The sequence below is a fragment of the Musca autumnalis genome, unplaced genomic scaffold (genome assembly GCF_047663935.1).
Source record: "Musca autumnalis isolate F117 unplaced genomic scaffold, ASM4766393v1 scaffold_2, whole genome shotgun sequence".
NCBI lineage: Eukaryota > Metazoa > Arthropoda > Insecta > Diptera > Muscidae > Musca > Musca autumnalis.
The window spans coordinates 197,268,346-197,509,652 of NW_027411755.1; the positions used below are offsets into that span (position 1 = coordinate 197,268,346).

Consider the following 241,307-nt stretch of genomic DNA (forward strand, 5'->3'; position numbering starts at 1 on the left):
CTTGGTCTGAAGGTGGATGAAAGAAAATATTTTTTAAATAATACACGTTTTTTGGTCTGAAGGTGGATAAAAAAATATTCCTTATATGATCCGCGTTTCTTGATCTCAGATAGCGCATTAATGTCCTTCCTATTGGGTGTTTGGTTTGCTGTTTTTTCAGCAAGCCGATATTATTTCCTTGGATTTTGTTGTATATAACTCTTTCTGTTCAATTGTTATTTTAAGATTTCTTCATTCTTCTATTAACTTAGTAGAAACAAGTAAAAAAAGTATCAGTCAGCTTTGCCGACAGAGATATACCCTCAGCCTGTGTATATTGAACAAATTTTTCCAAAAAAAGGTTAAATACTTCCTTTTTTGGGGTTTTAAAAATTTTGGTCGTATGAACCAACAAAAATGTTGATTAGTACTAAAGATCAAAAGTTTTGCGGAGGAGATACTTAAAGGAATGGATCGACATTGGCCATTATGGAAGTGGATCTCCAGCCACTAAATATGGTGCCATAGGGGGTTTTTACAACCTTCGAGCTGTGACGAGCTTCGAGCATGGACTTGCCCTTGAACAAATTTTACCATCGTAATTGAGGCAGCGAATGCAAGTTGCTATAACAACAAGTAAAAAAGTATCAGTCGGCTTTGCCGACAGAGATATACCCTCAGTCTGTGCAAATTGAAACACTTTTTTCACAAAAAAGTTATGTATTTAGGAGGTTTCAAAATTTTGGTCGTATGAACCGACAAAAATTTTGATAACGATTAAAGTTCAAAAATTTTGCGGAAAATGTACTTAAAGGAATGGACCGGCATAGACCATGGGGATGCCATAGGGGGTTTTTACACCCTTCGGGCTGTTTTCTCAAGAGGTATGGACTTTCCCCTGAAACAACTTTTACCATCGTAATTGAGGCAGCGAATATAAGTTGCTTCAACAAAAATCAAAGTGATTCAATAGCAGGTCTTAAAGTGAACTTATCCAAAATTTTGTGTGGGAGGTACCGGATGGAGTGGAAAAATATAGTCCACATTCGAACCTGATCTGTATCTGGTAGATATTTTTTGGGACAATTTTTGAACATTTGTGGGGGAGGTACCGGAAGGAGTAGACCGATATAACCCATCTTCGAACTTAAATCAAATCTGGACAAAATATTTCGATACCCAAAATTTGAAACGAATCGATTGATCCGTTCGAGAGTTATCGTGCGCACCAGCCAGACAGACAGACGGACAGACAGACAGACGGACGGACATTGCTAGATCTACTCAAAATTGTCTGAAACGGATATCGTACAAACATACTTGGGGTCTAAAACCATTATTTCGATGAGGCACATTTTTGGTCGTATCAAAGTGTAAATACCCTCTTTAGCCTAAAGGCTGAGGGTATAAAAATCAAAGTGATTCGATAGCAGGTCTTAAAGTGAACTTATCCGAAATTTTGTGGGGGAGGTCCGGATGGAGTGGACAAATATAGTCCATATTTGAACCTGATCTATATCTGGTAGATATATTAGGATAAAGTATGGACCAATTCGGCCACTCCCTTCAAGAGTTACCGTACGAACAAATTTTGCGAAAATTTTTGAACTTTTGTGGGGGAGGTACCTGAAGGAGTGGACCGATATGACTTATCTTCGAACTTAAACTATATTTGGGCAAATTATTACTAAGGCCAAATGTTGGACCGAATCGGCAGATCCGTTCGAGAGTTATCTTGCGCTCCAACCATCGCACACGGTGTCATAGGGGTTTTTTTGCCACTTTCAGGCTATTTTCTCGGGAAGTATGGACTTGCCCCTAAGGAAATTTGTACCGTCGTATGGGGGGCAGTGAATACAAGTTGCTAAAACAAAAACCAAAACGATTTGAGAGATGGCCCTAAACTGAACTTTTCCAAAATTTTGTGTGGGAGGTACCCGAAGGAGTGGACCCATTGAGTCCATATTGAAACCTCATCTAAGTCTGGTAGACATTTCACCATTTGAAGTATGGACCAAATCGGTTAATCGCTTCAAGAGTTATCGCACGCACAAATTTTCCGAACATTTTCGAACTTTTGTGGGAGAGGTACCGGAAGGAGTGGACCGATATAATCCATCTTTGAACTTGAACTAAGTTTGGACAAAATATTACGAAAGCCAAATTTTGGACCAAATTGGTTCATCTGTTCGAGAGTTATCGTGCGCACCAGCCAGCCAGACAGACAGACGGACGGACATGGCTCAATCGACTCCAAATTGTCTGAAACACATTTTGTCCAAACATACTTGGGGTCTAAAACCATTATTTCGATGAGGCACATTTTGCCCGTATGAAAGTGTATATCACCAATATTTTTGAAAATTTAACATAGCTGAAGCCAAGGTTTACCCTTTTAGAACACGTGACTTGTGATTGTATATTATACAAATTAAATACTTTTGGATAAAATGAAATGTTTTTGGACGTGGCAAAAAATATTTACCTTAAAAGATAATTTGCGTGGAAGCTGTGGCTATATTTATGTTAAAAAATTGGTGAAAATGGGTTGAAGCCACCATGTATTTTTTTGTTATCTCTCTATTTGTGAATAAACTACACTTATCTCGAGTTTCCTGTCAAAGTAAAAACAGAAGCAAGCTAAATAAGGATCATCTCAATAATGTATTACTTTTCAAAATTTCGTCTGCTTCTACCATTAAATGGTGCTGACATTTTGAAGCCAGATTTACAGTGTTTTTTGAAATTTTCTTCTAATTTCATTCCGCAAACAGGTTTTTATAAAAACCATATATAGGATTGTAGTACTTGCGATACGAATATTGTGAATGTAGTCTGCACAGCTTCATAGAAATCTGCATTCAAATGCGAAAATTTTGTGCGAACATTTTTCTAAAAATCATATTTTTCGGGCCTAATTTTAACAATTGTCATTCGATTTCTTCGTACTTGACAATAAATCAATCCTCGTGAAAATCCATCTACTAAAACGCGAGTTACAAGAAATTCCAAAGTAGAAAAATCACCTAAAACTGTTTTTGGAAATATCGCGTATTTCATCGCGTTTTTTGCGGTTCGTTTCCTACTTACTTACTTACTTACTTAGCTGGCCCATTACAGAACATTTGTTCTATAGGCCGAACTAAGAAGAGATCTCCATTCCTCTCTATTTGTTGCTTTGCACTCTGGAATACCGCGCCATTTCATCTCATCATCCACTTGTTTGCGCCATCTATTCCTTGGCCTGCCAATTCTGCGTGCACCGCCATGTGGCATGTATTCATACGCCTTTTTAGCGGGTTCATCATCGCTCATTCTTATGATATGGCCTAGCCAACGCAATCGCTGCATCTCGATACGTTTAACAATATTGATGTCGTTGTATAGCAGATACAGCTCGTGGTTCATGCGACGTCGATATTCACCGTCAACGCAGATTGGTCCGTAGATCTTTCGAAGAATTTTTCTCTCAAACACACCAAGCACTGCCATGTCTGCTTGCGCAAGTACCCAGGCTTCGGAGCCATACATCAGCACGGGTAGTATCAGTGTTTTGTAGAGCGTTATTTTTGTTTGACGAGATGTGGCTTTGTTTTTGAACTGCTTACTTAATCCAAAGTAGCATCTGTTGGCCAATACAATTCTTCTTTTTATTTCACAACTGATGTCGTTTGTTGTGTTGACGGAGGTGCCGAGGTAGACGAAGTCTTTTACTACCTCAATATTATAGGAACCAACTTCCACAGTCGGTCCGAGCTCAATGGACGCATTGCGCGTCGACACCATCAACTTGGTCTTCTCACCGTTTACCGCCAGACCCACTTTAGCAGATTCTCCTTCGACCTTTATAAAGGTATCAGTTACTTCTTTTACTGATCGACCCATGTCTATATCATCAGCATAAGCAAGTAACATGTGACTATTGGTGTAGATTGTGCCACTTCTTTTGACGTTTGCCTCTCGTATAACCTTTTCTAGCAGGATGTTGAAGAGGTCACACGAAAGGCTGTCTCCTTGTCTGAAACCTCTTTTGGTACCAAACTCTTCGGAGAGGTTCTTTCCTATTTTAACTGAGAACCTCGTGTCAGTTAAAGTCATTTTACAAAGCCGGATGAGCTTTGCGGGAATACCAAATTCAGACATGGCTTGGAATACCTTTGAGCGCAGCGGACTGTCGAAGGCTGCTTTATAATCGACAAAAAGGTGGTAGGTGTCGATCTGCATTTCTTGGGTCTTCTCCAGGATTTGCCGCAGGGTGAATATCTGGTCAATGGTGGACTTGCCAGGTCTAAAGCCGCATTGGTATGGTCCAATAATCTCGTTGACCATTGGCTTTAGTCGTTCGCACAATATCCCTGACACGATCTTGTAGGCAATAGGGAGTAGACTTATGCCCCTATAGTTAGAGCATACAGTCTTATCTCCCTTCTTGTGGACGGGGCACAGGATACTCAGGTTCCAATCGTCGGGTACTCGTTCTTCCTGCCAGATGGTGCTAACTAGCTGATGAATACACCTTATCAGCGTGTCGCCTCCGGTTTTGAACAGCTCGGCTGGTAAGCCATCGGCCCCTGCTGCCTTATTATTCTTCAGCCGATTTATTGCTGTCTTTACCTCATCTTGGCTGGGCGGTATACATTCAATACCATCTTCTGGGATTGGGACTGTGTGGTGGTTCGTTTCCACTGCAATGAAAAAACTAGTGCAGCATCTTCGTTTTAGCGGAAACAGAGATTTGAAAACTTCTCTGATAAGGGAGCTACATTCATTTTTTCCCAAAAATTAGTGTGTGATGCTACATCCACGGTTCTTGATTGATCGCCTTGAAATAGATATATATCGATATCGATTTTCATGGTGAACACTGAAATCGGATGCGGACAAAAATTGTATGCACTTTGCGCAAATTAGCGATATTTTATAGGTTTTTTAATGCTAGGATGCAGCCGATGCTACATCTTAGCCTCCAATGTAAATTTCGAAAAACATATACAAATTAAAAGATATAGTCTTGCTGTGCATGAAAATCACATGCGGACAAAATGATTTTGATAATTACGCGATTTACACGTATTTTATAATGCATATAAATTAAAATGGGTTATTTGACCTCTGTTTCCATTTCAGAAGCTTTGGGATATATCCTCATCAACCCAATTACCTTCCCTAATAGGAAAGCTTTAATATGAATGTCAATAAAGCAAAATCCGTCTATTTTATTGGGAGTTTTAAGCAAAATGAAGGAAGTATTCCTATAGATTTTTACAATATTTTTTACTACATAATGCATGTGAAAAAATATTTTTTCAAACAAAAAATTCTTTTTTGACCAAAATATGTGCTTATTTTGGCTGTAACATTAAAGCTATAACACCAATCTGTACGATTGTAGTCTCATTTGATTCGCCGTGAAGTTTTGATCCACAGCAAATTTTTATTTAATTTTATGACCACTAATTGGGCCTTAATTTTGAAAAAAGTTGACTTGTATTCAATAATTTATCAATTTTATGTACATTCCGCGAATTCTGTGTAACATTTTGCAGGTATTATGCAATCTACTCGCTGAAGTCACTTCGAGAGAACTTTTTTGTAACAATGGTGCTCATTAAAATAATTAGCGTTTTTAAAATATTTTCTTTCTTAAAAAGCGAAATAAAAGCGCCATAACTATTGTCCGCAATAACCAAAAATTGGCTCGCGACCAGATTCGTACTGGGAATTTTTTTCTTAACCCACATATCAAAAATCGTTGATGTAGCGCGGAAAAAAATTTATCCATTTTTTCTGAAATGGAATATGAAATAATTGACAATATTCGTGATATACCCTCGTTAGCATTAATGCTGAGGGTATAAAAACTTAACTTAGTCTAGAGTCTCTATAAATAGATACACATACTATTGCCACATTACACAATTAATTTACATTTGTGTGGTAAGATTTGTTTGCTGCTTTAAATACCAACAGCTGAAGAGTCTTTGTTTACAATAAAATTAATCACATACTGCCGGATCAAATTAGATTATGACTTCTGCGGTTTGCAATTGTTTTTGAATATATAAATATATAAGTACATACATCTATATATTGATATTTGGTGAAGCTGAAGTTCACAACTATTTTATACAATTATTCTCAGTCTTAAGAAAGATCTTTACCGGACATATACACTTTAGGGAAAACAATACAATAGAATGGCACTTGCTCGATTGTCATTTCGTAAAAGCAAAAGAGAGAAAAACGAACAACTAGAGCTAAAAAGACAAAAATCTCAACAAGATGTGAAATATATAATTGGGGAGCTTCTTGAAACCGAGGAAAATTATATAAAAAAATTAAACGTTATTATCGATGGGTAAGTCTATTAACATCAGTTCGGATTCCATAAATTTCCAGTCTCACACCAATAAGTACATCAAAACTGCGTCGCATTAAAATGTTTTCATGTCTATTACAGATATATGCAACAGTTTCGTGAGCCTAATCCTTCAGTACCCATACCTGATGATTTGAAAATCCGTGCTCGTCTGATCTTTAATAATATTGAAGATATATACAGTTTTCATAAAGAGTGAGTTGAATATTTTATACAATCAGAAGGCTATTTTATACAATATATTTCTGAGGTATTGTTAGATAATACGAGTCTAAATTTTGTTTAAATAATATAGACTATCAGAAAGAATTTTTTAATTTAAAGAATAAATTTTCTTGGGCCTTCAAGCCAGGAAGCGTGGATTATTTAAAGAATAATTTTTTCATACACTTTTCGTCCCAGAAATGTGGACTATTTAAAAAATATTTTTCATCCACAATCAGACCAAGAAACGTGGATTTTTTAAAGAATATTTTCCATCCACCTTCAGACTAAGAAACGTGGATTTTTTAAAGAATATTTTTTCATCCACCTTCAGACTAAGAAACGTGGATTATTTAAAGAATATTTTTTCATCCACCTTCAGACCAAGAAACGTGGATTATTTAAAGAATATTTTTTCATCCACCTTCAGACCAAGAAACGTGGATTATTTAAAGAATATTTTTTCATCCATCTTCAGACCGAGACACGTTTATTCATGGGTCTTCAGACCAAGAAACGTGGATTATTTAAAGAATATTTTTTCATCCACCTTCAGACCAAGAAACGTGGATTATTTAAAGAATATTTTTTCATCAACCTTCGGACCAAGGAACGTGGATTATTTAAAGAATATTTTTTCATCCACCTTCAGACCAAGAAACGTGGATTATTTAAAGAATATTTTTTCATCCACCTTCAGACCAAGAAACGTGGATTATTTAAAGAATATTTTTTCATCCACCTTCAGACCAAGAAACGTGGATTATTTAAAGAATATTTTTTCATCCACCTTCAGACCAAGAAACGTGGATTATTTAAAGAATATTTTTTCATCCACCTTCAGACCAAGAAACGTGGATTATTTAAAGAATATTTTTTCATCCACCTTCAGACCAAGAAACGTGGATTATTTAAAGAATATTTTTTCATCCACCTTCAGACCAAGAAACGTGGATTATTTAAAGAATATTTTTTCATCCATCTTCAGACCAAGAAACGTGGATTATTTAAAGAATATTTTTTCATCCACCTTCAGACCAAGAAACGTGGATTATTTAAAGAATATTTTTTCATCAATCTTCAGACCAAGAAACGTGGATTATTTAAAGAATATTTTTTCATCCACCTTCAGACCAAGAAACGTGGATTATTTAAAGAATATTTTTTCATCCATCTTCAGACCGAGACACGTTTATTCATGGGTCTTCAGACCAAGAAACGTGGATTATTTAAAGAATATTTTTTCATCCACCTTCAGACTAAGAAACGTGGATTATTTAAAGAATATTTTTTCATCAACCTTCGGACCAAGGAACGTGGATTATTTAAAGAATATTTTTTCATCCACCTTCAGACCAAGAAACGTGGATTATTTAAAGAATATTTTTTCATCCACCTTCAGACCAAGGAACGTGGATTATTTAAAGAATATTTTTTCATCCACCTTCAGACCAAGAAACGTGGATTATTAAAGAATATTTTTTCATCCACCTTCAGACCAAGAAACGTGGATTATTAAAGAATATTTTTTCATCCACCTTCAGACCGAGATACGTTTATTCATGGGTCTTCAGACCAAGAAACGTGGATTATTTAAAGAATATTTTTTCATCCACCTTCAGACTAAGAAACGTGGATTATTTGAGGAATATTTTTTCATCCACCTTCAGACTAAGAAACGTGGATTATTTGAGGAATATTTTTTGCATCCACCTTCAGACCTAGACACGTGAATTATTTAAAGAATATTTTTTCATCGACCTTCAGACTAAGAAACATGGATTATTTGAGGAATATTTTTCATCCACCTTCAGACTAAGAAACGTTTATTATTTCAGGAATATTTTTTCATCCACTTCAAACTAAGAAACGTTTATTATGGTAGGAATATTTTTTCATCCACCTTCAGACTAAGAAACGTGGATTATTTGAGGAATATTTTTTAATCCACCTTCAGACCTAGACACGTGATTATTTAGAGAATATTTTTTCATCCACCTTCAGACCAAGAAACGTGGATTATTTAAAGAATATTTTTTCATCCACCTTCAGACCAAGAAACGTGGATTATTTAAAGAATATTTTTTCATCCACCTTCAGACCAAGAAACGTGGATTATTTAAAGAATATTTTTTGCATCCACCTTCAGACCTAGACACGTGGATTATTTAAAGAATATTTTTTCATCCACCTTCAGACCTAGACACGTGGATTATTTAAAGAATTTTTTTTCATCCACCTCCAGACAAAGAAACGTGGATTATTTTAAGAATATTTTTTCATCCACCTTCAGACCAAGAAACGTGGATTATTTTAAGAATATTTGTTCATCCACCTTCAGACCTAGACACGTGGATTATTTAAAGAATATTTTTTCATCCACCTCCAGACCAAGAAACGTGGATTATTTTAAGAATATTTTTTCATCCACCTTCAGACCAAGAAACGTGGATTATTTAAAGAATATTTTTTCATCCACCTTCAGACCAAGAAACGTGGATTATTTAAAGAATATTTTTTCATCCACCTTCAAACCAAGAAACGTGGATTATTTAAAGAATATTTTTTCATCCACCTTCAGACCAAAAAAAGTGGATTATTTAAAGAATATTTTTTCATCCACCTTCAGACCAAGAAACGTGGATTATTTAAAAAATATTTTTTCATCCACCTTCAGACCAAGAAACGTGGATTATTTAAAAAATATTTTTTCATCCACCTTCAGACCAAGAAACGTGGATTATTTAAAGAATATTTTTTCATCCACCTTCAGACCAAGAAACGTGGATTATTTAAAGAATATTTTTTCATCCACCTTCAGACCAAGAAACGTGGATTATTTAAAGAATATTTTTTCATCCACCTTCAGACTAAGAAACGTGGATTATTTATAGAATATTTTTTCATCCACCTTCAGACCAAGAAACGTGGATTATTTAAAGAATATTTTTTCATCCACCTTCAGACCAAGAAACGTGGATTATTTAAAGAATATTTTTTCATCCACCTTCAGACCAAGAAACGTGGATTATTTAAAGAATATTTTTTCATCCACCTTCAGACCAAGAAACGTGGATTATTTAAAGAATATTTTTTCATCCACCTTCAGACCAAGAAACGTGGATTATTTAAAGAATATTTTTTCATCCACCTTCAGACCAAGAAACGTGGATTATTTAAAGAATATTTTTTCATCCACCTTCAGACCAAGAAACGTGGATTATTTAAAGAATATTTTTTGCATCCACCTTCAGACCTAGACACGTGGATTATTTAAAGAATATTTTTTGCATCCACCTTCAGACCTAGACACGTGGATTATTTAAAGAATATTTTTTCATCCACCTCCAGACAAAGAAACGTGGATTATTTTAAGAATATTTTTTGCATCCACCTTCAGACCTAGACACGTGGATTATTTAAAGAATATTTTTTCATCCACCTCCAGACAAAGAAACGTGGATTATTTAAAGAATATTTTTTGCATCCACCTTCAGACCTAGACACGTGGATTATTTAAAGAATATTTTTTCATCCACCTCCAGACAAAGAAACGTGGATTATTTTAAGAATATTTTTTGCATCCACCTTCAGACCTAGACACGTGGATTATTTAAAGAATATTTTTTCATCCACCTTCAGACCAAGAAACGTGGATTATTTAAAGAATATTTTTTCATCCACCTTCAGACCAAGAAACGTGGATTATTTAAAGAATATTTTTTCATCCACCTTCAGACCAAGAAACGTGGATTATTTAAAGAATATTTTTTCATCCACCTTCAGACCAAGAAACGTGGATTATTTAAAGAATATTTTTTCATCCACCTTCAGACCAAGAAACGTGGATTATTTAAAGAATATTTTTTGCATCCACCTTCAGACCTAGACACGTGGATTATTTAAAGAATATTTTTTCATCCACCTCCAGACAAAGAAACGTGGATTATTTTAAGAATATTTTTTCATCCACCTTCAGACCAAGAAACGTGGATTATTTTAAGAATATTTTTTCATCCACCTTCAGACCTAGACACGTGGATTATTTAAAGAATATTTTTTCATCCACCTCCAGACCAAGAAACGTGGATTATTTTAAGAATATTTTTTCATCCACCTTCAGACCAAGAAACGTGGATTATTTAAAGAATATTGTTTCATCCACCTTCAGACCAAGAAACGTGGATTATTTAAAGAATATTTTTTCATCCACCTTCAGACCAAGAAACGTGGATTATTTAAAAAATATTTTTTCATCCACCTTCAGACCAAGAAACGTGGATTATTTAAAGAATATTTTTTGCATCCACCTTCAGACCTAGACACGTGGATTATTTAAAGAATATTTTTTCATCCACCTCCAGACCAAGAAACGTGGATTATTTTAAGAATATTTTTTCATCCACCTTCAGACCTAGATACGTGGATTATTTAAAGAATATTTTTTCATCCACCTTCAGACCAAGAAACGTGGATTATTTAAAAAATATTTTTTCATCCACCTTCAGACCAAGAAACGTGGATTATTTAAAGAATATTTTTTGCATCCACCTTCAGACCTAGACACGTGGATTATTTAAAGAATATTTTTTCATCCACCTTCAGACCAAGAAACGTGGATTATTTTAAGAATATTTTTTCATCCACCTTCAGACCTAGACACGTGGATTATTTAAAGAATATTTTTTCATCCACCTCCAGACCAAGAAACGTGGATTATTTTAAGAATATTTTTTCATCCACCTTCAGACAAAGAAACGTGGATTATTTAAAGAATATTTTTTCATCCACCTTCAGACCAAGAAACGTGGATTATTTAAAAAATATTTTTTCATCCACCTTCAGACCAAGAAACGTGGATTATTTAAAGAATATTTTTTCATCCACCTTCAGACCAAGAAACGTGGATTATTTAAAGAATATTTTTTCATCCACCTTCAGACCAAGAAACGTGGATTATTTAAAGAATATTTTTTCATCCACCTTCAGACCAAGAAACGTGGATTATTTAAAGAATATTTTTTCATCCACCTTCAGACCAAGAAACGTGGATTATTTAAAGAATATTTTTTCATCCACCTTCAGACCAAGAAACGTGGATTATTTAAAGAATATTTTTTCATCCACCTTCAGACCAAGAAACGTGGATTATTTAAAGAATATTTTTTCATCCACCTTCAGACCAAGAAACGTGGATTATTTAAAGAATATTTTTTTCATCCACCTTCAGACCAAGAAACGTGGATTATTTAAAGAATATTTTTTCATCCACCTTCAGACCAAGAAACGTGGATTATTTAAAGAATATTTTTTCATCCACCTTCAGACCAAGAAACGTGGATTATTTAAAGAATATTTTTTCATCCACCTTCAGACCAAGAAACGTGGATTATTTAAAGAATATTTTTTCATCCACCTTCAGACCAAGAAACGTGGATTATTTAAAGAATATTTTTTCATCCACCTTCAGACCAAGAAACGTGGATTATTTAAAGAATATTTTTTCATCCACCTTCAGACCAAGAAACGTGGATTATTTAAAGAATATTTTTTCATCCACCTTCAGACCAAGAAACGTGGATTATTTAAAGAATATTTTTTCATCCACCTTCAGACCAAGAAACGTGGATTATTTAAAGAATATTTTTTGCATCCACCTTCAGACCTAGACACGTGGATTATTTAAAGAATATTTTTTCATCCACCTTCAGACCTAGACACGTGGATTATTTAAAGAATTTTTTTTTCATCCACCTCCAGACAAAGAAACGTGGATTATTTTAAGAATATTTTTTCATCCACCTTCAGACCAAGAAACGTGGATTATTTAAAGAATATTTTTTCATCCACCTTCAGACCTAGACACGTGGATTATTTAAAGAATATTTTTTCATCCACCTCCAGACCAAGAAACGTGGATTATTTTAAGAATATTTTTTCATCCACCTTCAGACCAAGAAACGTGGATTATTTAAAGAATATTTTTTCATCCACCTTCAGACCAAGAAACGTGGATTATTTAAAGAATATTTTTTTATCCACCTTCAGAAAAAGAAACGTGGATTACTTAGGGGTAGTTTACGCTATATGTAAATGTCATATGACACGAAATAAAAACATTCCATATCTACCCACGCAGGCAATGTGGAGACGTAATTTTATTACATTTTTGCTGGTGTGGACGCACAAAGTAAATGGCGTAAGGAAAATCCCCAATATTGCACATATTAGGGACTGTATAATGATGGAAAATTTCATGTCATATGACATTTACATATAGTGTAAACTACCCCTTAAAGAATATTTTTCTATCTACCTTCAGACCAAAAAACCTGGATTATTTAAAGAATATGATCTTTTGATCTTTTTGTGTTTTTCTTAGGTATTTTCTCAAACTTCTTCAGGACAACCAGCACAGTCCAATCGAAGTTGCCAAACAATTTCTGCGCTGTGAATCCCAATTTCACATGTATTCCAAGTATTGCAGTAAGAAAGACTATTCCGCACCAATAATTCGCCAGTATAGCGATTATTTTAACAAGATATCCAGGGAGTTGGGTGAAAAACAACCAGTAAGTTAGGCGGACTGTGGTCTTCAGTTCACACAATGTATAGATTTCTAAATATTATTGAATTTTCAGATTGATTCATTACTAATGCAGCCAACTCAACGAATTATTCATTATAAAAATATGTTAGAACGACTTGTCGATAAAGTCCATTCCATAGATAAGGAAAACACCTTGATTGATGAAGCTTTGGAAGTGATTGGGGTACGGTTGGCAGATTGCTAAAAGTAATTATATAACTATCCTTCATTAATTTGTTCTTACGATTTTGCAGCGAATTGTAGCTGAAGCCGACAACTATAAATGCGTTGATGGTATTTTCAACTATCCAGGTGATATCACGGAACAGGGAAAACTTATCCATCATGATTTCTTGAATTGTAAATATAAAAAGAAGTCTGTGCGTCTTTATGTCTTCTTGTTTAAGCGTATTTTGCTATTTACCGAAAAAACCAAATCGGCAAATGTATATTCCTATAAAATGCAAATACCGGTAAAGTTCAAGACACAACGTCTTTATTTCTCTGTTATATTTATTTATATTTTTTGTTTTTACAGACAAACAAATTTAAAATTGAAAAAGGAAACCCGTTTACGATCACATCCACAGAACCCAACTCAAATATGACCATTGTTTGCCGAGGTGATACACCAGAGTCGAATCATAATTGGCTTGAAAAAATACAAAATGAGCTGAAATTGCATGCGGAACTTGCTGCAGAACTAGAAAATCCTTCAGAAGACTTTTTAGTATAAATTTAAAGTGAATAAAAATGTATTTTTAGTAAGTTATTTGTATATTTTTATGAATATTCATGAATGAATATGAATATCTGTTCGTGAAGGATTTTTGAAAGGATATTTTTTTTCAATGATCTACAGACCAAAAATCGTGGATTATTTAAAGAATATTTTCTCAGTGTCCAACAGACCAAAAATAGTGGATTATTTAAAGAATATTTTTTCATCCAACTTCAGACCAAGAAACGTAGATTTTTAAACTAATAATTATTCATCCACTATCAGACCAAGAAACGTGGATTATTTAAAGAATATTTTTCACCAAACTTGAGACCAAGAAACGTGGATTATTTAAAGAATATTTTTCACCAAACTTGAGACCAAGAAACGTGGATTATTTAAAGAATGTTTTTTCATCCAACTTCAGGCCAAGAAACGTGGATTATTTAAAGAATGTTTTTTTCATCCAACTGCAGGCCAAGAAACGTGGATCATTTTAAGAATATTTTTTTCATCCACCTTCAGACCAAGAAACGTGGATTATTTAAAAAATATTTTTCATCCATCTTCAGACCAAGAAACGTGGATTATTCAAAGAATATTTTTTTATCCACCGATTCCGAGCTCAACTCGAGTATGACAATTGGTTGTCGTGGTGATACACCAGACGTGAATCATAAATGGCTTGAAGAAATTCAAAATTAGTTAAATTTGCAAGCCGAAATTGTTATTATAAATAACAAGTGAATAAAAATTTATATTTAAAAACTTATTTGTATATTGTTTAATGAATATTTGTTCGTGAATTTGTTAAAGAAGATTTTTTCAACGACCTGATCGATTATTGGATTTATAAAGAATATGTTTTCAGCAGATTACAGGATTTTTTTAAGAATTTATAAAATAATTAGCGTTTTTGTATGTGACTAAAGACGTTTTGCTTCCTGAGTATAAGTTTGGGTATTTCTGGAGTAGACATCATAATCCGTGGACCCAATTACTCCACTGAGAAAATATTGAACAAATATTTTTAAAAAATCCACGCTTATTGAAGACATATTTTAAAAAAATTTATGATCATGAATATCTTTTCTAAATTCGACAATCATTAAAAAATATTTAAAAAATCCATATTTTTATTTTTGAAAAAAATATTTTTTTTTTGTAAAAATCCACGATTATTGAGAAAATATTTTTTAAAAAATCCACTATAAATGACAAAAAAAAAATTAAAATGTATACGGTTTTTAAAAAGTTCACGATTATTAAAAAATATTTTTCGAAATGTCCATGATTATTGAAAAATAGTTTTTAAAAAATCTACGATTATTAAAAAATATTTTCCAAAATGTCCATGATTATTAAAAAAAATATTTTTCAAAAAGTCCATGAGTACTGAAAAAATAGTTTTTAAAAAATCCTCAATTATTAAAGAAAATATTTTTTTAAATGTCCACAAATTTTGAAAAAAATATTTTTAAAAAAATCAGAATTATTGAAATAAAAATATTTTTTTTTTTTTAAAACCACGATTATTTAAAAAATATTTGTTAAAAAACTCACGATAATTGAAAGAATTCTTTAAATATTCTACGGTAATTAAAACAAGTAAAAAAGCGTTAAGTTCGGCCTGGCCGAACTTTTCATACCCTCCACCATAGAATATTCTGAACTAAAATAAAAAATAGTTTTCATTCCTGTCCCCAACTTTAAGTAGGTACGTTAAAATGTCAGATAATGTACATAAAATGTTTCATTCGGTAGGCCCTTTTTTATGGTGCCTATATGTAACTATGTATGTTGACAAATTTTGGTGGACTAGAAATTGGGAGGTACCGTTATATAGGGGTTATAATAAAAAATGGACCTTTAATGTCAAATAACTCCTAATTCGGTTAAAAATTGTAGCTAGAATCCTCAAAATACCGAAAATCGGTACATAACGTGGGAACTTCAAATGCCATTAACAGCTAGTTCGGAGGTATGTGGGCTATACGAAAATATGAACTTAAATGAACAATTTTTGTTGGCTTTTAAATTTCAAATTACAGAAAGTTCGCCCAAAAAATAAAGCTAAGGTACGGAAAATCGGGAGGTTTGTTTTGGGGCTATACCAAAAGATGGACATACGTTCGGTTAAACATTTTAACTAAAATCCTCAAAGTTCCGAAAATCGGGAAGTATCGTTATATTGGGGCTATGTTGAAAATTGTTGATGCAGATGTGTGGTGAACACTACAACCTTCAAATGTCAAATTACAGTTAGTTCGGTTAAAAATTGTAGCTAAAATTGCCAATTACTGAAAATTGGGAGGTACCGTTATATGAGAGCTATATCCGAACATGGACCTATGTTGACAACTTTTTAGGGAGAGGTGTTGTGACCACTAAGAACTTCAAATGTCGGTTTAATGTTGTAGTTAAAATCATCAAATTACTGGAAATCGGGAGGTACTTTTATATGGGAGCTTTATCAATACATCGACGTTTCTTGACAATTTTTGGTGCAGAGGTGTGGTGACCACTAAGAATTTCAAATGTCAAATGTTCAAATTACATTCTCAAAATACCGAAAATCCGTTATATGGGGATACCGAAATCCGTTATACCGAGGTACCGTTATATGGGGCTATACCAAAACATGGACCTACGTTCATAATTATTTAGAATATAAGTTTTTTGGTCACTAAGAACCCTAAATATCAAGTTATAGCTAATTCGGTCTAGAAATGTGAATTTAAATGTCAAAATACCTGAAATCGGGCGCTAACGTTATATGGGGGCTATATATAAGTTTATTGACATTTAAGAACCCTAAATGTCAAATTATAGCTACATCGGTCTGAAAACGTAGCTAAAAAAGGACAAAATACCGTAAATCGGGGGTACCGTTATATGGGGGGTATACCAAAACGTGGACCGATATAGCCCATCATCGAACTTGACCTGCCTGTAAACAAAAGACGCATTTTCCCAAAATGTCAGACAATTTTGGTGGAGAGGTGTGGTGACCACTAAGAACTTCAAATGTCAAATGTTCAAATTACAGCTAATTCGGTTAAATTTGTAGGTAAAAATCTCAAAATACCGGAAATCAGGTGGTACCGTTACACGATGGGGCCAATCGCAGGTTTTCGAGGCAAAAAGTCAATTTTTGAAGTGAACAATTAGAAAAAAATAATAACGGATTTCGATTGCCAACACTCTGAATCACTAAAAATAAAAAAATAAATCAATCTAGTAACATCACATAGCGACATACTGATCTGGCAATGGTGACATATTTTCTTATGCATAATTTTCCGACATTCATTATAAATAAGTAGTGAAAGCATTTTAGGCGCCAAAAAGAACATTTTAAAATTTTTATATTTTTTAAACATGGAAAGCTCTTCAATGGGTATGTAAAATAAGATAATGTTAACAAATAATAAAAATGTTATGTGTGGTAAATGTATTTTTGAGTTAAGATGTTATGTCTTTTTTGGAGTAATTTGCTTTGTTATCCATGTGTTCTCTGGAGTATAACTTTTGAGATCTAGGTAGATCTAGTATATTATATATATGTGGTGAAAGGTATTAATGTGTACTATCATTTTGTGAAAAAATTAGCTGCGCCTATCTGCGCTTTTTCATAAAAATCTGATTTCAGTTGTCGTAATACTTAAAAATATGGACATTTTTATGTTTTGGTTGGCGAATAATCGGAAACTTATTAATGTTACCAATTGGATTTCGGAAAAATTTAATAGACGTATATAATAATAATAATATATAATTTCAAAGATATCGCAAACTGTGGCTTTTGTTGCGGAATCTTAGCCGATTTTTACTAAATTTGGAACCTTTTTTTTATTAACTTATAACAAACCACAGACAAAACCATGAAATTTGAACATATGTATATAGGGGAGCTATTTCTATATCTGAACCGATTTCAATATAACTTGACAAACTTATTTGTAGTCCGAATTCCGTAACATTTTCCAAATTTTATTGTAATTTGATGGAATTTGCATGCTTGGTCAATCATTTTCCTGAAATCGGGCGAACATATATATGGGAGCTATATCCAATTCTGAACCGATTTCAATATGATTTGCCAAAAATGTTTCTAGACCAAAATCCGTCACACATTTCAAATTTCATCAAGATTGGACATACATAGCGGGATTGGTGCACCAAATACATAAAATCGGGCGAAAATATACATATATGGGAGCAATATCAATATCTGAACCGATTTCAATATAACTTGGCAAACTTATTTGTAGTCCTAATTCCGTGGTATTTTCCAAATCGCATAAAAATTGGGCAGAATTTGCGTGTTTGGTCCATCAATTGCTTGAAATCGGGCGAACATATATACGGCAGCTATATGTATATATGAACCGATATGAACCAAATTTGGCATATTAGTTTCTAAGCCCATTATAAACATCTGTACAAAATTTGGAAGGTCTAGCTTGCCCCAGTGATTTGTTGCCTCGAAAACCTGTCATTGGCCCCATCGTGCGTTATATGGGGCTATACCAAAACATGTACCTATGTTCATAATTTTATCGAATATAAGTTTTTTGGTCACTAAGAACCCTAAATATCCAATTATAGCTAATTCGGTCTAGAAATGCGACTTAAATCGTCAAAATACCTGAAATCGGGCGGTAACGTTATATGGGGGCTATTCCAAAACATTGATCTATGTCCACTAGTTTTGTTATATAAGTTTATTGACACTTAAGAACCCTAAATGCCAATTTATAGCTAAATCAGTCTGAAAATGTAGCTAAAAACGTCAAAATACCGTAAATCGGGGGTAGCGTTATATGGGGGCTATTCCAAATCGTGGACCTATGTCCACTAGTTTTGTTATATAAGTTTATTGACACTTAATAACCCTAAATGTCAAATTATAGCTAAATCGGTCTAAAAATGTAGCTAAAAACGTCAAAATACCGTAAATCGGGGGGTACCGTTATATGGGGCCTATACCAAAACGTGGACCTATGTCCACAACTTTAGTTATATAAGTTTATTGACACTTAAGAACCCTAAATGTCAAATTATAGCTAAATCGGTTTTGAAAATTTAGCTAAAAACGGCAAAATACCGTAAATCGGGGGTACCGTTATATGGGGGCTATACCAAAACGTGGACCGATATAGCCCATCATCGAACTTGACCTGCCTGCAAACAAAAGACGCATTTTCCCAAAATTTCAGCGTCCTATCTCCATTTTTGTGGATGCTAGAGTGATTACCACAGACGGACGGACGGACGTGCACAGATCGACTCAGAATTTTACCTTGATCAAGAATATATATACTTTATAGGGTCGCAAATGAGTATTTCAATGCGTTACAAACGGAAAAACAAACTTAATATACCCTCCATACTATGGTGGAGGGTATAAAAAATATTTTTTAAAAAATCCCCGAAAATTTAAAAAAAATTCATGATTTTTGAAAAATATTTTTTAAAAATAATAATAAATCGAGTAAAGAAAAGTCGGGCGGGGCCGACTATATGATACCCTACACCTGTCTTAATATGTTAAAATGGAATAACCACTTCACTTCCTAATACGAAAGTATTTAGCTTAGTGATGAAAGTACTTACTTTCAGCGCCACATCAAATACCTCAAATCGACAGAAAAAATATATGGGAGCTATATCCAAATCTGAACCGATTTCAATAAAATTTGGCGTAGTTATTATCGCACATTCTAAATTTCATCTAAGTTGAACAGACATAGCGTTTTTGGTGCATCAAATACCTCAAATCGGGCGAAAATATATGTGGGAGCTATATCCAAATCTGAACCGATTTCGATATAATTTGGCATATTTATCTATAGACCTCATTCCGTCACACATTTCAAAGTTTATCAAAAGTGGACAGATACAGCGTGTTTGGTGCATCAAATAACTCAAGTCGGCCGAAAATTTATGGGAGCTATATCCAAATCTGAACCGATTTTCACCCAAAACAATAGCGTTCTTCCGACGGCTAAAAAATGATCTTCCCCAATTTTCAATAAATGCGACCTGAAATGTCCAAGATTATTTAAATAATAATTTTTTAAAATCTACGATTATTAAAAAATATATATTACAAATCAACGATTATTGAAAAAATATTTTTTAAATATTCAACGGTTATTGAAAAAATATTTTTTAAAAAATTATATGGTTATTGAAATAATATTTAAAAAAAAAACAACGTTAACTGAAACAATATTTTTTAAAAATCAACGATTACTAAAGAAAAGTTTTTAAAAAATCCGCGATTATTAAAAAATATGTTTTAAGAAATCCACGATAATTGAAAAAAATATTGTTACGGAATTAGGTTTAACTAATCTCCGTGTAGACGTTGTTTTACTCCCCGATACGATTTGTACCAAATAAAACAGGGTTCGTTTCAGATTACGTTTCTACAATGCTTTATTTACTTTATTACACTTATTCGGAACAGAATTTAATTACTAAGCACGCAGCTTGTCTCTAGTTAGCACGCAGCTATTCTTTAACCGATCTGTTCAGTTCAACGCTTAAAACACAACTAACTCGCCTTTGCTGATTCCACCTGTATTTATCCCAAAATCTCCCTATTCTGGAATTATCCAGAACATCTGGTAACACCTCGAATCTGTGCAACGAACACACAGACACACATTCGCACCAGAGGTCCGCAAAATGCCACTCGCTTTATATGCATATTCGCGTTTTCGTGCCTTTTTTATTGCTTGCTATTGGCATCACACTTTATTGCTATTGCTTCTTGTGTCTTTTCTTTCGTGAGAGTGTGCAATTGGCACATTCACTCGAAATGATAGCAGTGACAGTCACCACACTAAAAGAGCTCATTGCCTTTTTGTTTTGATAATGCCTTCACACAATCACGTTGCAGTAAAATAGGCAGTAAATATTATTATGCTAAATTCGGAAAATGTATTCATTTATTCAAACAGAAAATGCATGGTAGAATAAGAAAAGGTAGCAGCAATACACAGCTGACTGAACTGGGTTGTAACGTTAGTGTCAAATTTCATATGACATTTTATACATTTATTTCTATTTCGATGTACATTAGGGACATATATTTTTTGAGAAAAAAATATATCATTCGGAAAAAAAAACATTTCCCAGAAAGACTTCTTCATATCAATGATATGTAACCTCCTCCAAGTTCGAACGATAAGCCGCGCACACATCAAACCTAGTTCGCCACAAATGCTACGTTCGACAACAACGAAATGCTCCTTTAAATGTCGGTAGCAACGAAGATAAAGAAAAAATTCTTGGTGGCATGTTCGCAATGGGTTATTGAGGATTGTCGTCCGTTTTCAGTTGTTGACTTATAAAATGTTTATATTTAAAGTACAGTATAGTCTCGATAATCCGGACACTCGCTAATCCGGACAACGCGGTAATCCGGACACTAGATTTTTTTACATTGTAGACTCTGTAATCCGGACATCGCACGATGGGGCCAATGACAGGTTTTCGAGGCAACAAATCACTGGGGCAAGCTAGACCTTCCAAATTTTGTACAGATGTTTATAATGGGCTTAGAAACTAATATGCCAAATTTGGTTCATATCGGTTCATATATACATATAGCTGCCGTATATATGTTCGCCCGATTTCAAGCAATTGATGGACCAAACACGCAAATTCTGCCCAATTTTTATGCGATTTGGAAAATACCACGGAATTAGGACTACAAATAAGTTTGCCAAGTTATATTGAAATCGGTTCAGATTTTGATATTGCTCCCATATATATGTTCGCCCGATTTTAGGTATTTGGTGCACCAATCCCGCTATGTATGTCCAATCTTGATGAAATTTGAAATGTGTGACGGTTTTTGGTCTAGAAACATTTTTGGCAAATCATATTGAAATCGGTTCAGAATTGGATATAGATCCCATATATATGTTCGCCCGATTTCAGGGAAATGATTGACCAAGCATGCAAATTCCATCAAATTACAATAAAATTTGGAAAATGTTACGGAATTCGGACTACAAATAAGTTTGTCAAGTTATATTGAAATCGGTTCAGATATAGAAATAGGTCCCCTATATACATATGTTCAAATGTCATGGTTTTGTCTGTGGTTTGTTATAAGTTAATAAAAAAAAGGTTCCAAATTTGGTAAAAATCGGCTAAGATTCCGCCACAAAAGCCAAAGTTTGCGATATCTTTGAAATTATATATTATTAATATTATATACGTCTATTAAATTTTTCCGAAATCCAATTGGTAACATTAATGGGTTTCCGATTATTCGCCAACCAAAACATAAAAATGTCCATATTTTTAAGTATTACGACATCTGAAATCAGATTTTTATGAAAAGGCGCAGATAGGCGCAGCTAATTTTTTCACAAAATGATAGTATACATTAATACCTTTCACCACATATATACAATATCCTAGATCTACCTAGATCTCAAAAGTTATACTCCAGAGAACACATGGATAACAAAGCAAAATACTCCAAAAAAGACGTAACATCTTAACTCAAAAATACATTTACCACACATAACATTTGTATTATTTGTTAACACTATCTTTTTTTACATACCCATTGAAGAGCTTTCCATGTTTAAAAAATATAAAAATGTTGAAATGTTCTTTTTGGCGCCTAAAATGCTTTCACTACTTATTTATAATGAATGTCGGAAAATGATGCATAAGAAAATATGTCACCATTGCCAGATCAGTATGTCGCTATGTGATGTTACCAGATTGATTTATTTTTTTATTTTTAGTGACTCAGAGTGTTGGCAATCGAAATCCGTTATTATTTTTTTCAAATTGTTCACTTCAAAAATTGACTTTTTGTCTCGAAAACCTGCTATTGGCCCCATCGTGCATCGCATATTTTTCTTACCTCGATAATACGGACATCAATATTTTTTCCTATCTTCAGCATTTGCTTCTTACTCATTTCATTGACGCTTCAATAGCAGTTGGTGTACAAATGAGAACAAATCAGTTTTTCTAAGTTTTCGGCCCACATCTAGCCTTTTTGGCTAGCCACTGTTGACTCAACTATACAGTCAATATAGAATTAACTATCTGCATCTGTCGAATGATTTTTCTACCGTTCAACCGTTTATGGATGTCTATGATAAGCAACAGTATTTTAAACCTAGTGTTGGGTGGCCTAAAAATATATGTTGGATGTTCGTTTCCTCTAAAGGAATTAATTCATTAGCCTTCTGATTAGTGAGAAAGTCCCTTAGGAGCTTGTAATGTATTCCAAGGATATTTTACCTAGAAATGTTTAAAATATTTAAAGCGTTGGGATTAATAACTTATTTTTTAGATTTTATAGATTCTCTAACTCATTTTTGAGTTACTGACTAAAATCGGTAACATTAAAAATTACGAATAAAAACTTTAAATAAAAGTTGACAGCGCTCTTGCAATAGGCAGAACTTAACGGTTACTTATTTGATCGCCACCGTACTGTAAACCAGGGCTTCGGAGTCGGAGTTGGTGTCGGAGTCTGGAGTCGGAGTCTAGCAAATTTTGCTGGAGTCAGAGCCGGAGTCGTGAAAAAAAGCCCGACTCCGACTCCAGGCAACAATCTGTTCTACATTTATCAAAATTTGTCAAATCATTTTAAATTATTTAAATGATCATAATTTAAAAAAAAAAAAACTCTTAATCTCTATTTTGACTACAAAATGCATATCGGAAACATTTTTGGGTAAATTGATTGGAATAATGTTTGCATGTTCCAAATATGCTTAGGGAAGATCTTTTAGAAGATCTACAGGCCATTTTATAGAAGACTCACCGGTCTTCTCTTGTTGTTTTTTATTAGAAGTCATTTATGTCTGCTGTGAAAGGACCTGTTGGACTTGTATGAAAGACCATGTAGTACTTATAGGGATATCATACGAAAGACCTACTAGACTTCTTGCTGAATTTGTATGAGGAAAGTTAGAATCTTCTTAAAGACGATGTTCCACCTATTTTTTAAACGACATATTTGGTCTTTCAAAGAACCATGCGTCTTTTATAAAGAAGTCTGCTTTTTATAATAGAATAGCGTGTGGTTATCTATAAGTAAACCTACTTAACCATTTCTTTCTCTATTTAAGGGGATATTCCTATGGTATCCTCTTGTTCTTCGATAAGAAGAGATTTCTAGAACTATTAAATCATTTCTGATTGTCAGTTCGGCTTAGCCGCCGTACCAACCAACGTTTAGTTGGTTTTACTTGTATTCTTTTTCAGGTGGTAGACAAAAGACACTTTCCACCATAAGATACTAACTTGTCATTCCGTTTGAAACACATTGAAATATTCGTCGGGAACTTTATAAAGTATAAATATGTAAAATTGCCGGTATAGATTTACGATTTAGTATAAAGGCACGGCCCGATTTTATGTATTTCGAAGGTTTTCTTTTGTCACATTACGTGGTGCAATATGTAAAAAATAACTATGGACGGACAACGGTTTTGCTACATGTTCTGAAGTGTGAAGTATGCTGAAGTGCTTGTTACTTTGTATTCCGTATTGTCAACGAGAACAAAACGAACAATATAGGTCTATGCTTTGGTATCCTCCCAATGTAATGTATCTTGAAAGTTCAAACTGAGATGACTGTAATTTAAATTGTGAATTTTATTTTATCTATTTTCGGAGTCGACTCCGGAGTTGGAGTCGGAGTCGAGAAAAAAATTGGACTGGAGTCGGAGTCTGACCAAAAATGGCTCGACTCCGAAGCCCTGCTGTAAACTATCGTTAATTACCGAAATTATAAGCATTTTAATTTTACCGATTTTTGCCGGAAACGCAAACAATTAGTTAGAGAATCGCACTACTTTTATTTTATTTTTATTCTTTGATATACAAAATTACCGGCAACTACGGATTGTTGATGAATTCTCGTAATTATGGATACAATAGATTTAAATTCCATATTGTCTTATTCGAAGGCAATATTAATATAAAACAATACATTTTTCATTTTAATTATAAAACAATACTTTTTTTAATTTCGACGACGAGATAAAGTCAGTTGTTGATTTTCATACAAATTGCAAAAATATATTCATCATAATGATGTGAACGTTTCGAATTCTGAAGTTATATCTCAAGTCGTAAGAGGCTCGTGTTCCATGTATTCTGAAAATCAATATCCGTACATGGGCTACAAAGCGTGTATCCATAAAAAAACACACGGAAAATGATACCTACATTACGTTGGAGGAGTACAATTAGGAAGTAAATTTGGTTGCCAGGATAGCTGCTTTCTGTCTAAAAATGGTCGCAACCCGTGAAATTTGTTTAACATGAACTTGTTTTGTTTAGATGTCAGGTTATTATCTAGTAAACGTCCGTTATTAATTATTTTAACTTACAAAATTATTCGTTTTTATAACTACTCGGTAATCCGGACAATTCCATAATCCGGACATCGCCGAAACATGTGGTATCCGGATTATCGAGACTATACTGTATTCAGTTTTCAATAATTTTGAATAAAATTGTTTTCCTTGGTACAATATATTTGATTTGATGTATTAACTAATTAAAAAATGAAACAAAGCATGTATGAACTCATTTAATTTGTTTAATTTATCATTTTATGATGGCCAGCAGAGCGGCATATGAGCTGCTCGCGCGTATGTGGTGGTGGTTTTGTGGGTGACGATAATTTGGAAAGCAGTACTGTGCATACTGGATTTGCGAATCATATGTAAAAGCAAGCACTGCACGCACTAAAGCAGTGAATCTTTTTTAGGGGAGAATCTGCTTTTTGGCACAATCATATTTTTATAGGCAAGGCACTGCACTATTCGCTATTTGGAAAAAGCATGAGAGTGTGCCTTTTATATGCATTTTGCGGATCTCTGATTCGCACTAAGCGAACAACCATACTCACATACATGGGCGAAGATCAAAACAAGTGGACAAGCACACTAATGACGTAATTACAACAACAAACAAATGCAAGAAATACAAGAAGCAGCAAACTAAACGATAATTACATGATTATGGCAAAATAAACAAAAGCACATTAATGAAAGGTAAAGTAAGGACTAGAATGATGAAGAGAATTCTACATGGTAGTTTTTGTTGCTTGTATAAAGTAACTGCGTAATAAAACTTTAAGTTACAATTCAAATTTTTAAATTAACGGAAATTAATCTAAATTAACTTAAACCATTCGTAACAATATCTTTTTAAAAATTCAATGTTTATTGCAATTTTTTTTAAAACACGTTTATTAAAAAAATATTTTTATAAAATACACTATTATTAAAAATATTTTTCAAAATGTCCTTGATAATTAAAAAAATAATTTTTTAAAATCCACGATTATTGAAACAATATCGAAAAGTCCATGATTATTGAAAAAATAATTTTTAAAAATCCACGATTATTGAAAAAATCGAAAAGTTCATGATTATTTAAAAAATAATTTTTAAAAATTCACGATTATTGAAAAAAAAAAATCGAAAAGTCCATGATTATTGAAAAAATAATTTATAAAAATCCACGATTATTGAAAAAAATCGAAAAGTCCATGATTATTGAATAAATAATAATTTTTAAAAATCCACGATTATTGTAAAAAATCGAAAAGTCCATGATTATTGAAAAAATAATTTTTAAAAAATCCACGATTATTAAAAAAATTTTCGAAATGTCCATGATTATTGAATTTTTTTTTAAATCCACGATTATTGAAAAAAATATTTTTTTTAAAAAAATCCACGATTATTGAAAAAAATATTTTTTTTTTAAATCCACGATTATTGAAAAAAATATTTTTTTTTTAAATCTACGATTACTAAAGAACATGCTTTAAAAAATCCACGCTTTTTGAAAAAAAAAAAATATTTTAAAGAGCCACGATAATTGAAAGAATATTTTTTAAATATTCAACGATTATTGAAAAAATATTTCTTAAAAAAATCCACGATAATTAAAAAAAAAAAAACATATTTTTTAAAAAGGCAAGGGTTATTGAAAGAATATTTTTAAACAAATATTTTTAAAAATCCATGGTATTGAAAAAAATATTTTTAAAAAATGCACGATTATTAAAAAGTTCTTCGACAACGATGATTATTAAAAAAAATAATTTTTAAAAATTCGCGATTATTGAAAAAATCGAAACGTCCATGATTATTGAAAAAATATTTTTTAAAACATCCACGATTATGAAAAATACATTAAAAATACACGGTTATTGAAAAAAAAATATTTTTCGAAAAGTCCATGATTAGTGAAAAAATAATTTTTAAAAATCCACGATCATTGAAAAATCCCCGATAATTTGAAAAAAATATTTTTCGAAATATTGAGAAAATAATTTTTTAAAAAAAAGTTCGAAACGTCCGTGATTATTGAAAAAATAATTTTTAAAAAAAATTCACGATTTTTGAAAAAAATGTATATTTTTCGAGACGTCCATGATTATTGAAAAAAATTTCGAAACGTCCACGATTATTGAAAAAAAAGTATTTTTTGAAATGTCCATGATTATTGAAAAAATAATTTTTAAAAAATCCACGATAATTGAAAGAATAATTTTTAAAGAGTCAATGGTTATTGAAAAAATATTTTTTAAAAAATTCACGATAATTGAAAAAATATTTTTTAAAAATTCGACGTTTATTGAAAAAAAAAAAAATACTTTTTAAGAAATCCACGATTATTGAAAAAATATTTTAATAAAAAACCGGGGTTGTTGAATAACATGAATTAAAAAAATCCACGATTATTAAAATTTTTTCGAAATATCCATGATTATTGAAAAAATAATTTTTGAAAATCCACGATTATTGAAAAAAAGGTTTCGAAACGGCCATGATTATTGAAAAAATTATTTTTAAAAAATTCACGATTATTAAAATAATATTTTTTGAAATGTCCATGATTATTGAAAAAATTATTTTGAAAAAAAAAAATCCACGAATATTGAAAAAGAAAAACATTTTTTAAAAAATCCACGAATATTGAAAAAAAATATTTTTCAAAATGTCCATGTTTATTAAAAACGATTTTTAAAAAAATATTTTTTTAAATCCACGATTTTTAAAAAAATATTTTTTTTAATCCACGATTATTAAAAAAATATTTTTTTAATCCACGATTATTAAAAAATATATTTTTTTTTTAAATCCACGATTATTGAAAAAATATTTTTTTGTAAATCCACGATTATTAAAAAATATTTTTTTTTGTAAATCCACGATTATTAAAAAAATATTTATTAAAAAAATCCACGATTATTAAAAGAATATATTTAAAAAATCAACGATTATTAAAATTATATTTTTAAAAAAATCCACGATTATTAAAAGAATATTTTTAAAAAATCCACGATTATTGAGAAAAATATTTTTTTAAAAATCCCCTATTATTGGAGAAACATTTTCAAAAAAATTCATGATTATTGAAAAATTAATTTTTTAAAAAATCCACCATTACTAAAAAATATTTTAAAATAATGAAATACCCTAATAAATAGATTACCAAATATAAATTCTATTTTATTTAACTATATATTTTGTATATAAAAATATAAATTTACAAAAATATGTGGGTTTTATTAAATTAAAATTCCATCTACCACATGCGGGCAAAAATCAATGCGATAAGAAAAGCTGCAATGGTGTACCAGGTCGGCTTGCTTTGCTGACCAACATCGGTATTGCAAAGATCTTCACTGCAAACCTCACAATCCAACAAATCGGCATAGGGTAAATATGGATCTTCGGTTTCACATGCTTCTCGGGTATTCTCCAAGTCTCCAAAATAGCATGAACGACGAATAAAGAAACGATTGCCTTCAACTGAAAAAAAAACAAACGAAACGAACAAACTTAGTTATTTGGAAGCTATGTTAAATCATCAAGAGTATAGGGATGCTTGGAAAATTTGAACTTTTGAGAGGGAGGCACCGAAAGGAGTTGTCCGATATAAAATTTCTTGAAAGTTGATGTATGATTGGAAGACATTTTACCATTGTTCAAGTTTCGGCAAAATCGTATACTATACATACCAAATATCGTATACAATACCAAATTATATATTATAGACATAATGGTTATGGACCACAAGCTTGTGAGGACTAAATTCGTTGCAGACAATTTAGAGCCGATTTAGTCATATACCTCCGCCTGTCTATCTGAGCACCATAACTAATTTTTATTTATTTATTTTTCTTACGTCACATTAAGTCCCACTTCAAAATTCAACTGATGATGAATGACTGAGTGAGTGATCGATCCATCCATCCATCCGATGATGAACTTGTGGTTTTTTTGTTACAAATTTAGAAGTGAATGAAATTCCCTTTTTATATTTCAGTTTGAAAGTAGCGTTCATTGTGGCAAAACATCATTTTAAAATATATTTCTAAAACAATAAATAGCACGAAAATAATATTTAAAACAAAATGACAACAAGAAGTCAACGAAGATCAACTAGTTTACGAAAACTAGAAACAACATTATCGGAACTAGTACAGGAGGAGAAGGTCTATGTAGAACATTTGTCGTACATTGTTGAAGGGTAATTAAAAACAAAAACTTATAATTGTGGTTTAATAATTAATTTAGTAATATTTATAACCAACTTTAGTTATATTAAAAAAAAAATATTTTTGTGTAAAATCTCTAAATAAGAGTATGAAACTACTACTTAGAGGCGCCAAGATATTTTATTTACAAATTTACCTTAGCAGGTAACGAATGTTAGCCAGAAATAGGTTCAAAGTCACATAACGGTACCGCTGATTTTTGGCATTTGTAGCTAAATTTTCTCATTAAAATTAGCTTTAGTGTGACTTTAGCGTACCGAGTAGACATAACACTTGTTAATATTGCAATAGAAGTTTTGGAAGTTTCCAGTGTAAAATTGGTAGGCAGATGTGGGATAAATATAATAAGTGGGCCAAATTAATTTTCTGATTGATCCAATCAACAAAGTCTTTACCACCAAAAAGACATAAGATAGAGAGAGTGTGAGAGGGGTTGGAGAATTTTTTTTGAACACTGGGAACCTCAAATGATTATTTAAATCTATTACAAACGGCAAAATAAATTTAATATGTCCTCCATATTATAATGGAGGGTACAAAAATATTCTTTAAAAAATTCCTCTTTCTTGGTCCGAAGGTTCATGAAAAAATATATAAAATACATGATTATTGAAAAAATACTTTTTAAAAAACACAATTTTCGCAACAATTATTTGTAAAAAATCCAAAATTATTGAAAAAAATACTTTTTAAAAATCTACAATTATCGAAAAAAATACTTTTTAAAAAATCCACAATTATTGAAAAATACTTTTTAAAAAACCACAACTTTTGCAAAAGTTATTTGTAAAAAATCCAAAATTATTGAAAAAATACTTTTAAAAAATCCACAATTATCGAAATAAATACTTTTTAAAAAATCCACAATTATTGAAAAAATGCTTTTTAAAAAATTCACAATTATTGAAAAAATATTTCTTTAAAAATCCACGAATATGAAAAATTATTTTTTAAAAAATCCACGAATATGAAAAGGTTTTTTTTTAAATCCACGAATATGAAAAGGTATTTTTTTTTAAATCCACGATTATTAAAAAAATATTGTTTAAAAATCCACGATTATTGAAAAAATATTTCGTAAAAATATGAAATATATATATGAAATATTTTTTTTTAAATTTTTTTTTAAAAATCCACGATTATTGAAAAAATATTTTTTTAAAAAATTCAAAATTATTGAAAAAATATTGTTTTAAAAAATCCACGATATTAAAAAAAAAAAAAATTTTAAGTTCGCGATTATTATAAAATATTTTTTAAAAAATCCACGATATTGAAAAAAAATTTTTAAAGTTCATTTAAAAAAGTTCATTTTAAAAAATAAAATATTTTTTAAAAAATCCAAGATTATTGAAAAACTATTTTTTAGAAATTATTGAAAAAATATTTTTTTTTAAAAAATCCAAGATTATAGAAAAACTATTTTTTAAAAATTATTGAAAAAATATTTTTTTTTAAAAATCCACGATTATTGAAAAAATATTTTTTTTAAAAATCCACGATTATTGAAAAAATATTTTTTTTTAAAAATCCACGATTATTGAAAAAATATTTTTTTTTAAAATCCACGATTATTGAAAAAATATTTTTTTTAAAAATCCACGATTATTGAAAAAATATTTTTTTTAAAAATCCACGATTATTGAAAAAATATTTTTTTTAAAAATCCACGATTATTGAAAAAATATTTTTTTTAAAAATCAACGATTATTGAAAAAATATTTTTTTTAAAAATCCACGATTATTGAAAAAATATTTTTTTTAAAAATCCACGATTTTTGAAAAAATATTTTTTTTTAAAAATCCACGATTATTGAAAAAATATTTTTTTTAAAAATTCACGATTATTGAAAAAATATTTTTTTTTAAAAAATCCACGATTATTGAAAAAATATTTTTTTTTAAAAAAATCCACGATTATTGAAAAAATATTTTTTTTAAACATCCACGATTATTGAGCAAATATTTTTTAAAAAAATCCTCGATTATTGAAAAAATATTTTTTTTTAAAAAATCCACGATTATTGAAAAAATATTTTTTTTAAAAAAATCCACGATTATTGAAAAAATATTTTTTTTAAACATGCACGATTATTGAAAAAATATTTTTTAAAAAATCCACGATTATTAAAAAAATATTTTTTTAAAAAATTCACTATTATTGAAAAATATTTTTTAAAAAACCCACGATTATTAAAAAAATATTTTTTTAAAAATTCACTATTATTGAAAAATATTTTTTTAAAAAATTCACTATTATTGAAAAATATTTTTTTAAAAAATTCACTATTATTGAAAAAATGTTTTTTAAAAAATCCACGATTATTGAAAAAATGTTTTTTAAAAAATCCACGTTTATTGAAAAAATAATTTTTACAAAATCCACGATTATTGAAAAAATATTTTTTAAAAAATCCACGATTATCGAAAAAATATTTTTTAAAAAATCCACGATTATTGAAATTTTTTTAAATACACGATTATTGAAATTTTTTTAAATACACGATTATTGAATTTTTTTAAATACACGATTATTAAAAAAAAAAAACATTAAAAAATCCACTATTTTTGAAAAAATATTTTTTTAAAAAATTCACGATTATTGAAAAAATAATTTTTAATAAATCCACGATTATTGAAAAAATAATTTTTAAAAATATTCACAATTATTGAAACAATATTTTTTTCAAAAATTAACAATTATTAAAGCAATATATTTTTTTAAAAAATTAACAATTATTGGTGCCACCGTGGTGCAATGGTATGCACACCCGCCTTGCACACATAAGGTCGTGGCTTCGATTCCCCGGCCAGGCGACATCAAAACACACACAAAATACCCCTCAGTAATGTTGGCGACATTTCCTGAGTATATCAGCCATGTAAAACTTCTCTACAAAAGTGGTGTCTTAGACACGCCGTTGGGACTCGGCGATAAACAGTAGGTCCCATATCATTGAGCTAATATGAATCGGGGTGCACTCATTGATATGAGAGAAGTCTCCCTTGTCCCTTATGGGATGTTTGTGGAAGAATATTATTATTATTAACAATTATTGAAAAAATATTTTTTAAAAATACACATTTATTGATAAAATATTTTTTTTTAAAAAAATTCACAATTATTGAAACAAATGTTTTTTTTTTTTAAATAATATACGATTATTGAATTTTTTTTTAAATAAAAAATATTTTTTTAAAAAATTCACAACTACTGAAACAAATGTTTTTTAAAAAATCCACGATCATTGAAAGTTCATTATTTAAAAAATAAAAAATATTTTTTAAAAAATTCACTACTTTTGAAACAAATGTTTTTATTAAAAAATCCACGATTATTGAAACAAATGTTTTTTTTTTAAATCCACGATTATTGAAACAAATGTTTTTTTTTAAATCCACGATTATTGAAACAAATGTTTTTTTTTTTAAATCCACGATTATTGAAACAAATGTTTTTTTTTTAAATCCACGATTATTGATACAAATGTTTTTTTTAAATCCACGATTATTGAAACAAATGTTTTTTTTTTAAATCCACGATTATTGAAACAAATGTTTTTTTTTAAATCCACGATTATTGAAACAAATGTTTTTTTTTTAATCCACGATTATTGAAAAATTATTTTTTTAAAAAATCCACGATTAATGAAAAATTGTTTTTTTAAATCCAACATTATTAAAAAATTATTTTTTAAAAAATTCACGATTATTGAAAAATTAGTTTTTAAAAAATCCACGATTGTTGAAAAATTATTTTTTAAAAAATCCACGATTATTGAAAAATTATTTTTTAAAAAATCCGCGATTATTGAGATAATATTTTTTAAAAAATCCACTATTATTGATATAATATTTTTCTAAAAAAATCCACGGTATTGAAAAAAAAAAATTAAAAAGTTCACTTTTGTAGTCAGGCTTAATACCATAGTCGTTGTTTTAATATTTTATTAAAACAACTTTAATTTATTAGTGGGAAAAATTTGCGATGTTTACCAAGGGGTAAGGCAGGGAAGACTATAGTTTCAGATCTCGCCACAGATCTTCATCAGTTCCTTTGTTTCTTGTTTTCAAGAACAAACTTTGTATACCCAAGTTTGCAAAGAAACACTCAAATATTAAAACAACGACTATGGGATTAAGCCTGACTATTTTGAAAAACAAAATAGAAGTCGTCATCCCAAATAAAACGCCAACCCTCTTAAAAAGTTCACGATTATAGAAAAACAATTTTTTTTTTAAATGAACGATTATAAAAAACCGATTATTGAAAAAATATTTTTTTTAAAAAAATCCACGATTATTGAAAAAATATTTTTTTTAAACATGCACGATTATTGAAAAAATATTTTTTAAAAAATCCACGATTATTAAAAAAATATTTTTTTAAAAAATTCACTATTATTGAAAAATATTTTTTAAAAAACCCACGATTATTAAAAAAATATTTTTTTAAAAATTCACTATTATTGAAAAATATTTTTTTAAAAAATTCACTATTATTGAAAAATATTTTTTTAAAAAATTCACTATTATTGAAAAAATGTTTTTTAAAAAATCCACGATTATTGAAAAAATGTTTTTTAAAAAATCCACGTTTATTGAAAAAATAATTTTTACAAAATCCACGATTATTGAAAAAATATTTTTTAAAAAATCCACGATTATCGAAAAAATATTTTTTAAAAAATCCACGATTATTGAAATTTTTTTAAATACACGATTATTGAAATTTTTTTAAATACACGATTATTGAATTTTTTTAAATACACGATTATTAAAAAAAAAACATTAAAAAATCCACTATTTTTGAAAAAATATTTTTTTAAAAAATTCACGATTATTGAAAAAATAATTTTTAAAAATATTCACAATTATTGAAACAATATTTTTTTCAAAAATTAACAATTATTAAAGCAATATATTTTTTTAAAAAATTAACAATTATTGGTGCCACCGTGGTGCAATGGTATGCACACCCGCCTTGCACACATAAGGTCGTGGCTTCGATTCCCCGGCCAGGCGACATCAAAACACACACAAAATACCCCTCAGTAATGTTGGCGACATTTCCTGAGTATATCAGCCATGTAAAACTTCTCTACAAAAGTGGTGTCTTAGACACGCCGTTGGGACTCGGCGATAAACAGTAGGTCCCATATCATTGAGCTAATATGAATCGGGGTGCACTCATTGATATGAGAGAAGTCTCCCTTGTCCCTTATGGGATGTTTGTGGAAGAATATTATTATTATTAACAATTATTGAAAAAATATTTTTTAAAAATACACATTTATTGATAAAATATTTTTTTTAAAAAAATTCACAATTATTGAAACAAATGTTTTTTTTTTTTTAAATAATATACGATTATTGAATTTTTTTTTAAATAAAAAATATTTTTTTAAAAAATTCACAACTACTGAAACAAATGTTTTTTAAAAAATCCACGATCATTGAAAGTTCATTATTTAAAAAATAAAAAATATTTTTTAAAAAATTCACTACTTTTGAAACAAATGTTTTTATTAAAAAATCCACGATTATTGAAACAAATGTTTTTTTTTTAAATCCACGATTATTGAAACAAATGTTTTTTTTTAAATCCACGATTATTGAAACAAATGTTTTTTTTTTAAATCCACGATTATTGAAACAAATGTTTTTTTTTTTAAATCCACGATTATTGAAACAAATGTTTTTTTTAAATCCACGATTATTGAAACAAATGTTTTTTTTTTAAATCCACGATTATTGAAACAAATGTTTTTTTTTAAATCCACGATTATTGAAACAAATGTTTTTTTTTTTAATCCACGATTATTGAAAAATTATTTTTTTAAAAAATCCACGATTAATGAAAAATTGTTTTTTTAAATCCAACATTATTAAAAAATTATTTTTTAAAAAATTCACGATTATTGAAAAATTAGTTTTTAAAAAATCCACGATTGTTGAAAAATTATTTTTTAAAAAATCCACGATTATTGAAAAATTATTTTTTAAAAAATCCGCGATTATTGAGATAATATTTTTTAAAAAATCCACTATTATTGATATAATATTTTTCTAAAAAAATCCACGGTATTGAAAAAAAAAAATTAAAAAGTTCACTTTTGTAGTCAGGCTTAATACCATAGTCGTTGTTTTAATATTTTATTAAAACAACTTTAATTTATTAGTGGGAAAAATTTGCGATGTTTACCAAGGGGTAAGGCAGGGAAGACTATAGTTTCAGATCTCGCCACAGATCTTCATCAGTTCCTTTGTTTCTTGTTTTCAAGAACAAACTTTGTATACCCAAGTTTGCAAAGAAACACTCAAATATTAAAACAACGACTATGGGATTAAGCCTGACTATTTTGAAAAACAAAATAGAAGTCGTCATCCCAAATAAAACGCCAACCCTCTTAAAAAGTTCACGATTATAGAAAAACAATTTTTTTTTTAAATGAACGATTATAAAAAACCATTTTTAAAAAATCCACGATTATTGAAAAACTATTTTTTAAAAATTCCACGATTATTGAAAAAATATTTTTTTAAAAATTCCACGATTATTGAATTTTTTTTAATATACGATTATTAAAAAAAATAGAAAATCCACTATTTTCGAAAAAATATTTTTTAAAAAATCCACGAATATTGAATAAATATTTTTATAAAAATCCTCGATTATTGAAAAAATATTTTTTTAATAAATTCACAATTATTGAAACAAAATTTTTTAAAAAATCCACGATTATTGAAATTTTTTTTTTTTAAAAACTCACAATTATTGAAACAAATATTTTTTTTTTTAAAAGTCCACGACTATTGAAAATATATTTTTTAAAAAAACCCACGATTATTGCAAAAATATTTTTTGAAAATTCGGGGATTATTGAATTTTGTTTTTAAATCAATGATTATTCAAAAAATATTTTTTAAAAAATCCACTATTACTGCAAAAATATTTTTTTAAAAATCCACGATAATTGAAAAAATATTTCTTTTAACAATTCACGATTATTGAAGAGATATTTTTTAAAAAAATCCAAGATTATTGAAAATTTATTTTTTAAAAAAATCTGCGATTATTAAAAAATATTTTTTTTTTTAAATCCACAATTATTTAAAAATATTTTTTTTAAATCCACTATTATTAAAAGAATATTTTTGTTAAATCCACGATTATTTAAAGAATATTTTTTAAAAAATCCACGATTATTGAAAAAATATATTTTTTAAAAAATCCACGATTATTGAAAAAATATATTTTTTAAAAAATCCACCATTATTGAAAAATATTTTTTTTAAATCCACGATTATGAAAAAATATATTTTTTAAAAAATCTACGATTATTGAAAAAATATTTTTATAAAAAATCCAAGATAATTGGAAAATATATTTTTAAAAAATTAACAATTTTCGAAAAAATATTTTTAAAAAAATCCACGTTTATTGAAAACATTTATGGTCGGTAGGTGCAATTGTTAGAAAAATAAATAAATTGAGATGTTGACCGACTTATAAGGAATCTGTTCTTCATGGTTTTTGATGTACTCCCGAATGGCTTTATTTTATTTCAATTGGTAATATGTTCATATTTTTTTCTTTTCCCAGGTATTTACAGGAATTTCGCAAGACGACACCCGTAATAAAGATACCTGACGATTTAAGGGATTCTAGGTTCCGTATTATATTTTGCAATATTGAAAGCATTTTCCATTGGCACAGAGAGTAAGTGAGCCCTTCACAATATGTCATTTTAATTATTTATCACATTAATTAATCTATTTTACATTTTAGTTTCTTTTTGAAAACCTTAAGTCATTATCGACACGCTACATCCGAATTGGGTAGAGTCATATTAAAGTTTGATGCTGATTTTCAAATGTATGCCAAATATTGTAATAATTTACCAATTGCCCAATGCATTCTAAAACAACACACGGAATATTTTAGAGCGGTTCAGGAAAAATTGAAATTGAAATGGGAGGTAAGTTTTGTGGTTAAATTACAGCAAATTTTACATGATATTTATTTTTAGCTAAGCTTTCTATTGAAATTGCCGGTTCACCGTTTGGTTCAATATGAATCTTTGATTTGGAAATTAACAGACAATCTTAGGGAAGCTGATACTGATTGGGAATCAATGGAAATAGCACATCAAATGATTGTGGTTTGTGAATAGAACATACATATGTATATAAAATCGTAAAAACAGATTTCAATTTCAATCCCTTGCAGAAAGTCCAAAAACACATCTATGAATTTGGTGCCCTAGGTGGTATGAAGAATTTTAAGGGTGACATTTATGATCATGGAAAATTATTATTCCATGAATATCTTCACTGTAAATATGATGGCAAAAAGAGACGGCATTATGTGTTTCTGTTTACACGTCTATTGGTATTCACTGATCGAAAAAAGCCCAAGGATAAAAATGGTACGCCATGCTACGAATATTGCCTGCAAATTCCGGTAAATGTCCTTATATTATCCACATAAATTAGATTTGAATTTATTTTCTTCTTCTTCGTACATTTACAGATGAATAAGGTGCAAATGCAGGTTTTGTCTAAAAGAGAATTTTCTTTAAAAACCACAGATTCAAAATATATTTTCACACCAATTATTTGCCAGGGACCAAGTGAAGAGGTCCATCATCTGTGGTTTATGCAATTGCAAGACCAACTACAAATGCAGTCAGAATTTATAGCATTTTTGGAAAATCCCACAGAAGAGACGAAAGAAAAGATGCAATATATGAAAAAATGTGGAAATATGTAAATTATTTTATGACAAAATAATTAGAATTTAATAATAATTAGAATATTTAAAATTTCCAAAAATTGTGGATTTTTTATTCAACAACAGATTCATAAATGTTGTTTTAGACAATATTTTTTTGCCCTAAACATGGATTTTTTAAAAAATATTTTTTGATGAAGGACATAATCGTGGATTTTTAAAGAATATTTTTTGATGAAGGACATAAACGTGGATTTTTTAAAGAATATTTTTTGATGAAGGACATAAACGTGGATTTTTAAAGAATATTTTTTGATGAAGGACATAAACGTGGATTTTTTAAAGAATAATTTTTGATGAAGTACATAAACGTGGATTTTTTAAAGAATAATTTTTGATGAAGGACATAAACGTGGATTTTTTAAAGAATAATTTTTGATGAAGGACATAAACGTGGATTTTTTAAAAAATATTTTTTGTTGAAGAACATAAACGTGGATTTTTTAAAAAATATTTTTTGATGAAGAACATAAACGTGGATTTTTTAAAAAAATATTTTTTGATGAAGAACATAAACGTGGATTTTTTAAAAAATATTTTTTGATGAAGAACATAAACGTGGATTTTTTAAAAAAATATTTTTTGATGAAGAACATAAACGTGGATTTTTTAAAAAAATATTTTTTAATGAAGAACATAAATGTGTATTTTTAAAAAAAAATATTTTTTGATGAAGAACATAAACTTGGATTTTTTAAAAAATATTTTTTGATGAAGAACTTAAATGTGGATTTATTAAAAAATATTTTTTGATGAAGAACATGAACGTGGATTTATTAAAAAATATTTTTTGATGAAGAACATAAACGTAGATTTTTTAAAGAATATTTTTTGATGAGGGACATAAACGTGGATTTTTAAAAAATATTTTTTGATGAAGGACATAGACGAGGATTTTTTAAAAAAAAAAATATTTTTTGATGAAGGACATAAACTTGGATTTTTTAAAGAATATTTTTTGATGAAGAACATGAACGTGGATTTATTAAAAAATATTTTTTGATGAAGAACATAAACGTAGATTTTTTAAAGAATATTTTTTGATGAAGGACATAAACGTGGATTTTTTAAAGATTATTTTTTGATGAAGAACATAAACGTGGATTTTTTTAAAGAATATTTTTTGATGAAGAACATAAACGTGGATTTTTTAAAGAATATTTTGTGATGAAGGACATAAACGTGGATTTTTTAAAGAATATTTTGTGATGAAGGACATAAACGTGGATTTTTTAAAGAATATTTTGTGATGAAGGACATAAACGTGGATTTTTTAAAGAATATTTTGTGATGAAGGACATAAACGTGGATTTTTTAAAGAATATTTTGTGATGAAGGACATAAACGTGGATTTTTTAAAGAATATTTTGTGATGAAGGACATAAACGTGGATTTTTTAAAGAATATTTTGTGATGAAGGACATAAACGTGGATTTTTTAAAGAATATTTTGTGATGAAGGACATAAACGTGGATTTTTTAAAGAATATTTTGTGATGAAGGACATAAACGTGGATTTTTTAAAGAATATTTTGTGATGAAGGACATAAACGTGGATTTTTTAAAGAATATTTTGTGATGAAGGACATAAACGTGGATTTTTTAAAGAATATTTTGTGATGAAGGACATAAACGTGGATTTTTTAAAGAATATTTTGTGATGAAGGACATAAACGTGGATTTTTTAAAGAATATTTTGTGATGAAGGACATAAACGTGGATTTTTTAAAGAATATTTTGTGATGAAGGACATAAACGTGGATTTTTTAAAGAATATTTTGTGATGAAGGACATAAACGTGGATTTTTTAAAGAATATTTTGTGATGAAGGACATAAACGTGGATTTTTTAAAGAATATTTTGTGATGAAGGACATAAACGTGGATTTTTAAGGGATATTTTTTTAATGAAGGATTTTTAAAGAATATTTTTTAATGAAGGACATAAACGTGGATTTTTAAGGGATATTTTTTAATGAAGGATAAAGCAGCTCTATTCAATAAAGCAGCTTGTGAGCGTAGCTGATATGGCTTCATACGAAAGAACAACACAAGATTTCTTTTGAATGAATACTTTTACTCTTTGTTTAGTGTTTATTTCCAGCTTATGAATCTATATCCATCAACTTGGGCAAGCGTGGTAGATTATAAACTTTCAATGTTGGCTAAACAAGTTAGAGTGACTTTATTGAAATTTGGATTCGTTTAAGTACTCGGTGTGAGAAGCGAGTAAGTCAACTAGTATTGGTTGTGTACAAAAGGTATTAGGATCAAAGATGTAAATTAATAGTAATGTTTACAAAATATGTACATGGTTGTATTTTTAGCTGTTAAATTCTAATATTTAAATCAGGGTTGTATTCTTAATATCTAAATGCTAAATGAAAACGTAAGTGTTTAGACTATGATAAATAAAATATGTACATAAGTGGAATTCAGTGAAAAGTAAACATATGAAATAAAGTAAAAATAAAATAGTTCATGGTATTTTAAAGTTGATCCGCTTCAGTCTCCCCCTTCTGATGCCCTAATCGTCCCGATTAAGCATCAGAACCTTTACTTTTTCGCCTTCCTCTGCGTCTTGGGGTTCTTCTCTGACGGAACCTTGTGAGCTTTTTTGTGGGCATCTCCCCCTGGAGTAAAGCTGCATCAAGAGCATCAATGTTTGGTATGGTGACATTTGTTCGTTCGTGAGAAACTACAACATTTTCTTTCGACATGCGAATTCCAATACTGTACAACGGCAGGAATATGCTGTCTATGTACTCATCGTCTTCTTTACGTCTTGCCTTTACCGGTGGTCCAAACAGCCTTGACGTATCTCCTGGAGTTATTTGATCAGCTGGGATGGCACCACGAAATATGTTTTGGATGGAATGAGGCGAGTATTCATTGTTTTGCTGCATAATGGCCATTGATGATACTGCAGGAGCATTGCCTGCGAGAGGAGAAGGGTGAAGATTCTGAATTTCCCGCAATACTCTTGGTGTTGGCGGTATTGGAGAAATCTTTCTCTGCCCTTCCACGAACTCGATGAATTTCGAAATGTCAGCAACGGCTTTAGTTGTTGGTGAGTCTTCATGGCCCTGGACATCCAATGAAAAGACTTGCATCTCCAATGGATTGGTAAACGAATATCTTGTCTTCGGCTCATCTTCGAAATACCAATATCGTTGCGCCATATTTAATGTGATGCCGGATTGCTCCATAAAATCTGCACCAAGGAGTGTTCTGTTTTTTGTGGCATTGGGTAAACAGACAAATCTAATTCTTCGTGTCCTCTTTCCAATACGTATGTCGCATATTGTAGATTCGACGTTTTCAGTTGTTGATGAGCCATCTGCCAAACTGACATCGGCTCGTACCTTTTGGAAATTGCAACCATTTTCTCTCAGTATGTTTCTTAAATTCATGCTGGCAACACTAATTTTTGCGCCGGTGTCGAAAACAGCTTCTCCCAATAAACCAAACACCTCGACATGAGTTGTAGGAAGAGCGCGACCAATAGTACCAGCGGCAATGGTGTTGAATGAAAGTGGCTGAGGGCTGTCCTTGTTGTTGTTGTTACATGTAGTGCAATTCGCTCTGTATACACCAGGCGCACCACATCCATAACAAGCAACTGTTGGTTTTCTCTGCTGCACACTTTGAGCTGACGTCTGCGGACGTTGTTGTTGATCTTGCTGCGAGTACTGTTGTTGTTGTTGTTTCTGCTCTTGTCGCTTCTTTAGTTTCGCACACGCATTCACTTCATGGCCTTTTTCTCGACAGAAATTACAACGAACAGAATTTGCTTCACTTTTCTGCTTCTCTTCTTTCGTGTGCGCTTCTAATAACATTAATTCTGCTTCTCTGCAGGCAGACAATAATTCTTCAAATGTTTTCACATTTTCTCGACGCACACGCTCTCGCATATTCGTGTTGAGCAAACCAAACACGATATTCAATTGGACTTCTTCGGCGATAGGCACTTTCAACTGCGAAAACAACAACCTTTTCTTGCAAATGAATGTGTCTGTGTGCTCTTTTGCTTGTTGCCTGGTCTCATAAATCGACGAAAATATGCGCCAGTCAGGTAGTGGCGGAGAAAATGTGTTTTTTATGAGTTTTATTGCTTCGCTAAATGTGGTCACTGTGTTTTTCACCCCTATCCACCAGTTAGCAGCATAATCCTCAAAAAGCAACTGCAACCCTTTTACTGCGTCGGCGTCAGAGATCGATTCAATTTCTTTGTAAACCGATATGGCTGTTACAAACTCCTCAACTGCGGCGGCATCTCTCTGCCCCCGAAAACGCGAAGTACAATGCGAAAACGAATCCGTCCGGTTATTGTTTTGCATTGCCTGGATCAGTTGTTTGAATTGGCTGTCTGTAAACTGCGCCATCTCTGCTTCTTCGCCTGACACGTACTCGTCGCTATCTGCTATGGTTTTTTCTTCGTCTTCAATCTTGGTATCGTTGTTCGTGGCCACTTCGTTGGGCGTCAATAAAGAAGCTTGTTGTTGTGCCCCACGTTGGGCGCCAATAAAGCAGCTCTATTCAATAAAGCAGCTTGTGAGCGTAGCTGATATGGCTTCATACGAAAGAACAACACAAGATTTCTTTTGAATGAATACTTTTACTCTTTGTTTAGTGTTTATTTCCAGCTTATGAATCTATATCCATCAACTTGGGCAAGCGTGGTAGATTATAAACTTTCAATGTTGGCTAAACAAGTTAGAGTGACTTTATTGAAATTTGGATTCGTTTAAGTACTCGGTGTGAGAAGCGAGTAAGTCAACTAGTATTGGTTGTGTACAAAAGGTATTAGGATCAAAGATGTAAATTAATAGTAATGTTTACAAAATATGTACATGGTTGTATTTTTAGCTGTTAAATTCTAATATTTAAATCAGGGTTGTATTCTTAATATCTAAATGCTAAATGAAAACGTAAGTGTTTAGACTATGATAAATAAAATATGTACATAAGTGGAATTCAGTGAAAAGTAAACATATGAAATAAAGTAAAAATAAAATAGTTCATGGTATTTTAAAGTTGATCCGCTTCAAGGATTTTTAAAGAATATTTTTTAATGAAGGACATAAACGTGGATTTTTAAGGGATATTTTTTTAATGAAGGATTTTTAAAGAATATTTTTTAATGAAGGACATAAACGTGGATTTTTAAGGGATATTTTTTTAATGAAGGATTTTTAAAGAATATTTTTTAATGAAGGACATAAACGTGGATTTTTAAGGGATATTTTTTTAATGAAGGATTTTTAAAGAATATTTTTTAATGAAGGACATAAACGTGGATTTTTAAGGGATATTTTTTTAATGAAGGATTTTTAAAGAATATTTTTTAATGAAGGACATAAACGTGGATTTTTAAGGGATATTTTTTTAATGAAGGATTTTTAAAGAATATTTTTTAATGAAGGACATAAACGTGGATTTTTTAAAGAATATTTTGTGATGAAGGACATAAACGTGGATTTTTTAAAGAATATTTTGTGATGAAGGACATAAACGTGGATTTTTTAAAGAATATTTTGTGATGAAGGACATAAACGTGGATTTTTTAAAGAATATTTTGTGATGAAGGACATAAACGTGGATTTTTTAAAGAATATTTTGTGATGAAGGACATAAACGTGGATTTTTTAAAGAATATTTTGTGATGAAGGACATAAACGTGGATTTTTTAAAGAATATTTTGTGATGAAGGACATAAACGTGGATTTTTAAAGAATATTTTGTGATGAAGGACATAAACGTGGATTTTTAAGGGATATTTTTTAATGAAAGATTTTTAAAGAATATTTTTTAATGAAGGACATAAACGTGGATTTTTAAGGGATATTTTTTTAATGAAGGATTTTTAAAGAATATTTTTTAATGAAGGACATAAACGTGGATTTTTAAGGGATATTTTTTTAATGAAGGATTTTTAAAGAATATTTTTTAATGAAGGACATAAACGTGGATTTTTTAAAGAATATTTTGTGATGAAGGACATAAACGTGGATTTTTTAAAGAATATTTTGTGATGAAGGACATAAACGTGGATTTTTTAAAGAATATTTTGTGATGAAGGACATAAACGTGGATTTTTTAAAGAATATTTTGTGATGAAGGACATAAACGTGGATTTTTTAAAGAATATTTTGTGATGAAGGACATAAACGTGGATTTTTTAAAGAATATTTTGTGATGAAGGACATAAACGTGGATTTTTTAAAGAATAATTTTTGATAAAGGACATAAACGTGGATTTTTTAAAGAATATTTTTTGATGAAGGACATAAACGTGGATTTTTAAAGAATATTTTTTAATGAAGGACATCAACGTGGATTTTTAAGGGATATTTTTTTAATGAAGGATTTTTAAAGAATATTTTTTAATGAAGGACATAAACGTGGATTTTTAAGGGATATTTTTTTAATGAAGGATTTTTAAAGAATATTTTTTAATGAAGGACATCAACGTGGATTTTTAAGGGATATTTTTTTAATGAAGGATTTTTAAAGAATATTTTTTAATGAAGGACATAAACGTGGATTTTTTAAAGAATATTTTGTGATGAAGGACATAAACGTGGATTTTTTAAAGAATATTTTGTGATGAAGGACATAAACGTGGATTTTTTAAAGAATATTTTGTGATGAAGGACATAAACGTGGATTTTTTAAAGAATATTTTGTGATGAAGGACATAAACGTGGATTTTTTAAAGAATATTTTGTGATGAAGGACATAAACGTGGATTTTTTAAAGAATATTTTGTGATGAAGGACATAAACGTGGATTTTTTAAAGAATAATTTTTGATAAAGGACATAAACGTGGATTTTTTAAAGAATATTTTTTGGTGAAAGACATAAACGTGGATTTTTTAAAGAATATTTTTTGATGAAGGACATACACGTGGATTTTTTAAAGAATATTTTTAGATGACGGACATAAACGTGGATTTTTTAAAGAATATTTTTTGATGAAGGACATAAACGTGGATTTTTTAAAGAATAATTTTTGATAAAGGACATAAACGTGGATTTTTTAAAGAATATTTTTTGGTGAAAGACATAAACGTGGATTTTTTGAAGAATATTTTTTGATGAAGGACATACACGTGGATTTTTTAAAGAATATTTTTAGATGACGGACATACACGTGGATTTTTTAAAGAATAATTTTTGATAAAGGACATAAACGTGGATTTTTTAAAGAATATATTTTGATGAAGGACATACACGTGGATTTTTTAAAGAATATTTTTTGATGAAGGACATACACGTGGATTTTTTAAAGAATATTTTTTGATGAAGGACATAAACGTGGATTTTTTAAAGAATATTTTTTGATGAAGGACATAAGCGTGGATTTTTTAAAGAATATTTTTAGATGACGGACATAAGCGTGGATTTTTTAAAGAATATTTTTTGATGAAGGACATAAACGTGGATTTTTTAAAGAATAATTTTTGATAAAGGACATAAACGTGGATTTTTTAAAGAATATATTTTGATGAAGGACATACACGTGGATTTTTTAAAGAATATTTTTTGATGAAGGACATAAACGTGGATTTTTTAAAGAATATTTTTTGATGAAGGACATACACGTGGATTTTTTAAAGAATATTTTTAGATGACGGACATAAACGTGGATTTTTTAAAGAATATTTTGTGATGAAGGACATAAACGTGGATTTTTTAAAGAATATTTTGTGATGAAGGACATAAACGTGGATTTTTTAAAGAATATTTTGTGATGAAGGACATAAACGTGGATTTTTTAAAGAATATTTTGTGATGAAGGACATAAACGTGGATTTTTTAAAGAATATTTTGTGATGAAGGACATAAACGTGGATTTTTTAAAGAATAATTTTTGATAAAGGACATAAACGTGGATTTTTTAAAGAATATTTTTTGGTGAAAGACATAAACGTGGATTTTTTAAAGAATATTTTTTGATGAAGGACATACACGTGGATTTTTTAAAGAATATTTTTTGATGACGGACATAAACGTGGATTTTTTAAAGAATATTTTTTGATGAAGGACATAAACGTGGATTTTTTAAAGAATAATTTTTGATAAAGGACATAAACGTGGATTTTTTAAAGAATATTTTTTGGTGAAAGACATAAACGTGGATTTTTTGAAGAATATTTTTTGATGAAGGACATACACGTGGATTTTTTAAAGAATATTTTTAGATGACGGACATAAACGTGGATTTTTTAAAGAATATTTTTTGATGAAGGACATAAACGTGGATTTTTTAAAGAATAATTTTTGATAAAGGACATAAACGTGGATTTTTTAAAGAATATATTTTGATGAAGGACATACACGTGGATTTTTTAAAGAATATTTTTTGATGAAGGACATAAACGTGGATTTTTTAAAGAATATTTTTTGATGAAGGACATACACGTGGATTTTTTAAAGAATATTTTTTGATGAAGGACATAAACGTGGATTTTTTAAAGAATATTTTTTGATGAAGGACATAAACGTGGATTTTTTAAAGAATATTTTTAGATGACGGACATAAGCGTGGATTTTTTAAAGAATATTTTTTGATGAAGGACATAAACGTGGATTTTTTAAAGAATAATTTTTGATAAAGGACATAAACGTGGATTTTTTAAAGAATATTTTTTGGTGAAAGACATAAACGTGGATTTTTTAAAGAATATTTTTTGATGAAGGACATACACGTGGATTTTTTAAAGAATATTTTTTGATGAAGGACATACACGTGGATTTTTTAAAGAATATTTTTAGATGACGGACATAAACGTGGATTTTTTAAAGAATATTTTGTGATGAAGGACATAAACGTGGATTTTTTAAAGAATATTTTGTGATGAAGGACATAAACGTGGATTTTTTAAAGAATATTTTGTGATGAAGGACATAAACGTGGATTTTTTAAAGAATATTTTGTGATGAAGGACATAAACGTGGATTTTTTAAAGAATATTTTGTGATGAAGGACATAAACGTGGATTTTTTAAAGAATATTTTGTGATGAAGGACATAAACGTGGATTTTTTAAAGAATAATTTTTGATAAAGGACATAAACGTGGATTTTTTAAAGAATATTTTTTGGTGAAAGACATAAACGTGGATTTTTTAAAGAATATTTTTTGATGAAGGACATACACGTGGATTTTTTAAAGAATATTTTTAGATGACGGACATAAACGTGGATTTTTTAAAGAATATTTTTTGATGAAGGACATAAACGTGGATTTTTTAAAGAATAATTTTTGATAAAGGACATAAACGTGGATTTTTTAAAGAATATTTTTTGGTGAAAGACATAAACGTGGATTTTTTGAAGAATATTTTTTGATGAAGGACATACACGTGGATTTTTTAAAGAATATTTTTAGATGACGGACATAAACGTGGATTTTTTAAAGAATATTTTTTGATGAAGGACATAAACGTGGATTTTTTAAAGAATAATTTTTGATAAAGGACATAAACGTGGATTTTTTAAAGAATATTTTTTGGTGAAAGACATAAACGTGGATTTTTTGAAGAATATTTTTTGATGAAGGACATACACGTGGATTTTTTAAAGAATATTTTTAGATGACGGACATAAACGTGGATTTTTTAAAGAATATTTTTTGATGAAGGACATAAACGTGGATTTTTTAAAGAATAATTTTTGATAAAGGACATAAACGTGGATTTTTTAAAGAATATATTTTGATGAAGGACATACACGTGGATTTTTTAAAGAATATTTTTTGATGAAGGACATAAACGTGGATTTTTTAAAGAATATTTTTTGATGAAGGACATACACGTGGATTTTTTAAAGAATATTTTTTGATGAAGGACATAAACGTGGATTTTTTAAAGAATATTTTTTGATGAAGGACATAAGCGTGGATTTTTTAAAGAATATTTTTAGATGACGGACATAAGCGTGGATTTTTTAAAGAATATTTTTTGATGAAGGACATAAACGTGGATTTTTTAAAGAATAATTTTTGATAAAGGACATAAACGTGGATTTTTTAAAGAATATTTTTTGGTGAAAGACATAAACGTGGATTTTTTAAAGAATATTTTTTGATGAAGGACATACACGTGGATTTTTTAAAGAATATTTTTAGATGACGGACATAAACGTGGATTTTTTAAAGAATATTTTTTGATGAAGGACATAAACGTGGATTTTTTAAAGAATAATTTTTGATAAAGGACATAAACGTGGATTTTTTAAAGAATATTTTTTGGTGAAAGACATAAACGTGGATTTTTTGAAGAATATTTTTTGATGAAGGACATACACGTGGATTTTTTAAAGAATATTTTTAGATGACGGACATAAACGTGGATTTTTTAAAGAATATTTTTTGATGAAGGACATAAACGTGGATTTTTTAAAGAATAATTTTTGATAAAGGACATAAACGTGGATTTTTTAAAGAATATTTTTTGGTGAAAGACATAAACGTGGATTTTTTGAAGAATATTTTTTGATGAAGGACATACACGTGGATTTTTTAAAGAATATTTTTAGATGACGGACATAAACGTGGATTTTTTAAAGAATATTTTTTGATGAAGGACATAAACGTGGATTTTTTAAAGAATAATTTTTGATAAAGGACATAAACGTGGATTTTTTAAAGAATATATTTTGATGAAGGACATACACGTGGATTTTTTAAAGAATATTTTTTGATGAAGGACATAAACGTGGATTTTTTAAAGAATATTTTTTGATGAAGGACATACACGTGGATTTTTTAAAGAATATTTTTTGATGAAGGACATAAACGTGGATTTTTTAAAGAATATTTTTTGATGAAGGACATAAGCGTGGATTTTTTAAAGAATATTTTTAGATGACGGACATAAGCGTGGATTTTTTAAAGAATATTTTTTGATGAAGGACATAAACGTGGATTTTTTAAAGAATAATTTTTGATAAAGGACATAAACGTGGATTTTTTAAAGAATATTTTTTGGTGAAAGACATAAACGTGGATTTTTTAAAGAATATTTTTTGATGAAGGACATACACGTGGATTTTTTAAAGAATATTTTTTGATGAAGGACATACACGTGGATTTTTTAAAGAATATTTTTAGATGACGGACATAAACGTGGATTTTTTAAAGAATATTTTGTGATGAAGGACATAAACGTGGATTTTTTAAAGAATATTTTGTGATGAAGGACATAAACGTGGATTTGTTAAAGAATATTTTGTGATGAAGGACATAAACGTGGATTTTTTAAAGAATATTTTGTGATGAAGGACATAAACGTGGATTTTTTAAAGAATATTTTGTGATGAAGGACATAAACGTGGATTTTTTAAAGAATATTTTGTGATGAAGGACATAAACGTGGATTTTTTAAAGAATAATTTTTGATAAAGGACATAAACGTGGATTTTTTAAAGAATATTTTTTGGTGAAAGACATAAACGTGGATTTTTTAAAGAATATTTTTTGATGAAGGACATACACGTGGATTTTTTAAAGAATATTTTTAGATGACGGACATAAACGTGGATTTTTTAAAGAATATTTTTTGATGAAGGACATAAACGTGGATTTTTTAAAGAATAATTTTTGATAAAGGACATAAACGTGGATTTTTTAAAGAATAATTTTTGATAAAGGACATAAACGTGGATTTTTTGAAGAATAATTTTTGATGAAGGACATACACGTGGATTTTTTAAAGAATATTTTTAGATGACGGACATAAACGTGGATTTTTTAAAGAATATTTTTTGATGAAGGACATAAACGTGGTTTTTTTAAAGAATAATTTTTGATAAAGGACATAAACGTGGATTTTTTAAAGAATATATTTTGATGAAGGACATACACGTGGATTTTTTAAAGAATATTTTTTGATGAAGGACATAAACGTGGATTTTTTAAAGAATATTTTTTGATGAAGGACATACACGTGGATTTTTTAAAGAATATTTTTTGATGAAGGACATAAACGTGGATTTTTTAAAGAATATTTTTTGATGAAGGACATAAGCGTGGATTTTTTAAAGAATATTTTTAGATGACGGACATAAGCGTGGATTTTTTAAAGAATATTTTTAGATGACGGACATAAACGTGGATTTTTTAAAGAATATTTTTTGATGAAGGACATAAACGTGGATTTTTTAAAAAATATTTTTTAATGAAGGGCATAAACGTGGATTTTTTAAAAAAATATTTTTGATGAAGAACATAAACGTGGATTTTTAAAAAATATTTTTGATGAAGAACATAAACGTGGATTTTTTAAAAAATATTTTTGATGAAGAACATAAACGTGGATTTTTTAAAAGATATTTTTTGATGAAGAACATAAACGTGGATTTTTTAAAAAATATTTTTGATGAAGAACATAAACGTGGATTTTTTAAAAGATATTTTTTGATGAAGAACATAAACGTGGATTTTTTAAAAAATATTTTTGATGAAGAACATAAACGTGGATTTTTTAAAAAATATTTTTTGATGAAGGACATAACATAAACGTGGATTTTTTAAAGAATATTTTTTGATGAAGGACATAACATAAACGTGGATTTTTTAAAGAATTTTTTTTGATGAAGGACATAACATAAACGTGGATTTTTTTAAAGAATATTTTTTGATGAAGGACATAAACGTGGATTTTTTAAAAAATATTTTTCGATGAAGGACATGAACGTGGATTTTTTAAAAAATATTTTTCGATGAAGGACATGAACGTGGATTTTTTAAAAAATATTTTTTGATGAAGGACATAAACGTGGATTTTTTAAAGAATTTATTTTGTATATATATATATATATATATATATATATAACTTTTGTTGACATCTGTATTGTAGAATGTACTTTCACTTTTAAATACAAACAGCTGACAAATCTTTGTTTTGAAAACAATGAATCACATACGTAGTCTGATTTTAGACGATGTGTTTTTATTTTCTGTGGTTTGTTATTATTATTTTTATCATCTTTTATTGACATTTAGAGAAGTTGAAATCCACAACTAATTTATACAATTGTTGTCAGTCTTAAGAAAGTCCGTTTCTGAACATCATTCCTTAGAAGAAAAAAAAAATCACAACAATGGCATTTGCAAGATTGGCATCATTTCGTAAAAGCATAAAAGAGAAACGCGAACAACAAGAACAAGAAAAGAAAAGACTAAAGTGCCAACAAGAAGTGAAACATATAATTTTGGAAATTCTTGATACTGAGGAAAGTTATATAAAAAATTTGGAAATCGTTATCGATGGGTAAGACTCTTAAAACCTACGATGATTTTAATTTCAAGTTTTACAACAACAATTAATATAATTTTACATTTCTAATACAGATATATGCAGCATTTTCGGGAGCCGAATCCTATAGTGTCCATACCAGATGATTTAAAGATTCGTGCCCGTTTAATTTTCAACAATATTGAAGAAATCTATAGTTTTCATAAAGAGTGAGTTGAATATCAGATTACCAGAAATTTGTAATAGAAGATTTTTTTTTAAAGAATATGTTTTCAACAATCTAGAATTATTAAAGAATATTTTTTCATTCACATTCAAACCATGAAACGTGGATTATTAAAATAATATTTTTTTCATCCAGCAACAGACCAAGAAACGTGAATTATTTAAAGAATATTTTTTCATCCCACTTCAGACCAAGACGCGTGAATTTTTTAAAGTATATTTTTCATCTACTTTCAGGCCAAGAATTGGGTATTATTCAAAGAATATTTTTTCATCCCCCTATCGACCAAGCAACGTGGATTTTTTAAAGAATATTTTTTCATCCATCGAAAGAAAAGAAAAACAAACCCCTCTAAAGTTGACGACCCCCGCAAACGTTTTAAGGGCAATGATCTGCGAATCTGCACCTGGAATGTTCGCACTCTTTATAGAGAAGGTGCAGTCTTCGCATTGGCAGACGTACATACTTGAAAAGTACAAGGCCGATACAGGAAATACGATGGATTGGGAAAGGCGTCACAACAACACCTAAAAGCATGAGTTTGGTTGTGGTTTTGTAGTTGGTCAGAGGTTAAAACATCTGGTCTCCAGCTTCACCCCAGTGAATGAAAGACTTGCTACAATTCGATTAAAAGCAAAATTCTTTAACATCAGCTTTATCTGCGCTCATGCTCCAACCGAAGACAAGGACGAACAGACCAAAGATATATTCTACGAGCGCCTAGAAGAAGCATATGACCGTTGTCCGGCCCATGACATTAAAATCATTCTAGGCGATTTTAATGCCAAAATTGGAAAGGAGAATATCTTTGGACAAACAGGCGGGAAATTCAGTCTACATAGTGAAATATCAGACAATGGAATGAGGCTGATAGACTTCGCAGCGGCAAAAAACATGGTAGTTAGCAGTACCAGATTTAAGCATCTCGATATTCATAAGGGCACTTGGCTGTCTCCAGACCAAAGAACAATAAATCAAATTGATCACGTTGTGATAGATGGAAGACATTCATCGAGCGTGTTGGATGTACGATCGTTCCGAGGAGCAAACATAGATTCGGACCATTACCTCGTTGCAGCAAAGGTACGTACCCGTCTAAACGTTGCAAATAAAGCACGGACAGACACAACACGAAAGTTAGACATCGGTAAGCTGCAATCACAACAGATAGCCACAGCATATTCCACTCAACTGACCCAATTGCTTAATGATAGCGCTTCTCGTCCCGATAACATATCAGCACAATGGCAAAATATTGCCCACTCCATGCAAACAGCCGCAAAATCAGTACTTGGATACCAGAGACCTCCACCAAAGAATCCGTGGTATGACCAGGAGTGCCGTGCTGCTACCGAAGAAAAAAATGCGGCATATAGGGCTACTTTACAATCAGTAGCAACGCGTAGCGCACGAGAGAGGTATCGTGAGAAAAGAAGAGAGGAGAAACGTCTTTTCCGCAGGAAAAAGAGAGAGATGGAAAAGAGGGAGTGTAAACAAATAGAGATGTACAGGAGACAGAACGAAGTCCGAAAATTCTACCAAAGAGTCAAGCATCAAACTGATGGCTTTGGTACAGGTATATCCTCCTGTAGAGACCAACAAGGTAATTTGGTAACTGATACAGATAGTGTGCTCAGGATATGGAAAGAACATTTTTCCAAACTGTTGGTATCCGATAGCAGTGAAGATGTCGAAGATACCACAGATCCAATCCCAGAAGATGGTATTGAATGTATACCGCCCAGCCAAGATGAGGTAATGACAGCAATAAACCGGCTGAAGAATAATAAGGCGGCAGGAGCAGATGGCTTACCAGCCGAGCTGTTCAAAACCGGAGGCGACACGCTGATAAGGTGTATGCATCAGCTAGTTAGCACCATCTGGCAGGAAGAACGCGTACCCGACTATTGGAACGTGAGCATCCTATGTCCAGTCCACAAGAAGGGTGATAAGACTGTGTGCTCCAATTACAGGGGCATAAGTCTGCTCCCTATTGCATATAAGATAGTATCTGGCATATTGTGTGAGAGACTAAAGCCTATGGTCAATGAAATTATTGGACCCTATCAGTGCGGCTTTAGACCTGGCAAATCCACCATTGACCAGATATTTACCTTGAGACAAATCGTGGAAAAGACCCAAGAAATGCAGATCGACACCTTCCATATTTTCGTCGATTATAAAGCAGCATTCTACAGCCCTATACGTTCAAAGGTGTTCCAAGCCATGTCTGATTTTGGTATTCCTGCAAAGCTCATTCGGCTTTGTAGAATGACATTAACTGAGACGAGATCCTAAGTTAGAATAGGAAAGAACCTCTCCGAAGAGTTTATTACCAAAAGAGGTTTCAGACAAGGAGACGGCCTGTCGTGTGATCTATTCAACATCCTGCTGGAAAAGGTCATACGAGACGCGAAGGTCAAAAGAAATACACGAACAGTCATATGTTACTGGTTTATGCCGATGACATTGACATCATGGGTCGATCGGTAAAGGAAGTAACTGACACCTTTGCAAAAGTCGAAAGAGAATCTGCTAAAGTTGGTCTGGCAGTAAACGGCGAAAAAAACCAAGTTGATGGTATCGACGCGTAATCTGTCCACAAATCCCACACTATCTGTGAATGTTGGTACCTACAATTTTGAGGTAGTAAAGGACTTCGTCTACCTCGGCACCGCCATAAACACAACAAATAACATCAGTTGTGAAATACGAAGAAAAATAGTGTTGGCTAACAGATGCTACTTTGGGCTGAGTAGGCAGTTTAGGAATAAAGCCACCTCTCGTCAAACAAAAGTAACACTTTACAAAACACTGATATTACCCGTGCTAATGAACCATAGTTCAAGCAAGCAGATAAGGCAGTGCTGGGTGTGTTCGAGAGAAAAAATTCTTCGAAAGATCTACGGGCCAATCTGTGTTGACGGCGAATATCGGCGTCTTATGAACAACGAGCTGTATCAACTATACAATGACATCAACGTAGTTGAACGAATCGAGATACAACGATTGCGATAGCTAGGCCATGTTATAAGAATGAGTGATGATGAACCCGCTAAAAAGGGGTATAAATACGAGCCGCATGGAGGTTCTCGCAGATCTGGAAGGCCAAAGCTTCGTTGGAGCGAACAAGTGAAACGAGATATCATAAAGCTACATATCCCAGATTTGGAAAATACAGCAGCAAACACAGAGGATTGGAGTTTTTTCTTAGTTCGGCTTATGGAACAAATGTTCTGTAAAAGGCCTTCAAACCAAGCAACGTGGATTTTTTAAAGAATGTATTATTTAAGGAATATATTTTTGTCCACCAACAGACCAAGAAACGTGGTTTTTTCATTCACTTTCAGACCAAGGATTGGGGATTATTTAAAGAATATTTTTTCATCCACCTTTTGACCAAGAAACATTGCTTATTTAAAAAATATTTTTTCATACACCTTCAGATCAAGAAGTGGGGATTATTTAAAGATATTTTTCATCCACCATTAGACCAAGAAACGTGGATTTTTTAAGGAATATTTTTTTCATACACCTTAAGAACAAAAATTGTGGATTTTTAAAGAATATTTTTTCATCCACCAACACATCAAGAAACGTTGATTATTTAAAGAATATTTTTTCATCCACCATTAGACCAAGAAACGTGGATGATTTAAAGAAGGTTTTTTCATCCACTTTCAGACCAAGGAACGTGGATTTTTTAAAGAATATTTTTTCATCCACCTTCAGACCAAGAAACGTGGATTATTTAAAGAATATTTTTTCATCCACCTTCAGACCAAGAAACGTGGATTATTTAAAGAATATTTTTTCATCCACCATTAGACCAAGAAACGTGGATTATGGACCATGTAACGTGGATTATTTAAAGAGGGTTTTTTCATCCACCTTCAGACCATGAAACGTGGATTATTTAAAAAATATTTTTTCATCCACCTTCAGACCAAGAAACGTGGATTATTTAAAGAATATTTTTTCATCCACCTTCAGACCAAGAAACGTGGATTATTTAAAGAATATTTTTTCATCCACCTTCAGACCAAGAAACGTGGATTATTTAAAGAATATTTTTTCATCCACCATTAGACCAAGAAACGTGGATTATGGACCATGTAACGTGGAGTATTTAAAGAAGGGGTTTTCATCCACCTTCAGACCAAGAAACGTGGATTATTTAAAAAATATTTTTTCATCCACCTTCAGACCAAGAAACGTGGATTATTTAAAGAATATTTTTTCATCCACCTTCAGACCAAGAAACTTGGATTATTTAGAGAATATTTTTTCATACACCTTCAGACCAAGAAACGTTGATTATTTAAAAAATATTTTTTCATCCACCTTCAGACCAAGAAACGTGGATTATTTAAAGAATATTTTTTCATCCACCTTCAGACCAAGAAACTTGGATTATTTAGAGAATATTTTTTCATACACCTTCAGACCAAGAAACGTGGATTATTCAAAGATTTTTTTATTTATTTTTCCTTCTTTTTGTGCATCTTCAGCTATTTTTTCATGCTTCTTAAAGACAATTCTGATTGCCCAAATAAACTTGCCAAACAGTTTGTGCGCTGTGAGTCTGAATTTCACATGTATTCCAAGTATTGCAGTAAAAGAGAATTTTCTGTAATAATCGTACGCAGATATAGCGATTATTTTGAGAACCTATCCAGGGAGTTGGGTCAAAAACATACGGTAAGTGAAGTGGGTAGTGATCTTCTATATATGTATGTTTCTAAACTTCATTGCATTTTCAGATCGAATTTTTCCTAATGCAACCCCCTCAACAAATGTTTCGTTATAAACTTTTGTTGGATCGACTTGTCGAAAATGTCCATGCTATAGAAAGGGAAAGCCCAATGCTTGATGAAGCTTCCAAAGTGATTAAGGTGTGGTTAGCAAGTTGCAAATGGTAATCACATAATAATCAGTTATTCATTTATTCTTACGATTATCCAGCGAATTGTAGCTGAAGCCAATTTCTTTAAATGCGTTGATGGTATTTTCAAATATCCAGGTGATATCACGGAACAGGGAAAACTGATCCATCACGATTTCTTAAACTGTAAAAATAAGAAGAAGTGGGTGCGTTATTATGTCTTCATGTTTAAGTATATCCTGTTATTTACCATCAAAAGCAGATCGGAAAATCGATATTTATATCAAAGGCAAATACCGGTAAAGTTCAACCAAAAAGACCTTTATTTCTCTCTTATATGTATGTATATAAACATAAGTATAATATTTTTCTTATTTTACAGATGAACAAATTTAAAATTGAAAAAGGAGATCCTTTTAAGATTATATCTACCGAAACTCACTCGGATTTGATCATTGTTTGTAGAGGTGATAATCAAGAGTCGAATCATAATTGGCTTGAAAAAATACAAAATGAGTTAAAATTGCAAGAGGAATTTGCTGCAGAACTACAGAATCCTACAGACGATATTTCAATATAAATTTGAAGTGAATAAAAATGTATATTAAAAAATGTAAATGTTTTTTTATTTTTTTCGTGCATTTTTTAAAGGATGTTTTTAAGGACTAGCAGACCAAGAAACGTGGATTATTTAAAGAATATTTTTTCATCCACCTTCAGACCAAGAAACGTGGATTATTTAAAGAATATTTTTTCATCCACCTTCAGACCAAGAAACGTGGATTATTTAAAGAATATTTTTTCATCCACCTTCAGACCAAGAAACGTGGATTTTTTAAAGAATATTTTTTCATCCACCAACAGACCAACAAACGTGGATTTTTTAAAGAATATTTTTTCATCCACCAACAGACCAACAAACGTGGATTTTTTAAAGAATATTTTTTCATCCACCAACAGACCAACAAACTTGGATTTTTTAAAGAATATTTTTTCATCCACCAACAGACCAACAAACATGGATTTTTTAAAGAATATTTTTTCATCCACCAACAGACCAACAAACTTGTATTTTTTAAAGAATATTTTTTCATCCACCAACAGACCAACAAACATGGATTTTTTAAAGAATATTTTTTCATCCACCAACAGACCAACAAACGTGGATTTTTTAAAGAATATTTTTTCATCCACCAACAGACCAACAAACTTGGATTTTTTAAAGAATATTTTTTCATCCACCAACAGACCAACAAACGTGGATTTTTTAAAGAATATTTTTTCATCCACCAACAGACCAACAAACGTGGATTTTTTAAAGAATATTTTTTCATCCACCAACAGACTAACAAACGTGGATTTTTTAAAGAATATTTTTTCATCCACCAACAGACCAACAAACATGGATTTTTTAAAGAATATTTTTTCATCCACCAACAGACCAACAAACTTGGATTTTTTAAAGAATATTTTTTCATCCACCAACAGACCAACAAACGTGGATTTTTTAAAGAATATTTTTTCATCCACCAACAGACCAACAAACGTGGATTTTTTAAAGAATATTTTTTCATCCACCAACAGACCAACAAACTTGGATTTTTTAAAGAATATTTTTTCATCCACCAACAGACCAACAAACGTGGATTTTTTTAAGAATATTTTTTCATCCACCAACAGACCAACAAACATGGATTTTTTAAAGAATATTTTTTCATCCACCAACAGACCAACAAACGTGGATTTTTTAAAGAATATTTTTTCATCCACCAACAGACTAACAAACGTGGATTTTTTAAAGAATATTTTTTCATCCACCAACAGACCAACAAACTTGGATTTTTTAAAGAATATTTTTTCATCCACCAACAGACCAACAAACGTGGATTTTTTAAAGAATATTTTTTCATCCACCAACAGACCAACAAACGTGGATTTTTTAAAGAATATTTTTTCATCCACCAACAGACCAACAAACGGGGATTTTTTAAAGAATATTTTTTCATCCACCAACAGACCAACAAACGTGGATTTTTTAAAGAATATTTTTTCATCCACCAACAGACCAACAAACGTGGATTTTTTTAAGAATATTTTTTCATCCACCAACAGACCAACAAACATGGATTTTTTAAAGAATATTTTTTTATTCCCCAACAGGGCAATAATCGTGGATTTTTTAAAGAATATTTTTTCATCCACCAACAGACCAACAAACATGGATTTTTTAAAGAATATTTTTTTATTCCCCAACAGGGCAATAATCGTGGATTTTTTAAAGAATATTTTTTCATCCACCAATAGGGCAATAATCGTTGATTTTTTAAAGAATATTTTTTCAACCACCAACAGACCAATAGTCGTGGATTTTTTAAAGAATATTTTTTCATCCACCAACAGGGCAATAATCGTGGATTTTTTAAAGAATATTTTTCCTTTTACCAACAGACCAATAGTCGTGGATTTTTTAAAGAATATTTTTCCTTTTACCAACAGACCAATAGTCGTGGATTTTTTAAAGAATATTTTTCCTTTTACCAACAGACCAATAGTCGTGGATTTTTTAAAGAATATTTTTCCTTTTACCAACAGACCAATAGTCGTGGATTTTTTAAAGAATATTTTTCCTTTTACCAACAGACCAATAGTCGTGGATTTTTTAAAGAATATTTTTTCATCCCGGGTGCCACCGTGGTGCAATGGTATGCACGCCCGCCTTGCACGCAGAAGGTCGGGGATTCGATTCCCCGGCCAGGCAACATCAAACATTTTTAAACGGTGGCAAAATACCCCTCAGTAATGTTGGCGACATTTCCTGAGTATTTCAGCCTTGAAAAACTTCTCCACAAGTGGTTCTTAAGACACGCCGTTCGGACTCGGCGATAAACAGTAGGTCACATATCATTGAGCTAAATATGAATCGAGGTGCACTCATTGATATGAGAGAAGTCTCCCTTGTCCCGTATGGGATGTTGTGGAACAATGTTTTTTTTTTTTCATCCCCCAACAGGGCAATAATCGTGGATTTTTTAAAGAATATTTTTTCATCCACCAGCGGGGCAATTGTCGTGGAATTTTAAAGAATATTTTTTCATTCACCAACAGGGCAATAATCGTGGATTTTTTAAAGAATATTTTTCTATCCACCAGCGGGGCAATAATCGTGGATTTTTTAAAGAATATTTTTCATCCACAAACAGGGAAATAATCGTGGATTTTTTAAAGAATATTTTTTCATCCCCCAACAGGGCAATAATCGTGGATTTTTTAAAGAATATTTTTTCATCCACCAACAGGGAAATAATCGTGGATTTTTTAAAGAATATTTTTTCATCCCCCAACAGGGCAATAATCGTGGATTTTTTAAAGAATATGTTTTCATCCACCAGCGGGGCAATAATCGTGGATTTTTAAAGAATATTTTTTCATCCCCCAACAGGGCAATAATCGTGGATTTTTAAAGAATATTTTTTCATCCCCCAACAGGGCAATAATAGTGGATTTTTAAAGAATGTTTTTCCTTTTACCAACAGACCAATAGTCGTGGATTTTTTAGAGAATATTTTTTCATCCACCAACAGGGCAATAATCGTGGACTTCTTAAAGAATATTTTTCTATCCAACAGCGGGGCAATTGTCGTAGATTTTTAAAGAATATTTTTTCATTCACCAACCGGGCAAAAATCGTGGATTTATTAAAGATCATATTTTCACCCACCAACAGGGTAATAATCGTGGATTTTTTAAAGAATATTTTTTCATCCCCCAACAGGGCAATAATCGTGGATTTTTAAAGAATATTTTTTCATCCCCCAACAAGGCAATAATCGTGGATTTTTTAAAGAATATTTTTTCATCCACCAACAGGGCAATAATCGTGGATTTTTTAAAGAATATTTTTCCTTTTACCAACATACCAATAGTCGTGGATTTTTTAAAGAATATTTTTTCATCCACCAACAGACCAATAGTCGTGGATTTTTTAAAGAATATTTTTTCATCCACCAACAGACCAATAGTCGTGGATTTTTTAAAGAATATTTTTTCATCCACCAACAGACCAAAAAACGTGGATTTTTTAAAGAATATTTTTCATCCACCAACAGACCAAAAAACGTGGATTTTTTAAAGAATATTTTTTAATCCACCAACAGACCAAAAAACGTGGATTATTTAAAGAAAATTTTTTTATCCACCAACTGACAAAAAAACGTGGATTTTTTAAAGAATATCCACCAACAGACCAAAAAACGTGGATTTTTTAAAGAATATTTTTTCATCCACTTTCAGAACAAGATACTCGGATTATTTAAAGAATATTTTTTCATCCACCTTCAGACCAAGAAACGTGGATTTTTTAAAGAATATTTTTTCATCCACCTTCAGACCAAGAAACGAGGATTTTTTAAAGAATATTTTTTCATCCACCAACAGACCAAAAAACGTGGATTTTTTAAAGAATATTTTTTCATCCACCAACAGACCAAAAAAACGTGGATTTTTAAAGAATATTTTTTCATCCACCAACAGACCAAAAAACGTGGATTTTTTAAAGAATATTTTTTCATCCACCAACAGACCAAAAATCGTGGATTTTTTAAAGAATATTTTTTCATCCACCAACAGACCAAAAAACGTGGATTTTTTAAAGAATATTTTTTCATCCACCAACAGACCAAAAAATGTGGATTTTTTAAAGACTATTTTTTCATCCACCTTCAGACCAAGAAACGTGGATTATTTAAAGAATATTTTTTCATCCACCTTCAGACCAAGAAACGTGGATTATTTAAAGAATATTTTTTCATCCACCAACAGACCAAAAAATGTGGATTTTTTAAAGACTATTTTTTCATCCACCTTCAGACCAAGAAACGTGGATTATTTAAAGAATATTTTTTCATCCACCTTCAGACCAAGAAACGTGGATTATTTAAAGAATATTTTTTCATCCACCTTCAGACCAAGAAGCGTGGATTATTTAAAGAATATTTTTTCATCCACCTTCAGACCAAGAAACGTGGATTATTTAAAGAATATTTTTTCATCCACCTTCAGACCAAGAAACGTGGATTATTTAAAGAATATTTTTTCATCCACCTTCAGACCAAGAAACGTGGATTATTTAAAGAATATTTTTTCATCCACCTTCAGACCAAGAAACGTGGATTATTTAAAGATTATTTTTCATCCACCTTCAGACCAAGAAACGTGGATTATTTAAAGAATATTTTTTCATCCACCTTCAGACCAAGAAACGTGGATTATTTAAAGAATATTTTTTCATCCACCTTCAGACCAAGAAACGTGGATTATTTAAAGAATATTTTTTCATCCACCTTCAGACCAAGAAACGTGGATTATTTAAAGAATATTTTTTCATCCACCAACAGACCAAAAAATGTGGATTTTTTAAAGACTATTTTTTCATCCACCTTCAGACCAAGAAACGTGGATTATTTAAAGAATATTTTTTCATCCACCTTCAGACCAAGAAACGTGGATTATTTAAAGAATATTTTTTCATCCACCTTCAGACCAAGAAGCGTGGATTATTTAAAGAATATTTTTTCATCCACCTTCAGACCAAGAAACGTGGATTATTTAAAGAATATTTTTTCATCCACCTTCAGACCAAGAAACGTGGATTATTTAAAGAATATTTTTTCATCCACCTTCAGACCAAGAAACGTGGATTATTTAAAGAATATTTTTTCATCCACCTTCAGACCAAGAAACGTGGATTATTTAAAGATTATTTTTCATCCACCTTCAGACCAAGAAACGTGGATTATTTAAAGAATATTTTTTCATCCACCTTCAGACCAAGAAACGTGGATTATTTAAAGAATATTTTTTCATCCACCTTCAGACCAAGAAACGTGGATTATTTAAAGAATATTTGTTCATCCACCTTCAGACCAAGAAACGTGGATTATTTAAAGAATATTTTTTCATCCACCTTCAGACCAAGAAACGTGGATTATTTAAAGAATATTTTTTCATCCACCTTCAGACCAAGAAACGTGGATTATTTAAAGAATATTTTTTCATCCACCTTCAGACCAAGAAACGTGGATTATTTAAAGAATATTTTTTCATCCACCTTCAGACCAAGAAACGTGGATTATTTAAAGAATATTTTTTCATCCACCTTCAGACCAAGAAACGTGGATTATTTAAAGAATATTTTTTCATCCACCTTCAGACCAAGAAACGTGGATTATTTAAAGAATATTTTTTCATCCACCTTCAGACCAAGAAACGTGGATTATTTAAAGAATATTTTTTCATCCACCTTCAGACCAAGAAACGTGGATTATTTAAAGAATATTTTTTCATCCACCTTCAGACCAAGAAACGTGGATTATTTAAAGAATATTTTTTCATCCACCTTCAGACCAAGAAACGTGGATTATTTAAAGAATATTTTTTCATCCACCTTCAGACCAAGAAACGTGGATTATTTAAAGAATATTTTTTCATCCACCTTCAGACCAAGAAACGTGGATTATTTAAAGAATATTTTTTCATCCACCTTCAGACCAAGAAACGTGGATTATTTAAAGAATATTTTTTCATCCACCTTCAGACCAAGAAACGTGGATTATTTAAAGAATATTTTTTCATCCACCTTCAGACCAAGAAACGTGGATTATTTAAAGAATATTTTTTCATCCACCTTCAGACCAAGAAACGTGGATTATTTAAAGAATATTTTTTCATCCACCTTCAGACCAAGAAACGTGGATTATTTAAAGAATATTTTTTCATCCACCTTCAGAGCAAGAAACGTGGATTATTTAAAGAATATTTTTTCATCCACCTTCAGACCAAGAAACGTGGATTATTTAAAGAATATTTTTTCATCCACCTTCAGACCAAGAAACGTGGATTATTTAAAGAATATTTTTTCATCCACCTTCAGACCAAGAAACGTGGATTATTTAAAGAATATTTTTTCATCCACCTTCAGACCAAGAAACGTGGATTATTTAAAGAATATTTTTTCATCCACCTTCAGACCAAGAAACGTGGATTATTTAAAGAATATTTTTTCATCCACCTTCAGACCAAGAAACGTGGATTATTTAAAGAATATTTTTTCATCCACCTTCAGACCAAGAAACGTGGATTATTTAAAGAATATTTTTTCATCCACCTTCAGACCAAGAAACGTGGATTATTTAAAGAATATTTTTTCATCCACCTTCAGACCAAGAAACGTGGATTATTTAAAGAATATTTTTTCATCCACCTTCAGACCAAGAAACGTGGATTATTTAAAGAATATTTTTTCATCCACCTTCAGACCAAGAAACGTGGATTATTTAAAGAATATTTTTCATCCACCTTCAGACCAAGAAACGTGGATTATTTAAAGACTATTTTTTCATCCACCTTCAGACCAAAAAACGTGGATTTTTTAAAAAATATTTTTCATCCACCTTCAGGCCAAGAAACGTGGATTTTTTAAGAAATAGTTTTCATCCACTTTCAGACCAAAAAACGTGTTTTTTTAAGAATATTTTTTCATCCATCAACAGACCAAAAAACGTGGATTTTTTAAAGAATATTTTTTCATCCGCCAATAGGGCAATAATTGTGGATTTTTTAAAGAATATTTTTTCATCGTAGATTTTTTAAAGAATATGTTTTTATCCACCAACACGGCAATACTCGTGGATTTTTTAAAAGAATATTTTTTCATACACCTACAGGACAATAATCGTGGATTTTTTAAAAGAATATTTTTACATCCACCAATGGACGAAGATGGATTTTTTTAAAGAATATTTTTACATCCACCAATGGACGAAGATGGTATTTTTAATAAATGTTTTTCGGATGTCAGGTCAAACACAAATTAAAAAATGTCCAGTCAATGCCTTCTTTTGACCTACTGCCTCATACAATTATTATGCTTAACGTTCACTTCTGTTTTCTTTCTTTTCTTAAAACTACACAACTTGCACATTGTTCACACACACACTCACACCCACACATCTGTACTTACTTCCTTCATGTATTTTTGTCAAACAACCTGTAGCCTCAAAACGTTGACCATATTTTGTCAAATATGCTGGCATATCTTCGTCATCACATTCACTTGCATCAATCTCCTTGGGAGAGAAATATTCATTGCACTGCGGTTGGGTCATGGAGTCGCATTGGTAACATTTTATTGACAATCCTATAAAAAATAATAAAATTTACACTATTTTTATATAACAAAAAAAGAAGAAAAAGTAAAATTAACCCGTGGCAAAAACTGTTATGAGCACCGCAATCAATAGAAGGAAACGCATTTTTACGTTAGCTAAGAAATGTCTTTTTTTCAGTGACTTTTTCGATTAACTGCCAGACGTCAACTATTCGTGTCGGGCAAGATTTTTTATTCAGAACAAAATGTTTTAAGAGACTCTTTTTTGAAAACCATTTTCTTATTCTCGTCGTTCTTCAATTCAATTTTTGGCATCTACAAGCATTTGCTTTTCTGTAAATTCCACTTTGTTTTGACCATTTCGTTTCGTCGTATTCAAATAAATATAGAATAAATCAGAAATATTTGACCGATACATTGTTTTCCCCCCTACAGAAACAGAAAATGACGTGTGGGATGTTGTCTGTCCACTCTGAGGCAATCAATGAGAGAGTGTGTTGTGAAAACGTCACCGTTGTGTCGACAATATTTTTTTAATATTTTTATTTCTATTGGAAATGTACCAATGCAAATATTTACATACCTGAATATGTTGTAAGGCGTATACGTATAAGTACCTGTACACATTGTAGAATAATCGTCAGTTGTGAATAAACCACCAGTGTGAAAGTGTAAAAGTGTTCTTGTGTCCTCATCTCCAATTGTGCATCCCAACAGGTTATGGGCCCAGGCAGAAATAAAAGTGTCCTTGTGTTTTTCCTCGTGTGCATCCCAACAGGTTATGGGCCCAGGCAGAAATAAAAGTGTGTGTGCATAAAGTGACAAATGGAGACAACAAGGAAATAGCAGCAGTGAAAGTGAAAAAGAAAAAATCAACAAGCAGTGAGCAGTAATACATTGTGAAAAATTAAAGTGCACAGCTGTGAAAGTGAATAGCAAGGAAAATGAATTCCCTGTACAACATTGCGAAATTGGATGATACCAACTACGACTCATGGAGTCTACAAGTGAGAAGTGTCCTGGTACATCAAGACTTGTGGTCGGTGGTTAATGGTGAGATGGAGAAGCCTGTTCCAGATGAAAAGAATGCCAACGAGGTTGCAGCATGGAAGCGTAAAGACGAAAAGGCTACAGCAACCATCATCTTGAGTGCAACACCGGTGCAGATTGCTCACATCAAGAACTGCACAACAGCGAAGGAGACTTGGGAAGCGTTGAAAGAGGTACATCGGCCAAAGGGACCGGTAAGAAAAGTGACCCTCTTCAAGCAACTGATCCAGATGCGCATGGCAGATGATGAAGATGTACAGGAGTACATTTGCAAATTTGTGAACATTGTGGAAAAATTGGCGGAAACAGGAATAGCTCTACAGGAGGAGCTGTATGTCATCATGCTGTTAGCGAGCCTGCCAACATCATATGAAAATCTAGTTGTTGCGCTAGAAGCGAGAGATGAGCTGCCAAAATTGAGTACCCTCAAGATCAAATTGGGTGAAGAATGCGATCGTCGAAAAGTCAACAACAACAGCGCACAAGGAGATGACGATGTTCAGATTTTTATGGCACAAACCAGAAGAAGCAACAAGGGCAAAAATAATATAATAATAGCAGGTACCAGTACGCAGAAAGATCATCGCAATTTCAACTGCTTCAATTGTGGGCGTTCTGGACATTACGCCGCACAATGTAGAGACCGAGGTGCAAAAGGTAAAAGCAAAGGCGGTGAGCGCACAAGAAAGCGTGTGTACAGCAACAACAACAATGGCAACAGGCGCACAGGTAACAACAAGTGCAATGTGAAGTGTTACAATTGCGGTCGCCGAGGACATGTTGCCGCACAGTGCAGAGACAAGGAAAAGTCCAGCGAGAAAGAACACACATCTGCAGTGCTAAGATCGTCGAACAAGAAGAGCGTTTTGAACTCCAGCGTGTGGTGTGTCGACAGCGGAGCATCAGGTCATATTTGTTGTGACAGAAGCTTGTTCAAGGAATTTGCAGAGCACACGGAAAAGATCGATTTGGTTGGCGAAAAGAAAATCGTTGCTAGAGGCAAAGGCAGTGTGTGGCTGGCAGATTGTGACATCATGCTGAACGACGTGCTGTATGTACCTGAGATGCAGTGCAACTTGATGTCTGTGGGCAAGATCGCAGAAAAGGCAACAGTGAAGTTTGATAGCAGAGGTGCTAAAATAATAGCCAGAGGAAAAACAGTTATGTTCGCCAGAAAATGTGGAAACTTGTTTTTGCATCAAGAAGAAAAGGTCGAGAGCGAATACGAGTCAGCCAACGAGAACGATCAATAGGATGCAAATGGGTTTTTGGTTCGAAGAAAAAGATATGAAGTATAGAAATACATTACTAGAGTTAAGAATGTAAATAGTTGATAATATGAAATTAATGAATTATGTGAATATGTATCTGTATATACTAGAATGTAAGATAATTTATTGTGTGTCTATATTTAAGAAAACATTGTATGTCAATGTAAGTTGTATGTCAACTGTTAAGGTAAAAAGGAAATGTAAATATTTTCATTGAGGAGGAGTATTGGAAATGTACCAATGCAAATATTTACATACCTGAATATGTTGTAAGGCGTATACGTATAAGTACCTGTACACATTGTAGAATAATCGTCAGTTGTGAATAAACCACCAGTGTGAAAGTGTAAAAGTGTTCTTGTGTCCTCATCTCCAATTGTGCATCCCAACAATTTCCGTCATCAAAGAAGACATTAAAAGAAAACAAAACAAACATTTAGACAAATGGTGGGCCTTAAATTTGGAATGTACTATTTTTTATTAAAAAAAATATTGTTTAAAAACTAACAATGTTTAAATTGATATATATTTTTAAAAATCCACGATTTTTTATTGAAAAATATTTTTTTAAATCCACGATTTTTTATTTGAAACGTATTGTTTTAAAAATCCACTATATTTTATTTTAATTTTTTTTAAATGCACGATTTTTTTTGAAAATTATTTTTTTAAAATCACCTTTTTTATTTAAAAAAATATTTTCTAAAATATCCACTCTCATTTAAAAATTACACTGTGCAACATTTTTAAGGTGATCTTGTGCAAACAATTCGAACTGAGGATTTTTTTAAAGTACAGACCCAAACGACAAGAAACCCTAGTTGGGTTTTGTTGTGTCAGATCCAGCTCGGATTTTATGACCCCATCTAAACATGGTTAAATATTGAGTTTTTAAAGAAATTCGGGGCTATATCTCTGAAACCAATGCGAATCTTCTTCTGACCTCTGAAGCAAATTTGTAGATAAGGACAAGAATAAAATATTTGGAGAAACAATGATCTCGAAAAACTACATTTATTGCCTCAAATTTCAAAATATATACAAAAATTCCAAAATTTTTGTACATTTCTCACCGTATTTCCAAAACCGTTAATTTTTTCCGAACATTTTCTTTTGGAAAACTATTCCGTGCAATGTAATACACAACTCTTCTGAACATGTCATTATTGTATTGTATTTGTTTTCAGTACATTTGTCAACGACGATTTAATAAATATGTCAATAATGTGGTGAAATCCGAAATGCGAGAATAAACTGTTGGTGTGAACTGTGTTTGAAATACGTGCTGTAAAATATATGATTCAAAATACCGCTGAAACAACATGAAGTAAGTATTTTAGAGTTTCAGTTGGTTCAACTCCCAATAGTTCAGCCGATACTGACCAGAATTTTAGCAATTATGTAAAATTTTCTATATTTAATAGATTTTGATGCCCTAGATGGAGTTTTTCTTATGTGGTTTTTTCAAAAGACAAGTTCTACTAGTTTAGGGCTACAATATTGCTAAACACAGCAAGGCTAAATTCCTATTCGTTTCTGAGATAAAGGCCTGATAAATGCGCAAAAGTGTAGATTTAGATGAGGCCATAAAATCCGAACTGGATCTGACAGGACAAAACCCTACTAGGGTTTTTGCAGTCTAAATATGTACTTTAAAAAAATGCATACTAGAAGTTTTTTGCATTTTCAGTGTTGCATAGTGTTATTTAGAAAAAATCCCTTTTTTATTTTAAAAATATTCATTTGAAAAATATTTTTTAAAAAATTGAGATTTTTTATTTGACAAACATTTTTAAAAAATCAGCGATTTTTTTTAAATATTTTTTTTTTAAAATTCACAATTTCTTAATTTTAAAAATATTGTTAAAGAAATGGACGATATTTTTTTAACTGCATGATTTTTTATTTGAAAAATATTTAAAAAAACCAAAATTTTTTATTTAAGAATAATATTATTTAAAAAAATCTAGGATTTTTTATTGAAGAAAAATATTATTTTCTTTGGATTTTATTTGGGTCATATTAAAAAAAAAACCAAAGAAAATAGTATCCAAAGGTCAACGAAAAATATTATTTTAAAAATGCACAATTTTTTATTTGAAAACTACTTTAAAATATCCAATATCATTATTTGAAAATGTTTTGAAAAAATCCGAGATTTTTTTAAAAATCGACTAATTTTTATTTGAAACATAATTAAAAAATCCAATATTTTTTTATAAGAATAAAGAATTTTTCCTTTATGTTTTTTATTTGAAAAATATTTTTATAGAATCCATGGTTTTTTATGTGAACCATATTTGTAAAAAATTCAGTATATTTTATTGAAGAATATTTTTAAAAAATCCACTATTTTTTATTCATACATATGGCTGGCTTCATAAATGCAACATGATTGGACTTGTGACGTCGTCGCCACTTTATAAATGCATCAAGACGCATCACGTTGCGCAATAATTGCCAAAATTGTGCAGTGTCACCACTTGTACTGCACTACAATTAACATTTCTTTGCCAACTGACATTTGCGAAGGAAAGCTGAAAAATACACATAAAACAATTAGAAATGGCGAATTTGTAGTGTGCAAAAAAACATAAAAAAATAAAATAAAATTATTTTCATAAAAACCAAATTTTGCACAAACAAAGCAATGTGTAAGTTCATAAAAGCAGAAAAATGACATGTCTGTTTTTTGACAATGATAGTATTGCCACACATGTTTACTTTGTCTTTTTATGATGTTGTCAATATTTGCAATATAAATATTGCATTATGAAATCAGCCTATGTTTTAAAAAATACACAATTTTTTATTTGAAAAATACCTTTAAAAAGGGACAATTTTTTTTAATATAAAAAAAATTAAAATGTCACGATTTGTATTTGAAAAATATTTGATAAATATCAAAATATTTTGTCAAAATCCACTTTTTATAAACTGCTTAGAGAAATATGAATTTTTTTATTATTTAAATCTAAAATTTTTACTAAATTTTTTATTTATTTTGTTTTAATTGTTTAAATTTTTAATAGAAAACTTTAAATATTTTTTTTTAAATTTTTTATTTTAAAAATATTTTTAAATTTTTTATTTGAGATTTTTTAACTCCACGATTATTGAAAAAATCCAGGATTATTGAAAAAATGTTTGTTAATAACTCCAGGATTATTGAAAAATATTTGATAAAAATCCACGATTATTGAAAAATATTTGTTAAAAACTCCAGGATTATTAAAAATATTTGATAAAAAATCCAGGATTATGGAAAAAATATTTGTTAAAAACTCCAGGATTATGGAAAAAATATTTATTAAAAACTCCAGGATTATTGTAAAATATTTGATAAAAAATCCACGACTATTGAAAAATATTTGTTAAAACATCCAAGGTTATTTAATTTTTTTTTAAATCCGCGATTATTGAACAAATTGTTTTTTTTTTAAATCCACGGTTGAACAAATTGTTTTTTTTTAATCCACTATTATTGAACAAATTGGTTTTTTTTTTAAATCCACGATTGAACAAATTGTTTTTTTTTTAATCCACTATTATTGAACAAATTCTTTTTTTTTAATCCACTATTATTGAACAAATTCTTTTTTTTTAATCCACGATTATTGAGAAAATATTTTTTTAAAAAAAAACACGATTATTGAGAAAATATTTTTTTAAAAAATCCACGATTATTGAGAAAATATTTTTTTAAAAAATCCACGATTATTGAGAAAATATTTTTTTTTAAAAATCCACGATTATTGAGAAAATATTTTTTTAAAAAATCCACGATTATTGAGAAAATATTTTTTTTTAAAAATCCACGATTATTGAGAAAATATTTTTTTAAAAAATCCACGATTATTGAGAAAATATTTTTTTAAAAAATCCACGATTATTGAGAAAATATTTTTTTAAAAAATCCACGATTATTGAGAAAATATTTTTTTAAAAAATCCACGATTATTGAGAAAATATTTTTTTAAAAAATCCACGATTATTGAGAAAATATTTTTTTAAAAAATCCACGATTATTGAGAAAATATTTTTTTTTAAAAATCCACGATTATTGAGAAAATATTTTTTTAAAAAATCCACGATTATTGAGAAAATATTTTTTTTTAAAAATCCACGATTATTGAGAAAATATTTTTTTAAAAAATCCACGATTATTGAGAAAATATTTTTTTAAAAAATCCACGATTATTGAGAAAATATTTTTTTAAAAAATCCACGATTATTGAGAAAATATTTTTTTAAAAAATCCACGATTATTGAGAAAATATTTTTTTAAAAAATCCACGATTATTGAGAAAATATTTTTTTTTAAAAATCCACGATTATTGAGAAAATATTTTTTTAAAAAATCCACGATTATTGAGAAAATATTTTTTTAAAAAATCCACGATTATTGAGAAAATATTTTTTTAAAAAATCCACGATTATTGAGAAAATATTTTTTTTTAAAAATCCACGATTATTGAGAAAATATTTTTTTAAAAAATCCACGATTATTGAGAAAATATTTTTTTTTTAAAAATCCACGATTATTGAGAAAATATTTTTTTAAAAAATCCACGATTATTGAGAAAATATTTTTTTAAAAAATCCACGATTATTGAGAAAATATTTTTTTAAAAAATCCACGATTATTGAGAAAATATTTTTTTAAAAAATCCACGATTATTGAGAAAATATTTTTTTAAAAAATCCACGATTATTGAGAAAATATTTTTTTAAAAAATCCACGATTATTGAGAAAATATTTTTTTAAAAAATCCACGATTATTGAGAAAATATTTTTTTTTAAAAATCCACGATTATTGAGAAAATATTTTTTTAAAAAATCCACGATTATTGAGAAAATATTTTTTTAAAAAATCCACGATTATTGAGAAAATATTTTTTTAAAAAATCCACGATTATTGAGAAAATATTTTTTTTTAAAAATCCACGATTATTGAGAAAATATTTTTTTAAAAAATCCACGATTATTGAGAAAATATTTTTTTAAAAAATCCACGATTATTGAGAAAATATTTTTTTAAAAAATCCACGATTATTGAGAAAATATTTTTTTTTTAAAAATCCACGATTATTGAGAAAATATTTTTTTAAAAAATCCACGATTATTGAGAAAATATTTTTTTAAAAAATCCACGATTATTGAGAAAATATTTTTTTAAAAAATCCACGATTATTGAGAAAATATTTTTTTTTAAAAATCCACGATTATTGAGAAAATATTTTTTTAAAAAATCCACGATTATTGAGAAAATATTTTTTTAAAAAATCCACGATTATTGAGAAAATATTTTTTTAAAAAATCCACGATTATTGAGAAAATATTTTTTTAAGTATCCACGATTATTGAGTTTTTAGTAGTTTTAAAAAATCCACTATTATGGAGAAAAACATTTTTAAAAAATCCACGGGTTTTGAAAAAAATATTTTTAAAAATCCACGATTATTGAGAAAACATTAATAAAAAAATCACATTTTAAAAAAAAATCGACGATTATTGATAAATATTTTTAAAAAAAACCACGATTATTGAAAAAATCCAGGATCTTTGAAAAAATATTTAAAAACAAAATCCACAATTATTGGGAAAACATTTTTTTAATCCTTGACAAAAATATTTTTTAAAAGATCAATTATTATTGAGAACTATTTATACCCTCAGCCTTTAGGCAAAATATGCCTCATCGAAAGTATGTTTGGACGAAATGTGTTTCAGACAATTTAGAGTCGATTGAGCAATGTCCGTCCGTCTGTCTGGTTGGCTGGTGTGCACGATAACTCTCGAACGGATGAACCGATTCGGTTCAAATTTTGGCTTTCGTAATATTTTGTCCAAACTTAGTTTAAGTTCGAAGATGAGCTATATCGGTCCACTCCTTCCGGTACCTCCCCCACAAAAGTTCCAAAATGTTCGGAAAATTTGTGGGCACGATAACTCTTGAAGGGAGTAACCGATTTGGTCCATACTTTGCACATCGTGAAATTTCTACCAGACTTAGATGAGGTTCCAATATGGACTCAATCGGCCCACTCCTTCGGGTACCTCCTGCACAAAATTTCGGATAAGTTCAATTTAGGACCTGCTCTCAAATCGCTTTGATTTTTGTTGCAACAACTTGTATTCACTTCCCCCCATACGACGGTACAAGTTTCATCTGGGACAAGTCCATACTACCTGAGAAAATGGCCGGAAAGATGTAAAAGCCCCTATGACACCTTGTCTAGTGGTTGGAGCGCAAAATAACTCTCGAACGGATCTGTCGGTTCGGTCCAAAATTTGGCCTTCGTAATATTTTATCAAAACATAGTTTAAATTCGACGGGTCCACTCCTTCAGGTACCTCCCCCACAAAACTTCAAAAATGTTCGGAAAAATTTTGCGCGCGATAACTCTTGAAGGGAGTGACCGATGTAATCCATACTTTGCACATCCTAATATATCTACCAGATATAGATCAGGTTCGAATATGGACTATATTTGTCCACTCCTTCTGGTACCTCTCAGACAAAATTTCGGATAAGTTCACTTTAAGACCTGCTCTCGAATCACTTTGATTTTTGTTGAAGCGATTTGCTTTCGCTACTTCCATTACGACGGTAAAAGTTTTTTCAGGAGCAAGTCCATATTTCTTGGGAAAACAGCCCGAAAGGTGTAAAAAAAGCCTATGTCACCGTATGTGGCGGTCGGAGAGCACGATAACTCTTGAACTGTTCAACCGATTTGTCTTCGTCATATTATATCCAAACTTAGTTTCATGGGCAATACCGGTTCACAACTTTCGGTACTTCTCCCCAATATTTAAAAAATGTCACTAAAATGCTTGGACGATATCACTTGAATGGTACAACCAATTTGGTCCAAACTTTGGATCTCCTAATATTTTATCAAAATTTAGTTTAACTTCTAAATTGGCCCATATCGGTCCTCCCTAAGGGTACCTGCCCTAATCCACCTTTTTGTCGGCATGTTCAAATGTCCAAAAAGGGCCAAGAAATTCTGAAGAGACCTTAAATACATACGATCTGTCCGGAGGTAAAAGTTTCGCTTCACATTGGCTGAGGGTATATATCTGTCGGCAAAGCCGACTAACACTTTTTTACTTGTTTTTTTAAAAATCCACTATTATTGAGAAAAATATTTTTAAAAAATCAACGATTATTGAGAGAAATATTTTTAAAAAATACTCGATTATTGAGAGAAATATTTTTAAAAATCCACGATAATTGAGAAGAAATTTAAAAAAAAAATCCACGATTATTGAAAAATATTATTTAAAAAATCCGAGATTGTTGAATAAATATTTTTTAGAAAATCCACGATTATTAAAAAATATTTTTTAAAAAATATATGATTAGTTTTATTGGAATGACGACTTCTATTTTGCTTTTCAAAATAGTCAGGCTTAATCCCATAGTCGTTGTTTTAATATTTTATTAAGGCAAGGGGTAAGGCAGGGAAGACTATAGTTTCGGAACTCAAAAACGACTATGGGATTAAGCCTGACTATTTTTAAATAAGCAATACCAACAAAATAAGTTCTGTGTTTTTCGTTGAGGCTCAACGAATGCATGGTAGTGGGAAAGATTTTTTATTAAAAAATCCACGATTATTTATTAAAAAATCCACGATTATTTATTAAAAAATCCACGATTATTTATTAAAAAATCCACGATTATTTATTAAAAAATCCACGATTATTTATTAAAAAATCCACGATTATTTATTAAAAAATCCACGATTATTTATTAAAAAATCCACGATTATTTATTAAAAAATCCACGATTATTTATTAAAAAATCCACGATTATTTATTAAAAAATCCACGATTATTTATTAAAAAATCCACGATTATTTATTAAAAAATCCACGATTATTTATTAAAAAATCCACGATTATTTATTAAAAAATCCACGATTATTTATTAAAAAATCCACGATTATTTATTAAAAAATCCACGATTATTTATTAAAAAATCCACGATTATTTATTAAAAAATCCACGATTATGTATTAAAAAATCCACGATTATTTATTAAAAAATCCACGATTATTTATTAAAAAATCCACGATTGTTTATTACAAAATCCACGATTATTTATTAAAAAATCTACGATTATTTATTAAACAATCTACGATTATTTATTAAAAAATCTACGATTATTTATTAAAAAATCTACGATTATTTATTAAAAAATCTACGATTATTTATTAAAAAATCTACGATTATTTATTAAACAATCTACGATTATTTATTAAAAAATCTACGATTATTTATTAAAAAATCTACGATTATTTATTAAAAAATCCACGATTATTTATTAAAAAATCCACGATTGTTTATTAAAAAATCCACGATTATTTATTAAAAAAATCCACGATTATTTATTAAAAAATCCACGATTATTTATTAAAAAATCCACGATTATTTATTAAAAAAATCCACGATTATTTATTAAAAAATCCACGATTATTTATTAAAAAATCCACGATTATTTATTAAAAAAACCACGATTATTTATTAAAAAATCCACGATTATTTATTAAAAAATCCACGATTATTTATTAAAAAATCCATGATTATTTATAAAAAAATCCACGATTATTTATTAAAAAATCCACGATTATTTATTAAAAAATCCACGATTATTTATTAAAAAATCCACTATTATTAATTTAAAAAAAATCGACAACAAACGACAAACAAATCGACTACAATTTTTTATTTAAAAAATCCACGAGTTTTTATTAAAAATACACGATTATTTTTTAAAAAATCCACCATTATCGATTAAAAAATTCACGATTTTTTATTAAAAATTCACGATTTTTAATAAAAAATCCACGATTATTCATTATCGAAAATTATTTTTTAAATATCCACAAATATTGAGAAAATATATTTTAAACATACACGGTTATTGGAAAAAACATTTTTTTAAAAATCAAAGATTAATTAAAAATTCATTTTTTTTAATTTATTATTATATTATTATTCTGAAAAAAATCACGATTAATCCAAAAATAACGATATTTTCTGAATATCTTTTTTATTTCCATAAATTTTACTTTTCTTAATCCGTGCTATGCTTCTATTGGTCATTGAAAAATATGCTTCAAAAATTCCAAATTCCTTTGAAATAAAATAGAAAATTAATTTCGGTTACACTACTAACACTAAGAGAGGAATATTTATGATTTATTTGCAGTATTTTTTTTTTTTTGTTTTCATTCAATTCTAAACCTATTTAAGACTACATTTTTTTCGTCAAGTTATAAATTAAAATTCCATTCATTTCACACCAACACAACGCATTGAATATTTAGAATTTTTGCAGTTAAAACAAACATTAGAAATGAACCGAAGATGGACCACCAGTTCGTGTGACTGTTGAATGGCGCCGCCTTATTGCAATAGTCTTCATCATCGCACACATAACAGCGGACATCGTGTACTTCCGCCATGGTGGGATCCATGCGGCAACCAACTTCGGTATTATTGGTATCGCCGTAATAACAGCTTCGTATGTATTTAGTTACAGAATGTTCTGAAATGAAAAGAGAACATTTATTATGAATTAAATAAATAAATGAAATATATTAATCTATAATAGATAAAACAAATTGTTGTTTTTCTTTCACTTGTGTGAGATCTGATTTTGACAGATAACTTACCCTTGTAGACACGTTTCATGCATGCCGTGGCATTAGCATTTTCCACTGATTTTTGAACATAACGCGGCGGTGCCTTATAATCACAATTCACTTTGAAATGCTCTTCGGAATCGAAAGTATAACCACATCCCTCCTCATAGACAGATTCACATTGATAGCATTCTATGGCAGATGCTGTTTGCAGAAAAAAGTACATAAATTGTAAGGGAGGAGCGACAAGTTAGTTATATGACACATTGGATGGACAATCTAAACTTACCTGTAAACAATATCGATGATAATAAAATTAAAACAAATATCAATTGGAATTCAGACATTTTTCTTTGTTTAGTTTATCGTGATGGTCTCATTGGCGTCCATAAAAAAATTTGTTTACCTGATGTTGAAAAAAAATTATAAAAAATATGTTCACATAAATAATGAGGAAATAATCTAAGCTGTCAACGACTGTATGATACCCTCCTAAAAAATAGAATTTAGGGCCAAACATAGTGACTCAAGTACAAGACCCACAGCAGCAATACAATATTATACAATAGAATATACATACCCTTCCCGGAAGGGACACGGGAGATTTCTCTCATCTACGGACAGATCGATTTTATTTAGGGTCTTTTCAAAATTTTGTGGCCCTTTTTGGACATTTGAACTAACCGACAAAAAAGTGGATTAGGATTAAAGTTCAAAAATGTTGCGGAGGAGGTACTTAAAGGAATGGTCCGAAGTGGATCTTATTTTGGAAGTCATATATTTTCGATAGATATCGTGTCCACTAGTCATTTCAGTGGGTCATCGTATAACTTGTGGACCAGTATGCCAGGAAGCATGGACTTGTCAACGGAAAACATAATATCGCTGTAAACAGAACCACGAGGATCTTCGAACAGACCCTTAACTTAGACACAAATGTTGAAATCTTGTGGGGGAGGTAGAGGATCAATATAGGCCATTTTAGATGTTAAACTAAATTTTGGACAAATTGGTTGCCCAGTTCAAGAGATATCATGAATACAATTTTAGGGACATTTTTTTTAAATATTAGGAGGAAGTACAGGAAGTTGTGGACCGGTATTGCCCATCTTCAAACTGAAACTAAGTTTGCTCCTCAGCCACTACAAATGGTGCCATAGGAGGTTTTTACATCTTTCGGGCTGTTTTCTCAAGAAGTATGGACTTGCCCCTGAAAAAACTTTTACCCTCGTAATTGAAGCAGCGAACATCTTAGCTTTACCAAAAATCAAAGTGATTCGAGAGCAGGTCTTAAAGTGAACTTTTCCAAAATGGGGGCAGTGAATACAAGTTGTTACAACAAAAATCAAAGCGATTCGAGAGCAGGTCCTAAGCTGAACTTTTCCGAAATTTTGTGTGGGAGGCTCCCGAGGGAGAGGACCGACTGAGTCCATATTAGAACCTCATCTAAGTCTGATAGAAATTTCGCGCTGTGCAAAGTGTGGACCCAATCGGTTTCTTTCTTCAGTTGTTATCGTGCACACAAATTTTCCGCACATTTTCGAACTTTTCTGGAAGAGGAACCGCAAGGAGTGGACCGATATAACCCATCTTCGAACTTAAACTAAGTTTGTACAAAATATTAAGAAAGCCAAATTTTGGACCGAATCGGTTGATCCGTTCGAGAGTTATCGTGCGCTCTAGCCAGCCAGACAGACGGACAGACAGAACGGACATGGCTAAATCAACTTCAAATATTCTGAAACGGATTTCGTCCAAACAAACGGATTTTGACACGATTTTTTGAAACGTGGCCACTTTCAGAATTTTTGGAGGTTATATCTCAGATTTAGTTCGGATATTTAAAGGAATTGGTGGAGGTCGGTGCCCAGATTTCTAATGCTAGGGTAATAAACGTGGTTAGCATTCTACCTTAATATTTGTTACCATGGTTAACTGCCCCGGGACTCGAATGATATTGAACTCTTAGTTGTTCCTAATGGTCCCAAACACATTCGTAAGACAGCCAATTGCTATTCATCAGGATATGTAAGGTATAAGGATATACAGACACTTAAACAACAGTGGCCGCTTTACTCGAAGGCCCATGATCCATTGTGTTCATCCGCGAAAGATTTCGAGATGATAAAGAAAAGGTTTTAATGGTTATTGTTTTTTAATTGAGGGTGAAGAAATGTCAGGGATATTGAGTTGTTGTTGCTCGAAGGGTTATATTGGACCTGAAGGAATTTAAATGTTCTTGCCAAGGCATGATGACTTTTTCTTAAATTTAAACCGTTTAGTGGAACCTACATATATCTGAAAAGAAGGAGTGGGTATTTATGTCATATCTACCTTGTAGTCGGTATCTTATTTGAGCAGCAAAGAACCCCTACAAAGTAGAACAATCCCACGGCAGCGGGTTCTTTCGTACCGGATTGACCCGAAACCATAGTGTTTCGGCCAGCGGCTGCAAACCCAGCATCAAACCTACGGTTCTATGTAGGTTTTTATGCTGCTACAACAACAACAAAGTATATGCTCGACTGTTTCTTTCTCTCTTCTGTATCTCTACATAATCTACAGCAGTCGACTCAACCGTACCCGTAATAAGTACCATAATAATCTTAAATAATGCACTGCAATTTACAGTAACTTGCTCTCAGTTAGCGCACACTGCCGGTCGCTGAAACAAAAGAAGATTTTTTGATATATTTTGCAGCAGGTTGTCCGCGTGGCAGTAAACTTTTTTCCGGGGGTACTTCCAGACAAAAAGTCGGCAAGTTGGCTTAAAAATGCCACTAAGATACCTGATAAACATGATTACCTGTGAATTGAATATTCGATTGGCCGCAACATCGTAAAATTTCTTCCAAATGTAAATGAAGTTCCGAGCAAGTCCATATTCAATAACACATGTTAAAATCTTCCCGTAAGTTCAGTCTGGATTATTTTCTCATCGCAGATAGTCCTAGTGTTCTTGTTTACAGGCATATAATGCTCATCCTGGACAAGTCCTGACATAATGGTCTAAGAGCTCAAAACAAGCAGCTTGGAAGAAAATTATCGATGGAGTGATCATAAAATTTGTTTCAAACTTCTTTGAAGTTCCAAAGAGTTCAGACAACTCTTTCGTAACAAAAGTTTTACATTTTCGCGTTGATGCAGGTTTTCGAGGACACCCTGTTTACGTCCCTGCCTCTTGCACTTAAGTTTTCAGTAGTCTTTGTGGCCTTTGTTACAACGCCGAAATTTTATTCTCCATACTTCTATCCGAATTTTCCAAAAACTCCGCCCAAGTGTCAGTCTTGCGATAAAAGAATGATTATGTATGTATAAGAAGGATTGATTAGGTCCGTCAGTGAAATAAATAGGACAACTGTTTATGATACCTACTATACGAACGCCTAAAAATTACCTCGGAAATTTCCAAACTTCTTTTGTCACCTACGCTATTCATTTTTAGAACAAGGGATCTTTCACAGATTCGATTGAAATGGGGGTGGATGCCTTGCCTTGACACGCTCAGTCTTCAACGCCGCAATTTTATTCTCCATACTTCGATCCGAATTTTCCAAAAACTCCGCACAAATGGTATTCTTGCGATAAAAGTAGGATTATGTATGTATAAAAAGAATTGATAAGGTCCGTCAGTGGAATAAATAGGGCAACTGTTTATGATGCCTACCCTACGAACGCCTGAAAATTACCCCGGAAATTTCCAAACTTCTTTTGTCACCTACGCTATTCATTTTTAGAACAAGGGATCTGTCGATAGTGAAAATATGGATGCCTTGCATTGGCACCCTCAGTCTTCAACGCCGCAATTTTATTATCCATACTTCTATCCGAATTATCCAAAAAACTCCGCCCAAGTGGTATTCTTGCGATAAAAGAAGGATTATCTATGTATTAGAAGGATTGATAAGGTCTGTCAATGGAATAAATAGGACAACTGTTTATGCCTAAAAAATGACCCCGGAAACTTCCAAACTTCTTTTGTCACCTACGCTATTCATATGTATTTAAAACAAGGAATCTGTCAATAGTGAAAGTAAAGATTTGACTGATATGGGGGTGGATGTCTTGGCACCCTCAGTCTTCTCTTCCACAAATGCATCAACCTCACTCACGCGGACTATTACAAATATGGATTATGATATCGAATCCCTCATTTCGAAGATTTTAAGCTTAGTTGATAGTCCGCTTGAATCCAGCGACAGTAATGGCACCCGCGATTATTTGCCCACCCCCAATCATAGATATTTGGGCTCTGGACGGTAGCGACTTCCAAGCCGAGATTCGTACTATCAGGAAAGCAACAGAGTTGGTTAGAGGACTTGAAATCACACTCACAAGACCAGAGTCTGTAGTCATAGACCAGAGTCTGTAGTCCTAGACCGCAAGCTATCATCGATTGCAGAAAGGTTCTGTGTTATATATGAGATGTCGTTAAACATTTCTGGGTTCCAGGACTAGCTCGGGGTATCTCCAATTCGATTGATTTGTCAACTGATGAATATGTTAGGCCGCCGATGTGTTTTTACATAGCCAAACGTTGTGACATCTACTTTGAGAAGGCTCACCATAGATGCTTATGAAACCTGAATGTAGGATATCCGAACCCATCTCCCAACTTAGAACTAATTCTCTTCTCTCACTCGGTAAGTTAGGGATGAAGATTACTTTGGTACTTATTACGCAATGTAGGATTGCGCCGACTCCTGTAGATTATGAAGAGATGCAGAAGAGAAAGAGAGATAGTCGAACATCTACTTTGTAGGTGTTCTTTGCTTATCAGACATATGTTTACTCCAATACAGGGTTTAAATTTGTTAAAAACCTATCATGGCTAGGCAAGAACATTTAAATTAGTTCTTGTCCAGTAAATACCATCGAGCAGTAACACCTCATTATACCCGAATTTTTTTCATATTCCCCCGCAATTTATAAAAGAAAAACATTAACCTGTTTATTAAATGGCTTTTTATACTTAAACCTTACCTATCCTGTTGTGGAATTCATTTTTTGAGTTACCTACAAAAATCGGTAACATTAAAACTCAAAATTATGAATTAAAAGTTCAAATAAAAGATGACATCACTGTTGCTATCGGTAGAACTTTACGACTACCTTTTTACTGGTCGCCAACTTACCGAATAATATCGTCAATTACCGAAATTATACGCATTTTGATTTTACCGACATTTGTCGTTAACTCAAACAAGTAAGAACAGCGTCCGGGCCGAACTTGTTATACCCTCCACCACGAGTTATAATACAACATTTCAGCAATTTCGGTAAAACAATGTGAATCACCGTTCTATAGGGGGTATTTCAAAACGTCGATCTATACCGACAAATATCCGACGGAAAGTTTTTAGACTCAAAGAAAATTCAATACCAAATTTCAGCCTTTTGGTGGAATATTGAAGCCACAATCTCCAAACTACCGAAAATCGGGAGGTACCTTTCCATGGGGGCTATATGAAGGCGTGGACCTATACGACAAATTTAAAGAGGAACGTTTAAAACCCCCAAACGATGTCTAAATACCAAATTTCAGCCATTTCGGAGGAAAGTTGAGGCTACAACCTTCAAAATACCGCAAATTGGGAGGTACCGTTCTATGGGGGCTACATGAAGGCGTGGACCTATACCGACAAGTTTATAGGGGGAAGTTGTATACCCCCAACAAAGGCTATATACCAAACTTCAGCCATTTTGGTGGAATATTGAGGCCACCACGTTCAAAATACCGAAAATCGGCAGGTACCGTTCTATGGGGGCTATATGAAGGCATTTACCGATTCCTACAAAATTCTGGAGGAATGTTTTATACCCCTAACCTAGACTAAGTACCAAATTTCAGCCATGTCGGTGTGATAATGAAGCTAAAACCTTCAAAATACCAAAAATCGGGAGGTACCGTTCTATGGGGGCTATATGAAGGCATGGCCCGATAACGACAAAATTTTGGCAGAAAGTTAAATGCCCCAAACGAAGACTAAGTATCAAATTTCAGCCATTTCGGTGTGATAATGAATCTAAAACCTTCAAAATACCGAAAATCGGGAGGTACCGTTCTATGGGGGCTATATGAAGGCATGGACCGATATCGACAAAATTCTGGGGGAAAGTTTTATACCCCTAAAGAAGACTACGTAGCAAATTTCAGCCATTTTGGTAGGATAATGAAGCTAAACCCTTAAAAATACCGAAAATCGGGAGGTACCGTTCTATGGGGGCTATATCAAAACGTGGACCGATATATCCCATTTTCAATACCAACCATCCTCACTACCAAATAGGACTTAACATTTTTGTAATTGATCGTAGTTTAATATAAAAAAAATCAAGGCAATCGGAGAGTACAATAATTGTTAAAAATTGTTTTTATATATTAAATCGCAAAAATTTCATCCAAGCCCACTGTGCAAATTTTGTTTATAATATAGCTTATAAGAACTTTGCGTATAATTTTTACAGAATTCGACTTTTTCAAGGCGCGATATCTCTGGAACCTTTAGTCAAACAAGTAAAAAAGTAGCAGTCGGCTTTGCCGACAGAGATATACCCTCAGCCTATGTCTGGGGTCTTTTCAGAATTTTGTGCCCAAAAGGGCCACAATTAAAGTTAAAAAGTGTTGCGGAGGAAGTACTTGAAGGAATGGACCGACATAGACCATTATGGAAATGGATCTTATTTAGGGGGTCATACCATTTCGATAGGTATCGCGCCCACCAGTCATTTCAAGGGGTCATCGTATAAATTTTGGACCAGTATGGCAGGAAGCGTGGACTTGTCCATGGAAAACATAATATCGTTCTAAACAGGACCATAATGAACACCATTGGTATACATTTACAAACGATCTTCGAACAGAGCCTTAACTGCACTTAGGCACAAACGGGCTGTTTTCAAAAGAAGTATGGACTTGCCTCTGAAAAAAACTTTTACCGTCGTAATTGAGGCAGTGAATGCAAGTTGCTTCAACAAAAATCAAAGTGATTCCAGCGCAGTGAACTTATCCGAAATTTTGTGTGGCAGCTACCCGAAGGAGTGGTAAATATAGTCCATATTCGAACCTGATCTATATCTGGTAGATATATTAGGATGTGTAAAGTATGGACCAAGTCGGTCACTCCCTTCAAGAGTTATCGTGCGCACAATTTTTTCGAACATTTTAGAACTTTTGTGAGGGAAGTACCTGAAGGAGTGGACCGATATGGCTTATCTTCGAACTTAAACTAAGTTTAGGCAAAATATTACGATACCCAAAATTTGGTTCGAATTGGTTGATCCGTTCGAGAGTTATCGTGCGCACCAGCCAGACAGACAGATGGAAAGACGGACGGACATTGCTAAATCGACTCCAAATTGTCTGAAACGGATTTCGTCCAAACATACTTGGGGTCTAAAACCATAATTTCGATGAGGCACAGTTTGCCCGCATGAAAGTGTAGTTAGCATAAATGCTGAGGGTATAAAAATCTTAAAATATACTAAAATGTTTTGCTGATGAGCGGCATCACCACAGAAATAATGGAAATCAAAACCTCATTTTGAAAAAGTGTGCAATTTCACTCAGAAATCCCCATATATTTTAAGGGTCTTTGAAGAATATTTAGATGTGCCACTACCGGAATGACGAAGTTGATTATACCCTTAATATTATTGGAATAAAAAATTCTTGTTTTAGCCCGGAAGTCCACCAAGAGTTAGTTGCCATTAACTGTGTATATTCCATACGTGCTCCCTTCAGCCAGACATGTTCACAAACCGAAAGTCCTTATCCCTTGTATGGCAACGTTTTGCAATTGTTACCACTTTCACCGTGAACACTGAACACCTGATTTCGAGTCCCCGGCCAATCAACATCACTTTTTCCGAGGTGGTTACAACAGCCTCAGCATAATGCTTGCCATATTTTTGAGTAATTCGGTTGTTTAACAACTCTAGAAAGTCGGGTAGTATTATATTCGACAAGCCATTCCGATATATGAACATGTTTTCTCATATCCACTTTTCTAAATGTTGCAGCTAAGTAAAATTATGAAGATTTTGTGTGATTCTATGCTTGGCTAAAAGAACTTCCCGCTATTGTTATAGGGTATCACACAGCCGTTCACATTAACAATAATCTTGTTTATTTTTTCACTGTTTATATCCATTGCTTTATCCATGTATTTATGTATTTTGTTTTGTTCTATTTCAATGAGTATGTGCGTGTGTGTGTTTTTTTTTCTTTTAATTTTAAATAAAGAATTTTCACTTTTCCTAATTGTTGAGAGAGATTTCAGCACCTTGTATAAATAAAATCCGTAGTTTCATGTAGTGAATATTTCCATTTGCTGTTCGTTATGGCTGACTAATAGTTTTCTGTTTTCAAATCGAATTGAATAATTTTTGATTTATTTACACATTTATTTATTAGTGTTTTGTTTTGTTAAATTTTTTTATTCGATTATTGTGTGACGCGATCATCTGCAAACACGATGAAAATTGTGTAAAACGTTTCTGTTGCCGTTTCTTTCCGTTGTTGTTTTTCCTTAACACTCAATATTCAACTGAATTTCATTTAATGTGAAATGGAAAATTTTTTCCAAATTTTCCTCGAATTGAAAACGGAATGTGTTGTTCCTCAGAGAGGGCAACAATTGTTCTCTTCTTCTTTTGGATGGCAAATTTGAAATGAATTTTCTTGTCTGTGGCTGGCGTTTTTCCTTCTCTTTGTCTCTTTGGCTATTGAAATTTCATTTTCACGTTTTGTTGTTTTTTTGTTTTGTTTTATTTTTGTGTGTGCGATGCAAAGAAATGTGAAGAATTTATTTTCCATTTGGGAGTGTCGGTCGGCACCATCATTGACCATTATTTTAGCTATTTTACAGTGTGCGCTACAATTTTAAAACAATTTTCTTTAGACAAGACCAAAGGAAACAAGTAAGAAAAGCGTTATGATCGGCCGGACCAAACTTTGTATACCCTCCACCATAAAATATTCTTCACCAAAATGGAATAAGTAGTTGGCTGTCCATAATTTAAGGTGAAAAATGTTGGACCACGGATAATCCGAATGCCAAAATTATCTAGTCTATTTTAAAAAATGTGTTCAATCAGGTGGTAATTTTATATGGGGCCTATGTAGTCAATTTTTTATGGAAAAATATGTCAACATAATATGCCAAATTACGGGTAGTTCCGTCAAAACAATGTAACTAAAACCTTCAAAATACCGATAATTGGGAGGTTCTGTTATAGGGGGCTGCACCAAAACATGGACCTTTGTTTACAAATTTTGCAGAAAACTTTAAATGTCAAATTTCGGGTAGTTCCGTCAAAACATTTTGCCAAAAACCCTGAAAATACCCAAAACCGGGACGTACCGTTATGTTGGGCCGATACCAAAACATAGACCTATATTGACAACTTTTGTTGGAGAAGTGTAGTGCGCAGTAGATAAGACTGTATGCTCTAACTATAGGGGTATAAGTCTGCTCCCTATTGCCTACAAGATCGTGTCAGGGATAATGTGCGAACGACTAAAGCCTATGGTCAATGAAATAATTGGGCCATACCAATGCGGCTTTAGACCTGGCAAATCCACCATTGGCTAGATATTTACCCTGCGGCAAATCCTGGAGAAGACCCAGGAGATGCAGATCGGCACTTACCAACTTTTTGTTGATTACAGCCTCCTACGTTCAAAGGTATTCCAAGCCATGTCTGAATTTGGTATCCCTGCAAAGCTCATCCGGCTGTGTAGAATGACATTAACTGATACTCGATCGTCAGTTAAAATAGTAAAGAACCTATCCGAAGAGTTTGGTACCAAAAGAGGTTTCAGACAAGGTGATGGCCTCTCGTGCGATCTTTTCAAGATTCTGCTGGAAAAGGTTATACGAGATGCGAAGGTGAAAAGAAGTGGCACACTATATACAAACAGCCATATGTTACTTGCTTATGACATCATAGGTCGATCGGTAATGGAAGTAACTGATACCTTTGAAAAAGTCGAAAGGGAATCTGGAAAAGGAAGATCTATGGACCAATTTGCGTTGACGGTGAATATCGACGTCGTATGAACCACGATCTGTATCTGCTATACAACGACATCAGTATAGATAAACGTATCGAGATGCAACGATTGCGTTGGCTAGGCCATATCATAAGAATGAGCAATGATGAACCTGCCGCATGTCGGTGCACGCAGAATTGGCAGGCCAAAATTGAAGATCTTTTATTAGTGTAGTGCGCAATAGAGCCTTCATATGTCTAATTACTGCAAATTCGATCATTAAATAAAACTAATGCCGAAAATCGGAAGGGTATGTTAAATGGGGCCTATACCAAAGAGTAGAACTTTTTGACAATTTTCAGTAAAAACGTTTTGTGACTACTGTGAATCTCAAATGTCGGATTATATGTAGTTCCGTCAAACATTGTTGCTAAAATCCTCAAAATATCGAAATTCGGGAGGAACCGTTATATGAACTTATGTTGACCATTTTTATACCCTCCACCATAGTATGGAGGGTATATTAAGTTTGTTTTTCCCTTTGTAACGCATTGAAATAATCATTTGCGACCCTATAAAGTATATATATTCTTGATCAGCGTAAAATTCTGAGTCGATCTGTGCACGTCCGTCCGTCCGTCCGTCCGTCTGTCCGTCCGTCCGTCTGTGGTAATCACTCTAGCATCCACAAAAATGGAGATAGGACGCTGAAATTTTGGGAAGATGCGTCTTTTGTTTGCAGGCAGCTCAAGTTCGATGATGGGCTATATCGGTCCACGTTTTGGTATAGCCCCCATATAACGGTACCGCCCGATTTGAGGTATTTTGAAGTTTTTAGTCACATTTTCAAACCGAATTAGTTATAATTTGACATTTAGGGTTCCTAGTAATCAATAAACTTATATCCCAAAGGATATAGGCATAGGTCCATGGTTTGGTATAGCCCCCATATAACGGTACCTCCCGATTTTCGGTATTTTGAGAATTTTAGCGACAATTTTCACCCAAACTAGCTGTAAATTGACATTTGAGGTTCTCAGTGGTCATCAAATTTCTCCACCGAACATCGAAAACATAGGTCCATGGTTTGGAATTGCCCTCATATAACGGTACCTCCGGTTTTCGGTATTTTGAGAATTTTAGCTACAATTTTCACCCGAACTAGCTGTAAATTGACATTTGAGGTTCTCAGTGGTCATCAAACTTCTCCACCGAACATCGTCAACATAGGTCCATGGTTTGGTATAGCCCCCATATAACGGTACCTCCGATTTTCGGTATTTTTAGTATTTTAGCTAAAATTTTTACCCGAACTAGCTGTAAATTGACATTTGAGGTTCTCATTGGTCATCAAACTTCTCCACCGAACATCGCCAACATAGATCCATGGTTTGGTATAGCCCCCATATAACGGTACCTCCCGATTTTCGGTATTTTGAGAATTTTAGCTACAATTTTCACCCAAACTAGCTGTAAATTGACATTTGAGGTTCTCAGGGGTCATCAAACTTCTCCACCAAACATTGAAAACATAGGTCCATGGTTTGGTATAGCCCCCATATAACGGTACCTCCCGATTTTCGGTATTTTGAGAATTTTAGCTACAATTTTCACCCAAACTAGCTGTAAATTGACATTTGAGGTTCTCAGTGGTCATCAAACTTCTCCACTAAACATCGAAAACATAGGTCCATGGTTTGGTATAGCCCCCATATAACGGTACCTCCCGATTTTCGGTATTTTGAGAATTTTAGCTACAATTTTCACCCGGACTAGCTGCAAATTGACATTTGAGGTTCTCAGTGGTCATCAAACTTCTCCACTTAACATCGAAAACATAGGTCCATGGTTTGGTATAGCCCCCATATAACGGTACCTCCCGATTTTCGGTATTTTGAGAATTTTAGCTACAATTTTCACCCAAACTAGCTGTAAATTGACATTTGAGGTTCTCAGGGGTCATCAAACTTCTCCACCAAACATTGTCAACATACATAGATCCATGTTTTGGTATAGCCCCCATTTAACGGTACCTCCCGATTTTAGGTATTTTGAGAATTTTAGCTACAATTTTTAATCGAACTAGCTATAATTTGACATTTGAATTTTCGGTGATCACGAAACTTCTTCACTAAAATTCGTCAACATTGGTCCATCTTTTTGTATAGCTCCTATATAACGGTACCTCCCGATTTTCGGCATTTTGAGGATCTACATTGTTTGATGGAACTACCCTCAATTTAATATGACTTTTGAGGTTCTCTGCAGTTACAAAACTTTTCCACCAAAAATTATAAAGATAGGTTGACACTTTGATATAGTCCCGTAGGTGATACCTTTCACCTGGCTGAACACATTTTTTAGATTAGATTTGATAATTAAGACAATTGGTGTATCTATTCATGGTCGAAATTTGTTTCCACCTAAAATTGTGAAAGGACACTAATTATTTCATTTTAATTAAGACTATTTTATGGTGGAGGGTATAAAAAGTTCGGCCCGGCCGAACGTAACGACTTTTTACTTGTTGGTAGAGAAGTTTCGTTACCACTTTGTGGACAATTTTTGGTAGAGAAGTTTCGTAACCACTGGGAACCTCAAATGTCAAATTGCAACTACTTTGTTTAAAATTGTTACTAAAAGCCTCAGAATACCGAAAATCGGGAGGTGCCTTCATATTGGGGATACACCGACCTATGATGACGATTTTTCACGGACCTCTAAGAACCTTAAATGTAAACCTACAACTCGTTCGGATAAAAATTTTAGCTAAAACCCTCAAAATGTCGAAAATTGGGAGGTACCGTTATATGGGGGATCTATGTTGGCAGATTTTAATGGAGTAGTGTTGTGACCCCTAAGAACCTTAATTGTAAAACTACAACTCGATCGGATAAAAATTTTAGCTAAAACCCTCATAATACCGAAAATCGGAAGGTACCGTGATACGGGGGCTATACCTAAACGTGGACCTATATTGACAGTTTTTGTTGGAGTAGTATTGTGAAGAAACTTAAATGTCAAATTACAGCAAGTTCGGTTAACAATTGTAGCTAAAACAATCAAAATATCGAAAATCGGGAGGTACCGTTATACGGGAGCTATACGTAAACATGGACCTATGTTGACAGTTTTTGGTGGAGTAGTATTGTGACCCCTAAAAATTTTAAATGCCAAATCAGATGAAAATTGTAGCTAAAACCCTCAAAATACCGAAAATTAGGAGGTACCGTTATACCTAAACATGAAACCATATTGACAGTTTCCTGTGGATTAGTGTTGTGTAGTGTTGTTGTAACTAAAATCTTCAAAATACCGAAAATCTGGAAGTACCGCTATACGGAGGCTATACCACATATGTTGACAATTTTTGGTGGAGTAGTGTTGTGACCCCTAAGAACCTTAAATGTCAAATCACAGCTAGTTCGGTTAAAAATTGTAGCTAAAACCATCAAAATACCGAAAAGCGGGAGGTACCGTTATATGGGGACTATATCTAAACATGGACCTATGTTGACAGTTTCCTGTGGAGTAGTGTTGTGTAGTGTTGTTGTAACTAAAATCTTCAAAATACCGAAAATCTGGAGGTACCGCTATACGGAGGCTATACCACATATGTTGACAGTTTTTGGTGGTGTAGCGTTGTGATCCCCTTCGGTTAAAATTGTAGCTAAAATTCTAAAAATATCGAAAAATCGCAGGTACCGTTATACGGGGCTGTACCTAAATATGAACCTATGTAGATAGTTTTTAATGGAGTTGGTTTACGTGGTGGCTATAACCTTCATAGCCTCAATTAGTATGTTGAATATACCATTTTGAAAACCACACCACTCGGGTAGAGATTGTCATTTTGTTTAGTATGTTGGTAAATTATATCCAGGCTGATGAAGTGAGAAGGTCTCCCAGACCTAGTTCGGTTATCTCAGTAAGATCGTGAAGGAATGGTCGTCCTAGTGTTTTCAATCTTCTTTGCAATTGTGCAGGGCAGGAGCAGAGGAGGTGCTCAACCGTTTCTTCCTCTTCTTCGTTTCCGCAGCCAAGACTAATTGCGGTGCTAACCGGTCACTGGGCCATTGGTAACCATGCAAAGCGCTTACATATTCCACACAATGACAACTGTCGCAGCTGCGGAAACGAAGAAGAGGAAGAAACGGTTGAACACCTCCTCTGCTCCGCCGATTTTGGCTGATCAGGAACTTTGTACGTTTGATGTTGTAGTGTGGCCATGTAGATTTTGATATTTTACAAATTTCAGTCTTGTCCCATCTGATCTCTGCTTGTAAAAGATTGTATTTGAAGATATCCCCTTTAACTACACCCATTGGTGTTGCGACTGACGCCCTTGGAAGTTCGTTAGAGCCAGATCCCGCTCTAGCTAGTTCGTCTGCTTTTTCGTTACCATCGAGACCCTTATGACCTGGGATCCAAGTAACAACTACTCTGGTCAGACATCCTTGCTCGCTCAGCAAGTTCTTCTCTACATTCCTTCACCAGCTTTGATGTGACAATGTTTGAATTCAATGCTAGGAGAGCCGCTTGACTGTCGACAAAAATTCCTATTGAGTTTGGTGAGTGGTGCTGTAGAAGTATATTATATGCTTCCTTTATAGCCAGTATCTCCGCCTGAAAAACACTACAATCTTCAGGTAGCTTGAAAGATGTAGATATGTTTGCTTCTTCCGCGTATACACCAGAGCCGACTCCACAATTCATCTTAGAGCCGTCCGTGTATACATTAATGTCGTACCCCTTCAGTGGTGTTCTATTGTTCCATTCCTTCCTGCATGGAAATTTAACTTTAAAAGGCTGATCAAAAGTTATTGCAGGTGTAGAGTAATCAGCATTAGTTGCTATTTTTTCCAGGTAGTTTGAGAAGCACGCAGGCATGTCCGTAAGCTCTATCTCTCCACATTCCTAGAGCTCGTATCCTTGCAGCATTGCACGCTGCAGTTGCTTTGATGTGTAGATCTATTGGCAGTATATGCATCATTGTATTGAGGGCTTCAGCCGGACAAGTTCTCATTGGCCCTGTCAACCCGATGCATGCCGATCTTTGTATGCTGTACAGTTTTCTCTGGATTGTTTTCTTTCCCACTGTTGGCCACCAAACTAGTGCTCCATATGTGAGTATTGGTCTTATTATGCTGGTGTACATCCGTAACACCATTTTGGGTTTGAGGCCCCAGCGGCTCCCAAACATTTTGCGACATGTGTAGTATGCAACGGTAGCTTTATGAGCACAATGTTCCATGTTACGTTTCCATGACAGTTTTGAATCTAGGATTACGCCTAGGTATTTGGCGTGATCTGATAGGGGTATTTCTTGACTTTGTAGTCGTGGAAGATTGGCGATTGCATATTTGGTTTTCGTAGTAAATAGCACCATCTCAGTTTTCCCTGGATTCACCACCAGACCACTTCTTGTGGCCCAAGTATCCAGTGATTTCAGGACTCCGCTCATGATGTCTTTCAGCACGGACGGAAATAGACCAAAGACGAGCATTACTACATCGTCCGCATAAGCAACCACCTTAATCCCCATTTGGTCAAGTTTGCTTAGGATTTCATTAATCACAAGGAGCCATAGCAGTGGCGAGATCACCCCTGTGGGGTTCCTCGATTTACGTGCTTGGACAGCATGCTATTTCCCAGTGTGCCATTAATGACTCTATTCTGCAGCATGGTGGTTATCCAACCACTGATGAATGGTTCCACCCCGAAGTTATATAGAGCTTGTTCTATTGCTAGGGTGCTAACGTTGTTGAAAGCGCCTTCTATATCCAAAAAATCGGCTAAGGTGCAAGGACATCTCAATAGTCCTAACAACGTCATGTATGGCATTGTCTGTAGAGCGTCCTTTAAGGTAAGCGTGTTGACTTGAAGATATGTTATTTGAGTTCTCCATCTTTTCTCGAATATACACGTCGATGAGCCTTTCGAGTGTTTTAAGCAGAAATGATGATAGACTTATGGGTCTAAAGTCTTTAGCATTTTCGTGACTACGTTTTCCAGTTTTCGGTATGAAAACAACCTTTACCTGTCTCCAACTCGTTTCGACGTAGTTTAGGGATAGACATCTACTATAGATGTGTACTAACCAAGGGTTAAGCTCTCTGCGCTTTGAAGCATTTTTGGTATAATACCATCTGGCCCCGGAGATGTGTAGGGAGAGAAGCTATTGATAGCCCATGTGACTTTACTGGGACTTATTATCTTTCCGATTTCAATGTTGTCTTTATTTATAACTGTATTGGTGTGCTCTTCGATGGTTCTATCCGTGCAACCGGGGAAGTGCGTTGTAAGAAGGATTTCAAGAGATTCGGCCGAGTTTTCTGACCAGGTACCGTTATTTCTTTTTATGTAGGTGGGATTTGAGTGACCCTTTGCCATAACTTTGCTTAGTCTGGCTATATCTTTGGTGCTATCTAGAGATCCACAGAATTCAATCCAGGATTGCTTTTTTGCCTTTGCTATTGCTTTTTTATATTCCCTAAGCTTATCCTTATATGGCTGCCAGGATCCGCTTCGGTAGCTGACGTTGAATGTTTTCCATGATTGTTTGTTTTCTTAGCTTTGAGAGCTCGCACGTCCACCATGGTGGATAATGTTTCTTTCAGCACGTCAATGGGCATGAGACTTTAAAGGCTGTATCTAAGGATTTCTCTAGAATGGATACAGCCTTCTCTATATCTGCTGTGGTTTCATCTGTATGTCGAATATTTGGAAGTTTGTCCTTCAGAACCCTTCCGAACTTTTCCCAGTTCGTTCTTTTAGGATTGCGAAAACATTTAGTGGGCGTTGCCTTTTCAGATATGTTGAATAGTATCCAATTGTGATCTGAGAAGGACCTCTTATCGGATACTATCCAGTTGTCTATTTAAATTTGTCGTCTGTCTGATACTAGCGTAAGGTCGATGACCTCCTGCCACCCCCTAACGTTCTCCGAGCTTGGAAATACAAAAGTTGGGTTAGTACCTTTGTTGCATATTGTGAGGTTGTTAGTATTTATGAAATCTAAAACTGACTCATCTCTGTCGTTTGTTTCAGTGCTGCCCCACTGGGTATGTCTTGCGTTAGCATCGCAGCCAATGATTATTGAGTCGTGTGGTAGAATGGCCCCCGTAAAGCTCGAGACCTCGCTTGGTCGAGCTTCTCTTGAGTGGGCCATCTAGAAAGAGGCAATAAGTAACTGCTTACCCTTTTCCAGTTCCACTTTTGCAAAGGTAAAGTTCGCTGTGCTAAACTGGGGACATAACAAAGCGTTTATGGTGTTGTTACCAATTAGACATGATCTAGGCTTACCATTATCTTTCATGTATATGGTCTTGTAACCTCTGTTATCCAAGCCTTTTACTTCGTTTTCGTAAACGTAGGGCTGTATGATGCCTATGTCTAAATCCTCCTCAACCAGAAGGATACGCAGGTTATCTGAAGCGATTCTCGATAAACATCATTTTTATTGGGTGAAGATGTGGATGGCCTCTCTAGCTGCATATTGTCAAGCAGCTTACCGGCATCGTCGATGTCAGTCTCATCGTCTTCTCGATTCGGGCCATGTGGGCGTAGTATTTTGACTTTGGCTTCCCTTATGCCAAAGCACAACTTGTTCCCCAATCTTTCGAGAGCCTCTACTTCGGCCTCAGTAATTGAGAGAACTAAGCGCATGTTGTTATTGTTAGGTGGCTCAGTGGCGATTACGGACTACTCGTCCATCGGAACATCCTTGTTCATTTTCGCCAGACATTACAGCAGCTTTGGTCCGTCGCACTCTATCTTGGGCAACCAAACTCTGGCACGAGGTCTCATCGGGATTTCTTGGGCCGGGATCAGCTTCAGGCTGATGTCGTCCCAAGCATCGCTAAGCTTAGCTATGCTTTTTTCTAGAAATTCCTTTGAGTACTCATCCATACATTTGATCACCCTGTAACCGCGATGAACCTTGCTAGAGTCGAAATGGGGTACAGGAGAATCCTCGTTTGCTAGAACATGTTCCATAACCAGTTCCGACAATGTGGTTTGTACAATACCCCATTCCGCAGTGGTGATAAGGGACAGCTTTCCCTCCTTTCCGTTAGCTATGGCAACCAACATGTTGTCCTTGGCAACTCCATTGAAGGGTCGTTTTGTTTTAGATGATGTTGTGTTTTAACTTATTTCGCTATGCGGGCCTTGTGTCCTCCGTCCGGGAACGCTCTCGCTTGGAAGAAGATGGGCGATCGTTGATTTGTAAGATTTTGGCTTTCTCATAATCCTAAGCAATTTTTGTGTATTTGAGCTTGTCCGCCTCATCCCGTTTATCCACTGTACCGTTAGCAGCATTCTTGGCTATCTTGCCGAGAATAAACTTTGAATTGTTGGTACAGGGACTTCCGAACGTCGTGTGTTTTAATAGTATTTTTCTCCATGTATTGTTCCCACGAGTGTACCGTAAGGGGATGGGCCATCGTACGCAGTGACGGCGTGCGCAGACTAGGCTATTAATAAGTACAGCTTGATCCGTGCCCTGGCGTCGAGGGGGAATTGCTAGCGACCAGACTTCTTTAGACACTTGTCGGCCATTCAGATCCTCAGCACAACTCCCACTACCTTGATCTTAAAAGTGTTTATATATGTCGCTCGTCCCAAGGTGAACTGTGGAAAAATCAGTCCACCCCCTGTGCCCCTGACAATACCCTCCTCCTTTTGCAACCGGGCTTGGGACCGTCTTTGGCGGAGTTTTTTAATGGAGTAGTGTTGTGACCTTTAAGAGCCTTAAATGTCAAATTACAGCTTGTTTGGTTTAAAAAATGCAGCAAAAACCCTCAAAATACCGAAAGTCGGGAGGTACCGTTATATGGAAGCTATACCGAAACATGTACCGATATAGCCCATCTTCGAGCTTGATCTGTCTATGGAGAAAATATACTTGGGTGCAAAAATCTAGCGTTCCAACTAAATTTTTGCGGACGCTAAAATGATTACAATAGACGGACAGATGGACATGGCTAAATCGACTCAGAATTTTATCCTGATTTAGAATAAATATACTTTATAGGTTCGCAAATGAGTATTTCAATGCGTTACAAACGGCAAAACATACTTAATATACCCTCTATATTATGGTGTAGGGTATAAAAATAATGTTTCTCATACTGAGAAACCTAAACTATATGTATGTATGTATGTTCACGGTGTAGGATGTCTCCCAACTGTCCCTACGAATGTTTGCGCATTGTTTTATTATCTTTGTGCGTATACTAACTTGTGTTTTACATTGATATCCACAGACAATAATAATTCCAAGTAGAATTAATTGTCAGGAAAGCAAGAATGACACACCGACAAAAAATGATGTAATTTAAGTTTTAACACCCTCCAGTGGCCACTTGTCAAGCGGCAACTGTTATTTATTTTACCAATTAATTAGCAGGTTTTTCCTGTTTTCCTCTGTCGACAAACCTTTATTTTTTACATACATTAATCGATATATACAAATATATTTATGAAAATATGCGTGTCATCACCAGCAATGTTAAAATTGTTACAATTATTGGTGCTGCGGCTGTGGAACTATTGCAAAAATCATCAGAACAGGCGCTGCAGGATATTTGTTTGGTAAAACCAGTTTGTGTATCCATTTCACAACCACCTTTGGGATTGGAGAAATCACCATAGAAACAGGATCGTGCAATATATGGTTCACCCGTTACTGTAAAGACAGAAGCTGTAATAATTACGATTAACAAGGTGAACAATTAGTAAGGAAATTTAATGTATATTACCGAGAGATTGGTGGCGAATGATTGATATTGTGAAAAGCAAAAGAAATAACTTATACGCTTAATAATATAATGTTTAAGAAGTAACAAATCCGTTAAGTTCGACCGGGCCGAACTTTGTATACCCTCCATCACGAGTTATATTAAAGCAAAATGGTATAGTTAGTTTCCTTAGTTTATGATACACTCCACGTCAGTAGAATAGAACACCTAAATTTTTGTTAATGTTAGCTTATTTATCCCAAAACCAATGAATCTGCGTTTTTAATCTTCTGGGGATTTAAAGCCTATGATGTTCCGTATCAAACACAGAAAAAACTATGTTTCTAGCTCTTCGCGAAATCATTTTCTGATAAATTTTCCGATAGTAGTATGAAAAATAGGCATTTATTTTTGGTCATCAGGATAGAACAGTCACTTTATTTTCGCGAATTTTTGAGATATTAACGCCGAATTTTCTTTCAGTCGATAAAGCAAGGCTTTCTAATCATTTTTCACCAAAGAAAACCTATAAATTATTCCGCGGACACCGAAATAATAGCGTTAAAGGGTTTAAATTGACAGATATTTGAAACATCTCGGAATATCAATAAGAGTCGCGCAGCTATGTCATATTTCTTCACAATAAGATAGAATATGACACTGATGACCTCGACGGATACAATCAAGTGCTTCCGATGCTGAAAAGATGGAACATTTTCAAAATAATTATGAAAAATGTCAAAATTTCTTATAAAAACCTTGATGTTTTGTTCAATATAATGGTTTGTCCGCGAACATGTCTGCCGTTTATAGGTTTGGAAATATGCTCCAGATTTTGATGAAGATAATCTGATACGAAAACAACCGTTTTTTTAATACACTGAGGGAAATTTTAGTACTTTTTAAAACAACATACGAAACCTAAAACCTCAATTTCCATGACTGTGTTTTCCCGCGAAAACGGGGCTTTTACATTTGTGAGTTCAGTTAAAAAAACTACAATTTCGTAAAATACGGTATAGAGAGCATAACCTGGTCCATTTATATTGGAGCATAACACTGTTGAAAACAGTCGCGGACACCGAAAAAGAACACATATAAAACTCGAAGTCCAAAGGGTGTGTTCAATTTGAAAAATTTGCTAAAATGTCCCTCAGTTAATTAAAATAGCGGTTGTTTTCATATCAGATTATTTTTCTCTAAATCTGGAGCATATTTCCAAACCTTTAAACGGCAGACTTGTTCGCGGAAAAACCATTTTAAAAATTTTGACGTTTTTCAAAATTATTTTGATAATGTTCCATTTTATCAGCATCCGAAGCACTCGATTGTATCCGTCGAGGTCATCAGTGTCATATTCTATCTTATTGTGACGAAATATGACATAACTGCGCGACTCCTATTGATATTTCGAGATATTTCAAATATCTGTCAATTTAAACCCTTTAACGCTGTTATTTCGGTGCACGCTGAATAATTTATATGTTTTCTTTGGTAAAAATGATTAGAAAGCCTTGCTTTATCGACTGAAAGAAAATTCGGCGTTAATATCTCAAAAATTCGCGAAAATATAGTGACTGTTCTATCCTGATGACCAAAAATAAATGCCTATTTTTCATAGTACTATCGGAAAATTGATCAGAAAATCATTTCGCGAAGAGCTAGAAACATAATTTTTTGTGTGTATGATACGGAACATCATAGACTTTAAATCACCACAAGATTAAAAACGCAGATTCATTAGTTTTGGGATAAATAAGATAACATTAACAAAAATGTAGGTGTTCTATTCTACTGACGTGGAGTGTAGTTCTATTCTCTTGCCTACCAAAACATTTCCCTGTATTAACAATTTTCCGAAAAAAATTTGTGTCCACATTTCGGTCGGAAAACGTGATAAAGAAGCCACAAATAAAAAAGTAAAAAATAGTTAAGTTCGACCGGGCCGAACTTTTTATAAAAATGTATTCAATCGGGCGGTACCATTATAGGGCTACATCAAAGGGTGGACATTTGTTGACACATTTTGGGTGAAAACGTTTTGTGACCAAATGTCGAATTACAGATAGATCGGCCAACAAATGTAGCTAAACTCTTCAACAAACCTAAAACCGGGGAGTAACTTTAGCAAAAACATGGACCTACATATATTGACAATTCTCAGTGGAGAGGTGTTGTGACCTCTATGAACCTTAAATGGTAAAAAAACGAAAATTTGGTTTAACACTTTAGCTAATATCCTAAAAATATCGAAAACCGGGAGGTACCGTTATAGGGGGTGGGGGTGGACTATACCAAAACATGGACCCATATTGACAATTTTGGGAGGATATGTTTTGTGACCACAGGCAACCTCAAATTTTAAATTACAGGTAGTTCAGTTAAAAAATGTAGTTAAATCCTCAAAATACCGAAAATCGGGAGTTACCGTTATATGGGGGCTATACCAAAACGTAAACTAATATTCACAATTTTAGGTGGATATGTTTTGTGACAACCGGCAACCTCAAATGTTAAATTGCAGGTAGTTCTGTTAAAAATGTAGTTAAATCCTCAAAATACCCAAAATCGGGTGGTACCGTTATATGGGGGCTACACCAAAAGTTGAACCTATGTTAACAATTTTTGGTGGAGATATTTTGTGGCCACAGCGAACCCCAAATGTTAAATTACAGGTACTTTGATCAAAAAATGTAACTAAAATCCTCAAAATACCGAAAATCCGGAGGTATCGTTATATGGGGGCTATATCAAAACATAGACCTATGGCCATAATTTTTATACCCTACACCACTATGTGGTAAGGGGTATTATGTGTTAGTGCATTTGTACGTAACATACAAAAGGAAGCGAGATAGACCCATAGTTCCTTCTAGGGATATACATAGAATCACTTTCTGAGTCGATTTATGGATGTCCGTCCGTCCGTTCGCAACATACAGGTCGCATTTGTTGACCGATTTCGCTGAAAATTGGGGAATACCATTTTTTTAGCCGTCGGAAGATCAAGTTCGAAGATGGGCTATATCGGTCCAAGTTTTGGTATAGCCCCCATATAACGGTACCTCCCGATTTAAGGTATTTTAAGGATCTTAGCCGCATTTGTTGCCCAAACCAGCTGAAATTTTACATTTGAGGTTCCCAATGGCCGCGAAATTGCTCCACTAAAAATTGTCAAGATAGGTCCACGGTTCGGTATAGTCCCCATATAACGATACCTCCCGATTTAAGGTATTTTAGGGATCTTAGCCACATTTTTTGCTTGAACTAGCTAAAATTTTACATATGTGGTTCCCAGTGGCCACGAAATTTCGCCACTTAAAATTGTTAAGATAGGTCCATGTTTTTTTGTAGCCCCCATATAACGGTACCTCCCGATTTTAGGTATTTTAACGATTTTCCCCAAATATGGCTCCAATTTGCCATTTGGAGTTTAATGAGTTCAAAAAATTTACTTTAATGTTTGTTTTGGGTTATTAAAAAACTTCTCCACCAAGAATTGCGTATTGGGATGAATACTAATTATTCCATTTTTACATATTTCGACTGGTGTAGGGTATTACATAGTCGGCCCCGCCCGACTTTGGTCTTTTCCTACTGGTTGGAATATAAGTTTGTTGATCACTAGGAACCTTAATGTCAAATGATAGCTAATTCGGTTCGAAAATGTGGCTAAAAACGTCAAAATACCTGAAAGCGGGCGTTACGGTTATGTGGGGGCTATATCAAAACGTAGACCGATATAGCCTATCATCAAACAAAGAAGCATCTTCCCAAAATTTCAGCGTCTTATCTCCATTGTTGTGAATGCTAGATTGATTATCACAGACGGACGGACGGACATTCATAGATCGACTTTGAATTTTGCCCTGATCAATAATATATATGGGGATTTCTAAGTGAAATTCAACACTTTTTCAATATGTGACTTTTGATTTCCTTTTTGATTTCTTGACTAGCGGTTCCAGAGATATCGCGTCTTGAAAAAGTTGAATTCTGCAAAAACTATATGCAAAGAAATACTCACAACTTCTTAAATATTGGTCCAATTTGGTTTGTTGTTTTATCAGCTATTTAATAGAAAATATAAAAAAATTTGCACAGTGGGCTTGGATGCAATTTTCGTGATTTAAAATTCAAATCAATTTTTAACAATGTGAATAAAAACCAGTAAGGAAAGGATCATAGTCGGGCGGGGCCGACTATATGATACCCTACACCACTGTGAATATGTAAAATATAGGAGATATGTGTCAATTTGAACTGATTTATATACATATATATACACATCCCAAATTTCATCCAAATTAGACAGAGCGGGCGAAAATATACATAGGAGCTATATCCAAATCTGAACCGATTTCGATATAAGTTGTTACACTTATTTCTAGACTAAATTCAGTCACACATTCCAAATTTCATCAAAATTGCACGTAAATAGCGTGTTTTCAGCAAATACGTCAAATCGGCCGAAAATATATTTGGGAGCTATATCCAAATATGAACCGATTTCGATGTAGTTTGGGACATTTATTTTGAGACCGAATTCAGTTACACAATCAAAATTTCATCAAAATCGGACGTATATAGCGTGTTTGGTGCAACAAATACGCCAAATCGGCGGAAAAATATATGGGAGCTATATCCAAATCTGAACCGATTTCGATATAATTTGGTACATTTATTTATAGACCTAATAAATTTAAATGTCAAATTATAGCTACATCGGTCTGAAAATGTAGCTACAAACGTCAAAACACCGCAAATCGGGGGTACCGTTATATGGGGGCTATACCAAAACGTGGACCTATGTCCACAAGTTTGGTTATATAAGTTTATTGACACTTAAGAACCCTAAGTGTCAAAATATAGCTAAATCGGTCTGAAAATGTAGCTAAAACTGTCAAAATACCGTAAATCAGGGGGTACCGTTATAAGGGGGCTATACCGAAACGTGGACCTATGTCCACAACTTTTGTTATATAAGTTTATTGACATTTAAGAACCCTAAATGTCAAATTATAGCTACATCGGTCTGAAAATGTAGCTAAAAACGTCAAAATACCGCAAATCGGAGGGTACCGTTATATGGGGGCTATACCAAAACGTGGACCTATGTCCACAACTTTTGTTATATAAGTTTATTGGCACTTAAGAACCCTAAATGTCAAATTATAGCTATATCGCTCTGAAAATGTAGCTAAAAACATCAAAACACCGTAAATCGGGGGGCACCATTATATGGGGGCTATACCAAAACGGGGACCCATGTCCACAACTTTTGTTATATAAGTTTATTGAAACTTAAGAACCCTAAATGTTAAATTATAGCTACATCGGTCTGAAAATGTAGCTAAAAACGTCAAAATACCGTAAATTGGGGGGTACCGTTATATGGGGGCTATACCAAAACGTGGACCTATGTCCACAACTTTTGTTATATAAGTTTATTGATACTTAAGAACCCTAAATGTCAAGTTATAGCTAAATCGGTCTGAAAATGTAGCTAAAAACGTCAAAATACCGCAAATCGGGGGGTACCGTTATATGGGGGCTATACCAAAACGTGGACCTATGTCCACAAGTTTTGTTATATATGTTTATTGACACTTAAGAACCCTAAATGTCAAATTATAGCCAAATCGGTCTGAAAATGTAGCTGAAAACGTCAAAATACCGTAAATCGGGGGGTACCGTTATATGGGGGCTATACCAAAACGTGGACCGATATATCCCATCTTCGAACTTGATCTTCCGACGGCTAAAAAAATGGTATTCCCCAATTTTCAGCGAAATCGGTCAACAAATGCGACCTGTATGTTGCGAACGGACGGACGGACGGACGGACGGACGGACGGACATGCATAAATCGACTCAGAAAGTGATTCTATGTATATCCCTAGAAGGAACTATGGGTCTATCTCGCTTCCTTTTGTATGTTACATACAAATGCACTAACACATAATACCCCTTACCACATAGTGGTGTAGGGTATAATGAGTGGAGAGGGGGATTCCAAACCAAAGTAGGGAAACGCAACCAAGAGGAATCCAAAACCTTTGAGTGGACTGTATATAATTGGATTAGTTTTATTAAATATTATTTCTCACCCAATGAGAAATAATATTATGTTGACGCATGAAAATAAAAAAGATAAAGTTCGGAAAACGTTATAAAACGTAGGTTTCTGTTTTATTTTATAAAAAAGAGAGAAGGGTTACAAAAAGAGAAGAGAAGAGGATGCTCACCGTTTTAATGCTGGATAACAAGTGAAGTTCTATGGTGGCTTTTTGTGTTATGAACTTTAGGTTTGGGGGTTTCGTTCAATTTTTAGTACAATGATAAAATTGACGAAGGTACTCACTACTTATTACAATTCTCAATAAGCTTAAGTACTAAATATAATAATTCACAAACTTAAAGCTACAGTGGTAATTCAATATACTTAATCTAGCAATATATAAATTACAATTCATTTATTTATATGTACATACAAAATTTCAATTCATTATATGTGACAAATAATTCAAATTTGTCCACAATGCTTAACCCTTTCGATTTTCTTGATTTTTTTTGTATTAAACTAAGATCAATAACAAAAATTTTAAGTCCTATTAGGCAGCGGGATTCGAATGATTACTATTTTTTAAAAATTTGTCAATCAAGTTTTTCCAATACACCACTGTGCAAAATATGATATTTTTTAACATTTGTTTTGTTGTTTTATTTAGGAATTTAAAATAAACATCTTAAAACCTTTTTTATTTTGCGCTTTTAAGAATGGTTTAGTAATTGGTGTACAGCATTAGTGGGTATTACTAAATGGATTTTTTTTGTTCCCGCGATATGTTTAAAGATTACATGTTTCATATTCAAATCTTCTTTCGTATTTAAATAATCATCTTCTGAAGAAAATATCCCTTTAATATTTGGTAGTTTATTTGGCTCGGATGCTCAGCCACATAATTCCCAAACTATAGTTATTTGATAATCAGTTTAGTTACTATATTGTCCGACGGGTACAATAATTGCTAATCCATTTTCAAAATCAAAAAAATGACGCAGTTCTTGAGATGAATTCCTAAATAAACAACAAAACAAATGTTAAAACAATAATTTTTATTTTTTTTGGTAAAAAACAAATGTTTCACATTGGTATAAAGGAAAAATTGTTTTGACAAATTTTAAAAAATTAAAAAAAAAATAGTAATCATTCGAATCCCACTACCAAATAGGACTTAACATTTTTGTAATTGATCGTAGTTTAATACAAAAAAAAAATCAAGAAAATCGAAGGTGTCAGTCATTATTAAAAATTAATTTTAAATATTAAATCGCGAAAATTGCATCCAAGCCCACTGTGCAATTATTTTTCTATTTTTTATTAAATAGCTGATAAAACAACAAACCATACGAAAAAAAAGATTTTTTTTTAAATTGGACCAATATTTCAGAAGTTGTGAGTATGTCTTTGCATATAGTTTTTGCAGAATTCGACTTTATTAAGGCGCCAATCTTGTAGAGAATTTTCACAGCTGCAACATTTTCTTCAGGCCCATTTACATAGGACTCGCGGTTTCCAAGCAAAATCGTGAAAACCTAACCTAAAGAACCCATAAAAATGTGAACTTAAATCGCGATTTATTTGAAAATTCTTCCGGCGGTTTTTTTTTTGTTTCTTGATATATCTCGTCTATGAGCATTGTAGTTTCAGAATCTGCAAAAACTTCCCAGGTATAAGCACCTTCCATTTAAATTTGTTTAAGGCACACCGTGCAATGCGTTAAAACGGAAAAACAAACCGTATAAATAAAATATAATTTAAAAAAAAATTAAGTTTCAGTGTTTTATTTAGAAATACACTTAAAACAAGGAAATAATTTGTCGCTTAGCCTCAATAAATATATTCTTTCTCATGATGGAATCTCTCAAATAAAACGCTTACCGTTTAATTTTGCCACCATTTATAATTTAAATGCAAGCGTTTTATTTAAGAGATTCCGTCATGAGTAAGAATAGATTTATTGAGGCTAAGCGACAAATTATTTCCTAGTTTTAAGTGCATTTCTAAATAAAACACTGAAACTTAATTTTTCTAAATTATATTTTACTAGGGGACCCGGCGAACTTCGTCTCGCTGTTTGTGAGGTACATAACACAACTTTAAATAGGGACTAAGATATATATTTTTAAGCAAATAACACGTTTTGCGACGCAAATAAAAATATTTGGTAGCACAGTTGAAGCAAAATAATATCATAACGCCCCTATTCGTTTCATAATCGGTGGTTTTCTGAAATCCTTGTTTTCACCACTGAACACGATATTTCACTCAAGCAATTGAATACGAAGGAAGGAATGCGATCGTAGGAATTTGAATTTAATGCTGAATAAAGTGCTTATTTAAATTTGCGTTTGAATCAATTAATCTATTTTAAGCAGAGGAATACGATCGTTATCAGGTAACCACCTTCGTTTACTTTTTTTCTGACTTCTCTGTTTAACGTGATCCTTCGAATTCTACTTACATTGCAAATTCGGAATTAGACGCAATGGCTGTGGTAACACGGACAAATGCGGTAATTTAATTTTGACTGGGACTGTACAACCCAGTACTTGGTACATTGATCTTTGTTAGCAGAGCTATTCTATTAGTTGCCGATCTTTGTGTGTTGCGTTCTTTGTGCGTTGTCGATTACTTGGTCACCCTATATCTAATCTCGACGTAAATAACATAGTCAAATTAATGTCACAAACTAATTAACGTTTAATAAGTATTTATCTACTTATGTCGCCCGATAAAGAATATATGTCAGTACCTCCAGTACCTCCGATGTCTTGTTTTTTTTTTCTTTCCAATTTTGAATACATGTCATCTTTTTCGATGTACATACGTACAGTGTATCAACAGTACCAGTGTACATATGTATGTATTTGACCATTTGTAATTACCTTCCAGCTCTGCGGGAATTAAACTGATTGAATTCATACTCCTTTTCAGTAAGGACATCATTTTTTAGTATCATGACAGGATCTAAACAGTATCAATATATATCTGGTACAGCTTAAATTTTATACCACATAAATCGGAAGTTGATCTTTCGAAGATGTTTCTACTTACGGTTTAAAAGTATACATATATGTATGCCACAACTTCACTTCCAATGAAAGTACCTTCGAGCCCTTGATTTTTCAAATAAACCACCAATTTTATGGATTTGTACCTTTTTCCTCAAAAGGTTAACCCTGCAAAAGACTATAATATAAACATGGTCTAGGCCCTGCTTTTAAAATTTTTTCGCTGTTAATTTCCTAAAAAGACGCTTGAAAATAAATGAAAATCCATTTGATTGTGAATAAAAAATTCTATACAACTTTCAAAAATTTACAAAACAGAGGCATTTTTCGATAAAAACTGTCCAAATAAGTGTCAAGGTATACTCCAAACGCGAAGCTCGATAGAAATTTGTAGAAAAATTAACTTTCTTAAAAAAATATTTTTGCAATTTTTTTCGCAAAGTTTCGCAATTTTTTTAAGTTTTATCCTTTTCTGCCATGAGACCATTCCGAATTGGCGCGAATTGTCAAAATCTGTTCAGCCGTTCTTGAGTTATAAGCGTAGTAACTAACATCATCCTTTTTTATATATATCGATTTTTAAATTTTTAGTAAATACATTTTTTTGACCACTGAGAACAAAATTATAGTCAATTTAGGCCGGAATTTAGATAAAAACTTTAAAATGCCTGAAATCGTGTAGTACCGCTATATAAAGGCTATACACTAAACCATGTCCATAATTTTTAGTGGAGAAGGTTCTGTACCATTGGGGACTCCAAATGCTAAACTAAGCCAATTCTGGCTAAAAATTAACATAAAACACTTGAAATCGGGTGGTACCAATATATGGGGGCTATACCAAAACCTGGACCTATGTCAACAATTTTTGGTGGAGAAGTTTCTGTACCATTGGGGACTCCAAATGCCAAGTTACAGCCAATTCGGCCTCAAAATGAAGATGACATCCTCATAATACTTGAAATCGGGTGGTACCAATATATGGGGGCTATACCAAAAACTGGACCTGTGTTCACCATTCTTGGTGGGGAAATGTCTGTATCATTGGAAATGTCAAATGACAGCTAATTCTGGCAAAAATGAAGATAAAATCCTCAAAATACCTGAAATCGGGCGGTACCGCTATATGGCGGCTGTAGGAAAAATTGGGCCCATATTTATGTATTGTCATCCAAATCTGAAAAGTGTGCAAAGTTTTAGTCCGATTGGTCAACTGCAACTGTGTCAAAATTGAGTTACCAGATTTGAAATGCAATTTTAATAAATCACCGTAATAACACTGTAAAAATGGTAAAAATGGACCAATATTGGTTTTGATTTCATATTCATGTATTATCATTCAAATCTGAAAAGTGTGCAAAGTTTTAATTCGATTGGTCAACTGCAACCGTGTTAAAAATGAGTTACCAGATTTGAACTAAACACACACCAAAGCAAGTTAAATAAAACACTGTAATAAAAAACACATTTTAGTTGATAGTTGAAACTACAATATTAGTTTGTCATAGGGGGTTTTCACCTTTCAGGCGACTGCAATATCCCGAGCGTAGTTGAGCCAAAACTACTCTGATTTGTCGTTGCAGCTGACGCTCCTCGGCTGTTATAGGTATGGGATGTACTCAGAGGACTTTTTTCTCACTGTATTTGCTTATGGCCTTAGCAACTGCGTCCGTGTGAATGGGTTCTCTCCTATATTGTTGCACCTCACTCTCTAGAGCATCAATATCATTCCTGATATGGCTGGGTGTGTCGGGCCTGGTCAGCAGATGGTGATTGGGATGGCTCACACCGTAACATCCGAGCAAGTACTGCAATGAAAGCATCTCATTGTGTTGCTGTACTGGAAGTATCTTCGCCTCCTCATTAAGTCCATTGACAACTTGAGGAGGCACCCTGTTGCTGTTCTCAGGGCGGCATTCTGACACGTTTGAATCCGTTTTCAATGCGTATCAACTAAATTTGGGGACCAAACTGGCGCCACATAGCTTACCACAGACAGACCTATCGCGTTATATGTGGTCAACAAGGTTTCTCTATCACCAGTTGACTTGAGGCCTTGTTTCTATACTTCAGTTTGTCGCTAATAGGTGAGGCATGCGCGGACGATGTGAACGTAGTATCGAATGTGACTCGTAGAATTTTTGGACGGTTTGTGGTTCAAATTCTGCTAACACGACCACGACATTTAACTTTCTTCTGTACTGCGCCGTCCATGTGTTGAACAGAGTGGCCGTAGATTTAGTGGCGGATATCTGCATATTTCTCGCCTGGAAAAAGGTGGTACGATCGGTTAAAGAGGAGTTCAGTCTCTCACAGATGTCATCATGGTAGGTACCTGACGCCAGGATCGTACAGTCATCCGCATACGTTACGATCTCGATGCCGTCTGGTGGGGGCGGAATACAGGTGAGGTAGAGGTTAAACAGTTCCCACCTTTGGCAACTCCCTCTTTCACTTTACTGGGCTTAGTCTCCTTGTTCCTGAATTCCACGTACGACTGGCGTCCAGACATATGATTGATTATCCAGACGTTTCAGACTTGGCCGGAGGGTTGTCTGCTCAATGTCCTCAAACAGCGTGGAGCGCCTTACAGGATCAAAGGCTTTTGATAAGTCTAGCGCCACCATTACTGTTCTATCACACGGCCTGTCCTGGTTGAGTTCTCGACAAATTATGTAAAGATGGCGTGGTGTGCTGCTTATCGAATCCATGCTGATAGTCGGCAATTAGATAGCTATTTCTGACGCTGGGGAGGACGAAGGACCAAAAGGTCTTTGCTACTGGCACTTTTGCTGGCATCCTTGCCTGGCTTCAGTAGCAGGGGCACCCTTCCCATTTTCCAGACTTCGGGAACAATGAGAGCGGCTAGTGACAGGTTGAGAATTTTTAGCGTTCCTGATGGCATTCGCAACATTATCCATTGTAAACGATTGTTGGTTCATCTTCGGCAGGAAGAGATTTGATGCGACGTAGTACTCTTCTCTTTGCCCTGTCGCTCCCGGAGACAAACTGTCGATTGAAATAACTTGCGCAACTCTTCGGGTCAGTCAAAATAACGTCGTCAAACGTGACTGAGGACTATCTTCCCTCCTTCCGGGGTTGGTTGAGGTCTCTGGTATCCACGTATATATTTTGCGGCTGTTTGCTTGGAGTGTTTAATACTTTGCCATTGTGCTGATATGTTATCGGGACGAGGAGTGCTTTGATTAAGCAATTAGGCCAGTTGAGTGGAAAATGATGTGGCTATTACACATACCCCGCAAAAGCCCTTAAATTATTCGGAAAGCTTCCCAAACTTATGTTGTCACCTCTAGGCTACCTCCTGATTTTAGCTATTTCGAAGGTCTTGGTCACATTACGAAGGTCTAAATTGATATTTTGTCTTTGGGTAGGTTTCGTAGAACATTTTCAATATGTGACCAAATGAAATAATACAAGCCACTATCATTGTAACATTGAACTACAGGTTCACGACTAATTTGAACTGGGGTAAAAAATTCCAATTGGATGTAATGGTGTTGAGTTACCATGTTTTTATACCCTCAGCATTTATGCTAACGAGGGTATATACACTTTCATACGGGCAAAATGTGCCTCATCGAAATAATGGTTTTAGACCCCAAGTATGTTTGGACAAAATCCGTTTTAGACAATTTGAAGTCGATTTAGCCATGTCCGTCCGTCTGTCTCTCCGGCTGGCTGCTTCGCACGATAACTCTCGAACAGATCAACCGGTTTGGTCCAATGTTTGGCTTTCGTAATATTTTGTCCAAACTTAGTTTAAGTTCGAAGATGGGTTATATCGGTCCATACTTCCGGTACGTCCTCCAAAAAAGTTCGTGAAATTTCCAACAGACTTATTTTCGGGTACTTCCTACACAACATTTCGGAAAAGTTCAGTTTGGCACCAGCTCTCGAATCGCTTTGATTTTTGTTGTAACAACTCTCCCCCCCATAATTGTTCCACAAACATCCCAGGCTGGACAAGGGAGACTTCTCTCATATCAATGAGAGCACCCCGATTTATAGTAGCTCAATGGTATGGGACCTATTGTTTATCGCCGAGTCCGAACGGCGTGTCCAAAGACACAACTTGAAGAGAAGTTTTACATGGCTGAAATACTCAGGAAATAGCGCCAACATTACTGAGGGGTATTTTGCCACAGTAGAAAATTTGATGTTGCCTAGCCGGGGAATCGAATCCACGACCTTCTGCGTGGAAGGTGGATGTGCATGCCACTGCACCACCTTGGCGCCTCCCCGCCCCCATTTGACGGTAAAATTTTCATCAGGGGGCAAGTCCATACTTCCTGAGAAAATAGCCTGGAAACTGTTAAAAGCCCCTATGACACCGTGTGTAGTGGTTGGAGCGCAAGATAACTTTCGAAGATCTGCCGATTCGACCCAAAATTTGGCATTCGTAATATTTTGTTCAAACTTAGGTTAAGTTCGAAAATAAGCCATATCGGTCCACTCCTTCCGGTACCTCTCCCTCAAAAGTTCAAAAATGTTCGGAAAAATTGAACGCACGATAACTCTTGAAGGGAGTGACTGATTTGGTCCAAACTTTACACATCCTAATATATCTATATATAGATTTGGGATAAGTTCACTTTAGGACCAGCTCTTGAATCACTTTAACTTCTTGCTTCATTCGCTGCCTCAATTACGACGGTAAGAGTTTTTGGGGGCAAGTCCATACTTCTTGAGAAAACAGCTCAAATGGCCAACCCCAATGACCCCAGAGTCAGGGAGCTGACACTGGAAGTTAACAGGCTGGTCGGCGAGCATAATCGGAACAAGTGGTTAAATCATCTGAAGAGTTGCAACATTGGAGCCGGTATAGGTGAATTGTGGGCAACGGTTAAGTCACTCTCGAACCCTGGAAGAAAGGAAGATAGGACCTAAGACACGTTTGGCGACGTTACGTTGACTGACCCGAAGAGGTGCGCAAGTAATTTCAATCGACAGTTTGTCGAGAAGTGTGTTACGTCGCATCAGATCTCTTCCTGCCGATGCTGAAACAGCTGGATGAGCCGGGATTGGAGTATCTCACTAAAGTTCTCAACTTGTCGCTAGCCACCCTCGTTGATCCCGAAGTCTGGAAAATGGGCAGGGTGGTCCCACTACGGAAGCCAGGCAAGGATGTCAGCAAAGCACAGGCCGATTTCGCTTTTGTTGCCCGTAGCAAAGACACTTGAGGCCTTACTCCTCCCCAGTATCAGAAATAGCTATCAAGTTGCCGATAATCAGCATGGATTCCGTAAGCAGCGCAGCACGACAACAGCGCTGTATGCCATTACCACATATTTCTGTCAAGGACTCAACCAGAGACGACCGTGCGATAGAACAGTGATGGTGGCGTTTGACTTATCAAAAGCCTTTGATACAGTCAGGCACTCCACTCTATTTGAGGACATTGAGCAGACAATGTGTGGACGCCAGTCGTACGTGGAAGAAGTCCAAACCCCGTAGAGTGAAACAGGGACTCCCCCAAGGTGGGGTGATATCTCCGGAACTGTTTAACCTCTACGTCTCCTGTATTCCGCCCCCTCCAGACGGCATCAAGATCGTAACGTATGCGGATGATTGCAGCATCCCGGCGTCGGGTACCTATCCTGATGACATCTGTGAGAGACTGAACAACTATTTAACCGATCTTACCACCTTTTTCCATTCGAGGAATATGCAGATTTCCGCCACAAAATCTACAGCCACCCTGTTCAACACATGGACAGCGCAGTTTGGACGTGAGTTGAATGTCGTGGTCGACGGTAGCAGAATTCCGACCACAAACTGCCCTAAAATTTTAGGGGTCACATTCGACACTACATTCACATCGTGCGCACACGCCACAGCTATCTGCTACAAGCTGAAAAGTAGGAACAAGGCCCTCAAGTCCCTAGCCCGCAGCACTTTGGGTGGAGGTAAAGAAACCTTGTTGACCACATATAACGCGATAGGTCAGTCTGTGGTAAGCTATACGGCTCCAGTCTGGTCCCCGAGCTTACGTGATACGAATTGGAAAAAGATTCAAACTTGCCAGAATGGCGCCCTGAGAACAGCAACAGGGTGCCTCCTCAAATCTTCAGTGGACCATCTACATGAGGAGGCAAAGATTCTTCCAGTAAAGCAACACAATGAGATGCTTTCGTTGCAGTACCTGCTTGGATGTTACCGTGTGAGCCATCCCAATCACCATCTTCTGGGTAGGCCCGACACATTCAGGCAGATCAGGAAGGATATCCATGCTCTAGAGGGAGAGGTCCAACGATACAGGAGAGAACCCCTAGATCAACAAGCATATCAAGCAGGTTTGAAAAGCATTCACACGGACGCAGATGCCAAGGCCTTAAGCCATTATAGTGTGAATAAAGTACTCGGAGTACACCCCCCATCTATCGCAGCTGAGGAGTGTCAGCTGCCACGACAAACCAGAGTAGTTTTGTCCCAACTACGCTCGGGATACTGCAGTCGCCTAAATTCTTATTGGGCGGAAATCGATCGCGCCGTGCATGACATCTGCCCAGTATGCGGCATGGGCCCGCATGACACAGAACACCACTTCAACTGCCCCGCCAAACCTACCCCTCTAACTCCAGTGGATCTGTAGCTACATCCCATCGAAGCAGCCATTTTTCTGGAACTGGAGATAGACCAAAGCCAGGAACGAACATACAAACATAATAAAAAAAAACACTGTTACAACAACAACAATCAAGTCTGTCCATTCCTTTAAGTACCCCCTCGGCAATACTTTTGAACTTTAATCGTAATCCACATTTTAATCGGTTCAACGTTCAAATGTACAAAAAGGGCCAACAAATTCTGAAAATATCCTAAATACATTCAATCTATCCTTAGATGAAAGTTTCCATTCACATAGGCTGAGGGTATATCTCTAACGGTAAAGCCAACTTATACTTTTTTACTTGTTGTTTAAGACAATGTATAAATTGTTTAGTGGAACCCCTTTTCCTTATAGTGAACATTTAGCTTTGACAAAACATTCCCCTAACCTACATACAAATGTTTATTAATAGTTGTTGAATAAAACTTGCTATAAATCTCCTCAAAAAAAACATGGCAAATCAAATTTCAAGCTATTGTAATTAATTGCAATTTACCGCATTTGTAGCGATAATTAACGTGTCTTAACAACGTTTGTTTTATAAACAATTAAACTGCAAAATCGATCTCAATGAAATGCTAAAATATTTGCTGCAATGACTAGAGGAAAACTTAAAACTTGTTTTTGTTTTTTTTCTAATGTTTTAGTCGTTAACCTTAATCTTAACAATGAAAACTACAACTAAAAACATGACATGATGAAGATCATGATGATATGACAAATAGTAGGTTTCATTATTTCATAGTTTGGAAGATTAGAATAAAACAATGATAAACAGTTTGTATGTTACACATAGATATTATGTAATAGATAAATAATTTAAAAAAATGCACTTACATTTCTGTAACATCCTTTTTACGCATCCCGTGGCACTGGCATTGCGACCCAAAATATATGTGGCATAGAACGGTGCAGGTATTCGGCTACAATCAATTTTCATACTATCATCTGGTTCGAATATTTCACCACATTTTGGATTTTGCGAAGCATCACATTGATAGCAGTGAACGGCAACAGCTGTAAGAAAGAAGGATAAAGGAGAGATATTAAAAACAAGTAAAAGTGGTGTTGAGTTCGGCCGGGCCGATCTTTTTATGCCCTCCACGACGAACAGTATTGACATAAATAATAACAATTAGTTTTATTTTGTTTATGAAAGTACTAAACCCGTCGGCTTATTCCTTGCAGGAGCAGAATATCTTAATCGATATAATATATCGTCTGCTCCGTCGGAAAAGGTCGTAAGTCCCTCTCAATAAATTTTTCAGGAGGAAGAAAAAACATTCCAGCGCTTTCTGTATTAAAGATTTTATTATGGTGGTAAAGGCAGTATTCTTCGCTTATTTATTCCGGTTCAATACCTGTACTTTGTTTGATAAAATTCCGTCGCGTTTGGTAGATAATTGGATGTCTTTGGACTTACGACCTTTTCCTTGTACAGTTTTGTATTTTTGTAGGGACTTACGACCTTTTCCCACAATTTACGGACGTTTTTAAAATAAAATATTTATACTTTACAAAACACTGTGGAATGGGTATTATAAGTTTGTTTTGTCCAATATTCGTGTAACATCGCGAAGTATTCGTCATAGACCCCCTCCCCTTGTCATTTTTTCATATTTTGACGAGATAAAGCGATCTAGCTATGTGTGTCCGTCCATCCATTAACAATTTAAATAAAACTCCAGGCCGCAATTTTGGACAGATCGTCACGAAACTTTAGAAATAGGTCGGGTTCCAACCAGAAGTGACCTCATTAGATGTTGGTTATGATCGAAAGGTGTGAAATGGACCAAACCCACAATTTTTACCCGAATTTGTAGCTATCCTGTAGATCGCAGTAATAATCCGATCGGCGCGAAATTTTAAGAATGGAATTTAAGACAAAGAAGAAGCTTGCAATTTAACATGGTGATGAGTTAATTTTTAGCGGGTTTAATGGACCAAAACTTTTGGGTGAAATCTTATATATAAAAGACAATGTGTGTATGTTTGTATGTTCCGCATAGACTCAAAAACGGCTAAACCGATTTTTTTGAAATTTTCAGAGAATATACAAGAAACAACCAAGGTGAAAATAGGCTATATATTTTTTGAATCTCGGAAGGGGCGGGGGCAGGCCCTATTTAAAAAAACGCTTTTTTGCAAAAGTTATGAAAGTATCGGTCAGAAAATAAATTTGAGAGGCAACGGTTGTTGAATCTCCGACCCTAAGTACTTATTCCATGTAATTTTCAGATTATGGGATGTCCCTTGGTTGAAGTAGGCGGGTTTCACCTGTGCCCTATTTTTCAAATGCGCTATATATAAATTTTACGAACGATTCCGTTTCCCCAATCCTGGGTACATATTTTAGCAATAAGACCCGATCACTCCCACTTTCTTAAATATGCTACAAATCAATGGAAATACCAGATGTTATGCATAACAAAGCTTTGCACAGTGGAAAAAAATACCGATCTAGCGAGCCAAAAGTAAAAAAATCACATACGCAAATTTAAAAACTATTATTGCAGTATTAATCTAAGATGTCCACAGAATGCAACGGCATTTAAAATAATTTATTTTGCATCAGTCTAAGCGGAATAACGGTCCATTTTTGGTTGACATTTTTTGAAGTAGTTTTCATAATATAGTTTAGTAGTAAATTTATGATCGTCGCATGCACTCTTCCTACAAAGTAATTTTAAAGATTTACTGAATTTGACATTTCGTGAAGCAGGTGATTTAAAAAATGTTGAATATAAGATGTTATTTATTGCAACTCGGATTTTACACTTAAAACATGTGACGTCTGATTTTTTTCCAAATTGTGCACTTTGTTAAAACTATTACTAAGGAGTGTCGAGGGATGGCGCGTAGATTTTTTATTTATTTTTAGTACACATAGTTCCTAACCAATTTGTAAAATTTTAGCTGCAACAAACTGCAACATTCGAAATATTCAGCGAAGACCCTATAAATTATATATATTCTTGATCAGAGTAAAATTCTAAGTCTGTATAACCATGACCGTCTGTCCGTCTTTTGAAATTAAGATACAGCTTCCAATTTTTAAGATAGATCTTCGTGATTTGGTATAGAAATTTCTATTATTCTAGGACGTTTGGTATTGAAAAAGGTGTATATCGGTCCACGTTTTGATATAGCCCCCATAGAACGGTACCTCCTGATGTTCGGTATTTTCAAGATTTTAGCTTGATTATCCCACCAAAATGGCTGAAATTTGGTATTTAGTCTTCGTTGGGGGTATACAATTTTTTCCTTAAATGTTGTCTGTATAGGTACACGCCTTCATATAGCCCCCATAGAACGGTACCTCCCGATTTCCGGTATTTTGAAGGTGGCCTCAATATTCCTCCGAAATGGCTGAAATTTGGTATTTATTCCTCGTTTGTGGTATAAAACTTTCTCCCATAAATTTCTCTATATAGGTCCACGCCTTCATATAGCTCCATATAACGGTGCCTCCCGAATTTCGGTATTTAAAGGTTAGCCATATTGTTTTACCGAAATTGCTGAAATTTGGTATTTAGTTTACTTCATAAACGAAAGGAAACTAATTGAAGTAAAACTCAATACAACTCATGGTGGAGGGTATCACATGTTAGGCCTGGTCGAATTAAACGACGTCCTTACTTGATAGTCACTTGCATATCCCAACTAATTTGCGATGCAGAAAAATATAATTGACATAAGAAAAGGTAACATAAAGCTGTTTTAAGGGCCAGCAACATTGGCGGGTTCGGCTAACATTTAATATAAAACATGACACGTTGTACTTACGACCTTGTATTTTTGCTTTATGACCTTTTCCTTCAATTAAATTCCATGACTATTTCCGTTAATGTACGCGGTTTCTTAGCTACATTGTAATCCCAAATAGGGTCCTGTTTTGTCTTCCCAAGTATTTCTGCCCCAACTCCCTGCATCTTCTGTTTTTGTCTGCAAACCATGTAGAATCTTCAGCATATAATGTCTTCCTGCGTTTAGGAAGTTTATCATCAGAGCTTGTAGAATCACTGTGAAAACCATAGGGAACTAGACCCATGACACCATCGTCTAATTCCATTCCAAATTCATACTGCTTTTTGTTAGCAAAAACCATGATGTCTTCTTAGTTTAATAACATTTCAATCAATTATTATTTTAGAATCATTTGATAATATAAACACTGCATTTACCCGTCCGTTAGAAGGTATTACTGTATTGAATTCAGAATACAAACTTCTCGTTATGTGAATAAATGTCCCTAGAGAAACCACAAATTACCAGTTGATAAATTTAAGTAAGATATACGACAGTAAAAACAGTAAAAATGTTGATTTTTTTACAAATTTTTCAATATATGAGGTATGTGAACACATACAGCATCCCAATTGGTATCAATGAAAAGGCCAGAATTCCATCTTTCATAATCAGTTCGCTTATAGGGGCAAATAGATTTCAAATGTAAATTTTCGTGGCAATATAGAAATTATCACATTTTTGTCCAAAAGTTTGGTTCACAGGCTCCGCCAAATATCATCCGATTATCATCCAAAGTTGTAGGCTGGTTCTTTGCATTGTACCCCAACCATGGATGACGTTAAACATTATATTTGAACTACATTAGCTGAAGTATTCTTTTAAAGTATACATTTTCTTGTGGACTTACGACCTTTTCGTACTCAAATTTGTACGTTTTGTGGACTTACGACCTTTTCCGACAGGGACAAAACATATAGAAAAACGCGACATACAACCATTTTCTTTGTATCATACGACGTGTTTTGACTTATACTATCGTCCCGCAACAAAAACGCGATTTCCAAAAAAAGTGGACTTACGACCTTTTCCGACGGAGCAGACGATATAATTGTTTCACTAACATCCCAGATTGGACAGGGGAGACTTCTCTCATATCAATGTCCTAAGAACACCTCTTGTAGAGAAGTTTTACATGGTTAAAGTACTCAGGAAATGTCGCCAACATTACTGAGGGGTATTTTGCCACCGTTGAAAATTTGATGTTGCCTGGCCTGGGAATCGAACCCACGAACCCATCTTAACTGATAATACTCCCTTTTAAAGAGCGCATATGGGGCGTCATCGTCATATGGGAAAATATTTTCAATTTTCCGAATTGAGCTTTTGTATCCTCTGGCAATACACAACATAAAATTACAGCAACCACGGTTCGAAAATTTGACAAAAAAACCCTCGAAATGCGTAAAATTGGGCAATATCGGCTACACATAAACCTGGAAATATATGGATAGTTTTCTTTCTGGGAACACAAAATTCTAATTGACAACCAAGACGGCAGAAAAAAATCTTCAAAAGGTCTTTAATCGAATGGTAAACTTATAGGCGGGCTATACCAAAACGTGAACCTTTTCTGTCTGATTTTTTGTAAGGGATGACTTAATATCCAAACCTAATATCAAATTTTAGTTATTTCGGTTGAATAATGTGATTAAAACTTTGAAAATAATGAAAATCGGGATTACCGTTCTATGGAGGCTTTATAAAACGTTGACCTGAAGCGAGAAAGTTGTAGAGGACATTCCTTTTTAACTCCAAGAGAGGCTAAATACCAAATTTCAGTCATTTCGGTTAAACAATGTGCCTATAACCTTCAAAATACTGGAAACTGTGAGGGACCGGGATAACCTTCGAAATACCGAAAATCGGGAGGTACGCTTCAATGAAAACGTGGACCTATACCGATACTCGTAATTCTTTTCTGGATATACCAAATTTCATCCATTTCGGTGGGATATTGAGGCCAGAGCCTTCAATATACCGAAAATCGGGAGGTGCCATTTTCAGTATGGGAGGCTATATGAAGACATGGGCCTATGCCAACAATTTTCAGGTGGAAACTTAATTACTAAATTTCAGCCATTTTGTTGGGACATTGAGGCCACAACCTTCAAAATACTGAAAATAGTGTGGTTCAATTCTATTGGGGCTATATGAAGGCGTGGACCTATGCCGATAATTCAATAATATCAAATTTCAAACATTTCGGTGGGAAACTGAAGCCACAACCTTAAAAAAAATACCTAAATCGGCAAGTATCCTTTGTATGGGGATATATGAAGGCATGGAACTATACCGATAAATTTCAGTTTTACACCACCTACGAAGACTAAATATAAAATTTCAGACATTTCAGTGGGGAACTGAGGCTACAACCTTCAAAATAGAAAAACCGAAATTACCTTGTGTACGGTGGCTATATCAAGGCGTGGACCTATACCGACAAAATTCAGGTGGAAATTTTTACCCTTTGTATGGGGGCTATATGAAGGCGTGGACCTATACCGATAAATTTCAGGTGGACAGTTTTATATCTCCAACGAAGACTAAATATCAAATTTCAGACAATTTGCTGGGGAACTGAAGTCACAACCTTCAAAAAATTCCGGAATTCGGGAGGTCCCCCTTTGTATGTTGATAATATATGAAGACGTAGACATATACCGATAAATTGCAGGTGGACAATTTTGTACCTCTAACGAAGACATAGGGGATGGAAGATACCAAGGAACGGTCCTGACCGGTTTTAACATGGCAAAGCCCAGGATTTATCTTGGTCCCTCTTTCATCTCAAGTGGACACTGACCTCACCGTGGTGTCACCTGGGGTAGCTGCCTTTAACAATCGTTAAAGGTAGAGAGCTAAAATGTGCAGCGCGTTCACCCTTAAGAACGTTAAAAACTTGGGTTTGGGTGTCGGGTTAGTAACCATCCCCTAGAAAAAACAGCCTACTATGAAAAAATTAAAGAAAAGAAAAACAAACCCCTCTAAAGTTGACGAACCCCGCAAACGTTTTAAGGTCCATGATCTGCGAATCTGCACCTTGAATGTTCGCACTCTTTATAGAGAAGGTGCAGTCTTCGCATTGGCAGACGTACTTGAAAAGTACATGGCCGATATTACTGCCATAGGAGAAGTACGATTGATTGGGAAAGTCGTCACAACAACACCTAAAGGTGACGCACTGTATTATAGCTGCCATGACGTAAAGCATGAGTTTGGTTGCGGATTTGTAGTTAGTCGGAGACTAAAACATCTGGTATCCAGCTTCACTCCAGTGAATGAAAGACTTGCTGCAATTCGATTAAAAGCTAAATTCTTCAACATCAGCTTTAGTTGCGCTCATGCTCCCACTGAAGAAAAGGACGAACAGACCAAAGATATATTTTACGAGCGCTTAGAAGAAACGTATGACCGTTGCCCTGCCCATGACATTAAAATCATTCTAGGCGATTTTAATGCCAAAATTGGAAAGGAGAATATCTTTGGCCCAACAGTCGGGGAATTCAGTCTCCACAGTAAAACATCTGACAATGGTATGAGACTGATAGACTTTGCAGCTACAAAAAACATGGTAGTTAGCAGTACCAGATTTAGTCATCTCGATATTCATAAGGGCACCTGGCTGTCTCCAGATCAAAGAACAAGTAATCAAATTGATCATGTCGTGATAGATGGAAGACATTCATCGAGCGTGTTGGATATACGATCGTTCCGAGGCGCAAACATTGATTCGGACCACTACCTTTTTGCTGCAAAGGTACGTACCCGTCTAAACGTTGCAAATAAAGCACGAACAGACACAACGCGGAAGTTGGACATCGATAGGTTGCAAACACAACAGATAGCCACAGCATATTCCACTCAACTAGCCCAATTGCTTAATGAGAGCACTCCTTGTCCAGATAACATAACAACACAATGGCAAAATATTGTCCCCTCCATGCAAACAGCCGCAAAATCCATAATTGGATAACAGAGACCTCCACCAAGCAACCCATGGTATGATCACGAGTGTCGTGCGAGAAAAATGCGGCATATAGGGCTACTTTACAATCCGTAGCAACGCGTAGCGCACGAGAGAGATACAGTGAGAAGAGGAGAGAGGAGAAACGTCTTTTCCGCAGGAAAAAGAGAGAGATGGCAAAGCGGGAGTGTGAAAAAATCGAGATGTACAGGAGTCAGAATGAAGTCCGAAAATTCTACCAAAGAGTCAAGCATCAAACTGATGGCTTTGGTACAGGCACATCCTCCTGTAGAAACCAGCAAGGTAATTTGGTAACTGATACAGATAGCGTGCTCAGGATATGGAAGGAACATTTCTCCAATCTGCTGGTATCCAATAGTAGCGAAGACGATGATACCACAGATCCAATCCCAGAAGATGGTATAGAATGTATACCACCCGACCAAGATGAGGTAAAGAGAGCAATAAACCGATTGAAGAATAATAAGGCAGCAGGAGCTAATGGCCTACCAGCCGAGCTGTTTAAAACCGGAGGCGACACGCTGATAAGGTGTATGCATCAGCTACTTAGCTCTATCTGGCAGGAAGAACGCGTACCCGACGATTGGAACCTGAGTATCCTGAGCCACGTCCACAAGAGGGGAGATAAGACTGTATGCTCTAACTATAGGGGCATAAGTCTTCTCCCTATCCCCTACAAGATAGTGTCAGGTATAATGTGCGAACGACTAAAGCCCATGGTCAACGAAATAATTGGACCATACCAATGCGGCTTTAGACCTGGCAAGGCCATCATTGACCAGATATTTGCCCTGCGGCAAATCCTGGAGAAGACCCAAGAGATGCAGATCGACACCTACCACCTTTTTGTCGATTATTAAGCAGCCTTCGACAGCCCTCTGCGTTCAAAGGTATTCCAAGCCATGTCTGAATTTGGTATCCCCGCAAATCTCATCCGGCTTTGTAAAATGACTTTAACTGACACGAGATAATCAGTTAAAATATGAAAGAACCTCTCCGAAGAGTTTTGTACCAAAAGAGGTTTCAGACAAGGAGACATCCTGCTGGAAAAGGTTATACGAGAGGCAAACGTCAAAAGAAATTGCACAATCTACACCAATAGCCACATGTTACTTGCTTATGCTGATGATATAGACATCATGGGACGATTAGTAAAAGAAGTAACCGATACCTTTATGAAGGTCGAAGGAGAATCTGCTAAAGTGGATCTGGCGGTAAACGGCGAGAAGACCAAGTTGATGGTGTCGACTCGCAATGCGTCTATTGAGCTCGGATCAACTGTTGAAGTTGGTTGCTATAATTTTGAGGTAGTAAAAGACTTCGTATACCTCGGCACCGCCGTAAACACAACAAACGACATCAGTTGTGAAATAAAAAGAAGAAGTATATTGGGCAACAAATGCTACTTTGGTTTAAGTAAGCAGTTTAAAAACAAAGCCAATCTCGTCAAATAAAAATAACGCTCTACAAAACACTGATACTACCCGTGCTGATGTATGGTTCCGAAAACTAGGCAGTGCTTGGTGTGTTTGAGAGAAAAATTCTTCGAAATCTGAGTTGACAGTGATTATCGACGTTGTATGAACCACGAGCTGTATCTGCTATACAACGACATCAGTATTGATAAACGTGTCGAGATTCAACGATTGCTTTGGCTAGGCCATATCATAAGAATGAGCTAGGTTGAGCTCGCTAAAAATGCGTATAAATATGGGTCACTTGGCGGTGCACGCTGAATTGGCAGACCAAGGCTTCGATGGAACAAACAAGTGGATGACGAGATTTAGAGGCGTGGTATTCCAAAAAGCATAGCGACAAACAGAGAGAATTGGATATATTTTTTTTGGTTCCGTTTATAGAACGAATGTTCTGTAATGAGCCAGCTAAGTTAGTAAGTAATTGGCAAAGGTTCATTCATTTCCGCTATAGGAAATCATGTTTGAGAAAAAAATTAAAAAGTCATTACCTTAATCTACACACGATGCGTGTATTGAACTCGGACCAATTGTGCAAGTTGAAGGCGTACAAAAAAGGGTCCTATGAAAGAACAACCCAAATCGAAATGAAACTTTTGGGACCTTTTTCATTTAGCGGTTGTACTTGTTGTACTTGTCAAACATTGGGGTGTATTTGGATTTATTATTAGAGCCTTTTGTCACATGTTTGGGCCCAAATGCGAAGTAAAAACAAGTAAGCAAAGGCTATAGTCGGACGGGGCCGACCATGTGATACCCTACACCACAATCTGTCGGAATTAGCTATGTGCAACCGCCTTGCACTTTGAATGTCCGGGTTCGATTCCCATCAAATTGTCAATGGTGGCAAAATACCCCTTAGTAATGTTGGCGATATTTGCTGAGTATTTCAGCCATGAAAAACGTCTCTACAAGTGACAACTTAGGACACTATCAATAACTGAATATGAATCTATTCATATAAGAGAAGCCTCCCTTGTCTTTACTGGGATGTTTGTGGAAAAATATATAAAGTATAAATTTCTAAATAATATTCGAAAATTGGAAAATTCACAGTGATTAGCCTCTCCTGCTACATCTTCAAATTGTCTTTGAATATCAGGTTCCTCTTTGGAATACACCTAAAAAAAATACATATATACTAGGCAATTTGGTATATATGATTATTGGGAAAATTGGGAGTTTATTGAAGATCTATCGTCCAAAATTGTGTACTTGTATTTCACTTATGCTTCGAAAATAGTTCATTGTGGGCATATATTGTGATATCTAAAATATATTTTATTCCGGTAGAAATAACTAATAATGAATAGAAATTCAAAAATTTTGCATGCAAACAAATTTATAAATCCCAAAATTATTCATATTGATATACCTTTAGAGTCTAAAAATATATTTATTTTGTAACACGAGTTTGCTATAAAATACGTGGAATCTGTAGGTATCGTAATATGGGGATATACCAAATCAATTTTAGTAAGCTAAATTCTAAGTTTTGGAAATATTTGAGAATTATTTTTTCAGATTCGTAATTTTAGTTGGAGCCGGCAGGGATTTTTGGAACTTCTGAACTATTACCTCAGGAAGTATGACTTACCCCGGGATATGGACCAGAATACAGAACGTAAAAAGAACCTTCTTCAGAAAGAAAATAATAATCAAATAGATCCGATACGGGTCTTCAAACTGCACTTCTTCCAAATTTTGTGTGGGAGGTACTCGAAGGACGGACAGATATAGTCCGACCTGACACATGACTGGATGAAATAATACGATGTGTAAGGTTTCGACCAATCAGAAAATCCCCTTGAGAGTTAACTTGCGGATTTGCGGCGCAAGTACAATCTGCTGAAAAAATTCATAACGATTCAAAGGGACTCTTAAATTTCCCTTTTCCGAATTTTGTGTAGGAGGTACCCTAAGGACCGATATAGTCTTATCTGATCTATATCTGGAATTAATAATAATATATGGAAAGTTTGGAGCAAATCGATTGCTCACTTCGCCAGTTATTGTTCACACAAATTTTCGAAAACAATTTTGAACTTTTTTGGGGGAGGTGTGGACCAACATAGCCTACATTCGAACTTAAACAAAGCTTGGGCAAAATATTACGAAGTATAAAATTTGGTTCTAATCGGTAGATCCGTTCGAGAGTTATCGTGCGCACCAGCCAGCTAGTCATTAAGAGAGACAGATGAACGGACAGGGCTAAATAGACTCTAAATTGTCTGAAACGAATTTCCTCCAAATGTACTTGGGGTCTAAAGCCTATATTTCGATGAGACACATCTTTGGTCGTATTTTGTTTGTATCCTCTTTACCCTAAATCCTGGCGATGCGACCCCATGTTGCAATATTTGTATAAAAATCCAATTTGACAACTGAACTGAAAATTTCTCTGTCATGATAGAGACAATTTGTAGCATGGGAGGAAATTGTGGTTCTCTACACAAAACACAGTATACATATATCAGGCAGAAGGTGCGTTATCTAGCAGACACATTATTGCAATTTGCATCAGGAGGAAGATCAGTAGTTATTTCTCCATATGCCGGTATATGCCCTCCAGGAATGAAAATATGGACCAAAAATAAAATTTGTATATTTTTCATACAAAAGTGATGGTCTATGTCAACCGTTAAATAATATCAGATAATCATGCAAAATTATAGGCATTTTCTTCAACCTAAACTCTTACCTCGTGCAAAATTTCGTGACTATTGAGCTATAATTGCGACCTCTAGCCGGTTTATGATTACACTACAAACAAAAAAGTGGATATATAAGGCTGTAACTCTGTTATCTGATCACGTACATCAACATAATTGACATCAATTAAAAGGTCAAGAGATCGTCTTCCAAATATAACTCACGAGGGGGAATGTGTCTTTCAGGAACAAAGATATAAGCTGTTTATTAAAAATGTTCACAATTTTCACACAAAAGTTGTGGTCCATTTAACCCTCTAAATATTATCTGATCGCCATTTCAAATTGCAAGCTTCTTCTTTGTCATATACTCTTACTAGAGTGGGGCGATTTGAACACCATCACGGGCGCCTGGTCAAGTCAACTAGACCATATGTCTACGGTGAAAATCGAGCCCCCGGATTTTGACTTGAAGTTTTTTTTCAGGGATTTTCGGATATTTTGGCATATAAGAACCAAACCACTGATATTTTCGATCCAACACAAAGACAACAATTGTAGCCAAGACAATAATAAAGAACTCTCTAGTACATCGCAAAAGCATTGGAACGCTCCTTCAGGCAGTTATGGCCTCGAGAAGGTGCACATTTTTCGGAAAATATCGATAAATGACACTGTGCTACAAAATGGGACTCAAATGCAGTGGGTGGAAAATCCCTTTTGGAGATGAAAGCCCTTGGTGAGTGTACTAAGAACCCAAAAGGAAATTTTCACCATAGGTCAAGTTTCCGAGATATCGCGTGATTAATGGTTTAATTTTGGCCCCTTAATTTGCGAGAAAATAGCTTTATATCTCTGTCAAGCGTTATTGTAGCTTCATTTTGAGATTACATGTCTTCAGTCAAATCGAATGGTGAATCTTTATGTAGGATATTTCATCCCTCTAACTCAATTCCTTCCATGTCCTTTTCGTCCTTTATTTTTTGAACCGTAGTAAAAGTACCACAAGACGAGATTTTACAGCATCCAAATATTCTACAAAATTGTTGTTCAGAAGATTTTAGGAACGGTTCTCATTGATGACCAATCGATATTTTCCCGTTTTCATGGTCCTTTTTGACATTTGCCGGTATTTTGTTGAGAAAACTGTGTTTTGTTTTTATGTATATTCGTTATTGGTCTGTGGTGCATCTGAAATACTTACCATAAATAGCTCTTGTAATGACGAACACGTTAATAACAAATTTTATTGAAGGATAGATCCGGGTATCTAAATTTTTGAACCGGATATTCTGATATCAAAACCGATTTTGGAACCGGTTTTAAGTAACCGATTAATCTTATATGTATATCATAGGAAAGCTAATAAAATGGTCAATCAAATGACAGCAAGTAGTTGATTACAACTTTTTTTGTTCCGAAGCTAGAACAAAAAACCGGTTTTAAGTAACCGATTAACCGTATATGTATATCATTAGAAAGCTAATAAAATGGTCAATCAAATGACAGCAAGTAGTTGATTACAACTTTCTTGGTTCCGATGCTAGAACAAAAAAACCTCTTTCTTAAACCGATTTTGATGTAAAATATCACTGGGTTGACGTGGTTCAAACTTCTGAGTTATGGCGAAATTAATTCATTCTTGATTAACTTTAAGTGCATGATAACAAAACAACATAACACAAATTCATCTCACAATAACTCGGAAGTTTGACCTATGGCATAACTGTCTTTCCAGATTTATAAAATATCTTAATCGACTTTCATCGCCAAAAAGAATTTTTCAACCCAGTGATATTTTACATCAAAATCGGTTTAAGAAAGCGGTTTTTTTGTTCTAGCTTCGGAACCAACAAAGTTGTAATCATGTAATCAGCTACTTGCTGTCATTTGATTGACCATTTTATTAGCTTTCCAATGATATAATAATAATTGTTCCACAAACATCCCAGATGGGACAAGGGAGACTTCTCTCATATCAATGAGTGCACGCCGATTCATATTGGCTCAATAATATGGGACCTACTTTTTATTGCCGAGTCCGAACGGCGTGTCTTACGACACCACTTGTAGAGAAGTTTTTCATGGCTTAAATACTCAGGAAATGTCGCCAGCATTACTGAGGGGGAATTTTTCCAATGATATACATATAAGATTAATCGGTTACTTAAAACCGGTTCCAAAATCGGTTTTGATATCAGAATATCCGGTTCAAAAATTTAGATACTCGGATCTATCCTTCAATAAAATTTGTTATTAACGTGTTCCTCATTACAAGAGCTATTTATGGTAAGTATTTTAGATGCACCACAGACCAATAACGAATATACATAAAAACAAAACACAGTTTTCTCAACAAAATACGGGCAAATGTCAAAAAGGACCATGAAAACGGGAAAATATCGATTGGTCATCAATGAGAACCGTTCCTAAAATCTTCTGAACAACATTTTTGTAGAATATTTGGATGCTGTAAAATCTCGTCTTGTGGTACTTTTACTACTGTTCAAAAAATAAAGGACGAAAAGGACATGTAAGGAATTGAGTTAGAGGGATGAAATATCCTACAAAAAGATTCACCATTCGATTTGACTGAAGACATGTAATCTCAAAATGAAGCTACAATAACGCTTGACAGAGATATAAAGCTATTTTCTCGCAAATTAAGGGGCCAAAATTAAACCATTAATCACGCGATATCTCGGAAACTTGACCTATGGTGAAAATTTCCTCTTGGGTTCTTAGTACACTCACCAAGGGCTTTCATCTCCAAAAGGGATTTTCCACCCATTGAATTTGAGTCCCATTTTGTAGCACAGTGTCATTTATCGATATTTTCCGAAAAATGTGCACCTTCTCGAGGCCATAACTGCCTGAAGGAGCGTTCCAATGCTTTTGCGATGTACTAGAGAGTTCTTTATTATTGTCTTGGCTACAATTGTTGTCTTTGTGTTGGATCGAAAATATCAGTGGTTTGGTTCTTATATGCCAAAATATCCGAAAATCCCTGAAAAAAACTTCAAGTCAAAATCCGGGGGCTCGATTTTCACCGTAGATATATGGTCTAGTTGACTTTTTTGCTCAGTACAATCCCAAGAATCAGAAACTCCAGTCGCCCGATAACACTTTTTTCCTTCCATACAAATCGCCCCGGCCTAACTCTTACCTTATTTAAAATTTCGAGGCGATCGGACTATTATTGCCACCTACTGAGCAGCTACAAAATCTGATAAAAATTATGTTTTTGGTCCATTTCACCCGAGTAATGTTTTTGATGGTTAATCCAAATAATAAATCCGTTTTATATTCGTTTTTAAAATATTTTATTTAAATTCAATATTTTCAAAATTCAAATTGAAATTATAGAACAGAACAACAACTTATTTATTTGAAGGGAAATTGAAAAGTGACAAAATATGAAAAATATGTTTTAACAGGAAATGAAAATTATGAATAACAGTAAATTCAAATATGTCGATAAGTAGAATTATATAAGGTATTGATATTATAATAATGAAGGGAACAAATCTATAAATTAATCATTTATAATAAAATGTGTGTTATATCTGTTTATAATTATTGAATTAATTGAAATAAAGGGAAGAAGGAATGATATTTAGCTATTTAACTTTTTAAGAAAATAAACAGGTTATTAAATTAAATTATAAAATGAATAAATATAATTATATTCGTAATGATAATACTATCATTACTACCGCTAAATATTTCACGATCATCACCAATCAAAATAGCGATCTATTCTGATGTGAAACCGACCTCCATACCAAATTTCGTGACGATCGGTCCATAATTGCGGCCTGGAGTTTGATTACAATTTATAATGGACAGACGGACACACGGACGGACGGACACACATCTCAAAATCGCTTTATCTCGCCGAGATATGAAGATTGGTATAACACATTGGGGGTCTCCGACGAATATTTCGCGGTGTTACATGAATTTTTCCCAAAACAAACTTATAATACCCTTTCCACATAGTGGTGTAGGGTATAAAAATTGAGGTGTTTTTCCGAACGAGCAAAAGGCGGGGAGAAATTTCCTAATTTTTCGTTTTCTCCATACGCCATACAGAGTCGGTTTATGGACATTAGGTTATGATTTTTTACAACCTCATAACCCTATAGCATAGCGTGATGAGTTTCTACATAAGATTGCATAAAATTCTTATTATAAGGTGATTCGATAAAAAAGCTTCTTAAAAATGCTTTTAAAGTTTATATTTCCAGAACTTTTGACAAGTTTTTGAAGTCACTCTAAGCAGATATTTAACTGAAAACAAGGTATGGGGGCACACTGCATAACCAAAATGACATAACTGTTTGTTTCTCACTAATTTTATCATCGTATTATTACAATTATATAATTTCATATTATATATTACTTTATTTCATATGTACATCATAAAAATTAAAACTGGTTTGTGCGGGATCTTTGTCAATATTTAAATGTTATTTTGGTCATTAATAGGCAAAAGGTCATTCATTCGTGCAACAGGAAATAATTTTTTGAGAAAAAAAAATTTTTCACTTCATAGCATTTTAAAAAAAATTCACAGTGGTTTGTGCGGAAACTTTTTTATAATAAAATGGAATGAATGTTATTTTTATTTGAAAGTTTTGCCTATTGGGCGAAGGTCATTTTTTATTAATTTTTTAATTAATTTCTCGTTAGAGACGAGCTTACTGACCAAGATGCTTTTTGAAAAAGGAAAGCAGACGATACGAACCCACACAATCACCACTGTGTGACAGCATGTTTTGCCTTTGGTTTAGGAAGGCTCCTCAGACACATCGACTGTGGGCGGCTTCGCTATCCTCTAACTTATTTCCTCTTTCAAATGCAAGTTGTTTTTTTACAAAGTTGAATTTTTTGTTCAAATCTTTGTATGGCTTTCATGACAAACGCTTAGCGTAGCCTTTGAAAGTTATGAGTTTGGTTCTGAACACTAACACGCCGTGACAACACTTTTTTCCATGTGTTTTTCAAGGACGTGGGTTCGAACCCCAGCCTGGCTCAAGCTGATTTTTATTTTTATTTGAAAATTTTGCCTATTGGGCGAAGGTCATTTTTTATTAATTTTTTAATTAATTTCTCGTTTAATTAATTAATTTCTCGTTAGAGACGAGCTTACTGACCAATGTTATTTTAGGCATTAATAGGCAAAAGTTCATTGATTCTCACTAAACATCTGAATGAATACATTCATCGAATGAATGCACAACAGCATTCATTAATTTGTATTCATACTCATTGTACAACAGCATCAGGCAAAGGGTGCACGCACGCTCTTTGGGAGCGTACATTTATTCACGTATACAACATGTGGAGGGAACAAAACAAGTTAGTCTGAGCTGAGCAGGCAATGAAGAAGGTCGTGCGTCGCTTCGTTTGTTTTTTGTGTATGCCTCCCCTTAGCGAAATGACTACTATTAGGCATGTTATGTCTCCAATACTAATGCAAACAACACAATGCGCGTTGGTATGGGTTGCCTGATGCTGTTGTACAATTTCTCCAATGAGTGAGTATGAATGAATGCATGCACTGCATCTGTGTTGTGCTCTTTGCTGTTGAAGATTGTATTTTTTGTCCCGTAACACGATCTAACTCGACCTAACAACATTCAGCAAGAGGGAGTGGACACAAATAAGAGTGCTATGAGTGAGATATTTTGTACTTGGTTGTGCATTCACTTGTTATACCTTTTATTTCTAGTGACGTCACACGTGCTTTTGCATTGTTGGCTTAGTCTGTTTAATGCAGTGTTCACCAACACCTACAAATGCAACCGCTTCGTTAGTGTTGGGCACACACTCGAGATTATCTATGCCTCTCTAGATAAACATCGTGTGCGTTGTTTCATTGCTAAAACAAACAAGATGATCGGTGGTGAGAGTAACGTTCAACTCACCACAATTGAGATTGTGGGTGTTCACACAGACACGGCTCGCGAGCCCAGTGGTGATTAACACTGGTTTAATGCATATGCTTCGTATGGGGGGGTTGTTTAGAGGTTCGGAAGAGGTCGTTCGGATATTCGGAGGTTCAGACAAGATCGTTCGTAGGTTCAGAAGAGGTTGTTCCGAAGTTCCAAGGAGGGTGGTCGGAGGTTGTTCCGAAATGCGGAGGAGGGTGGTCGGAGGTTTTTCCGAATTTCGGAGGAGGGTGGTCGGAGGTTTAGAGGAGGTCGTTCCGAAGTTCCGACTAACCTCCGACCACCCTCCTCAGAACTTCGGAACAACCTCCTCTGAACCTCCGACCACCATCCTCCAAACTTCGGAACAACCTCCTTTGAACCTCCGACCACCCTCGTCAAAACTTCGGAACAACCTCTTTCGAACCTCCGCACAGTGCGAAATATGAGCACTTTAGTGGAACTTTACTAATAACTTTTAATGTAAAGGACGTAGGATCAGTGTTGCCGAATTTGCTGATTTATCGTCATTTTGAAGATTTTTTGGCCCAAAATTGAAAAATGATGATTTGACGATTTTATGGTCCAAAATGACGATTTTTCACCTATGCCAGAAATGCATGAAATAAAAGACGATAACTACATTTTGACCAAAGTTTCACGAAAGATTTTAAGGAATGCAATGTTCCAAATTCGATTTTTGAGCTTTTTAATGTTTTATAGCAATTTCCAGACGGATTGGCTATATTTAGGCACATATCTGGCATATCTAGACACAGGTATTTCATAGTTTTTGCCCCACATTCAAATTACATGAGCTGAAAATTTTCCTTTAGTTTTGGTAATAGATGAAAATCTTCCTTAAAAAGTTTTCGAGATAAAATATTACTTATATATATTTTGTTATAAAAAATATGAGTCCAGCTTTATTAACTTCCTACAAATGCCCTCTTTAAGTTGTCAGCCAGTTTTGAATGAAACTTTTTATCGATTTTCGACTGCCCAACAACCAAAATGTACGTGTACGGACAAATATGGACCGTCACACTGTCAAGCAAGCGATATTTGAGCTAAGCTACCATTTAAAATGGCAATGTGTACCCAGCTTTAGCATGCTGAATTACTGCTAACTCAATAACCACAGGAAAACTATCATATTCTGAAAGCTGTTTTTATAACAGTATTTAAGTGATATTGGGTTAGATTTATTGCTGTGGATTGTATATCTTTTGTTGTCAGTCTCATTCACAAAAATAGTAGCGAAAAATCGCATTAAACGGTAACCAAACCGAGTTTTGGACCATGTTGACGATTTTTTGACGATTTTTCAAATATTGTTGACGATTTGACGATTTCTGAAGAAAAACTGTCGGCAACGCTGCGTAGGATGCAAAAACGTTTCTTATATAAGTGGGTAGCATGGTGCTAAATATGAGCCAGATAGACCCGCGGTTTCCGGTTGCGCTCATGTAACAGTGGCGACAGTTTTTACGTATTCGGTTAATTTTTCAACCAATTTTTCTGTAAATTGGTACATTGTTGTTTCAGTGGATGGACTAAATATTGTCAATATCTGTTCGCGTTTTGGTATAGTCCCCATTGAGAGGTAACGGTCGAGATTACATATTTTAAAGATTCCAAGCACATTACCAACCTATTGATTGTATTTTGGCATTTTTTTTGTTCTTCGCAGGTAGAAAGGCGCTTTGCGAAATATTAGCAACGTAGGTTCTCGTTTTGCTATTGCTCCAATATGAGGGATATTGAGATATTTCGAAGGTGTTGGGTATTTATTGCCAACCGAGTTTAGTCTACTTGAAAATTTGTATTCGTTGAATAGAAAATGTTCTAATAAAACAATTTACAGCATAGATCCTTGATTTGGCCCGAACCGCCCTTCCCACAAACATTAACAAATTAAAATCAAAAAAATATATTTTCGAGATTTTTTCTTTTTAGTATAGTGAATATTCAAACGACTTTCCGAAAAAGTCGCACATCTCTCAAACCTGCAGCTAATTCTATCCTACCTCTCAGAAAATGTGCGATTTATTCTGCAACTCACCACAACACATTAAAAAAAACCTCCAAAACTTATAAAAAAATAATTTAGTAGACTTTTAAAAAAGCACATTTTTGGGGAACGAATAGCAACCAAACTAAATTAGATATTACAACGCTATAAACGCCAAATAATACAAAATATATTCAATTAACTTACCATTTGTTTGTATCACTATATTACTTAAGCAAAGCTGGAAGCAATTTTTAAGGAAAATAAATATTGTTGTTGGCGTTTTTATTGTTGGACTGCAGAATTTTACATCTTTGTGTTTATTTCAGCTTGAGTCCATATTTTGTTGTAATTCAATTGTTTAAATAACAACAAAATATAATCAATTTCATATCCACTTTAAAATATTTTGTTGTTATTCAAACAATTGAATTACAACAAAATATGGACTCAAGCTGAAATAAACACAAAGATGTAAAATTCTGCAGTCCAACAATAAAAACGCCAACAACAATAATAGGCATCAGCACGGCCTTGTTGATCAATGCGTAATGCAAAAACAACTTTCTTGTTATTTTTACCCCCGCTTATTGAAGCAACATTAGTATGTTCGTATTCTTTGCGAAGCAAAGACGACATAAAAACAGTGGTGGATATGAAATTCCTTAGTTCGACTCAAATTGTAGGGTAAACAGCTTTAGGGCCATACGGCAAATTTCTCATTTTGTTTAATTTGCTAGATGGCTTTATTGACCTGTTTATCGATACAGAGTCGGCGAAAAAACTGAAACTATAGTATTCCCTACCCTTCGCCCGCAACTAATCAATTTCATATCCACTTTAAAATATTTTGTTGTTATTCAAACAATTGAATTACAACAAAATATGGACTCAAGCTGAAATAAACACAAAGATGAAAATAAATATTGTAAAACAAAAGTGCAACTTTTAACTGCATTTCTAATTGTTTCGCGGGGTAAATCACAAAACTGAATATAAGGCATTTGTCGTGGGATATTTAGCAATGGATCCCAACAAGAATATCGGTAGTTCTATGTACTTTAATTTTTGAGTAAAGTTCCACTAAAGTTCCCATATTTCACACTGTGGTCCGAACGACCTCTTCCGAACCTCTGAGCAACCTCCTTTGAACCTCCGAATGACCTCTCCCGAACCTACTCCTTCCCTTCGGAACCTCCGAACAACCCCCTCTGAACCTCCTCTGAACCCTCGAACAACCTCCACCTAACCACCACCTCTGAACCATTTCTACCTTCATTCCATAGCAACACCAAAACCTGTTCGCTACTAGTAGTAGTAGTTTTATACAGTCGACTCCGCTTTACTGAAACGACAAAAAATCAGCATGTTCATTTCAGTTATCCGAAGTTTGCACTTAAGCGGAGTTCGGATAACTGAAATGTTTTTCAGTAATCCGAAAATCGCATATGTGCAATTTTTTCCAGTAATTCAAACTTCGGATAAGAGAAATTTTTTCAGTAATCTAATCCATAGTATAAAAATAAATAACAGTCTGTTTCACTATGTCGAACGAAAATGAAAACGAAAGAAAAACTACTTAACTCGTGTTGGATTTTCAAATTTTGTAGTTGTTTTGAAGCAAAAACAAAGTCAGCATTACCATGAAAAGCAAAGTTTAGGTGTTTTTCGTTCGCATTCGTTTTCTTTCGACATAGTGAAACAGGCCCTAAATTAAAAGATAAAAAGAATCAAAATTATAACAAATTTAATTCGTAATGAAAATAGTATGATTCGATCTTTCGACATCGTTTGCAGAATAATGCTGAGTAGACATATGCGACATCTGCAGATGTGAAAATGTTCTTTGAACCGTTGACCTAGGTTCTGCGGTTCTTGAGATATGAGCCAAGCAAAATAGAAAATTTAAGTAATTTTATGGCACCTGTGCGTTATTTGACCTGTAAAGAAAAAGGGTTATGTTACAATATTTTCTATAAATTTGCTCCTTAGATGTCCGCATATGAGTCACCGTTCCTATGATACAAGCCAATCAATACACAATATGCACTCATTACCACGGCACCTAAGAGTAAATTGACATGTCGCAGTTGTTTTTTAGTTGCTTCGAAAACGCTTGGATCGATTAAAAAGTGACTAAAGAAAAAGTTGTAGAATACCATACAAATAGGGTCTTTACAGACTCTACATACAATCTATTATTCTTGAGATACGAGTCAATCAAATCATGATATGCACACATTTCGATACCACCTGCGAGGTAGTGCACTCGGCGCGTTTTTTAACGTTGTTTCCCCTATAGGCCTACTGCTACTGCTTAGTATATATATTTTAGTCCGAATCATAACCTTCTACGACAAACTCTTAAGTAAGTTTAAAATAATCGCGACAGGTCAACTAACGCACAACGGTTTAAGGAACATTTTCATAGAAAATTTTGTAGTCAACAAATCTCTTTTTTGCTTCGGGATGAAAGAACCTATAATTTCTGAGATATGACCCAGAAACCAAAAAAAGTCCCAAAATTTGACCTTTGACCCCGAATAACTTTTTTTGCACACATGGGATCGATGGGGACTTTTAGGACGTTGCTTCTAATGGCCAACCCTAGCTCTCCACCAAAATTCAGCTTTGTGGGAATTTTTGCTATTTCCCCCTTATACGCATGTCTATTTTGACTAGTCCGGTCAATTCTTAAAATTTTTGAGTAAATGACATTATCGATTTATTGAAAAATAGTCTTTTATTTCAGTAAAGCGGAGTGATTTCAATGACAAGTGCATTAATTGACTTTAAGGGCATTTCAGTTATCAGATATTTACAGTTGTGCGGAGTTTCACTAATGCGGAGTAAATACTGAGAAAATGACCTAAAAATCTAACGGTGCTGGAACTCGTTTTCATTTATCCGATATGTTCCAGTAAAGCGGAGTCGACTATATCGAATGAATACGAATAATGTTCAAATTTTAAAAACAGACTTGTTTCATTCAGACCTCTTTTAGTGAATTAGACGATTACCGGGTTGTGGCAAGTATGAATGGTGGTGAGTACGAATATTACATGCTATTTTCTCTTTTTTGTACTCACTCACTGCTACTCGCTGCTATCAGGCGACACTTAAGAGATAAATCGAATCCTTTAGAATTTCCATCAGTATTGTGAGTACGTTTGGTTTCCAACATTCATCAAAATAATTGTTAATTTTTTAGGTTTAAAGCCTATTTTCGGCTTCCAAAAGACGTTGTTATTTATATAGTAGAAGCATTAAAAATGACTTGAAAAAACCCACAGATCAACAGCAACACAGCCACTCCTTAAAGTGTGTGCTGCTCTAAGATTTTTTGCAGAAGGAAGCTTTCAAAAATCCCATGGCAATGACTTTAACCTCGGGATGGCTCAGCCCACATTGTCAAATGTATCAAGTGAAGTTCTGGAGTTAATAGAGGAAAAACTGTTTAAAATTTGGATGGTTTTCAAATTAACAGAAGAGGAAATGCGTCAAAATAAAAACTATTTTTATTCAAAACCAAATTTCCCGGGCGTTGTCGGATGCATTGACGGAACACACGTACATGTATTGGGACCAAAGGAAGATGTTCGCCATTTATATCTGAATAGACATTTTTTGAGACATGTGTTTCCTTTAGTTTGGATTTAAAGTGGGTCCATACTATGTGCCATTCATCTGGTGTACGCACACAACTATTTAATTGCTTCGAAACAAGGTTTCGGAGTCGAGACATTTTTACTCCAACTCCGACTCTGGAGTCGACTTTTTTCACGACTCAAGAATCTGGAGTAGACTCCGAGGGTAAAATTTAACCCCACTCAAAAATTAATAAAATATGTACAAGTTTCCAATTTTTTCCCATATGTATATTGCTTTTTCATAAGATATTCCATGAGAGAACATTCGTTCTAATATAATACTCAACTAGAAAGTTTGTATATAATTCCTGAAATTATATTGAAATGAGAACTAAATAAATCTGAAGTTAAGTTCGATTGGTACCCTTCCCCGTATGAAAATCTTTAAGCTTTAAACATTGTTAGCTTGAAGGGGTTATAAAAGCGTTGACCTATATAAGAAACAATATGTGAAATTAATACAATTTGGTTTGATAAGAATTCTATGCCAAATTTAAAAGATATACATACTTTAAAACTCTGTATTGAATTCAAAAAACATACTGACATGGCAAAATCGACTTTGAAATTAATTATGGTGGAGCTCAAATAATATTAAAAATATCATCTATCTCATCCTCTAACTGAGTGTAATAAAGTTTTATATGAATAAATGGGCCAACAAAACATTTTGTGTTCATATAAGAATAAAATAAACCGTTTATTAATAAATGTAGGAACATTTTTGCCCGGAGTCGAGTTATTTTTTTCGACTCAGACTGCGACTCCAGCAAAATTGCTCGACTCCGACTCGTAGACTCCGACACCGAAACCCTGTCCGCAACATCCTTCCACACCTCATCAAAAGTGGCTTTAGTTTCGCCAAAAAGTCTGACTCCACGAGCTACGTTTGTGTGGGCTTCCATTTTTTCAGGCAGCATTTCAAATTGCTGTTTTGTAGTAATTTTTACCAGTATAAGTACTGAAACACCAAAAACGTATATAATAAATATTAAATAAATTCAGTTAAAATAAATGAAAATGTTATTTACGTTTCAATTTTTCGTTTTTATTCGTTTGTAAAAATGCACGGCGACAGCTAATTTGTTGTCGCCAGAAAATGAACTTTATTGCGACTGAATTTGACGTCGTCGGGCGACTTTTGCCATACGTAATGGAAAAATTGCAACTAGCAACGCGACACGACTCGCGTCGCAATAAGGAATCGACCCATTTATTCTGACTACAAAAAGTCATAACCCTAAACATAACCCTAAACTTTCAAGTGTTGGAAAAACTTGGATTTATAGAAACTTTGGATGGCGTAGCCGATTTTTTGGATGTGACACATAGGTGAACAGTGTAATGATACATTGGGTGTTTATACCCCCAGCATTTATGCTAACGTCAAAATGTTTTTTAAAGTCTCTCGACCCCCAATTACTAAATACCAAATTTCAGCCATTTCGGTGAGATATTGAGGCTAAAACCTCCAAAATACCTAAAATCGGGACCTATATCGAAAAATTTGAGATGGAAAGTTGTTGTACCCCTAAAGAAGACTAAATACAACGTTTCAGCTATTTTGGTGGGATATTGAGGCTAAAACGTTCAAAATACCGAAACTCGGGAGGTACCGCCCTATGTCCCATTTAAACGTTTAAAACGTTGACCTATATCGAGAAATTTCAGGAGGAATGTTTTATGCCCCCAACGAAGACTAAATACCAAATTTCAGCCATTTCGGTGGGATATTCAGGCCACAAATCCTTGCATATGGTTTTGCATATTCTCATGTTATGCAAATATGTAAAAATATGTCAAAATATGCACGATATGCAAAAAAAATTTCTGGGCCTAATTCGTTTTATTTTGTCATAAAACGTCTTTCTGTCTAGTCAGATTTTCTCTACGACCATCCAAACCATATATGCAATTGCATAGGATTCCTCTGTTTAGTTATGACGAACATTTCAAAAAAAGAATTAACCTTATTTATTTAGATATATGTATATTGTGTACCTAAGGTATATAGAAAAATAAATAAATGCAAGTTGTTTTAAAAAAATGTTAAAACAACGACTATGGGATTAAGCCTGACCATTTTGAAAAACAAAATAGAAGTCGTCATCCCAAATAAAAAACGCCAACCCTCCTAATTGTGAGACCAGGAACCGTCGAAAGTTTGGTTTATTGCTGTTGTTAGCAATACCAACAAACTACCCAGCAAAATTTTATGGAAGTGGTTCCATGAGATGCCATGATTGCACTGGATCTTTTGCATTGGTTCAAATGAAGTCGTGAAAAATCCGATCTTTTCATCAGCATTTGAACCCATTCAAAGGAAGTCGTGATAGATCCGATCTTTTCATCAGCATTTGAACCCATTCCAACGATCCAATAGAGATGAATTTTGTGTTTTTATTTATACACATGTATATATTTTTTCTTTTACTTATCTAAGATTTATTAAAGCTATGTAAGATTTATTACGCTAGGAAGTCCCAATCATTGAGCAAAAAATAGAGTCGGACTGCAATGTTTGGTATTATAAAATGTTCCTTGTCTGCTCTAGAGAGCCCTGCTCTACAAGACGATTTGTAGATCCCCACATTTCCAAAATGTTCGTAAAATAAAATTCACGCAATAGTAATTTGCAGTTAGAGTCCATGTCGAAATCTGTACTGGTGATGGGAACTGAAAAACCTTTTGTAAGATGAATCAATCAATCAGTTGCGGAGGAATTAAACTGTGTTGCGAGTAGCGGCGGTGCTTAAACTGCAACAGCTGGACGGCCGAATGTCAAGTATCTCAATAAAATTGTCAACCTGTCGCTAGCCACACACATCGTTCCCGAAGTCTGGAAAATATACCAGCTACTGAAGCGTAGCAAGTATGCCAGCAAAGGTAAATCGTGCAGACCAATTTCGCTTTAGTCGCCCGTAACAAAGGCCCCAGCATCAGAAACATGTAACTGTCTAGTTGCCGATCAATAACATGAGATCCGCAAGCAGCACAACAACTGCGCTACACGCCATCTCTACTCACATTAGTCGAGGACTCAATCAAAGTAAGCCGTGCGATAGAACAGTGATAGTAGTGATAGTAACCCTTTGAGATTGTCAATCACTCCACGCTGTTTGAGTTCATCGAGCAGACTATGCTCCGGCCAAGTTTGAAACGTTGGATAATAAATAATATGTTTGGACACCGGTCGTGCGTAGAATTTAGGATCAAGATGTCCGGGACCCGTAGAGTGAAACTTGGAGTTGCCCGAGGTGATATTGCAGGAACTGTCTAACCTATAACGTATGCGGATGATTGTACGATCTTGGTGTCAGGTGCCTTCCCTGATGACATTTGTGAATGGCTGAACTCATTTTTGTCTGATCTTACCACCCTTTTCCACGCGAAGAATATACAAATATGGGCGGCAGAGTTGAGAACAATAGAGTTGAATGTCATGGTCGCTAGGAGCAGAACCAGGATCAACAAGCCTATCAAGCAGGTTTAAGAAGTATTCACATGAATGCAGTCGCAGATTCTATAAACATCTATCGTCTGCATGCGGTCCTCGGAGAATGTCGACCAATACGCTCGGGATGGTACTGCCGTTTAAATGTCTATAGAGCAAGGTTTCATGACACAAAAGATCTGCTCAGCATCAAATCTACTAACAAACTTCAATATGTAGCCACATTCATTAAGCAGAAAAATGAACATATAAACTACTGTTACAACAACAAACTGCAATTATAATTAAGTTATAGTTATTTCATAAATTGCTTTGAATAAATAAAAAAGCCATGAAAATCATATTTCAATACAGCATTTTCCGAACAAGACGTGAAAAATTCATGCCAAAGGGTTGGTGAAAACGACATGCCAAAGATTAGCGAAAATGCTATTCTAGGGAATTAATTAAGATGACATGCCACAGAATTAGTATAGATGCCATGCCAAAGAATTGTTGAAGATGCCATTCCACCGAGTTAGTGGAGATGACATGCTTAGGATCTGAAAATGAATTGCATCTTTTGGGGGTCACGCTCTTGTAAAAAGAATGAGTGAAGATGCTAAAAAAATTACATTCCATTTCACTTGCACCCATTCTTGAATAGCATCTTTGGCATCGAACATTTTGCTGGGTAGTTATGTGTTTTTTCGTTGAGACTCAACGAACGCATAGCAGTGCGAAAGATTTGGTTTTGTTTACAAGTGCAGTTGTTCGAGTTTAGGTCGTGCCAAAGAAATTCTCGATCAGAGTGTTTCTTTGGATACGTATCTATTCGAGCGAGCAATTGACACTTGGGTATAAAAAGTATCTTGTTGAAAAACATGAAACAAGGGAACTTATGAAGATCTGTGGCGAGATCTGAAACTATAGTCTTCCCTGTCTCACCCCTTGGTAAACATCGCCAATTTTTTTTCTCACTAATAAATTAAAGTTGTTTTAATAAAATATTAAAACAAATAACATCTCAAATAAAAAACGCCAACCCTCCTAAAGCCAGTGAATATAAAAGGTCCAAGAGCTTGTAAAGTTTCTCTAAGAAGGCGCAATCTATCTGTACAATGCCTTCTACAGAAAGTTAATGTGCAAATATAAGAAGTTTCAAATGCTTCTATAGATAGAGGACTTCCCAAATACCAACGAAAGTTTATGATAGAAGAAGGAGTAGAAAGAACAATTCGGTTATAGCTAGTTATATTATATGTTCGCAGTACAACCAGATTTAATAAATATTTCAGCCAGTAGCCGCATATTTTAATAAATATTTATATTAACTGGTTTACCACATTCTCTAGGGATATAGACATGGTATTGCGAACATATCTCAACATTTGTTCATGCAACCAAAATAAAGTTGTCGATAAACTTGTCAACAGCTTGTCAATTGTTATTGGTACTTTTCATTAGTAATTTTGCGTCTTCTTGTTACCGATTTTTGTCGGTAACCAAAAATTAGGTAGAGAATCTCACAAGACCGAAATTAGCATTTTTTTATTCTAGTATTTTCTTTGCCATTCTTAACACATTTTTTCTGTCAAACAAATATTCCAATATTCAGATAAAAACAATTGTTAAATCCGTTTATTAGTTGTTTATAATTCCATTTTGTTTCATTACTGTTTCTTAATTACAGCAGTTTAATAGTAGGTCTTGAGGTTAATAGCAGTCTGGATCACTTGACATCCCCATTATAAAAAAAAAAAAATACCCAGCTATGACGTCCGATTTAAATTTTAACGTATTTATGCATTAGTGTTGGATTTAATGGCTTAGTGCTGGATTACGCGAATTTACTGTTAACATCACTTTTCCGCTCAAATAGTTTGTAATTTATTTTCCTTATTATTTCTTTGTGTTGTATATTTTACAATAAATTACACAGAGAGTTTCAATTGTTTTGTTATGAGTTTATTTTGATAACATAATTCGATTTCATTATAAATTACACACCTGAACCCGCTGATGCAATAATTATAGCCAATACCAAGAAATATTTTGTCGATGTCATTTTTTTAGATATTTTAATTATTTTTGTTAACAAGACTTTATTAATATTTAATAATATAACGTATTTTTTTTAAATTGAGCTTGTTTTTTCTCTTCTGTTTTTTAACCAACCGCCTATTTGAAATGTTGACTTGAAACTGATGCAGCTTGAGTGTGTTATCGTTGTTTATGGCGAAAAAGTTGTTCAACATTGAGTTGTAGCTCAAAACTGAGAGTTGTCTTGTTGCAACATTTGAGTTGAGAGATGAAAAAACAAAACTTGTTTTAGTTAGAAAAATAACTTTTGTATGTTGAAATGATCAATAGGCCAAGTTAGAATAGCTGCTTAATATTTCATTCAATGGGGGGAGAATAAACACTTAATCTGACTTAGCTTGGGGACCAAAGAGTCCAAAATTAAACCTGTTGACATTTTTTTAAATTATTGCTACACATTTATTTGCATTATTTTGATTGAATTTTTAATTTCCTGTACCATTTTTTTTTAATTAAAAAAAAAATACCCTTCCCCCATCGTGAAATGTTATTGTACCGTGCATTTTTAACATATTTTATAAACTCTGATTATATTATGTTAATAATCGTTAGCAACAAAAAAATATTTCTCAAGTCAACGATTTCCATAATCAAAAAATTTGCATTGCTCACTGAATTCATGCATTATAAGATAAGCAAAAAGAGAGTTGAATGACAAAAACAATACTCGTCTTTATCTTCTCTCTTTACCCAATGAAAAAAAACTCATTCGAGATAACAAAATTAAAATTATTTTGTTCTCAATACTTTCTTTGGTGATATTTTATTTCATTACAAACTAAAAATCTAAAGTCAACACATTTATACCAAAACAAAAGAGATTCATATCAAAAGTCTTTAATAATTCCTAATACTAAATTATGACAGCAAGCGTGCTAGTCCGAAGATACAAAGTATCAAAATGGTTATTGGAGTAATTGTGGAAGATGCATTGCACAAATCACTCGTACAAACATCACATCTATCCAATTTCATTAGAACATTGTTGGGATCCAGTTGACAGCCAACTTCTTTATTTGCCAAATCTCCAAAGTAGCAGGAACGTGCAATATAAATGCCACCAAGAGCTGAAAAAAAAAAACAAAGCATAACTCAAGACAAGGAAATGAAAATTATTTTGAAAATAAAATAATAAGAAACAATTAAAAAGTCTCACAATCAGCCAGTGTGAATAATGATACTTTCAGCTATGGACACTAGGGTTATGACTTTTTTTCACAACTTTTGCATGTTAATGACTAAAATATCGTTTAGTCTATTTAAGCATTAAAAAAACACTGTAAAAAGGTCACGCACAAACAACTTTGAAAAAAAATTTTAAATACTATGAAATGAAAAAAAATATTCTCAAAAATTATTTCTTGTTACACGAATGAATGATCTTTTGCCTGTTATTGACAATAATAACTTTTATTCCATTTTAATATTGAACAAGTAAAAAAAGATTAAGTTCGGCCGGGCCGAACTTTTTTTACCATCCACCATAAAATAGTGTTAATTAAAATTGAATAACACTGTGCAACATTTTCAAGGTAATTTTGTGCAAACAATTTCAAATTCGGTTTTTATGAAAGTACAGACGCAATAGACAATGTTAGATCGGGTTCATATTTTATGGTCCTATCTATACATGGCTAAATATTGACTTGTTAAAGAAAATCGGGGATTTATCTTTGAAACCAATACGAATCTTTCCATGACGTATGCAGCAAACTTGTAGATGAGAACAAGAAGAATGTATTTTGAAACATAATGAGCACGAATAACCTCATTTATTGCCTCAAATTTTATAATATATCTAAAATTTCCGTGATATGTATATATTTCGCAGCGTATCTCCAAAAAATATTCGCTGGAATGTAATACACAACTCTTCAGAACATATTATTGTTGTAAAATTCCTCTATCTCGTTGTTTTTATCATATTTTTCAACGACAATTTAATAAATATATCAACAAAACGTTGAAATTTCAGATATGAGAATAAACAGCCTGTGTGAACGTTGTTTGAAATATGTTTTGTAGAAAGTATGATATGAAATGCCGCCTAATCAACATGAAATAAGTGTTTTACAGTTTCAGAATGTTCTTAAGAAATGCTGAGGACATTATTTGGAAAATTGTTGCGAAAGGCTACTTTATTCTACTCTCAATAGTTTGTCAGTTACTGACCATAAGTCCAGAAATTATGTAATCTTTCCGATATTTTATCAATTTTGATTCGCTATATGCGGTTTGTCGTAGTTCATCTGTTTGACCTACAGTATATAAAGTTCATATTCGTACAACCCTAAAAAATGAATAAAATCGTTATTAATTCCATATTTTATGTGCAAATATGAAATAATTTATAGGAATTAGCATAACGAAGAAAGATTTAAGAATAACAAAACAAATTTTTAATTTATTCCGTCATGGCGCCTGTGTGGGTGGCAAAGTTCGTATTCGTACACCTATAAGCGCTATATATTTGTAGCTTTTAAGGATTTTCAAAGCAAAATACCGCCAATTTTTGTTCTTTTCTTCTTTTGCAATGCCTCTGCTATAGAAATATGTAAAAATAACGGTAATTTTATTAAAAATTTTGCATGAATAAAAAGTCGGACGAATATTTAAAATACTTAAGAAAAATGTGCTGGATATGATAAACTGTTGCAATTTATTCCCGAATTTTTGACGAAAATAGCTAATAGCAATCCTTCTGTAAGAATATTCGAGGTCTAATATGACAATAAATTTTGTCAGCGTTTGTAAATGCAAAGAAACGTTATTCGGGCTTAGGTAAAGTAAAGACATTTTTGGTTTTTACTTGGTAAAAATCGCATGTTTCGTTTTATATTTGACATAAAATGTATTGAAGTTTTAGAATATGGTTTCGAAAATCATTTTATGCCGAAAACTGTCAGAAATTATGAAGAAAAATGAAATTGTACAAGTTTTCATACTGTCTGCGTACGACTGTAATTCTACGCTTAGTCCCAATTTACATTAGGCGAGTTTACTTGCGGCAATTGTCAGTTTGTAGGTGAGAGAGGGTGCTGTGAGGCAAAGGGTTACCATATGCCTCACCTCTCTCTCCTACAAAATGACAATTGCCGCAAGTAAACTCGCCCAATGTAAATTGGGACTTACTATGAACGAAAATAATGGTTTTTACTTCTTGAAAATTATATTTCTTTACCGAAGGATCCAAAATGAGTACAAAAATTTCAAAAGAATGAAGTAAATTGTCCGGGAAAGAACGTGAGGTAACCTTTTGAAGAAAGGCATTATTTCTGGGGAAATTTTCTTCCTTAAAAAATTATTATTCCTCGTAATTTCCGATATGTCTTGACATAAAATGATTTTCGAAACCGTATTCTAAAACTTCAATACATTTAATGTCAAATATAAAACAAAACTTGCGATTTTCACCAAGTAAATACCAAAAATTTGTTTACTTTACCTAAGCCCGGATTACGTTTCTTTGCATTTCCAAACGCTGACCACATTTATTTTCATATTAGACCTCGAATATTGTTACAGAAGGACTGCTATTAGCTATTTTCGTCCAAAATTCGGGAATAAATTGCAATAGGTAATCATATCTAGCACATTTTTCTTAAGTACAGTCGAAATCGCTTATAACGTCGTCGTTTATAACGTCATTTCGCTTATAACGTCGAAATCCAAAAGTCCAGAATTTCTACCCTTTATATTCCACACAAATAAATATCGCTTATAACGTCACCGCTTATAACGTCATATCGGTTGTAACGTCGGTTTTTTTGTGAAATATTTGAATTTTGCTATCGGTTATAACGTCGAACCATACGAAAAACTCAAACAACTACAAAGTACCAAACATATGCACAACATGTTCGAAGCTTTAATCTTTGCCACCCAATGTCACATTTGCTTTACAACCCATGGACCAAGGTGTAATAAAATCATTAAAATCGCATTGCCGGAATCGGCAAGTATCCACTATCCTGCCAAGAATAGAAAAGGATCAAAGTGCGAAATTAAATGTGTTGGATACCGTGTTACTGCTAGATGAATTGTTAGATGCGTGTCTAGCTGTAGAATTTCTCCAAAAATTATTAACTCAGAAGATGTTACAAGCCAAGAATGTGTTTTGGAAACCCTTTCAAAACTCAGATCTGAGTAAATTAAAAACTTATGTTTGGATTCAAGGGCACAAACTAAAATAGAACCATAATATAGAACCATATCCTATATTAACTTAATATATCCGCTGAAGAATGAATTTAATATCGTTATTTTTTATTAGTTTGTTTTGAGTCATTTCTACGAATGTATATAGAATGAAAAACTAAAAAAAATTGAACCCAATTTAATTAACCCAAAGGTCACTATACATAATATAATTTCACATCTTTTATAAATATCGTTTATAACGACTATCGCTTATAGCGTCCGATTTTGGTCGGTCCCTTGACCGACGTTATAAGCGATTTCGACTGTATTTCAAACATTCGTCCGACTTTTTATTCATGCAAAATTGTTAATAAAATTACCGTTATTTTTACATATTTCTATAGCAGAAGCATTCAAAAAGAAGAAAAGAACAAAAATCTGCGGTGTTTTGCTTTGAAAATCCTTAAAAACTCCAACGAATACGAACATTGCCACCCACACAGGCGCCATCTATACATAAATGACGGAATAAATTAAAAATTTGTTTTGTTATTCTTAAATCTTTCTTTGTTATGCTAATTCCTATCAATTATTTCATATTTGCACATAAAATATGGAATTAACAACGATTTTATTCATTTTTTAGGGTTGTACGAATATGAACTTTGCCTACTGTATAAGTTGTACTACTTTAGGACTACAAAATTTGCTGAAGACCGCAAAGCAAAATTCTTATTAGTTTCTAAGATAAAGCCCGGATCAACTGAAAAAAGGATCGTTTTAGCCCGTTATAGATAAGGCCATAAAATCCAAACCCGATCTAAAAACACGAAACCCAACTAGGGGTTTTGTAGTCTTAATATGTACTTTCAAAAATTGGCCACTAGATGTTGTTTGCATTTTCAGTGTTGCACAGTGTAATTAGTTTCCTTTCACAATTTTAGGTGGAAACATTTTTCGACCATGGGTCGTAAGTAAAAAAGTATCAGTCGGCTTTGCCGACAGAGATATACCCTCAGCCTGTGTGGATTGAAAACCTTTTTTTCCAAAAAAATTTATGGGCTTATGAACGGACAGAAATATGGATTGGATTAAAGCTCAAAAATTTGCGGGGATATCGATAGATAGGGCTTTTGTACCATACTAGCCTACGAAAAGCATAATATCGGGCCACTAGGAAAAGCTTCGGTAAAAATGTCCAGAGGATCCTCGAACAGACCCTTAACTACACAAATATGTTTAACATTTGTATGGGTGTTACCCCAAGGATTGGACCGATATGGTCCAAATTTGAACATAAACTAAGCATGACCAAATCGGTTGCTACTTTCGTGAAATATTCCGCTTATCATTTTAGCGAATATTTTCGAACTTTTGTGGGAAAGGTACCGGCAGCAGTGCACGTATAAGCACTACCTTCGAATTTCATCTAACATTCGAAGAAATATTACGATATCCAAAGTGTGGAGGAACGCAGTATTCGGTTCGAGCTTTACAGGCACTACATATGGTGCTATAGGGATTTTTTACTCCTTTCGGACTGTTTTCTCAAGAAGTATTGGCTTGCCCCTGAAAAAAACTTTTAATGTCGTAATTGAGGCAGAGAATGCAAGATGCTTCAACAAAAATCAAAGTGATTCGAGAGCAGGTCTTAAAGTGAATTTATCCAAAATTTTGTGTGGGAGGTACCCGATGGAGTGAACAAAACAAAAACAGTCTATATTCGAACCTGATCTATACCTGGTAAATATATTGGGATGTGTAAAGTAGGGACCAAATCGGTCACTCCCATCCAGAGTTATTGTGCGCACAATTTTTCCGAACATTCTTGAACTTTTGTGGGGGAGGTAACTGAAGGTGTGGACCTGTATGGCTTATCTTCAAACTTAAACTAAGTTTGCACAACATATTACGAAGGTCACATTTTGGACCGAATCGGTAGATCCGTTCGAGAGTAATATTGCGTTTCAACCACTAAACCCGGTGTCATAGAGGTTTTTTGCAACTTTCAGGCTATTTTCTCAGGAAGTATGGACTTGCCCCTGATGAAACTTGTACCGTCGTATGGGGGCAGTGAATGCAAGTTGCTACAACAAAAATCAAAGCGATTCGATAGCAGGACCTAAACTGAACTTTTCCAAAATTTTGTTTGGGAGGTACCCGAAGGAGTAGACCGATTGAGTCCATTTAGCAGAAATTTGACGATGTGCAAAGTATGGGTCAAATCGGTTACTTCCTTCAAGAGTTATCGTGTACACAAATTTTCCGAACATTTTCGAATTTTTGTGGGGGAGGTACCGGCAGGACAGATATAGCCCATCTTCGAACCTAAACTAAGTTTGGACAAAATATTACGAAAGCCAAATTTTGGATCGAATCGATTGATCCGTTCGAGAGTTATCGTGCGCTCCAGCCAGACAGACAGACGGACGGACATTGCTCAATCGACTTCAAATTGTCTGAAACGGATTTCGACCAAACATACTTGGGGTCTAAAACCATTATTTCGATGAGGCACATTTTGCCCGTATGAAAGTGTATATACCCTCGTACCTCGCGCACGATAACTCTCGAACGGATCAACCGATTCGGTCCAAAGTTTGGCTTTCGCAATATTTTGTCCACTCCTTCCGGCACGATAACTCTTGAAGGAAGTAACCGATTTGGTCCATACTTTGCACGTCGTGACTTAAATAAAGTTCCAATATGGGCTCAATCGGTTCATTCCTTCGGGTACCTCCCAAACAAAATTTCGGATAAGTTCACTTTAAGACCTGCTCTCGAATCGCTTTGATTTTTGTTGCAACAACTTGTATTCACTGCCCCCTATACGATGGTACAAGTTTCATCAGGGGTAAGTCCAAACTTCCTGAAAAATAGCCTGAAAAGTGCAAAAAGCCCCTGTGACACCCTGTGTTGTGGTTGGGGCGCAAGATAACTCTCGAACGGATTTGCCGATTCGGTCCAAAATTTGGCCTTCGTAATATTTTGTTCAAACTTAGTTTAAGTTCGAAGATAAGCCATATCGATCCACTCCTTCAGGTACCTCCCCCACAAAAGTTTGAAAATGTTCGGAAAATTTGTGCGCACGATAACTCTTGAAGGAAGTAACCGATTTGTTTTATACTTCGCACGTCGTGAAATTTCTACCAGATTTAAATAAATCAATCGGTTCATTCCTTAGGGTACCTGCCAAACAAATTTTCGGATAAGTTCACTTTAAGACCTGCTCTCGAATCACTTTGATTTTTGTTGAAGACATTTCCATTCTCGTTAAAAGTTTTTTCAGTTGCAAGTCCGTACTTCTTGAGAAAACAGCCCGAAAGGTATAAAAAACCCCTATGGCACTGTATGTGGAGGCTGTAGAGCACGAAAGCTCACGAACTGATCAACCGATTTGGCCCAAAATTTGGCCTTCGTCATATTTTATGCAAACTTAGTTTCAATCGGAAGATGGGCAATACCGGTCTACAACTTCCGGTACTTCCCATCAATATTTAAAAAAATGTCACTTAAATAGCTAGATGCTCCACCTGGGAGCGATGGTTTCCTTATTACATACTTTGGACTTAATAAATAAACATCAACTAATACAAAAAAACTAGAATGGTATGCACTATATCTCTTGAACGGGACAAGCATATTGGTTCAAATTATGGATCTGCTAATATTTTGTCCAAATTTAGTTTGACTTCTAAAATGGCCTATAAGATACCTCCCCCACAAAAGTTCAACATATGTGTCTAATGCAGATCCTTGGAAATGTATACCGATGCTGTTCGTTGTGGTCCTGTTTAAAGCGATATTATTTTTTTTCGCGGACAAATCCATGCTTATGCCAGGTTCAAATGTTATACAATGACCCACGGAAATGACTAGTGGGCGCGATGGAAATGATACTTGTTTTTTATATCCTTTCCGCATACGAAGTACCGGGCACTTTGCTAGTACTTTATAAAACGTCGCTACAACTGGTGTCTTAAGCCACGCCTTGGGGTAAAGGGACGCTTTGCAGGTTAAAAATAGTAAAAATGGTAACATCAGGCAAGTAAAGGAACACAGCTCATATTGGCTCAAACTCATATGTTGGCCAAATTTAGTTTGACTATTAAATGGCCCCCACAAAAGTTCAACATTTGTGTATAAGTGCAGTTTAGGGTCTGTTCGAAGATCTTTTGGAAATGTATACCGATGCTGTTCGTTGTGGTCCTGTTTACTTCTTCCTTGCATACTGGTTCAAATGTTATACGATGACCCACGGAAATGACTAGTGGGCGCGATATCTATCGAAAAGATTTGACTCCCAAAATAAGATCCACTTCCATAATGGATCAAGTCTGTCCATTCTTTTAAGTTCCTCCATCGCAACACTTTTGAACTTTAATCCCAATCTAAATTTCTGTCGGAAAGCTCAAATGTCCAAAAGGGCCACAAAATTCTGAAAATACCCTAAATACATTCGATCTGTCGGTAGATGAAAGTTTAACCTCACATAGGCTGAAAGTATATTTCTGTCGGCAAAGCCGACTAATACTTTTTTACTTGTTGGGAAAATCAGTAATCTTACTCAGGAACCTAAGAAAATATCATATATTAAATTTGAAGGGGAAAGATGTATATGGGGGCTATATCTAAATCTGAACCGATATGGACCAAAGTTGATATTTTTCATTCCTATGCCATCATTAGTACTTGTGCAAAACTTGATCAACCTAGGTCAACTCTTTCTATTTTTTGTCACTTTTGTATGGAAGCGGCACCGTTTTTGATACCTACCCCAGAAATGCTATTTGCAAAACTTCTTTACTCACCTACGAAAACTGTTTTTTTATACCCTCCACCATAGAATGGGGGTATATTAAGTTTGTCACTACGTTTGTAACTACTCGAAATAATCATTGTAGACCCCACAAAGTATATATATTCTTGATTAGCGTGCAATTCTACATCGATATAGCCATGTCCGTCCGTCTGTCCGTCTGTGGAAATCACTCTAGCGTCCGAACGGATTGACGTAGGGTGATGAAACTTTGGCAAAATATATTATATGTACGTAGGACTTTTGGTATTGAAAGCGGGCTATGTAGGTTCACGCTTTCGTATAGCCCCCATACAAAATGAGGCGTGACGCGTCGTCGTTTTAAGGAATTTTTAAGATATTTGTGCCATTTTACCACCGAATTGGTTGTAATTTGGTACTTTGTGTCTCCAGAAGCCAAAAAACATTCCTACCAAAGTTGGGTTATATAGGTCCACGTTTTGGTATAGCCCCCATATAAGGCCCCATATAAAGTAATCGTCATTTTAGTATATTTTGAATGTATTTGACCCATTTGACCACCGAATTGGTTGTAATTTGGTACTTTGTGTCTCCAGAGGCCAAAAAACATTCCTACTAAAGTTGGGTTATATAGGTCCACGTTTTGGTATAGCCCCCATATAAGGCACCATATAAAGTACGCGTCATTTTAATATATTTTGAACGTATTAGACCCATTTGACCGCGGAATTGGTTGTAATTTGGTACTTTGTGTCTTCAGAGGCCAGAAAACATTCCTACCAAAGTTGGGTTATATAGGTCCACGTTTTGGTATAGCCCCCACATAAGGCCCCTTATAAAGTACGCGTCATTTTAATATATTTTGAATGTATCCGACCCATTTGACCAAAGAATCGCTTGTAACTTTGTATTTGTGTTTCCAGAGCCTAAGAAACATTTCTACCATAAAATTTTTATATAGGTCCACGTGTTGATATAACCCCCATAATACGATATCTCCCGATTTTCGATATTTTGAAGGTTTTAGCCTCATTATCACACCGAGATGGCTGAAATTTGGTATTTAGTCTTATTTAGGCTTATAAAACTTTCCCCCAGAAATTTTTAGGTATATGTCCACGCCATCATATAGCCCCAATAGAACGGTACCTTCCGGATTTCGGTTTTTTGAAGGTTGTGGTCACATTAATCCACCGAAATGGCTGAAATTTGTGGTGGAGGGTATAAAAAGTTCGCCCCGGCCGAACTTAACGCTTTTCTTACTTGTTTTTATAAAATAAGGGGTCTGTAAATAGGTCTACGTTTTACTGTATTTGTTTTTTGTACAGTCATAGGGTATTTATCTTAGAGTGATATAATATTTTTAGTGGGCAAGCCGATGCTTCCTGGCATAATGGTCCTAAAGCTACAAAAAGTCCCCTAGCTGTTGGTAAAGCCTACTGACTAGTTAATCTTGTTTCTGTTTTCTAAATATGGAATGCCTTTTAGTGGCATTCTATACTCAGAAAACCCTTCACTTGCCCTCTACACAGAGCATTTTTGTCTTTTATACAGGGATCCCCTTTTAAAGATATTCTTTACATAATATACCTTTTTGATGTCTGTTGTAGCCGTATTTTCTACATAGGTAAGAGGTATTCAAAAGTTTTTCTAAATACTGCAGATATTTGAATAATTTTGTTTTAAGTATCGTAATCTTTTGACGACCACTGTAAAATTCGTTTTTGTGTAAACAACAGATGTTCTTAAACAACACTCACTCTTATCAGAGTCAGTTCATTGACTAAACAATTTTTGCAAAATAAATACATGTATACAATTTCCGATTTAACTTACTGCTCTCCATTGTTTGTTTCATACAACCCGTGGCTTCCACATTTTGTCCGTCCAAGGCATTTCTGATGTGACGTGGTGGTTTACTTGAGCTACAATCGATTTTCATGCTCTCCTCTGGCTCAAAACGTAAACCGCACTTTGAGTTTTCACCCGATTGACACTGATAACATTGAATGGCAAAAACTACAAGATAAATTTAAGAATTTCATTGAAAACAAATCCATTAGTGAATATTGCCAATTATTTGTAAGTTTACCATTTGTCAGCAGTGTGGTGGCCACTATCGCCACAATAAACCAGTACTTTATGGACGGCATTTGTTCACTAATTTACAAAATAATAAAACAGCTGAGTTTGTCGTTTTTTTGTTGTTCTTCTTACAAAAAAATGTTTTTATTTTCGTTACACACTGCCTTCGTTAATCGTCTCTGTCCGGCTGTTGTTTGACTGTTCGTTTTCCTGTGTTTTCATATTTCTTTGTTAATGTTTCGAAATTTGTTTGCATTGTTTCTGTTTTACTTTTTTCATTCATGTGCTTTGTGCTGAGCTTTGTAGTGGATGAGAAATAAATATGTGGAAGCTTTCCGATACTCTGAGTTAAGATGTTTTTCGAAAATGTTCGAATCGTTTAACTATAAGCTTTCAAAAAATCGAACAGCGAAAAAGCTGTTACTTTTGTAACGTATAAGAATTTTTTAAATTTTGGTTTTTAAAGCGGATTCATATTGGCTCAATTATTGCACATATTTATTATCGCCGAGTCCGAATGCCATGTCTTACGACACCACATGTTCATGGTAGAAATAGTCAGAAAATGTTGCCAACTTTTTATACCCTCCACCATAAAATATTCTTAATCAAAGTGGAATAATTAGTTTCCTTTCCTGTCCACAATTTTGGGTGCGTGGACCTGTACGGACAAATTTCTAGGAGAAAGTTTTATAGCCCCAACGAAGACTAAATTTCAAGCATTTTGATGTGAAAATGAAGCTAAACCGTCAAAATACCGAAAATCGGGTGGTACCGTTCCATGGGGGCTATATGAAGGAGTGGACTTATACCGACTTATTTCATATGGAACGTTTAATACCCCAAATGAAGACCAAATACCAAATCTCAGCCATTTTGGTGGAATATTGAGGGCACAACCTTCAAAACACCGAAAATCGGGAGGTATTGTTGAATGGGGGCTATATGAAGTCTTGGGCTTATTCAGAAATTTCAGCCATTTCGGTGTGATGATGAAGCTCAAACCTCAAAAATATCAAAATTCGGGTGGTACCGTTCTATGAGGGCCATAGAACATAGCCCATTTGCAATACCAAACATCCTAGGAGTAATAGCAACTTCTATACCAAATTACAAAGCTCTATCTTAAAAATTGTGAGCTGTATCTTGATTTTAACAGAAGGAGGGACGGACTGGCAAGAATATATCGGCTTAGAATTTTACCCTGATCAAGAATATATATACTTTATAGGGTCTCCAATGAATATTTCGATGTGTTGCAAACGGAATGACAAATTTAACTATACCCTCCATATTATGGTGGAGGGTATAAAAAGGGTTCAATCAGGTGGTAATTTTTCATAGGGGCTATATCAAAGTGTTGATGTTTTTGGTGGTCAATTTGTGGTGTAAAAGTTTGGTGACTGCAGGGAACATAAAATGTCAAATAACGGGTAGTTCCGTCCAACAATGTAGCTAAAACCCTTAAAATAGCGAAAATTGAGAACTTATGTTACATGGGGGGCTATACCAAAATATGGACCTATGTTTACAATTTTTGGTTGGGAAGTTTCATGACTGCAGAAGACTTCAAAAAATGTTGCCCTGGAAATACCGAAAACTGGGATGTACCGTTATATGGGGCATATACCAAAGCATGGAGCTATATTGACAACGTTTGGTGGAGAAGTGTTGTGCACAATTGGGGCTTCAAATGTCAAATTACAGCAAGTTCGGTCATAAAATAAGGCTAAAATTCTCAAAAAAAAAAAAACAAAAAGAACGAAAATCGGGAGGTACGCTTAAATGGGGCCTAAACCAAAAAGTGGGACTATGTATATTGAAAATGTTTAGTAAGTACTGTTTAGTAAGAACGACACTTAGACGTGACGCACTGTTTTACAGCAGCGAAGATGTAAAGCATAAATTTGGTTGTGGATTTGTAAGTTAAAACATCTTTTCACGACCGCAGAAACCGTTGGCTTACCAGCTGATGGCGACGCTCTTTTGAGGTGTAAGCATCAGCAAGTAAGCACCATCTGACAGGAGGAACGCGTACCTGATCATTGGGACATGAACATCTTATGTCCCACAAGAAAAAAATACGACTATATGCTTCCTTTTACATATAAAATAGTATCTGCAAGTCCACCATTGACCATACATTTACCCTGCATATCCTGGAGAAGACCCAAGAGATGTAGATCGAAACCTATCATATTTTTGTCGATTATAAAACATCCTTTAATAGTCCTATAAGTTGGAAAGTATCCAAGTGATGTTTAAATTTTGTATTCCCACAAAACTTATTCGGCTTCGTAAGATGGCACACAACCTACAAGGATGTGGAGCTATAGCAATTAACAGCAAAGAGCTTAAGGGGGACCTGCTAATGTACAACTTAAACCCACGTGAGAACTTCGACGCTTTCGGTGAGATTTTGAGCAACATTGCAATGGAGTCTTTCACAGGGAGGAGATGGTACTCTCCTTGTGGTGGGACTTGCCGTATACTCCAGTACGGGGCCTCGGCCGAGAACCTGTATTTTATTTAACAAAAGCCGTATGCTTTCATTTCTCTACAGAGTCGTCAACTTCGGAAGCCACTGTACTAAATCAAACATTAATCTATATTTATAAAAGAGTTGGGTAACGATGACTCACTGACTGACTGAATGATTTATAATTAACGGCCAGGCTAAACGGCTGGAGGTAGAATCTTGAATTTTGGGGTGAGGGTCACTTTTGGTCCGAAGGTGCCAGATAAGGCTAGGTTTTTGGAAATTCGAACTAGAACGGTAAAAAAATACTAAATATGGTACCATTTGTATTTGGCGATGATTTGTATAACTTAAAATGTTTTCCAAACGTACGTCATGTTCCTAGAAGGTCTCTATCGTGCAACACTTTCGAGAACCTCACTCCCAAAGTTCAAAATTTCCGCTTAAGCGCAGTTTAGTAGCTTAATTTGTGGATAGTTTTGAAGGTTTTGGCAAAGGTACTTCTTGTGGTCCTGTACTATTTAGTACTTTTTGTACCCATAAGTTCGAATTTCCAAAACTACCTCAATCCTATACTCCAAAAGCAATCTTAATTCTAAATTTCAGCTCTATCCGTTCACCCAAATCCAAATTGTACCAAATTTAGTACTTTTCGTACCCATAAGTACGAACTTTCTAAACTACCTCAATCCTACACTCCAACAGCAAACTCAATTCCAAATTTCAGAATTTTAGCTCTGTCCGTTCACCCAAATCCAAATTGTACCAAAATTAGAACCATTTAGTACTTTTTGTACCCATATGTACGAATTTTCGAAAGCACTTCCATTCTAAACTCCGACAGAAACCTTAGAACCATTTAGTGCTTTTCGTACCCATAAGTACGAATTTCCCAAACTACCTCAATCCTATACTCCGACAGCAACCTCAATTTCATAATTTCAGCTCCATCCGTTGACCCAAATCCAAATAGTACCAATTTAGTACCATTTAGTACTTTTTGTACCCATAAGTAAGAATTTTCTAAAGTACTTGCATTATAAACTCCAACAGTAACCATAATTCAACATTTCAGGATTCCAGCTCAATCCATTTACCCTAATTCTAATTGTACCAAATTTAGTACCACTTAGTACTTTGCCCCTAATACGAACTTTTAAACTTCCGTTATGCTCTCCAACAGTAACCTTAATTCCAAATTTTAATATTCCAGCTCTATCCGTTCGCCCAAATCCTAATTTTACCAAATTTAGTACCATTTAGTACTTTTCGTGCACATGTGTAAACCACCTCCTTATGTCAACCGCACATTTTAACCTTAAATCCAAATTTCAACCTTAAGCTTTATCTGTTCTCAAAATACGAATTGGTACAAAATTTAGTAAATTTTAGTACACTTATATTTCGAATATCCAAATTCCCAGTGCTCCTCATTCCAAATTTCCGAACTCTGGCCCGACCAAAACGGATACCGAATTCCTTGAAGAAATATTATAATGTGGGAACATTGGACCAAATGGGTTACTCGCTTAGAATTTTCGTGGACAACATTTTAGCGAATAATTTTGAAATTTTGTAGTCACATGGTCTGTATTCAAATCTATCCAAGTTTGAACAAACTTTTCGAGATTCAAAATTTAGGCGAAATCTGTAGAACCGTTCATGCACACCTATCAGCCAGACATATGGACGGACAGGGCATACCTTCGTTAGCCTAAAGGCTGAGGGTAAAATAATTAATACAATTACACTATGATACAGAACTTGAACCTAAATTATAGAGGTGTTCTGATGTACAAATTCGGTTTTGTTGGAGTCGCTGGAAGACGAAAATATCTACTCGTTGGTCTTTTTCAAAAATTGATTTACAGATTATTTTTTATTCCTATTGTGAATGATATACAAAGTTTAGCCAAAGGCACTTTTACACTCGTCTTATGAAAACTCTTGTTTATTGCAAAATAGAATACAAAAAATTTCAGTTAACAAATATTTACACTATTATAAAATATGTATGTATGCATGTATATTTTAGGAGAGAATACGAGCTAAACCAAAGAATACAAAAAGTCCAGCAGCAAATGGAGTCATAGAGGGTGAAGTATTGCAGAGGTTATCCTTACAAACGTCACAACTTAATTGTTTAATGCCAAAGTTTGTGGGATCTGTTTTACAGCCGGTTTCTGTGTGGGAGATGTCGCCAAAGTAACAGGAACGAATTACGTGTTTACCGCCTCCCAGAGCTGTGAAGAAAAGAAAAATAATTTTTTGTTAAAATCTGAAACTATAGGAAAAATGGAGTAAATTGGCGCTTATGAGTTTTCGTTTTCTCATCCTGTTGACCTTTTCAAATTCATTCAAATTTCAAAGGACAAAATTTTTGAAAAAAATATTTTAAATACATTTACTCATTGCACGATGTTGGTCATATTAAAGAGGAGAATATTGGCTTTCTGCAATAATTTTCATTTATTCCATTTAAGGATAAACATCCACGATTATAAAAGACCATTAAATAATTCCCTACTATTATTGAAAGAATTGTCTAAAAAATCCACGATTTTTGTAACAAGAAAATCTTTAAAAAATCCAAAACAGAACTTTTTTAAAAACTCCACGATTAATGAAACAAGAAATGCTTTAAAAAATCCACGATTAATGAAACAAGAAATTCTTTAAAAAATCCACGATTAATGAAACAAGAAATTCTTTAAAAAATCCACGAATAATGAAACAAGAAATGCTTTAAAAAATCCACGATTAATGAAACAAGAAATTCTTTAAAAAATCCACGAATAATGAAACAAGAAATGCTTTAAAAAATCCACGAATAATGAAACAAGAAATGCTTTAAAAAATCCACGATTAATGAAACAAAACATTCTTTAAAAAATCCACGATTATTGAAACAAAAAATTCTTTAAAAATCCACGATTATTGAAACAAAAAATTCTTTAAAAAATCCACGATTATTGAAACAAAAAATTCTTTAAAAAATCCACGATTATTGAAACAAAAAATTCTTTAAAAAATCCACGATTATTGAAAAAAGAAATTGTTTAAAAAATCCACAATTATTGAAACAAGAAATTGTTTAAAAAATCCACTATTATTGAAAAAAGAAATTGTTTAAAAAATCCACAATTATTGAAACAAGAAATTGTTTAAAAAATCCACGATTATTGAAACAAGAAATTGTTTAAAAAATCCACAATTATTGAAACAAGAAATTGTTTAAAAAATCCACGATTATTGTAACAAGAAATTCTTTAAAAAATCCACGATTATTGAAACAAAAAATTCTTTAAAAAATCCACGATTATTGAAACAAAAAATTCTTTAAAAAATCCACGATTATTGAAACAAAAAATTCTTTAAAAAATCCACGATTATTGAGACAAAAAATTCTTTAAAAATCCACGATTATTGAAACAAAAAATTCTTTAAAAAATCCACGATTATTGAAACAAAAAATTCTTTAAAAAATCCACGATTATTGAAACAAAAAATTCTTTAAAAATCCACGATTATTGAAACAAAAAATTCTTTAAAAATCCACGATTATTGAAACAAAAAATTCTTTAAAAAATCCACGATTATTGAAACAAGATTTTTGTTAAAAAAATCCACGATTATTGAAACAAGATTTTTGTTAAAAAAATCCACGATTATTGAAACAAGATTTTTGTTAAAAAAATCCACGATTATTGAAACAAGATTTTTGTTAAAAAAATCCACGATTATTGAAAAAAATTCTTTAAAAAATCCACGATTATTAAAACAAGAATTTAAAAAACACGATTATTTTAATAAATATTTACATGAAAATCTTCAAAAAAAGGAAAACATTTTATTCCAACAAAAATAAAAAATACGAACAAACCATATTCTGACATCGCCGCATGATAGAAGACCAAAAATAAGAAGATACATGTCCTGATGTTTTTCCTCATCACTTCCACTTTCGCAGTTATGGGCCCAAAAATGTTTTAGGCCTTGTTATCAAAAGGGATCATTTTTCTAGGTTCATATTTTCTAAACCGCTAAGAATTTTAATTTGAACTAATTCCACCAAACCACATCTTCAAGGTCAAAATCGTCAAGGTCAAATTTCATTTATAATTCTTTCTAGGGTTTTGGTTTATTAATAAGGACCGTTCATAGACAACAGTTCGTATATTTTTTTGGTATTTTTTAATTTTGTTAGTGTCGCAAAATTAAATAGAATAAAATGTTTTGTTTTCTTTGAAGAATTTCATGTAACTATTAATTAAAAACTAGGATATTCTAGCTAGGATAAAGGATATTAACATATATTTTTTTAAAAAATTTATTTGTATTTAAATTTATTGCATTTAATTTTTTAAGGACATTTTTGATGTCCTTTTTATCCGTGTATGTAACAAATGAAAATTATTATATAAAGCCAATATTATTATCTTTTATATGACACCACTACCAATATCGTGCGATGAGTAAAAATATTTAAAATATTTTTTTGAAAAATTTTGTCCTTTGAAATTGGATTGTTCTTTAAAAGGTCAACAGGATGAGAAAACGGAAAATCTTAAGTGACATTTTACTCCATTTTTCCTATAATTTCAGACGTATATAGTCCGGTTCATGTATAAGTTTGGCTGTCGGACAGTGTAATAATATATCGTCGTAGGGTATAGCTACAAATTTTTGTATGTATTGTAATTTTGTTATATTATTTATATTTAAACAATTTTGTTTTTGTCATATCCAAAAAGACCGGTTTTTTAATTATTTGTGTGACAAGTCAAAGGTGTGGTTTCGCATCGAGAACAATGATTATTATCAGTGAATTTTGCGACTTTAAATTTTTTGTTTCTAAAAATATGTAAATTGGCTACATCACTGAACCCTTTGCCGCCTCCCTGTCTCTGCCGATGAGCTACGTCACCTAAGCGAATTTGGAATGTACGTTAAAAAATTACATTCTAATTTAGTTTTACATTTCTAACAACTTAACTCTATTTAATAGAGGCTCTTTGAACAATTCGTTCTCACGTTATTGTGTTGAAAACAAACGTTGTTTTTCTCAAAGCAAAACAAACTACGCAATAACAACAGCAACAAATATGTTAAGAATTCTATTTAACAATTTTCTTAATGAGATTCATAGTTGTTTGCTGAACTACACTGAACTACATACAACCCCCACTCAGGCATACTCAAACACATGTACATAGCTACTTGAAAATACGCATTAGCCAAACAAAAATATAAACAAAACTGACATCATCGCAGTCATTTGTTGTTGTGCGACGACAATTGAACAAACACATGAGGCTTAAGAGGGCCTGGCAAAGAAATGTCGCACTAAAAGCAAATGAATAGATAATTGGTAAAAATATTCTTAAGAAAATTGGAAACATTGTTGAAAAAAAAAATATTTAAAAAAACCCATGATTATTGGAAAAAATGTCTTGAAAAAGTCCACCATTATTGCGAAAATTTATTAAAAATACACTATTGTTGAAAAAAAAATCATTAAAAATTCACGATTATTGGAAAAATTCATTAAAAATCCGCGATTAGTGGAACAAAATAAAAAAATTCACGATTATTGGGAAAAACGCGTTAAACATCCATGAATATTGAAAAAAATCATTAAACAAAACCACGATTATTGGAAAGAACTTAAAAAATCCACGATTTTTTAATAAAAAATTAAAAAGTGTAGCGAGACTATATATTATTTTATTCAAATTATCATTACTTTTAAATATCATTTTCCTAATGATCATAAACTCAAATTACCTTCATCATTATTTCATTGTTAAACATTCGTTAATCCTTAAACGTATTGATTCACTGTGCAACATTGTTTATTTAGTTTTCTATCCACATCAGTGGTACGATCTTTTAATGCTTGTAACGTAAATTCAAAACACATTGAGTGAACGAACAGCCGAAGTATTACAATGTAACAGTTATTGAGTGGGGTTCGATCACTGATTGAGTGTTATGTTTGTGCTTTTGTTTGTTTTCTCTTTTATCCTTTAATATCTTAACGTAAAGAGATTTTGTGTTGATTGCCGAATTATTGAGTCATAATGTATTGTATTGAGTGATTATTAGTTAAAAGCTTTGTTTGGATCTCTATAAAAGAGCAATGCTGATATACAAAGAGCCTTGATTCTCTTATAGACAATCCATACGGTAAGAGCTAAGTCTTCTTGGAAACACGATAGTGTGGCCGGTTGACTTTTTCTTCTAAAGCTAATAACATAGAATACTTGGCGAAAGCGATGTCAGTCACTTGTATTCATGTTTGAGGCATATGGAAATAATTGTCACACATGTAATCAATAAATAAATTTTATAACGTTTATGTAGAAACTTTGGGGTTTTATTTGAAACTGGAAGTTGGGAACTATTTTAAATAATCTCACCAAAACCTGCTACAAAAGTCATTAAAAATCCATGATTATTGGATAAAAATTCATTAAGAAATCCACAATTTTTGAAAAATCAACAATTTAAAAAAAATCTTTAAAATTAAAAAAAAAACAATCCACGATTATTGAAAAAAAATCTTGGAAAAATTCACTATTATTAAAAAAATATTTAAAATTCCACGAATATTAAACACATCTATGATTATTTAAAAAAATCCATGATTATAACCTTTTTTGCTTGAGAAAAAAACATAAAAAAATCCACGATTATTGACAAAAAAATAAATAAAAAAATTCACGACCATTAAAAGAATTTCTTAAAGTTTTGTTTTTGAAAAAAAATCATTAAAACATCCACGATTATTGGAAAAATAAATGAAAAGCCCATGATTATTGTAAAAAATGATTAAAAAAAATTCTCGATTATTGAAAAAAAAATCATAAAAAACCATTTAAAAACCACGATTGTTAAACAATTTCTTAAATTTTTTTTCCAAAACTTCATTAAAATTAAAATTATTAAAAAATGTTTTTGGATAAAAAACATTAAAAATTCCACGATTATTTGAAAAAATCATTAAAAATCTAATTCTTTAAAAACTTCACGATTATTAAGAAAAATTCCACGATTTAAAAAAAAAAATATAAAACTCAGCTATCGTTGGCAAAAAGTTCTTTAAAAATATCCTCTGATATCGTTGAAAAGTTAACGATTATTAAAAAAAACTTATCTGAAAAATCCGCTATATTGGAAAAAAATCTTAAAAAAATCCGCGATATTGGAAAAAAATTCTTTACAAATCCACCATCATTAAACACAAATTTCTTTAAAATTCCACTATTAATGAAAAAATATATTAAAAAAATCCACGATTATTGGAAAAAACAATTATAAAATTCACGATTAAAAAAAAAACATTAAAATATCCACTGTTATTGAAACAAATCATTAAAAATTTCACCACTATTAAAAGAATTTCTTAATATTTTTTTGGAAAAAAATCATTTAACCATTAAAACATCCACGATAATTGGAAAAATGCACTAAAAACCCTTGATTATTGGAAAAATGATTAAAAACTTCTCGGTTATTGAAAACAAATCTTTAAAAATCCGCTATTGTGTGACAAAGACTCTTTAAAAAATCCACGTTTATTGAAGATAAATCTTTAGAAGCTCCAAGATTTTTTCAATACTTTTAAACAATCATTAAAAAATCCATGATTACTGGAAAAAACATTGATAAACAATTTTAAACAAAACCAAATATTCATTAAAATGATTAAAAAAATTTAAAAAAAAAATTGGATAAAAAAATAAAATTCGACGATTTTTGGAAAAAATCCAATATAACGAATATTCGCGTTATTGGAAAAAATTTTTACGATTAATAAAAACAATTTCTTTAAAATTCCAAAATTATTGGAAAAAAATAATTCACGATTATTGAAAAAAAATCATTAAAAATCCGTGACTATTGAAAACAAAATCCTCGATTTTTGGAAAAAAATATTAAAAATCCACATTTTTGGGGGGAAATCATACAAAATCCACGATTAATGAAAAAAATCACAAAAAATCTACTATTATTGGAAAAAAGTCATTAAAAAATCCGCGATTATTAGAAAAAAATCACTATTGTTGGAAAACATTCTTTTAAAAATCCACTGCTGTTGAACAAACATCTCTAAATAAAAGTATTGACAAATATCAAAAAAATCCACGATTTTTAAAAACTTTACAAATATCAGTGAATATTATAAAAATATGTACAAAAATCCGCGAACATTATTTTTTTTAAAAAACAGTGATATTGGAAAAAATGGTTAAAAAAATGTTGAAAGAAATTTCTTTAAAAAAATCCACGATTATTTTTCTTAAACAATTCACGATTATTGATTTCTTTAAATCCACAATTATTGATTTTTTTTTAAAAAAAACCAACCATTAGTGAAACAAATTTCTTGAAAAATTCACTTTTATTGATTTTTTTAAATCCACAATTATTGATTTTTTTTTTTTAAACCAACCATTAGTGAAACAAATTTCTTGAAAAATTCACTTTTATTGAAAGAAGTTTCTTTAAAAAATCAACGACTACTGAAATTTTTTAAAAGAACAAAATCAACGATTTTTGATTTTTTTTTTACATCAACGATTATTGAAAATATTTCTTGAAAAATTCACGATTATTGAAAGAAATTCCTTTAAAAAGTACAGTTTACTGGTTTAAAAAAAATAATGATTGTTGGAAGATATTTAAATTTCGATTTTTTAAAAAAGAAATCACTGCTTTTGAAACAAGAAATTATTTAAAAAAATCCACGATTGTTGCAACAAGAAATTATTTAAAAAAATCCACGATTGTTGCAACAAGAAATTATTTAAAAAAATCCACGATTGTTGCAACAAGAAATTATTTAAAAAAAATCCACGATTGTTGCAACAAGAAATTATTTAAAAAAATCCACGATTGTTGCAACAAGAAATTATTTAAAAAAAATCCACGATTGTTGCAACAAGAAATTATTTTAAAAAATCCACGATTGTTGCAACAAGAAATTATTTTAAAAAATCCACGATTGTTGCAACAAGAAATTATTTAAAAAAATCCACGATTGTTGCAACAAGAAATTATTTAAAAAATCCACGATTGTTGCAACAAGAAATTATTTAAAAAAATCCACGATTGTTGCAACAAGAAATTATTTAAAAAATCCACGATTGTTGCAACAAGAAATTATTTAAAAAATCCACGATTGTTGCAACAAGAAATTATTTAAAAAAATCCACGATTGTTGCAACAAGAAATTATTTAAAAAAATCCACGATTGTTGCAACAAGAAATTATTTAAAAAATCCACGATTGTTGCAACAAGAAATTATTTAAAAAAATCCACGATTGTTGCAACAAGAAATTATTTAAAAAATCCACGATTGTTGCAACAAGAAATTATTTAAAAAATCCACGATTGTTGCAACAAGAAATTATTTAAAAAAATCCACGATTGTTGCAACAAGAAATTATTTAAAAAAATCCACGATTGTTGCAACAAGAAATTATTTTAAAAAATCCACGATTGTTGCAACAAGAAATTATTTAAAAAACTCCACGATTGTTGCAACAAGAAATTATTTAAAAAAATCCACGATTGTTGCAACAAGCAATTATTTAAAAAAATCCACGATTGTTGCAACAAGAAATTATTTAAAAAAATCCACGATTGTTGCAACAAGAAATTATTTAAAAAAATCCACGATTGTTGCAACAAGAAATTATTTAAAAAATCCACGATTGTTGCAACAAGAAATTATTTAAAAAAATCCACGATTGTTGCAACAAGAAATTATTTAAAAAAATCCACGATTGTTGCAACAAGAAATTATTTAAAAAATCCACGATTGTTGCAACAAGAAATTATTTAAAAAAATCCACGATTGTTGCAACAAGAAATTGTTTAAAAAATCCACGATTTTTGTAACAAGAAATTGTTTAAAAAATCCACGATTATTGAAACAAGAAATTCTTTAAAAAATCCACGATTATTGAAACAAAAAATTCTTTAAAAAATCCACGATTATTAAAACAAAAAATTCTATAAAAATCCACGATTATTGAAACAAAAAATTCTTTAAAAAAGTCACGATTATTGAAAGAAAATATTCTTTAAAAAATTCAGGATTAATGAAACAAAAAATTCTTTACAAAATCCAGGATTATTGTAACAAAAAATTGTTTAAAAATTCACGATTATTGTAACAAAAAATTCTTTAAAAAATCGACGATTGTTGAGACAAAAAATTCTTTAAAAAAATCCACGATTGTTGAGACAAAAAATTCTTTAAAAAATCCACGAGTGTTGAGACAAAAATTTTTTTAAAAAATCCAGGATTGTTGAGACAAAAAATTCTTTAAAAAATCCACGATTATTGAAACAAAAAATTCTTTAAAAAATCCACGATTATTGAAACAAAAAATTATTTAAAAAATCCACGATTATTAAAACAAACAAAAACTTTAAAAAAAATCCGCGATACTTGAAACAAAAAAATTCTTTAAAAATCTCCAAATATTGAAGCAAAAAATTCTTTAAAACATCGGCGATTATTGAAACAAAAATTCTTTAAAGAAATCACGACTATTGAAACGGAAAACTCTTTAAAAAATCTACAAATATTTAAACAAGAAATTCTTTAAAAAATCTACGATTTTTGTAAGAAGTAATTCTTTAAAAAGTCTACGATTTTTGTAAGAAGTAATTCTTTAAAAAAATCCACGATTATTGAAACAAGAAATTCTGTAAAAAATCTACGATTATTGAAACAAGAAATTCTGTAAAAAATCTACGATTATTGAAACAAGAAATTCTTAAAAAATGCACGATTATTGAAACAAGAAATTCTGTAAAAAATCTACGATTATTGAAACAAGAATTTTTTCAAAAATCCACTATTATTGAAGCAAAATATTCTTTAAAAGATCCACGATTATTGAGACAAGAAATTCTTCAAAAAATCCACAGTTATTGAAACAAGAAATTCTGTAAAAAAAATCTTTTAATATCCACGTTAGTGTAACAAAAATCTTTTTAAAAAATCAACGTTTATTGAAGCAAGAAATTCTTTATAAAATCCACGATTATAAAAAAAAAATATTTGTGAAATACACGATTTTCGAAAAAAAATCGTAAAATTCCACATGATTGGATTTTATTTTTAAAGGAGATTTATTTTTGTTAATCCACGATTGTTGAACGAAATTGTTTAAAAATCCATGATTATTAAAATATCTTTAAAAACCAAGATTATTGAAAAAAAAAACCTTACAAAATCACGATTATTAAAAAAGTCCTTAATCCACGATAATTGAAAAATTTCCTTACAAAATTCACGATTATTAAAAAATCCTTAAAAAATGCACAATAATTGAAAAAAATCTTGAAAAATCCACGATTATTGAAAAATCCTTAAAAAATTAAAAAAAACGATTATTAAAAGAATTCAAAAAAGCACGAGTTTTAAAAAAATTAAAAAATCCACGATTATTGAAAAAATTTAAAAATGTTCTTCTATTTTTTTTTTAATTTTTACTATGTTTTTCTGCAGTCCAGTAGATCAAATGGGTATAATTGTTCATAAGAATTATGGGTGAGGCACACAAATGTACAAATCCATACATCAGCAGCCCAAACATATTGCCCAATATTATAGCAGCCGGTATATCCATTAACAACAACACAAACAATAAATAAAAACAAGAAAATGACGCAAACTTACTTGATTCCAGTGTTTGTTTCATACAACCGGTCGCATTTACACTGCGGCCATTCAGTAGTGGCAACAAATAAAACGGTGCATTAACGCGATTGCAATCAGTTTTCAAACTGTCATCCGATTCAAATTTTTCACCACATTTTGGGTTTTGCAGGGAGGTGCATTGGTAACAACGCACAGCCAGAGCTAATAAAAATTAAGAACATTTTTAATTATGCAAATTTCTAATAAAATAAAATAAAATAAAATAAAATAAAATAAAATAATACCTATAATAAGAATTAACAATAACTTACCAGAGCTTGTCAATGCCACTATGACCGCAAAGATTAATAAATATTTTGTTGCTGACATTTTTTTGTATTTTGTATGGATTTGGTTTTATTGGACCGCAGATAGATGTGAACACTTTAAGATACTTTATTCGAATATCTTTTTATTTAAAATTTGGAGAAGGCAATTGTCTTTTTCTTGCCGTAATAGACGTTTGTTTGCTCGTTTGAGAGCACACGACAAAATCGTGGTATCTCAAAGATTTCTCTTGTTTGATCGAAAGAAATTGAGTGAACAGAGCTTAAGTGTCTGAGTGTAACATTTGAGATCAATACAAAGAGGGAACAATAACAATTTTGTAGATACATTAGATTGGATCGGTAAATAGTAAATTTCAATTAGAAGGGAGTAAATTGTTCCGTTTTATGTATGTGGTAACATCAAATAAAAAGGCCTTTGTAGTGTTGTTACAGATTTCCTTTATTTATATTTCAAAAAATATAAATGCATTCAAAGCTTTGCAAAATTATAAACATATAAAAATAAATATTGCTCAGCAGTCTCTTTAACAACAAATAACAGAAGACAACAATTACAATAACTGGCTGGACACATTAGGGTGGCCCATGGTAACCACAGGATGACACCTGGCGTCATCATTTACTGCAGTTTTAAAAGGCTCGGAAGTTTGACATGTTTACGTTATAAATAAACGGTATGCATTTAAAATACTTAACGTGAGATGTTTGGAGTAACGGCAAAGATTTTTAAAAACTATATTTGCCTTATAAATTTCCATAATATTTTTTCCAATTTTTTTATGTTTCATCTTCAAACAAAATTAAAAACGATCAAAATACGCTTTCAATTTTGTTCAAATTTGTGAGACATAAACAATTGAAAAAAAATATCCTCTTAATTTATTACTAAGGCCTCTAAAACTACAGCAACGCTTGCCCGCAACTGGGGGACACCCTAGTGTTCATATGTACACATTCATACGCTTAGCACATAATTTGAGCCAAGGCTAGTAGGATAATAATGCCTGCTCCCAATTGGGCCATAGATGATGAGCCATTGCACCAATCCTTTGTGCAAACATAACAGGAGTCAAGGGAATCGACACTTTTGGGATCTAGCTTACAACCGTTATCTGTGTTGACGGTATCACCAAAATAACAGGAGCGTATTATGTGCATACCACCACCCATAGCTGCAAAAATATAAAAAATATAATTAGTTTATTAATATTTTAAAGTTAAAAATCAAAATTAAGACAGCTAGAACAAAAAGAAGACGGGTGGGATGGACTGAGGGACTGGAAAGTCCTTATAAGAAAAGAACCCAGCAAAAATTCAGATCGGTTAGTCATTATGAGATATCAGTAAGCTACATATCCCAGATTGGGAAAATACAGCAGCAAACAGAGGGGATTGGAGATTTTTTCTTAGTTCGGCTTATGGAACAAATGTTCAGTAAAAGGCCAGCTAAGTAAGTAAGTAGTAGTCATTATGTAACCTATTAACAAGTGAGCCAAGGCTATAGTCGGGTCGGGGCCGACTATGTGATACCCTACACCACTACCCCTGTTCATGAGCTTTTGACTAATAAAATTCAAAATATTAAAATTGGGATAGCTTAGCGCCTTTGCTCTGAATGTCTACATTAACACAGGTCAATTTTTTTGAAACGCATTTAAGTGCATCGACAGTACAACCCAAATAAAAAATGGAAAAGTGGGATGTATGCCAACCATCAATAGGCTTCTTTCTGTGTTAGACCCCCATCAACCCCCAAAATTTCGTGAGGATCCGATCAAAATTTCGTAGTGTGATTGCACAAAAATGGAAACAGGGATGCATTACCGACTATTGCGATATCTCTGTTGTTTGACCCCCTATGACAACCTACTTCACATCGTTGTAAAGGTGATATTTTCTACTTTCCTTGCCAGGTTTTGCTTTCGATATACCTTCTACAGAAGGGAGATATTAACTTTGAAATAAAACGTTGGCCTTTTTTCCAAATATTTTTGTTTGTCACATTCCGACCCCTGAATAATATCCGACCATTATCAAAAATCAAAAGGTTTTTTCCTCTGTGGGACCCCCAATAACACACAAAATTTCGTGACGATCCAATTAAAATTGCGACCTGTAGCGTGATTTCCAAAAAAGTGAAAAAATGGGATGTATTACCGACTATTGCGATATCTCCGTTATTTGGATACCTACGCCAACCTGCTTTACATCATTGTAATGATGGGATTTTTTACTTTCATTGTCAGACTTTGCTTTTGGAAGGTCCGGTCCAAAGCTGTGATATTCGTCATTATTATTAAAATCGCAAAAATGAAAAGTTGTGTTCTATTAGCGGCTTTTGCGATATCTTCGTTGTTTGACCACCTACGACAACCTACGTAACATCGTTGCAAAGGTGATATTTTCTACTTTCATCAGGAGGTTTTGCTTTTGATATACCCCTTTTAGAAGCAGAGATATTCGCTTTGAAATAAAACGTTGACTTTTTTTGCCCATTCCGACCTCTGAATATTATCCGACCATCACCAAAATCAATAGGCTTCTTTCTCTGTAGGATCCCCATTAGCCCCCAAAATTTCGTGACGATCCGATTCAAATTGCGACCTGTAGCGTGATTACAAAAAAATGAAAAAATGGGATGTATTGCCGACTATTGTGATATCTCCGTTATGTGGCCACCTACGCCAACCTACTTTGCATCACTGTAAAGATGGGATTTCTACTCTCATAGTCAGACTTTGTTTTTGTCAGATTCCTAACCGAAGCTATGATATTCGTCATTATTATTAAAATCGCAAAAATAAAAAGTTGGGTTCTATTAGCGGCTATTGCGATATATTCGTTGTTTGATCACCTACGAGAACCTACTTTACATCATTAAAAAGGCGATATTTTCTACTTTCATGGCCAGGTTCTGCTTTTGGTATACCCCATATTGAAGCTGAGATATTCGCTTTGGAAAAAAACGTTGTCTTTTTCTCCAAATAAGTTTTTTGCCCATTACGACCCCTAAATATTATCCGACCATCACCAAAATCAATAGGCTTCTTCACCTGTGTGACCCCCATTAACCCTCAACATTTCGTGACGATCCGATCAAAATTGAGACCTGTAGCGTTATTTCCAAAAAAGTGGAAAAATGGGATGTATTACCTACTATTGCGATATATCCGTTATTTGATTACCTACGCCGACCTAGTTTACATCATTGTAAAGATGGGATCTTCTACTTTCACAGCCAGGCTTTGCTTTTGGAAAGTCCCCAACTAAAGCTGTGATATTCGTCATTATGATTAAAATTGCAAAAATGAAAATTTGGGTTTTATTTGCGAATATTGTGATATCTTCGTTGTTTGATCACCTACGAGAACCTGCTTTACATCATTAGAAAGGCGATATTTTTTACTTTTATTGTCAGGTTTTGCTTTTGGTACACCCCATATAGAAGCTGAGATATTCGCTTTGGAAAAAAACGTTGTCTTTTTATCCACATACGTTTTTTGCCCATTCCGACCCCCAAATATTATCCGACCATCACCAAAATCAATAGGCTTCTTCCCCTCCGGGACCCCCATCAACATCCAAAATTTCGTGACGATCCGAGCAAAATTGCGACCTGTAGCGTGATTACAAGGTTTAGATGGACAGACGGACAGACGGACGGACGGACGGACTGACGGACGGACACACATAGCCAGATCGACTCAGCTCGTCGTGACATTTATTTTGGTATATATAAGTATGGGTCTACGACCATTATTTCGATGCGTTACAAACTTTTTGGCCAAAACCAACTTATAATACCCTCCCCACATAGTGGTGTAGGGTATAAAAAGTAATGTAAACAAAAATAACTACTTATAGTACTCCTTACTATGTTATAAGTACGGTGGCACTACAAATTAGAGGGTTGTGTGTTCAACGCCCACGGCCGACCGGGTACTTTTTGTTAAAAAAAAAAACAGAGAACACTTGGTGGTGCAGATGCAAGCACATGCAAACGTTTCGTGTGCGTAGCCTAGTGTTCACGAGCAGAGAACGAAATAAAATAAAAATATGAAGTGTGTTGAAATTGAAAACCAATTCCTCCTCATTGTTCTAAAAATAAAAAAAATATTTTTTTTAGCTTATAGCTTATTTTTCAACTTTCAATTATTTATTGGAAAAATTTCTTAAAATATTCACGATTATTGAAAAAAAATATTTCAGAATATTCACGATTATTGAAAAAAAAAACAATATTTAAAAATGTCTACGATTATTAAAAAAATATTTAAAAATATCTACGATTATTGAAAAAAAATATTTAAAAATATCCACGATTGTTGGAAAAATATTTAAAAATATCCACGATTATTGGAAAAGTATTTTAAAATATCCACGATTAATGAACAAGTATTTTAAAATATCCATGATTATTGAAACAATTTCTTTAAAAAATTCACGATTTTTGAAAAAAAGTTTTAAAAATTTCAAAAAATGCTTTGAAAAATCCACGATTTTTGAAAAAAAGTTTTAAAAATTTCAAAAAATGCTTTAAAAAATCCACGATTTTAAAAAAAAAGGTTTTAAAAATTTCAAAATATGCTTTAAAAAATCCACGATTATAAAAAAAACTGTTTAGCGGTTTGCATATTATAGCAAAAGCAAAATGTATGTTGAGCAAATTTAAAAAAAATGTTTGTAAGAAAAAAATATTTTTTCAATCTAGGGAAAATATGTCGGAGTTGTTCATCTATTTAAGGTAAAATTCACGCGAAAACCCACATTTATTATTCTAATCACTTACTGAATACACGCTAACAATTGCGGAAGATATGGAAGACTTTCAAATAAATTTTGGCTTCCTTTAAGTGTAGAACAATTTTGAAGGAAAACTGTATCTGGTAATATATATTTTAAAATGCGTGTAAATCGCGAACTCCTTGATGCGCATGCGGTTTCCCGATACAACGAATTGTTTTCTTTTCGTTTGTATGCATTTACCAAGATTTACTTTGACGCCTGCGATGTAGCATCGTCTACAGTTTAGTGTGCAAACAACTGCATAACGCTTATAATTTGCACAAAGTACATACAATTTTTATGCGCATCCCATATAATTGTGAAAAAATATATCGATCTAAGCATTGTTTTCAAAAAATCTATCAAGAACCGTAGATGTTCATTCACAATCAATTTTTGGGATAAATCGGATGCAGCTTCCATACCGCTAAACTTTTTAAAATTCTGTTGAAACAATTTCTTTAAAAATCCACGATTGTGGAAAAAAAGTTTTAAAAATTTCAAAAAATGCTTTAAAAATCCACGATTATTCCCAGAAAAAAATCCTTGCTAAATAATGGGGTTTTACAATACTTTTTGGTAGTCGTAACTACTTACAAACCCCCTAATAACCCGTTATTTTAACAAGGGCATGTCGCACTGAATTACTAGTTATTTTATGGCCACTGGAAGTTCAAAAATACGCTATAAGCTAAAAAGTATATTCTATTTTTAGAACAGTTGAAGTGGAATTTGTTTTCAATTTCACAACACCCCATATTTTTATTTTATTTTGCTCTTTGCTGGATTTGAACACACGAACTTCTGCTTTGTACACACTATGCCACGCGTACTAACATTAAGGCTTACATGTACTTACATGTGGATCACCAACTGTTCATAAAATATCCACGATTATCTTTTCAAAATCCGCGATTATTGAAAAAAGCTTTTAAAACAAACAACTGTTGAAAAATATCTTTAAGAAATTAGCGATGTTTGAAAAAATCAATAAAAAAATCCACGATTATTGATAAAATATTCCAAAAAAACCACGGTTATTAACGAAAAATCTCAAAACAATCTCTAAAAATCCACGATAATTGAAAAATACATATAAAAATTAATTAAATAAAAAAATCTTTTAAAAAATCCACGACTATTGAAAAAGCCTTTAAAACACACAACTGTTGAAAATATCTTTAAAAAATTCGCGATGTTTCAAAAAATTTATAACAAAAATATTGAAAATAATCCTTAAAAAATTTGCGATTATTGAAAAAAATCTATAAAAAAATATACTTAAAAATGTCATTTAAAAATCCACGATTATTGTAAAAATCAAAAAAAAACAATATTTAAAAAAATCTTAAAAAAGCCTAGATTACTGAAAAAATCTGTAAAAAATACTGAAAATAACCTTTTAAAAATTCACGATTATTATTAAAAATGTCTCTAAAAAATTCACCATTATTGTAAAAATCTATAAAAAAATATAAAAAAAAAATCTTAAAAAAGCCTAGATTATTGTAGAAATCTATAAAAAATATTGAAAAAAATCCACGATTATTGAAAAAAAAAATACTCTTAGAAAACCACGATTATTGAAAAAATCTATAAAAATTATTGAAAATTATCTTTCAAAAGTTATTGAATTATTAATGAAAAAAAAAATCTCAAAAAAATCCAAGATTATTGTAAAAATCTATAAAAACATTTATTAAAAAAAATTCTCTAAAAAGTCCACGATTATTGAAAAAAATGTCTAACAAATCAACGATTATTGAAAAAAATCTATAAAAAATATTGATAAAAAAATCTCTAAAAAATCCACGATTATTGAAAAAAATCTGTTAAAGATCCTCGATTATTGAAAACCACGATTATTGAAAAAATCTATAAAAATTATTGAAAATAATCTTTCAAAAGTCCACGATTATTGAGAGAAAAAAAGAAAATATTGAAAAAATCTCAAAAATACAATTCTCTAAAAAATCCACGATTATCGTTGAAAAATATCTTTAAGAAATTAGCGATGTTTGAAAAAATCAATAAAAAAATCCACGATTATTGATAAAATATTCCAAAAAAACCACGGTTATTAACGAAAAATCTCAAAACAATCTCTAAAAATCCACGATAATTGAAAAATACATATAAAAATGAATTGAAAAAAAAAATCTTTTAAAAAATCCACAACTATTGAAAAAGCCTTTAAAACACACAACTGTTGAAAATATCTTTAAAAAATTCGCGATGTTTCAAAAAATTTATAACAAAAATATTGAAAATTATCCTTAAAAAATTCGCGATTATTGAAAAAAATCTATAAAAAAAGTACTGAAAAATGTCGTTTAAAAATCCACGATTATTGTAAAAATCTATAAAAAATATTAAAAAAAATCTTAAAAAAGCGTAGATTACTGAAAAAATCTGTAAAAAATACTGAAAATAACCTTTTAAAAATTATTATTAAAAATGTCTCTAAAAAATCCACCATTATTGTAAAAATCTATAAAAAATAAAAAAAAATCTTAAAAAAGCCTAGATTATTGTAGAAATCTATAAAAAATATTGAAAAAAATCCACGATTATTGAAAAAAAATGCTCTTAGAAAACCACGATTATTGAAAAAATCTATAAAAATTATTGAAAATAATCTTTCAAAAGTTATTGAATTATTATTGAAAAAAAAAATCTCAAACAAATCCAAGATTATTGTAAAAATCTATAAAAATATTTATTAAAAAAATTCTCTAAAAAGTCCACGATTATTGAAAAAAAATGTCTAACAAATCAACGATTATTGAAAAAAATTTATAAAAAATATTTATAAAAAAATCTCTAAAAAATCCACGATTATTGAAAAAAAAATCTGTTAAAGATCCTCGATTATTGAAAACCACGATTATTGAAAAAATCTATAAAAATTATTGAAAATAATCTTTCAAAAATCCACGATTATTGTAAAAATCTATAAAAAATATTTAAAAAAATCTTAAAAAAGCGTAGATTACTGAAAAAATCTGTAAAAAATACTGAAAATAACCTTTTTAAAATCCACGATTATTATTAAAAATGTCTCTAAAAAATCCACCATTGCACTATAGGTAATTTGCCCAGTTTTTGAGGCAAAAAGTCGATTTTGCAACTTTTAATAATAATAATTTTTTAGTTGGCATTGAAAAAATAACATGTCAAAATTTATTAATATGAATGATATTTTTCAAAATAGCGTCATTATCGCGGTTTAAATTGCAGTCAAAGTGAGAATTTCGAAGAAGAACTAAAAAAATATATATTGTAAGGCATATTTCAATGTATTTAAAACCGCGGAAAAATAAACCAAATATAAATATATGTAAACTGGAATAGATTGGCAATTGCGAGATGAATTTATTTAATGTATAATATAGCTTAAACATTTTGGGTAGCGACCAAAAAACACAAAAAGTCAGAAATAAATATTTTATTTTCCTTAAACTCACTTCATATAGACTTATACTAAATTGGCCGTGTTTGGCCGTGATTTTGTCACCTAGAACACATTACTGAAAGTCTTCTGCATTGGTATTACTAGGTTTCAAAACCCGATTTTGCCCGTTTTTTGATATTTATGAGATTTTATTAGTTTACTTCTCCATAAAAAGTCTTAAATTTGTGGATGTTTGGTTTGAGGAAATAAACAATAAATGTAAAAAATATTGTTGTTTACAATTTCATTACAAGTAAAATAAGTAATGGCGACAAATTGTTCGTTATATCCGTGGTTTCCTATAAACGGTGCGGCAGTAGTAAGCTTTATTTTATCTCTCAATTACATATTAATCATTGATACGGTTTAAGGGAGTACTAAACTCGCCTTTATTAGCGTATTTTCAAAAAAATATACAAAACTGTGGTAACAATTCGTTGGAAAATCTACTCGCGGGGACAAAATTGTTGCTACTTACTACCGTGGTCGTTTTCAACAGTTTGTTGTGTATAAGAAAACTAATGAAAATTGCATTGGAACAAATAGCTTTGTTCGTTATATACGTAGTTGCTTATAACCGTTGTTCGTTATATCCGAATTTATCTGTAAAAATCTTTGTTTTATCTCACTTTTACACATAAATAATTTAAAAAGTTAAAAAATCCTTTAATCCCGCTGTTATTAATTTTTGTCTCAAAAACAGGGCAAATTACCTATAGTGCATTGTTGTAAAAATCTATAAAAAAAATATTTAAAAAAATCTTAAAAAAGCCTAGATTATTGTAGAAATCTATAAAAAATATTGAAAAAACTCCACGATTAGTGAAAAAAAAAATTCTCTTAGAAAACCACGATTATTGAACAAATCTATAAAAATTATTGAAAATAATCTTTCAAAAGTTATTGAATTATTATTGAAAAAAATCTCAAAAAAAATCCAAGATTATTGTAAAAATCTATAAAAACATATATTAAAAAAAATTCCCTAAAAAGTCCACGATTATTGAAAAAAATGTCTAACAAATCAACGATTATTGAAAAAAATCTATAAAAAATATTGATAAAAAAAATCTCTAAAAAATCCACGATTATTGAAAAAAAAAATCTGTTAAAGATCCTCGATTATTGAAAACCACGATTATTGAAAAAATCTATAAAAATTATTGAAAATAATCTTTCAAAAGTCTACGATTATTGAAAGAAAAAAAGAAAATATTGAAAAAATCTCAAAAATACAATTCTCTAAAAAATCCACGATTATCGTTGAAAAATAAGAAAGAAATAAGAAATTCGCGATGTTTGAAAAAATCAATAAAAAAATCCACGATTATTGATAAAATATTCCAAAAAACACGGTTATTGACGAAAAATCTCAAAACAATCTCTAAAAATCCACGATAGTTGAAAAATACATATAAAAATGAATTGAAAAAATAAAAATCGTTTAAAAAATCCACGACTATTGAAAAAGCCTTTAAAACACACAACTGTTGAAAATAATTTTAAAAATTCGCGATGTTTCAAAAAATTTATAACAAAAATATTGAAAACTAGCAAATGCCCGCTACTTCGTATGCGTAAAGGGAACAAAATATATATATAAACAATGGAGACTGGAGATTCTGTTGTACTAAGACCTATTTTTATTACCAATATTTTTTCGACTGTAGTCAGAATTACAAAAAAAAAAAAAAAAAAAATCTGCAGTATCGCATCCCTACACAACTACTATATTTTTTATTTCGTACGTATCATATTGCAAATTTTAGATTTGACTCCTGGTTTTAATTCTTCACTAACTCAGCATATCCTTTCATTATGAATTTCCAAACACTAAACTTTATCTCACCCCTTCACAACAACAATCACGCACATTTACAATGCAAGGTTCTAGCTTTAGCGGTTTCGCCCAGAAACCGAATAGGTCCGTTAAATTTTCGGAATTCAAAATGAAAGGTTAGAAAAACTTTTTTACAAAAAATTGTACTTAATGTGCACGGGTATGTCAACCGTATATAACGGAAAATTTTTTGGAGGCATTTCAATTTAGGATATTTTATTATCAGGGGGTAAATAACTTCTAGTTAACAAAATTGTAGCATTGGACCACGTTTCCAAATTAACATACCAAAGCAGTCAGAACAAAAAACATTTTTTGAAAAGGTACTTCACGTGTGACTACTTAATTTCAGTACATTATTTAGAAACGCCTTGGCGTTAACACCAAATCAATGGAACAATATTCGGTACAATTTTTCAAACTCAGAACTTGGTCTCGAATTTTAGAGTGATCTTCCATTTTTTTCCATTTCGTATTTTTTGTACAAATGGCGTATTTCCAAATTATATAATCCCAGCTTTGTTCCTACACCCAACACCAAATTTAGTACCTTAACTGTTTACACAATACCAAAATGGTTTTGGTACCAACAAGTTACCCAACTTTTCGTACACATACATAGGTAAACGTTTCAAAATTACTTCCTTATATTCAACATATATCCTAACCCCAATTCACTTTCCAGCTTTATCTGTTCCCCTGAAACCCATTATAGTCCTATAAATAAGTACGAATTTTCTAAACCTCCTCCCTACCTCCACTCTAAACACCAATTGCTAATCTAATACCGAATTTCGAAATTCCAGTTCTACCCTTTACAAAATCACAAATTGTACAAAATTCTATACCATATAGCAAATACCAAAAGGTACCAAATTTTGTTCCATTTAGCACTTTTCGTACACGATTTTCCGAAATGTACTTTCATATCTCAGCTCTATCCGTTCACCTAAACCCAATTTATTGATAATGTAGTTCCATTTAGCACTTTTCCATAAGTACGAATTTCCAAAACTACCTCAATGCTACACTCCAACAGTAATCTGTACACGCAAATACAATTTTAGCGAATTCCGTACCATTTGGTACTGCTTCGTGCACATTAGTACGATTTTCCAAAGCTACCTCCATATCTCGATTCTATATTCCAACAGTAATCTTAATTCCAAATTTCAGGATTCCAGCTCTTCAAATCCAAATCATACTAAACTTACTACCATTTAGGACTTTTCGACCTTTGGTACACCTTTCTTACTCTTCATCAGTGACCCCCATTGTACTATTTAGTACTTTTCGTATACTTTTAATTCGAATTTCCAAAAACCTTTTCATTTTACTCTCCATCAGGGACCTTCATTCCAAATTTCATGATTCCAGCTCTATTCGTTCACCCAAACCCAAATTGTACTTAATTTAGTACCATTTATTACTTTTCGCACACTTATAGTTCGAATTCCAAAAACCTTTCATTTTTACTCTTCATAAATGATTCTCATTCCAAATTTCAGGATTCCAGCTCTTTCCGTTTACCCAAATCCAAATTGTACTAAATTTAGTACCATTTAGTAATTTTCGTGCACTTATATTTCGAATTTCTAAATACCTTTCTTTGTTACTCTCCATCAGTGACCCTCATTACAAATTTCAGGATTCAAGCTCAATCCGTTCACTCAAATCCAAATTGTACTAAATTTAGTACCATTTAGATCTTTTCGTGCACTTATAGTTCGAATTTCCAAAAACCTTTCTTTGTTACTCTCCAGCAGTGACCCTAATTCCAAATTTCAGGATTCCAGCTCTATCCGTTCACCCAAATCCAAATTGTACTAAATTTAGTACGTTTCGTACCCTTATAGTTCGAGTTTAGTTAAACCTTTCATTGTTACTCTTCATCGGTGACCCTCATTCCAAATGTTTGTATTCCAGCTCTATCCGTTCACCCAAATCTAAATTGTACTATATTAAGTACTATTTAGTACTTTTCCTATACTTTTAATTCGAATTTCCAAAAACCTTTCTTTTTTACTCTCCATCAGTGACCTTAATTCCAAATTTCAGGATTCCAGCTCTATTCGTTCACCCAAACCCAAATTGTACTAAATTTAGTACCATTTATTACTTTTCGTACATTTATAGTTCGAATTTAAAAACCTTTCTTTTTTACTCTCCATCAGTGACCTTAATTCCAAATTTCAGGATTCCAGCCCTATCCGTTCACCCAAATCCAAATTGTACTAAATTTAGTACCATTTAGTACTTTTCGTACCCTTACAGTTCGAATTTCTAAAAACCTTTCATTGTTACTCTTCATCATTGACCCTCATTCCAAATGTTTGTATTCCAGCTCTATCCGTTCACCCAATTCCAAATTGTACTAAATTTAGTAACATTTAAAGTACTGTGCACTTATAGTTCGAATTTCCAAAAACCTTTTTTGTTACTCTCCACAATTGACCCTAATTTCAAATTTCAGGATTCCAGCTCTATCCGTTCACACAAATCCAAATTGTACTAAATTTAGTGCCATTTAGTACTTTTCGTACCCTTGTAGTTCGAATTTCCAAAAACCCTTTGGTACATCTTTCTAGCTCTCCATCAGTTACCCTCATTCCAAATTTCAGAATTCTAGCTCTTACCGTTTGCCTAATACAAAGGGTACCATATTTAGTACCTTTTAGTACTTTTCGTACACTTCTAGGTCGAATTTCCAAAAACGCAGCCTTATCTCACCCCTACACACCAACAGCAACCTACACCCAAAATTTCAACTTTCTAGCTTCAGCCGTTTCGTCTGGGCGCTGATGAATCAGTCAGTCAATCAGTCAGTCAGGCAGTCAGTCAGTCACTCACCTCACTACTCTTTTATATATATAGATAGATAATCCTTAAAAAATTCGCGATTATTGAAAAAAATATATAAAAAAAGTACTGAAAAACGTCATTTAAAAATCCACGATTATTGAAAAATCTATAAAAAATATTAAAAAAAATCTTAAAAAAGCCTAGATTACTGAAAAAATCTGTAAAAAATACTGAAAGTAACCTTTTAAAAATCCAAGATTATTATTAAAAATGTCTCTAAAAAAATCCACCATTATTGTAAAAATCTATAAAAGAAAAAAAGAAAATATTGAAAAAATCTCAAAAATACAATTCTCTAAAAAATCCATGATTATCGCAAAAATCTATAAACATATTTTTGAAAAAATCTCTAAAAAGTCCACGATTATTAAAAAAATGTCTAACAAATCAACAATTATTGCAAAAAAAAATATTGAAAAAATCTAAAAAAATCCACCATTATTGGAAAAGAAACTCTACGAAGTTATTGAAAAAAAAAATGTTTTAAAATCCAATATTTTTGAAAAACATTGTTTAAAAATCTACAATTATTGAAAAAAAAAACGTTTAAAAATTTATTGAACAAATGTAAAAATCCACGATTATTGAACAAATGTAAAAATCCACGATTATTGAAAAGATATTTTAAAAATCCACGATTATTAAAAAAAAGTTTAAAAATCCACGATTATTGAAAAAAAAAACGTTTAAAAATCCACGCTTATTGAAAAAAAAAAACGTTTAAAAATCCACGCTTATAGAAAAAAAACGTTTAAAAATCCACGACTATTGAAATTGAAAAAAAACCTTTTAAAAAACCACGATTACCGATATTAAAAAAAAACTTGAAAACACACGATTGTTGAAAAAAAATCTTTCGAAAAAATCTATGAAAAAGAAGTTCACGATTATTGAAAAAAATATATTTAAAAATTCACGATCGTTGAAAAAAAATTCACGATTATTAAAAAATATTTTAAAAATCCATCGAAACTAATGTTTTAAAAATCCATCTAATCTTTTATTTTAAAAATCCATCTAATATAATTTAAAAAAAATAAAAAAAACACGATTTTAAAAAAAAAATTTAAAAATCCACGTTTATTGAAAAAAAAACACTTAAACCAAATCCGCTATTATGAAGAAAATTCTTTAAAAAATCCTCCTTTTAAAAATATCTTTAAATAACCCACGATTATTGAAAAAAATTTTAACAAAATCAGCGATTGTGAAAATTTTTTTTAAAAAAGTCTAATATTTAAAAAAATTACGATTGTTGAAAAAATATGTAAAAAGTTCACTATTATTGAAAAAATATTTTAAAAAAATCACGATTATGGAAAAAATATTCGAAAAATCCACGATTATTAAAAAAACCTTTAAAAATCCACCACTATTGAAAAAAACAATTAAAAATCCACGATTATTGATTGACGATTGTTGAAAAAAAAAATTTTTCAAAATAAAACCTATAAAAAAGAATTTCACGATTATTAAAAAATATTTTAAAAATCCATCTAATCTGTTATTTTAAAAATCCATCTAATATTATTAGATTCACTTTGGCAGTTTTGTTGAGATGTGTGTTTTACTTACTATTTGTATGTAAGTCAAGCTTAATCTCATATTTGCTGTTTTTAAATTTAAAAGCAATACGTTTAAGTTTTAAGTTTAACTACATCCCACTTTATACTTATTGTTTTTAAATTTGAAAACAACAAATATGAGATTAAGCTTGACTTACATACAAATAGTAAGTAAATCCATCTATTATAATTTTAAAAATTAAAAAAAACGGTTTTGAAAAAAAAATTCATTAAACAAATCCACTTAAACCTAATCCACGATTATGAAGAAAATTCTTTTTAAAATACACATTTCAAAAAAGTCTTTAAAGAACCCACGATTATTGAAAAAAATTAACAAAATCCACGATTGTGAAAAAAAATTCTTTAACAAAATCTAATATTTAAAAAAAATTTACGATTGTTGAAAAAATATGTAAAAAGAAAAAACATGTAAAACATGTAAGAACTTTAAAACACACGACTGTTGAAAAAAAAAAAATCTTTCAAAAAAAAAACCTATAAAAAGGATTTCACGATTATTGAAAAATATTTTAAAAATTCACGACGTTGAAAATATAAAAAAATCCACGATTATTAATATATTTTAAAAATCCATCGAATCTAATGTTTTGAAAATCCATCTAATCTATTATTTCAAAAATCCATCCAATATATTGAAAATATAAATATTTCAAAAATCCATGATTATTTAAAAATATTAAAAAAATCCACGATTATTAAATAATATTTTATATCCCCTATTATTAAATAATATTTAAGAAATCCACGATTATTAAAAAAATATGTTGACAAATCCAGGATTATTAAAAAAATTCTTTTACAATTTGCGATTATTAAAAAAATGGTTAAAAATATTTAAAACAAATCCGATCCAAATTAAAAAAAATGTTTAAAAATCCACGAATATCGAGCAAAATGTTATATATAAAAACCTGTAAGGAAAGGATCAAACTCGGACGGGACCCACTACACACCACTATTTCAAAATAATTTGTCAAACTCATTTTTATACCAAATTCCGTCACACATCCCAAATTTTATTGAAATTGGACCGGCCGTAAATATATATGGGGATTAGGGTGGGGCGATTTGTGTGGAAGAAAAAAAAAACCTTAATGAGCCCTTCGCGTTTCTGATTCCTGGGATTGAACTGAGCAAAAAAGTCCTCTGGACCATATATCTACCGTGAAAATCGAGCCTCCCGATTTTAACTTTAAGTTTTTTATTGACGTTTTTTGGATATTTTGGCATATAACAGCCAAACCATTGAGATTTTCGATCCAACAGAAAGACAAATATTGTAGCCAAGACAGTAGTTGAAAACTCTCTAGTACATCGCAAAAGCATTGAAACGCTCCTTCAGGCAGTTTTGGCCTTAAGAATGTGCAAACTTTTCGGAAAATGTCGATAAATGACATTGTGCTACAAAATTTGACCAGAAAATTGTTCAAGCGTTCTGATGCAAAATTCCATTGTGTTGGGATTCATGGAGAAAGAAAATGCCTTTACTTCGTTTGGGTCACTTCGTTTCATTTTTTTATAACAGTAAAAGTAGTGAAAATCTGAGATTCTTATATTTTCAAATTCAATATTTTTTTTTGTGGGGGTTTTCAACATAAACCACTATAACTTAGCCATTTGTTAACCGATTTAAAAAAATAAAAACTTATTCAAAAGATATTATTCACCCCTTGAAAAGGAAGAAGGATCAAAAGAAATCCGTTGTGGAAAAAATAAGATATGCCCGTTTAAATTTGAAAATATAAGAAACTCAGATTTTCACTACTTTTCCTGTTATAAAAAAATAAAACGAAGTGGCCCAAACGAAGTAAAGGCATTTTCGTTCTCCATGGATCCCAACACGATGGAATTTTGCATCAGTACGCTTGAATAATTTTCTGGTCAAATTTTGTAGCACAGTGTCATTTATCGACATTTTCCGAAAAGTTTGCACATTCTTAAGGCCAAAACTGCCTGAAGGAGCGTTCCAATGCTTTTGCGATGTATTAGAGAGTTTTCAACTACTGTCTTGGCTACAATTTTTGTCTTAGTGTTGGATCGATAATCTCAATTGTTTGGCTGTTATATGCCAAAATATCCAAAAAACGTCAATAAAAAACTTCAAGTTAAAATCGGGAGGCTCGATTTTCACGGTAGATATATGGCCCAGAGGACTTTTTTGCTCAGTTCAATCCCAGGAATCAGAAACGCGAAGGGCTCATTAAGGTTTTCAAATCGCCCCGGCCTAATGGGAATATATCCACATATGAATATAATTTGGCAACTTTATTTTGAGACTCTGAGCTATATCCAAATCTCGATGAACTTTTGAGAGAAATATTACGATGTGCAAAGTTTGAAGCAATGTCAGTCACTCATTTCGATAAGTTGGTTTTGCGTGTGTAATTTCCATGTTCTCCTATGCCCGAGAAGGATAAATAACACTGCACTGATTCATGCATTATTCATTTTTCTGAATTAGCATGCGAGAATCCGTGAGTAAGAACCTTTCTATACATATATCCATTATGACTACAGCTTATTAACTTTGTTGAAAAATCTCTTTTTTGACATGCATAATAATGTCAACATTGTATTATAACTGGCATGTACTTCACACATATTTCCACACACACAAACACAAAACATACATAGTTGACTTCTTTGTTGACAAGGTCAAATAGGTATATCATCCTTAAAAATTCCATTATTCATGGGAAAATAAACACACACACACTGATGAATGATGACTTACGTGCTTCCACAGTTTGTGTCATGCAACCGGTGGCATTAAAAGTGCCAAGAGGCAAAAATGTCTGGAGGTAGTTGGGTATGGCAGCCTTATTGCAATCGTATTTCATGCTATCCTCAGCCTCAAATGGTTCACCACATTTCTTATTGCCCAGGGAGGCACATTGATAGCAGTGGATAGACAAAACTGTAACAATAGAAAAGGACAAAAAAAAAAAAGAAAAAAAAAACAATAGAGAAATTCGGTGTTATAATCCAATTTTACAAAATTTGACCACCGCCGCCTTACCATTTGTGGTTAGTGTTCCAACAATTGCAGTAATTAACAAGGCCTTAACGAGGAACATTATTTTGTTTTTTTCTTTCTTCTTCTTGTTGCTTATAAATCTTTATGATAAATTTAAATTTGGTGCTGTGGTCCGTGCTGCTGTCTGTCGCAGTTATGACAAGTTCTACTCACTTCGCCACTTTAACAAATGTCCTCTTAAAACACTTGACGTTGGGTAGACGCCTAACTTTATTTCTGTGTTTTGTGGTGAAATTATTTGCACAGGGATTTTCTTTGAGAATATCTCAAATATTTTGCTTATTTTTCTCGCAGAAAGGTGAGTGAAAATCTCAGCAATTGAGAAATGTTTGTTTTTGTTTTGTGTTGTGCTTAGAAGTACTCATCATTTTGGAGGGAAGATTTTCACCATCAACAATGAAATGGAAAGTTATGAATGGTTGGCTTTTCATAACAAGCTCAATGTGATGGCGCTAAACTAATACATATGTACTACTTTTAAATTGGGAGGTCAATAAGACAATTATTGAAACAAAAGTGATGAAAAATCTGTACGTTTTATTGAAACATGATAAGAACGATATTTGAAAACTATTTGTTGTTATTGTTGTAACAGTACATAGTTATAGGAATGTCGCTGAAATAATAGCTTGGCTACTTGAGTGGGGCACTTGACAGGTGAAGGGTCTGTAACACATGCTAGGTAGATGTTCTTCAAGGTGTCCTCAACCCTTTCCCCGTAGGAATTGATGTATCCAGAACGAAATAACAATAGATTTCCAGTCCTCTCTATTTGTTTTCATACCTCAGAATTTATGCAAACGAGGGTATATACACTTTCATACGGGCAAAATGTGCCTCATCGAAATAATGGTTTCAGACAATTTGGAGTTGATTTAGCCATGTCCTTCCATCTGTCTGTCTGGCTGGCTGGACCGCAAGCTAAATCTCGAACAGATCAAACGATTCGGTCCAAAATGTGGCTTTCGCAATATTTTGTCCAAACTTAGTTTAAGTTCGAATATGGGTTATAACGGTCCACTCTTTCCGGTACCTCCCCCACAAAAGTTGGAAAATGTTCGGAAAATTTGTGCTCACGATCACTCTTGAAGGTCCATATTTTGCGCATGATGAAATTTCTACCAGACTTAGATGAGGTTCCAATATGGACTCAATCGGTTCACTCCTTCGGGTACATCCCACAAAAAATTTCGGAAAAGTTCAGTTTAGTACCTGCTCGCTTTGGTTTTTGTTGTTGCAACTTGTATTCGCTGCCTCTCATACGACGGTACAAGTTTCATCAGGGGCCGATTCGGTCCAAAATTTGGACCGATAAACTACATCGGTCCACTCCTTCAGGTACCTCTTCCACAAAAGTTCAACAATGTTCGGAAAAATTGTGCGCAGGGAATGGCAGATGTGGTTCATACTTTACATATCTACCAGATATAGATCAGGTTCGAATGTGGACTATATTTTTTCACTCCTTCGGGTACCTCCCACATAATATTTCGGATAAGTTCACTTTAAGACCCGCTCTCGAATCACTTTGATTTTTATTGAAGCAACGTGCCTTCGCTGCCTCGATTACCGCGGTAAAAGTTTTTTTTTTCAGTTGCAAGTCCATACTTCTTGAGAAAACAGTGTAAAAAGCCCCTACGGCACCATATGGCTGGAGAGCACGATAACTCTCGAACTGTTCAACCGATTTGGTCCAAAATTCCATAATAGACTATGTCGGTCCATTCCTTTAAGTAACTCCTTTTGAAATGTAATCCTAATCCATATTTTTGTCGGCAAGTTTTAATGTCCAAAAAGGGTCAACAAACTCTGAAAAAACCCTAAAGTTTCAATTCACATAGGCTGAGGGTATATCTCTGTCGGCAAAAACCCGACTGATACTTTTTTATTTGTTGCTTTCGTCTTCCACTTCATCAAAGCCTTTGCCTTTCAAAATTTTTTTTAAAAAATCCACGATGATTAAACAAAAATTCTTAAAAAATATGCAAGATTATTAACAAATTTTTTTAAAAGAAGTAGGAACGGCGTTAAGTTCGGTCGGGCCGAACTTGTTATACCCTCTACCACAAGTTGTATTGAAGTAAAATGGAATAATTAGTTTCCTTTCGTGTAGGAAGAAGACTTAATACTAAATTTCAGCAATTTCGGTAAAACAATGTGAGGCACCATTCTATGAGGGCTATTTCAAAACGTCGATCTATACCGACAAATTTCTGACGGAAAGTTTTTAGGCTCAAAGAAGACTAAATACCAAATTTCCTATATTTCGGTAAGAGAATGTGGCTAAAATTAAAAAATACCGAAAATCAAGAAGTAAGCTTCTATGGGGATATAGGAAGATGTGGACCTATACTGATAATACTCTTCTGGAATATTTTATAACTCTTGGAAGACGAAGTAACGAAATTCAGCCATTTAGGTTGGATATTGACGTCACAATCTTCAGTATTACGAAAATCCGGAGGTACCGTTCTATGGGGGCTATATCGAAACATGGACCTATACCGACGAATTTTAGTCAGAAATGGGGCAATATGAAAGCGTGGACCTGTACAGACATATTTCTGTATTATTTTTGTATTTCTGTATTATTTTCTTGTTAACACAAATTCTTTAAAAAATCCACTATGTTTAAAAAAATCTTAAAAAAAATCCACGATTATTAAACAATAATTCTTCAAAAAAGAAAAATCCACGATCATTAAACAAAATGTCTTTAAAAAAACCACGATTATTAAACAAAATTTCTTTAAAAAGTCCACGATTATTGAACAAAAATTCTTTAAAAAATCCACGATTATTAAACAAAAATTCTTTAAAAAATCCACGATTATGAAACGAAAATTCTTTAAAAAATCCACGATTATTAAACAAAAATTTTTAAAAAAGCCCAAGATTATTAATTTTTTTTTAAAAAATCTACGAATATTGAAAACACTTCTTTAAAAAAATCCACGACTATTAAACAAAAATTCTTAAAAAAAGTTCACGATTATTAAAAAAATTTTAAAAAAATCCACGATTATTAAACAAAAATCCACGATTATTGAACAAAAATTCTTAAAAAAAGTTCACGATTATTAAAAAAAAAATCTTAAAAAAATCCACGATTATTAAACAAATATCTTTAAAAAATGCACGATTATTAAAAAAAAATTCTTTAAAAAAATTCACTATTATTATTAAAAATAATCTTAAAAAAATCCACGATTATTTTTAAAAAAATCTTTAAAAAAATCCACGATTAAAAAATTCAAATTAAAAAATTCTTCAAAAAAGAAAAATCAATGATTATTAAACAAAAATTCTTTAAAAAAAATTTTACAAAAAAGAAAAATTCAGGATTTTTAAACAAAAATTCTTTAAAAAAACACGATTACCAAACATAAATTATTTAAATAAATAAAACCATTTAAAAAAACCACGATTATTAAGCAAAATTCTTTAAAAATACACGATTATTGAACAAAACTTCTTTAAAAAATCCACAATTATTAAACAAAAATTCTTAAAAAAATCCATGATTGAATTTTTTTTTAATCTTTAAAAAAATTCACGATTATAAAACAAAAATTCTTTAAAATATCCACGATTATAAAATAAAAATTCTTTAAAATAGCCACGATTATAAAACAAAAATTCTTTAAAAAGATCCACGATTATTTAACAAAAATTTTTTAAAAATCTACGATTATTAAACACAAATTCTTTCAAAACTCCAAAGCGATTAAACAAAAATTCTTTCAAAAAAACCACGATCATTAAAAAAATTCTTTAAAAAGGTCTACTATTATTAAACAAAAATTCTTAAAAAAATCCACGATTGTTAAACAAAAATTCTTAAAAAATTCTTTATTAAACAAAAATTCTTTATTAAACAAAAATTCTAACAAAAATCCAATATTACTAAAAAATCCACCATTATTAAAAAAATTCTAAAAAAATCCAAGCTTATTAAAACAATCCACGATTATGAAAAAAAAAATTTATATAAATCCATGATTATTAAACAAATCTATAAAAATGGACGAAAGTTAAAAATAATCTTTAAAAATCCACGATTATTAAACAAAAATTCTTTAAAAATCCACGATTATTAAACAAAAATTCTTTAAAAATCAACGATTATTAAACAAAAATTCTTTAAAAAATCCACGATTATTAAACAAAAATTCTTTAAAAAAATCCACGATTATTAAACAAAAATTCTTTAAAAAATCCACGATTATTAAAGAAAAATTCATTAAAAATCTACTATTTTTAAACATTTTTTTAAATGTCGACGATTATTAAATACAAATTCTTTAAAAAAATCCACGATTTTTTAGATTCACTTTGGCAGTTTTGTTGAGATGTGTGTTTTACTTACTATTTGTATGTTAGTCAAGCTTAATCTCATATTTGTTGTTTTCAAATTTAAAAACAACAAGTTTAAAGTGGGATTTAGTAAAAATTGATTACTTTAGGGGATCGCAGAGAAGACTAGTTTCGTCCAACGCCACTTGGACTCATCAGTTCTCTTAGTTCTTTGTATCGAAACAAAGAACCTTTCCCCAGTTTTATGACGACTCGAGCTCAAGAATAAGTGTGACTGATGAATTCGTTTAAATGCGAATTCAACCACGATTATTAAACAAAAATTCTGTAAAGAATCCACGAATATTGAACACAAATTCTTTAAAAAACACGGGTTTGAAACAAAAATTCTTTAAAAAATCCACGATTTTAAACAAAAAATTCTTTAAAAATCCCATCCAACAAAATTTAAAAAAGTACGATTATTGAACAAATTCTTTAAAAAAATCTAAAATTGTAGAAAAATTATCTTCAAAAATAAGATCCACTTCAAAACTGGACTACGTCGGTACATTTCTTCTGGTACCTCCTCCGCAACACTTTGGATCTTTAATTCAAATCCATATTTTTGTCGTCAAGTTTGTACGTACGAAAAAGGCCACAAAATTCAGAAAAACCGAATAAATAGAAAATGTAGTGTCAATTTACACATGTTGGATGTATATATCGTCACCATAAATGCCGGAAGACGTAACCGACATGAAAATCGAAATTCGTTTTTTGGTGGAATCTGATACATAAAGCTAAAATACATGCTCTGGCAAAATTTCAAGCTTCTACGTTCAAAAACAACGATGCTATTCAAGAAATGGCATTTCGGAAAATGGGATAATATTGCCGATTTTGTTGTAATGGAGGATCTCAAAACCAAGCATTTCAGCGGTTTTGGTTTCACTACTAATTCCCCTTCGTATATGATCGATAATATCCCATATACTCGCCTTCATAAGATTTATATTCCATAAAACAATTTTTAATTTTATAACGTTTTTTGCTTCTCCTGTAAAGTTTTATTTTTGTTGGTTACGTCTTCCGGCATTTATGGTGACGATATACACTTTGATACGATGAAAATGTGCCTCATCGAAATAATGGTTTTAGACCCCAAGTATGTTTGGACGAAATGTGTTTCAGACAATTTGGAGTCGATCTAGCCATGTCCGTCCGTCTGCCTGTCTGTCTGTCCTGCTGGCTGGAGCGCACGATAACTCTCGAACTGATGAACCGGTTCGGTTAAAATTTTGGCTTTCGTAATATTTTGCCCAAACTTAGTTTAAGTTCGAAGATGAGCTACATCGGTCCACTCCTTCCGGTACCTCCCCCACAAAAGTTCGAAAATGTTCGGAAAGTTTGTGCGCACGATAACACTTGAAGGGAGTGACCGATGTGGTCCATTTTTTGTATAGCGTAAACTTTCTACCAGAGTAATATGAGGTTCCAATATGGTCTCAATAGGTCCACTCCTTCGGGTACCTCCCACACAAAATTTCGGAAAAGTTCAGTTTAGGGCCATCTCTCGAATCGCTTTGATTTTTGTTTTAGCAACTTGTATTCACTGCCCTCCATACGACGGTACAAGTTTCATCAGGGGCAAGTCCATACTTCCTGAGAAAATAGCATGAAACTTGCAAAAAAACTACATATGACACCCTATGACACCGTGTGAGGTGGTTGGAGCGAAAGATAACTCTCGAACAAATCTGCCGATTCGGTCCAAAATATGTCCAAACATAGTTTAAGTTTGAACATAACTTATATCGGTCCACTCCTTCAGGTACCTCCCCCACAAAATTTCAAACATGTTCGGAAAAATTGTTCGTACGGTAACTCTTGAAGGGAGTGTCCGAATTGGTCTATACTTTACACATCCTAATATATCTACCAGATATAGCCCAGGTTGAAATATGGGCTATATTTGTCCACTCCATCCGTTACCTTCCACACAAAATTTCCGATAAGTTCACTTTAAGACCTGATATCGAATCACTTTGATTTTTGTTCAAGCAACTTGCATTCGCTGCCTCAATTACGATGGCAAAAGTTTTTTTAGTGGCAAGTCCATACTTCTTGAGCAAACACCCCGAAGAGTGTAAAAACCCCTATGGCACCATATGTTGTGGCTGGAGATCCACTTCCATAATGGTCAATCTCGATCCATTCCTTTTAGTATCTCCTCCGCAAAACTTTTGATCTTTAATCCTAATCAACATTTTTGTCGGTTCAAACGCCCAACATTTTTAAAACCCCCTAAATACATACGTATTATGGAAAAAATTTGTTTCAATATACACAGTCTGAGGGTATATCTCTGTCGGCAAAGCCGACTGATCCTTTTTTACTTGTTTTATGTCGTCTTTACTTTGCAAAGAATACGAACATAGGAATGTTGCTTCAATAAGCGGGGGTAAAACAACGAGAAAGTTGTTTTTGCATTACGCATTGATCAACAAGGCCGTGCTGATGCCTATTATTGTTGTTGGCGTTTTTCATTGTTGGACTGCAGAATTTTACATCTTTGTGTTTATTTCAGCTTGAGTCCATATTTTGTTATATTCAAGTATTTGAATAACAACAAAATGTTTTACAGTGGATATGAAATTGATTAGTTGCGGGCGGAGGGTAGGGAATTCTATAGTTTCAGTTGTCACCAAACAACTTCAGTATTTCTCATTTATTCTTAATAGTGGCCTAAAAAATATTTAAAATTTCGCGTTTGTTACTGATAGAGCATTTTTAAAATATTATTATTATAATATTAAACAAGTAAGCCAATGTAATAGTCGGACGGGCCGACCATGTGATACCCTACACCTTTACCACCGGGAATTAGCTTTTCACAAATCAAAATTTCTTTATTGAACAAATAAACTTATGGTAAGAAATAACTTTGTGGATTCTGGTACCGTATTACACCAAGCTTAAATAATAATATAATAATTGTTTCACAAACATCTCAGAAGGGACAAGGGAGACTTCTCTCATATCAATGAGTGAGTGTAGCCTGATTCATATTCGCTCAATGATATGGGACCCACAGCTTATCTCCGAGTCCGAACGGCGTAACTTAAGACAGCACTTTTAGAGAAGTTTTATATGGCTAAAATACTCAGAAAATGTCGCAAACCTTATTGAAGGATATTTTGCCACCGTTGAAAATTTGACTTGGGGAATCGTTTTGCAAAAAGGTGGCAAAGCGACCCATGCTACAATGTATTTATAAAAATCCAATTGGACAATTAAAACGTTAGGGCACCATGTAATTTGCAATAATGCAAAAACTGGGAATTGGAAAATGTGGTTCTCTACACAAAACACATTATATATTAAGCAGTAGGTCCGTTATCTAGCAGATACGTGATTGCAATTTGCATAAGGGGGAAGATCAGTAGTTCTATTGTCATATGTAGTCTACTTTGCCGGCATATGCCCTCCAGGAAATAAAATATAGACCAAAAATATTTTTTTGTATTTTTCATACAAAGGTAATGGTCCATTACACCCGCTAAATAATATCAGATCATCATCCAAAATTGTAAGTATCTTCCTCTACCTAAACTTTTACCTGGTGCAAAATTTCGTGATTATTGAGATATAATTGCGAACTCCAGCGTGTTTATGATAACACTACAAACAAATATGAGGGTATATTAGCCTGTAACTCTGTTCTCTTACCATGTACACCAACACAATTGGAATCAATAGAAAGGTCAAGCGTTCCTCTTCTAAGTATAGCTTAATTGCCCGGAATGTCTCTTCCAGGAAAAAAGCTTATATGTATATTAAAAATTTTCACACAAAAGTTGTGGTCCATTTAACCCTCTAAATACTATCTGATCGCCATCTCAAATTGCATGCTCCTTCTTGGTCACATACTCTTACCTTATTTAAAATTTCGAGGCGATCGGACTATTATTGCGACCTACAGAGCAGCTACAAAATCGAATAAATATTATGTTTTTGGTCTATGTCACCCGCTAAATATTTCACGTTCATTACCAATTAAAATAGCGATATATTCTGATGTGAAACCGACCTCCATACCAAATTTCGTGACGATCGGTCCATAATTGCGGCCTGGAGTTTGATTACAATTTATAATGGACAGACGGACACACGGACGGACGGACGGACACACATCTCAAAATCGCTTTATCTCGCCGAGATATGAAGATTGGTATACCACATTGGGGGGTCTCCGACGAATATTTCGCGGTGTTACATGAATTTTTACCAGAACAAACTTATAATACCCTTTCCACATAGTGGTGTAGGGTATACAAAGCTATGTGTTTCAATGGTCCTTGAAAAAATATTCTTCAAAAAACCAAGTTCGCTTCTATGATGGCCTTTCAAAAAATTTAAAATGGTTTGCATTTTTTACTTTTATTTTTAAGAAAAATATAATAAATAAATGTGTATATCAAAATTGTAAATATTATTATTTATAAATATTTTTATAAATACGTATGAAAGACACATTTAGTTTGTACCATTTGTTATTCACTGTCTCTAATAACGTCACCACAAAACAATTTGCAGCAACTTAAGAGAATACGCGCGCCAATCCAAAGAAGACGACAATGGTCATCAGAACTGGAACCATTGATGTGGAACCGTTGCACAATTCACCGGAGCACACATCACAAGATAGTTGATTTGATAACAAATCGGTGGGATTTAGTTTACAACCCTTCTCGGTATGAGAAATATCACCAAAATAGCAGGTACGTACAATGTGTATGCCGCCCATTTCTATATGATGAGGAGAAGGAGGGGGGAAAATGAAAATGTTTTAGTTTTCAAAATTTGTTAAGATTTCTCAAAATGATGTCATCAACATTTTTTCGTAATTAATTATTTTATAGTTTTTTGGATAATTTGCATTTGCGTGATACTTACTGGCATCCACAGTTTGTTTCATACAGCCGGTATTATTGAGATTTGTTCCAGTAAGCCAAGATATTAAATAGGCGGGAACAGCAGCTTTACTGCAATCGACTTTCATGCTTTCTTCGGGCTCGAATTGTTCACCACATTTCTTATTTGACATTGAATCGCATTGGTAGCAGTGTACAGCAAAGGCTAAAATATAAAAATATTGTATTGAATTAAAAAATATTGAAATATAGTTTTATTAAAAAAAAGTGTTAATAAAACACTTTTACCGGAATCTTAATTCAACTTTTCAAAACTGATAACATTTAAAACTTTGATTTGATGTTGTTTTGTGAAAAATTCACGTAATCCATTTTTACAGCTGCAGAACTTTTGTCAATAAATATTTTTAAAATAAATATTTTCTATCGTTGTACTTACCAGTGGTGGCCAAAGTGGCAATAACGGCAATAGCCAATAAATATTTGAATGAAGACATTTTCCGATTTAAATTCAAAAACAACTGCTGTGTTTTTTTTCAATTCAATATTTTATTACGCTTTTCTTTTTCCACACACAAACGTTCTCAAGGAAAGTCAAATACGAACTGCCTTTTTCTGTTTGACATTATGTGGGTAGTTGTTTCTTTGAGAATTCACCATTCGCCAATGTTGAGTGAATGTTGTTGGAGTATTTATGTTTGGGGTGTGTGTGCCTCAGTTTTACAGAGTATTTGACAAGTGCTAACTTGTGAAATACTCACTGAGTACAAGCAGCCATTGAGTTCCATTTGATTCTTAACTCAAAAAATTAAGTGGGACAAGGGGAAATTATGCAGCCAGCAAAAACATCTGTGGTGTTTTTTAATTTGAATGTGGCTGGAAATTGAATTCAAAGTGGAATTATTCGTTAGGAAGGCATATGCATGTTGATCGTTAGACAAACATGTCTACATATGTACATATTTAATGGCCATAAAAGACAAACCTACTGATGCCACTTGTAACGACGTGATTAGAACACAATATAGCGGCTTATAAACTTTAGGGGTTTATTCTTTTATAGTAGCGTTTTTATACCCTCAGCATTTTTGCTAACGAGGGTACATACATATACTTTCATAAAATGTGGCAAATGAGGCAAAATGTGCCTCATCGAAAAAATGGTTTTAGACCGCAAGTATATTTGGACAATTTGGAGTCGATTTAGCAATGTCCTCAGGAATGGATGAACCGGACAATATTGGTTCACTCCTTCAGGTACTTCCCCCACAAAAGTTCGAAAATGTTTGGAGACTTTGTGCGAACGATAACTATTGAAAGGAGTAACCGATTTGGTCCATACTTTACACATCGTGAAATTTCTATCAGACTTAAATGAGATTCCAATGTGTACTCAATCGGTCCACTACTGCGGGTACCCCCACACAAAATTTCGGATATGTTCAGTTTAGGACCTGCTCTCGATTCGCTTTGATTTTTGTTGTAAGAACTTGTATTTGCTGCCCCCATCACGACGGTACTTGTTTTTCAGGGGCAAGTCCATACTTCCTGAGAAAATGGCGCTCAAGGTCCCTATTAAGATGATACAAATTTTTTGAGTGGCAATTCGACACTTCTTGAGAAAATGACCCGAAAGCTGTAAAAAACCCCTAGCAATGCTGGTCCAAACTTTTGATCTCGAAATTGGATAAATAAAACAAGTGAGAGAAAAGGCTATAGTCGGTACGGCGCCGACTATGTGATACCCTACACCACTACCCCTGTGCATTATCTTTTCACTCGAAAACATTTCTTTTAGGGAGATACGAAAGTTTTCACCTATCTGGCTTTTATACCAAATGACTTAAGGCGAACTGAACCAAAATCAATCACCAACATCAATATGCTTCTATCTCTGTGTGAAAATTTCGTGATGATCCGATCAAAATTCCGACCTGTAGTGTGATTGCACAAAAAGTGGAAAAAGGGATGTATTACCGACTATTGCGATATCTCTATTATTTTACCACCTATGCCAACCTACTTTGCATAATTTTTAAAATGGGATTTTCTACTTTCTCAGTCAGGCGTTGCTTTTAGATGGTCCCCAACCAAAGGTGTGATATTCGTCATTATTATTAAAATCGCAAAAATTTAAAATTGGGTTTTATTTGCGACTATTGTGATATCATGTTTGTTTGATCACCTACGGGAACTTACTTTACATCATTAGAAAGGCGATATTTTCTACTTTCATTGTCAGGTTTTTCTTTTGGTATACCTCATATAGAAGCTGAGATATTCGCTTTGGAAAAAACATTGTCTTTTTATCCAAATAAGTTTTTTGCCCATTACGACCCCTAAATAGTATGCGACCATTACCAAAATCAATAGGCTTTTTCATCTGTGATACCCCCATTAACCCTCAAATTTCATGACGATCCGATCAAAATTGCGACCTGTAGCGTGATTTCCAAAAAAAATTGAAAAATGGGATGTATTACCGACTATTGCGATATCTCCGTTATTTGGCACCTACGCCGACCTAGTTTGCATCATTGTAAAGATGGAATCTTTTACTTTCATGGGCAGGTCTTGCTTTTGGAATGTCCCCAACCAAAGCTGTGATATTCGTCATTATAATTAAAATCGCAAAACTGAAATTTTGGGTTTTATTTGCGACTATTGTGATATCTTCGTTGTTTGATCACCTAAGAGAACCTACTTTACATCATTAGAAAGGTGATATTTTCTACTTTCATTGTCAGGTTTTGCTTTTGGTATACCCCATATAGAACCTGAAATATTCGCTTTGGAAGAAAACGTTGTCTTTTTATCCACATACGTTTTTTGCCCATTCTGACCCCTAAATATTATCCGACCATCACCAAAATCAATAGGCTTCTTCCCCTCCGGGACCCTCATCAACATCCAAAATTTCGTGACGATCCGATCAAAATTGCGACCTGTAGCGTGATTACAAGGTTTAGATGGACAGACGGACAGACTGACGGACGGACACACATAGCCAGATCGACTCAGCTCGTCGAGACATTCATTTTGGTATATATACATAAGTATGGGTCTACGACCATTATTTCGATGCGTTACAAACTTTTTGGCCAAACCAACTTATAATACCCTCCCCACATAGTGGTGTAGGGTATAAAAATTACTCCAAATATTGTCATTTGTTAATAAAGCGTTTTCACGTGATATTAGAGTGTTTAAATTGCGGACCTACAGCCTGTTTTTGTCAAAATGCTTGCCTGTCACACGAACCGTTCGTAATAAAACGTATACGTTAAAAATTTTGTTCTTGTAAAATTTTACGAACCATTCGTCTTTATCTAAAAACCTTCTTTTATTTCGGAAAAGCTTTTATATTTCAGGGTTTCCGTAATGCTTATTTTGTGGATTTTGCATCTGTACGTAATATGTGTTGCTTGATGGAAACCCTATAAACAGATGACAAACAACAAAGAAGACATAAATGTAAACAAATTTATCAGAAAATCAAAAAATAAAAATTATCAAAAAATAATTCGTAAAGGCTTTACCTAATTAATTGCGTGTTGCGTGTGCGTTCGAAAAAAACAAAAACAAAATACATGTATTTCAAATTGACAACAAAAACAAATACATGTATTTTGTTTTTGTTTTTTTGAACGCACACGCAGCCATAAAATGTGAAGAATCGGCGGTACTTCCTTCTTCTTCTGTGCTTCTGTGAAAAAATAAAATAAAAAGACATTTGCCACCAGTTTTTCATCCGTTTTGTGCAATTTATTATTACTCAAATAATTCAGTTTTCATTCAAAACGATGGGTCTTTTCCATTTGTTTATTTCTGACGTATTCGTTCGCGTGATTTTGTTACGAGAACCAAAAAATTACGAAATTGAAAATCTTTTATTTTTTTTCACACGAATACAAACGTCATTTGCTATGAAAACCAAATTGTGTTTTCGTTCGTGAAATCGACGATCGAATGGGCAAAAACTTTTTACAAAAACAGGCTGTTAATATCAATCCCGAAAAATTTGATTATTCCTGTAGAGAAACATTAGACGTATATTTGAAGGAATATTTCTGATACTACATGGCGGTAAGTGTACATAAAGTCCTCTGTCATGGAAAGGATCCTTCACATCGGACAACATTCTGAAGAAGCTCAGGAGGAAAGAAACAAAGAGTGCAGGAAGTATCGCGAACTCTTTACAAGAAAAACTTCAAAATAATTCATTAACAATAGTATTTAAAAAAGAACAAATATTGTTTATTTATAAAATGTAAATAATATATATATGCATTAGGCCGGGGCGATTTGAAAACCTTAATGGGCCCTTCGCGTTTCTGATTCCTGGGGTTGAACTGAGCAAAAAAGTCTACTGGACCATATATCTACCGTGAAAATCGAGATTTTGACTTTAAGTTTTTTATTGACGTTTTTTGGATATTTTGGCATATAACAGCCAAACCATTGAGATTTTCGGTCCAACACAAAGACAAACATTGTAGCCAAGACAGTAATTGAAAACTCTCTAATACATCGCAAAAGCATTGGAACGCTCCTTCAGGCAGTTTTGGCCTTAAGAATGTGCAAACTTTTCGGAAAATGTCGATAAATGACATTGTGCTACAAAATTTCCTCAGAAAAATATTCAAGTGTTCTGATGCAAAATTATATCGTGTTGGGATCCATGGACAACGACAATGCCTTTATTTCGCTTGGGTTAATTCGTTTTATTTTTTTATAACGGTAAAAGTAGTGAAAATCTGGGTTTCTTACATTTTCAAATTTAAACGGGCATATCTTATTTTTTCCACAACGGATTTCTTTTGATCCTTCTTCCTTTTAAAGGGGTGAATAATGTCTTTTGAATAAGCTATTATTGTTTTAAATCGGTTAACAAATGGCTAAGTTATAGTGGTTTATGTCTGAACAAGTAATAAAGTATCAGTCGGCTTTGCCGGCAGAGATATACCCTCAGCCTGTGTATATTGAAAAATTTTTGGGCGCTTGAACCGACAAAAATGTTGATTAGGATTAAAGATCAAAAGTTTTGCGGAGGAGATACTAAAAAGAATGGATCTCCAGCCACTACATATGGTGCCATAGGGGGTTTTTACACCCTTCGGGCTGTTTGCTCAAGAAATATGGACTTGAAAAAAACTTTTACCATCGTAATTGAGGCAGCGAATGCAAGTTGCTTCAACAAACATCAAAGTGATTCCATATCAGGTCTTAAAGTGAACTTATCCGAAATTTTGTGCAGGAGGTATCGGATGGAGTGGACAAATATAGTCCATATTTGAAACTGATCTATATCTGGTAGATATATTAGGATGTGTAAAGTATGGACCAATTCGGCCACTCCCTTCAAGAGTTACCGTACGAACAATTTGTCCGAACATTTTTGAACTTTTGTGGGGGAGGTACCTGAAGGAGTAGACCGATATGGCTTATCTTCGAACTTAAGCTATGTTTGGACAAAATATTACTAAGGCCAAATTTTAGATCGAATCGGCAGATCCGTTCGAGAGTTATCTTGCGCTCCAACCACCCCACAAGGTGTCATAGGGGTTTTTTTCAACTTTCAGGCTATTTTCTCAGGAAGTACGGACTTGCCCCTGATGAAACTTGTACCGTCGTATGGGGGCGGTGAATAAAAGTTGCTACAACAAAAATCAAAGCGATTCGAGAGATGGCCCTAAACTGAACTTTTCCGAAATTTTGTGTGGGAGGTACCCGAGGGCGTGGACCGATTGAGTCCATATTGAAACCTTATCTAAGTCGAATACACATTTCACGATGGGCAAAGTATGGACCAAATCGGTTACTCCCTTCAAGAGTTACCGTGCGCACAAAATTTCCGAACATTTTCGAACTTTTGTGGGGGAGGTACCAGAAGGAGTGGACCGATATAGCCCATCTTCGAACCTAAACTAAGTTTGGGCAAAATATTACGAAAACCAAAATTTGAACCGAATCGGTTCATCCGTTCGAGAGTTATCGTGCGCTCCAGCCAGCCAGACAGACGGACGGACATTGCTCAATCGACTCCAAATTGTCTGAAACACATTTCGTCCAAACATTCTTGGGGTCTAAAACCGTTATTTCGATGAGGCACATTTTGCCCGTATGAAAGTGTATATACCCTTTCTAGCCTAAAGGCTGAGGGTATAAAAACCTATAAAACATCGCTAATTTGCGCAAAGTTCATACAATTTCGTTCCGCATCCGGTTTTAGTGTCACCATGAAAATCTGCATCGATATATACCTATTTCAAGGCAATCAGTCAAGAACCGTGGATGTAGCATCACACACTATTTTTGGGATAAAATGAATGTAGTTCCCTTATCAGCGAAGTGTTTAAATCTCTGCTTCCGCAAAAAGGAAGATGCAGCACTAGTTCTTTCATAGTAGTGCAAGCGGCCGACAGATTAAGCGATAAAATGCGCGATATTTCCAAAAACAATATTAGGTGATTTTCCTACCTTGGAATTTCTCCTATCTCGCGTTTTAGTAGATGGATTTTAACGAGTAATGATTTATTAGATCCGTAAAAATCCAAAATTTGCAATCATGCACAAGTAAATCGAATGCCAATTGTAAAAATTAGGCCCGAAAAATATGATTTTTAGAAATTTGTTCACACAAAATTTTCGTATTTGGATACAGATTTCTCTGAAGCTGTGTAGGCTACATTCACGACACATATATCAAATAAATCAGAATCGTGAGTTCTTCATTCCTATATATGATTTTTTGAAAAACCTGTTTGCGGAACGAAATTATAAGAAAATTTCAAAAAACACTTAAAATCTGGCTTCAAAATGTCAGTATCATTTAATTGTAGACGCAGATCAAATTTTGAAAAGTTATACATTGGTTGGATGATCCTTATTTAGTTGGCTTCTACTTTCAATTTGACAGGAAAATCAGGAAAAATGTGGTTTAATCACAAATCGAGAGAAAACAAAAAAGTCACGTTGGCTTCAACCCATTTTTACCCATTTTTTAACATAAATATAGCCACAGCTTCCACGCAAATCAACTTTTAAGGCTAATATTTTTTGCCAAGTCTAAAAATATTTCATTTTATTCAAAAGCATTTAAATTGTACAATATACAACCATTATTCGCGAGTAATAAAGGGGTAAACCTTGGCTTCAACGATGTTAAATTTTCAATAATATTGCCCATATACCCTCGTTAGCATAAATGCTGAGGGTATAAAAAAGAACAAATATTGTTTATTTATAATATGTAAATAATATATATATGTATGTATACATATAAACATCTGCTGATGTTTTTTTTTTGTTTTTGGGAGAGGGCTTTATATGCACTCAACACTAAAAATGTGATAGTCCAGAAAAAACAACTATTGTGTACATGTTGTAAATACCTTAAATTTTGGGGCCCCCACTATGGGGACTATATTAAAACGTGAAACTACTTCGATAATATTTCACATATGTGTAGTCTATACGCTAAGAACATAAATGCGAAGCCATTGATGTCTTTTGCATACCTTGCAGAATTTTACCTTTACGAATGTAGGCCTTAATGAATTTATCATCTAACGTGATGCATGTTTCGCAGTCTTTTAAGCACAAATCAAAGACGGTCAATTTGGTATAACATGCTGCACGATTACTATACAATTTTGGATCATCTGGATTACGTCGAAGAGCTTCGGAATAGTGTTTAATGCCAGTATTTACTTTCAGCTTTACTTCTTCGGCTTTGGCTAGATCAATGTAGACCTTACGTTCTCAATTAATTTAATTACCACCATAAAATATTTTGAACAAAAAATGGAACAATTACTTTCCTTTCCTGTCCCCAATTTTAGGTGGAGAAGTTTTTCGATACCCCAAATGCTTAAATTAGGTCAGAAAATGAATCTTTATGTGGGGCTATTTCAAAGTGTGGACCTCAAATGTTGACAATTTTTGATGGAGATGATTCGTGAAGGCAGGGAACCTCAAATGTCTAATTATGGATATTTCATTCAAAAAATGTAGCTAAAACTTTCAAAACACCGAAAATCGAAAGGTAGCATTACACTGTGCAACATTGTCAAGGTAATTTTGTGCAAACAACTTCTACTGCCGATTTTATGAAAGTATAGACCCAATCGACAAAAACCCTATTTGTTAGGTCGGGTTAAGATTTTATGGCTTCATCTAAATATGGCTAAATACTGACTTTTTAGAGTAAATCGAGGCAATATCTCTGAAACCAATTCGAATCTTGTTTAAACCTCTGAAGCAAACCTGTTGAAATGAGCATAAAGAAAATATTTGGAGAAATAATCACCTTGAAAAACTGCATTTGTTGCCTCAAAATGCATAATATATCTAAAAATTACTTTATTTCGTACATTTCGCACCATATCTCCAAAACTGTCACATTTTTCGTTAACTTTTCTTTGAAAGAAATATCCGCTGAGTGTAATTCACAACTCTTCCAAACATTCCATTCTTGTAAAATGCCTCTACCAACCTATTTGTAGCACATTTTCAAAGAAAATTCGATAAATATATCAGCACTGCTTTGAAATCCCATAAATGAAAATAAACAGGTATTGTGAATATTGTTTGAAATATGCTTTTTAGAAAGTATGATATGAAATACAGCCTAAGCAACATGAAATAAATATTTTAGAATTTCAGAATGTTCTGAAGAATTGCTGAGCACATTGTTTGGAAAATTTTTGCGAAAGCTTACTAGGTTCAACTCCCAATAGTTTAGCTGCTACTGACCATAATTCCAGAAATTATCTAAACTTTCATATATTTTATCGATTTTGATGAGCTAGTTGCTGTTTTTCCCAGTTCTTCTGCTTGACACGTAAATTCTTTACTTTAGGGCGAAGTAAAATTCTTATTAGTTTCTAAGATAAAGCCCGGATCAGTTGGCAAAGATGTGTTTATAAAATCCAAACCCGATCTAACAACACGAAACCCAACTAAGGTTTTTGTAGTCTCAGTGTGTACTTTCAGAAAATACCTATTAGAAGTTGTTTGCATTTTCAGTGTTGCACAGTGTTATATGGAGGCTACACCAAAACAAGTTGACAATTTTCAATGAAGAAGCTTTGCGACCTCTTTGAATCTCAAATGTCTAAAAATGTAGCTAAAATGCCCAAAATAGCGAAAATTTCGAGGTACGTATATATGGGGCCCACGTTTTGGTATAGGCCCCATATCCAATCTTCGAATTTAATCTGCCTATTGAAAAAATACACTCGGGAGTATAACGTTTTAACTCAATTATTGTAGACGCTAAAGTCATTACAACGGACAGACATATGGACAGACGGACACAGCTAGTACATAAATCGATTGCAAAATACGTAATTTTTGCAAACTTTTGGAGAAAGAAATAGCTAGTTCTTGGAAACCATAATGTATATTGTGTTTATGTTTTTTTGTTTGCCTTACCGTAGCGTTTACACGTAGTGAGCTATTTTTTCACCAGGTACTAACTTTTAGTAAAATTCCAAGTTTAATGGAATAAAACTTTCAGGGAACAATATGGAACCAGGTTTAGTATTTGCAGAAATATAGCTGGGAGTGTCCTATTTTTTAAATTTATTGAAATTACATGAGTAAAAAAGTGTGGTTTTACCAAGCCGTTTCACATACAAATGAATATTTTTATATCCTACACCACTATGTGGGGAGGTTATTATACGTTGGTTTTGGCCAAAAAGTTTGTAACGCATCGAAAAACTGGTGTTAGACCCACACTTATATTCATATACCAAAATGAATGTCTCGACGAGCTGAGTCGATCTGGCTATGTGTGTCTGTCCGTCCGTCCGTCCGTCTGTCCATCTAAACCTTGTAGTCACGCTACAGGTCGCAATTTTGATTGGATCGTCACCAAATTTTGGGTGTTGATGAAGATCCCGGAGGGGAAGAAGCCTATTGACTTTGGTGATGGTCGGATAATATTCAAGGGTCGGAATGGCAAAAAAAAACTTATTTGGGGAAAAAGTCAACGCTTTTTCCAAGGTGAATATCTCAGGTTCCATAAGGGGTATACCAAAAGCAAAACCAGACAATGAAAGTAGAAAATATTACCTTTACATCGATGTGAAGTAAGTTGTCATAGGTGGTCAAACAACCGATATATTGCAATAGACGGTAATGCATCCCTATTTTTGTGCAATCACACTACAGGTCGGATCCACACGAAATTTTGGAAGTTGATAGGAGTCTCACAGAGAAAGAAGCCTATTGATGGTTGGCGGACATCCCACTTTTCCATTTTTATACCCTCAGCATTTATGTTAACGAGGGTATATACACTTTCATACGGGCAAAATGTGCCTCATCGAAATAATGGTTTTAGACCCCAAGTATGTTTGGACGAAATCCGTTTCAGATAACTCTTGAAAGGATTAACCGATTCGGTCCAAAATTTGACTTTCGTAATATTTTGTCCAAACTTAGTTTAAGTTCGCAGATGGGTTATATCGGTCCACTCCTTCCGGTACCTCCCTCACAAAAGTTCGAAAATGTTCGGAAAATTTGTGCGCACGATAACTCTCGAAGAGAGTAACCGATTTGGTCCACACTTTGCACATCGTGAAATTTCTACCAAACTTAGAAGAGGTTCCAATATGGACTCAATCGGTCCACGCCTTCTGGTACTTCCCACACAAAATTTCGGAAAAGTTCAGTCTAGGACCTGCTCTCGAATAGTTTTGAATTTTGCTGTAACAACTTGTATTCACGGCTGTACAAGTGAGAAAATAGCCTGAAAGTTTCAAAAACCCCTATGACACCGTGTGTAGTGGTTGGAGCGCAAGATAACTCTCGAACGGATCTGCCGATTCGGTCCAAAATTTGGCCTTCATAATATGTTGTCCAAACTTTAAGTTCGAAGATAAACCATATCGGTTCACTCCTTCAGGTACCTTCTCCATAAAAGTTCAAAAATGTTCGGAAAAATTGTGCGCACGATAACTCTTGAAGGGACGCACCGATTTGGTCCATACTTTACGCATCCTAATATATCTACCAGATATAGATCAGGTTTGAATATGGACTATATTTGCCCATTCCTTCGGGTACCTCCCACACAAAATTTCGGATAAGTTCACTTTAAAACCTGCTCTTGACTAACTTTGATTTTTGTTGAAGCAACCTGCAATCTCAATTACAACGGTAAAAGTTTTTTCAGTGGTAAGTCCATACTTCTTGGGAAAACAGCCCGAAAGTTGTAAAAACACCCTATGGCACCATATGTAGTAGTTGGAGAGCAAAATAACTCTCGAACTGATAGACCGATTTGGTCCAAAATTTGGCCTTCGTCATATTTTGTCCAAACTTAGTTTAACTTCCAAAATGGCCCATATCGGTCCTCCTCCCCCACAAAAGTTCAACATTTGTGTCCAGGTGCAGTTTAGGGTCTGTTCGGAGATGCTTTGGAAGTTTATACCGATTATGTACAGCCATATTATGTTTTCCGTGGACAAGTCCATGCTTCCTGGCATACTGGTCCAATAGGTGTACGATAACCCACTGAAATGACTAGTGGGCGCGATATCTATCGAAAAGATATGACTCTCAAAATAAGATCCACTTCTGTAATGCACTATGTCGGTCCATTCCCTCCTCCGCAAAACTTTTTAACTTTAATCCTAATCCAAGTTCAAATGTCCAAAATGTGCCACAAAATTCTGAAAATACCCTAAATACATTCGATCTGTCCCTATATGAAAGTTCCAATTGACATAGGCTGAGGGTATATCTCTGTCGGCAACGACGACTGATACTTTTTTACTTGTTTAATAATATTATTATTGATAGTATTAGTATTATTACTATTATTATTGTTTTCATTATTATTTTTATTATTTGTATTAAAAACTCCTTTTATTTTTCCCTTTCTCTTTCATTGTTTAATTTAAACACTCTCACCACTTGTCTTTCCACTCAAAACATTGTATTTCACTCTAGAGGGGAAGTACACTTCTTCTTGAGTTGAACTATCATTTTAAATTCACTTTTGTTCTGAGTTCTACTCTTAGTTAGTTGTGTGGTCATTAAATACATCGAAGATGATGTCAGCTCAAATCGACAAGAAACGTGGATATTTGTTTCGTTTTGTTGGCGCGAATTCTTCATATTTTTTGTAAGATTCGTAAGATTTTAATTTGAAATATTTCTGTTTGTAGGGAAAATGGGGTGTGGGTTGTGGGGGTGGATTATACGCTTTTATTTTGTGTTTTTAAGAGTCATCATACCACGATGACGACATGACAATAATAATCACAAATTATGCATTTATTTTGTTGTTTTTAAGACTTGTGGGAAGTCTAAATGTGATAGTCCCGGTCTTAATACATTTCATAAAATGAAATCAATGTTCTTACTGAGAAATTGTACGTGTGTATTAAATTTGGTTTTATTACTCATTATGATTAAAAAGGTCATTTACCCTGTTAATTTAAATGGTGATAAATTTTATGAGAATTAAAATACTGTTGCCCTACAATCCTACGTTTAGGAGTTTTTTCTTGGTTTTGGTTTTTTATTAGTTAAAAAACTTCTCCACCAAAAATAGAGGACGTACGACAGTATTTTATATGTACTGATAATAAACATACATATATGAGGCTTGTTCAAAAAATCAAACTGACTATAAAGATCTCACCGGAGCCTTTTGAATGGGTCAACCGATTTATTCAAGCTAAGCCCCTCCTAATATTTTGGGTCATGTCGTTCAACAATTTTCGCTATAATGATGAAGATGATAACTCTTAGTAACCGGTTTGTTCCACACTTTGCACATCGCAATATTCGCCCTGGCATACCTCAGGGTGGCATAAGGACTATATCGGTCTGCACCTTATGTGGCCCTCACGCCAAATACTAAACATTTTCGCTAAAACCGTGAGCATAATAACCCTCGAAGGAAGTAACCGATTTGATTCGAACAGTGTACAACCGTAATATTTCTTTCAGACATAGATCAGGTTCGAACATGGACTATATCGGATTGTAGCAGAGTGAGGTCTCCTAAGATAATGGCACAAAACCTTAAAAATCATTCAAAGCTGATCGGTTCATTCTTTTTAGAGGAGATGCCGCATTAAAAGACGAAATCTTAGATCAAATGAATAACCTTGCAACACAATTTTAAATGACTGATGCCTTACGATAACTTACGAATTGAGTATCCGATTTGACCGAAACTTTGCCCATCTTAATATTTCTTCCAAACGTTCATCACGAAGAACAAGTCTACATGGGACAACATCTGAGGGTACCTCTCTCACAAATGTTTAAAATTATCACTTATGTTCAGGCTGTTCTAGTATTATTTTAAAATTTGTATTGAAGATGATTCTGCAATTCTGATTACAATTGTATAATTTTTTCCTGACCGGTACCTCCCTTATAAAAGTTTAAAATTTTCGCTTAAGCAGATTTTGAAAGGATGTTCGAGGATAATTTTTATATCCTTCGTGACATGATGATTTAAATCGGTCCACTCCTTCCGGTACCTCCCCCACAAAAGTTCGAAAATGTTCGGGAAATCTGTACGCACGATAACTCTTGAAAGGAGTAACCGATTTGGTCCGTACTTTGCACATCGTGAAATTTCTACCAGACTTAGATGAGGTTCCAATATAGACTCAATCGGTCCACTCCTTCGGTAACCTCCCACACAAAATTTCGGAAAAGTTCAGTTTAGGACCTGCACTCGGATCGCTTTGATTTGTTGTAGCAAGTTGTATTCACTGCCGCCCATATGACGGTACAAGTTTCATCAAGGGCAAGTCCATACTTCCTGAGAAAATAGCCTGAAAGTTGCAAAAAACCCTATGACACCGTGTGTAGTGGTTGGAGCGCAAGATAACTCTCGAACGGATCTGCCGATTCGTTCCAAAATTCGGCCTTAGTAATTTTTGTCCAAACATAGTTTGAGATTGAAGATAAGCCATATCGGTCCACTCCTTCAGGTACCTCCCCCACAAAAGTTCAAAAATGTTCGGGAAAATTGTTCGTACTGTAACTCTTGAAGGGAGTGGCCGATTTGGTCCATACTTTACACATCCTAATATATCTGCCAGATATAGATTAGGTTTAAATATGGACTATATTTGTCCACTCCATCCGGTACCTCCCACACAAAGACCTGATATGGAATCACTTTAATTTTCGTTGAAGCAACTTGCATTCGCTGCCTCAATTGCGATGGTAAAATTTTTTTTTCAGGGGCAAGTCCATACTTCTTGAGCAAACAACCCGAACGGTGTAAAAACCCCCTATGGCACCCCCATGGTCTATGTCGGTCCATTCCTTTAAGTACCTCCTCCGCAAAACTTTCGAACTTTAATCCTAATCAACATTTTTGTCTGTTCATACGCTCAAAATTTTAAAACCCCCTAAATACATAAATTTTTTGGGAAAAAAGTTTTTCAATTTACACAGGCTGAGGGTAAGTCTCGGTCGGCAAAGCCGACTGTTATTTTTTACTTGTTTATATAAATTTCAACATACGTTATCTCCGAAAAATTGTCTATGTTTGAAAAACTATAACTTTATAGTAACACCATTAATCGACAAAAGTCTTTGAGGATTGTCCTACTTGAAGTGTTCTCAATAAAATAAAACAATAAAATTATAAAAAAGTCAAAAACAAATTTTTCGATTTGTTTCCACTGAGGCACCATTGTGCGGCATAATTATTGTGTTTGGTTTGCTTTTGTTGCTGTTTTTTTCCTTTTTTTTTGGTCAGTGGATGAGGGTATATCTCCGTCAGCACAGCTGACTGATACTTTCTTACTTGTTTTAACTTTTATAATTAGATCGTTTTAGGGTAAATATAGGGGACATGAACGATAATAAATCCTAAACAGCATCAATGGGCGAACAAATTCGACAAAGTCCGTAAGACTTGCAGAAAGTTTGTAGACAAAATCTGTTTATAAATTTTAAATCCTCAATGCATAACTCGGTTTTGCAATGGACCCAAAGAAATGGAAGAATAAACTCCATAAAATGTTATCATTAAAACTTAATACGACGGGTCGCTGACCGGCGTCTGCTAGTAAAAAAATAAAAAAAATCTGAATGATACTTACAAATATTTAACCCAATTATTACAAGTCTTCTTTTGTTATAGTTTGGATGTTCCGAACAGATTTATAGCGTTCCGGTTAACTTAGAGTTAAAAGTGATCAATAAATTTCATGGAGGAGCTTCTTGGCATTATCTTTTTATGTATTTTGAAAACCTCCAAATTGGTTTATTTTGCGTTTTAAAATCCATTCAATAGTAAAAGAAAAAATATAATAATGACCATAAACATAAATCCCTTGTTTTTTTTTTGCGAAAGATTCTTAAAACGATATTCTAATATCATTTGTTTATTATTTGCAAAATGTACTTTTGATTCGCCAAATCCAAAATTATTAGTCAATATCAGTCATTGAGATTTGATATACTTTTTAAACCTTATCTTTTCTTTAAAAATCTATTGCTTCATACCCTTTAAAAACTTTCCTTCCTATTAATATACAAATTACCTATTTACCATTTTCCTTGAACTATTATTTCATATACCTTCAATACAAATTAAGTTCGCACACCATACACCCCCTGTTAACAATTCAATCTCTGTGTGTGACATCATCTTCATAACCATTTTTTGGGTTTTTGCTTTTTCGCAACAAACTGTGATATCCTTCAAACAACAAGTTAGTTGAAAGCTTCGCAAAAAGGAAGTAATTTCTTTTACATATTTGAAAATGGCTAACGAAGGATATATTTAACATTCAGCCTGACCAAAAAATGCGAGTGAAACACGCAACGGCTGGCGTCTACCCATATACAAAGCGTGTTATTGGTGTTAAAGTATGTGTGCCTAGGAAGTTTATTTGGAGATTTATGACAGCTACAAAAAGAAAAGCGTGATATCATTATTGTTTCTCTTTATACTTGTGTTTGAAGAGTATTTGCTGTTTTTACAAATCTCTTTCACTCTAATTTGGGTGTAAGTGAGTGAAATTGTTTGAGTGTGTAAATCAATTAGAAACTCAATACCAAGACGCGTTGTATTTAAACAGCATAAAGTACGTTTATATATAAACGGATTTAATAAAACCACTGGGGTTTAAATGTCAATTGCAGGGTATAAGAGTCCGAAAAAATAAAGAAAATTTTTAAGGGGTAATCGTGAAGAAATTTTTTTAGATAAATTTTTGGTAGGTTTCACTAGAGGATTTCAACGATCATCGATCATAAAAATAACGGATTTTTTAGAGCGAAGACAAGTTGTTACAACAAAAACCAAAGTGATTCAAATCCCAAAATTTGGACCAATTCGACTGATCTGTTAGAGAGTTAGCCGGCCACTACACATGGTGCCATAGGGGTATTTTAAACCTTTCGGACTTTTTTCTCAGGAAGTATGGACTTTCACCTGAAAAAACCGTTTTTACAAATAGAAGCAAAACCATTTGAGAGCAAGCCTTATACTGCCCTCTTCAAAAATTTTTGTGTGGAAAGCACTCGAAGGTGTGGGATCATATAATCCAGGTTCGAAAAGTATGAACCAAAACGGTTACTCCCTTCAAGAATTATCGTGCGCACAATTTTGCGAACATTTTCAAACTTTTGTGGGCGAGGTACCTGAAGAAGTGGACCTAATTTCACAGGAAGTATGGACTTGTCCCTGATAAAACTTGTACCATCGTAATGAAGCGATTAAAGAGCAGGTCCTTAACTGAACTTATCCGAAATTTTGTGTGGTAGGTACCCGACGGAGTGGACCGATAGAGTCCATATTGGAATCTCATCTAAAATTTCACGTTGTGCAAAGTGTACACTAAATCGGTTACTCGCTTCAAGAGTTATCGTGCGCACAATTTTTCCGAACCTTTGTTGGGGAGGTGTCTGAAGGCGTCGACCGATATGGCTCATCTTCGAACTTAAACTAAGTTTGGATAAAATATTACTTACTTACTTACTTACTTAGTTGGACCATTACAGAACATTTGTTCCATAGACCGAACTAAGAAAAGATCTCCATTCCTCTCTGTTTTTCGCTTGACTTTTTGGAATACCACGCCTTTTCATTTCTTCATCCACTTGTATGCTCCATCGAAGCTTAGGCCTGCCGATTCTGCGTGCAACGCCATGTGGCATGTATTCATACGCCTTTTTAGCGGGTTCATCATCGCTCATTCTCATGATATGGCCTAGCCAACGCAATCGTTGCATCTCGATACGTTTAACTATATGCATGTCTTTGTATAGCTTATATAGCTCGTGGTTCATACGACGTCGATATTCACCGTCAACGCAAATCGGCCCGTAGATCTTTCGAAGAATTTTTCTCTCAAACACACCAAGCACTGCCTTATCTGCATGCGCAAGTACCCATGCTTCGGAGCCATACATTAGCACGGGTAGTATCAGCGTTTTGTATAGTGTTATTTTTGTTTGACGAGATGTGGCTTTGTTTTAAAATTGCTTACTTAGACCATAGTATCATCTGTTGGCCAATGCAATTCTTCTTCTTATTTCACAACTGATGTTGTTTGTTGTGTTTATGGCAGTGCCGAGGTAGACGAAGTCTTTAACTACCTCAAAATTGTAGGTACCAACTTCCACAGTTGGTCCGAGCTCTATGGACGCTTTGCGCGTCGACACCATCAATTTGGTCTTTTCGCCGTTTACCGCCAGACCCACATTCGCAGATTCTGCTTCGACCTTCCTAAAGGTATCAGTTACTTCCTTTACTGATCGTCCCATGATGTCTATGTCATCAGCATAGGCAAGTAACATGTGGCTATTGGTGTAAATAGTGCCATTTCTTTTGACATTTGCATCTCGTATTACCTTTTCCAGCAAAGTGTTGAATAGGTCACACGAAAGGCTGTCTCCTTGTCTGAAACCTCTTTTGGTACAAAATTCTTCGGAGAGGTTCTTCCCAATTTTAACTGAGGACCTAGTATCAGTTAAAGTCATCTTACAAAGCCGGATGAGCTTTGCGGGGATACAAAATTCAGACATTGCGTGGAATACCTTTGATCGGACGGGACTGTCGAATGCTGCTTTATAATCGACAAAAAGGTGAAATGTGTCGATCTGCATCTCTTGGGTCTTCTCTAGGATTTGCCGCAGGGTAAATATCTGGTCAATGGTGGACTTGCCAGGTCTAAAGCCACATTGGTAGGGTCCAATCATTTCGTTGACCATTGGATTTAGTTAGTGGATAAAATATTACTAACGCCAAGTTTTGGACCAAATCGGTTCATCCGTTCGAGAGTTAGCGTGCGCACCAGCCAGACAGACAGACGGACGGACATGGCTAAATCAACTCCAAATTGTCTGAAACGGACGAACCAAACATACTTGGGGTCTAAAACCAATATTTGGATGAGGCACATTTTGCCCTATGAAGGTGTATATAGCCTCGTTAGCAAAAATACTGAGGGTATAAAAATTTATAAAATGCCGAAAATCGTGAGGTGGACCGAACTTCTGTACTTAGTTATAAAGCAGAAAGATAGATCTACGGGCGTCATTATAAGGACTTAGAATTTTAGGCCGATCGACTTTGCCGGCAGACATTAAAAAGAAACCCAATGTGGAGGTTTTCCAATACATTATAGCTGTTATAAGAATTGCGAGAACTATTACAAATAAAGTTTAAAATTAATCCGCTAACAGGTCTCCATATTTTCTTAAGCCTAAATATTTAAACTTTTGTGGGATGGTACCGGAAAAGGGGACCGATATCGTCCATCTTCGAAGTGATAGGACCAAATCGAGAACTCGCTTTAAGATACAGAAGGAATCAGCTTTGGCCTCAAAAAATATATAATATGAGCCACGTAATCCACATTCCAACTCGACTTAAGTGTGAGTGTCTTATTACGATGTGAATATGTTGGACTTATGTCAATTACTCCCTTCGATAGTTGTCGTGATCACCAGGAAGCAGGAAATAAGAATCTCAAGTACTACCTTCTACGAAAATGTCAAAACACTTCGGGAGCAACCCTTAAACTGCACTATTAGAACATGCGCATTTGCCATGCTAGTTGGTGCTGTCAAGGTTTCTGGGAGCTCTAGGCCATTATCTCAGGAAAAAGTACTTGCCCACGAAAAAATTGGACCTGTCGTAAAGGGGCCGCAAGGACAAAATGCTGAAAAATTGTCAAAATTACTCGAGTGGAGCTCTTAAACTTCACTTTTTCGAATTTTGTGTAGCGAAGTAGCGGACCGATATGGCTCAGCTTCGAACTTAAACTACGGACGGACAGGACTAAATCGACTATAAATTTTCTGAAACGAATTTCGTCCAAACGTTAAGGTTGGGCTATACAAAGTTTGCACCAAAAGGGTTACTCATAAAATAAAATATAAATGTTCCACAAACATCCCATACGGGACTTCTCTCATATCAATGAGTGCACCCCGATTCATATTAGCTCAATGATATGGGACCTACTGTTTATCGCCGAATCCGAACGGCGTGTCTTAAGACACCACTTTGTAGAGAAGTTTTTCATGGCTGAAATACTCAGGAAATGTCGCCAACATTACTGAGGGGTATTTTGCCACCGTTGAAAATTTTGATGTTGACTGACCCACGACCTTCAGCGTGCAAGGCGGGTGTGCATACCATTGCACCACGGTGGCACTCACTTCTGGAAATATCGTACTCCTAACTTTAGCAACAAATTTTGAATTTTTGCTCATTTTCCAGACTACGGTCACTAAGCACAGTGGATCCACTTGTATGGAGAAAGTGGCCAAAAATACTTAGAGTGTAAAAATGAAGCCAATGTGCCGGTTACACTTTTGTGCTGCTGCGAAGAGTGTTTTAAGAAACCACGAGCGTAACATTCTCCCCCCTTTCTCCTCTGGAGGGGGTATACGGTAAAAATTGTTTTATGCTGTTAATACAAAATGACATGAACAAATGTCCCGATTATCTTATGATGCAAAAATAGGCTTGGGGAAACAAAACAATATCCGAAACAACATAAAATCCAACCAATTTAGTGGATTAAAAAAATCAATATTTTTGTCTGAAAATTGGTAAAATTTTTAATAAAGATCTTATATATAGATCTTATAGCGTTCTTCCTGGAAGGCACGTACCGCCAACGTAAGACTAATTTGGAGGAAGATTTCTTCATCTTGCCACTGATACCAATTATGTTAATGTACGTGGTCTGATAACAGAGTTATACGCTAATATATCCATAGAAACTCTATTCTAGGGCAGCTTTAGTCAGCGACTCACCATTTATAGTCTGGCACTAGATGGCAGCTGAATTTAATACTGAATAATTTTAAACCCATGACCTACTTTGGAAAATTATTCCCGAGGTGGGCAATGGTGGGCATCATGACTAAAACCTTAGATCAAATTTAAGTATATGATCGAATTGGCATTACAAAATACACTAAGAAAACACTATTTTTTAATGAAAATTAAGCTATTACCTCCTCCTTCAAAATTCACTACAATATTTTGCTATGCGTATTAGTGTCGCGATATTTTGAATATACATATTTGCTTGCACTTAAAATATAGGTTGTACTCACAACAAAAAATATTAGTCAAATGTTCCGATTTTTGAAGCTATTCTTAAGAAGATCGCGTTCTAATGAAACAAAAACTAATATATGTTTAAAAAGGTCCATTTCATAGCTGTCAGTGTTGCCAGATGTTGTACCAAAATTATGACATTCATTTTTTATTTTTGGCCAATGGGTGGATCCACTGTGCAATGTGGGAGCTATCGACCAATTTCTCTTTTATCGGCATTCGGTAAATTTAAAGGGTCTTAAGGGGATAAACTTATGATTATTGTCGAGGATAAACGGAAAGAAAATGGCTTTGTTAGACCCGATACTCGCACGAGGCTTTGAAGAAGCGAGCGAGGTACCTTTATTACCACCCTTTTTAACCATTGCCTGAATTTATGTTATTTCCCCAGAGCATGGAAAAACGCTATTACGGTTCCAATTTTGAAAAAAGGCGCGAATTCGGAACAGTATTGGAGCTATCGTCCAATTTCTCTTTTATCGGCATTTGGTAAATTGTTTGAAAGGGTCTTAAGGGATAAACTCATTTTTATTGTTGAGGATAAACGGGTTATCAAAGATAATCAATTTGGATTCAAAGCCAGTGAAAGGTCTGAATAGTAGGTGTGGAACCATTGCTGTTAGCCTAGATCGATTTCGATTCTGTCTGGCATAATGACTTGCTTTACAAACATTCGGTTTTGGCGAGCGCTTATGCCGATTAGTTGCTAGATTCCTCTGGAATCGCCACTTTTGTGTTAGAGTTGGAGACCAACTATCTAGCCGTAAGCCAGTTCTAGCAGGAGTACCCCAAGGTTCCATTTTGGGGCCTTTACTGTACAACATTTTTGTCAGCGATATTCCAGATCTGCCCCTGGGAAATTTGCTGATGATGTTTTTATCGCTTCACTTATCGCTGATGTTTTTATCGCTTTTACTGTTCCTAGAGCCAGTACTTGTACAGTACAGTACTACATGAATTTTTCTCTCTGTGGGGCCTTCAAGTAAACCCTAATAAATGTTCAGCGGTTTTAATAAAAGAGAAACCCCGTACCGTATACTTCTCTTCTTTATTTGCGCATCCGTGTTTCGGATATATGCGATCATATAATAATTACAGATTATTTGTTGATTTACAATTTTTCTTATGTTTAACAAAAATGGATTTTTATAAATATATATATCTGTTTTTGGCGGCATTCAATAAACTTCTTTCATTTTGATGTCCGGTCCATGTCAGAATATTTTTCAGCCAAGAAACTTGTTTTCTTCCTCTGCATGGTCTTCCATCAACTGATCCTTTGATAATTTTTTGCAGAAGAATATATTTATCCCAGGTATGACACTTTTCTTGTTTTAACTGTTTTAAGGAGTTGGCGATCTTGATTCATTCTTCTTAGTACCTCGTCATTTCTTATGCGATCTGTCCACGGTATTTTAAGTATTTTTCGGTATATCCAAATTTCAAATGATTCCAGTTTTCTTTCATCCATCGCCTTTATTGTCCATGTTTCTGATGCATATAATAAAACAGACCAGATGTAGCATTTGATGAATCTGGTTTTAGTTTGTATACCGATGTCAGTATCTTGTTGTATCTGTACCGTACCCATACCCAAATTTTAAATCTTACTTCCCGGCATTAAATTCGTCTAGCCGACAGCAAAAATATCTGGTTGTGATCATTAACCAGAAACTTGATTTATCAGACATGTGGACTATGTTCTGGGGAGAGCTAAGGGTATTTTCTTTGCGTACCACAGCCTACTCAACAGAAATGGAGATTTAACTCAGGTCAAGTCAAAGTTCTTTTGTACCGTCATGTAATAAGACCAGTAGTCTCGTATGCCTTTCCCATTTGGTTTGGGAATTCCTCACACCAGATGGAGTGGCTGCGTAGATGGGAGAAGTGTGTGCTTAGGGTATGTTTAGGTTTAAAGAGTTATGTTATACGGAATGACAAATCCACCTACTGTCGAAATATTTACCGTCTAGCCAATTATGAAAGGAGCCATTAAATTCATTGGAACGAGCGAGCACCTGGACAATGCGTTGGTTGCAGAGTCGCTCCATTACGGATACAATGGTCAATTTCTTCAAGACAAAAGACACCTACCGCCTTGAAGAAGACCGGTTGCTTTTTGATGATGACCATCGCCTTTTATTCTACTACAGGCGATACAACACATACAACACCACTGATACAGTGTATGTCGCTTATCAGTGAGTTGTATGTGTTGCATTTTGTATATACACTAGCGGTCATCTGAATAGGTTTGAATTTTTTTCTTTTTATATGTTAAGGTATCTTCTGATGTGTTCGTATTAAAGATCCATACTATTTAGTTTTTGAGAGTCCTATCCTATGCCAACATTCCCAAGAAAAAACTTGACGGTGTTGCCATATTTTCGGAAAATATCCCAATTAGAATAAAAAATGTACAAAAAAGTGTCCAATTTTTGCGATCATCAGAATAGGTTTGATTCAAATAAAATTGAAAAATTGTACTACCCATACAAATATTGCGCAATTTTTTGGTTTAGTTTAGTAAAATGGAACATTCTGATAAATCCTACAACAAATTTGACCCGCTTTATTAGGAACGTGGGTTCAATTCTCCACATTGAAAAGTTACCAAGAATTTTCAGATAAAATCAAGAAATATTCAAACAAAAACGTTTTATAAACTTGCTTTAAATGACTTTTTGATTTCGTAAGATCTCTTCTGAGCTTCGAAAATTGTCTGAAAGCAAATACCAAGTGTAGCCATATAATTAGGATCGTTAATGTAGAAAGGTTATTGAAAATAGTTGGTATTTTAGTTCAAGTTTCATTTTTTAACTATCCTTGCAGTACAAATTTAAATATTATCATGGTCACAAATCCACCATAGTGGACCACATGTATCAATTATGTTCGAAAATTGGTCTGGAAGAAAGTTTCTTTGGCGACAATAAAGTAGAAAATTGTAATTCATATTTAACTCAAAGGGCATGATATCGCCGACTTTTATAGTGCTGTATAACTTCAGTAGTCCTATATTTTGTACTTATTCGTGTTTGTTTTATGACTTGTGAACAGAAAAAACTTTTTGACCTGACTATATAGGTATTACAGCACTATAAAAGTAGGCGATATCATGCCCCTTTGAGTTAAATTTGAATTACAATTTTCTACTTTATTGTCGCCGAAGAAACATTCTTCCAGACCAATTTTCGAACATTAATGATACATGTGGTCCACTATGGTGGATTTGTGACCATGATAATACTTAAATTTGTACTGCAAGGATAGTTAAAAAATGAAACTTGAACTAAAATACCAACTATTTTCAATGACCTTTCTAAATTAACGATCCTAATTATATGGCTACACTTGGTATTTGCTTTCAGACAATTTTCGAAGCTCAGAAGAGATCTTACGAAATCAAAAAGTCATTTAAAGCAAGTTTATAAAACGATTTTGTTGGAATATTTCTTGAATTTATCTGAAAGTTCTTGGTAACTTTTCCATGTTGAGAATTGAACCCACGTTCCTAATAAAGCGGGTCAAATTTGTTGTAGGATTTATCAGAATGTTCCATTTTACTAAACTAAACCAAAAACTTGCGCAAAATTTGCATGGGTAGTACAATTTTTCAATTTTATTTGAACCAAACCTATTCTGATGATCGCAAAAATTGGACACTTTTTTGTACATTTTTTATTATAATTGGGATATTTTCCGAAAATATGGTAACACCGTCAAGTTTTTTCTTGGGAATGTTGGCATAGGATAGGACTCTCAAAAACTAAATAGTATGGATCTGTAATACGAACACATCAGAAGATTACTTAACATATAAAAAGAAAAAAATTCAAACCTATTCAGATGACCGCTAGTGTACATATGTAAATAGTCTAGGTTTTTGTTTTTTCTTTAAATTCTAGTTTAAAGTATTTTTTCGGATTCAACGAACAATCGTACCGTTATATGAAGCTTCATATGTAACCATGGACTAATGAATGTATAGACTACAAATATTTCTCAGCTCTTATCTTCGAAAAAATATGAAGCAATAGATGTCGCAGACAGTTGTTTACGCGTTGAGGGAAAGTTACTCTCTTCACTCAAACTAAAATGTTTAAAAATATAAACATTTATGAAGTTATTATTCACCGAAAATGATGTTGAAAGAATGATGTCGAAAAAAAAAATACAAAGACAGTCGCCAAATTTTAGAAAAACGAAAAAATTGTTTTCAAAGTCGAGTGGTTTCATTAGCCCCAGTTATGACTAGACACAACATCACTTTGTGCGACATTTTGTAGGAACGGAAAATTAAAGCTTTTGCTGTCTATACTTTTATTTGTCTATGATGTAACAATGTTCTTAGCAATACTGCTTAGCGACATCTATGAAAGCTTTATTATGCTTTCTGTTAAACTTTTTAATCTACGAAGCTTTCACATATGCTTTCTGTTAGGCTTTCCAATGTAGATAGTGATTTTCCTTCAAGTTTTAATATAACTTTCGTCTGTCACTGTCCATTCGGCCATCTGTTGGTTGCATAATGAACCAAGTCTTGTTGGTTCTGTCATTCAAAGTAATTCCCGGTTGTGCTTTTGTACATGGATGAACATTTTTATACACAAATTGATGACGATATGTTTGGGATGTTTGTGGAGCAATTATATATACAAAAATGTGTTTTATTAAATTTAGATTACACTTCAGATATCTTGGTGGAAATCTTTTAAATCGTTATTTCAATACCAATGAATTCTTCCATTGAAATTTTATTCGGTGGGAGAACTATATTTGCATTAGAAGAAAATTTCTCATGTGGACGACTTTGTGGTCATTTGTAAGAGGAGTTGGTAGGTATTAATATGAAGACATGAAGACGAAGAAGTAGTGGTCTTCTATAAGAAGACCTATTGGTATTCTATAAGAAGACCTTTTGTTATTCTATAAGAAGACCTTGGGGTCTTCTATAAGAAGTCCTTGAGGTCTTGTATAGGAAGACCTTGTGGTTTTCCATAGGAAGATATTGTAGACTTCTTTAGGAAGAATGTGTTGTACTCTGTAAGAAGAAGACTTTGAGGTCTTTCATAAGAATACCGTTTGGTATTCTATAGGAATAACTTGTATTCTTCTATAGAGAGATGTTGTTGTCTTCTATAAGAAGAACTTGTGGTCTTCTATAAGAATACCATGTATTCTTCTATAGAGAGACGTTGCTGTTTCCTAAAGAAGACCTTGTTCTATTCTATAAGAAGACACCGCGTTCTTCTATAAGAAGAGGTAATGGTCTTCTATAAGAAAATCTTGTGGTCTTCCATCAGAAGACCTTGTTGTCTTCTATAAAGATACTTTATGTATTCTATAAGAAGACCTAATGGTCTTGTATGAGAGGACCTCCGAGAAGAAAACCATGCGGTCTTCCATATAAAGACTTTGTGGTCTTATAGGAGACCTCAACATTTTTCTGTAGCTGACCACCAGGTCGTCCTATAGAAGACCAAAAGTTTTTCTTATAAAAGACAACAAGGTCGCCTGTAGAAAATAGCAAGATCTTCTTATAGAAGACCACAAGACCCATAAGACCTTTTATTCTTCTATAAGATGACCTTGTGGTCATCTATGAGAAGCCATTGGGTTCCTCTATAAGAAGACCTTGCGGTCTTCAGCTCATCGATAAGAACACCTGGTGGTCTTCTATAAGAATACATTATGGTTTTTTGTAAGAAGTTATCATGGTCTTCTATAGGTTATGTTAGGTTAGGTTTGGGGATGTGTAGTCAATATATATTGACTGCGCCACTCGGAACCCTTTCGCTCCATTGTGATCATCCATAAATCAGAAAGAAGAGGTTCAGAATTACCTGAAAAGGCAAAAGAAGTAAAGAAAAGAGGGTGGGGTTGGGAAAGTAATAATAGATGGATTATTAAAGATGAAGATGTAATAGAAGTTGGCAACCCTTGTACTGAGAACATCAGGAAAAAGTTAAGCTCCGTCGCTACAAATTTTCTTTAAAGAAAAAAGGTGTAAATACCACTTAAAACGTTATAAAAATCGAACCATATTAATAAAAAAGATTGTATTTTTCAAAAGTACTCGAAAATGCCTGCTACAAGCAGAAGAAGTATAAAAAATACTAAAATAATTTGTGGCCAATGCAAACGTGTTGTAAACGAAGAAGAAGAAGATTCTATTGTGTGCGACAAATGTGAGAGAACCCTACATCTTGTGTGCTCAAAACTAAGTAAAAGAGAGTTTGAGCGTCTGTTAAAAAATAAATCCGAAGAGTTTGAATGTCACCTGTGTGGAGAAAATAACAATGCAATTGAAGTTGAGTTAAATCATATAAAAAGAGAGTTAAAAAACTCGATCAACTAACGGCTATGCATGAGACTATGACATTTATGTCAAAACAATACGACGATATACTCCGAGGATTTGCAGAAAACAACAAAAAGTTGGATGCAATACAAAAAGAAAATAAAATGTTAAAAGGAGAGATTGAACAATTAAAGAGCTCAATGAAATACGTTAATGACCAGAGAGTAAAAAATGACTGTATAATAACAGGTGTCAAAAAATTAAATGAGTCTACAGCATTAGAAACACTCATGAAATTCACTAAAGACTCTGGTGTTGAAATAAGCGAGGAGAGCATTGATGAAGTTTACTTTTTGAAAAAGAAACCAACAAAAGAAAACACAGAAACCATTGTTGTAAAAACAAAATCAAAACAAACCAAAAGTAAAATAATGTCAATTAAAAAATCTCTGAAAGAAAATGATGAAATGAAAAATGTTTACATAAATGACTTTTTAAGTCGCGAAACTATGTCCCTTTTCAATTATGCAAAATCTCTTAAAAAAATTGGCTTTCGTGCAGTTTATGTTTTTGATGGGAAGGTGTTTGTTAAAAGAAATGAATTATCCAAACCTAGAATAATTCGGAATGAAGAATATGTAAACAAATTGTTACTTGATGCAGCAACACACAAGCCTCCTATAAGAAGAAACCAAGAGGAGTTAAATGAAGCTGATGATGATAATTATCTATCTACATAAAGATTTATGATTGTTTATATTGTTAATGATTTATTTCTTATCTTAAATTTATGATCAATATGTACTATTCTGAATTAATATCTTTAAAAAACCATTTAAAAAATTCAAGGAATAATTTATTTCATATAATTTCTATAAACATGCGTAGTTTGTCTTCAATAAAAAAATTTGATAAATTTAAAACTTTAATTGCAAGTCTACCAAGGCTTCCTTGTGTTATTTCTGTCCAGGAAACCTGGTTTAAAGAAGATTTATCTCAAATTTACACAATAGATGGATATAGAGCAGTACACTGCTGTAGAATGGATGGGTATGGAGGTACATCTTTGTATGTTAGAGATGATATAAATTTTGACCTGGTATTATGTGAAAATAAAAACTACATTGATTACATACAAATAAACTTAGGTGACTTGAAATGGCGTGCTAAACCCATACAATTGGTTTCATTTTATAGATCACAAAAATGTTCAAAGAGCATATTTCTGTCGTTCGTCGACGATATGTGTATTAGCTATGGAAGATCTCCTTGCATATTTGTTGGGGATTCTAACATCGATTTATTACACACTGATTCATCCCATGCACTTGTTGATACTCTTGTCAGTTATAATTTCAAAACTTGTCACAACCTTATAACGCGGCCAATAAGCGGCACATCTATTGATCACGTTTATTCTAATTTTAGTGGTATTTCTGATATAAGTTCTACCGAATGCCCTTTGTCTGATCACAATATTATTCATTTCTGTGTCGGTGGTTCTTTTGATGATACTAACAACTCTTCTAAAACATGTTCTTTTATAAATCAGGATACATTAATTCGAAGCTTAGAAAGAGATTTACCGCTACTATGTTTAACTGGGGACGTGTCAATCGATATAAGTTCTCTGATCGCAATATTTCAGCATTCTTTAAGTGAATCGATGTACACAAGGACTTTCAAACAATCACAAAGACGTGATATTGCGCCGTGGATAAACAACAATTTGAACAAACTAATTGATTTTAAAGATAAATTACTAAAATCTCGTAGGAAAAATCGAGGCAATATCATGGTAGAAAGACAACTTAAAGCAATAAGTAAGGTAGTAAAAATAGCGTGTCGGGATTCAAGAAATAATTATTACCTCACAAATCTTGAAAATATTCGTAGTGATCCCAAAAAATGCTGGAAATTTTTAAATAAGACTCTTGGCAGGTCGAACTCAAATAAATCGATTATTATAAAGAGCAACGACGGTAATTTGATATCTCTAGATTCTGAAAAAGCCACAACATTCAACAAGTATTTCCTAGATTCTGTGGAAGATTTAAAATCGTCAATTGTTCAAATGCCCGGAGATTATTGGAACTCAATGAGAAGTGTAAGTTGGAATAATTCTAATTTTACTTTTAGAGACGCAACGGTAAGCGAATTGCAAGATATCATATCAAATTTAGATGCGAATAAGAGTTCAGGGTATGATAATCTATATATATAAAAATGGTGTAAAAAATGTATAGTAATTCATAAAATGAGAACGGCTTGGCCGATTTCTGTAAAATTTTTTGTCAGTTATTCGTATTTTCGAGGAGAAGGTTTTTACGGAAGAAAATTTTGGAAAATCTCTCTGGAAAAGTCGGAAAATTGGAAAAATCGAAAATTGAGTTTTTGTATGAAATTTTACTCCTTAATAGCGAGACGAAGTTCGCCGGGTCCGCTAGTATATCTATAAAAATTGTTTCACAAGTAAAGAGTTTTCTGTCTCCATATTTGGTTTCAATTTTTAATAATATGCTGAACGCTGCCACTTATCCTGACGCGTTGAAGGTACATAAAGTTATACCGATTCCAGAAGAACCAAATGCAACCAAGGTGGAACTGTATAGACCTATTGCTCTTTTACCAGTTTTTAATAAAATTTATGAAAAACTCTTGTTTAAAAGGATTTCGGAGTATCTTGATGCCAATAATATCCTCAATGAATTTCAATATGGTTTTAGGAAAGGGTGTGGGACTGAGGAAGCTGCCATAAATGTTGTAACATCTATTTGTAATGGGCTTGATGAGGGAGCTAAGGGAGTAGCTGCGGTATTTTACGATTTTTCTAAAGCCTTTGACCTAGTGGATCACGCAATATTGTTGGGAAAATTAAGTTTTTACGGGTTTAGAGGAAAATCGTTACAGTTGCTGAAGAGCTATTTAGATAACAGGCGACAGTTTGTCCAAATAAACGACCAAAAAAGCTCGGAATCTCTAGTCTTGCATGGCGTACCTCAAGGGAGCGTGCTTGGGCCATTGCTCTTCAAAATATACATTAACGACATTACAAATTTGGATTTAACCGGCAAAATATTTTTATACGCAGATGATATATGCCTTACATATCCCTACAAATATGAGCAAATTACTAAGATTACCATGGAACGAGATGCAGCCTTTATTACCGAATATGTTAGATTAAATAAATTATTTCTAAATGCAAATAAAACAAAGGTTATTCGTTTTAAGCCACGTTGTGATAACAATACCTTTAGCATAAATATCAACGGTACTTTAATTACTGAAGTAAAATGTTTAAAATATCTGGGTTTAACCTTGCAAAATAATCTCTCTTGGAAAACCATATTCAGCTTATAAAAACCAAAGTGTCAAAGGCATTGGGACTTCTTTATAAGTTCAAAAACCAATTTAGTTCGGAAACCAAGTATTTAGTTTACCAGGCACTAATTCATAGCAACCTCAGTTATTTGACTATATTGTTTGGATTCAAAAGGAGCGTGGAGTTAAAAGCTTTATCTAGATTGCAGAATAAAGCCTTAAAGAGTATTGCGAATCTCCCTATTACATACCCAACTATTTTACTGTACAAGCAGATATTTCCCACTGTTTTACCACTTTATGGCATTTATAAAATGCAGGTACTAATGTATGTGTTTAAATGTATTCATAAAATAGGACATCATACAATAAACTTTTTCGTGAACCAAAACATGTTTAACACCAGAAATAACACAAACCTATATGTTGCCCGGTGTAGATTTGAGCTTACCAAACAAAAGATTGTATACGTTGGAAGTTACGAATTTAATAATTTACCGCATGTGTTGAAGAATATTAGTAGAATTTCTGAATTTAAGAATAATCTGAAAATTTATATACATGATCACTTAGATCAAATATTAAGCTGATTATATAGTTTCTTTATATTATTTATTTTTTCTAAATAGAGAGGAATACTTAATGCACTATAGATACTAATGTTAATAGTTTTTTTTTTTGCCAACTTGCCTCTACAATGCCTTAAGGCGCTGAGGCATCAAAACGTAATGTGTAATATATAGTATTACTTATTATATTCTTGATATATATTCCTATGTGTATATTTCAAAATGTATTACTTGAATTAAATAGAAAAAAAAAATAATAAGGAAAAGAGGGTGGTTTATTTGGTGATGGTAGAAAACTGTCAGAGAAGTAGTTACGCTTATTGGTCGCGCCAGTGTTGCCAGTATTTTTCTGTCTCTCGTCCCCAATTTCAAAATAATTTTTCCCCAAAAATCCCCAAATTTAATCGAATTTCCCCAAAATATATCCCCAAACATATTATGAAAAAAAAAAATTGATATATTATAAGGTCGAAACCTATAACTCTACGTGTTGCGTGTGCGTTCAAAAATACAAAAACAAAATACATGTATTTCAAATTGAAATACATGTATTTTGTTTTTGTTTTTTTTATAGGTTTCGCTCTTAAATTCTAATTCTACAGAATTGTTAGTCTCATTTTTTATATGAGTGCTTATTACACTGTGCAACATTTTTAAGATAATCATGTGCAAACAACTTCTACTGCGGATTTTATTAAACTACAGACATAAGCGACAAAAACCCTTGTAAAAATCAAATAAATACTTTGTCCATCTTTCAATATTTTAGCAGCTACTGACCACAATTCCAGAAAAATTTGCCTATATTTTGCCGATTTTGATGCGCTAGATGCAGATTTTTCTGGTTGGACTGTTTAACACTCTCTTCGTGGCTACAATATCGCTTCAGTAGCACATCTAAATTTCCATTAGTTTCAGAGATAAAGCTCCAATCAGTGAAAAAGGGTTAGTTTTAGTCCAGTTTAAATGAGGCTGTAATATCCAAACCCAATCTAACCACACAAAGCCCAACTAGGGTTTTTGTAGCCTCTATATTTACTCTCAGAAAATGCATGCTAGAAGTTCTTCGTACCTGCAGTATTGCACGGGGTAATTTATACATAAACATTGCTGGTTGGCACCGAAGGCGTATTTAAAACCATATCTGCAAATTGTTCAAAAGGCTTTGATCCTGTTGCATTTTTGACACAAATATACCCTGGTCCAAAATATGTCTAAATTATTGGTTGAATCTTTTTAAATATATCATTCCATTTTATTAAAGGCAGTTTTTCCTCTACTGCGATTCATAAAGGTTCATTGAGTTTGTCGTATTTACAACGTGTTCCAAAAATCCTCTTATTGAACTGTCATTTGTTTGCCCGAGAGAATTACAACATATATTCGTGAAAATTTTTTGTATGTTTTATAAAACTGCACATTTCTGGTTTAAGCATCTGGGCCAGTAAATGTTTCATATATTCAAAGCAGGTATCTTTAACCTTTCTAACCTCTGGCTGGCATCCGTACCCTAAATTCATTGGTTTTAATGGTAAGGACGATGAATGATAATAAATAGTTTCCATTACATATTGCATTCCCTACATACAGTTTCAAAATTCTTGTCCACAACAAGAAGATAATCAATCCGTCATATATAGTTTCTGGATCCATTTTATCACTTTGAAATGTAGAATATTCATTTCTTTTATAATAGGGGACAATAAGATCAAACAAAGTTTTTTTCTTCATTACCCATTGACCGTTTTGTGCAGTAAAATCACTTTTATCGGTTGACGTAACGCCTAAGTAACTATAACATACTCGTAACTATTAAAATGCCTAATGTAACAGATATTTTCAAAGCAGAAAAAATCCCCATAAAATCCCCAATTTTAGAGCTTAATTCCCCACCGAATCCCCAGATCCCCAATTCAAATTTTTCATCCCCATTTAATAACAAAAATCCCCATTTTGGGGACAAATCCCCAATACTGGTAACACTGGGTCGCGCAGTCCCAGCCAATTCAAATTTATGATGATGTTGTTTATGATTGTTGGTTCCCTGTTTGAGTAGAAGGTTAAGCTTGGAGGAAAGCATACTCCTGTTAATCTATATCGCTTTCGAGTTAACATCGGGCAACGACATAAAATATGCTCAATAGTTTCCGTATCCTCCTCATCTTCACAGAGCCTGCAATAGTCCACGTCACCATCCTGCCATTTGCCGATAAAAGTTCGGATGTTGCAATGACCGGTAATGACTCCCGTCAATACCCTGATTTCTGACTTGTTCAGATTTAAGAGTGAAGTTGTTCTGTTTGTTGATAGAGTCGGTCAAATGGCCCTTCCCAGCAAACCAAATGTCTGATGTCCGACACGTCTGAACAATTTCGGAAGCAAAGTCGTTCAGATTTCGTTCCGATTTCTAAACGATTTTTCGGAGAGGAAATAGTTCAGATTTTGTACCGATTTCGTTCAGATTTCGGAACGAATGTCGGATAGAAATTTCCTTTCCGAATTTCTTAAGGATTTTCTTCAGATTTCGTTACGAAATCGGACCGAAATCGTTCCGATGTCGCTGCGACATTTTGTTCCGAAATTATGTCAACCACTTCATACAACTTTCGTTAAGATATCGTTACGATTTCGGACGATACGTCCGACATTTTGTTCCGATTTCGTTACGAAGTCGGTACGATTGGTTGGCTGGGTTGACACGTTGCACCTTGGTTCATTATGCCATAGTTCCTTGGCTCGTTCTTCAAAGAACGTATCCACTCTCCGAAAAAGGTGACATATGGGTGGTTTGATTGAGTCAGTGATTGCTAGACTTGTTGATTGAGATCCATGTCTTTCTCATTATCCACAATGTCACAGTGTCCCGGTACCCAACAGAGTCGGACAGCGTTTGTGAGGTTCGCCAAAGCAGTTCTACACTCAAGAACGGCCTCAGACTTGATATTGGAGGATTTGATGGCTTTAAGAGACGGCTGACTATCAACGAAGATAGTCACCGGTTCAAAGATTTCTGCATCCAGACTTTTTATCAACTCTGCGGCCATTTTGATCGCGAAGATTTCTGCTTGGAAAACACTACAGTCGCTGTTCAACCTATATGAGTATTCGAGACAAAGCTTTTCGCAGTAGACGCCAGCTCCGGTACCTTCTTCCATCTTGGAACCGTCTGTGTAGAAAGCCAGACCGTCCAGAGGAGGGTTACTACGGATCCAGTCGTCTCTACTAGGGATAACGACCTCAAAATCTTAAAATCTTTGGATTGGTGATAAGTAGTCGCTGAATTTCCCCTGCAGATTTAAGCTAAGGTTTGGTCCTAGCTCCCGAACAATGAATGCATGTCCATAGGTGCTGTCACGCCAACGATTCAATTCATGTAGCCTTAGGGCACTACGTGCTGCTTGACGTTTGATGATGAGTGTCATGGGCAAGAGGATCAACATCGCATTAAGATCTGCTTGTGGTGTACTTCTAAAAGCTACAGTTATCAGGATCGAGGCTGCCCTTTGCACCTAGTCTATGTTGCCGGTGTTCGATTTATGTCGAAGCGCATGCCACCAGACAAGACATCCGTAGGATAAGATGGGTCTCACAACAGTATTATACAGCCAGTGTATAATAGCTGGATTTAATCCCCAGCTTTTCCCAATCGAATTCTTACATAAATAAAGTGCAATCATACCTCTCTTCGTCCGTTCCTTTTCCATTTCAATTGAGAATCCAGGATAGTACCTAGGTATTTGGCCTCAGGAGATATATGTAATTGCACTCTATCTAATGTTGGTGGCACGAAATCGCCGAGCTTACGCTTTCTGGTGAACAATAACAGTTCTGTTTTCGTTGGATTTACACCAAGGCAATTTGCCTTGGCCCAACGGGACAGCTTTGATAAGGCTCTTTGCATAAGCTATGGTCTTCTATAATAAGATCAGGGGTATTCCTTAGGAAGACCTAATAGTCTTCTGTAAGAAGACTGTGTCCTTCTGTAGGAAATCCTTGTGTGAATATATGTATGTACCATTTTTCACTTTTTTACATATCCGCTCATTGTTTTTCACTTCGCACTTCATTTGATTCATGTGATAAATTCCATTTAATTTACATAAATTTAATTAAATGAAAATATCCAGTTTCCGCCACCATCTCATCACCACAGTTTAGCTAAAGTTTCCTTAACCGACACAGACAGCCAGGCCATAGACTGCATGATGCATCATCATCATCCAATCTGACATTGCCTTCCAGGGGTGATAAATTAATTTAGAATCATAACAGAAGCAATTATTCCTCTCATTTGTTTCTATGTGACATTTTAAAGTCTAATTAATATTCGCATGTAAACAAGAAAAGTTTTACACAAAATATGGACATATTGCATGACGACCTTGATCTAATATTTAGCCACATTTAAAGTTTGTTTGTGTGTTTATGGATTTTAAAATGCATGACCAACTTAATGGGTATTTTATTACACAAGTAATTTTGTAATCTGTCACAAAGGTGGAGTAATTAAAGAAGCTTTTGTACAAATAAAATAATTTGTACAATTTTTATTTTATATTCTCTAATGTCGTATTTAAGAGGACTTATTAGCTTTTTGTATACTCATAATTTAATTAAAAACATTAGGTGTAAGATATGTTCTCAAAATATGAAGCTATCCAGATTCGCTTGAGATAACCTGCGGATCCTTCTGGTTGAGGAGGATCTTGATATAGGCACTCTACAAACGGTTTGGATAACAGAGACTAGGAAACCATTTAAATATAAGTATACATTCTTTCATACATATATGTATCCCCAGTTTAGCATAGCGAACATCACCGTGGCAAGAAAGGATGGAAAAGCTATATCCAGAGCAAAAATGTAACCTGGGTTGAATTCTGTGGATCTCTATGCAGCACCAATGATACACTCAGACTGAGTAAAGTTATGGTAAAAGGTCACTCAAATCCCACTTTTTTAACTCTCTTGAAATCATTTTAACGACGCACAGTAATTCAGGAATCGATTTTCATGGCCAAATCCCCAATTTTTTGTTGTCACCGATTTTTAATTTCTACATAGGATTCGATTGTAAATATATTGAAACTAAGGAAACAACAAGTAAAGAAGTGTCAGTAGGCTTTGCCGACAGATATATACCCTCAGCGAATGTGAAGCGAACGGGGTTTAAAATGCTAACGCCATATTAGCAAAAGCACCGAATATTTGCAGCTTTGCCTGCTACAATTTCTTCGAAATATGTTTAGCAACAATGAACAACGGCAACATGTAGCAACAAATTTCACAAAAATATTGCTAGCGATGCTGATGCTATTTGATATTGTCGCTTTAATAAAAAAGCATCAGACACACATACTCATATTGTGCAGCACACATGATCAACACATATCAGAAAAGAGAATAAACAACAAAGTTTCAACGGCTTAGCCATGTTTTCAGCAAACAATTGTTTTTGAGATCAGGGTTACCAGTGTAATGCATTAAAATTACGATATAATTAATTCCACTTTTTCGTTCAAAGGACATGTGAATTTTTGGCGAAGCCGTTCAAAATATATATTTTTTTTATTTTTAAACAATAATAATTAGTTTTCTTTAGGTTCTAACATATGATGGAAGCATTTTGACATTAAATTACATCTTTTTTATTACTGCATTGGCAACTCTAATGACAAAAAACACCCTCTCTGGCTAATTCGCTGCGACGAATGGTCAGCCGACTGCTAAATATGTAGCGTGGTTGTCGATTATGCCTAACGAAAAAAAGATTAGGCGTGAAAAACGAATTAAGCAAAAATGTACAAAAATAAATATGCGTTCGGTTGCTCATTTAGCCGTGTGTGTGAATATTGTGTAGCAATTGAAGTGTACAGCTGATGCTAATGTTTTTAGATGCTGGTTTTTAAACCCTGGAAGCGAATCTTTCACCTCCGGATGTATTTAAGGTCTCTTCAGAATTTTGTGGCCCTTTTTAGACATTTGAACTTGCCGACAAAAACGTGGATTAGGAATTAACTGCACTAATACACAAATGTTGAACCTTTGTAGGGCAGGTACCTTTATGGAGGACCGATATTGACCATTTTAGAAGTTAAACTAAATTTTGATAAAATAATAGGAGATCCAAAGTTTGGACCAAATTGGTTGCCCCATTCATGTGATATCGTCCTAGCATTTTAGTGATATTTTTTAAGCATTGGGAAGAAGTACCGAAAGTTGTGGACCGGTATTGCCCATGAAACTTAGTTTGGATATAATATGACGAAGACCAAATGTGCTCTCAGACCGCCACATATGGTGACATATGTGTTTTTTACACCTTTCGGGCTGTTTTCCAAGAAATATGGACTTGCCCCTGAAAAAACTTTTACCGTCGTAATGGAGGTAGCGAATGCAAATCGCTTCAACAAAAATCAAAGTGATTCGAGAGCAGATCTTAAAGTGAAATTATCCGAAATTTTGTGAGAAGGAGTAGATAAACATAGTCCATATTCGAACGTGATCTATATCTGGTAGATATATTAGGATGTGCAAAGTATAGATTACATCGGTCACTCCCTTCAAGAGTTATCGTGCGCAACATTTTTCCAAACATTTTTGAAGTTTTGTGGGGGAGGTACCTGAAGAAATGGACTGATATAGCCCATCTTCGAATTTTAACTATGTTTTGAAAAACTATTACGAACGCCAAATTTTGGACCGAATCGATAGATCCGTTCGAGAGTTATCTTGCGCTCCAACCACCTTTCCGGTCATTTTCTCAGGAAGTATGGACTTGCCCCCGACAAAACTTGTACCGTCGTATGGGGGAAGTGAATACAAGTTGTTGCCAAAAAAATCAAAGCGATTCGAGAGCAGGTCCTAAACTGAACTTATCCGAAATTTTGTGTGGGAGGTACCTGAAGGAGTGGGCCGATTGAGTCCATATTCGAACCTCATATAAGTCTGGTAGAAATTTCACGATGTGCAAAGTATGGAGCAAATCGGTTGCTCCCTTCAAGAGTTATCACGCCTACAAAATTTCCGAACATTTTGGAACTTTTGTGGGGGAGGTACCGGAAGGAGTGCACCGATATAGCTCATCTTCGAACTTAAACTATGTTTGGACAAAATATTACGAAAGCCAAAATTTGAATCGAATCGGTTCATCCGTTCGAGAGTTATCGTGCGCACCAGCCAGCCAGACAGACGGACGGACATTGCTAAATCAACTCCAAATTGTCTGAAACACATTTCGTCCAAACATACTTGGGGTCTAAAACCATTATTTCGATGAGGCACATTTTGCCCGTATGAAAGTGTATATACCCATCATAGCCTAAAGGCTGAGGGTATAAAAATTTGTGTATCGTTCTCCTAAAGACGAACATTTTTTCGCAATTTTTGAAAAACGAAATTTTTGCAAATTTCTGGAGAAAGAAATTTCTATTTCTCGGAAACTATAACCGATATGGTGGTCATTTTTTGTTAGGTAGGATTGTTGTCTTTAAGAACAGTTTTAATAAATAATCGTAGCATTTACACAAATCCGTCATTACACATGGCCGTCCGTCTGTCTGGAGCGCACGATAACTCTCGAACGGATCAACCGATTCGGTCCAAAATTTGACTTTCGTAATAATTTGTCCAAACTTTGTTTAAGTTCGAAGATGGGTTATGTCGGTCCACTCCTTCCGGTACGTCCCCCACAAAAGTTTGAAAATGTTCGGAAAATTTGTGCGCAAGATAACTGTTGAAGGGAGTAACCGATTTGGTCCATACTTTGCATATCGTGAAATTTCTACCAGACTTTGATGAGGTTTTAGTATGGTATCAATCGGTCCACTCCTGCGCGTACCTCCTACACAAAATTTCCGAAAAGTTCACTTTAGGACCAGCTCTCGAATAGCTTTGATTTTTTGCTGTAACAACTTCACTGCCCCCCATACGACGGTACAAGTTTCATCAGGGGCAAGTCCATACTTTCTGAGAAAATCGCCCGAAAGGTGCAAAACTTTAATTTATTATTGGGAAAAATTGGCCATGTTTATCAAGAGGTAAGGCAGGGAAGACTATAGTTTGGATATCGGCTCATATCCTCATTAGTTCCCTTGTTTTTTTGTTCCTCAACAAGAAACTTTTTATACCCAAGTGTGTATAAAAAGTTTCTGGTTACTGCCCATGATATATCGTAAGTGTAGTTCATGGCTGTCCGAGGATCGTTTTTAAGTGTTTATCGATGATATTCCTTGTGGTTTTGTTTACAGTCATATAATGCTTTTTGTGTGTGTTTGTGTTTTTTTTAATCGTACAGTAACCAACTAAAATGGCTTGTAGTCGCCATGATCAGTGACTGATAAAAGTCTCCTTTGAAGATGGTAATTTTCATACCCTCAGCCTTTAGGGTAAAGAGGGTATATCAGGAATATTGTCAATTATTTCATATTCCATTTCAGAAAAAAATGATAAATTTTTTTTCTCGCTACCTCAACGATTTTTGATATGTAGGTTAAGAAAAAGATTCCCAGTACGAATCTGGCTGCGAGCCAATTTTTGGTTGTTGCGGACAAAAGTTATGGCGCTTTTATTTCGCTTTTTAAGAAAGAAAATATTATAAAAACGCTAATTATTTTAATGAGCACAATTGTTACAAAAAAGTTCTCTCGAAGTGACTTCAGCGAGTAGATTTCATAATACCTGCAAAATGTTACACATAATTCGCGGAATGTAATTAAAATTGCTAAATTATTGAATATAAGTCTACTTTTTTTTCAAAATTAAAGCCCATTTAGTGGTCATATAATTACATAAAAAAATTTTGTGGATCCAAACTTCACGGCGTATCAAATGAGACTGCAATCATACAGATTGGTGTTATATGTTGGATGTTACAGCCAAAATAAGCACATATTTCGGTCAAAAAATAATTTTTTGTTTGAAAAAATATTTTTTTCAGATACATTATGTAGTAGAAAATATTGTAAAAATTTCTAAGAATACTTCCTTCATTTTGCTTAAATCCCCTAACAAAATTGACGGATTTTGCTTTATTGACATTCATATTAAAGCTTTCCCATTAGGGAAGCTAATTGGGTTGATGAGGATATATGTCAAAGCTTCTGAAATGGAAATAGAGGTCAAATAACCCATTTTTATTTATATGCATTTTAAAATACGTGTAAATCTCGTAATTATCAAAATCATTTTGTCCGCATGTGATTTTCATGTACAGCAAGACCATATCTGTTAATTTGTATATATTTTTCGAAATTTAATTTGGAGGCTAAGATGTAGCATCAGCTGCATCTTAGCATTAAAATACCTATAAAATATCGCTAATTTGCGCAAAGTGCATACAATTTTTGTCCGCATCCGATTTCAATGTCCACCATGAAAATCTACATCGATATATATCTATTTCAAGGCGATCAATTTAAAACCGTGGATGTAGCATCACAGACTATTTTTTGGGATAAAATTAATGTAGCTCCCTTATCAGTGAAGTTTTCAAAACTCTGTTTCCGCTAAAACGAAGATGCTGTATTATTTATTTCATTGCAGTGGAAACGAACCGCAGAAAACGCGATAAAATACGCGATATTTCCAAAAACAATTTTATGTGATTTTTCTACTTTGGACTTTCTTGTAACTCGCGTTTTAGTGGATGGATTTTCACGGGGAATGATTTGTTAGATCCGGAACGTAAAAAACTAAAATGTGCAATCAAGTACGAGGAAATCGAATGACAGTTGTAAAAATTAGGTCCGAAAAATATGATTTTTAGAAAAATGTTCGCATAAAATTTCCGTATTTAGATGCAGATTTCTATGAAGCTGTGTAGACTACATTCACGACACATATATCAAATAACTCAGAATCGCGAGTTCTACAATCCTATATACGATTTTTTTGTAAAACCTGTTTGCGGAATGAAATTAGAAGAAAATGTCAAAAAACACTGTAAATATGGCTTCAAAATGTCAGCATTATTTAATGGTAGAAGCAGTTAAAATTTTGAAAAGTAATGCATTAGTGAGATGATCCTTATTTAGTTTGCTTCTACTTTTACTTTGACAGGAAAATCGAGAGAAGTGTGGTTTACTCACAAATCGAGAGAAAACAAAAAAAGACATGGTGGCTTCAACCCATTTTTACCCATTTTTTAACATAAATATAGCCACAGCTTCCACACAAATTATCTTTTAAGGCCAATATTTTTTGCCACGTCCAGAAACATTACATTTTATCCAAAAATATTTCATTTGAATAATATAGAACCACAAGTCGCGTATTATAAAAGGGTAAACCTTGGCTTCAGCTATGTTAAATTTTCAAAAATATTGGTGATATACACTTTGATACGACCAAAAATGTGCCTCATCGAAATAATTGTTTTAGACCCCAAGTATGTTTGTGCGATGTCCGTTTCAGACAATTTCAATGTTCGAAAATATACACTATGGTATCGTACCGTACCGTTCTGTACCGTACCAAGGTGGATAGGTACACTACGATAATGTACCGTACCGGTACACAAACACTAAAAAATATTTTAGTGATACTGTACCGGAGCACAACGAAAATCTTACTGTACCGACTGCGGTACGCTACGATTTTTAGTGTACCGACTGCGGTACGCTACGATTTTTTAGTGAACCGACTGCGGTACAGTACGATGATTGTAATGTACCGCTGGTCGGTTCACTAAAACATAACGTACCGGTTATATACCCAGCAAAAATCCTCATTACAAACCTCCTTTCCTACCCATTATTTTAACAAGGGCATGTCGCGCGAAGTATCTGGTTATTTTGTAACCACTGAAATAGGTAGATGGTAACCACTGAAATAAGTAGATACTGAGTAGATTCCGACTACTTATTTCAGTGGTTACAAAATAACCAGATACTTCGCGCGACATGCCCTTGTTAAAATAATGGGTGGGAAAGGAGGTTTGTAATGAGGATTTTTGCTGGGGTACCGTACATATGTGGTTTGTGAATTGTGATGAGAAATTTTATGTTTGATGTTTTGATAATAAGAGTAAGAATAGTAAATAAATGTCTGATTTTTCAAAATAGTCTGGCTTAATACCTTTTGTTGTTTTAATATTTAAAACAACAAGTTTATTAGTGGAGAAGGTTTGGCATTGTTCGCCAAGGGGTAAGGCAAGGAAGACTAGTTTCGATCCACGCCACTGGATCTCATCAGTTCCCTTTGTTTCTTGTTTGTGGATATTCTCCACCGAAGTTATTTTTCAATAACTTCTTCAACAAGGAACTTACCCCTTGGCGAACAATGCCAAACCTTCTCCACTAATAAACTTGTTGTTTTAAATATTAAAACAACAAAAGGGATTAAGCCAGACTATTTTGAAAAATCAAAATTGTAACAGCTATCCCAATTAAATAAACGCCACCAATGTTCTAGTAAATAAATGTCAAGAATATATAAATTAAAAGCACGAATGTGGTAAATTCGGTCGGTTACGAATTTTGCGAAAATTAGTGTGAAATATGAAGATAGCTAAAATTGTCCAATCAATACATATTTTTAATTAATTCTATAAGAAGTTTTAAGTGAACCACTTCCTATTATGGCATTCGGGTTAAAATCCACATTATTAATGTATGTACTTCTATTTACTCCTTTGAGAATTTTTTATTATGGGCTCGTTAGGATCAAAACATTATCATACACTACACAACAATGTGGAAAGGGTATTTTTGTTTTTCGAACAATTCATGTAACACCGCGAAGTATGTGGTATACCAAAATTCATAACTCGACGAGATAAAGCGATTTTGAGACGTGTTTCCGTCCGTCCACTAACATCTTCACGAAATTGTATATAAAGGACGGGTTCAGACCAGAGTAGACCCCTATGATGGCGATGATCGTGAAATATTTATGGGGTGAAATGGACGAAAAACAAAATTTGTATCCATATTTGTAGCGGCTCTGAAGGTCGCAATAGCAGTCTGAGAGAGGCGAAATTTTAAGTTAGTTTTGGGTATACGACAGAGAAGTAGCTTGCGATTTTACGTGATGATCAGATAATATTAAGCAGGTAAAATGAACCAAAACTTTTGTGTGAAATTTGCTACAATTTTTAATTTATTGACTATATCTTTATTGCTGGAAGACATGTTCCTTCCTCCTAAGTTATATTTGAAAGAGGAACTCTCTATACTAATTATGTCAGGTCAGATAACAGAGTTACAGCATAGTTTATACATGGATCCCACAGGTTCAATTGTGCAGTGTAATCGTAATCAACCTAGATGTCGTAGTTATAGTTCAATACTGGAACATTTTTTCACGAGGTTAGGGTTTTGGTCAAAAAAAAAAAAAAAAAAAAAAAAAAAAAAATACCAATCATCTTGGATAATAACAAGATAGTATTTAGCGGGTGAAATCGGCCATAATTTGTTTGGGAAAATGTTCACAATAGTAACGCGAAACTTGAAAACTAACTCTTGACCTCTCCCCCCATGAAAATTATAGCAATATGGTGGTTGAATAACAGAACTAGTGTAAAACATATTAGTGGGCTCCTTGTCGTTAAGGTTTGTTTGCAAATAACTACATTTACCTCATGCTAGAAAATGTCGCAATCATTATAGAAATGTTTTTAAACCATTATAGAGAAATTTATATTTTTTAATTGATGCAAATTGCAATGCTGTACGGGGTCTGAAGTTTGTGTATAACTTTTGGTAAAAAGGAATTCAATACCTCTATATATTGTTTAGTCTTCTGTTATCTCGACCATATATGTGCCTAATAGAAATGACGGTCGATGTAGCCCTGTCCGTCTGCCTTCAAACAAAATTTTGAACTTCGTAATATTTTGCCCAAACTTAGTTTAAGTTCGAAGATGCGCCATATCACTCCTTCCCCACAAAAGTTCCAAAAATTTCCAAAAAATTGTGTGAACGATAACTTTCGAAGGGAGCACTCTGTATAAGTTTGATACGTTCCAACTCAACTTCCCGAGCTCAGTCGATCACGGATGCTGATTCACATCATCGTGCATCTCCTCTGCACGTTCCCTCTGCGGACACCGTAGAGCGCAGATGCCAACGAGCGGTGGTTTTTGTGTTTTCTCTCATTGGAATATGTAAATGTAGTTGTATAAATCGACTCAGATTCTCTGCGATCGCTGCAATCCTCTGCGATTGCAAGAATAGTTAATAGTTTGAATAGTTAACTTGTCGCGCAATAACTCTAACGTCTTCGCGTTTACTAACCGGCATCTGTCGCCACCCCAGATTACAATTGGTAATCTTTGTTGTACTAACAGGCCTGTGTCGCCACTCCAGATTACAAGGTAATCTTTGTTGTTAAGAGAAAAGAAATACACCAATAAACCAGCTTATTATTTAATATTTATACTGCTTGTGTTTTATTATTTTATTCTTTTCATCTCCACTGCTCACCAAATGGTATCCTTAACTATCGTTGTAAATACCTATGGATTTCCCCTCCCTCACCTAAACACACTATTTGGGTTCGAATATAGACTTTATCGATCCACTCTTTCGGTGCTGGTACTGGTGCTTTCTTACTTGTTCTTTCGTCAATTCGGTAAAAATCACATTTTTTCTTAATACACATTCTAAAATAACATATAACGTGTCGCAATAACATAAAAAAATTTCGTGGGAAACTAATGCCCAGTGCAAGTAGTGTAGGGTATCGCATGTTCGGCCCCATCCGACAATAGCCCTCTGTTACTTGTTTTAAAAATATTGTTTGTTCCTTAGTTAAATAATTAGACAATTTTTACAAGTAACAAGTAAGAACGTCGTTAAGTTCGGCCAGGCCGAACTTGTTATACCCTCCACCACGATTTGTATTAAAGCAAAATGGAACAATTAGTTCCTTTCGTTTATGAAGAAGACTAAATACCAAATTTCAGCCATTTCGGTGGGTTGCTGCGGCCACAGCCTTAGAAATACAGAAAATCGGAAGTACCGTTTTATGAGGACTATACTAAGGCGTAGACCTGTACCGACAAATTTCTGGTAAAACGTTTTATACCCCCAGCGAAGAATAAGTACCAAATTTCAGCCATTTCGTTGAGATAATGATGCTAAATCCTTCAAAATACGGGAAATATGGTGGTACCGTTATGTGGGGGCTATACTAAGGCGTGAACCTATACCGATAAATTTTATATGGAACGTTTAATACCCCATATGAAGACAAAATGCCAAATTTCAACCATTTCGGTGTAATATTGAGGCCACAACCTTCAAAAAAAATCCGGAGGTACCGTTCTATGGGGGCTATATGAAGGCGTGGACCAATACCGACAAATTTCTGGGCGAAAGTTTTGTACCCCCAACGAAGACTAAATATAAAATTTTAGCCATTTCGGAGTGATAATGTGGCTAAAACCTTCATAATACCGAAAATCGGGTGGTACCGTTCTATGGGGCTATATCAAAACGTGGACCGATATAGCAAATTTGCAATACCAAACATCCTAGGAGTAATGGAAAATTCTATACCAAATTACAAAGCTCTCTCTTAAAAATTGCGAGCTGTATCTTGATTTCAACAGACGGACGGACAGACGAATATGGTTATATCGACTTAGAATTTTACCCTGATCAAGAATATATATACTTTGTGGGGTCTTCGATGAATATTTCGATGCGTTACAAACAAATGACAAATTTAATTATACCATCCATATTATGGTGGAGGGTATAAAAATAATATATAAGGGGATACTTGTTCACTACAAACAAAATACATGTATAGTTTTTGTTGGTACAGGTAATATTAATTTGGATTGTATAGCAAATATTAAATTTTTTTGAATAATCTTTTTCGCAAAAAATGCTAATGACACCAAAATACTAACATTCTTCTTTACTTATTCACGTAAATGAATTTATAATCCATGAATTTTCACCCTTTTTAAATATCATAAATGTCTAAGTGCCTAACTTGGTATACAACATTATATTTTCTAGTAATTTTCTCAATATTTATAAACTATTAAAATGTAATTAATTTATATAATATTAAATTTATTTATTATACTTGCATATAACATTTCATATTTCCTCATAAATAAAAAACACATGTGTGGTACATTACCGGTACGTTATTTCTTTAGTGAACCGACCAGTGGTACACTACGATATTTTAGTGTACCGACTGCGGTTCACTACGATTTTCGTTGTGCTCCGGTACGGTACGCTAAAATATTTTTTAGTGGTTGTGCACCGGTACGGTACACTAAAATATTTTTTAGTGATACCGTACCTGGAGCGGTACGTTATTTTAGTGTACTGTTTCTTTTCGAACACTGGACAATTTTGAGTAGATCTAGCAATGTTCGTCCGTCTGTCTGGCTGTCTGGTGCGCACGATAACTCTCGAACGGATCACTCGAATCGGTTCAAATTTTGGGTATCGAAATATTTTGTCCAGACTTGATTTAAGTTCGAAGATGGGCATACAGGTCCACTCCCTCAGGTACCTCCCTCACAAATGTTCAAAAATTGTCGCAAAACTTGTGCGCACGATAACTCTTGAATAGAATAACCGATTTGGTCCATACTTTGCACATCGTGTAATTTCTACCAAACTTAGATGAGGTTCCAATATGGACTCAATCGGTCCACTTCTTCGGGTACATCCCACACAAAATTTCGGAAAAGTTCAGTATAGGATCTGGTCCCGAATCGCTTAGATTTTTGTTTACGCAAGTTGATTACGCTGCTGTAAGTTTCATTAGGGGCAAGTTCATACTTCCTGAGAAAATAGCCTGAAAGGTACAAAAAAAACCAATGACACCGTGTGTAGTGGTTGGAGCGCAAGATAACTCTCGAACGGATCTGCCAATTCGGTCCAATTTTTGGCTTTCGTAATATTTTGTCCAAAATTAGTTCAAGTTCAAAGATGGATTATATCGGCCCACTCCTTCCGGTACCTCCCCCACAAAAGTTCGAAAATGTTCGAAAAATTTGTGCGTACGATAACTCTTGTAGGGAGTAACTGATTTGGTCCATACTTTGCACATTATGAAATTTCTACCAGACTTAGATGAGGTTCCAATATGGACTCAATCGGTAAACTCCCACACAAAATTTCGGAAAAGTTTAGTTTAGGACCTGCTCCCGAATCGCATTGGTTTTTGTTGTAACATCTTGTATTCACTGTCCCCTATACGAAGGTACAAGTTTCCTCAGGGGCAAGTCCATACTTCCTGAGAAAATAGCCTGAAAGTTGAAAAACAAACCCTATGACACCATGTTTATGGGTGGAAGAGCAAGATAATTCTCGAACGGATATGCCGATTCCAGCCAAAATTTGACCTTCGTTATATTGTTTCCAAACTTAGTTTAATTTCAAAGACAAGCTGTATGGGTCCACTCTTTCAGGTACGTCCCCCACAAAAGTTCGAAAATATTCGCTAAAATGGTACGCGCAATTTCTCATAGACGTAGCAACCGATTTGGTCCAAACTTTGGATCTCTAAATATCGTCGAAACTTAGTACAAATTTGGGCCCTATCTGTCCAATTATGTTTTTCGTAGGCTAGTGTGATAAAAATGCCCTATCTATCGATATCCCCGCAAATTTTTGAGCTTTAATCCTATCCATACTTTTGTCGGTTCATAAGCCCAAAATTTTGAAAACCCCCATAAATACAGAAGTTTTTTTTTGGGGGGGGGAAAAGTATTTCAATCTACACAGGCTGAAGGTAAATCTCTGTCGGCAAAGCCGACTGATACATTTTACTTGTTTAGTTTATTTTTCAACTTCTAGTTGCCATAGAATAAATAGTTATTCTAGTAGTTATAAAATAACTAGTTATTTAGTGCGACATGTCCTCATTAAAATAATGGGTTAGTAGTGGGTTTTGTAAGTAGTTGCGACTAACAAAAAATATTCTTAAAACACATTATTTGGTAAGGTCTTTTGCTGG

The 241,307-nt window shown here is 33.5% G+C and overlaps 10 protein-coding genes across 11 annotated transcripts; 3 read left to right on the forward strand and 7 right to left on the reverse strand.

Moving 5' to 3' along the window:
• The first annotated feature begins 6,119 nt into the window (after positions 1–6,119).
• On the forward strand, positions 6,120–15,440 carry LOC141395074 (rho guanine nucleotide exchange factor 25-like). Its single transcript, XM_073970496.1, has 6 exons — positions 6,120–6,337; positions 6,440–6,553; positions 12,945–13,134; positions 13,204–13,335; positions 13,406–13,624; positions 13,690–15,440. Exons 1-6 carry the CDS (start codon positions 6,177–6,179, stop codon positions 13,885–13,887), a joined length of 1,014 nt encoding a protein of 337 aa, XP_073826597.1. The 5' UTR covers positions 6,120–6,176; the 3' UTR covers positions 13,888–15,440.
• Positions 15,441–28,385: 12,945 nt separating this feature from the next.
• LOC141395078 (UPAR/Ly6 domain-containing protein bero-like) lies at positions 28,386–65,086 on the reverse strand. Its single transcript, XM_073970499.1, has 3 exons — positions 64,896–65,086; positions 64,653–64,829; positions 28,386–28,715 (listed from the first exon to the last, which is right to left on the reverse strand). Exons 1-3 carry the CDS (start codon positions 64,942–64,944, stop codon positions 28,489–28,491), a joined length of 453 nt encoding a protein of 150 aa, XP_073826600.1. The 5' UTR covers positions 64,945–65,086; the 3' UTR covers positions 28,386–28,488.
• Positions 29,009–38,240, forward strand: LOC141395075 (rho guanine nucleotide exchange factor 25-like). The gene is made up of 6 exons (XM_073970497.1): positions 29,009–29,436; positions 37,071–37,187; positions 37,257–37,446; positions 37,498–37,629; positions 37,698–37,931; positions 38,001–38,240. Exons 1-6 carry the CDS (start codon positions 29,321–29,323, stop codon positions 38,238–38,240), a joined length of 1,029 nt encoding a protein of 342 aa, XP_073826598.1. The 5' UTR covers positions 29,009–29,320.
• Positions 51,314–57,215, forward strand: LOC141395076 (rho guanine nucleotide exchange factor 25-like). The gene is made up of 6 exons (XM_073970498.1): positions 51,314–51,539; positions 51,620–51,733; positions 56,262–56,451; positions 56,514–56,645; positions 56,716–56,934; positions 57,018–57,215. The coding sequence occupies exons 1-6, from the start codon at positions 51,370–51,372 to the stop codon at positions 57,213–57,215; spliced, it is 1,023 nt and encodes a 340-aa protein (XP_073826599.1). The 5' UTR covers positions 51,314–51,369.
• Positions 65,087–76,291: 11,205 nt separating the features above from the next.
• On the reverse strand, positions 76,292–87,648 carry LOC141395079 (UPAR/Ly6 domain-containing protein bero). Its single transcript, XM_073970500.1, has 4 exons — positions 85,065–87,648; positions 77,069–77,185; positions 76,810–76,983; positions 76,292–76,682 (listed from the first exon to the last, which is right to left on the reverse strand). Exons 2-4 carry the CDS (start codon positions 77,124–77,126, stop codon positions 76,432–76,434), a joined length of 483 nt encoding a protein of 160 aa, XP_073826601.1. The 5' UTR covers positions 77,127–77,185; positions 85,065–87,648; the 3' UTR covers positions 76,292–76,431.
• Positions 87,649–96,189: 8,541 nt separating this feature from the next.
• Positions 96,190–141,392, reverse strand: LOC141395080 (UPAR/Ly6 domain-containing protein bero-like). 2 transcript variants are annotated; one of them, XM_073970502.1, is made up of 3 exons: positions 141,193–141,392; positions 113,066–113,245; positions 96,190–96,467 (listed from the first exon to the last, which is right to left on the reverse strand). In XM_073970502.1, the coding sequence occupies exons 1-3, from the start codon at positions 141,248–141,250 to the stop codon at positions 96,259–96,261; spliced, it is 447 nt and encodes a 148-aa protein (XP_073826603.1). In that variant the 5' UTR covers positions 141,251–141,392; the 3' UTR covers positions 96,190–96,258. The 2 variants fall into 2 exon arrangements, with proteins under 2 accessions (XP_073826603.1, XP_073826602.1); XM_073970501.1 differs by having other exon boundaries at positions 96,190–96,482.
• A 625-nt stretch (positions 141,393–142,017) lies between these two features.
• LOC141395081 (UPAR/Ly6 domain-containing protein bero-like) lies at positions 142,018–152,518 on the reverse strand. The gene is made up of 3 exons (XM_073970503.1): positions 152,298–152,518; positions 152,042–152,224; positions 142,018–142,352 (listed from the first exon to the last, which is right to left on the reverse strand). The coding sequence occupies exons 1-3, from the start codon at positions 152,356–152,358 to the stop codon at positions 142,144–142,146; spliced, it is 453 nt and encodes a 150-aa protein (XP_073826604.1). The 5' UTR covers positions 152,359–152,518; the 3' UTR covers positions 142,018–142,143.
• Positions 152,519–156,691: 4,173 nt separating this feature from the next.
• Positions 156,692–166,929, reverse strand: LOC141395082 (UPAR/Ly6 domain-containing protein bero-like). Its single transcript, XM_073970504.1, has 3 exons — positions 166,768–166,929; positions 166,475–166,657; positions 156,692–157,012 (listed from the first exon to the last, which is right to left on the reverse strand). The coding sequence occupies exons 1-3, from the start codon at positions 166,823–166,825 to the stop codon at positions 156,801–156,803; spliced, it is 453 nt and encodes a 150-aa protein (XP_073826605.1). The 5' UTR covers positions 166,826–166,929; the 3' UTR covers positions 156,692–156,800.
• Positions 166,930–167,206: 277 nt separating this feature from the next.
• LOC141395083 (UPAR/Ly6 domain-containing protein CG9338-like) lies at positions 167,207–184,572 on the reverse strand. Its single transcript, XM_073970505.1, has 3 exons — positions 184,335–184,572; positions 184,050–184,232; positions 167,207–167,957 (listed from the first exon to the last, which is right to left on the reverse strand). The coding sequence occupies exons 1-3, from the start codon at positions 184,390–184,392 to the stop codon at positions 167,749–167,751; spliced, it is 450 nt and encodes a 149-aa protein (XP_073826606.1). The 5' UTR covers positions 184,393–184,572; the 3' UTR covers positions 167,207–167,748.
• Positions 184,573–193,072: 8,500 nt separating this feature from the next.
• On the reverse strand, positions 193,073–194,251 carry LOC141393270 (UPAR/Ly6 domain-containing protein CG9338-like). The gene is made up of 3 exons (XM_073966259.1): positions 194,025–194,251; positions 193,608–193,790; positions 193,073–193,460 (listed from the first exon to the last, which is right to left on the reverse strand). Exons 1-3 carry the CDS (start codon positions 194,080–194,082, stop codon positions 193,252–193,254), a joined length of 450 nt encoding a protein of 149 aa, XP_073822360.1. The 5' UTR covers positions 194,083–194,251; the 3' UTR covers positions 193,073–193,251.
• Between the last annotated feature and the right edge of the window lie 47,056 nt (positions 194,252–241,307).

Excerpts from the sequence above, each read along its gene's own strand:
- LOC141395074 (XM_073970496.1), top strand. The coding sequence starts at position 6,177 with ATGGCACTTGCTCGATTGTCATTTCGTAAAAGCAAAAGAGAGAAAAAC. Across the intron at positions 6,554-12,944 it reads ATATACAGTTTTCATAAAGA|GTATTTTCTCAAACTTCTTC; the intron begins GTGAGTTGAATA and ends TGTTTTTCTTAG. Across the intron at positions 13,336-13,405 it reads AAGCTTTGGAAGTGATTGGG|CGAATTGTAGCTGAAGCCGA; the intron begins GTACGGTTGGCA and ends ACGATTTTGCAG.
- LOC141395075 (XM_073970497.1), top strand. The coding sequence starts at position 29,321 with ATGACAACAAGAAGTCAACGAAGATCAACTAGTTTACGAAAACTAGAA. Across the intron at positions 37,188-37,256 it reads ATTTTCCATTGGCACAGAGA|TTTCTTTTTGAAAACCTTAA; the intron begins GTAAGTGAGCCC and ends TTTACATTTTAG. Across the intron at positions 37,630-37,697 it reads TAGCACATCAAATGATTGTG|AAAGTCCAAAAACACATCTA; the intron begins GTTTGTGAATAG and ends AATCCCTTGCAG.
- LOC141395076 (XM_073970498.1), top strand. The coding sequence starts at position 51,370 with ATGGCATTTGCAAGATTGGCATCATTTCGTAAAAGCATAAAAGAGAAA. Across the intron at positions 56,452-56,513 it reads AGTTGGGTCAAAAACATACG|ATCGAATTTTTCCTAATGCA; the intron begins GTAAGTGAAGTG and ends TTGCATTTTCAG. Across the intron at positions 56,935-57,017 it reads TATATCAAAGGCAAATACCG|ATGAACAAATTTAAAATTGA; the intron begins GTAAAGTTCAAC and ends CTTATTTTACAG.
- LOC141395078 (XM_073970499.1), bottom strand. The coding sequence starts at position 64,944 with ATGCGTTTCCTTCTATTGATTGCGGTGCTCATAACAGTTTTTGCCACG. Across the intron at positions 64,830-64,895 it reads CATAACAGTTTTTGCCACGG|GATTGTCAATAAAATGTTAC; the intron begins GTTAATTTTACT and ends TATTTTTTATAG. Across the intron at positions 28,716-64,652 it reads GACAAAAATACATGAAGGAA|TTGAAGGCAATCGTTTCTTT; the intron begins GTAAGTACAGAT and ends TTTTTTTTTCAG.
- LOC141395079 (XM_073970500.1), bottom strand. The coding sequence starts at position 77,126 with ATGTCTGAATTCCAATTGATATTTGTTTTAATTTTATTATCATCGATA. Across the intron at positions 76,984-77,068 it reads ATCATCGATATTGTTTACAG|CATCTGCCATAGAATGCTAT; the intron begins GTAAGTTTAGAT and ends TTCTGCAAACAG. Across the intron at positions 76,683-76,809 it reads CATGAAACGTGTCTACAAGG|AACATTCTGTAACTAAATAC; the intron begins GTAAGTTATCTG and ends TTTTCATTTCAG.
- LOC141395080 (XM_073970501.1), bottom strand. The coding sequence starts at position 141,250 with ATGACATCGACAAAATATTTCTTGGTATTGGCTATAATTATTGCATCA. Across the intron at positions 113,246-141,192 it reads TATTGCATCAGCGGGTTCAG|CTGTTGCCGTTCACTGCTAT; the intron begins GTGTGTAATTTA and ends TCTTTCTTACAG. Across the intron at positions 96,483-113,065 it reads AAAAAGGATGTTACAGAAAT|CTTCTGTCTTTACAGTAACG; the intron begins GTAAGTGCATTT and ends TAATTATTACAG.
- LOC141395081 (XM_073970503.1), bottom strand. The coding sequence starts at position 152,358 with ATGCCGTCCATAAAGTACTGGTTTATTGTGGCGATAGTGGCCACCACA. Across the intron at positions 152,225-152,297 it reads CACCACACTGCTGACAAATG|TTTTTGCCATTCAATGTTAT; the intron begins GTAAACTTACAA and ends TTTATCTTGTAG. Across the intron at positions 142,353-152,041 it reads GAAACAAACAATGGAGAGCA|CTCTTGGTGGCATTTATATT; the intron begins GTAAGTTAAATC and ends TTTTTTTTTCAG.
- LOC141395082 (XM_073970504.1), bottom strand. The coding sequence starts at position 166,825 with ATGTCAGCAACAAAATATTTATTAATCTTTGCGGTCATAGTGGCATTG. Across the intron at positions 166,658-166,767 it reads AGTGGCATTGACAAGCTCTG|CTCTGGCTGTGCGTTGTTAC; the intron begins GTAAGTTATTGT and ends AATTTTTATTAG. Across the intron at positions 157,013-166,474 it reads GAAACAAACACTGGAATCAA|CTCTGGGAGGCGGTAAACAC; the intron begins GTAAGTTTGCGT and ends TTTTCTTCACAG.
- LOC141395083 (XM_073970505.1), bottom strand. The coding sequence starts at position 184,392 with ATGTTCCTCGTTAAGGCCTTGTTAATTACTGCAATTGTTGGAACACTA. Across the intron at positions 184,233-184,334 it reads TGGAACACTAACCACAAATG|TTTTGTCTATCCACTGCTAT; the intron begins GTAAGGCGGCGG and ends CTATTGTTACAG. Across the intron at positions 167,958-184,049 it reads GACACAAACTGTGGAAGCAC|CTATGGGTGGTGGTATGCAC; the intron begins GTAAGTCATCAT and ends ATATTTTTGCAG.
- LOC141393270 (XM_073966259.1), bottom strand. The coding sequence starts at position 194,082 with ATGTCTTCATTCAAATATTTATTGGCTATTGCCGTTATTGCCACTTTG. Across the intron at positions 193,791-194,024 it reads TGCCACTTTGGCCACCACTG|CCTTTGCTGTACACTGCTAC; the intron begins GTAAGTACAACG and ends TTTATATTTTAG. Across the intron at positions 193,461-193,607 it reads GAAACAAACTGTGGATGCCA|AAATGGGCGGCATACACATT; the intron begins GTAAGTATCACG and ends CTCATCATATAG.